This window comes from Mustela putorius, unplaced genomic scaffold, assembly GCF_011764305.1.
Source record: "Mustela putorius furo isolate JIRA1106 unplaced genomic scaffold, ASM1176430v1.1 tig00003853_pilon_pilon_pilon, whole genome shotgun sequence".
Classification (NCBI taxonomy): Eukaryota; Metazoa; Chordata; class Mammalia; order Carnivora; family Mustelidae; genus Mustela; species Mustela putorius.
The window spans coordinates 70538901-70827258 of record NW_025422005.1 but is presented as its reverse complement, the minus strand read 5'-3'; the positions used below and the strand labels follow the sequence as shown (position 1 = coordinate 70827258).

The following is a 288358-nucleotide window of genomic DNA, read 5'->3' as shown; positions in this document are numbered from 1 at the left end:
AATAAGAAGATGAAGCACTGAACTTTATAAATTAAAAGGTTGGTGGGTTTGTTTGTTTATAGTTTAAGATAGTTTTAGCCACATCAAGAAAGGGCATGGCCAAGACAGTGGCTTATCCCTCCTGCCTCTGCCTGACATCCTGACCACAGTCTGTTCATCAGGTTCAGGTTGGGTCTATAAGGTCTGCTTCAGAATTCTCAGCTAGGCCTTTGAGTTAGGGTAGGGTGTGGGTGGGAAGGCAAGCCCTGAGACAGTTAAACTGCTCCCTAAAGCAAGTGATTATTTACTGAGAAAGGGTTGTCTTGGTCTAGTCAGTCATGAGTTCCACAAGCCTAGCATGGAATAAAGAGGGAGAAGGAAAGAATGAAAGTCATTGCCAAGGCACTGTTGGCCAGGAAGAAAGCCAGAGAGGATTCACTTGTGGCTCTGACGCCCACCTTACCCCTCAGGATCCAGCCAAGCCCATCTTGGCAAGGGCAGCTTGGACAGCAACCACCAAACATGTCTTTGGCCTTCCTTCAACTCTTTTAGCATCTACAATTGTGTTAGAGGTGACCACTTAGTCCCCATTGCTCATGTGCCCACAGAGGGAAAAGAATTTCCATTCTACTATCCAGAAGAAAAGAACACAATCAACTTCCTTCTGCCCCTTCGCTACCTCTTCCTCAGGGAATGAGGAGGACTTATCAAACCCATGAACTTGGTAATGGAACTGAGCACACGTGATTTGCGCGCTCTCTCTCTCTTCTTCTGAGCTGTAAGCCTCCGAAGGCTATGTCTGTCAGCTCCACTCTACGTCATAAGTTACAGGGCCTGTTCCTATTGTCCGAGCCAGTCCCTTGGTGGATAAACTTTTAGAAGAGGGAGAATTGGGGCAAATTCTACGAACTAAAGCCACAAATCTAAAGCCATTTTTGTGTCGTCTGTATCTTATTTCTTAATTCATTTGAACTTTGGCAGGACCTAATACAGTGACAGATGTGAGGAAGAGAGGAACAATAATAATTATACCACCCTCAGCAATGGCTCAACTTGGCCGACTCCATATCTCTTAACCCATGCTGTTCAAACTGACTAATAAGAGACCAGGTGGCATATGGTGGCTTGCCAGCATTTGTGAAAAATGGGGGTATCTGATTACTTCCTCACAGATGAGAAAGGAGATGAGTGTTAACCTTTGAGTGGCCAGAATCTCTTACTCCAGTCAGTCACAGAACATGGCTTCCTGCACATCATCAACTCTAAGGCAGTAGGACAAAACACCAGTCAACCATACCGAGAAGATCTAGAAACCATGGAAGGCTATTTAGGGCCATATTTGTCATCAGTTGGAATATAAACCTAGATTTTAGTGATGCATCAGTTCACAGAGTTTGGGAAAGATGTCCACGGTGCACATGTTGGAAAACCAGGATGCCAGGTCTTTTCTGGCCCTATAAAGAGATTCAATAGGAAGAAGAAGGGCATTAAGTCTAATGCTTCTCCAGTTAAGCCTGGGAAGATTAAAAGAGGAATTCCCAGCTATGAATTAAACTTTGAAAGATCACTGTCATTAGAATTTCATATTTGCTAGTCAGAAACATGAAGAGGATGAAGCGGGAGGCAGATTTGCTGCCTTTTCAGGGAAAGAAGAGCCAACTGCCAAAAATGGAAGAAAGCCATAAATCTGGGCACTGGCCTAATTGGAAAAGTAGAAAACAAAATAACCTATTGCAATTTAGTCTCTGGATGGAAGGCTCTGAAGATATAGTGTGCATTACCAACACTCTGTAAGAGAGTCACATGAGAGTGACCCAGCTTGACCTCCAGTGAAACCCTGGACTTGGTAGAGAGGGACCCAATATGGGGTGGGGCGGGAGGTGGGGGGCACGCGCAGAGAAGATGCTGAGTCAGCAATTCTCTTCACACATCACCCCACCCCGCACCCCCAGCCCACCTTCAGGCATTCTGTGGTTCCACCTATGCAGGCTGGGACATGGTTCCCTAATAACTAGCAAACACCATGGAAAGGGACTTTATGGTTCTTAGTCAAAGAAGCAGCTTCTTTCCTCAGTTATATTTTTTCCTAGGCTGAAGGGCATGGACACAGTTTTCATCTCAAATGAGATTTGAATAAAGTGTGTATAAAACGGCAGCAATCCTGATAGTACCGACTAGGTATTTGACAAGAGGTATTTCTTACTTTTGTTTTATATATTGAATACTCAAAATTACTAATCCCCACAAGAAAGCTCACCTGAACACCCACTTTGTTTAAATTTCATGTGGAAAGACCTTTGACCCTTAACTATTTGAACATTTGGCCATAGCAAAACAAACAAACAAAAAACCCCTATAATTTCTATAAGAGGACCTTTCTTTTTAACCAATGACCTGATTCAACTCTGTAAACCCCATAGTTACCACTAATTCATAGAAATTTGACAAAGAAAGTTTCAGCTTTTCATGTTGGTGGAGAACATGGTGATCTGTAAGGGGAAAAAATAACATTATTCTTTACTTTCAGGGAGCTAGAACTTCTGGGAATATGTGAGATTGTAAAGTTAGGGAAATATGTGCCCTTTTGGTTCCTTCACTGTTAGAATACAATGAGTTCTTTTTCTCTTGGTCTTTAACTTGGGTTAAGAACTATAGGTTCAGGGGCGCCTGGGTGGCTCAGTCATTAAGCGTCTGCCTTCGTTGGGCTCAGGTCATGATCCCAGGGTCCCGGGAATCAAGAGTCCCACACTGGGCTCCCTGCTCATCAGGAAGCCTGCTTCTCCCTCTCCCACACCCCCTGCTTGTGTTCCTTCTCTCACTCTCTCTGTCAAATAAATAAATAGAATCTTTTTTTTAAAAAAAAAAAAAAGGAACTATAGGTTCAAAGAGATGTTTGTTTTGAGGAGGGAGCGTATGCTGGTTTAGAAAGCGCTGTGGTAGTGGCAATGTTTTCAGCTGCAGCAGCAAAATTTCTTTATCTTTGTTGTTCACCGGATTTGCGTTAGAATGATACTTTGAAAATTCATTAGACCGGTGATAACACAATGGCATTTAACCTGATACTCAGAGGGCCCAATGCCTTCATGGCCCTGCTCTGTTCACACAGTTACACACCAATAAAGGGCCTTTTCATTCTATTCTTTGCCTGTTCTCTGAAAGCCACTGTTAAGGATTTTTTTTAGTCTCATGTCTCCTAACAACACATTTTTTTAGCCCATAATAACTGATGTTTCTGGCCAAAATCCTGGTTTAATCCTGATTTAATGGTTTTCGAAGTTCATACGCATAGACTGGTCAGGTTGGATTAGGAGACAGCACAACACGGATTGCTCGCTCCTGCTTGTGCCTGAGTTCCTAGTACAGGGCCTGGCACATAGATACTCACAGTTCTCTACTACAGGCATGAAGGCATAAATCGGTAAAGCCACCAGCACGGTGGGATCACCAAACCTACAGCAGGAGGAGATGACTCAGAACTAAAAGCACAAAATTTACTTTTACTAGCTTCTGATGGGTTTTTCAAAAAAAAGGCCTTCCTTGACACTTGTACCTCCCCCTAAAAATTCAAAGTATGCCAATCGGTGAATGCTATATGCTTACATGTCTCCTGGTCTGCAGTTACTTGCTCCCACTGGTTCTGTTGGAAGAGGTTTTATGTCTTTGTGGAATCTAATGAGGCATAAATCTTTGTACCTGTAGGTCCACACTGAAGGGTCTTTCATTCCTTTGGGGGCTGAGTTAAAGGCGGACATTCAATATGACCATCATTCTGGATGTTCTGAAACCTGGCCAAGGCTGTCTTAAAGCTAATTATGAGAATCTGTGACGGTTAAATCACTCAGCTATGTCTGTTTCCCATTCACGCCTCATTAGAATGGAAGCAAAAACAATTGAAACGTTTATGGACGTATTCTCCATCATTTCCTCCCCTACCCCTTTCATCAGCTACTCTTTCTCTATCTTCTCAGAGAAGGACTATGATAGGAGGAAACAAAGAAGAGAGTACTTTTTCCAGTATGTGAGTTGTAAAAGTGCACAGAAAAATATGGGAGCGACTATAGTTGAGGAAGAGCAAGGATTCCCCAGGTTGCAAGAGAAAGCAGTGTTGAAAATGATAGCTCCCTGGGAAGTTGTCTTGGTAGGTCTTGGAGAAAGACCCTGCACCAGCTCCTGGGCTTGGCCTGGACTGGGGAGTCGTGGAGAAGGATGAAGCTGGACAAAACCCCAACTACGATTGTGAGGTGCAGAAGATATTAGTCTTTGCTCTCCCAGAGAGAACCTCAGAAAGTAGGGAAATCCCAGCGAAGAAATGGCCTTGGAGAAGCTTGGATGGCCCACTGGGGTGGGCGCAGCAGTATGCATTCCAAGGACCTAAAACGGACCTAGAGGTAGGTTAGTGACCCACCCAACCTGAAGACAGGAGAAAGAGAGCGAACGCAAAGATGAGTGGGTCAAATGGGATGATGGATGTCTCAGCAGATGGTAAGTGCGAACAGAAGACTTGAGGATCAGATAGACCGTCCGCCACCCAAACCCCCAACTCTAACACTTGGATTTCTAGACATCTCTGCAATTTAGATGCAACTACAGGGAAAAGTTTGAGAGTATCTTAGAACTGACAGGTTTTTCTATTATCTTGCTAGAAAGCCATGTTAAAAGAGACATTAAAGAGGGCACGTGATGTAATGAGTACTGGGTATTATATAAGACTGATGAATCACTGAGCTCTACTTCTGAAACCGGTAATACACTATATGTTAATTAATTGAATTTAAATTTTTAAAAAAGTATTTTAAAAAGAGACATTATGTTTAGCTGTAGAAAAACAAAGCTGGGGGCACCTGAGTGACTCAGCTGTTAAGCGTCTGCCTTCAGCTCACATCATGATCCCAGCATCCTGGGATCCAGCCCCACTTAGGGCTCCTTGCTCAGTGGGAAGCCTGCTTTCCCTCTCCCTTGGCCATGTTCCTGTTCTCACTATCTCTCTCTGACAAATAGATTTAAAAAAAAAAAAAAAAGCCTTATAAAAAAAGGCTGTTTCTTATACATTTGTATTTGTAGGCCAAGATTTAGACCCACAATATTTAAGAAAATTCGAATTGGCTAACAATTATTGAACACTCATCAAGTGATGTACCTGGCATCGTTTTAAGTGCTTTATGTGTGTTCATTCATTTAGAAGGGAGCTCCTTTGTTTATGAAATTTGATTTGATTTTTACAATGTCCTTATATAAGATCACTTTAAAAAATACTGTAGTGTTGGGGCACCTGGATGCCATAGTCGGTTAAACATCCAACTCTTGAGCCCAGCTCAAGTCTTGATCTAAGGGTTGTGATTTCAAGCTCCATGCTGGGCATGAAGCCCACTTTAAAAAAATATACCGTAGCGTACTTCCTTTTTAAAAAATTTTATTATTTATTTGCTTATATATTTAAGTAGCCTCCACACCCAAAGTGGGGCTCAAGCTCGAACTTGCAGGAGCCAATCTGGCACCGCACAATAGTGTACTTCTAACAAGAATCATTTCCATTTTACTATTTAGGACTGGATCATCTAAAAAGAGGTTTTTATTCTGGATAAATTCTAACAAATACAAAAGTAGAGAGGATAATATTACAGAACTCCATGTACCCACCTCCCAAGTTTTAGAATTATTAACCATGAATAACCAATCACATTTCCTATCTTGAACCAAATCTTAGAAATCATATCATTTTCTCTCTATATATTCAGTATATGTCTCTAAAACACGAGGCTTCATTTCATGAAATATCCAGTGTTCGAATATCCCCAATTGTGTCAAGACTTTCTTTCAACATCATTAATGTCAAGATCCAAACAAAGTCCGCCCATGACACTTGGTTGATAGGTCTCCTGTCTCTTTTATTCTTTAAGCTTCCCTCTCCTATTTCTAACCTTGTATCTTGTTTTTTGGAAAATCCGTGTCACCTGTCTTGTAGATTTTTCCACATTGTGGGTTTTGCTGATCTCGGCCTCATCATTTAGGATATTCCCACGGCTGTTGATTCCTGCAGTGCTTGCTAATCTTGCTAATTTTTCTGACTACTCCATCCTTGTATCCTACAATGTAGCAGAGCCCTGACTAAAAACAAAACCAATTTACAACGGAGGTTTGATAGTGGGAGGACGTCATCTTTACTTTTAAGGATGCTGAAGCTTTCACCTGTGAAGTCTAAATCTCTCATGTTTTGCTGAATGAGAAATCCCCACTTCCACCCAACTCCGTAGTCTATCTGGACAGTGATTTGCAGATGACTCACCCCTTGTCTCTGAAATCTGCATTTAAACAAAGATAAACATTAACACACGTAAAGCATTAATTTGTCTTGGCTTTTGTGTCATACTCCTGTGTTTCTAATTTCATTTTGTTTACCAGACAATGTCTGGTGCCCTGGGATCTGTGATATGCTAATCTGCTCCCCATTCACTGTGGGATTGAGGTCATCCCTCCGGGAACAGGCTTTCATCTGATTAGACATATTGAATGGCTGATTTATTTCCATTCTGGCCTCTGTAGAGCAGACAGACAGCGGGCTCTCCTTTGGGAGAAGGTGGGCCTGGTTCTAGACAGCATTTGATATACTTGCAGCTGAAAACTCCGGAAAACAAAGCGGGGGGCAGGGGGTGGGAGGAGGGAGGGTGTGTTGTCTTCAGGCAAGGTAGTTGGCAATTTGCTGATGGGAGAAGCCATCTTCAGGTTGACATACTATAGTTGACATGTGTGAACGCTGAAAAGGTACTTTTATTATTTTAGCTTTGACCTTGTGGGTGATAATAGCGTTGACTTTCAGTCACTCAGCTGGCCTCAGAGCTCTGCTATCGCTAATGCTCTTTAAAGGCTAACGGCCCTGTTAGGTAAGGCATACAGGTTCTAGGCGGCTAACCACATCCTTAACTTGACTTTGTTATAAATAATTCCCGCTTACATATAGCTTCCAGTCTATTTTATCTCTGGGGTGAGTACAGTTATTTTTAATGCATCTGAGTTCTAGTTTATAACAAATGAATTTGCAAGCAGAAATAAAGCTTAGAGAAATGAAAACCCAGAACCATATTACTGGAGAAAGCACCTCTTGTGTTTGAATGTTCTCTTTTGAAGAAAGATATTGGTGCACTCAGGAGTAGAAACTGGTGAACACTGCTGGACCCACTAGGCCGGGAGGGATATCAGAAGCTTGTGAGTCCTCCTAAAACCATGGTAAAAATGCCTTTAAAGATTGGAGGGAATGAAAAGGAGGCTGCTTGCGAGGTAGGGAATAATGCTTAACTTTACAGGCTTGGCAGTTTACAAAAGGCTCTGTCTTGCATTTTCTCATTTGAACTTCATGACAACCTCGAGGAGTGGGATACTATGACCATTTTTCAGAAAATAAGAGAGGTAAAGGGAGAGTAAATGGATCACAGAGTCAATAAGTAGCAGCATATGAAAGGAGGTCTTTGGAGCCCCTCTGCACACCCCCACACTACACGGCCTCTGCACTTCATGGGCTCAGCCCTGCCATATTGCTTATGGCTGCTCTCCCCAAATCCAGACACTCCCATCAGTCCCTCTCCTGAAGCATCACAGTAGCTTCTTCTTCTTTTTTTTTTTTTAATATTTTATTTTTATTTTATTTTTTATTTTTTTTATAAACATATATTTTTATCCCCAGGGGTACAGGTCCGTGAATCGCTAGGTTTACACACTTCACAGCACTCACCATAGTGCAGTAGCTTCTTAACTGGTCTTTCTTCCTTTCCCATCCCTCTGAGCCAACCGAAGCTCAAACTCTCAACCACTTTTTTCCTCCAGACTCTCTGGTAGTCAGAATAATGCCCCTTACCCTGGAAATGCCTATATTCTAATTCCTGGAATCCATGAAATTGTTACCTTACATGGCAAAAGGGACTTTGTGGGGTTGATTAAATTAAGGAACTTGAGGTGGGGAATGGCCTTTTGGCTGATCATCCTGGATTATCTGAGTGGGTGAAACGTAGTCACAATGGTCCTTATAAGGAAAAGAAGGTCACGTGGTGAGGGTGGGGTGGGAGACAGGGAGAAGTCATGGAGGGATATGAAGATGCCAGGCTGCTGGCTTTGGAGGTGGAGGAAGGAGCCACAGCCAAGAAATGCTGGCAGTCTCTAGAAGCTAGAAGAGGCAAGGAAATAGTCTCAATAAGTTTATGGAGGACGTATGGCCCTGTTGGCACCCTGCTTCTAGCTCCCTGCACCCATGTTGGATTTCTGCCTTCCATAATTATAAGATAATAAGTGTTTATTGTTGAAAGTCACTAAGATTCTAGTAATTTGTTACAGCAGCGATAGGAAACTAATACATACTCTACATACTAATACATAAGAACACGCCAAGCTTGTTCTGACTTTAGGGCCTTTGCATTTGTTTCCTCTGCCTGGAGTACTCTGTCCTAAGATTTTACAAGGACCATTCCACCTGAAGTATCCTGCCTGCCTGTCACTTTCTGTCACATACTTTATTTTATTTTTGTCATATTATTAATACCATCTGAAGCTACCTTCTTGACTAATTTGTTTTCTTTTTGTTTCAGCCAACAGCAAGTATAAGGTCCCTGAGAGAAGTGTCTTATCTGGCACACTTTTGTTGCTATGTCCTCGATATTGGGGACAGTGTCACACAGTGTTCCTCTGTCTCACTGTAGGCAGACAGTAAGCAATTTCAGAGGAAGGTTAGGAAAAGAAGTAGCAGAACAGGTACACAGACTCGGGTCAGTTAATTTCTAAATATTTATAAGATGGATCTCTTTCTAAGCCACCTCCTCTCACTCTAGAAGGTTTTTTCTGGAAACTTACTGGATTTGGAAATGAGTGAGAAGTGAAAATATCTCACCATGCCTTTCTCTTCATGGTTATCATTTTGTTAGTTTCCAAGTGAGGAAAAGAATGGATCCATTTTAGAGGTCCTTGTTGACTATGACACTCTAAGACCTTTACAATACCTGGGACATTTTTACTGTATACAGAGTAAATTCAATGTATATATTCTATTTTTGTAATTAGAAAACTCAAATGTCCATTTAGCTCCTTTCCAAGGGGCCAAATCTAAAGAATAATGAAATTTGAGTGATTCCTTACAAACAGAGATTTCTCTCCTCCCCCTACTTGTATGTGTATTAACAAAAACCATAATGCCATGCATTTGCATGGGGTAACATGGATCTTCTAGAACATGTCGTTTGGCATTTGACAGGGAACTATGGGTATCAGTGTTTCATAGATGTCAATGAATTGTCCTAGGGTATCTCAAAGAGCTAGGAAATGTTAATAAGTGGAAGGGTTGCTGAGCTCTGAGGGCCTAGGCAGAAGTCTGCAAAGGCATTCCCCAATCTCAGCATTACAGTGGTTGATGTAAGTGAGAGGTAGGGAGATGCAGAAGAGAAGGGGAAATGACCCCAGGCATACCAGGCATATAGCACTCCCCATGGACAGCTTCCCAGGGGCAGGAGTACTGTCTCTTTCTGAGTCTCTCCATCCAGAATCCCATGAATGGATCTCACTGGGTTCTATGCCTGTCCCTTACCCAACTGCCATGGCCAGAGGGCACAGTACTCTGTACTTGAGAGTACTGTGGAAGGCGGGAGCAAGGCTTTCTGAAGGGAAACAGGATGTTGTTACCAGAAAAAGAAATAGATGCTGGGCAGGCAAAAGCAACATATGTCCTCTACCTTCCCCAAATGCTGAAGGTGGAGTTTCAGGCACCAGGACTTGGATAAGGGAGATATTTCTGAAGTGCTTTTTTTGGGTCCTCAGATAACACCATGTTACCACCAACCTACTTAAAAAGCATTAAAGAGCCATCTGGCCTGGGCTTGACTATTCTATCCATATTGCTTGCAGTTCTAGCTTAAATCCCTTGGCTTGTAAATCAGGTAGCAGCATTGAAATATTCTGAATTCTGAAAATGTTGAGATTATAAATAGTTTATCCTATTTTATAAATGCAAACAGCAATTCCGAGAACTCTAGCATCTCCAAACCTCCAGCAGGGTTTCTGGGTGTCCCTGTCTTACTGTGTTTGTATTATATAGTTTTAAAAAGAGGACATTTTATTATCAAAAATTATTCTTACACTAAACAAACCCTATAGCAAAACTTTCTGGACAAGTAAAAACTCCAAATGCTTATTTTGGTTTCTTTCTGGTTTTTTGCAGTAATCTCTACATCAAAGATGGGGCCCCAACCCACGACCCCAACCAGCCAAGCACCCCTGCTTATTTTTGTTTTTTTCTTTTCTTTTCTTTTAAAGATGTTATTTGTATATTTGACAGAGATCACAAGTAGGCAGAGAGGAAGGCAGAGAGAAAGAGAAGGAAGCAGGCTCCCTGCTGAGCAGAAAGCCAAACTCGGGACTTGATCCCAGGACCCTGAGATCATGACCTGAGCTGAAGGCAGAGGCTTTAACCCACTGAGCCACCCAGGAGCCCTTATTTTTGTTTCTTAAGCCTATGTTCACTTGAATATTTCAGAACCGTACTCATGTTTGTTTGTTTGTTTTTACTTTCTCTACTAGTTTTGTGGAAAGTGTGTTAAATTTAAAGTGAGTTAAATTTAAAGCGTTTTTTCTTAAGCAAATGAAAAGTGAAGGGTATTAATTGTATTGCTCTGGTAGTGTCTCGTGTGTTGCTGATTTGCAACATATAGATTAGATTCCTCTTACCTTTTTCTAAATTTTACCTTACAGAGCCCTTGCTTAATATTATTTTATAATATTTTATGTCTCATTACTTATATTTTATACTTCATAGATGATTAGACGAGGTATTGAAATTTATTTTACGGACTCTGGTGACAGAATAAATTTGTAATTTAAATATATTACAATCATGTCTTCTATGATTTGTCTGCCACCCACTTTTCCCAGTTTCTATTCCACCTAAGAACTATATTACAGGTATCTATTATTTTCATTTATCTTGCATCTCTTTTTCTTTGGTAAGAGCACCAGCCAATTTCACTGCTCCTCCTTTGTTCCACATGGTTCTGGGAGGACTGCTAATTGTGGTAACATTGACTCTGGTGGAGGATTTTAGTAGTGGTCCAGGCTGGTGTGGTTGACCATGGTCCTTAGGACATAGTGATTGGTCCAAGGCGGGCACATCACCTAAGCTGAAACAAACAAAAACTCTTCCCAGAATTTTCTGAAATAGATACCATTCTCACCTCTTTTTGGTGGCAAGCAATAATGAAGTGCCCAAGAGCTACCATTATCCATGTTCCCTACCTCGTGGAGAAATCTCGTCTACAGTAGAATAGAATGTGGTCAACTGTGCCGAGGGAGGAAGACGTGAGAGAAGGAGACAGAGAATGCAGGCAAATATTTTTTCAGGACAATATAATGGAGGCAATAAAAGGCCAGGAGAGGTGAGAATATAGTTATTTTTAAAAAGATTTTATTTATTTATTTGAGAGAGTGAGAGAGCAGGGGAGGAACAGAGGGAGAGGGACAAGCAGACTGTGCATTGAGCATGGAGCCTGAAGCAGGGCTCGATCCCATGACCCTGAGATCGTGACCTGAGCCAAAACCAAGAGTGGATTGACTCAGCCACCCAGGCAGCCAGAGAATATACATAAAGAAGTGCTTATAATGCAAGACCATGGACTCTAAGCTAGGTCAGGAGGGAATGAGAATCTGAGGAATAGAGACAAACAGATTGGGAGGACAGTAGGGTCAAATGAACAAAGTGCCTAGAGGAGTAGAAGGATGGTTTGAGCTGAGGTATAAGAAGGCAAGTGCAGGAAATACAGAAGTAATACACTTGAAACTGAGATAATTGAGGGGTATATTTGTAAGTGACAGGGTCTAAGGATAACTGGGTTGGTGGCTGAAGTGGAGCGACAGAGGAAATGACCACTGCAAATAAAGAGGCTGAGGAATGGAGAGGCCATGAGATTGGATGGACCATTCAGGTAGGAAAATGGAAGAGAGAAAGGGAGCATACCTGGTGTGGAAAGGTCGAAGAACTGTGGGAGTGTCCTGGAAGATGGGAGAGGGCCACCGCAAGAGGGTCTAAAGGGACGTGCAGTCTGATGGCATCAGCTTCAAGGCAGCTCACGGGGGAGATCAAGGAAGAAACCATAGTTTGGAAGTGGCAGGGAGAAGAAAGAAGAGGACCTGTACCACCTTCTGGCCCGGTTCGTACGTGGTGTGCGAGAGGAAATGGCTGCCACTCATGAGGGCTGCAGGGAATTCAGCATCCTTGGGGAAAAGCCAGGTTTCCTTCTGAGCCAGAAGGTGAAAGGCCTGGTCAGAGAAGACAGTGGGTATAGGGAACTTTTCTGATGACAGAGCCACGTAGGGATTATGATTTGAGCGGTGAATTTGACTTGGGAAACTTGGGCTTCTTCAGTTCACCAAGATAAACATCTAGAGAAGACGGGGTACCCTGGTGGCAGCTTAAAGTGAGGGGATAATTAATTCTAATTATCCTCAGAACTTGACTCAGGCAACTCTTCGATGAGGAGAAAACAAGAATTAAATTTATTGGAATCCAGTTGATCCAATAATAATAATAATTCCAATTGGAATTTAGTTGTCCATCCTTCTTCCTTAACAGCTGGAATTGGGCCCCTTCTTATCCCCACTGATTCTGTCCTGACTTAGGTCCTCATTACTTCTTCCCTGCATTATTATGGTTGCCTCCTAATGGGTTTCTCTTGCTGACCTTGCCTCTCTCTAATGCATTCTCTACCATTTCTGCCAGAGTGTTCTTTCTAAATCACTCATTTAATCAGGCACTTTCTCTGTTGTGACCCCACTGAGGGCTGCTCTAAATGCTTCAAGATAAGATCCGAACGTCTTGAGGGGAATGGCCCTCAGTGAGCTGACCCTTGTTCTGTCCTGCAGCCTCATGGAGCCCAACTCTCCCACAGGCTCAAGCTGTTCTCTTTGTCTGCAATGTTCAGCCCCCCTTTTTCAGTTGATTACCTTTATATTCATTCTTTTAAAATAGAATTCAAATCTTTGAAAGAGTATACAAGAAAATGGCCAGCCTGGTTATGCCGAGGAGGGAAACTGGGCATCCTGGTGGGGTGGGGGTAGGAAGTACAAGGGGAACCTTTCATAACATGCCCCTTTGCACATTTTGGATTTTATGCCATATGAATGCATTGCCTCATCTTTAAAAGTAATGAAATGTAAGAAAAAACTTAAAGCATCAAATGGACCAAAAAAAGATATATGTAACTGTTTCCTCCTCTCTCAAATCTTCCCCAACTGGACACTTCCCTCCATTGAGTTATCACTGTGCTTTCCATGTTCCTCTAGCATTATCATTCTATATTGTAATAATTGCAAACAGGTAAGCAGACTTCATACTATCATAGCCTAAAAACTCCTGGAGGAAAGAGACTCAGTCTTAAACATTTTTGACTCTCTGGCACCTTACCTCTAAGCTTTGGTACATAACAGGTGCTTGGTAAAAGTTTGTCAAATTAATGAATGAATAGAATTTCTGTGCAAAAGGGAAACAAAAGATGTGGAAATAATCCTGGTTATTTTTACAAATGATGAAATCAGGCCTAGAGATGTTATTTATTAAGGATTGGTAGCAGAATAAAACTAAGAATCGAAATTCTCTGGAGTCTAATTTTAGCCCTAGAATAAATTATAAGACTTTCACTCTAGATAGCCAATATGGTGTGAATGGTTTCTACATATTTGACCCGAGGCCCTGGATTTTCAGGGAATTTCTGATTTTCAGTAGACTGCTGGTTTAACCTCCAAAGGACACTTTTATGTATCAGGTCATGGGTCCTAATTTGGCTTCAGAATCATATAACCTAGGTATCTCATAAATTTGACTTTAGAAATCATGAAACCTGAGGTGCCTGGGTGACTCCGTTGTTTGGGTGTCTGACCCTTGGACTTGGCTCAGGTCGGGATCTTAAGGTTGTGGGTTGGAGCGCTGGGTTGGGCTCTGGGCTTGGCAAGGGGTCTTGTTTGTTCCTCTACCTCTGCTCCAGCCCCACTCATGCTCTCTTTCACTCAAGTAAATAAATAAAATCTTAAAAAAAAAAAATCATATAATCTAAGTAGCTCATAGAACAAGCTTATATTCACAGAACTCACAGGAAAATCTTGTAGTACAACTCTTTATCTTAAATGTAGTTTTAAAAGCTGTGTTTTATGTTACGTTTTCCTCAAACACACAGTGTGGTAGGCATAGCTATACACAGTGTTGGTAGGGATGAAAGAACAGCATAGGGAAAAGTGCCCACGTCCACTCAAAGTGGTATATTCAGTTCTCATTTGTCAGCATTTACTTGCGGACTCTCCAAGGCATGAAAGCAGTGACTAATTTTATTTTATTTTACACAGAAGTCATGTTTTTATGGTTAAATGGTAGTGTTAGTGATTACCTGGCCTAGATTTTAATTGGCCAAGGAAGATCTTCTGGGACTTCATGATCACTGGTCTTCAAACTTTGTGCTTACACACCTCCCTAAAAGAATTTTGAAAAGAACTTGTATCCCTCCTGTGTTTTTATGTTGCCACTTGTGATTTTCATCATAACTTCGCAATGGGTGTGATTTCTAGTGTATTGCAACTCTTGAGGTTTTAAAATAAAGTTGTTAGGTCTTTTTCTATGTATCCCAAAGAATTTAAATCCCACAGAAGTTGTTACCCAACATTACTCACTTAGATATATATAAACTAGCCTTTCTCTAAAACAGTCAGAAAATTTATATTTTTCCTTCTTCTTGAACTCATTTCTAATTTCCCCACAGAATGGCATTTCGTTATATATTTTCATGCTTGAAACATTTTTATCGATCATTACCTCATTCTGTGTAGAGGGGACATTTTAACTACATATTTGCATAATTTTATTCCATGTGATTCCAGGTTCTAGGTGTTAAAAATGTCTCTGGATGGAGTTATCACTAAGATTATTTGTCGTACACAATTGATCGAATGGTGGCTATATTAAAAATTGATAACTACCTTGAAATATTAAATATAAGAACTTATTGGAATTGTATGTGTGACTGAAATGGAAGGGGCCTTTTCTTTTCCAGGGGATTTGTATATGAATATTATTTATATTCTGAGTGTATTACTGAGATCTGCTCCGATTCTTTTCATGCATTTGACACTTTGTATGGATAGAAATGTTGAGGTGCTTTGTTCACAGAAATAAGTAGATGGGAATGGGAGGAATTTGCTGTAGCGGTGTTACTCAATTCTTTGAATTCTCCATTATGTGCCAGAAGTCATGTGATGATCTATCATTTGAATTATTTTTAAAGCTCTGTCAGGAGACAGTTCACCACTTATCATAGTCATCTCTTTCTCAGGACTAACACAGGCTTCTAATTTTCCGTGTTTTTTACACCTGGGTCAAATCACCAAAGGAAGGAGTGGGATCTGTGAGAACGACTTTCTTTTGCTAAGTAGAAAAATGGCAGTTGTGGAAAGGGGGTGGAAAAGAGACTGCAAACCTCTTCTCAGGCAGATACATTTTAGGAAATTGTAGATATTGAGGCTGTGGAATTCTCTTCAAAATATACCCATGCTCTGTACCACTTGGAGAACCCCATGTAGGTGGGTGGAGGGTAGTGAGTACATTTCAAAAATTACTCTTCACCAATCAGCAGGCATTTGAACAAAAATGATTGGACAGCACCAGAGATAAAGGCGGTCCTAAGAGGTTGGTAATGACAGGTGGTTAAATAAATGAAAAAGAAAGTGGATAAGTTGAAAGGGCCCTGTGAGCTCCAGTTCTGAAAGGTACCTTCTGTGTGATTTTGCACAAATTATTTAACCTCTCCCTGCTTAAATCCTGACTTAGAAATAAAGGCAATAATGATACCTGCCTTGTAAGGTTGTCGTGAGGATTAAATCAATTCATATGCAAGGCACTTAGAATGCTTGACCAGTAGTAACCACTCAGTACATCATCAGCCTTAATACTAGTTAATGATTAAATATGACACGAAAGTGAGGGTGATAACTCCTGAGAAAGTTAAAATTTACTACTACTTCGCTATTACTGACGCAAACAGGTGTAGTTGGTACATTAGTGAAAAGGGAGGTTTCCACTGCAAATACATGGCAGAGTGAATATTCTCGCCTGCGGTTTGCACTCTTAACCATCAGGCTACGCTGCCTTTCCAAACGCAAGGGCAACAAAAATAAATGAAAAAGAAAGTGGATGAGTTGTAAAGTTGTTCTTCTGCGGTCAAAGAGCAGCCTTACGTTAGGCAAAACGTATAGTATGTTTATTTGCATCATGGATTGAAAAGCGTTCGATATCTTCTCTCCTTCTCTTCTGTAAGCACAGAAAAGTCCCATTATTTTCATCTAGGACACCGCCCTCCCCCCCCTGCACATATACTTATTACTAAATATATCATCCAACTTTTGGTGCTTAGAGGTTTGGGGGTTTTGCCTTGCTACTGTCACTGGGGCCTCAGATAGATCCTGTTCATCTGTTTTATCTTTGTTAGATAAAAATTAGAGGTTTTTTTCTGATATTATTTTATTTCCTTGGTATTTCTAATTGTCCCCTCCCCCTCCCCATTCTAAATTTGAGTTTTATGTTTGATAGCATATACCATAAGTTGAAAAACACAACAAAGAGCTTGAAACCCCTCATTTGAATAACATCGACTTCAGGAACAGCTGCTAAGATAAAATAAATCCAAGAGAGCTCAGCAACCAAAATGCAATTGCTTTTCTTTTTAAAGGGACAGGCAGATTCACATGTGATTCTCTGTCTTAAGCTGTTACTTTAAATCAATACCATATTTTAATTGATATCGGAGTTTTTCAAATCTGAAATTTGATGTGGGCCGTTTACCCAGCAGATAGTGGATTCTATTCCACAATATTTCAGCTTGAGCAATTATTTGATGACATCACTGATAGTGGTTTCTAAAGCAGGAAATAAAATCCATCAGAAACCAAGTCTCCAGATTTCTTCTTCACTGACACTTCAGGAGAAGAAACTTTGCCTAGCAAGATATAAATAATGAAATCAAAAAGAAGTTTAAAAGTAATATAAAATAGAATAAAATAAATAAAAATTTATGAATAAATAAATAAAAAGAATAAAAAGATATGAAGTACTTTGTTGATTGCAACACTCAGCCTTTGGTATTATGATTCTTATTAGAAAAAACTCTTCATTAAAAGTTATATAAAAGTCTGGGTTATTATTTTTATTTTTTAAAGGTTTTATTTATTAGGGAGAGAGAGAACATGAGTAGAAGGAAGGGCAGAGGGAGAGGAAGAAGCAGACTCCCTGCTGATCAGGGACCACCCCACCCCCGCCCTGCAACATGGGGGACATCTTGACCTGAGCCGAAGGCAGACACTTAAGTAAGTGACTGAGCCACCCAGGGTCCCCAAGACTGGGTTTTAATAGATAAGTAAAAGCCTTCTAAGACTATCCAGCATATTAAAATATCATCTTATAGAATGTATAATAATAAAGAGATCATTTATTCTATAAAGATGTCATTTGCCTACAAAAAGATTTATCATAATTTTCTTTGAAACACCTGGTTTCACTAGAACCTTTAGAATATGATTTGATTTCTGAATGAATAATTTACACATGACTTTTTCTGAAGAATATCTATAACCTATAGAGCAACTACTAGGAAGAAAACAGTGGTATGGTCTAAAAATTTCAAATAGCAAATCATTTTGTGAAAAGCTGTATTGAAATATGCTTTAATTTTTCTGTGGTTTCTGGCCTAGTTAAATTAGTAAAAAAAGAAAATATAATTTAGAAAAACAATGATATCTTAGCTATATACATATAACTCAAATTATAGAAACCATTCCACATTTCACCCACTTCTTTAATTATTCTACTCAATCACTCCTTTGCTAATAATCCCTATTCTTCATTTTTCATTTTTTGGCTAACTTGACTATTTCCACTTGTGAGACTTGACTATCATACCCTCTGGTCACTTTATTCAAGTACTATCAGATAGGATGTTTTTGGCTGCAAGTAACAACCTAACAAGCATTTATTGTTTACTAAACTGAATGTCCATGGGAAAGGAAGCCTCAGGATGGTTTGGGAGCTCAGTAAGGTCCACATGGACCCAGGCAGCTGGGCTAGTCTTTCAGCCCAAGAAGTCTGACTCAAGAACCTTGGCTACACTCTACTTCTTCCCTAAAATACTTAGACTGTGACTGTTCTGTCTTCCTGGGAGATTCTGAGTTCCTGTTGTGAGCAGGGACCTTATATCCCCCAATGCTTGGCACATGGTAATCATTCAATAAATATTCATTGAGCCATTGAGGAAAATTTCAAGTGGAGAGAGACTAGGACTATGTGACATAAAAGGGTGCGTTGGGGCAGAATTAAATCAGTTACAACTATTCAATTTAATGCTGGATTTTTGTGCTCTGTGGTTTTTAAATAGGTTTCAGTATAACTAAAAAGGATTTGGGGTCATTTATAGCCCCCCCCCACGTCCTTGGAGGGTCTTTTGTTGACTGATCAGTGCTCTGGGTTTAAATTTGCAAGTTTAGAAGAGTAGAATGAGTCAAGTTGCTCAGAGAAAGGTTTAGAAGTCACTGTAGTTAGCAAGGTTAGTTTTCTGCTTGTGTTTGTGTATGTACTGGGGGGGGGTCAAGGGTGGGGGATGGTGGTGGTAAGCAAAAACAAGGGGGCTGAAGGTGACACCCAACAGCAGATATGTATGATTGGTAACATTTAATTTCTGTATTTTATTATTTTTAAAATTCCAATATAGTTAACATACAGTGGTACATTAGTTTCAGGTGTACAATACAGTGATTCAACAATTCTATACATTACTCAGTGCTCATCACAACAGACACACTCATTAATTCCCTTCACCATTTCACCCATCCCTCCAGCCACCTCCTGGTAACCATCAGTTTGTCTCCTATAGTTGAGTGTCTGTTTTTTGGTTTGTCTCTTTTTTACTTTGTTTTGTTTCTTAAATTCCATACGGGTGTGAAATCATAAGACGTTTGTCTTTCTCTGACTTATTTCAGTTAATATCTTACTCTCTAGATTCATCTTTGTTGTTGCAAATGGCAAGATTTTTTATGGCTAAGTAATAATCCAGTATATCTGTGTCTATCTAATTATATATTTATATCTATATCTATCTATCTATATGTCACATCTTCTTTATTGATTGGCGAGTTTTTAAAAAAGTGAAGTGTTATACACTATGTGATGAGACCCCATAAGTTTTCAGTAAAAATATAAAAATCATATACATAGTAACACTGGATACTAAGGGAGATGAGTTTGTGTCAACGACTTGTGTTAACATACTCTATGTGTTTTATATCAGAATTCAGGACAGTCTCTCTTCATGTTCAAAATGCTCAAAATGATGGCCCAGTGTGTGTGTGTGTGTGTGTGCCCGTGTGTGTGTGCTACGTGTGTTTGCTGCATTTACAAAAGGAAGTACGCTTCTCTCCTGGAAAGGCAGGGCTTGAGAACTACTCTGGTTGATACCTTACCACCTTTCTATGATAGTCTCTTATGATCGCTTGAGTGATTTATGCATAGTTGAGTTTTGCACCTCATATTTTAAAATTAACAAGTCAATCTGGGGACAAGTGGAGAGTTGGAAACCAAAGTGTGAGAACTTAATAAAATTCATCTGGCCTTTTTGCTCAGAAAGAAACCTTACGAAAAAGAGAAATAGGAGAGCAAAAACCCTCAGCAGACCAGACAACAATCTAAAGCACTAAGAATGGGATGCCTGGAAGGTGATCAGGCCATTGTCTACTGTTCTGCCTGTTCGAGTTCCTGGGTGGCCTGTTGGAGTGGGACAGGTCATGTGGAGGGATAGTTTTGTTTTGAAATCTTCACCTCAGTGGAGATGGAAAGAAAAGGGAACGGCAGTGGTGGGTTTTTCTGCAAACCCAGTAACACTTTGTATGTGGCTCAGGACTGTCATTTCAAACTGGATGACTGCTGGCCCAAATCCAGAGGGACTGGCCAGAAGTGAATCATCTTTGGAAATGCGGCACGATGCAGAGAGTCAGTCAGCTAGTGAGGGGAGCCCTGTCTAGCCAAGTGGAATGCCAACTTTTAGAAGTCAGAAAGCAGAGCTGGTGGTCTGGTCTCTGCCTTTTGCCAGGCTAGCAGAGGGAAGATGGCCCCAAGGCCTTACTCCAGCTCCTTGTCCCTGTGGAGTACTCCCTCACCACCCCAGCCCACAGGGAGGACTCTGAAGTCTCTTGGGTCTTGAAATCCATCCTAAACCTATTATGCAGTTAATTACAAACAGGCTTAAATTGATCTTGTAAATAAAGTGAGGCCATGAATAAGAGAGTTATTAGTACAATATCCAGTAAGACCTTGTTTATCCATCGTGCCACCCCTGGAAAGGTGGTCCTGGCCAGAACACAGAATAAATAAAAGTGTTGCCATTAAGGAGAAGTGACTCAGCCCATCTTCTCATCTGTTACAGCATACAGGCTCTGACAAGAAACATTCTCATCTCCGTCCAGAAATTGTTGCGGTTATTGAAGTCATCCAGATGGTATGAATTGCCACAGAAAGCCTTTATAAATTTGTTCATTACTCTCCAAATTTAAATATACACATCAGGAGAAGCTGTGGGACCTAAACTTTTCCTGTGCTATGTGAAACACTGGTTTCTAAGGCACACATATGAGTAAATAGGGAGTGGGTTATTAATACATGTACTAAAGTCAGAGGTTATTTCAGCAGAATGAAAATATTTTAAAATTACAGGAAGTCACGCCTGTAAAGATTCGTGTGTAACAGAAGCTAATGAAATGTGAAGCAGATGTTCCTTCCCTCCTAATCTCACAATCACTAGTTTGGTCTGCAACCCTTCCGTGCGGGCACGGAGGGGCTGTGGCTGTGGAGACAAGCACACCCAAAGTTCCTGTCTTCATGGGGCTTCCATTCTTGTGGGAGGAGACAGACCACAAATAAGGAAACAAGTCGACAAATAGAATCAAGCCTGGAAAGCTTACCTTATGTATGGAAGTGGGGTCTGAATGATGAAAAAGGATCAGAGTTTAAACCTTTGTGGGAAGAGCCTCCCAGGTGGACTGAATGGTAGGTTCAAAGGGGCCAGAGGACCGAGAAGGGGACCGCTGCATCTCTGGAACTCTGTGTGCCAGAGTGAGATTTCCAAGAGGGGGATGGGGGCCAGATCATGTGTGTAGGATTGGGTAGGGAGTTTAATTTCATGCTAAGTACAATGAGAGGTCATTGAAGGTTTTTATTGGGGGTGGAGGGGAATAAACAATCTGATTGTCATTTTTGAAAGCCTCTGATGTAGAAGGCGCAAGAAGTTTGAAGACAGTTTGGAAGAGATTCGTTCATACACATACATACACACACAAACATATATATATGTATATGTTTTATAAATACTTTAAAAATATATTTATGTATATATACACATATATACACACATACTTTTTCTGCAACGTTACTGGTATACATTTTTAGAACTCTTCCTCTTTGAAATTATGTTCAGAGTCAGTTTATTGTCTTAGAAAATCAAACACATCTTGTTTTTTGACCTTTATCTATCTTCGTTGGAAAAACATACGTTTGGCACTTTAACATGGCTCCAGAATGTGTTCATTAGATTTGGCTCAGGATAACTTTTGGATTGTCCCAAAACTCAGATTGATTCTTAAAGAAAGAATTTGTTTCAACAAATTCAGTACCAACTGATGTGATACCTTTTGAGCAGCATCTATGGACTAGGTCATATATATAGCCCATCAGGGTGATTACTTTGAAATGAAAAACCATTCATTTGAAGTTATGTTTCTTCATTTACCAGATAAGTACTGAGCACCAACCACCAAGTACCAGGTACTGTTTTAGGCACTGGGGATACATCAGTAACAAGCATGTGAGCAGTCTGGAGGAGATAGGCAGAGACAGGATAGGTTAACTCAGCCGCTCAGTGGTGTTTGGGTTCTGGGCTGCTTTTCCTGTATTTTTCTTTCTTTTCCCTCACTATTTTGGGATGAACCACAACAGCTCCAAACATGTCTTGCTCACTAGAGGACGGCCAAAGCAAGAGATGAAGAAAAGACTTTTCAGTTCTCAGGGATAAAACTCTTCCTCCAAAGTCCAATACCCTCCCACTTCATATTATATACTCCCCAGAATTAAGTCATATGCTCAGCTTCTAAACTGGTGGTCAGGGGGCACCTGGGTGACTCAGTGGGTTAAGCCTCTGCCTTGAGCTCTGCCTTCTGCTGTCATGATCTCAGGGTTCTGGGATTGAGCCCCACATCAGGCTCTCTGCTCAGCACGGAGCCTGTTTCCCCCTCTCACTCTCTGCCTCCCTCTCTGCCTACTTGTGATTTCTGTGTGTGTGTGTGTCTAACAAAATCTTTTTTTAAAAAAAAGAATAAACAAACTGGTGGTCAGAAAACAGGGACAGAGCATCAAGACAGGTTTAGACCAGTGGTTCTCAAAGTATAATCTTAGGAACCCTGAGGCAGGGGACATTGCCAACTCCCTTTCAGGGAGAACGCAGTCAAATCAATTTTAATTATAAGGCTAAAATGTTATTTGTCCTTTTTACTGCCATTCCTTTATGAGTGTAGAGGCCTGAAATAGTACAACAGACTGAATTCAGTGGATATAAAAATCAAACTACCTTCCATTAGACCAGACATTAAAGAAATCTACAAATTTTTAAAATCATGATGCTCTTCGTTGTATTGGAGGAAACTAGTTATTTTCCATAAAAATGTGCCATTTATATCAAGATGTAATTTTTATTTTTTTAAGTAAACATCTTAAATTAAAAAAATTTCTAATAGTATAAATATCAATTGATGTAACCCATATAAACAAAAGCTCCTTGAGGCCCTCAATCATTTTTAGGAAAGGAAAGGGTTTCCTGAAACCAAAAAATTGAAAACTGCTATTCGGAAAGATCAGATACATCCTTGGGGGTGGGGGCGGGTTGGAACTTTCCAGAGCTCACTTCAGCCTTACCCAAACGTTCTTAGAATCCAGCTCTGTTAGTGGTTAGATCACAAAAGTGTGTGCCAGGCTCTACTTACTGAATTGATTGACCTCAACTCTTTTAGCTACGTAAGAGTGAGCACTCCCTTTTTCATTGTGGCGGGGCGGGGGCGGGGGTGGGATTGGGGGGAAGATGGTCAAAATGAAGCCTTGTTATGTCAAGAGAAAACTGTGACGTGACATTAAGCTGTTTCCTAGGGTGGGAAGAGGTGTGGAATTTTGCAGGCGGACAGTGGACATTTCAAAACCCCTTTTGGGAGGAGTAACTCCCTTCCGCCCCCATCAGTATCCTAGGTTAGTGGGTTAGGTAATCACTGGTAGATTGGTTTCCTCTATCCCCATTAGCCCTGGGCTCATAGCGTTCTTAGGAAGATGGACCCTAACAGGCTCTTTGGGCGTCCTTCACCTATGCTTACCAGCATCCAGCCAGTCTCCTGATGGCTTAGGCCAAAAGCAAAGACGATTTCGTTGTGCTCGGGAAGTTGTCACCACAGCGCGCTCATTTTCTTGTCTCAGTCTTTCATCCAGGATTGGGGGTCAGTGCGTGGCCACTGGGGGCGGGGGAGGTGGGAGCACTACTCCGGCCCTTGTTCCTCAGTGTTCGTATTTCTCGTTTTTGTCTCATACTATTTAGGTTTCAAAGTGCTCTCAGAAGCCTCCTTAAAATACCAAACCTGTTTCTCCTCTCTTGAGTAAATTCACTGGCTTCATGAAAAACAAAATGCATCAAAGCACATCTTTGTATTTATAACTCAACTCGTATTCCTGCGATTTCACCATCTGATCCCCTTTTTTTCTCTGGCCCCCTTTCCTCCCTGGAGAATTTTAGGCTGACATGGAATAGGGGAGGAGCGGATCTGACCCTGGCTACCGGTGCCGCACAGGCATTCATTCTCTCTGCACATAGTTTGCCGAGTGGGTGTGGGACATTTCTGCATCAACTTGTAGTTCACGAGGGCCATCTGTTAGTACTCTCGCTCTCTTCTGCCCAGGTCCGTTTCTTTGCCCTAATTTTACATCTAATTTAACCTGGGCTGGGTTGTTTGCAACCACAATCCCCGACGCCTGACGCTCCCTTCCCCTGGGCCTGACCTAATTCTGGGTGCCGGCTGTTGTTTGGTTTATTTCTCCACTTTTGCCAGCGCACGTGGGTCTTCTGGGAGCCTCACTTTTGCTTCTCGGGTGGGTGCTGGGGTTCACTGAGGCTCGGAACACGCGCCTTAAAGCAACCACGACTCGCTTCCCCCACGGAGCCCAGGGGCCCCAGCTCTGCCGGCGTAAGGAGGGGGCGGGGAGCAGGACCCGGCCGGGTGAATCACAGGGCGTAACAGGTGCCGCAGCCGCAGCTGCGCCCGCATCCCGCTCCGGCTCTGGGGATAAGGTTTTCTTTTTCTCTAGGTTTTTTTGGAAGGGGGGTGGGTAGGAGGCTCCGGGGGCCAATGCAGGCCGCGGTTGTTCATCGCCTAGCAACTGGCGGAGCCAATGGGAGGCGGCGGGGCCTGCGGCGCTGGCGGCGCGGGGGCGGGGTGGGAACCTTGCGAACCTGCCGAAACAGGGGGTGGCCGTGAGGGGCGGAGCGAAGCCGGGCCGGGGGCGGGGAAGGCGGGAGCCTGAGGCAGAGGCGGGGCCGCAGGCGCTGGGCGCTGCGTGCCGCCGCGCCTGTGCGGGCCCTCGGGGCTGCGCGAGCCGGTCTAGGTCGGCGAGCGGTGCGTCCCCGCCGCTCTCGGGGGCCGTGACGGTGAGCGATCCCCCCGCGACGGGGATTGTGACGCGCCCGCCCGAAGAGGGGCGGGGGCGCCGGCAGAGTCTGGGTCGGGCGCCGGCGGGGAGCCGGAGGGCGGGCGCGGAGGTGAGCGCCGGCACCTGGCTCGGCGCCCCGCTTCTCGGCGAGAGGCTCGGCGCGGCCGTTGGGGCCGTTGGAGGAGGCGGGCGAGCCTTGACCCCGGCAGTGCCTGGAGGAGGAGGTGGGAGGTAGGTGCCAGCCCGGGTCCGCTCCCGCAGGCGGTTGCCACACTGAGCCCGCGGGAGGGCTCTGGCCCGGGGAGCCCAAAACCTTCTCTGGGATGGAGAGAGGGTGGCGCCTGGTGTGGGATGACGAGCGACGCGGGGACGTGGGGGAGGAGGGGGTGGCCAGTTTGGGGCTGCGGTGTGTCGCTCGCGGAGGCTGCGGAGTTTGCCGGCTTCGGGATTTGTTGGGGCGAGCCGCAAGAGGCAGTCCTTAGAATGAGTTACTGAGTGGCCCGTGGCCGCTGCAGGGGAAGAGATCTAGTTAAAAGTCAAGGGGAAGAGCTTACATCATCTGAACGGCAGGCAAGTGTGAAAATATTTTGGTATAGAATTTTATAGTCAAGAACGGTAAACCGAATGGTGAGCTCCCTGCCCGCTTTTGAGCCAATGCTGGTCGCCGTTTTGCAAGTCACTTGGGCCCAGGAAATGCAATCAGCTAAATAATCTGTGTTTAGCACATGTAATTGGGGGGGGGGGATCTTTAGATTGTTACCTCATTCCAGGGTCCAGAGTTGTGATTGCCAGAATGTCATCTTGCAACGCCAATGCGTTCTTGTTGAATCGTTGAGAATTGAGATCTCGCTCTGGGGGTGGGGAGCGCCATGGGGAGAGGATTAGAAGAGGCAGTCCTCCAAGAGTGGATCAGAAGTGTAAGTGGAAGCGACCTGCAGTTTGAGATTGTTGGGCTTCCCTGACAACACAGATTAGAGTCTGTCTCTGGAGTTGGTTGTGAATGATGGATGCCTTGGAACATTGCATGGCTTGGGAGAAAATTCTGGTAGTCTTGATCCAGAACTGAAAGGTAGGTGTGACTTGACACATTTCCGAGACTGAATAAAATTTGAAGGGGAGGAGCGATCTGGAGAGAAACAAAAATGCCGTTAGAGTTAAACTTTAAGTCAAGCTGTCTTGAAATTTAGAAGAAGTTAGAGGTAGATTTAGGAACTTGGATTCAGTCAGCAAAAGTTAATCCATCAGAACTCCTCTCCCAGAGCTATCATAACACAGAGGCCTGGGGAGCTTAGGTTATTCATTCACACTAAACAAGTAAAAGCTAATGACAAATCTGACCCTCTGTTGTGCTTGCTGTCAGTGAAAGTTCCTCAAACAAAATGGTTCTTTGAAAAGAGGATTAGCAGCGGGTGGTTAAAAATGACGGTTCTTTGGGGGACTTGTGGGGCCTCTTCAGCTAAGTCATTTTATCCCTTCCTTCCCTTCTCTTTCCCCATCTGTGCCTTGAAGATAAAAAAGCCCCAGGATTAAGTAACATGGGTGCAGCAGCTTGAAGATAACTGCAGAGACTGTTATTGTAAGATGAAATGTGAAGATCTCCTCATAACACATCGTGCCTTGTGACAAGACTTGTTAAAGCACATTCCCTTCCAGACATGCTGAGACGCTATATGAGAAACTACAGTGTTCCCTGTTCAGATGATTTGTCAAAAGCCTGAAGGCCACCACAAAGATGATATTCTTGGGTTCTCAAAAAACCTGACCTAGCTGCTCTTTGGCAAAGCTGGATATGACATGGGTTTCATTAAAGTAGACATTTGAGTCTTCTGGGTAGTATGCACCTACAGATTAAAAGGTTGAAAGATACTGACCCAGAGTTCTCTGATTTTAATTGATTTCCCGTCCTTAAATTGGAGACATTCCAAAGTGTTTTAAGTGATTGGGGGGGGGGTGTATCTTTTACAGTAGTTGTGAATATGTCTTACTGGTTTGACTCTTTGCTCAGGACACCAAGGATTTTGATTCTCTGAGGGCCTTTTTGTGTCTTTTTTCATGTGATGGTGATTATGATTAGCTGGTAATGAATTCACAAGTTAATGAGATGAACTGGAATAGAGTAGTGCACTATTCATTATTGCTAATGGAAAACAACCTGAAATCTTTACTTTTGATAGTGGGTCAACAGTATACATGGTACCAGCAGAAATACTGAATCCTGCTTTAATAAACGCTTTCAGAGCTGCTTCTTGCCAGGCCTGAAGAGAGAGAGAAAAGATGAGTGTTGCCTTGAGGAGTTTGTTTTTAGGAAATTAACAGTGCAGTAAGGGAGAGAGAGCAAAAATAGAAAATGAAAATTGCAAATATGATAAGGCTTTAGGAAGGGAAATTTCAGCTGTGTCTTGACAGAAGAGGAGTTCACCTGGTGAGTGCATGGTGTCAGGTCCTGCCGAATACACAGTTGAGGAAGTACTGGTGGATTGGTCCTTGGAGGCAGGTGTGGGGTGTGAGTGATGAGGTTAGAGAACAGGGCTGTGACCTTTGACCAGTAGGTGCTAGGGAACCTTTAAATGATAAATGATCCAGGGAAGGTACATTTGATTTTTAGAAGGGTATTTCCATCAAAATCGGTGATTTGAATGATCTGAAAATGTTCTGAACACAGTCTAAGTAGCATCTAGGAGACATCAGTCCTACTCAGCAATTAAATACTTGAAAGATTGAAGCCCACAGAAACTTGAGGAAGGCAGAAATGATTATTCATACAACCAAGTTTTATTGAGTATGTTTTACTTTTAAGATTGGGGGAATAAGGATACAAAAATAAAAAAGATACACAGCTCTATTTTCAAGCAACTTGCAATGTGATAAGAGCTAATCAAATTATAATGCAGTACAGAATCTTAGTGTCCTAAGGGCCATGGGGAAAAGAAAGATTCCAGCAGTGTAGGATTCTGAGATGAGAGAAGCCACAAACTCTCTTTCAAATTAAAAATAAGTTCTTAAGTAGAAATGAAACTACAACCAGTTAGCCAGTAATATTTACAGTTCTCATCTGTTAACTCTTGCTTCCCACAGTGCCCTCCCTCCCTCTAACTCTGCTGAGTCAGACTTTGGTTTTGACTATCATACTATTAGCTACACAGTCTTAGGTTACTCTTAGAGTTTATTTTCTCTGTGCTTTAGTCTCATTTGTAAATTAGGAATAATAATATCTACTTCTTAGGGTTGTGATTAAATAAGAAAATATGTTAATATCCAGAATGGTGCCTGGAAAAATAAATTTATCGGGTATTTAATATTATTTATATTTGATATAAAAATGCTAAAATTGAATAGGAATTAACTCAAGGAGTTTTTTTTTTTTAGTTGCTAGTGAATACGTGAGCATCTAATAAAACCTTTCTACATTTAAAGAAGTCTGTTTTCACATTCTGTGAAATGAAGCTTCGTGAGCAAATGATTTATTGTCTCCTTATTTGCTGATCACTTTTCTAAAATCCGATTTTCATTTCTACTGCTTAGCTTTGTCATAAAGTCACTAATTGCCAAATCCACCGTATTTTTCTATTCAGATCTTGCTCTTTCATGGCATTTGCTGCTGTTCATCACCCCATCCTCTTTTTTTTTTTTTTTTTTTTAAAGATTTTATTTATTTATCAGAGAGAGAGAGCGAGCACAGGCAGACAGAGGCAGAGGGAGAAGCAAGCTCCCTGCCGAGCAAGGAGCCCGATGCAGGACTCGATCCCAGGATGCCGGGATCATGACCTGAGCTGAAGGCAGCTGCTTAACCAACTGAGCCACCCAGGTGTCCCCACCCCATCCTCTTTAAAAAAAATTTTTTCCCTTGGCTTTCCTAAAACCCACCCCTGTTTTTATCTCCTATATCTAGGTCCCTTTGGCTCACCTGCTACATGTTGATGTTCTTTGGGGTTCTTTCTGCTGCCTCTTTTTTTTTTTTTTTTTTGCCACTTTTTTCTGTATGGATTCAACTACCCACATATATGTTGATGACTCCCTAATTCTGCCCTGACGTCTTTTGATTTCCAAGCCCTAGAGTCTTATCTCCATTTAAATATCTTATGAGGGCTTCTTAAACCCAGTAAGTTCTACACTGAGCTCATTATCATCACATACTTAAACCCAATTTTATTAAACTTACTCCTCTGTTCTCTTTATCTAAGTGACTTTGTTCTCTGTCTACTACCAAAGACTGACTTTTACATGAGAGAATAAATGCCTCCCTTTTGTATACGTGCTGCTGAAGCGAGCACAAACCTCCCTTTTGTATACTTGTCATCATGTTTGTCAGTCCAACTTCTGAAGTATTTACCTGACCTTCACAATTCTCATTATCATGGCTAAGACTATCAGCCAGGCCCTGACCATTAATTGCCTAGTTAGGTATAATACTTTTGTGTCAGGGCTGCTGAAAATGGAACCTTAATGTTTTGGAAACATCAAGTTGGGAGAATATTGCTGGAAGTGTATTACTCTAAAGAAATCATAGCACTATAGATGAATTTAAAATCAGGTATAGAATTTAACAAGTGGCCAGTAGCTACCTACAATCCAAGATGGGCACCAGGCATTGCATCTGCTCTTTATCTGAGAGTTAGTCTATGTTATGAGGATCCCAGTCTTGAGTTTGTTGGTCCTTTGCCAATAGATTATTTGCTTGTCTGTACTTTCCTATCTACAGGTTGTCATCTTCAACATTAATCTTTTATTCTGTATTCAAGTTCTAGAAATATCCTTGCACGTAAGATCTAAAATATAAACTCAAGAAGACATCCTAGAAATCTTCAATAAATGCAACTCATCATCAGCTGTGTTATTTTGTAATGAAGAGTTGGGCCCAGAGAATTTATATCATTTACTTGGGATACTTGGTGAGAGTCAAGAGGAGGACAGGATCTGTGAGGCTTCGGAATCATAAATAGCTAGTTTTTATTATTAGCTTCCATATTATTAAAAGCTAGGTTTTTATTTCCGCCCCCAGGTTTATAAGTAGACAAGTTACTTAATCTCTCTGAGTCTGATTCTTCCATCAGTAAAATGGTGTTCTATGACCTCCTTTCTGGGGCCATTGTAAGGATGGCATAGCTGATGACCCACATCAACTGAAAGTTGAGTGCCCCCCCCAGTTTCTTGTAATTAACTAGTACGGGAGTTTCAAGTCTTCCCTCCTTGTCCATGGATCCCATGTAGATCTGAATGGCTCCATAGGTGCTCTGAAACTATAGCCGAAACTGCTTGTTCTTATACTTTTAAGATGGGAGAGTCACTGGCTTTGGATTCTGTGACCCCAAACAGGTTAGCCCCTGCCTTGGCAGTTGTCAGGCTGAGGACCCAGAGCTCATAGTGTGTCATAGCCAGGACTAGGTAAAATTTAGAAGCGTTTGACATATTTGAGGAACAGTATATATATATATATATATATATATATATATATATATATATATATATATATGTTTTTTAATTTATTTTTTATTTTTTAAAATATTATGAGACAGAGTGCACACACACGTGCATTCGTGCATGCACACGTGAATGGGGGTTTAGTGGTAGAGGAAGAGGGAGAAGCAAGATTCCCTGCCAAGCAGGGAGCCCAATGTGGGGCTCAGTCCTGGGACTCTGAGATCATGACCTGAGCCAAAGGCAGCTTAACTGACTGAGCCACCCAGGTGGTCCTTTATTTTTTATTTTATTTTTTTAATGTAGGCTCCATTTGGAGCCCAGTGCAGGGCTTGAACTCATGACCCTGAGATCAGACCTGAGTTGAGATCAAGAATCAGATGCTTAACCAACTGAGGCACCCAGGCACTCCTATATTTAAAAAAAAAAAAAAAAAAAAAAAAAGAAAGAAAGAAAGAAAAAGGAAGGAAGGACTTTCAGGTACAAAGAATTAGTTATATGGATTGGCTTAGGACATATTTTTGTAACTGATCTGTTTACTTAGTTTTAATACTCAGTACTAGCTACCATAAGTAGGACCTTGACAATAATCTCTATATGACCATTAGGGCCCATCCAACCCTTTGCTCTACTTGTCTCACCTGAGGCAACTGTTTACTGAATCTTTTTTTTTTTTTTTTTTTTTTTTAAAGATTTATTTATTTGAGAGAGAGAGAGAGAGGCAGAGTGTGAGTTGGGGAAGGAGCAGAAGGAGAGGGACAAGCCGACTTTGCTGAGCCCAGAGCTGGATGCAAGGCATGTTTGTATGTTGCTGAGATCAAAACCTGAGCCAAAATCAAGAGTCAGTCACTCAACTTCCTGAGCCACCCAGGCACCCCCTGTATACTGAATCTTGGTATCTTTTAAAACATAGCTTTACTGCATCTCTGAGTTTTCCAGACACATTCACGATTAACACCTATGTCACATGCCCTGTCTTCTGCGGTGTTTTTTCACTTACTATAATGCTGAAATTCATCCACTTAGTATTTGCTGACAGTCTTCTAGATTGTATGTCACTGCAGCTTCTGATTGTGGCATGAGATTCCATTTTGCATATGTGCCACAGTTTACTCATCCTCCTGTGGAGGGGTGTTCACGTTGCTTCCAGGGTCATGCTCTTGTGCTCCTTGGCTCCTGTGAGGATGCCACTGTTGATGTTCCTGCCTCTTGGCACATAGATGCAAGAGTCTCTCTGAGATTGTAGCTGGACGTGGACTTGCTGGGTTGTAGAGTGTGTGAATAGGATATATCAATCTCACCTGTCGAATTTGTTTTTCAGAGGTTCTCCCTCCCACTGAGGTTTAGTAAGCCTTAGCCAGACACTCTCTAGGACTATTATGTTCAACCTCCACCGAGTACTCTGGAACACTTTTGCATTATTCCTGAAATCCATTCCGCAGCACACTTAAGTCAGAATCCTTTCGGCATTCCATATTCTAAACTGCTTAACTAGAATTCTAACTTCTTCTGAAGCACATTCTGCAGAGTAGAACCATGATCTCATGTCTGATGCATCAGAATCCCATGGAGGTTCTGTTAGAACACTGATTTGTAGGTTCCACTCCCAGAGGTTCTGAATCTTTAGACCTAGAGTGGGACTTGAGAATTTGCAATTTTTTCTTGAAGATGTTGTTTGAGAGAGACATTTTATTTGAGATGATGACCCGAGTTGAAGTCAGAAGCTTGACGGACTGAGTCACCCAGGTGCTTGGAGAATTTGTATTTTTAACAATTTCTAGGTGCTATATTGATGCCACTAGTCCTGGGACCACAATTTGAGAACTGTAACCTATGACTGAATTTGAGCTGAGTCATTGAAAAAGCTACTACAGATACATGATTACAGAATTACAAATTCATGAATTATGGTAGGTTTTGTTGTTGTCATTATTGTTATTCCCATTGTTTTTAATACATTTAGGAATAAAATATCAATGAATGGTAACTTTTTTTACTTGATTTTTTAAAAAGATTTTATTTATTTATTGACAGAAACCACAAGTAGGCAGAGAGGCAGGTAAAAAGAGAGGGTGAAGCAGGCTCCCTGCTGAGCAGAGAGCCCAATATGGGGCTCGATCCGAGGACCCTGAGATCATGACCTGAGCGGAAGGCAGAGGCTTAACCCACTGAGCCACCCAGGCACCCTTTTTACTTGATCTTATTGCCTACTTTCAACCTTACAAAGTAAAACAGATGTTAAAACACTGCTTCTTTTTTGTTCTTAATCCTCTTGTAAGAATATGATGCTTTCTTACCTATACATTGGAAGAATTTGAAAGTGGTGGACCATCTGTAAACTATCATGCTCTTGATTGATATACAGGGCCACCTTGCTGCTTCCCTGGCACCAATCAAGACTGAACTGAACACCAGTCCAAGGTGCAGCGTGGCTTAAGTGTGGATTGTTGTCTATCACAGTATTAAAGGAGTATACTTCACACTAATACGTCATTGAACTTAGTTGACATTTGTTCAGCGAATGTTTTACTGGATCCTACCATGGGTCATTTATGATAGTTCATGGCAAAGCAGAGTACAAACAGTATGATACCAGGCCTGTTGACCAGGAGCTCTGTTTAGGTGGTGGAAGAGAAGTTTCAGTACAGGGAGATCTACCTGGAAGCACAAATTGAAGGGAATGGCAGTTCGGGGAAAGCCTGGCAATTTGACGTCTCTACTCACTAGATTTTTTCAAAAATAATTTTTTTGAATTGCTATAACATCTAATGTTTTGTCTGCTCTTACGTAGTTCACATCCCTGTCACTCATTTGGAATAAGGATGATCTGATTGTAATTTTATCTCAAGGTGACTTGGTAGAAAAGTGAGTACCCGTGTGTGTTCAGTTTGAAAAGCAGCTCACGTACTATATATTCCCTCATCATCTACAATAAAGACAGTAGGGTGTAATAGTTAAATGTGTTGGAATCTTGGCTTTGTCACATTCTAGCTGTGTGACCTCAGGCAAGAAAGTTCTCTGGTTCTCAGTTTTGTCCTCTGTAATGGGGTGGATAACTATTTGTGCTATTGTGAGAGTAAATGAGTTAATACACCTAAAATGCTTTAAATTGTTCCTTGTAAATGGTTTATGCTTAATAAATTGTTATTAGGATTTGGTAGCATCTTGTTTGTTGAACAAATGGTTGTGAAGACCAGGTGTGCACATTGTTATAACAATGTAAAGAAGACATTTTGATATGAATAGCTCTACTCAATTCCATATGAAGTCCCATGAAAATGTAAAAAACATAGATAATAGGCAGAAATTCTCTAACAATCATCTAGTTCAACCTCCTTATTTTACAGATGTGGAAACTGAAAACGAGAGAAATGGTGAGCAGCTCAGGGTTGCTCAGGAAATGCTAGAAGTGGCCCTGAGAACCCTAGGCCCTGCCACCTGGACTCATGTTCTTTCTCCATCCTGTGCGTCTTCCCTGATGTGACAGTGCCATGAAAGACAAAAAACGACAACTAACAAATCATTTGGGGAGCCACGACCAAAACAGATGAAAAGATTAGCAGTAGACGTCAGTGTACAAAGAAATATCAGATGGTGTGGCATAACTCTAAGTACACACCTCTGTGACTTCATCAGCTGCTCTCTTGAAGGAGAGAAATACACCTATCAGTTGCTTGAGTCATGGAAGGTTGGCAGAATAAGAACATTATTTTTTGAAAAGAATCTCAATAGTTATAAATCAAAGTCAGTCTCTCCCCTCTTTTCTCCTACCTAGTTTAGATTAAAATAAACCAGAGGAACAGTTCCCCTTTGCCAGGTCTGCCAGTACTCTTTCTGTCTTTCCACTTCACAGCCTTTGGGGTTCGGGGTGGGGAGATGGGGCAAGTCTTCCCTGATGGGCTAGATCCCCACAGATTACGCTCCGACAAAGCAGGGCCTCAGTGTGAAGACTTGTATGCATGAATATGTAGGAATGGTGCTGGAAGTGTTAATTCATTGGTGGAAAGAATTTCTCATTTGTCTACGTTATTTCCACTAAAGGGTAAGGGTGCTACCATCTGGGATTGAGGTGGGAGTATTTCCACACACAGTATCTCATTAATTCTGCATGAATCCACTGCCTCTAAGAATTTTACAAACCAATCCATGCCCCTAAAACACTCCAGCTCTATCAAAAGGTACTATTGAAGAAGTGATTAGTTAGGTCCACTCCTCCCTATACCCAGCCATCTCATGCCACAGGATTGTCATATGAATAACAGTTTGTAACTTTTCTAGACCTTTCTCCTAAATTTAGGTAGTAGTTAGATAGTATAATTTTAAAGGAAAATGGTGATCATACAATTCTTATTATCCATAACTTGTTTTTTTTTCTTTATACATGCAGATCTGCCTTAATAATCCCAAAGTAGCCCATCTTTTAGCTCTACTATCCATATTGGCTTTTGACTATTTGTGGGTGACATTTAGATTGTCTCTAGTTCCTTGCCATTATGATTTGCTTGCTTATTTGTATGATGGGATATGTAGTAATAGACTCCCAAAAGTATAATTGATTAGTGCAAAGGTTTATAGATTGCAAATTTTTGTAGACTACTAGATTGCCATCTAAAGCTACCAATTACTGACCGTTGCTAAACATTACTGACCACTGTTCTGTTGCCCTTTAATAATTGGGTATCTTAGTAGCTGTAGGACATTCGTATATTTTCTAACCAATTTTTGCCCAGCAGAACTGCAGATTGATTGGTTAATCTGGAAATAAATATTTCATACTTTTTGTTACTTATGCCATTCTGTTAATTTTGGTGGTTGAGAGTGATGCTATTCACACCCATTTCATCTGCTTATCACTGTAATTGCTTTTTAAAAACATGGGCTTCCCCCCCCCTCATTTTAAGATAAGCACATTCACTTACAGAAAATGTGGGAGACACAAAAAAGTAAGGATTACCCATGGTTATCTGTGTGTGGGGGTTAGTATATAAAGAGATAGAGTTCTTTTTTTCTATCAAAATGGTTTTCTATCAAAAACCAATCTGTTTGATTGGTTTTGTTTTCTGTTTTTTTCCTGTTCTTATATAAAGTTCTATGTGTATAGAGCAGAATTTATACCTATATGTATATACTCCTATAATTTGGGGTTTTTTTTAATGACCAAATAAGGTCATGTTAGATAATCATTCTGTGACTTTTTTTAATTAACAAATACCAGGAAATGTTCCCAAGTTACTAAACTATCTAATAATAGCTAACATTTATTGAGCACTTGCCATGTACCCAAGACCCTGTGTTAAGCCCTGTGGATGCATAAACCTATTTAATAAGGTTATCAATTAAATTTTAAAACTCAGTGTGTTACTTAGCCATATGATAATCCTTTGAGACTAAAGACTGTTTTTACTCTCCTTTTGCAAATGAGGAAAATGAAGGCCAGAAATTGTTCAGGGCCACTTCATTTGTGGGTGGTGGAACTGAGGTTTGAAACCAGGTGGTCTGACTTTTAACCATGTACTTTTAACCATGATAGCATACTGGTTCTCATACTGCAGCAACGGTGGATTCCAGTGTGTATGTTGGAAGCTTAAAGTAGAGCTCCCAAAGCTACGAAGAGGGTGGCTTTCTAATGGCAGATTCTGGCCTGGAGATTCAGCAGGATTGTATGCCCCAACCCAAAGAGATGCACACGCAGTTTTTCCCATAATTTGTATCTTCATGCCATCTCGTGTAGTCCTGGCCCAGCTGGAGGTACCAGTTAGGGAGTGGTGGCCTTAAGGATCCAGGGGAGGAGTACTGCTTCCCGGGCCTCTCATCCCCAGAAGCAGCAACAGCAGCAGCATGTGCTGGTGAAGAGGATGGGCCCTCGAGTCTGGGGAGGAGGCAGCTAGCCTCTCTGTGCCTTGATTTTCTTAACTGGAAAAAGGAGATAATGTAGGATTGTTGTGAGGATTGGCTTTATAATACACGTAGAACATTGAGAACAGCGTCTGGCACGTTTTTGTTCCATCAGTTCCCTCTCCTCAGGTCTGCGGTGCTTAGTTTTCACCTGTGACCTCGTTATATCCCCACAGCCACCCTCCAGAGAAGATGGTGTCATCCCATTTTCCAGGTGAGGACACCTGGTCATGCTGTGAGCCCAGCTCTGTGCACGCTGTACTCCTGGGTGTCAGTCCCTGGAGCCACAGACCCAGCCAAGAGGGGCAGGTGGTGAAGGGAACACCGAGGTTTGAGTTTCAGCCATTCAGATATTTATTCAATTTTAAGTTAGGAGGAATTTGTTTCTGTGGGAAAGTACACTATTAAATTCTGCCACTCCAATGAATTCGTTTGGATTTTAAATTTGTAAAAGATGTGTTTTCTCAGAAGTTGAATTAGTGTGTTTCTACACTGATGTGCACACCTGAATGGTTTTGTGTAAGGCAACAGCAGTATATTTAATGGAATTAAAATCTGTATTCTCCTTTGAACAGACATATAGATGGTGGTATTAATTTTTAAATCCTATATTTGCTTTTTGAGAGTAATAACATCTATTTAAAATATGGTGATAACAATTTTTAATTTTTATGACATTTGTAAGATAGGAACACTATTTAAAGGTTTTGTTTTAATGATTTTATTTTTAGCCTAACAATTTGGTAACTCTGACTTTGTGAGATTTTGCCCAAACGTTTAATAGGTCACAAGACCTATACAATATTTAGAAACCTAGATGGCATACTGTTACTGCTTTCCTGTATAATGAAAATCTTTTATTTCCTGACACTTGATTGAAGTTTTAGACTTCTGATTAGGTAGGCAGTTGCGCCTTCTCAAGTTTGAATATCAAATGAACTTGAAAAGAATACTTAAAATATTGTACTGTGTGAAGGAAATCTTATAATCAAGACACTGCTTATGTTTCTGTTGAGCTCTCTCTCAGCTGGTAGATGTGTTGGAGACTTAGAAGATGAAGAGAGTAATACTTTCCTTTTAAGGACTCACATCTTCTGCCTCTTTTCCATTGCTGTTTTCCTTTATCTGCCGGTGCTTGCTGGAGTGAACATTTTGATTTACCTGAGTTACTGAGTCTTGCTCGGTTAAGATAAGTGAAGGGAATACAGGAGTGTGAAATGTGCAGTACGTGAGAGTCTAGGAACGATGAAACAAATTAGTAGAGAATCAAGAGAACCTGTGTGGAAGGAATAATGGTGGTTGTTCTGGGCTTGGAAAAAGTGTTAGATTTGGGTTAGGAGAAAGGAAAGCGCAGGCTGGAAGTGGGTGGGCCATATGTGGGACGCAGTTCATTTTATAAACATTTACTGAGCACCTGCTTTGTTTCAAGCACTGTTTGTTTCAACAAAGATCCCTACCCTGTAGGAAAGCCCATAACTTCCTGTAGAATTTCATAAACCATTGAGGGAGGCAACAGCAGTATATTTAATGGAATTAAAATCTGTATTCTCCTTTGAACAGACATATAGATGGTGGTATTAATTTTTAAATCATATATTTGCTTTAATATTTAATATATTTGATTAATTGTACTACTGAGTGATATTGTCATAAAGCTGATTGTTACACTTGTAGTATATGATGTCACTTTAGTTATGTTTCAGCTAAAGACAGATGAATTATGGAAGGGACTCAGAAATGTATATATATTTTAAAAATCTTATCTTGGTTATCTATTGTTGCATAATAAGTTACTCTAAAACTTTGCAGCTTGAAACACCAATATTTATTTTCCAGTTTCTGTCAATCAGTAATCTGGGTGTGGCTTGTCTGGGTGCCTGTAGCTGAGGAGCTCTCACTAGGTGGTGGTTGAGGTGTTGGTCAAGGTTGCAGCCATTAAGGTCTAACTCCAGGAGAAAGAATACTTCTAAACTCACTCTGTGACTCTGGGCAGGCTCCAGGTCCTTACAGGCTGTTGTCTGGAGACATCCGTTAACCTTGCCCCACCAACCTGTCACGGGGCTGCTCTTTCAGGACAGAAAGAGGGATCCGAGAGACAATGGATGAGAAGTGATCCCAAAAGGAAGCCATGCCTTTTAATCACCTAAATTTGGAAAAGAAATCCTGTGACCTCTTGCTGTATTCTATTTGTTAGAAGCTAGCCACTAAATCCAGCCCACAGCCAGGGAGCAGAGGCACCCTAACGTGTGTACACCAGTTAACAGGAATAGTTGGGAGCCATCTCAGAGGCTGCCTACACTTTTACAAGTGATTATTGTATATTGAGACCTTGAGACCCTCCTCCCCTCCATCCCCCGCCCCCCCCCCCTCTTCTGGATAAAAGGAAGAGGAAAAACTAGCCAAGGAACTTTTCTGATGGGGGGGACAAAAAAGGTGTGATTAACCTGAACCACAAATATTTTTACTGAACATCTATAAACTTTTGAGTTTTGATGTTGTTTTAAAACGGGAAGATGAGTTATTTCACCCTCATTAAACTTTCTATAGAACTGATCTCCTTTCTGAGAATTGTTTTTAAACTTTTTCAAAGCATAGTGTTTCTAAGTGAGAAAAAAGCTGTTGTTTGTGGTGTAGCAGAGAAGTTTTATAAGTATGCCTCAATTTAAGTAGTAGGGAAGTCCCTTTAAGGATTGTATGCTCTGAGTGGAATAATTTCAGGTGAACTGTAGGACTCATTCTTTTAAAAGATTTTATTTATTTATTTGACAGACCGAGATCACAAGTAGGCAGAGAGGCAGACCGAGAGAGGAAGGGAAGCAGGCTCCTTGCCAAGCAGAGAGCCTGATGCGGGACTCATTCTTTTAAAGAAGTTTGATAGAAATCTTTTGTATTCTTTTAAATAGAGGTTTGCATGCAGTGTAGATATGTTACGTGGTGACAGAGTGATAAAAGCATTTTTGAAGAACAGATCGATGTCCAGGCTTCACAACCGATTAGAAATGGTGCCCTTAGGCAGTCCTGTTAGTGTCCCTGAGCCCAAGTTTTCTGTCTATAATATAGGAAAATATATATGAAAGAAAGTGTTTTGACATGAAGAATGGTAGATTTATGAAACTTATTAAAATCTTCATTTCAGAAAGGGTATAATTATATTAAGTTCAAATGTCTCACTACTTCCCAATTTTCTGTCAGGATTCTAACCTAGAAAATGCTGTTAGATAATTCTTAAGGTCTGCGTAATCATTTTATCCAGGAAAGACCACAGTGCCCTTGCTTATTTACACCCGAAATATGGCAACACGTTAGGGAAACCGAAGTAGTTCCTCAGAAAATAGTAAGATGGCATTTTAACTGGAGTTATTGCAGGGTTTCTGCAATTAGTAAGATTTTCTGTTATGTAGCCTGACTGACTGGAATGTACATTGAGAAATTCTTGGGATCAAGGAAGTTTATTAGGTGCCTCTGTACATGTTATCCTCTAGGAAGGAATAAATGCATGTCTGTCTGACTTAAAGATTAGGAGGACGAATTCTTATGGATTACTTTATAGATTTTTTTTCTTACTTTAAATTATTTCAGGGTTATTCCTCAACAATCTTAGATGAATAAAATGACTTTTACAGGGTGGCCAAATTGTTTAATCTTCTGGTTTTGCTCATAAAATTCACTCCTGAAGGTGACCTGTCTTAGAATCTGGGTGGCTTCCCTAACCAATGATGTAAAGAGAGAAATGGGGGTTACTTGAACCAAAATGTGATTTACTGTCAGCTTCTTCCCTTTCTTCTTCTATAATGAAACCTGTAATAAAAATGCTAGTTATACCCAGGTTCGTTCTTGTCATCAGTGTGCATCGTCCACTTTCGAATGCTTCGCTCTGACTTGATTAGTCTACAGTGTGGAACTTCACTGTGTGCTCCAGCACTCAGCTTTAACGGAGTCCTTCTTGGCTGCTTTTGTAGCTTTCAGGTTGTAATGCACCTGTGACAGTATTAGGCTTATGCAAAGCAGAGTTGCTTCTGTTACCTTTTGCTTTTGAAATTCGTATTGATTATAATATCTTTATAAAATAGTTGTAACCTTCAACAGTGAAATTTGACTGCTTGAGCTAGAATAGAGTAACTTGCTTAAATTAGTCTCTCGGTTTTGGCTTGGATGTTATAGTCTGGTTAGGTAACTTTTATCACAAGCCCCCTCCTAATGTGTTATTTGGTGCATCATTGAACAGAAGAGAATTTGTAGAAACTGTAAGATTGTGTGAAATCATATACTTTTGGTGACTTCTTTGTTTTGTAGTGCTTCAAAGTGGAGTTTTGGTTTTCATTATGAACATTTGACTAGACCTGAATATTTCAGAGTTGGTTGTTGTTTTTGTTTGTTTGTTTTTTGTTATTCTAATTAACAGGGCAGGGAACAATTCACTGCCTAAACCTGTAGATGCGGGAGAGCTGAATTCAGAGAGAAGAATAACTGACTGAAATTACAACTTTAAAGGATGGATGTATAGTAGACATTTTGGTGGTTGATCTTTCTGTATGAGGAGAAAAGGCACGTAAGGCAGTGTTGTGTCTTATTTTTAAAAAACAACAGGAACAAGGTGGTCTTGGAAAAGTGTCTGTGTGTATTTTCTTCTGATCCCATCCCTGCCCTCAGCCTAACGAATACAAAGAATTAACCCCATGGCCCAACGTGTTTTTATGAGTATATCTGTCTCCACATTTTCTAAGGTGCTCAGCTTTTATTAAGAGCCTTTTTTGTTGCAGGTTTTGGAATTCTGTCATTTATACCAAACAGATATCTGTATCCAGATGATGGTGGTGATGGTAGTGACTAAGATAACCAACTGACACTCATTTCGTGTGTCCCATATGCCAGGCCGTGTGCTGAATACTTCTTTATGTGCATGATCTCACTTAATCCTCTGGGGAAACTGTGAAGTGAAAGTCATTATTATGTCACCAGTGAGGAAACTAGGGCTTGGAAAGGTGGAGTAACTTAGCCAAAGTAGAGCTGGGTTAGAGTGGGGGGGTTTATTGTCCCGTAGATCCCGTTTTGTTTATGCCTGCTATCTCTGGAAGTGAAAAGTAAAATCATTGTCATTTTTTGGTACAGACTCAATCTTTATCCTGTTCCTCCTGTGGCTGATGGCACCCATATAAGGACAGGGGGAAGAGTTCAGGGTACTCTCAGTAAGGCACAAGAGTAAAAAAATATCAAGAGTCCATGCCAGACCGGGTAACCCCCTGTATGTGTGTGACACTAACATGTAATACACCACACAGCAGCATTTGCACTAGTGTATGTGGCAGGCCACTCTGTGGCCTAGGAGGCATCTTTGATTTCTCTTTTGCCCATATTTCATTCCGTCTTCCAAGTTCTGAAGGTTCTATCTCCAGAACCCATTCCTGATTTATCCATATGTGTCTGCTTCTGATCGAGCTGTAGTGAAAACTGGCCTTCTTTTTTTTTTTTTAATTTTATTTATTTGACAGAGAGAGATCACAAGCAGGCAGAGAGGCAGGCAGAGAGAGAGAAGGAAGCAGGCTCCCCACTGAGCAGAGAGCCCGACGCGGGGCTCGATCCCAGGACCCTGAGATCATGACCCGAGCCAAAGGCAGAGGCTTTAACCCACTGAGCCACCCAGGCGCCCCTGAAAACTGGCCTTCTTGCCTGAACTATTGCAGTGGCCCAATATCTTCCAGCCTCCCACTGTCGCCCACCTGTAATAAATATACGCAAGAGGGTAGAGGGTAGAGTAGCTGAAGGGGATCTTTTTCACACCCTAAAGAAGATCCTGTTGGCTTTCCTGCCTAAAGTCCTTCACTAGCTTTTCATCGCAACTTAGAGAAAATTCAGCTTCCTGCCGTCTATCCTTGCGTACTGTGCTCCAAAGGCACTGGCCTTCTTTATGGTTTTCATACTTACCAAGTTCGTTTCCATTTTGGGTCTTTGTACCTGCTGTTTCCTCTACCTGGGCTGCTCTGGTCATCGATCATCTTGTGGCTGACTGTATATTATCAAATATCCGCATCCCGGTGCAGCCGTCCTTGGTGAATCTGAATATCCCACTCCAGTACTCCCTCATGTTACTGTATTTTGTTTTTTTTATAGTTCCCATCACTCTCTGTTATGTTAATTTATTGCTTTGTTATCTATTTCCACCCCCCACTAGAATGTGAACTTGAGGGCATGGCCTCCCCTGTGCCTAAAAGAGTGTGCCTATCATGTAGCAGCACATTTAAAAATCTATCGAATGAATGAAAATTTTCATCTCACTTCAGCATTCCATTATGAATATTTCTACATAATCTCTTTTAAAAAGATTTATTTATTTATTTATTTGAGAGAGGGAGCAAGCGACAGAACGCATGAGTGGGGGCAGGAGAGGGTGAAGAGCAGACGGAGGGCGAGAAGCCGATTCCCCCACCTCAGAGCAGGGAGCCTGATGATGCGATGCGGGTCCTGACCTCTGGGCTCTGAGCTGAAGGCAGATGCTTATCTGACTGAGCCACCCAGGCACTCCTATTTCTCCACAATCTTAAATATTCAGAATAGGGGTTGTGAACTCTGATTCACAGTCCAGATCTGGTCTAAAGACTTATTTTACTTGGCTTATTAAAAAATGTTGTCGTTAGGGGCTCCTGAATGGCTTAGTCAGTTAAGTGGCTCCCTTAGGCTCAGGTCACGATTCTAGGGCCCTGGGATCCAGTCCCACGCCAGGCTCCCTGTTCTGTGGAGAGCCTGCTTCTCCCTCTCCCTGCTGCCCGCCCCCAACTTGCGCGTACTCTCTCTCTCTCTCTGTGTCAAATAAATAGATAAAGTCTTTAAAAAAAAAAAAAAAACAGCCATTAGAAATATAATTTACATCCAGTCAAGTGCCCAGATCTTAAGTGTACAATATGGTGGCTTGTGCAGCCTTCTCTGAGCTCAAGATGCAAAAGGCTTTCTCACATCCTGCTTCCAGCTGCATCCCTTTCCCATAGGGTACCTTGCATAATCTTTTTAAGTAGCTCCTCACATTTATGAATTGTGAGATTTCACATAAAAATCCAGAATTCCAACATCCCTTGAATGATGGAAAGATAGCAACACACGATCTGTTTTCTCTTTTGGCCATTATACGGCCAAATATTATATGGCCATAATAATGTATTATAGCTGAGAAGCAGGTGTCCAAAGTGGTGGCACCAGTGCTCTCCAGTTTGCCTGTAGCCTTCAGTCCTCCTTCTATCCCTAACTTTGAAATCAGTTCCCAGTTGCCATTTTTAATTTCATTTGAATTTTTTTATGATGGAGAAATATTTATTTCTTCCATTTTCTCTCTAAAAAAGTAGAAAAGTGACGGTAGGCTAAAAATTTGTGTGAAATGGTTACATGGAAGGTTCTTAGACTTGGTCCACTTCATTCATATGAATCGGTTGCCCACCCTAATTCCACATGGTTGTGTTTAAAGGTGATCTGTCGTGTAAATGTGTCATTTATTTAACTAGGCTCCTGTGGAGCATGTAAGCTAGTTCCAGTTTTTTGACATTATTAAGAGCAACGTGTAGATGAATCTTTGTACAAATCATTTTTTAAAAAGGTTTTATTTATTTATTTGACAGAGAGATCACAAGTAGGCAGAGAGGCAGCCAGAGAGAGGGGGAAGCAGATTCCCTGCTGAGCAGAGAGCCCGATGCAGCCCAATCCCAGGACCTGAGATCATGACCTGAGCCAAAGGCAGAGGCTTAAGCTACTGAGCCACCCAGGCGCCCCTGTACAAATCTTTTTTTTTTTTCTTTTCTAAGGTTTTATTTAAATTCCGGTTAGTTAACGTAACAGTGTAATATTGGTTTCAGGGTACGCTTCAGGAATTTGCATGTCATCATCCTTGTGCAGGGCCATGCTGATCTCTGTATTGTTCTGATTTTAGTGGATGTGTTGCCAAAGCAAGCACAAATCATTTTTTTCTTAGGATAAGATTTTAAAAGTGGTATTTCTGGGTCAAAATATATTTTGTTTGTAAGATGTGATACACATTGCCAGATTTCTGGTAGTGGTATGAATTGATGTGATCTGTCTGGAGAACAGTGTAGGGAAGTATGCTTTTTTCTATAGTAAATAAAAAATTTTTTTTCTGCTCATGTAGTTAGTAAAAACAAAAAATGAAAATGCTAGCTAAGAAGTTTTTCATCCTCTTATCTGTAAAAATAGCTTGTATTTTATTTTTAAGGATATATTGAAATCTTTTTTAGTACCATGTTTAGTACCATGTTGTACCTTAGATTTACATTGTGAGTCAAATCATGTACTGTGTACTTTGTATATGAAGTAATGTGAATACCTTGGTAGAACTCGATAACCCTTTACTCTTGATTCTTAAACACACACACACACACACACACACACGGTTATAATGAGCTCTACCATGCTCTATATGGGAGTATATGGAAATAAATAATGCAAAATCCTTTTTACCCATTGATTTTATATTTGCTTTTATATTTTTGGTTAAATGCTACTGTTTTACAATTTGTTTTTTAAGGAGATGCCTACATAGAAGGGTGACAGCAGCTGGACTGAATGGTTCACTGTTGAACTGGTTCCTCAGGTAGCCTGGCTCTGGTGACTGCTATGGGAGAGTGGATGACTGTTACAGACCCACATCTGTCTTCAGGTAATAGAGACTAAAAGGAGTGTAAACTAAAGTGGTTTTAATTGTAGTGGTGAATTTTTAAATGAAACTGTAAAATAATTACAAGTATTGAAGATGTGACTAGAGAGAGACATAAATAGTTGTAAAATATCTAACTTTTATCTTCAGAAAATTCATATGGGAAAGCTAAGAATTGTGCCATAATTAGTGGGGTTCAGTGCCTTTGATAGATGATGGTTTGTTATTATTTTGGAGAAGAATGCTTATGTGTTTGAAATAAATTTATTGGCTACTTCAATATGTTGCTGTAATTTGTTCCTTTAATACATGACCTTTGACTCAGGTGATTCTTATCTGTTATTTTTATAAGTCTGAAATACTATAAATTAAAGTCGTATATTGTAGCTTAACATGCCTACTAAGGGCACTCTCGTATCTTCTTGGAAAAAAGTTCAGTTGACTCTTGGATAACATGGGTTTGAAACGTGTGGGTCCATTTATACATGGATTTTTTTTCGATAAATGTAATATAATACTGTAAATGTATTTTCTCTTATGACTTTCTTAGTAACTTTTTTCCCCAGTTCGCTTTATTGTAAGAATATACTAATGTAGTGCATATAACATGCAAAATATGTGTGAATCAGCTGTTACTGGAAAGGCTTCTTGTCATCAGTAGGCTGTTAGCTGTGCAGTTTTGTGGAAGTCATCAGTAGCACACAGCTTTTCTGCTGCATGAGGGTTTGGTGCCCCTTACTCCTGTGTTGTTCAAGGGTCAACTGTATGTAGTTTTCATACAAAGAACAGTTTTGCCTTAATTTGAAAATTGTTAAAAATATTTATATAATTCAAAATCTTTGGTAATGGAGGTAGTTTGCTTTGCACGTTTTTTTAAGTTGTTTAAGTAAATGCCTTTTATTCTTTCAGAAAGCAAAAATATCTGTCAATATACCTCAGAAACAAAGATGTCTCCATCAAGTTTATACTCACAGCAAGTGCTATGTTCTTCAATACCTTTATCAAAAAATGTGCACAGTTTTTTCAGTGCCTTCTGCACAGAAGAGAATATTGAACAAAGTATTTCGTATCTTGATCAGGTAAAAAAAAAAATTTTGTGTGTGAGAAGCAATAGCCTGAATCATGTTATATAACAAAACATATCAAAGTTATGAGAAAACACTTGTCAAGCACACGTATATTGTTATAACTTGGCCTGGGCCTTACAACATATGAGACAGGCAAAGAACTGTGGTGAGCATTCCATGTGAGTACATGGTAAACGTCTTTATCAGGAGCAGGGTGGCCTCCACATTGCCCTAGAGACTTCTCCCCTGGACTCTCTCCATTATTTTACTGATACACTAAGTTCCTTGTCCAGGACACAGGCACTTGTAGAATAGAGGCTAAAAAGAGCCTCTCTCAGTTCTCTCAGTTTTTTGTCCTTTGGGATATTTACAGTTTTCTTGACTTAGGATAGTTTTCATTATTTCTGAGAAAAGATTTCTATCTTTTGTTTCTATACTAAGTCATTTGGTAACCAACTTTGAAGAAAACATTTTCTCTTACCAGGAATTGACTACTTTCGGTTTTCCTTCATTATATGAAGAATCCAAAGGTAAAGACACAAAGAGAGAATTAAATATAGTTGCTGTTTTAAATTGTATGAATGAGCTACTTGTACTTCAGCGGAAGAATCTTCTAGCTCAGGAAAATGTAGAAACACAGAATCTGAAACTGGGAAGTGATATGGACCATCTGCAGAACTGCTATGCAAAACTTAAGGTAGAACTTGCATGTCGACCTGTATTACAATAAGCCAAATGTCTCATAAGCTAAGCTAAGTGATAGCTGTTTTCTCTTTAACATTTTTGGGGTTTTATACATACATCCTAAAATGCCTGAAGGATAGAGGTCATTCCTGAAGGGGGGATCTGTGGTGAGCTGGAGGGGGTAGTTAGTAGCCTCCAAGGTTATAAAAAGGCTGTGAGTTATGGATAATACTTTAATCTTAATCAGAGAGACCTAGGGAAGGTCTTACGAATTAGACTGATTCAGCATTGTAAGCACTTGAAGGCTGTAATTCTGCATTAAAACTTTTTATACATGGGTAACCTTTGCCAAATGTTTTTTAAGTAGCTAGTGAATAATTACACAATGATATTGGTGATCCAGACCTGTTTAACCTTTCCTCTGAGGGGTTGCTTATTAGGACAGCCCAGAGTATAGAATGTTTTCCAGGAAATCTTCTAATTCTTCTCTTTTAATTTGACCTGAGCCAAAATCTGGTATTTTTCTCTGGACAGAAATGTTTGTTCAGTGATAAAAGTTGCTGATCTGTCCTTTAAGAGCTTCTGGATCTAGTATACGATTCATTCAATTCATTGAGCAAAATTTATTGAGTATTTTTGCGCCAGGCACACTGGGTTTCACAGAGGAGTGAACCCGGTCCCTGCTCCCAAGCAGATTGTAGCATAATGGAAGGAGATACGTTGAACCATAATTATTTGCTTCATTAGTTGTTCTTTGTGTGGGAGGTGAGGGGAGACTTCACAGAGAGTTCACATTTGATCTCAAGTTGGAGGAGTAAGTACAAATTTGCTACTGTTTGGAAAAGGTGTTTTAGGCAGAGGGTATACAACCTGTAGAAAGCATAGAGGTAGGAAAGAGCATTTGACTTTCAGGGATTAGTCAGTAGCTCTGTAGGGGCTGAAGTGGATGATGATGATGATGAATGACAGAGGTGACACCGGGCCCCAGGCATCCGAGGATGTGAGAGGCTCTGTGCAGAAATGCGAAGGCACCAAGGAATGTAAGTGAGAAGAAGGTATCATTGGTATCAGGTAGATATCAGCCTGGCAATATGGTGGAGAAACTATGGGGAAGGGGCAGATTTGTATTTGGGACAGAAGTGGGGAGCCCAGAAGTCTTGGTGGAAAGGACAGCGCAGGCCTTAGCAGCTGCCAGAGCCAGAGAGGTTTTGGACTTGAACTAAGCTAGCACCAGTGGAGAGGTTAAAAGTGAAATATGAAGCAAACGTGGGAGGTAAAATGGGTAAAGTTTTATGAAAAATTGAATTTGGGGAATAAGAGAGTCATGAATTTAGGATACCGGCTCAGTATCTGTCTCAGGTTTATAAAGGATGATAGTATGAGATAAGTGATGTAGTAGGGGGGTGTGTAGATTTGCAGGGCTGATGAGAGTTCAAGTAAACCGTTGATAATCACTCAAAGTGAATCTGATTTGACATATATGGGACATAGCAACTGGCCCAGTGCCTCTAAGTTTAGTCATTCCAAATGGTCTGGCATGATAGGAAGTCATAAACATTTTGAAGAAGAAGGTGCCAAAAATTCTGGTAACTTTGGAGTTATTGGAGGTGTGTTCCTAAATTTCACAAATTCCTAACTCTCCTTGAGGCCCATTGTTCTAGGTATTGTGCAAGTTGTTATTTGTGGTCAGTTATGCCATAACTTGAGTGGCTTTTATATTTTATAAAGATAAGAGGATTTTAAAAATATCCCAGTGGCCTCATGCAGAACTTGGCACATTTCCTCAGGAAATGTGTGGAATGAATTCAAAATGAACATCTTATCTTGTACTGATTCCAGCAATGCTGCCATTCCCTTCTGGAAAAAAAAATCTTCAGAGGTTAGCACTTGCAAGGGAGAACAGATGTTGTGCTGGATTCCTACCCTTTCTGACCTGAAGGGTTCCCATTTTGCTCCACGTCTTCCTAAAGAGCTTCCTAAAGAAGCTCCACATCAATTTGATTCTTTCTCAAAGAATGTACCGTAGACTGTAGAAGTGCTAAAGAGTCCGAAAAGGAGATTTAAAAAGCGTCCAGTGGCAGCATCACTGGAATAAGTGAAGATTGCCTTTCAAGGGATGCACTTTGAAACTCATTTGTATATATATAAAAAATGTTGGTATTTTAAGAAATTACCATATGACATTTAAACTTAAGTAAATTTATAACCTTACAGTATTGTCTTATATTGTTTTAAGTGAACATTTTGTGTGCCATTAAACAGCAGTTCTAGCTAACAAATCCTAGTTTGTGTACGCTGTTTTTACTAATCTTTGAAGAATTCATTTATTCCGAGTCCTATGTCAATTTTAATCACAGTTGCATGTGGATGTTTTAGGAACAACTGGAAACCTCCAGGAGAGAAATGATTGGGCTTCAGGAGAGAGACAGACAGTTACAGTGCAAGAACCGGAATTTGCATCAGCTACTGAAAAATGAAAAAGATGAGGTGGGTTGTCAGTTATTGAAGATGAAGTTTAAGTGATTTTTTTTTTCCTTTTGGATTTGACATGACCATACCCCACTTTAAAACAAGAACATTAATTCATCCTTTGTCAGACTGGTACGGTGCACCTCTGTGTATAGCATTGCAGCATATTTAACTGAGCTCAGGACCTCTCCCTGGCACCCCCAACCCCAAGTGGATTCATGGAGTTTAGTATATTGGTCCATAGCTTGTGACAGCCAGTGTCCTCTGCTGTCCGTCCTAGACTCTGGTGCATTACAACTTTTTCTTAGGCACCAGGGTGCTTTAAATGCAGATCTTTTATTCTCGGCCATACCTATACTTAATATCTGACATGCCTCTTCTATCTCTGTATTAAATACTGCCATTGTTCATCCAGTCAAGCTATTAGTTACTTATCTAAATGGGCACAAGAGTTACTATTTTTTTTAAAAAAAGCAATTCACATTACAAAACTTATTTCTGATTGTTATCAACATCATGATTTTAATTTCATTTCTGCTACAGTGACTACTTAGTATTTGGATCTACAGAGTTAATGCATTTGAAATTACCATTTTTTAATGTATATAAGAAGAAATCGTTATGTTCTTACCGCTCTGCACTTTGACCCTGGCCATGTAATAACTATAAAGACACAATATTTATTTTCAATGTTTTTTTTTTTTTAACTAAAATTAAGGACTTTTAGGGGAGCTTATTTCTTTCATGATTTTATAGTGATTTAGGCAGATTGTTTTGTCATATTTTGACTGTTTGGTAATGCAGTTAGTGGATAGTGAAGTATCTTAAACTGCAAGGTTGCTTATGCATTTCCTTGGGTTGTTTCACTGAAAATTTTGACTAGATCTGCAGATTACACATAAGTGATTTGAATATAGTTAATCTTTAGTAGGAATTGAGTTAAACATCATCTCCAGCAGAGATTAAAAATGTTTATATAGAATAGAACACACTTCCTATCTAGGACTTCCTGAGAAGCCGCCATAGATATAAACACGGAGCTGCAGGGCCGGACGCATAATAGGTACTCAGCAAGTGTTAGAGCCGGATCATGTCTGCTGTTTGGACTTACTCTAATTTGAGAACTGTTCACGATCAGATAAAAACAAACCTCCTTATGTGTTGTGATGTGCTAGGGCTAGTTTGTCACAGATTAACAAGGAATCACGTGAGTCAAGTCATTTACACAGTATAAGGAAGTCACTGCAGATAATCAGGTTAATTCTTGTTTCAGACGAAGCTTTAATCACTTTAATACTTCTCTAAGTGTTTCTGGTTTCTAAATGAGCAGAGTCTGTATGTAGCATAAAAAGGATCACTGGGTGTTGTACATAAACAATGACTCTTGGAACACTGCATCAAAAACTAATGATGTATTTTATGGTGACTATCATAACACAATAAAGAAAAGGTAGAAAAATAATTTAGGAAGTTAGCAGCTCTACAAATTTCAGAATTAAGAAGTAAAGACTTCATGTGATTCACCTAATGATACTTTAAAAGTTGATTTCCAGTGGTTATTGGGAAGGAAGAATAATCCTAAAATAAACTGTTTTATGAGGAGGTGAATGCTAGGACTTCTCTTTTTTGAATTTACAAATTGTACCTGTGGTTATCAATCATAAAGGGATTCATTTGATCCAAAATGCTTTTTTCCAGGTACAAAAATTACAAAATATCATTGCAAGTCGAGCTACTCAGTATAATCATGATATGAAGAGAAAAGAACGTGAATATAATAAATTAAAGGAACGTCTGCATCAACTTGTTATGAACAAGAAGGATAAAAAAATAGGTAAGAAACCAACTGGTTAATATAAAGGAAATAAATAAAGCTAATATGCTAAAAAATAAATGAATAGATGGAACATGATAACGCATGAAGTATTATTTTTATGCTTTATGCAGTTGTTTGTAGATGGTGTGTATCCATATAAACTAGAAATCGAGGCAGCACACTAGCAAAAATAATAATTTTGCTTTGCTTCCTTTGTTGCATATAATTACATTTTTTTTTTTTAAATATGACAGTTGTAGTTCCACAGAGGAAAAACTAAGCCAGAGGATCTTCTGATCTTCCATAACAAAGAACTGATCATATGAAAACTCAAGATGAGTGTCTTGAGTGTCAAAACAAGTGTGATTTTAGAATTGAGTTCATAAAATTATTTATCAGACCAAATCATTTACATCAGTTCCTTTAAATAAGTGTTGCTGTGCATTTTTGAAGCAACTAGTCTGAAGGATGGACTGTGAATTTTATGCTTATGGTTGTGCTTAAGGTGAACTTTTTTCTAGTGTTACTCTTTTGAAAATCAATTTGCAACTTCATCCGAGTATGTGCATAATTTCAGGGAAATCACATAGGTGGAAAAGTAGAACTGTGTGCACATGCACGTGTGCACACACGCACACACACACACACGCACGACTACCACTGCGCAGATACAGTTTTGCTGGCCTGGGAAGATAATGACACAGGAAATCCAAGCATTGATTTATCAGACAGTGGTTTCCAGGTGGACTGTAGGTCGTGTTCTAAGCCACAGTGTACGGTAATGCCCTGAACTGTGGTTTCCGAAGCTGAGCTTGGTGAGACTTGCTGACACAACAGCTGATGAGCAGGTGTCTCAGGCTGTCCTGTGGTGGGCCGTGTCTGCTGTCATCAGGCGGCTTGGTGCTGGTGGCATCCCCATGGATCTAGTGGAGCAGAGCTCTTGCACTCAGTCAGCTAGCTTATTTTATAAAAATCACTGAAAAATGAAAGCATAATAAGCAGTTAAGACAGCATTGGAAAATCTTTAGGTAATCAAATTTAAACTTCGTTGGTTAACCTCATGTTCATTCATGAATTAAATAAAGAGCAGGAGGAAATGCCGGAAGTATAAACTGTAACACCCGATTAGAGAGGTTTATTAAAGATGTGACTGGTAACAGAGCCCTTATTTTATGGGAGTCTGACTGTTTCCTAGTCCAAACCTAACTGGAAGTGACAGTTTCGTAATGATTTTATCAAGTCTAAACTTACAGTAACTTACTGTCTTCTTACTTCCTTCTGATGGCAACTGCTTCCATCCCCCGCCAGACAGAAGAGAAAGTAATACACAGGGGCCTTGACTCCTTTGATGATGAGAACACAGGGCGTGGCAGACTTTTTATGTGAAGATTCTCCTAGTAAACATGTTCAGGTTTATGGAGTCTATAGTCTTTGGTCACAGCTGTTCACCCCTGCATTTGTAGCTAAAACTGTATTAACACATGGTCTGGCAGTGTGCTAATGAAATGTATCTAGAAAATCAGGCAGCTGGCCTGCAGGCCATAGTTTGCCAACCCCAATGATAAAATGAATAATGATAATAAAATAATACCAATCACTTTGTTAAGTGTTGTAACAACTTCTTTTACTCTTCACAGCAACTCTTGGGTAGATACATTATTCCCTCTGTATTGATGAAGAAACAGGCTTCATAGTTAAATAACTGGTCAAGATCTTAGTGCTTCTCAGGGATGGAGAACTGGAACTTGAAATCCGGGCTGTTTGAGCCCAAGTCCTAATCTATACCAGGTTGACTTGTGTGTTCAGTCTGTATAGAGTGTGTTAGGGTTTTATACACTTAAACGTATGTATGGTAAGAGTTGGTTTTGTTTTGCATGTTCGTGTTTGTAGCTATGGAAGTTTTAAATTATGTGGGGCGAGCTGATGGAAAAAGAGGCTCCTGGAGGACGGGTAAAACTGAGGCCAGGTAAGGTCCAATTTAAATTGATATATTTCATTAGTGTGTTCTTTCTATAACTGCATTTTCATACTGACAGTTTCTTCCTCAGGAATGAAGATGAAATGTATAAAATTCTCTTGAATGATTATGAATATCGTCAGAAACAAATCCTAATGGAAAATGCTGAACTTAAGAAGGTTCTTCAGCAAATGAAAAAGGAAATGATTTCTCTTCTTTCTCCCCAAAAGCAGAAACCTAGAGAAAGAGCAGATGATAGTACAGGAACTGTAAGTGGCTCTTTCCTCTCTAATAGAGTTTCGGATTGCTAAGTCAAACAATTTAGACAGTAGCTAGGTATTCCCATTGGGGACACCCTTGGTATTTTGGACAGAATGCTCATTGCTCTGCTACCCCTAGTCACTGTGACAATGACAACAGAATGTTCCTGTGTGTTTCTAGACGTGGCCTGAGAAATGATGTAAGTGACCTCCCAGGGACTTACTCTGTGCCACACACTGTGATAACCACTTTATGAACATGTCTCATTTCATTTTTCTAATTCAGTGTTTGCATATCATAATTATCCCCATTTTATAGCTGAGAAAACTGACGCACACTCGTCTCATTAGCCAAGTATCACAGGTGACAGAGCTAGGATTTAAATTCAAGTTTGTCTCAGCCCAGAGTTCATGTTTTTAACCACTCTGCTGAGTATCCTCTAAATAGTTTAGGTATTGTGTACTTTAAGCAGGCTTGACTTTCGGAATGAAATGTTTATTAACTTTGGGAACCAACTCATCATTCAGTCCAGAAATTTGCAGAATGAACTTTATGTTCTGGTCCCCGGAAAGAAAAAGCAAAAAGGAATTTCGACTCCTTCCTTTGTCTCATTTGGGACTGTTACAACAAACTGCCACAGACTGGGTGGTTAAAAACAACAGAAAATTATTTTTTACTGTTCTGGAGCTGGGAAGTTCAAACTCGGGATACTAGTAGGGACAGTGTCTGGGGGAGAGTATGTCCTCCTGGTTGCACATTGCCGGCTCCTTGTACCCTCATCCTCCTATGCTGGGAAGAGGAGGAGCTCACCGGAGTCCCTTTTTAGGGGCACTCATCCCACGCACGAGGACACGACTTTTCATGACCTCCTCACTTCCTAAAGGCCCCACCTCTGAACACCTGCACATTGGGCCTTAGAATTTCACCATGAATTTGAGGAACATGAACATTCCGTCCATTGCATCATTCAAGAAGCTCTTTTGGGGAGATGGGGCATAGGCCACAGTAATGGTTACACATCTTAGGAGCTGTAATAGGGTGATACAAACGTGCTGAGCAGAGGAAGTGTGGCAATCAAGGAAGGCCTCACAGACAAGAGTGACCTTTGAATTGGCTCCTCAAGTTTTGGGGGTAGAAGTGTGTGACACAAGGGGAGTAATATATGCGGAGGTCTAAAAACAAATCATGTAATGGGGAACATTTCTTTTAACTCAATCGCTTTACATGTTTAAATTCTAGAGTCAGGCAAGTGACTAAAATCTGAAAATAAAGTAGATGGGGACTGCTAATTATCAGCAAGTCATCAGAACGTATTTTATAAACCTGTATGAGGGGATTATTTACCTTGTGGTATCACGATTAAGCACATCCCGCCTTCTACCTCTTTTTTCCTTAAAAAAAAAAAAATTACCTGAATGGCTTTGAAACTCCCAATCCAGGACCTGCTTGACCTCCGTCCGCCTTTTCTGTCCAAGTCTGTCACTTTTTGTTGTGTACGTGCACAAAGCCCTCTCCAGAGTGAGCAGTTCCCATTACTCCCGCAGCGTCTGCAGTTTTTGGCCCCATTCTTTACTAACATTACCAGCATGTATTCAGCGCAAGCAAGGAGCCCTTTCTCAGATGTTTCAATTCCCCTCTCCTTGCCACTGCAGCCAGTGGGGAGTCTCCTATATAATTCTTAAAAATTCAGGTGTTGACCTTTGGAGACGCAATAATCTCTTAAGTAGATTTCTTGTTTTTAAAAGATCTGCTTTTCTAGAATTTTTTTCTCTTGCAATTTAATTCTATTCCTTCTTTTAAGGATTTTGGAGCTGTTATAGCAAGAGGAATAAGATTAACCTTAGAATGCCCAGGTAGCCTTGAGGTTTCATGAATTTATTATTGTGCTTAAGTATAGCTGCAACACATAGCCAAAATTCAAGTTAATTTTTTATTTTCAGTGTGTGGTTTCAGTTTCATTCAGTCTGGGCAGTGTGAAGCAATTATTGTTCATTTTTTTAAATAATGGAATTATAGTATTCTGGCGTGCTTTAACACACAGAAGGTGTGGCTCCTTGGAAGAATTCCTGGCAAGTAGCTCCAACCTGCTTCCCCTGGGAGACCTTGACCTCTGGCAGCCTTTGATACAGTTCTCCCCTTCTGAGTCACTCCTTCATTCCTGCCGTACCTGCCTGTGGGAACAGTCTGATCAGCATTTCTTTCATCTTTGATCTGTTTTCTTTTTTCCCCAGCAAGATATTTTATTGTTCATATCAAGGAAGTATATCTCTGTCCACTTTCCTGGCTGTTAACAACAAATTTAGGACTTTGCAGATTATTATGCAGATATGTGTGTGTGTTTATAATAATACATATTATTATTTATGTAGCTGCAGATTATTTTGACATAATATATGTTAGTATTGTTTGCCTATGTTCTTTATCCTGCTTTGATTCTGTATGATTCTTTGTCAGTGGTTTGCTGTATTTTCCTATGATTTAGTGTCTTGGTAGAGTAAAAAGAAAAAGAATCCCTAGTTTTATTTTTTAAAATTATATGAAAAAAATAGGATTCACAGTTGCTTTTATTTTGTAGATAACCTCACTGGTTTATTTTTTTAAACAGACTAGGATGGGAGATAAGTTGATCTAACTTCAGATCTCAATTCTACCTCTTGGCTATATGATAATGGGCAGTATCTCTACTTCTCTAAGCATCATTTTCCCCACATTGTAACATGATTTGGGAATTAAGTAGCATGTGAGAGCTCTAACATAACACTGGACAAGTAGAGAATAACTCTTCCTCACACAGCTCCATGACTCTTATCACTAACTATATTTGGATTCAAAGTCATATTTGATGAGGCCTGAATTGGAGAATTTCTGTCTTTAATATTAGGTCATATATGCATAAGAGGCAGCACAGAAATGATTTTGATAGGTATCTCTGATAATCAGTTTGATTACTACTGTCTTAGTATCTGGAGCCATTTTAAGATACTAGTCTTTCCTTCTCAATCTCTCTTGCTTGTAGGTTATCTCTGATGCTGAAGAAGATGCTGGGGAACTGAGTAGGGAGAGCATGTGGGACCTTTCCTGTGAGACTGTAAGAGAGCAGCTTACCAACAGCATCAGAAAACAGTGGAGAATTTTGAAAAGTCATGTAGAAAAACTTGATAACCAAGGTAACTTACTGTCTTGGTGCCTGCAAAGTGAGTTGTGACACTCAGTTCTTAATTTCAGTCACTTGGAAAGTCACGTCAGGGGCTCAGACCCTGAAGTACTGGAGCTCAGTTTGGTGGTTTGATAATCCACCAAAGCTTCTATCTACTTCTGGAGGTGAGGTTTGAACCTCACTGAGAAATACTTTCCCCTCAGTGAATCTTTCTCTGAACCATGGATTCTGAGTGCAACGTACAATTGAATAAGGTGAACTGAGTCTCTTCCCGATCTTGGAAATTAAGAATTTATTCGTGATATGGTATAAATATGAGCCTTTTGCTTATTATTCCTAGATATTTGCATACTCCTGGTTCCTACTAATTTATTTTTAAGTTACTTTCAGAATAATAGATGTTTAATATAAAATATCAATTAAGAAATATATGAAGTAGAATTCAGGTTTCTTTTTCTTGTTCATGACACTTTACAGTTTGGTGCTTATCTTTCTGGATTTTTCTGTAGGCATTTACAAAATATATATTTTTTGAAGATTTTATTTCTTAATTTGATAGAGAACACAAGCAGGGGGAGCAGCAGGCAGAGGGAGAAACAGACTCCCCACTGAGTAGGGAGCCCAATGTTGGACTTGATCCCAGGACCCTGGGATCATGACCTGAGCCAAAGGCAGACACTTAACTGGCTGAGCTACCCAGGCACCCACAAAATATTTATTTAAAAATATATAAAAACCTGGGGTGTCTGGTTGGCTCAGCATCTGACTCTTGGTTTCAGCTTAGGTCATGATCTCAAGATTGTGGGATTGAGCCCCATGTGGGGCTCTGCACTCAGTGGGGAATGCTTGAGATTCTATCGCTCCCTTCTCCCTTTGCCCCTTCTGCTGCTCATGCACATGTACTTGCACTCTTTCTCTGTAAAATAAATGAATAAGATCTTTAAAAAAATATATATATATATGTATATATATATATACACACACATACACATATATAAACAGAAATTGAACATTACATATTTTTTTCTACACTGCTTTTTTCATTTAACACTGTATTTTAAATGGTTTTTTGTTTGTTTGTTTGTTTGACAGAGAGAAATCACAAGTAGATGGAGAGGCAGGCAGAGAGAGAGAGAGAGGGAAGCAGGCTCCCTGCTGAGCAGAGACCCCGATGCGGGACTCGATCCCAGGACCCCGAGATCATGACCTGAGCCGAAGGCAGCGGCTTAACCCACTGAGCCACCCAGGCGCCCTAACACTGTATTTTAGACACCATTCCCTGTCACTGCAGATAGTATAGATTTACACTAATGAATGTATTCTTAATATTTATATTTGTTAAAGTTTGCATGCTTTTAAATCAAGAAAAAGTTTCTGCTCAGTAAATGAAGTCTGTTGAAAGAAAAGTTATTCTAAATGTCAGAAGTCATAAAATCACTGTCAGTTGTCTTCAGTAGTAAAGGGTAATCAGCAACATTTTGTGCCAAAATTAATTTACATGAGATTTTATTGATGTCAGTCTCCATCTCTTAGTAAATGGCAAGTGTGTTTAGACTTTGTTGAATAGGAATTTACAAGCTTTGTAGCACTGCATTGATCTTTGAAGAAGAGTCCAAAGTAGTTTATGGATTTGTTAATTATTTTTCTCTTTTGTGAATATCGATTGTCCATTATTTTAAGATTTTACTTATTTATTTGAGAGAGTGAGCAAGCGAGAGAGAGAGAGAGAGAGAGTGTGCGCGAGCAGGGTGAGGGACAGAAGGACAAGCAAACTGCCTGCTGACCAGGGAGCCCAACGCAGGGCTTGATCCCTGGACTCTGGATCATGACCTGAGCTGAAGCCAGATGCTTTTAGGTTATTAGGACATAGTCTTGGGTAAGTAGGGATTACAGATTAAATGTTCATAGTAGAACTATTAGTAAAGATATCATTTTAGTCCCAAAATGGTACGAATTTATAGTTGTCATGAATACCTTATAATAAGTTGCTTTGCTTTTCAAATTTTTTTATACTGCTAAAATACTATAAATTTAGTTGTATTATTATAGCTTATGAAATTTTTAAAGGGCAAAGGGAATAAGTACCTTTTAGGAAAACCTATGAGAGTCTAGAAAGACAAGTTCTGAGAGCCTTGATTTTTAACTATAATTCTAAAAGCACCATAAACTGAGTGGTGTAAAAACCTACATCAAATGACTGGTTTTATGTTAGTTTCAAAGGTACACCTAGAAGGTTTTAACGATGAAGACGTCATCTCACGACAAGACCACGAACAAGAAACTGAAAAACTCGAGTTAGAAATTCAGCAGTGTAAAGAAATGATTAAAACTCAGCAGCAGCTTTTACAGGTTGGTGTGAGTTGCCTTATCAAGCTGTTTTCCTGTGAAGAGTGGTCAGGATTTTAACTGAGCCTTGCTAGATTGTTCCTCCTGTATCTCAGAAGATCTGGAGCGTTGGTCGTTTTTCTGCTCTCAGCTCAGTTCTTGGCTTGCTGACAGGTACAATGTACGCTGTTCCTCAGGCGGGACTTCGCCAGCTGGAAAATGAGAATCCTTGCTTGTCTTTCTGGTTTTTCATCATTTCTGTCCTTCCCTGAAAGTTTGACCCTGCTTCCCTTGCTCTAATTTTAACGGGGAGCATTGCAGGGACCCCCTGGAACTTACTATGTTTCCAAATTTAATAGCAGCAGCTCGCTACTGCATGTGACGATGACACCACTTCCCTGCTACGAGACTGTTACTTGCTGGAAGAGAAGGAGCGTCTCAAGGAAGAGTGGTCCCTGTTTAAAGAGCAAAAAAAGAATTTCGAGAAGGAAAGACGAAGCTTTACAGAAGCGGCTATTCGCCTCGGCCTAGAGGTATTTTCAACAAGTAGCTTTCCTTGCAGAGCTTTGGGGAGTTCTAGGGAGGTGCAGCAGACTGCATCCAAGTTCTGCCTTTGGTTGTTTCTTTGCTATCCGGTGTTTGTTTTTTCCAAGTATTTTACCAGTGATCTTATAACTGGAAGGGATTGTAAGCACGTGAACTACTTTAGAAGGATATTGTTCTGCCTTTACCGATTTGGGAATTGAAACTTTTCTTTTTAGAAAACCATAAGCATCCATTATCCCCTTTGGGTGGGCTTTCTACTAATGAGTATTTAGCTTCCTACAGGAGATCTCTCTTGGACACTTGTGATCTGGCCACTGTCAGTAGCTACAGCATCAAAAGACAGTGCGACTGAGAGCCTGTTTGTTGTTTAGGAAGCGGGAGAGGGGAGTATGAATGGAAGCTCTCCCCCCCCCCACCCCAGTGATATGTACATACCCCTTCTACAGCTCGCTTTTTAATTGAAAATTTGTTAACCCTCATATTTCCCTTTCAAAAATTGTAGAAGTAATGTGTTGAACATGGTTTCAAAAATAAAAACCTGTATAAAAAGCCACAAAGTGAAAAAATATCACCCATTCTTACCGCCAGTTTCATTCCTCAGAGGTAACAACTAACTTGTAATTCTTCTGGGAATTACTGTTTTAACTTTAATATACTTCAGCCTTTTCCCCTTGATAAAAGTCTGTTGATTCCCCTGCTATGAAAAATAAAGAATTTCTATCCTTATCATACCTCTCATCTACACTGTTCCTCACTGTGTATGTGTGTATATATATATATATATATATATGACTTCTTCATCATATTATTAACATTTTTAACCTCACTTTTTAAAAATGGTTTCTTATGGTTGACTTTTTCTTTAACTATTATATTTAATGCTTCCATTTCATGTTTGCTCCTCTTGAGACAGTGTCCGTTTATCCCAATGAAAGCTGAAATTCTTTTTTTTTTTTTTTTAAAGATTTTATTTATTTATTTGATAGACAGAGATCCCAAGTAGGCAGAGAGGCAGGCAGAGAGAGAGGGAAAGCAGTCTCCCTGCTGAGCAGAGAGCCCACTGTGGGGTTCGATCCCAGGACCCAGGGATCATGCATGACCTGAGCTGAAGGCAGAGGCTTTAACCCACTGAACGACCCAGGTGCCCCGAAAGCTGAAATTCTTGGAGTCACCCTTGTTCCACTTCTCTTGTCCCTCTTCTTCCCAGTTTTTGTCTGTGCTTTTCTTTTCATTGTCAAAGTGTTAGCCTGTGAAGTAATCCAGGTGTAAGTACTTTGGGTAAGACTGAGACTTAACACTTGAAAGAACACTGACAGCATCATGATTCTGTAAATGTTCATTCTCTGACCTAGTAATACATTTGGCCACATAGAAAATATTCTGTGTTATTAAGACTGCCGCCTGGAAGAGAATCTTTTATATATACCTGTATAGTGAATCCCTTGACTTCTTTGTACCTTTATGATTTCCTGACTCACATTCAGCTTATGTTATTTCTCATGTTATCTTCTTTCTTGGGTTCCTTTTTCAATTTGCTATATTACCTTCTTGAGTAATTTTTTTGGTAAGTATTGTGTGAGTGAAAAGTATACTGAATTCTAGAATATCCAAAAATAAATTCATATGATTGGTTTGTCTGGATACAGAATTTAGTTTCCAACTTTTTCTCTCAAAACTTTTGAGTTACTCCCTTTCTTCGGCTGTTTGGTTTTACTAGTGAGAAGCCTGGTTATTATATATATTTATATATATAGCCTACTTAGTCAATATCCTGCTTTGTTTTTGCCTTCTCTCCTTCTTTTCTCCATCTTTTTATCTTAAAGTTCCAAAATTTTACTAGGATATATCTAGGCGTAGCTCCTTTTCAGCCTCAAGACACTGTATTTCTTCCACTTAGGGATATTTTCTTTAGTTCTGTATTTTTTCCTTCTCTAACTTTTCTTGCATTCTGGAATGATTTTACTAGGCAAATGGTTGGCCTCTGACTATATCTATAGATTAACTTTATGTTCTGAATTCAGAGATATTTTCTCACTTTTAACTCTTTCCTTCATCCACTGAGTTTTTATTTTAGATTTTTTTTTTCTTGTGTCCTCATTTTTTGCTTTTCCTTATATAGCACTATATTATTTTACAGATGTGTTCATAAATCTGATCATTTGTGTCAGAATTTTTTTAAAAGGGCCTCTTGAACTATCTTATCTCTGGTCCAATCTCTTTATTTTGGCTATTTTTCTGTCATGCTCTTAGTTTTCTTCAAATGTCTGGCGATGCATGATTTTGTATTGAATTTAGGAATGAAAGACTATGTTATGTTTAAAGTAACTAGCATGGAAGTCCTCCACAGCTGTGAAAATCTGTCTCCTCAATAGCTAACTTTCTCAGAAAATTTGCACCAGCATTTTCTCCTAACTTCAGGGAACCTATTTCTGGGTCTCTGTCTCCCAGCCTGTTTCAAGAGATACTCTGGTTACTTGGTGTCCTGTTCCCAGCTCTCTGTAGGAGAAACTATCTGCCTCTGGGCATTGGGGCCACTGGGGCCAGGGAAGGATGAGAAGGAAGCGTGAGCGACCTGAGGGCTGAGGGTGAGTTTAGGATTATCAACTGTTGGAAAGGGGAAGGTCTGACATGTGCCCTCTTGTGGTTTAGTGGTGATGGCTGCCGGCGCTGGTAGATGGTAGAGGCTGAGAACAATGCCTGGTAAAGTTACAACTCCTTTTTCTCAAGGGATTCATTTGCAGTGGATATTTTTCTGTTGTTTGTAATTCTATATTTATAATGTTCTGTATGTTCAGGAGTTTAGCTAATATGCTATGATTTTTGTTTTTGGATTGTCCATTTGAGTTTACTCAAAACAGATGTGAAAATAGTGATGAGTTGTTTATTGATTTTTTCTTTCTTAAATATAATTTACTTAAATAAAATTTTTCTTAGTTTTCTAGGTTAATTCATTTGACTTACAAAATCTGTATGATAGCCAGAAAGCAAACACCAACAACTACAGAAGTCATGGGAAATGCCAACAATGTGAATGTTGAAATATTGATCAATATTTCTTTGGTTTGCTTGTTATGATAGAGAAAGGCATTTGAAGAAGAAAGAGCCAGTTGGTTAAAGCAACAGTTTTTAAATATGACTACATTTGACCACCAGAACTCAGAAAATATGAAACTTTTCAGTGCCTTCTCAGGAAGTGAGTACTTCGTTAACTCTTTAATCAGAAAATGCATGTAAATAGATACTGTCCATTATTAATAGGCAACTTTGCAGATCACCAAATATTTTTAAAACTAGATCCTTATATGTTTATGGAATATGCAGAAGAGATGGCGAGTTTAGATCAACCAGAGTCAAGGGCTAGAGGGGCCACCCACCTTAACTTGTTCTACCCCAGACCTCACCCCCTGCAGAAGATCATCATAATTAATACCCTTCACCTTGTTGATACCTCACCATACACACTTACTATGTTCTTTTCTCTCTTCACAGGTTCTGATCGGGACAGTCTAACAGTGCACTCAAGGCCACGGCAGAAGAAGCCTCACGGCGTGTCTAACGGATCTCTGGTTTGCGCATCCAAACTTACTAAGTCTCTTCCTGCTTCTCCTTCTACTTCAGACTTTTGCCAGACACGTTCCTGTGCGTCTGAGCATAGGTACTGGTCTGTAGGTGATCTTTGCATGTTTCTGTCCCACTGCTGGAGTTGCATTGTTGAGGGCAAGTTGGCATGTCTGTGGTGTTAGCAATGGTAGTGGCTTTGGAGAGCATTTAGTAGGTTGATCATTTGTTGTGCAAGTATTTATTGGGCAGCCATCGTGTAAGGACACCTGTTAGGTGCTGGGAAGACAGTAGTGAGCAAGGTAGACCTGGTTCCATTCTGCTGGGAGTGAAATCATATGATGTTATTCATTTCACTTCACATCCAAAGAACAATTTAAAAACAGTCTTATTTACAGGAATCACTTAGTATTTTGAATTCTTTAATTTTATTAAATAGAAGGATATTTTCATCATCTTTGTAGAATATTATATTTTAAAATTTCTTTTGCTATTCCCATTTTATTGGTGTTGAAGGGCAAAGAACTGAGAAAAATGTCCTCATAGTGACTGGTAAAAATCTGTGCTCAAAAATGACAGGGTCACAAAAAGTTGTTCCCCAACCCCAGGAAACCCATATATTTCTTTTCTTTTTTCTTTTTTTTTTTAACCCATGTATCTCTATTAACTGGTACGTTTTGGTATTTTTCTCTGTGTCAAGTTGTTAAATCACCTTATAAGGTGGAAAATCAGCATTTTGCCTCAGAGCCTATTCCAAGGTTAATTAGCTAAGCACATAGAACATTCCTAGTGAGAGAGGAATTGAAAAGAGCAAAAGGATACTTTGGAAAGAGTGGTGGTGATCTCTCCTCTTAACCAAGTGGGAGATGGTAGCATGAGGGGTGGTGTGTTTGGCAGGTTCGCTAGAGAGCAGGTTTCGGAGCTCTGGTATGCTTGACCTGTGGTTGTGAGAGGCTAGTCTGGACGTAAGTGTTGAAGAAGCCCATTAGCCCGTGGACCAAGAATTGTTGAATAAATGAATTTAAAAATGAAAATATGAAGCTTAAAAAGAATAAGACCCTGTATGTATTGTTAATTTGTAAAAAGAGTAGGACCCTAAATATTGAGGGGCCAAAAAGAGCGTGGGAAGAGTCCTCCAGGCAAGTGTTCCACCTGAGGCGGAACACTGGTGTGTCTGTGGAGGACGAGTGGTGTTAGTGAGCAAGACCAAGAGGGGAGAGGGGTGGTAAAGGGTGGGCAGATGTCACACCCTGTAAGGCCCTGGGTGAGTAGATGAGGAAACCAGCTTTATTATGTAGAAGTTCAGCTATCTACAGGTGAAGAGAGAATAAAGTCATGATGCCCTATGTACCCATCACCCAGCTTCAACAATTATCAACTCATGACCATGTTGTTCATCCTTAACCCCATTCTGCTATCCCCACACACATGCACATATTTGACTTCTCATTTGTGAAGTATTTTAGTCTGTATTTGTAGGATTGGATTATTGTTCTGAGGGCAACAGAAAAAGCATTGGAGATGGTTAAACAGGAAAGTGAAAAAAAAAATCTGTTTGAAAAGGTGACTGTTTTCTTACATGGGAAAAAGACTATAGGATCCCATGCTAGATGCCAGGAAACACAGTTAGGAGGCTCCTGGGGAGTTGCAGTGAGATGGTCACAGTTTAGGCAAGGGTTGTAACATGAAGGCAGACCTGATGGGATCAGTTAAGAGCCAACAGATTGACTAATGGGTGAGTTTGAAAGTTTGGGATTTACAATAAAAAAATACTGTAAGTTCAGTATTGTCTTATACAGAATGTTATTAAACTCCCAAATTTGACCAATCAGAACCACCTGTATAAATAACACAAATTCTAGTTACCGTTTTCAGCTGTGTTCTCTATCCGAGAGAGAACATAGCAGTTGCCTCGATTATTTTTATGTCTCTATAATTCTTACTTTTTAATCTAATTATTTTTAGTTAATAAATATTTGCATTAATAATCCTTTAGGACATTATTTTGTGCTAATAAAGGTAAGTCCAGCATTTAGTACCTACATGAGATTTCAGTGATGATACATTTAGAGCACTTAAAACAGTACTTGGTCCATTATCAGCCATATTGGTCCATATTCAGTAGCAGGCTATGAAAATGAAAATACATGTAAACATATATGGATTATAAAAGTGCTTTTCTCCTTCATGAATTCCGAGGGTTAAACAACATCAGTGACATAGAAACAATTTTTTTTTAAGATTTTTATTTATTTATTTGACACAGAGAGAGACAGCGAGAGAGGGGACCACAAGCAGGGGGTGGGGAGTAGGAGAGAGAGAATAGGCTTCCTGTTGAGTAGGAAGCCCAGTGGGTGTGGGGTTTTGATCCCAGGACCCTGGGATCATGACCTGGGCTCAAGGCAGATGCTTAACCACTGAGCCACCCAGGTGCCACCAAGAACCACAATTTTAAGCATAAAGAAATTCCATTGAGCTATTCATGTTCATGGTCATTGGCTTCTGAAGATAAAACACAGAATTGAGTTACTAGTTATCAGGAGAGAAGCTGTGGAGCTTGACATAGTTCTCAAAATTTTAAGTTATTTGGTAAATTTGGACTCCTTGCTCCTGAAGCACCTTGGATCTGGGTTGTAATAAGATTATAACAAAATGATAAGAGTATTTATAGCTAATTTCTACATCAACAACCTCATTGCTTCTACACTGTAGAATGGAAAATTTTACACAAAGTAATTTAGGTACAGAATTACAGAGAAAATTTAGTTGATCATTGAGCTTATTTTGTCTGAGATGGCAAGGTTTCCCAGGGCTGAATTATAAGCAGGTTCTTTTTTTAAGTATTGGCAAATAAGCGTAAATAAAATTTTTAATTGTTTTGGGTTTCGATTTTTAGAATTAAAACAACTTTTTTTTTTTTTTAGGATTGGCACATTGAGTTTGAGTTAGTAAGCCAAAGTGACAAAAAATGCATATTTAGGGGAAAAAATGTATATTTGTGGAAAAAATTATATAGGATGTTTAGTTGGTAAAAATGTTTCATTTGTTGACTTAACTCCTTAGATCTGAAAGTAGTCATTTAGGCAGATTTTTTCAAAAAGATTTTATTTTTTATTAGAGAGAGAGAATGGGTGAAGGGGGTGATGTGCAGGGACAGAGGGAAAAGTAGATTCCCCACTGAGCAGGGAGCCTCACCTGGGGCTCCATCCCAAGACCTGGGATCATGACCTGAGCCGAAGGCAGATGCTTTAACCCACTGAGCCATCCAGGCACGCCAGATTTTTTGTTTTGAGGTTGGTCGCAGAATACCTCTCAGATTGTGTCATTGAAGGGTAGCAGCTGTGTCTGTGTTCAGACACTGAGATTGTTACCCCCAGACACAACTGAGCATTGGTGTAAGCGCTTAATGTGTGTTAACTCAGTTCCATCCGCCTCTATGAGGTAGATGCTATTATTATTTCCATCTTACAACTGAGGAAGCTGAAGAAACCGTGACTAGTGAGCTGAACAGGCCAGTGGGGATGAGCCTAAACCCTCTGACTTTAGAGTCTCAACTCCTTACTGCTGTGTCAACACTCGTTAAATAGCTGTGCGGGGCAATGGCTGGGTGGAGGAAAGCTTGCATGAGCAAATGGATGTGTGAGGAATAAAACAAAGAGATTATTAAATAGTGGCAGGAAGACAGGGACATAAGGATATATGAGCTTTCAAATTTCACACGTTGTGTCTATCTTAGGCCTCAGCTGTGTAGAGAATGTCAGAGTAGACCAAAGAAATAAGTAGATGGGTAAACAGATAAAAAGGTAGATAGATAGGCTAAAAGTGACAAATTAGGACGTTTTGAAACACTTCTTTGTTCCTAATCTGTGTGTCCTCAGATTTTACTTAGCATAGGACAAGGGGCGGTTGGACCTTCAGGCAGAGCTTAAGTATAAAAGAAGGAGGAGATGATTATTAAGATCTTTCTGATGGAGGCTTAATATTCCATAGAATACCCAACTTTTGTAGCAACATGGATGCACTGGAAGAGATTATGCTGAATGAAATAAGTCAAGCAGAGAGAGTCAATTATCATATGGTTTCACTTATTTGTGGAGCATAACAAATGGAATGGAGGACATGGGGAGATAGAGAGGAGAAGGAAGTTGGAGGAAATTGGAAGGAGAGCTGAACCATGAGAGACTATGGACTCTGAAAAACAATCTGAGGGTTTTGAAGGGGCGGGGGGTGGGAGGTCGGGGTACCAGGTGGTGGTATTATAGAGGGCATAGATTGCATGGAGCATTGGGTGTGGTGCAAAAATAATGAACACTGTTATGCTGAAAGTAAATAAAAAATAAATTAATTAAAAAACAAAAAAGATCTATCTTTCTTTTCCCAACAGCTCCATCAGTGTACTGAACATAACTCCTGAGGAAACTAAACCAAATCAGGTTGGAGGAGAAGGTGCAAGTCCAAAATGGAGCATGGCCTCGGGCCCCGGATCACAGGAAGGCTGCTACAGTGGCTGCTCCTTGACCCACACGAACTCCCATGTAGAAAAAGATGACTTACCTTAGACATGCAGCCTGGACTTGTTCTCACAAACACGTTCACCAGATTGCACATCTCAGCTGAAACAGGGTGTGTCATAAAGTCATAAAGTCCGTCGTCTCTGATAATTTAAGATGGTCTGAGGTGTTTGTTTGGACTTTCCTGTTCCTCCCCCAAAGAGCTAAAATGTTGAATCTATTTAAAAGGATATAAAAGCTTTGGATATGTATTTTTAGTAACAGAAGCATCTGGTTCTGTGAATAGAGGAATGTATATGTTTGGATGGGAACAGAAGCACTAGAATGAGTTTCCTCTTATAGGTATTAAAAAATAGCACTTTTAAGAAACTGATTATTGTAAATGTTTTAATTTTGTCTCATATGTAGTTGGCATTGGAAGTTTAGCCTTTACTTGAATGTACACTGTAGATTTTTAACAAAGCAAGTTCTATATTTATTATGTTTAGTGTGATTTGAAATTTCCTCTTTCATATGTTTTAAATAAAGTGAAATTTATGTATGTTTTGTACATAGATATACATGATTATGTTAAGAGGCTTTAAGATTTAAAAATTTTACACATCCATAATTATAGTATTTCATGCCAATAAAATTTTTTTAGTGGTATTCTGTTTACAGATGTGTTAGAGCCATTGCCACATTATGTTCAAGAATTTTTTGAATGCATCTGAGCAATAAATACTCAAAAGCTGTTCCATGAAGCTGACTTCTTTAGATAATTATCACTACCATTACATTTTTGAGATTTCTAGAGCAGCAGACTTTTATATATTTTGGATATTATAATTTTTCGAAGAACTTCTGATGATAGGTAGGAGAAGCAAGACAACAAAAGTACCTTGGATAAACAATTAAAGAATATTGTTTTAAGATATTTGGGGTGAGAGAAGATATTTAAGGTACCTGAATAGAGATATTTTCTTTACTACATGAGGACCAGTCCCGCAACCACAACTTCGGGCTTGGTATATTTGGGGTATGTGCTGCTCATGATAAATCTGACAATGTGAAAAGCACCCGATTTTGTCTAAATATCACCACTCTGGACAAACTTGAGTCCTCTCGCTTTCGGAACTGCTTGCGTGTTTCTGCATGTTGTTAGTGACGATGATAACTGTAGGCCCGGGCTCGTTCCCAGAACTTGGACCACAGAGCTTCGGCACCGAGCCCTGTGTGCGCATAGAAGCCTGCACAGATCAGCCCGGCTTGAGCCTGCAGGGCTCACCTGCCTTCCCGTTCTCTAGTGCATAGTCAGCCACAGACATAATTCACCCTGTAGGGCTGTTCTGTTTAAATTCAGCATGTGAAAAGTGGTCTTATTTTTGTCCTCCACCTACTGTATAGGAGTTTGTGTAGCAGCAACCATTTTTTCAGGGCTGAGAGACTATCACTGAGTATCAGACAAGACATTAGTAAAACTGCCTGTAACACGATAACCACATTTATAGTCTCAAAAAGCTGGCCCTTAAAGGCAAAGCAGTCACTCACGACCTTCAGTGTGATGCATGGTCACTTCTTCACAGTTTTAAGTATTAGAAATGACAAAATTACCAAGATCATACCATATCCCAAAAGAAGAAACAGCTGAGCTTTTTTTTTTTTTTTTTAAATGATTGAAGAAAAGCAATCAAATTTTAAAAACAGTCCATGATACATTTGTCAGGAACTTTTTTGTCGGGGGTTTCCCTCATAAACTTCTCCAGAAAAGAACACTTTCGTGTTTGAAGTAAGTCTCACTCTAGGGAATAGTGCATTCCATGACAATGGATTTCTACAGAGGAGCATCTATTTTTTGTTCTGTTTCCATTTTTTAAGTTGGTTGCATTCTCGTAGTGGAAGGAGAAACTCCCACTTACTTTGAAATCTAAGGTGTGGGGGAAAAATACAGTGAAATAAAAGCCCAGTTCATTGTACTTTTGATCAAAAGTCTGCACAGATAGCTAGAAATTGTATGTTTGACCTGGGAGCATCCATTTTGCTTTACTGTAAATTCCAACTCCAAAGGGATTCCCAGTCACACTGAACTTCCCAGATTATGGGAATGGTTTCTATGTTGGAAAACTCCCGACTTCACACCTACAACTCCTGGGATTTTGCTTTCCTTCCCTTTCTCTGGGTAGTTGCAGTGTACTTAACAATCCAGCAATGCTGCGGTCTTAGGTTGAGCGATGATTCAGTCATGGTACCACAGGGAACCTTAGCTTTCAAGTCCTCCTAATACTCTTAAATGTTTTCTTGTTCATCAACATGTAAATCCGCAACCTTGCACCTCATTTGTTTTTACATGCCATCCATTTTGAATTCCTTTTTTCATTTTGAATTTCCAAAGGACAAAAGCGGCCACCAAAATTAAGAGAAAAATTGTATTTCCTACTCCTTAAAATTTTTTATCTTGAATTTATGATGATGAGAAACTTAGAAGAATCATCATACCAGAAAATTAAGATTAAAATTTAACTGAATGAGTAGGTGTTGTGGTTTTTTTTTTTTTTTTTTTTTTTTTTGGTAGAAGCAATGTAATACATATTTAGATTTGCAGAATAGTCCACAGCAAATTGTTTTCCCTATGGTATAATTAAAACACTTGTTATTTCAAAAGAGTTCCATGTTTCCTACCTTAGCTTACCAGTCTTGGGTTTAGGTTTGTAGTAACATGGCTATTGTGGGAAAACACGTTCCGTGCTGTGTGATGGTGCTAGGAGGTCTTAGGTGTGTATGACCAGAAAGTGTAAGCCAGCAAGCCCATTGTGTGATCGCCCTGTTTTAAGATCTTCAGAGTCCGTTCGTAGGTTGGGTTTAAGGTAAGTATGGGTCACCAAGGCTGGTAAATACACTTTTCTCTGTATTTGTCCTTAATTTATATCACTGTTTTCCTAAGCATTTATGAAGTACCTGTTGTATGTCAGGACTTACTGCTATGTTTCTAGATAGTTAAGTGCACACACTACCACTGTGAGCCTCTGAGTTGGATGGGAGACTGACTATTTAAACCTAAACTAGAACAAAGAATGGGACATGCCATTCAGGCATTTGGTCTTGTAATAGAGCCTGGACTGATTTTTCTGCGCATGACAGTGACATGACTGGGCAGTAAAAGTCTTTACATTATTTCCTATGGGATTTACTGTGTAATTTATCATTTTGTTTTGCTGGGTTTTCATTTTGTTTTCTACAATCAGAATACTGTCCTGCAGGGACGCCTGGATGGCTTAGTTGGTTAGGCATCTGCCTTCGGCTCAGGTCATGATCCCAGGGCCCTGGGATCGAGTCCCAAATTGGGCTGCCTGCTTCTCCGTCTCCCTTTGTTGCTCTCCCTGCTTGTGCTCGCTCAGTGTCAAAAAAGTAAATCTTAATAAAAAAAAAAAAAAAAACTGTCTTGCAAAGCAATGTAAGATTTTTCTCTCCACAAGAACATATATTACTATCTAATCGAAAGTACATTTGCAAAGATTTGGGACATGTTAATAAGTTATAAGTTAGTTATAAATAGCTTATTCTAGTTCTTTTCTAAATATATTTTTCAGGAGGGATACAAAAATGAAGTGGACTATTGATAAATTATTTGATAAATTTAAAAACTATTTCACTTGACTGGTCAAGATTTTATATTCTTGACATTTACACATACGTGAATTCAGAGGATTCAGAAAGTACTGTAAATGCCAGTAATAAGTCCCTGGTAAAGGTCCACCTCAGTCTTCTTATATTTAAGATTCAGAAATATTTGTACCTAGTATGATGCTTGACACATGGTAAAAAGGTAATTTGATAACAAGAAATAAATAATTTAGCACTTGGCTTCACTGGCATGAATACACTATCAGATTCTCAAGAGTGTAAGAACCTGGAGGGTGGGAGTCCTATTTCCAACCCCATCTAGCTTAGTTGTTTGTGCAAACTATTTAAGACAGAATGGGCCATGTTACAAAAAAAACAACAACAAAACCCCACAAAATCAGTGTGGCTCAATACAAAAAATCAACTCTTGCTTATGAAATTCTTCATGTGGGTGGGGCAGTCTTCCTCCATCTTCACGTGTGCCATGCGGAGCACGTGGCCTCCAACGTTGTCAAACCAGGAAAACCGCAGCCTACAGGTGGTGCTGGGTGTTTCTACAGACCAGACCTGAAGGAGACCTGCCTTCCACCTACATTGCTTTGTCCAGAACCTAGACATATGGAACCAGCCTGACCTCCCCTGAGATTAAGAAGTATGGACCACGAACCCACGTGCTGGGCGCTGATGGTTTGCCGCTACCTGATGCAGGTGCGTTTGATAGCTCATCCCTTCAGTCATTTAAATAACCGCCGAAACCTATTAACCTGGTGCGAGAGATTTATCACTGAATTCAAAGGAGTCAAATATTCTTAATTTTGGAAAGGAATATATTTTAAGGAATGTATTTAAGGCTTCCTTTACCTTCTTTAAACTTTTCATTATCATGAAAAGTCCTGAAGTGTTCAGATGGTAGTTTTACAGGTACTAAAATGTTCAACATTCATGTCCTCTTTTGATTCCTTGAATAACAGAATATTAACCTTCCTATTTTTAAAAAATTAGTAACAGACTCAGAACCTAAGACACATAGCTAATAACTGGTAAAATGGGAACTTGAAACTCCAATCTTTTGATCCCTAAATTTCCAGCTTATTCCAGGCCACTAAAGTGCCTTTTGGGATCCCTTTTTAAGTGAAATTGTTTGGTTCTTAATCCATAATTCGCCACTATAATTTTCTGCACTAAAGGTATTGATCATTCAGTCTGGGTGCTAGGCTCAGTCTTGTTTTAGGGAATAGTTATCATGATAATCCCATTCAGAATTAGACATGTATCTTTTCAAGACTGGAGCATTAAGGATCTAATTGAAATAGTTCATAGGACATAATAACCTAAGGGCCACTGGAAAATTCCCAAGATATACCTAGACAACCTGCCCTTTCTGCCCTGTCTTTGTTCACTCTGCACTGTGTTCGTGTGCCATTTCCCTCTGTGACCACAGTCACAATGACCAGAAACACTGTGCACAAGTAGTAAAGAGAATTTTTAAATGTCACTGTGTGGTGAAATGGGCATTGGGGTGCAGTTTTGTTTTGTTTTGTTTTTTAGGATTTTATTAATCTGACAGAGCACAAGTCAGGGAAGCAGCAGGCAGAGGGAGAAGAAGAAGCAGACTCCCCACTGAGTAGGGAGCCCAACATGGGGCTCAATCCCAGGATCCTGGGATCTTGACCTGAGCCGAAGGCATATGCTTAAGGACTGAGGCCCCCAGATGCCCCTCGTGGTGCAGTTCTAAGTAGCAGTGGAGTAACGCAAAAGGAGCATCACACAGGGCCCTGTCCCAGCTCCGCTCCACCATCTTGACAGGAACGCCATCACAGTGGGCAAATACATGAAGATGGCTATGTTAGCACAAACCTTTAGTTGTGGTCCCTGATGTTGAATCTTCACTTTTTACATGCCTCAAGATCTTCTTTTGGGGGTAACAGGAGTGGACTTGACCGGGCCTGGGGTCACCATCCCAGCTGCTAGACTGCTCTACATAGGGCATAACTGGCAGTTCCAATGCCATCGTCACAGCAGACTTCTGCCTGAGCCTGACTGTAAGTGGTAGAAACCCAGTTGGAAGTAACTTAGGTAAAAGAATTTGGCAGCTTGACTCATAAACCACCAAAGAAACATTGGTGACGTGCTCCAACAGAACACAATGCCAAATCTGTGGTTGGAAATATAGGGCAAAGGATCCCTTCCATCAGGAGAAGATGCTGGCAAGGCCGGTGGAGGCTGCCGGGACCCCAGGCCCATGTGAGCAGAAACCCAGTCCTAGAGACCAGGCCAGTGGTTCTCATCCACAGCTATGTGGCAAGAAATAAGTGACAGTAGGGTATTAATGCTTGCAAATGAATTCCTTTTTTCAGTGTTCCTTAGAGCACATTCAAGTGTTCAAGTATATCCCTGTTATCCTTCCCACACACTGCACTTCATTAGGTCTCTTGAGAACAACAGAGGCCTATTGGGGGAAAAAAACAAAACACTAGCCTGGGCAGCCAGACTGCGATCAAGAGAGGGCCTGCGGCACTGGGCAGCGCTGCCCACCCGAGAGTCAGTGGCACGTGTAAACATGATCCCATGCTGCCTGCGGGCTGCCCCTGTTGGCTGGTTTGCTCCAGAACGAGATGGTTCTCAACCTTAAGGTTGAAGTTCATCACTTCCGCTTCAAGTTCACAGAATTATTCTTCCCGCTGAAGTTCGAAAAGAGTCTTCCAAAACTTTTCTCCTGGCCTACGTTTTCTCCCGGAATTCCTCGGAAGAATGGTCTGACTCATTGCTGGCTGACCCCTGGCAGTGGGGGGAGATCTGAAATGAGGTCCCCAGAGCCAGGCAACTGGGATTCTATTGTTGACCTTCTGGAAGTTGCCTGTGTAGGCTACCCTTTTACGAGACGCAAGGGCACAGTAAAGCGAGAAGAATGGGCGCAGTGGTGTGACGGCAGGTGACAGGAGGAGCTCTGAGGATTCCGCCTTTAAAGCCTACTTTCTGTTCTGTTGGTACAAAGAGGGGAGAGCAGGGCTCTGTCCGCAAACAATCACCTGTGCGTAAGTCCTCTCTTCAGCTCCCAAAGTGGAGTGTGCTTTCAGAGGCTGAGCTCACGTCACGGAATTGGCTCAATTTAAGATCTGGGAAAATGCAGTTAGCCCTGGCTGTTTGGCGAGGCTTCTGCAGGAGGCTGGTTTTCTTCTCTCCCCCAGGGTAGGATAGTATTTTAGGACATCTCTGTGTTGGCAGAGTCCTCTGTGCCAGCTGTCACCTGCAGTAGCTAGAGAGGACACTCGGGTGGGGAAGGTGTCTGAGGGGCCTGCAGCAGAAGGGCTGGGCCCCAGGGGTCCTACAAGGCAGCTGGAGCTCTAGGTGCAGGTACTGGGCATCTGAACTCCTCCTGGAACCTGCAGGCCCAGGGAACGGGAGCTGCAGCCTATAAGAGTCAGCCCTGGACGCAATGGATCGCTTGCTGGGGGGGGGTAAAAGAAAAAAAAACCACCAAACCTCTTTCTCCACTGCACCTGGGGACTTAAATTTTTCTCTTTCAAAGAGAAGAAACCCAATGTGAAAACTCTTTAGGTGAGTTACTAAAAGAGGCAAAAATAAAATCCCCAACAGGATTCCAAAAGAATTCTCATTTCTTGTTTTGTTTATTTGTTGGTCCTTCCAGGGCACTGCATTTTCACTTGTCCCGTCCCCCAGCTGGTATTTGAAATGTCTGCAGTTCCTGCGTTCAAGCTGGAGAACCTATCGCCCCCTGTCCACAGGCATCCTGGCAGAGACTTGGGTGTGGTGCGGGGAGGGGCAGAGCAGGGTGCCCCGGCAGTCCAGTTTGACCCCTAAAAGGGGTCCGTGTGCTGTTTGGGGATAATACAATCAAATGACGCTACCAGGAGGCATGTGATTCTCTTCCGTTTGAGTGTGTACTCTACGAACAGCCAGTGTCTGCGGTAATAACGAAAGGATAAGGCAAAGTATGTGGTGAAACATTCTTACCATTGGCTCAGCCAAGTCAAAATCAGATGCTCATCTTCTGTGGGATCAAGATTAAATATCCGAGTCCTACAGATTCTTTCTGTGTCCTAACCCAGCTCAGGGCTCAGTCTCTGAAACTGATCAAGAAAGCAGCTGTGTGCTTACCAGAAAGTTCAGTCTTCATAAATAAAGCTCAGGTCAGAGTCTTTCTCCCAACAGTGTCTTACAGAGATAATCATCCCACCAGTTCTGAGAAATGTAGACTCTTCAAGTGACTCATTTAATATAGAAGCAGCCTATTAAGTTGTCTATTTTGAAATCTCAGTGTATAGAATCTTCAAATGGCTTATATGAGTGTCAGCTCTGTTACGGCATGTGAAGAGCATTATTAAAAAGATTCTAAACCTATAAAGAATAATGGGCTCCTCCTCCCACTCCTGAACATTTAGAGCAGAGTCTGAGATCCTTTCCCGATGTCTCCTGCACGGGGATGGTGTCACACTGCGCAACAATTCCAAGACAACACTCCTTCCCCATCTCCTGCTAGAGATGCTACGAGGGCGGGCTGGTTAGGAACCATACTCCAGTCCTGGCCCTGTCATGCCAAGCTGTGTGCCTTTGGGCAAGCTGTTCAACCTCTCTGAGCCTTGATGTTGTTTATTATTTTTTTTTCAACTGCACAATAGACAATTCCAGCCCAGTCCTTGATTGACAAGATTGAGACAGTGCCACTAGAAGGATCATCTAGTTCAAAGTCTCCTCCATCAAGCTGCCCATACTCCTAGCTCAGAGGTTTCAACATTGATGCAGGACCATCAAACAAGTTGAGAAAATTTGCAAATGTAACTTCAAGACTCTTTGGGGCCCAACAGCAAACATGAAACATAACCTCTAGTTAACATTACCATTCCCTGCTAGAGATGAACAAACAGATTAGGAGAGGTCAGATCATCTAAGAACATTACTAGTACATAGCATAAGAACAACCCAGGCCTTGTGGCTCAGTTGGTTAAGCGTCCGTCTCTTGATTTTGGCTCAGGGCATGATCTCTGGATCATGGAATCAAGCCCCACGTTGGGCCTCGGACTGGGGAAGGATCCTGCTTAAGATTCTATCTCTCCCTCTGCCCTTCCCACCTCTCTCTCTAAAAATAAAAATTTAAAAAAGAACCCAGGCCTTTATCTCTGGGTATTACAGGTTTTCTACCTGATTCCCCAGAAGAGATCAGACCAGCACGGCACAGCCAGCTTAGCTAGTGTCCCCTAGGAGGTGGTAGCTTTTACTCCCTGAAGCCTTTATTTTCACCGGGCAGAACGTCAAGGGGAACTCAGCCCTTCGCGTTCCCACGGAGGAAATGCTACCAGGCACTGCTGAGCAATATGGATCTCACGAGATTTTCAGTTGGAGGCGAGATAAAGGCCAGAGGATTTGACCTTGTACCCCCATGCCCCACAACATCCTCGCGGCCACAGACTGGGCTCCTACAATCCCCTCTCTCTGCCTCAGCCCAGCCAAGTAACCCAGAGAGGGAAGGAGGAACACCTACAATGCCGCCTGTAACTTTGATATGGATTCTCTACTGCAGTCCGACAGCCGGCCACACCCAGGAGAGAGACAACTTCCAAATTCCCATAGAGGAGAGTCTTGCTTGGAGGCCCCAGTGTGGCTGGAAGGCGGTGGGAGTTGCCTTGAAGCTGCATCTGGAAAGCAAGCACACTGTTTGGTGAGGTGTGTGTGGAGGAAAAAGAAGAGACTTCAGCGTTCTGCCAGGGGCCAGAGATGGGCCCTGAGACCTACTCCTGCCCTAGGGAGCTCACAGACTAGAGGCAGGAGACCACCCAGGAGGAGTCAAACAGCAGTGGGAGGAGCCTGGGAGGAGGTGCCAGGCAGGAGCTGGAGCCACACAACGGGGCATTGAAACTTCTAGTTAGGTAAAGCCAACAGTGAGACGGATTTTCTTTCCCCCCTCACCCCACTGGCCACTGCCGCCTATTTGCTCCCTGTAAAACAGCAACTTTAGCTTATGTGTCCCCCAGCAGAGATGAAAAAGACAAGCTTCCTTGGGGCCAGATTAACCCGTTTATCAAGCTAAGAAGCAGCCACGCCTGGCTTTTAAGGACAGGAGGCCCTTACTCTCTGCCCTTCCGCCTTTCTGTCTTCTCTTCCCAGGGCCAGTTCAACACCAGGCCTGACTTCTCAAACAGCATTGCTCAGTTTGAGTTCACACTCACCATAATAGACACTGCTGAATACAGGAAAAAAAAAAAACAATCAAAACACTAGATGAAAAAATACTTTAGCGTGTGCTTATCTTTGAATGGCGAGATTAAAGTTAATAATTTTCTGTGCTTTCATTTTTTTTTTTTTTTTTTTTTACAATGAATAAGCATTCCTTTGGAGAACAGAACATAATTGGTGTTGCAAACAAAAAGCCAACATGAGTGGAGGGAAATATGGATGAACCGGCAAGGCTGTGAGAAAATGGAAACCCCAAACCAAACCAAACCTCAGAAGACCAGGCCAGGTCCCCGGAAGGAAGCCCCGTTCCTCCGCATCCTGGCTTCTCAAGCTGCAGCCCCTCCTGCTGCCGCGCTCTGCCCCGCGGGCCCGCATCTGTCCCACACCCGCCCGCCAGAGGGCGCCGTGGGGCCGCCGCCCCGCGTCCTGGCCCTGGCGACTCACAGCCCGGGCTGCGGGCGAACCCGCGCGGAGGTGAGGCACCCGGCACAGCGAAGCGGACTCCGGGTGGGGTGGCCGCCGGCAGACGCGCATCGCACTTCACCCTGCCGAGCACAGGTAACCGCCGTCAGGGCCCAAGCTCCCCTCTCCCCCGACGGTGCAGCTCCAGCGGCCCGCGGAGCCGGGCTGCCGCGGGCTCTTGCGCCTCTCCCCGCGCGCCGCAGCCTCGCGCAGAAGCCGGCCGGCTCACCTCCGCGCCTTCACCGCACACCAGGGGAGCTCGCGACTGGACCCCACTGCTCTCGGGAGGGATTGCTCTGGGCTTTCGCAATTTAAAAAATTAGGCAGGTAAAACATACACAGTAATATGTAGTCGTGAGAAACCCCAGTCACGTCTGTGTGCATTAAAACACCAGCCTCCAAGGGGCGCCTGGGGGGCTCAGTGGGTTAATCCTCTGCCTTTGGCTCAGGTCATGATCTCAGGGTCCTGGAATGGAGCCCGACATCGGGCTCTCTGCTCAGCAGGGAGTCTGCTTTCTCCTCTCTCTCTGCCTGCCTCTCTGCCTACTTGTGATCTCTCTCTGTTACAGGAAGAAATAAAAAATCTTATAAGAAAACCAAAACAAACAAAAAAAACCAGCCTCCCTTCACCACCACCTTCCCACCCCCTCCATAAATAACTAGCAACAGGTTCTTAAATGCACTTCTATCCAAGTAGTAAGTCTATCATTGTGGCTTTCTGTATGTCTGGCCATCCAGCCGTCCATGTATTCATCTATGCCTGGAAGAAGATTCATCAAAATGTTAACGGAGGTAATCTGTAGGTGGTAGAATTAGAACGATTCTTCTTTTCTGAGTGTTCCACAGGAAACTGTGCGTGGGAGGGGAGTTGTTACCATATTTAAATCGCACGCGTCCTGAGGCTGCCCTGACCTCTGCCAAGGGCGGACTCTTTGTCGTGGGCTGCTCCAGGTCTCTTGCGTGGAGAGATGGGGCAATATCACGTCCCGGCTGCACGGAGCAGCCCTGGGGGAGTGGGGCGGGTAACAGAGCCCAGGGTTGTGTCTTTGTGATGAGCGACTCTAAGGGACTTGGCTCCTGCCTACCAGTTTTTACCAGTTTTAAGGGCCGATTCATTGGAAAATGCTGCCGGCCTCTGGGAAATAACAATAGAATCACGGTGATGGTTTTATCAAAACTCTCTGGACTGAGAACCTATTGGAAGGGGCTTTTTTTTTTTCCCCCTTTGTGATCCTTGAAAAGTGATTTTGAAATTTTTTTTTTTTTTTTTTATTTTGGAGGCCAGAGAACCCAAGTTCCGATTTGAAAGCTGGTTTTAACCAACCCTGAATCTTTATGGTCCTTGAGAGTTATGTAGCAACTACAAGTCTCTTCCTCTCTCCTTCCTGGTTTCTGAAAAGCAGAAAAGGGGTTGGTGATCCGTTCTAAAAACACGGAGCCCAACCAGGTCTTCCCAGGATGTTTGTGGGGGGCAGGTGTGCAAAGCCTGCAAGGCTCCTTTTTAAAGCTGCTTTTCAAAGGTGGTCTAGTTGGACTTTTGTATATTTAACCGATTTATTAAAAACACGTATATTTTAAAAACTACAACTTTAAAAGAAATTAAAATGTTTGACATTTTGGTAATTAGTGGAGGAAACAAAGAGCTTTCCTTTGCCTGGTGATCAACCATTTCCAATAAATCGTTTATTGAGAGTACCTGTTTCAGCACCAGCCAACATGATCAGCACAGGGTGAGACAGGATAGAGAACCAGGCTCCCCCCACCCCCACACGCCCCTCTCACCGCCCCACCCCACACCCCAGCACAAATTGCAGGGAATCCATAGAAAACCTCATTTGCTTCCAAGATTGTGGGAAAGGCCTAATCCAACTTTAGGGATTCCCAGACTTTGACATTTCACCAACAAATAAAATTCTGAAATAAATTTAGAGACAGAGATGGTGTGCCAGCTTTTAATTTTGCCAAGTAAGGTCATTCAAAAAGAGCCTGCTGTCACAACTGTTTGTATAAGACATGACATGCTGACATCAACAGGACATGATCTCAAAATAAAAGTCTTAAAAAAATAAATTTCACCTTTTAAAATATTTTACCATACTTTCTTTAATTTTCCGTGTTTCAAAGGGAAAATGTTAGCAGCTTGCATTTTGCTATTTTTGTGTCTTAGCTACTAGAGCATAAGAACCATAAATGAGTCTTTATTTGATAGGAACTTTTCTTACACTATTTTTGGGCTATCATGTTGAATATCAGTGAACACTGCCAAGTACACTGAGATGAGAAATAGTAGATGTTTGGCTGAATTTATATTAATTCCTAATTTATACTAATCCTAAGATCCAACACTAATTCTGTACCCAAACTTTCCAAGTTAGACAAGGATACCACCATTTATTTGATTATGTTTGAAATTTTATTTTATTTCAATTCAGTTAATTAACATATAGCGTATTCTTAGTTTCAGAGATAGAGTTGGATATAACCCACAATGCTCCTTACATCACGTGCCCTCCTTAATGCCTGTCACCCAGTTTTCCTGTCCCTTAACTCCCTCCCATCCAGCAGCCCTCAGTTTGTTTCCTATAGGTAGGAGTCTCTTTTTAAAAAAAATTTTTAATAAACATATTAAAATTCACAGGTCTGTGAATCGCCAGGTTTACACACTTCACAGCACTCACCATAGCACATGTCCTCCCCAATGTCCATAACCCCACCCCCCTCTCCATAGCCCCCTCCCCCCGGGCAACCCTCAGTTTGTTTTGAGTGATTAAGAGTCTCTTATGGTGTGTCTCCCTCCCAATCCCATCGTGTTTCATTTATTCTTCTCCTGACCCCCAAACCCCTCCCATTGCATCTCCATTTCCTCATATCAGGGAGATCTTACCATAGTTGTCTTTCTTTGATGGACTTATTTCGCTAAGCATAATACCCTCTAGTTCCATGCATGTCGTCACAAATGGCAAGATTTCATTTCTTTTGATGGCTGCATAGTATTCCATTGTGTATATATACCACATCTTCTTTATCCATCCATCTGTTGATGGACATCTAGGTTCTTTCCATAGTTTGGCTATTGTGGACATTGCTGCTATAAATTTTCGGGTGCATGTGCCCCTTCGGATCACATACCCTTTGTTTGTATCTTTAGGAGTAAATACCCAGGAGTGCAATTGCTGGGTCATAAGGTAGCTCTATTTTCAACTTTTTGAGGAACCTCCATGCTGTTTTCCAGAGTGGTTGCACCACTTTGCATTCCCACCAACAGTGTAGGAGGGTTCCCCTTTCTCCGCATCCTCCGCATCCTCTGCCAGCATCTGTCATTTTCTGACTTGTTAATTTTAGCCATTCTGACTGGTGTGAAGTAGTATCTCATTGTGGTTTTGATTTGTATTTCCCTGATGCCGAGTGATGTGGAACACTTTTTCATGTGTCTGTTGGCCATCTGGATGTCTTCTTTGCAGAAATGTCTGTTCATGTCCTCTGCCTATTTCTTGATTGGATTATTTGTTCTTTGGGTGTTGAGTTTGCTAAGTTCTTTATAGATTTTGGACACTAGCCCTTTATCTGATATGTGATTTGCAAATATCATCTCCCATTCTGTCAGTTGTCTTTTGGTTTTGTTAACTGTTTCCTTTGATGTGCATAAAGTCTTTTGATCTTGATGAAGTCCCAGTAATTCATTTTTGCCCTTGCTTCCCTTGCCTTTGGTGACGTTCCTAGGAAGAGGTTGCTGCGGTTGAGGTCGAAGAGGTTGCTGCCTGTGTTCTCCTCAAGGATTTTGATGGATTCCTTTCTCACATTAAGGTCCTTCATCTAGTTTGAGTCTATTTTTGTGTGTGGTGTAAGGAAATGGTCCAGTTTCATTTTCTGCATGTGGCTGTCCAATTTTCCCAACACCATTTGTTGAAGAGGCTGTCTTTTTTCCATTGGACATTCTTTCCTGCTTTGTCAAAGATTAGTTGACCATAGAGTTGAGGGTCTATTTCTGGGCTCTCTATTCTGTTCCATTGATCTATGTGTTTGTTTTTATGCCAGTACCATCCTGTCTTGATGATGACAGCTTTGTAATAGAGCTTGAAGTCTGGAATTGTGATGCCACCAACTTTGGCTTTCTTTTTCAATATTTCTTTGGCTATTCGAGGTCTTTTCTGGTTCCATATAAATTTTAGCATTATTTTTTCATTTCTTTGAAAAAAATGGATGGGATTTTGATAGGGATTGCATTGAGTGTGTAGATTGTTTTAGGTATCATAGACATTTTCACAGTATTTGTTCTTCCAACCCAGGAGCATGGAACATTTTTCCATTTCTTTGTGTATTCCTCAGTTTCTTTCATGAGTACTGTATAGTTTTCTGAGTATAGATTCTTTGCCTCTTTGGTTAGGTTTATTCCTAGGTATCTTATGGTTTTGGGTGCAATTGTAAATGGGATGGACTCCTTAATTTCTCTTTCTTCTGTCTTGTTGTTGGTGTAAAGAAATGCAACTGATTTCGGTGCATTGATTTTATATCCTGACACTTTACTGAATTCCTGTACAAGTTCTAGCAGATTTCGAGTGGAGTCTTTGGGTTTTCCATATATCATCTGCAAAGAGTGATAGTTTGACTTCTTTGCTGATTTGGATGCCTTTAATTTCTTTTTGTTGTCTGATTGCTGAGGCTAGGACTTCTAGTACTATGTTGAATAGCAGTGGTGCTAATGGACATCCCTGCCGTGTTCCTGACCTTAGAGGAAACGCTTTCAGTTTTTCTCCATTGAGAATGATATTTGTGGTAGGTTTTTCATAGATGGCTTTGATAATATTGAGGTATGAATACTTTGAAGAGTTTTGATCAGGAAGGGATGCTGTACTTTGTCAAATGCTTTTTCAGCATCTATTGAGAGTATCATATGGTTCTTGTTCTTTCTTTTATTAATGTATTGTATCACACTGATTGATTTGCAGATGTTGAGCCAAACTTGCAGCCCTGGAATAAATCCCTCTTGGGTGTGGTGAATAATCCATTTAATGTACTATTGGATCCTATTGGCTAGTATTTTGGTGAGAATTTTCGCATCTGTGTTCATCGAGGATATTGATCTGTAATTCTCTTTTTTTTTTTTTTTTTTTTTTTTTTTTTTTTTTTTTTTTTTTTTTATATTTTATTTATTTATTTGACAGAGAGCACAAGCAGGAAGAGAGGCAGGCAGAGAGAGAGAGAGGAGGAAGCAGGCTCCCTGCTGAGCAGAGAGCCCGATGCGGGGCTCAATCCCAGGACCCTGAGATCATGACCTGAGCCGAAGGCAGAGGCTTTTAACCCACTGAGCCACCCAGGTGCCCCTGTAATTCTCTTTTTTGATGGGATCCTTGTCTGGTTTGGGGATCAAGGTGATGCTGGCCTTATAAAATGAGTTTGGAGGTTTTCCTTCCATTTCTATTTTTTGGAACAGTTTCAGGAGAATAGGAATTAGTTCTTCTTTAAATGTTTGGTAGAATTCCCCTGGGAAGCTCTCTGGCCTTGGGCTTTTGTTTGTTTGAAGATTTTTTTTTTTTAATTTTTTATTTTTTATAAACATATATTTTTATCCCCAGGGGTACAGGTCTGTGAATCACCAGGTTTACACACTTCACAGCACTCACCAAATCACATACCCTCCCCAATGTCCATAATCCCACCCCCTTCTCCCAAACCCCCTCCCCCCGGCAACCCTCAGTTTGTTTTGTGAGATTAAGAGTTTTGATGACTGTTTCAATCTCCTTACTGGTTATGAGTCTGTTCAGGTTTTCTATTTCTTCCTGGTTCAGTTTTGGTAGTTTATATGTCTCTAGGAATGCATCCATTTCTTCCAGATTGTCAAATTTGTTGGTGTAGAGTTGCTCGTGTATGTTCTTGTAATTGTTTGTATTTCTTTGCTGCTGGTTGTGATCTCTCCTCTTTCATTCATGGTTTTATTTATTTGGGTCCTTTCTCTTTTCTTTTTGATAAGTCTGGCCAGGAGTTTTTCAATCTTATTAATTCTTTCAAAGAACCAGCTCCTAGTTTCGTTGATTTGTTCTATTGTTTTTTGGGTTTTATTTCATTGATTTCTGCTCTGATCTTTATGATTTCTCTTCTCCTGCTGGGTTTAGGCTTCCTTTGTTGTTCTTTCTCCAGCTCCTTTAGGTGTAGGGTTAGGTTGTGTATTTGAGACCTTTCTTGTTTCTTGAGAAAGACTTGTGTCGCTATATATTTTCCTCTCAGGACTGCCTTTGCTGTATCCCACAGATTTTGAATCTGTTGTGTTTTCATTATCATTTGTTTCCATCAATTTTTTCAATTCTTCTTTAATTTCCTGGTCGAATCATTCATTCTTTAGAAGGATGCTGTTTAGTCTCCATGTATTTGGGTTCTTTCCAAATTTCCTCTTGTGATTGAATTCTAGCTTCAGAGCATTGTGATCTGGAAATATGCAGGGAATGATCCCAATCTTTTGATACCAGTTGAGACCTGATTTATGATCCAGGATGTGATCTATTCTGGAGAATGTTCCATGTGCATAGGTAGGAGTCTCTTATGGTTTGTCTCCCACTCTGATTTCATCTTATTTTATTTTCCTCCTCCCTTCCCCTATGAGCTTCTGTTTTGTCTCTTAAATTCCACAAATGAGTGAAATCATACGATAATGTCTCTTTCTGATTGACTTACTTCACTTAGCATAATACCCTCTAGTTCTGTCCACATCATTGCAGTTGGTAAGATTTCATTTTCTGATGGCTGAGTAATATTCCATTGTGTATATATACCACATCTCCTTTATCCATTCATCTGTCGATGGACATCTAGGCTCTTCCATAGTTTGGTTATTGTGGACATTGCTGCTATAAGCTTTGGGGTGCACATGCCCCTTCAGATCACTACATTTGTATCTTTGGGGTAAATTCTCAGTAATGCATTGCTGGGTCATAGGGTAGCTCTATTTTCAACTTTCTGAGGACCCGCCATGCTGTTTTCCAGAGTGGCTGCAGGCTTGCATTCCCACCAACACAGTGTAAGGGGTTCCGCTTTCTCTACATCCTCCCCAATACCTGTTGTTTCCTGTGTTGTTAATTTTAGCCATTGTCACCAGTGTGAGGTGGCATCTCATTGTGGTTTTGAACCACCATTTATTTTAATTTTAGATTGCTTTTGTTGTTTCTGTTGGGTTTGGACTTTTAGTGCTTTCTAGTAATTGAAGACCCTTTTAGTTGGATTCTTATCAGTTGAAGGCACTTTGCTAGTGACCACCCAAAGAATTGAGCATTTTGGTATCATATTCTTTCATCTAAAGGGTTTTCCAAATTATGGTCATTGCGTTTCAAGAAATAAGTGCTTTGAAAGTGGATTATACTAGCCACCTGCTTAAGTTGAGAAGGGGTGGGGGCAGCAGATGTTGGTGGGGAAGGGGAGGGGTCAAGGAGTGGAAGCAGAGGTGAATGGTGAGGACAATAAGGATCAATTAAAGAGCACCTGCGTGGCTCAGTCAGTTAAGCATCTGACCTCAGCTCAGGTCATGATCCCAGGGTCCCAGAATCAAGCCCCCAGGTTGGCTCTGAGCTCAGTGAGGAGTCTACTTGTTCCTTTCCTTCTCCTTCTGCCCCTCTCTCACTCATGCTCTCTCTCTCTCTCTCTCAAATAAAATCTTTTTTTAAGACGTCAATTAAAATGAAAGGGATGCTATATATAATTTTTTAGCCTTTTCTAGAATTGAAGCAGATACTGGGACCAAAAATCAACATTGCATTTCTTGAAAGCAATCAGAAAGGGCATTAAATCACCCAGAAGTTGAAAGCTGTTTGTGGGAGAAGGCGCGCCTGATCTGCCATCCCTTACCACATGGATCTTAACCTGTTGGCATTGCCCAAGCCCCGAGGCCTGGCAGCCTAATGACAAGGCAGTTTCCTGGATGGTGAGGGAGACAGAAGGTTTTCTGGGCAGAGGCTCTGCTGTATTACAGAGTAGTAATAGAAACCTCAACCTTAAATATGACTTTTCCCCCAAACCTAACATTAGCTGGTGTTAAAGTATTTTCACCAGGGAAAGCAAAGGCTTTTAGTGGTTTTACCTTGTCCTGAAATGGAGACTTTGACCCAGGTCGTGGTTGTCCGGGAAAAGGATGCAACCTGAGATTTTCTGAGCTTTTATTTCCCAAGAATCTTCCATCAGAATGGACTTTGCAGAGAATTCACAGAACTTTGGCACTCCCCATCTTCATTCTTGACCCTGTTGCCTCATTCTTTTTTGGTCCAGCCATCCCAAAACCGTGTCTGCAGCTGTCACTTGGACCCACCCACTCCTAAGTTGGGATTTTTATCCCTAACCTCTTTCCAGAGCTCCAGATGTGTATTTTTGTCAGTTGGCTGAACATCTTCCAACGGGTGCCCTAAATTCAGCCTATCCCAAATCAAACCGATCAATTCTCCCCACCACGGACAACAGCCTCCTCCACCTTCTTTGTCCCTTCCTTTGCTTTGGTTAGCCACGTTGTCATTCATTCCATTGTTCAAGCTGAGGACCTCAGTGTCATCCTCACCTCCATCCCTGTCCTTCACCGCCATTTTCTAACTGCCGCCAAATCCCATCCTCTCCTGCCCTCCCATGTCTGTTCTCCAATCTCTCATCTCCACCCCACAGTTACTGCCCTGCTCTGGGCCCTCACTGCCTCTCACCTGCACTGGGGAACTGGCTTCTATCTGGTCACAGGATCACAGGAACATCCCACCAGAAGCTGTCTGCACAGCTGTCAGGGAGATCCCTGGAAAACATCGCTCAGTTTCCATCTGTCTCTTGCTTGAACCAACAAAGTTCTGGATACTAGAATGTAAGCAAAAGAATCATGAGAGGTTTCTAAGAATTTCCACAGGAGGGATATAAAACGTGTCTTTACTCCTTTTCTTTTGCCCCTTTTCCTATCCTACAGCCTGGAACAAAGGTGTGTGGCTTCCACTTTGGAGCAGGAACGTGAGGGGCACACCCCAGGGCAGGAAGAGCAGCCTCCATGGAAGGTACCATGGAGCAGAACTGCCACAGCCCTGGCTACCTACCTCTGGAATGTTCTGTGGGAAATTGTGGCAGAGCAAATGCATGCTGCCTGTGGCAGGCTCTGAGTAGCTCTTTGGACATTCCTCAATCATGGTCCTTCGCTGAGTCATGCTCACTGGTTTGCAGATCTCTCTAGAATGGGACCTGCGCGTAGGGGGGTGGCGGGGCTGCAGTGTAAGCAACTGTGTGCATGTGTCCTCCGCATTCCTCTTTGTCTACTCAGTCTGGCACAGTCAGAGCAGGCCCCCGGGGAGCATTGTGGAGCTAGTGAGTACTGAGGAGGGCTCCAAAGAAAGCTCCGTCCTCTCTGAGCCCGTGGGGTGGGCTCTACAGACTCCTGCCACTTGCCAGCTGAGGGCATCGGGCACAGTGTGTAGCCGCTCTGTGCCGTAGTTGCCATCTCCGCTGAGCCGCCCAGCAGCGCCTCGGGTGTGTTGCAGGGATTAAAGGGCAGTTTCTGCCAAGCACTTAGCACAGGACCCGGCCCACCGTTGGAACTGGAAGAGCATCTGTTACCGTTTCGTGGTTGTCTCTCTCCGGATTGCGCATGCTCGGTCCCTCTTCTTCTCTCCCCGCCCTGTACTTTGCTTTTCATTAACTTCTCAACTCAGATACATCTTCTGAGCCCCAGGACTGTGCCACACAACACAGTCTCCACGCCTGCGGGGAGCTCGCTGGCTTTGGTGGAGGCAGGCAGGGAAACCGGAGCTGCAGCACAGCTGAAAGGTGGAAGTGCTCACGGTTTCCGCGGAAGCACAGGGAGGGCAGGCAGTCACCGTGGGCAGGGGCACCGGTGGAGGACCACCCTGAATGGGAGTGGGGAGGCCAGCACAGAGTGGTCTGGCCACTGCCAGTGCGGTTCAGTAAGACTCGGCCACTGGTTTTCACACTGGAGCAATCCTCAGAATTCCCTGGAAGCCTTTGGTGAAATGCAGATTGCGCGGCCTCCTTCCCTGTGTCTCAGATTTACTAAATCCAGGGCAGGGCATGAGCTTTTGCGTTGCTGTTGTTGTTTTAAGATAGATTTATTTCAGAGAAAGAATGCGCTCAAGCACCCTTGGGAGTGTGGTGGGGGGAGGGGCAGAGGGAAAGGGGAGGGAGAAGTTCAAGCCCACGGACACTGAGCATACAGCCCAAGGTGGGACTAGACCTTATGACCCTGAGCTCACAACCTGGACCCACCCAAGAGGTTGCTTAAGGACTGAGTCACCCAGGTGCCCTTCTGGACTTCTGCATTTTTAAAATTTTATTTTACTTATTTATTGGACCGAGAGAGAGACACAGTGAGAGAGGGAACACAAGCAGGGGGAGTCACAGAGGGAGAAGCAGGCTCCCAATGCGGGGCTCTATTCCAGGACTCTAGGATCATGACCTGAGCCAAATGCAGCCACTTAAGGACTGAGCCACCTAGGCAGCCCCCTTGAGCTTTTGGGTTTTTGACAAGTTCCCAGGTGGTCCTCCTGTTGCTGGCGGGGACCACACGCTGAGCACTGGGAGTGGGAGTAGGGAGCCGGAGTGGTGGGAAGGCCAGTGGACTTCACACACCAGCCCTGGAGCTCAGATTCTGTAACAGCAGCGAAAGTCAGAACTAGGGAGCGGTTTAAGAAGAAGAGCGGGCAGTGAGACCTGTGTTGCTTTGAAGAGTACAGGACTTCAGAAGGGAAGACGTGTCGGGAGTTGAAACCAGGTGAGCCGTGGGCGGTGTGGATCACGCTGGGTGTGGTGTCCCCACCGGCCCCTCTCCCTTTGCTGCTCCTTCCTCTTGCTCTTAAAGGAAGAGGAACAGCCCTATTTGTCCAGGCTGAAAACTTCCCCTTTCCCCCAGGCCATCATGCTATCTCCTCTGGAAAGACTGTCTTCCAGACTCTCCCCATTCCCTTCCTGTTGGACATTGTTTAAACCAAACCTTCAAACACATAGGAGCTCCCAGAATCCCACTACCTTTCAGCTTCTTTCGGCTGCTATTCTTGGTCATTTTAAAAAATACATTTATTTTGGATTTGAGTATAGTTGACCTACAATATTCCATTAGTTGCAGGTGTACAACGTGGTGATTCTGCAAACCTATATGACCCATTCCTCTCCTGGGCAGCTCTGTCCCCATAGGATGCTATTACCATACCATTGTCTCTCTTCCCTGTGCTGTGCCTTTCATCCCCCTGACTTCTTCATTCCCATCCTGGCAGCCTGTGCCTCCCGCTCCCCTTCACCCATCGTGCCTGTCCCCCACCTTTTTCCTTTCTGGCACCCATCAGTTTGTTCTGAGTACTTAGAGGGTCTGTTTCTGCCTTTTGTTTATTTGTTTGTCTTTTTTTTTGAGATTTCACATACTGAAATACGGATAACTTTTTTTAACCAAAACTTCTCAGCGAATGGTCATTGTGTGCCCCATTTCTTCACCCCGGGTCCCGCACCCCCTAGTCTCATCTGCACCTCCCTGAACGGTGGAATGGTACCTTGTGTTAGGGTCTGTTATCAAAGGAACAAGACTGAGACAAGGTGAAAGTTATGTAAAGCTTTATTCTATGCCAAGTATTAGAGATCAGACTGATCAGCCAGGGGAACGAGACTAAGCATTAGAAGTCTGACTGACTGGCCAGGGCCGTGTCCGAAGAGAGCGACCACCCCCAGCTTACAAACTCAAGAATTGACTGACTGACCAGTCAGAGCTGCCTCCGAAGAGAGCAACCCCTCCCAATCTTACAGACTACCTTTTATTGGGTGAAACTACAACCCGTATCTTGGTATTTCAACCCACCAGGTTTGTGTGTCTTTTGTTGATTGGCTAGTTTCATCCGGTCTGGTGACATGTTATTCAAGATTACGCCATACTAGGAACTCTTACAAACAGTATTTCCTGGGAAGGCTTAGTCAGTTAACATATTCAGTGTGAATAATAAGATCGTCATCCTTCCCAAGATGGAGTCATTTTGGTTTGGGCAAGACCTTCTCACTGTTACAATCAGTACTTCATACTGAAGTACTCTATCTGGCCTGACTCGTCCTTGTATTCTGGGCTCTGTTATTAGGAACTAGACGACTACATTTTACTGGTTTCCTGGACTTGCTTCTAAGTAAGTTTCTCTGGGGCAGGGGGGAGGGGAGGTCAATTTAAGTTTACTGCACAAACAACAAAATGGCTCTTTAACCAAGATGGAGTCACTCTGGCTAAATAGGTCCTTACGCCTTGTTTTTCTCGATTGCTTTAATAGCTTCACCACTCCTCCCACCAACATGTTTTAAAAGAACCCACATACAGAGCTCTAGTAAAAATAGTTAATAAATGTGGCAAATGTCTCAACAGAATTAATTTTTAAGCCTCCAAGCCTTTGTTAACCTTCCATCTGCAAAACCGCTTATAGGAAATCTGTATGTGATGGGAATATTTTATTGTCCCCGAGTTAGCCAGCACAATCCAATTTGTCTGAACTGATGAAATTAAAACAAAATGGAGACTTAGGTAAAATATTCCACAGAGACGTTATGTCTGCTACTCTGCTGGTCCCTGTAGAGCTCAGTTTCTTAGAAACAGGATTGACTTACCTTTACTTTATTACTACAGTGAAATGTGCATGAATTGTCCATCGTTTGTTTCTACATTTTGGATTTTCTTAAAGGCTTGAAATAAAAATGGGTCCTTGGGAGTCTGGGAGCAGAAGCAAAGACTGCTCTTAAAGGTTCTTCGTTCAGATATATAAACAAAATTTAAGGAAACTTCATCGAATCCAGTTCAAGCTCTTGAATGTATAATAGCGATTGGCTTCTTTCCTAAAGAGGCCGTTTTCTAAATGTTGCTTATAGCCAGAGACCTCACATTTCTGTTTTGAACTTTTCCCCTTCTTCTGGGCCATTCAGATATTCTGAAATGTCTGCTAAGTGAGTTTCTGATTCAGGCAGGGTGCTGTTTGCTTCATAGTGTCAATGAATTAGAAGAGCTAGGAAGTTTATGGCAACCAGGGATGCCTATTTATTTTTCCCTTTTTTTTTTTTTTTTTAAGATTTTATTTATTTATTTGACAGAGACACACCAAGAGAAGGAACACAACAGTAGAGGAAAAGCAGGCTTCCCGCCAAGCAGGGAGCCGATATGGGGCCACATCCCAAGACCCTGGGATCAGGACCTGAGCCAAAGGCAGGCGCTTTATGACTGAGCCACCCAGTCACCCAGAGAGGCCTATTTCTTATTAGTAAATTCTCCCCTTTTAAATAATTCTCCTCCACTTTCTTCCTGCTGTGGCTTTGCAGAAATCCACAGCTTTCTCAACTGTCCATGTTCTTCCCTAGAAGCAAAAATAATATTTCTATTTTTTTAGTTTAGGAGAACACCAGCAATTCTTCCACCATTATCAGAATTTTCTAAGTAAAGGGCTCCTCTCTCTTTTTAGAGAGAGAGAGAGAATGCTAAGCAGGCTCCATGTTCAGCATGGAGCCCAAAGTGGGGCTCCATCTCATGACCCTTAGATCATGACCTGAACCCAAGTCAAGAGTCTAATGCTTAACCAACCCTGGTGCCCCCAGGAACCTCCTCTTTTAAACATAATTCTGGTTTCATTGACTTTAGAGTGAGGGACAGAGCAGAACACCTGTGATCTTAACTTCCAAGCCCCACTTCCCCTGGATCCCTCAGAGAGCTCCCAGGAGGAGAGACTCACCCCCAACCCTGCAGGTAGAGCAGAGCCCCTGCTGCATTCTGAGGGGGGAGCCCCAAAAGCCCCGTGGGAAGGTGCTTGAGGAGGGATGTGGAGAAGACAGGTGGAGGTGTTTTCTTCCCCTCCAACTCTGGTGACCCTCCCCAAATTAGAAGAGAAAGTTGCTCACATTATTTTATACTTGAGGCAATCCAGTGAAATCCAAGTGTTAATCTTTCTGATTTAGCTGTTCTCTCAAGTGCAAAGGATTTAGAGGTCAATGAAAAGCTGCCAGAATATTGTCTCTGTCACTCTGGCTTCTGCCAACTTAATTTGAAATTGGCTTTCTCAGCTCTTCTTTTCTCATCTGGGTAGAACCCAGACAGATTTCTGCCTGCAGACGACAAAATCCTGCCCACCCCACCCCAGATCTGCTTCTTCTAGTCCAGGTTGGGAGGTTGGCTCAAAATGACATTGGTGACCATTTGGGCCACTGGGGGTTGTCCCAAGGACAAATCAGCTGCTGCCCAGGGCCTGATGGTTTTCCTGAAGACTTGCAGTTTTTCAGAAAGGGAATGGTAGGGAATTGGAGAGAAACAATAATAGCTGAAAGCCTAAAATACCCTGGAATTTCGTCAGGTATGACATCATGGAACTATTACCAACTCTTTGAAAGTTATCCCAAGGCTGTATCCTTATATATATCTTTATATGTATCCTTATGTATATCCTTATGCAGCCTTTCACTGGAAGATACTTGCTAAATATTTATAGGATGAATTAATAAACTCACTGTTAGAATGAACTAAATAAACCCTTGATAAATACTAGGGATGTTCTTTATATTTTCTTTCATTGGTTTTGCTTTGAAGAATGTCTTAGCCATTTCCCACAATCTTGTTTTCAGATTTAATTTTGTTTCCAAACTGATGAATACAATGGCCACTGGCCCAAAGACCCCTTCATAGCATCAGCAAAGGTGTCTGCTTTAATGACATTCTATCGCTCTGATACTGTTAAATTTGAGCATACCAGTGGGAAGCTTGGAAACATTCATGCCTCTGAAAATATGTCAAACACTCACGAGCCCAGGATGTTACATGTTGCAAACGACTATCAGGAAAACAATCAATGTATGAACTGAAGAGGTGGGTGTGAACGCCACTGCCCGGGGCTTGCTAACATTCCTCTCAGCTTCCTGGTGAAGATGATCTCAAGAAAGGTGGAGATGGCCAGGTGTCATTCCTCTCTGCTGCCAGGTAGAGACGGTCAGACAACAGGTGTTCAGATGACCTGTGGAGATAATCAGGTGACACTCTTCCCAGCTGCAGGAGAAGATGGCCAGATTGTTTTTCTCAGATTGCTTGTACTAAGCAGTTCTAGAATTTGCCCACCCAATATCCCAACTAGGAAGACCCCAAGCACAACTGGGTGATCATAAGCAAGACCAAGGATGTCAGCCCTTGCCAAGGGAAGGGTATGGGGAGCAATGGGATAGTGTACATGAATGGCCCCCAGTCCTCACTCAGGCAGGTCCCAGGACAAGAGCTCCCCAGCACCTTCCTAGACCAGCAGCCCAGGGGCCATGGAATGCAATGCCCACTCTCCTGAATCAATGCTGTATTGAGCTGCTCAGTGATTTTCAAACTGTGTCCTACATAGTCTGAGATGTTCTGCCCAGGAGCCCTGGTGGGGGATGGCATATGAGTAAAGCTTCAAGCGCCCCCACTTCTAAATTGAACAGCCTGCTTTTTGGTTTTTTATTGATTTTGTATGGTAGGTTTCCAGTCTTCTGTTAGAAGGTAATTCGGCATTCTTCAAGCAATAATGATAGTCCAGGAGACCAAGATAAGGGTTCTGACAGTTCTAACACAGGACCTTTCCTCCTGTAGGCACTCAACACGTGTTCTCTAGAGGCTCCGCTCTGGTTCATTAGAGGCCCCTCCACACTGGTTTCTCTGAAGGCCATTTCCAAATCGCAACACTCGGGACTGAGTTTCCTTCCATTCCTGTGACTTTCACTGCAGGAAAACTGAAACCGACCTGAAGCTGGACCATGTTTTGTTTGTTTGTTTGTTTGTTTGTTTGCGGTTTATCCGAACCAACACCTGTTGTTTACTGATCACCTAGCTCTTAGTTAGCCCTGGATGAATGTTTGCTAAATGGTTGAATAGTTAAGTGAAAGATGTGTAATCCTATGCAAGTTACTTGCCCTCATTTGTAACATGAGCTTAAATCCACCTCCTTTGCAGTTTGTGGTGAGGAGTAAATGAAAGAAGACAGGTGAATTGTTTAGCACATAATAGGATCAAGAAATGTCATTTTATTCTCTTCTCTTTCACATAATCAGTAGATATCCTGAGTGTACTTGGTGGAGGTAACTTCATACATGAAGAACCAGGCAGTGAAGAACACGCCACAGCAGCAGAGTTGGATGAGGGAAGTTGTCCGCATGCGCCAGGCTGGTATAGCTCCTCGTGGCCTCCAGTTTCATTTTGCTGGAAAAGGTTATTCCACCATTCTGCCCTGAGTTTTCATCTGTTGCTTTGGACCTTCCTTCTAGGTTTCAGGCAGAGGCTGTGATGGCATCAGGAAGGTTGGCCAGAATGATCATGTAGAAAAGTAGATCATGTAGAAAAGTAATCTCTGGATGAGAAAGATGGCAGCCGAGACAAAAGGAGTCTCTTGGTGAGTTGTTTTTAAAATCTGAAAATACATTTCTGGGAACTTGAACAAAGTGGAAGATTTACACATAAAAAAAATATGAATCAATATACGAACAGATAAATAACCTGGTTTATGATCTGCCTACAGACAGTAATGGAGCGCATAGAAAGTGAAAGGGATCCTTCTCTGTAAAGGCTTCATTTTGCTCTGGACACAGCCATTCTGAAAGCTCTAAATGGACCATGGGATTTCCATGAGTTCAGAGCTCCACTTGCTTCAAACGGGCACTTTTTTTGTCCTCTTCTGGGTTTCAGCATTGGGTGAATGGCTATAAGTTAGGAACATAGTATTTCTTTGCTATGGAGTGTTACCATCTTCAGACAGTAAACACTGCTGTCCTCCAGTGAAGCTTCCTGCCTGTCAGGGCTGATTGCCTCTACTGTGTGTGTGTGTGGTGTGTATATACACACAAACATATATAAAGTATATATAAAGTATATGTGCGTGTACTTATATATCTAATATACATCCATATTAGATATAATGTTACTTCAAGATGAAGAGAATTGGGGGACAGCTTCCTTCTAGTCCTAAAAGATTTCCTAAGAGTTTTAAGGATATTGTGCTTTATTCATAGGCTTTGCATCTAGTCTGGATATAAAAATTGCACTACGACAAGAGTGGTTTTATAATTGAGAAGGCGAGGTTAGCCTAACTGCTGAACTAGAGGATGATATGTATATTTCAGATACAATTTGGGATCTAATGGTTCAGTTTAAATTGGGTCAAATGCCAGTAAAATGTTAAAATTTTTTTTTAATTTTTAGAAAGATTTTATTTGCTTGAGAGAGAGAGAGAGAGAAATAATATGCACAAGTTGGGAAGTGGCAGGCAGAGGGAGAAGCAGGCTCCACACTGAGCAAGGAGCCTGATGTGGGGCTCAATCCCAGGACCCTGGGATCATGACATGAGCTGAAGGCAGATGCTTAACCAATGGGGCCAACCAGGCATCCCAAAATAATATTTTTTTTTTTATTAAATTGTTTTTACATGATATTCTAACATGCCACCTTTTTTCTCCCTAAGTTTATGCTGGCACACCACTCTAACATTATCTGTCAACAAAATGGCCTTGGACTGCATAAAAAACACAAGTAACCTTGTCTATGGAAGTAATGCCAAGATAAACATATAAACAAAGGATTTAAGGTTGAGTGTGTCCCTAGCTCAACAAAAAATGGAGACATTTTCTAGTTGTACTCATGTCTTTAACAAACCTCATTTGGTTGTTCCCAAGAGCTAAGAATCGAATCTTAGAGAAGGCCGTTCCACCTGTCTCATCAGAGTGGTTGATGACCCTCATGGTCAGGTCACCTTTTCCCATACCCTGGGGAAGTGACGTGCTGATAAACTGCCTCAACAAAACAAAACAAAACCCAACAGCAACAACAAAAAATAAATTCTGATTGATTTGTGATATTTGCCAACATCTCCAATATAAGGACCCCTGCTGTGGCCATTGTTGTGCTACCAACAGTTACTGGTTTGAAGAATTCCTGAGCACTGGACAGTGAGATCTGGTGAGCTGATAGGGGCTGTGTCAGATGCACCTTCATGTCTTTTTTCTTCTACTCTCCTACCTCTGGGGCTTTATACCTGCTCTTCTGCCTGGAATGTTCCGGAGACCTTTCTCCTTACATTGCAGACTGGCTTTTCAGCTAGCATTATTGGAATCCTCCGGTGAATGAAACAGTGATATAAAATAAAGCACTTGGAAGAGTGTCTGGTATGCAATGAATGCTATTTAAGGAATGTTTATTAATATTCTTTTCCTTCACTGACCATCAAGACCGAATTAGGAGTTCATCATGTGTATGCTGGGCTTTCCTGTGCTTCTGTCAAGTGGTACCCCCCATGCTATATTGTTCAGGGTTCCTTCCTGGCCCTTGTCGGCTCAGGCTACATAATGTTTACTGTTGCATCCCTGGAGAGCTTGGTGCCTGGAAACCGGAAGACGCTCAATGTATACTCATAGCATAATAACCGGCTAGGTCATTGAATCTGTTGTTTACTACCAGCGTGAATTAGAAATCAGGAGGGTCAGTGTGCATGTCAAGAAATGATTATGAGAAACAGGTAAAGGGGATGGTGCAGTGATAGCGAAAGAGACTCTCTTTTCTGAGGCTGTATCGGCTTTATTCGTGTTGACAGAAAGGGCATTCTTTGATCCGAGCAGCCAAATTGGGGATGCTCAGTTTGAGGGCTGCTGGTGCTGCCATTGACAATTACGTTATCGCGCAAGGTGCTGGCTTTCTTGGCATTACAAGAACACTTGTGATTTCAGGAACTCACTTTCTGTTTTGTCAAGATCCTTATCTTACATATGTATCTGGCGGGGGAGGGGGAGGAGGTAGAGGTTACTCTAAAATAGCTCTAATGAAACCTTTTTTTTTTTGATTGACTATAAATGCTTCTTAACCACTTTGGGGTTACAGATTCCTTTAAAAGAATTTGCTAAAAGCTTCTAACGAAAAATACTCTGTGCCCATACATACACCAGTCTTACACACAATTCACTTGTGCACTTCCAAAGAACCCCAGTTTAAAGCTGCTGTCTTCCTGCATTTGTCTGATTTATCTTCGTGACAATTCTTTGAAGTTGGTATGGGTGGAAGCAAAGAATGATGAGTTCATTTGCCCAGAAAACATAATGGTAGTAATTACATAATTGACCAGGATAACATAAATAGCCTCACCTAGCCATCTGGAGTGACTATTGCAAACTGAAGTGCTATTTTAAGGGAACTTGCTTTAATTATGAGGTAATATCTTTATTCATTCATTCATTCATTCATTCATTCTTCCAAGATTTTATTTGAAGTTAAGTTTAGTTAACATATAGTATTAGTTTCAGGGGCAGAATTTAGTGATTCATCAGTTGCATAGAACACCAAGGGCTCATTACGCCAAGTGCCCATCACCTAATTACCCCGTCCCCCCTTCCCCCAGCAACCCTCAGTTTGTTCTCTATAGTTAAGAGTCTTTTATGGTTTTCTCCAATCTCTGTTTTTATCTTATTTTCCTTTTATTCCTATTTTATTTTATCTTACTTATCTTATTTTATTTTTCCTTATTTTATCTTCTTTTATCCTTATCCTTATTTTATTTTCCTGTGTTTCTTAAATTCCACATATGAGTAAAATCATATGGTATTTGTCTTTCTCTGACTTATTTTACCTAGCGTAATATATTCCATCTCCATCCATGTCATTGCAAATGGCCACATTTGCAAATGACACACACACATACATATATATAGATACGTATATATGTGTATATCTCACATCTTCTTTATCCATTCATCAGTTAATGGACATCTAGACTCTTTTCATAATTTGACTATTGATAATGCTGCTATAAACATTGGGGTGCATGTGCCCCTTCAAATCAGTATTTTTTTAAAAAGATTTTATTTATTTATTTGTCAAAGAGAGAGAGAGAGAGTGCACAAAAAGGCAGAGGCAGAGAGAGAAGCAGGCTCCCTGCTGAGCAAGGAGTCCGATGCAGGACTCAAATTCCAGGACCCTGGGGGATCATGATCTGAGCTGAAGGCATCTGCTTAATAGACTGAACCACCCAGGCATCCCTCAAATCAGTATTTTCGTATTCTTTGGATAAATACCTAGTAGTGCAATTGCTGGGTCAATAGATAGTTCTATTTTTAACTTTTTGAGGAACCTTCATACAATTTTCCAGAGTGGCTGCACCGGCATGCGTTCCCACCAACAGTGTAGGAGGGTTCCCCTTTCTCCGCATCCCCACCAGCATCTGTCATTGCCTGACTTGTTGATTTTAGCCATTCTGACTGGTGTGAGGTGATATCTCATTGTGGTTTTGATTTGTATTTCCCTGATGGTGGGTGATGTTGAGCACTTTTTCATGTGTCTGTTTGTCAGCCGTATGTCTTCTTTAGAGAAATGTCTGTTGATGTCTTCTGCCCATTTCTTGGATTATTTGTTCTTTGGGTGTTGAGTTTGATAAGTTCTTTACAGATTTTGGCTCCGAGTCCTTTATCAGATATGTCATTTGCAAATATCTTCTCCCATTCCAAGGGTTGCTTTTTAGTTTTGTTGATTGTTTTTCTTTGCTCTGCAGAAGGTTTTATCTTGATGAAGTCCCAATGGTTCATTTCTGTTCTTGTTTGCCTTGCCTCCGGAGACCTTGCTGTGCCGCCGTCAAAGAGGTTGCTGCCTGTGTTCTCCTTTAGGGTTTTCAGGGATTCCTGTCTCACATTTAGATCTTTCATTTGTTTGGAATTTGTGTATAGTGTAATAAAGTGTCCACTTTCATTCTTCTGCACGTGGCTGTCCAATTTTTCCAACACCATTTGTTGAAGGGACTGTCTTTTTTACATTGGATATTCTTTCCAAAGAATATCAAAGATTAGTTGACCATATAGTCGTGGTTCTATTTTTGGGTTCTGTATTCTGTTCCATTGATCTATGTGTCTGTTTTTGTGCCAGTACCATACTGCCTTGATGATTAAAGCTTTGTAATAGAGCTTGAAGTTTGGAATTGTGATACCTCCAGCTTTGGTTTTCTTTTTCCAATATTCCTTTGGGTATTTGGGCTCCATACAAATTTTAGGATTGTTTGTTCTAGCTCTGTGAAAAATTCTGGTGTTATTTTGATAGGGATTGCATTAAATGTATAGATTGCTTTGGGTAATATAGACATTTTAACAATATTTGTTCTAATCCATGAGCATGGAATGCTTTTCCATTTCTTTGTGTCTTCCTCAATTTCTTTCATTAGTGTTCTGTAGATTTCAGAGTACAGCCTTTGGTTAGTTCTATTCCTAGATATGGTTTTTGGTGTGATTGTTAATGGAAGCCATTCCTTGATTTCCCTTGTTGCTGCTTCATTATTGGAGGATAGAAATGCAGATTTCTGTACATTAATTTTATATCCTGTGACTTTGCTGAATTCATGTATCAGTTCTAGCAACTTTTTGGTGGAGTCTTTTGGGTTTTCTACATAGAGAATCATATCATCTGCAAAGAGGGGGAGTTTGATTTCCTTGTTGATTCAGATGCCTTTTATTTCTTTTTGTTGTCTGACTGCTGAGGCTAGGTCTTCTAGTACTATGTTGAATAACAGTGGTGAGACTGGACATCCTTGTCTTGTTCCTGACCTTAGGGGGAAAGCTCAGTTTTTCCCCATCGAGAATAATATTTGCCATGGGGTTTTTGTTATGGCCTTTATGATGTTGACATATGTTCCTTCTATCCCTAGTTTCTTGAGGGTTTTTATCAAGAAAGGATGCTGTATCTTGCCAGATGCTTCTTTTGAATCTGGTGAGAGGATCATATGGTTCGTATCCTTCCTCTTATTAATGTGGTAGATCATGTTGACTGACGTGCAGTTATTGAACCAGGCCTGCAGCCCAAAAATAAATCCCACTTGGTTGTGGTGAATAATCCTTTTGATGTAATCTTGAATTCTATTAGCTAGTATCTTGTTGAGAATTTTTGCAACTATGTTCATCAGGGATATTGGTCTGTAATTCTCATTTTTAGTGGGGTCTTTGGTTTGGGGATCAAGATAATGCTGGTCTCATAGAATAAGTTTGGAAGTTTTCCTTCCATTTCTATTGTTTTTTGGAACAGTTTCAGAAGATTAGGTAATAATTCTTTAGTGTTTGCTTGAATTCCCCTGGGAAGCCATCTGGCCCCGGATTCCTGTTTGTTGGAAGATTTTTTTTTTTATTACTGCTTCAGTTTCTTTGCTTGTTATGGATCTGTTCAGGTTTTCTATTTCTTACTGTTACAGTTTTGATAATTTATATATTTCTAGGAATTTATCCATTTCTTCCAGATTGTCTAAGTTGTTGGCTCATAATTGCTCATAATATTCTCTTATAATTGTTATATTTTTGTGATTTTGGTTGTAATCTCTCCTCTTTCATTCATGATTTTACTTATTTGGGTCCTTTCTCTTTTCTCTTTGATAAATCAGGTTGGGGGTTGTCAATTTTGTTAATTCTTGACAAGAATCACCTCCTAGCTTCATTGATCTGTTCTACTGGTTTTTATTTTTATTTTTATATCATAGATTTCTGCTCTTATCTTTATTATTTCCCCTTTTCTACTGGTTTTAGGCTTTATTTTCTGTTCTTTTTCCAGCTACTTTAAGTGTAAAGTTAGGTTGTATATTTGAAACTTTTCTTGCTTCTGGAGGTAGGCCTGTATTGCAATATACATCCCTCTTAGGACTGCCTTTGCTGCATCCCAAAGATTTTGGACTGTCATGTTTTTGTTTCATTTGCTTCCATGTTTTTTAAAATTTCTTCTTTAATTTCCTGGTTAACCCACTTATTCTTTAGTAGGGTGTTCTTTTTTTTTTTTTTTTTTTTTTTTTTTAGAGTTTGTTTATTTGAGAAAGAGCAAAAGCAGGGGCAGAGGGAGAGAGAGAAGCAGGCTCCCCACTGAACAGGAATCCATTGCAGGACTCGATCCCAGGATGCTGGGATCACAATCTGAGCCTAAGGCAGACCCTTAATCTACTGAGCTACCCAGGTGCCCCTAGTAGGATGTTCTTTAACCTCCATGAAGTCTTTCCAAATTTTTTCTTGTGGTTGACTTTAAGTTTCATAGCCTTGTGGTCTGAAAATAGGCATGGTAGGATCTCAATCTCTTTGTCCTTGTTGAGGCCTCGTTTGTGACCCAGAATGTGATCTGTTCTGGAGAATGTTCCATGTGCACTCAAAAAGAATGTATGGATGAAATGCTGTGAATATATCTGTGAAGTCCATCTGGTCCAGTGTGTCATTCAAAGCCATTGTTTCCTCGTTGGTCTGCTTAGGTGATCTGTCCATTGCTGTGAGTGGGGTGTTACAGTCCCCTACTATTATTGTATTATTATCAATGAGTTTCTTTAAGTTTGTTATTAATTGATTTATATATTTGGACGCTCATAAGTTGGGGGCATAAATATTTATAGTTGTTAGATCTTCTAGTTGGATAGACCCCTTTATTATGATATAGTGTTCCTCTTCATCTCTTATTAGAGTCTTTGGCTTAAAATCTAGTTTGTCTGATATAAGCATGGTACTCCAGATAAGGTAATATCTTAAACATTTTATCAAATCCCTAGAACCTCTGCAGTTTCATTTGGACACGCCATGTTCAGAATTGTCATTGCCATTCTTGCGTTCATGGCTCACTGTTGCAAACAGACGATTGGAGGAGTTGTAAATTGGCCTGAGACCCAATAATTATATCAAATTCAATCTTTTCAATTTTATAATAATAACTGCACACCAAATACACGTGTTATCAATCTGAACTTTCTCATGTTTCTGCTAATGGAGATGGGGTGTTGGCAAAGAGGGCAACAAAAACAATTTTGTTTATATTTGCAGTCCATTTTGGAAACTGCTTTCTTCTCCTAATTTTTTTCCTTGCCTATGCAAATAGTTTGATGGATTTCTATTCCCTGGAAACAAATCATGGCAGTGGAAGCCAGCAACTCTTGTCTTCTCTAAAAGGAGGGATTAAGTTTGGGGTTTCCATTGCCTCTTCTGTTTCTGACATTCCATGGTTGTCTGATTCTGTCTTGGAGACTTTGGAGAGGCAGGAAAAGGCCAACCAGGATTAAACTGTTCTGTAGATAATCAACTATTTACACTTTAGCAATTAAATATGAAAACCTTCTGTTCTCAATCTCTTACCACGTTTCACAAGAAGAGTGAGAGACTGATCTCTAACAATGCCGTGGACAAGTAGACGTGTAAGAAATGAAATGCCAAGTCTTACATAATCCTGTGCATTTCAGGAAGAAGTGTGGACTATTCTGAAACAAAATATCTATGTGAACAACTTTTCAAGAACAAAAATATAAAGAACCTCTTCACCAGAATGAGAATGTTTCTTAGATATCATTGCTGCAATGAATCTATTTGGAGATGACAATGTTATAAGCACCTTGAGAGGTAAGTGTGACTTTAAGAAAATAGCAGTATCATTGGGGCACCTGGGTGGCTCAGTGCGTTAAGCATCTGTCTTTGGCTCGGGTCATGATCTCAGGGTCCTGGGATCGAGCCCCGCATCGGGCTCTCTGCTTGGCGGGGAATCCCCCCCTCCCCGCCTGCCTCTCTGCCTACTTGTGATCTGTCTCTCTGTCAAATAAATAAATAAACTCTTTAAAAAAATATATCAGTATCATTAATGAGTACAGTACCACCCACCTCCTTTTCTCTAGAAGTTAATTCTATTTATTTAAAAGGATCCTCCGGGACATAATTTTGAATGTTGTCAGGAATTTTCTTTCTTATGTCCAATTCTTCCAAATTCCTGGAGACAGCATAAACAATATCCAATATACTGTACCCCTGTGTGTTCATGGGGAAAGAACTTGTTCACTCACATGGCACTGGATATCTGAGTTAATTCTCCATATGTCCTATGACTCACTTTGTAACAGTAAACAAATCATACTTAAGAATGGAAAAATATTAGCAATGAGAGATTGGAATTATCTGGAGCCTTGGCTGAACAGCTTGGAAGAATTTTTTAGAGCTGTTTCAGAGATAGCTTACCTCTATCCTCCCTCCCGTACACACACACACCTAACACAAGGATCTTGAAAACACAGGGGGAGAGTCTCTGAGTACACACCAAACCCAGAATAAGGAAAGATAGTTCCAAAGAAGGAGCTATGTCCAACAACACAGGTTGTGATGGCTCTTTATCTCCATACAAGGGAATGTTCCAGGCCCAAGGCACTTTTCAGCCATTGCTCAGGGGTCATCAAACTGCTCCCAACTGCCTTTCCTAACACATACCTATCTCTTACCAGCTGTGTTGGCCAAGTTATTAAACCTTGCTGAGTTGTTCCCTCATCTTTAAAATAGAAGGTAATAATAGCAATGACAGGGGCACCTGGGTGGCTCAGTGGGTTAAGCCGCTGCCTTAGGCTCGGGTCATGGCCTCAGGGTCCTGGGATCGGGTCCCGCATCGGGCTCTCTGCTCAGCAGGGAGCCTGCTTCCCTCTCTCTCTCTCTGCCTTCCTCTCCATCTACTTGTGATTTCTCTCTGTCAAATAAATAAATAAAATCTTTAAAAAAATAATAGCAATGACAATAAGAATACCTACTTTGTAGGGTTTGAGAATTACATAGGATAAGGAATATTTTTTAAAAACCTATTAGTATCACACCCAGCACAGAAGTGTTCAGTAAATGTTCCCAAAAAGTCAAGGACCTGAACTTCGGTCTGTCCCCAATGCAATGCTTTCGGGGTGGAAGGAAGTAGAGACATTCACTTACCCATTTCACAAACACTTATGGAATGCCTTTTATGCATCAGACACCATTGTAAGTAACAGGAATTCAGAGATCAAGAAGAAAAACGAAATCCCTTCTAATGGTTAAGATGCCACTAAACAAATAAATATACGTTGGGGTTGATGAGTGCTTTGAAGAAAAATAAGGCCAAGTAGGGTGATTTCAAGTGAGGAAGAGCCTTTCAGAGAGGCTGGTCAGGAGATCTATGGGGAGGTCACAGATGAGCAGAGGTCTGAAAGGAGTGATGCGAAGAGCCTTGAGAAGCTTGCGGGAGAGTGTTCAAAGCAGAGGGAGTGGCTCCTGCAAAGGCCCTGAGGAAAGAACAAGGTGGGGGACGTCAAAGAATGCGGAGAAGCTGCAGGCACGAGAGACAGCAGGAAAATGACAGGCAGAAGCCTGCATTGTAGAGCATCAGAAGTCATGGTAAGGACATGGATTTAGTCTGGAATGTGTTGGATAAGAATACCATAAAAATGTATTACCGTTTCAAAAGAGAATTCTGGCTTCTTTTGAGGGGATAAGAGCAGAAGGATTCAAATAGGGGTTATTACAGCCGGCACGGAAAGAGCCGATGGGTATTTGGACTAAAGTGCTGATGGAGGAGACAAGAGATGTTTTGGGGAGAGTTTGAAGATGATGGTTGGACGTACATGAGAGAGAAAGGGGGCTTTGCCTGAGCAGCTGGGGATTGGCTAGGGAATGACCGAGGTGGGGAACACTGCGGCAGAAGCAAGTAAGGGATGGAAACCAGGAGCTTAACTTCGACCGGGCGAGTTTGAGATGCCTGTGGAATGTCAAATGGCAGGATGAAGTAGGTCATTAAACATGCAGATCTGGAGCTCAGGCGAGGGATTATGGGGAAGATATAAAGCTGGGGTTCATAAGCATGTAGTTTGTACTTACAGTCATGGGACTGGGTGAAATCATTCAAAAAGTGAGTATGGATTAAGAAGAAAAGAGATCAAAGATGGAGCACTGGGACACTGGCTCAGAGGTCAGAAAGATGAGGGTGTCCTGCGAAGAAGTCTGGGGAGGAAGAGCCCCATTCCCACTGACGGTAGCAGACGTGGAGTCCTAGAATGCGCTCCTTTCTGGCCCGCAAGTCCCGTGGTGTCATCCAGGCCTCAGCCCAATGCAGCCTTCGCTGCCGCCAGCTATGAATTTAGAGGGATTAATACAGAATAAACCTAGGGCATTGCCCTACTCAACACATATTCATTAAATAGTATGTATGAATGAATGAGTAAGTGAATATCGACAGATTTTATTTTATTCCTCTTTAAATGTTTTCAAACACTTACTTGCATTTGATTTTTCTCCCTGGCATGAAGGTTGCATTTGCTGCATTTTAAGGTCTGTCAGAGGCAATTTTTGATGAAGTCAAAAATCTTTTCTATTAGCTTTGATGGCTTAAACCATCCAGAAATTTATAAAATAATAATGAAAATATTTGATTCTTAAAAAAAGGGATGTGCAAATTTTATATCTTGCAATTTCATTGAATAAGATATTAGCGGTACCACCTACTAATAATATGCATTTATTCATTTTATTATGAAACCAAAACTTACGTAATACTTACAGGTCCAAAACACACTCTTAGCTGTGTGTGGGATCTAGTCATTGATATCCCTCTAAGAACAGTAATGAAAATTAATACTAATATGTGTCAGGTACAAAGTTTTCACATGCATTCCCTTTCTTTCATGATTCTCCTAGCATCTGTGAGAGTGAGACTGTTGTGACCTATTTCATACAACATAACAATTCAAAGAGTTAAATAACATTCTAGTGGTCAAATGATTAGAATTAGGCAGAACTGAGATTTGAACCCAGCTCAGTGTGATTGTGGAGCCTGGACTCTGTCTTGCTCTGCTCTGTGACCCCTTTTCATGAATCATCATCATCATCAATATCAATTTTACTTATAGCATAAAACTGAAAACATCATGCAAGCTTGGCCCACATAAGCATGTGTCTCCAAAAAAAAAAAAGAAAAGAAAAGAAATCACAGTGGAATTCTGGAATTTAGATGGAAACCGGAGGTAATCCCATTCAAGATTCTGTCAAAAATGGTAATGTTTTCTGTAATACCTTCTGGAAAGCTCGAGCCCAGAACTGGCTGTGGGTCTTCAGGGAGGCAGAGCAGCACCCCAGGGAGGACCAGAGCGGCAAAGTCACAACCTCAGCGTCCCCGTTGCCTCCCCAGTGAGAGCAAAAGCAAACACTCCTGGAAGAAAACAAAACCCAGCTACAGAAGGTCTTGAGCAAAATGAGCCATAATACTGAGAGCAGGGACAGTCGCCGGACAGCCTCTGTGCCCTGAGCCCGGCAAACGCGGTCAGGGGCGGTGAGGGGGTGGAAGGGAGCTCCATGGCATCCTCACAAAGGCAAGGGACTAAAGTTGGTGGTAATCGTGCTCCAGTTCAAGACTGAGCTTCACACATCTATTTGCAATATCTAGAGAGGTATTGTATCTGAATCTATTACTCTTCACTGAACGTGTTTTGATGAGATAATATATATATATATTAAAGGGCATTGTGGACAGCAGCATGGCAGCTAAAAATAATTACTTATGTCTTGCTGTTAATGATATGACCGTGATCACAAATATTATGAGTAATTCAAAGTGTAACTTAAAAACTCCTTGCCACAGACACTATTGGTTATTTTGCCGTTATTAATTCAATATGTAAATTAAATGGGCCCTATTTCCTATCCTTTTGGATTCTGTCAATAGTTGCCATTCGGTAAGGTTCTTACCTTGTGAGGATGACCAGCTGGACTTTTGCTTTGCTTTCCATAATGATTCTACCTGTTGTCAGAATTCTTAACTGATCTTAGCTGATCTTAAATGATTATTGTAATTGCTTCCCAGTACTTGCTATTTTAGTTTTTTGTTATATGGCATTTAATGAGGCTTCAGTTTTGATTATAGAGTTGATTCATTCAAAAGATTTTACTTGGCTCTATTTCTCCACCTAAAATTACAGCAGGACAGTGTCCCGTTTCATCTCGCGGTATCATCTGCAACTCATTTCCCTTTGTTCAAAGATTCCACTGGAGAGCTAAAACCAAAATTCAAATTGTCCCATGGATAGAAGATAGGTCTTATTCCTCAGTGAATTCCAATTCTAAAGGAACACATCTTCCATTGATGAAGAAAACAAGCAGGCCTGAACTAGGATCACCGAGGCAATAGAGATGGGATTTAAGGAATGTACAGTTATGGCCACAGCTGTTTCTCAGTCATGCCAGAACAACTCACTGTACTTTTCTTCTTGCATTCGAAAGAGATACTGGGGAAAAAAAAAAATAAATAAAAACCCAACAACAACAAAAAACCACTTAGGAGCCAAAATTAGAAAACTTAACATTTTAATCAGAATTTTCAATTGTAAGAACTTTAAAATTGGTTTTGAAAGTAAAACAGTAAGCCATAACATTGCAAAATACTGTTATTGCTTCATAAAGGCACACTCTAAATTATAAACTTTCCTATATGGCTGATCTTATATTCGGTGAAAGCCCAATTATTTCTGAGGACTTGGTCTTCGTTCAAAATAAAAGATTACACCCCGAAGCCTTAGAGACAACTCCCTGATGTACTCCTAAGCTGACAAGGAAGCATTTGCAGAGGGTCAGAGGCATTTCTGTCAATTCTGTGAAAAGATTTTGCATCCTAGCGTCATCTTGAAGTTTATTCTGATTGCTTTTGGATTCAAAAACGAGAGCTGTGAAAAGCAAAGAGAGGCAAAGCGGCCCTAGCAGCAGCCCCCAGACCCGCCGCTCCAGGGACACCTCTGTCCCTGTTGGTCCCCACTGTCTGGCAGCAGGTGAGTGGACACTGTTTTGGTGCTGTCCATGCAGGCAGACAGAAGCCATGTTAAAGTGTTAGGCTGACAAGATGTCAGATTTTCCCTTGAACTTCTCTCCTTTGAGTACACGGGGACACATCACATGGTCTGAGTCTGGGCAGGCAGGACGGACAGGCTCCAGTGAGGTAGAATTTCAAGGGATGGATGTAAAGTCTTTTTTTCATTAAGCAAACTAATTTCACGGGTAAAAGATGAAAGAGATCTGGTCGAACAATACTTTGTGTCAAACAAGACACAGCAGGGATTTTGAGTGGGTCATGAGTTAGTGACGAGCCAACAGGTACATCGCTGCCCCAAAGCACAAAGGCGTGTCAGCTCCTCAGAGGTAACGGTTTTGCGTGATCTTTGTTGGCTGGATCATGCCTGACCTGGAGGGTACAGATCACTGTGTACCACGTCCTTAAAACTTGTCAGAAAAGGTTCCTGGTGGGATGGTGAAAAGTCTGAAAACTATATTATATGAAGAACAGTTGAGGGAATTTGATTTATTTAGTCCAGAAAAGGAAAGATTTGTAAAGTGGAAGAGGAGGAAATATTGGCTGTTCATGTTCAACACCTGAAGAGCACCTTGTGGAAAATTCTGTCGTAATAGCTCTGGAGGTTCCCCCCCTCCAAAGGAAAACCCAGGGCCAAATAGGGTAATAGTAGATGATTTCCAGCTCAAGGTCAAGAAGCTTTTTGTAATTGTTCCTTTCCCTAAAGTAGGCTGGGGTGCTTACTCAGTGGGGTGGTGACCTTGTCATACTGGGAAGACCGGGAAAAGGGCTGAATGCTATCAAGGGTAGGAGGGGAAGATGGCGGTAAGGTGGGACTCTGAGAGCTTCTGTTCAATGTGTGGGAAGGATGACCCCTGGAGATTCTGGAAGGCATCCTGGCCCACGCTGCACACTCTGAGGGTAGAGTCTTGGACCCTGTCACCCTAACAGTGACTGTTTTCTCCATCGCTGCAAAGCAGACTGTAGTCTTGTTATCTAATTTAAATCACCACCTACCAAAATAACATTGCCGTGGTTGCTGAAAATGGCCCCGGGATGCTGTGTTCCTCTATCTGAACTGGTGACTCATGCTCATGGGCATGAAGAAATGGGGCTCCCAGGCATCTAACCAGCCTGAGCCTTGCTCTTCTCAGCTGTGGGACCGAGACTGAATAGCATACTTAAGATCATGGCCTTCTGAGCTGCACTAAGTTCAAAGCCTAGCTCCACACCTTACTCTCTGTGCAAAAGTGTTGTTTAACTTCTGGGACCCCTCTGTCTGTAAACTAGAAATGACAGTGGTAGAGTCTGTCTCGTGGGTTCTTGTGAGAATTAAGTGAGCAAAGGGTATTACCTACTTTGAGCAGAGCTCACTGCTGTTTTTATTAAGGTCCACATGAAACGTACCTGCCCCAGGCTGACACCTGCTCCCTTGTTTTCAGACAGCCTCCTTCTGTTCCCTTCTCAACCCTGAATTCCTGAGGCTCTTTTTGCAGTTCTGGAACATTTTGAGGATTTCTGTAGTTTAAATTGGTCGTTTCTCAGCTTTCCCTGCTGTTGGGGTTTGGGGTACTTGCCTCTCGTGCTTTCCAGCTTCCAAATATGTTGCTGTCATCTCCTTGTCCTTGTGGGCTTAAGTTTTTATTGGAATTTAAGCACGAGAGGAAGCAAAATTAGATGTTTGTATTCGACAGGATGGGAGAGCAGGATAAAAAGTCAGAGATCTTAAAGTGCTGTTTTTCAAAGCTAGGAGGGCACAAGATACCCCAGATAGAGATCCAGGCACTTGTGACAAAGCTTGATTAGGATGCTAAGTGGTGGAATTTCTAAAAAATAATGAAAAAAATTTTAAAAGATTATAGTAAGTGGTGGTAAGCTGCCTGTCTTCTGACCCTTCACACAAAGGAAACTTTTAAATAGCAATTTCCCTTGAAACTCTTAGGAGAAAGCTTATATTCTTCCTCTGTCCCTTGAATTTGTAACTCTCCTCCTGTCTTTAAAAAAGAAAATGTAAACACCCCAGGAGGTAATCAAAACATTGCCCACAGGGGCCAAAGAGAAAGAAAGTGTGGGGGAAGGCTTTTTGAAATCCAGACTGCTTGAAATGATAAGGAAAACAACTCTGTAGGTAGGGAAAGGCGGAGGTGTATGAGAATGGTATAAGGAACGAAAATACATTCCTTTACTGAGGGGAAAAGAAACTAATTTTGTCCTAAATCGAGGTTGGTTTGTTTAGAGAGGGAAAACTTCGAACAAAATTCTGAGTGAAAAAGTTGTGGAAGGTTTTTGTGAAGGGGAATCTTTGGAAAGGAGATTTACGGGTGGTCAGGACCGATGAAGATTGCAATAAGTAAGTTTTAAAAGTACGCTGGTAAAAGACTAAAATGTGGTTTTCTCTCTATTTAAGAAGGCAACATTTTCTTGGATTGTTGGTCTGTTCTTGATAAAAAAAAGTTATAAACAAAGGTTTATAATTAAATTTAAAAATTATAAACAAAGGTTTATAAATACATTAAAAACAAGGTTTCTATGTTTTGTCTTTACCAGGTTTATAAGGAGCTCTCATCAGATTTTAACCACGGCAGTTTTTAAGTCTTTTGTTACCTGCAGAGTTGCTGTTTTACTCTGCTGTCTTGGCCAAATGCGTTCCTGCAAAAGTGCTTCATCTTCCAGGAGATTCATGGAAAAGGCTTTGACAAGTACAGGTTTCTGGTAACTACGATCAATTTGCCTTCACGTAGGAGGGATGATAATAAACCTTCCAAGTGTTCCCCCAAGGCCATATGCATAGCCCTACACTATGTCATGGGATGGTGGCTGGGGACCTATCCCTGGTCTCCTTCCTCACATCAGCACAGTGTACATCAGTGACCATAATATTAACATGAGGGGTTTGCCTCTGCCGTAGGACTTTGCTGGAGCTTCTGCGAGGAAAAAGATGGACAGGAAATCCACAGAAAATTCAAGGCCCAGGCGCTGCCATGAGGTTTTGGGTTTCACCTGGTTCGGTAAGAATTACAGTGTTCTAAACGTTATGATTAATAAGGTACAATCCTATCCAACCCCTAAAAATGTGAAGGAGGTGCGAGCCTCTGTAGGGATTCGGGGGTTGGGGAGGATTTTGATTCCCGACCTGGCATAGTACCTCCATCTCTTACTCTGCCGGGTAAAGAAAGGGCACATGTGGGACTGGGGATCAGAGCAGCAAGCTGGTTTTGAGAAAGCAAAAATAGGAGCAGAGCATTCTAAAGCTCTGGGCATCTCCTAAGTAGGGCTAACATTTAGGTTAAATGTTTGTGACTCCGATGATATGGATAGACAGAGGGGAGTGCCCCTAGCGTTTTGGTCCCAGTTCTGGCAGGGGGCAGAAACCCAGTAGCAGCTCCTAGCAATGTACACAGCGCTCCTCCAGGCAGGGCCTCTCCCTCAGCAGCGTGGTCTGGCTGGTGATTATGCGTGAGCCTGGACTGGACCGTTAACCCTGTATGCTGACAGCTGCGCTGTACCAAAGGGATTAGTGCTGCGGCTTGGACAATGGGAGGCCAAGGGGTGGAGGATTACGAATAAGCCCTTGGGGGGTCAAGATGTGTGGGAAGCCTCTTCAGTCCATCGGCAAGATCTTGTCTGAGGCAGCCCTCACTGGTTTCCATGCTGCGGCTCACAAGGCACGGATAAGTCCTGGCAACGGGGAAGCTGATGTCCTACCTCAGACGCAAGCTTTAGCCAGTCACCCTTCAGTAGGTGCAGCAGACTGGGTGCACAGAAGGAATGGCCATCCCAGTGCCCAGGTGGGATGGCGTATTGCCAACGATGCCAAATTGCCCTTCGAATACACGACTTCAGTAATGAGGGAATAGACTCTCCTGTGGGTTCTAAACAACACCCAAGGCAACTGCTGAAAGAATCTGGGGCATTCGAAGTTCCCAACTGGTGAAGAACTGGCCAAATGATTATAGGCGCCCCCCCTCAAGTGAAGATGCTGTATATGGCCTGGTTTGTGTGGACCCTGTGTCTGGCCTAACCTAACCCAAGCCTTCCCCCGCTGTTGTGCACAACAGGCTGCCGCCATTAGGGAATTAGAGAAACTGAGTAGTGGGCATGGGTACCCGCATCATACAGACAGCACTGGGGAGTTACATTTTGAAGCTCATGATATATAAGACTGGGTTAAAAAAAAAAAAAAAAAGGAGGTTTTGTCCCCCTTATGATCCATAAGCAACAGGGTTGGTAGAAAGAAAAAAATATTAAAACAGCAGATCAAATTATTAACATCTAAAACTACCTTTGCCAGGTTGGTTTTATTCAAATTGATTATTTGAATGATTAATGATGAGGACCAGTTGCCCCATATGTCAGAATGGGGACCCCCTGCCAAGGCCCCCAACACCAAAGGGGTGTGGAAGTGGCAGGAAATAGCCATTGCTCCAACTCCTGACCAGGGGACAACATGCTATGCTGCCGAGAACAGCAAGCCCCGTCATGCCTGGGAAAGGAACTCTCTCCTGGACTTTGCAGTGGGGCTGACAGGGCTGGCAAGTTACTTCACATTCCTGTGTGAGGAGGAACTGTTCACTCTCCACTGGGATCCATTGTCCTGCTGCAAGCTGGACTTGCTGGAATGCATTATGCCTGAAATGGAACATCCACCCTGAGAGAGAAGGGAAGGTGGGGATCCTGTTCTGGCATATTCTGTCCTCAGTCTATTTCCTCATGCCTGACCATGCTGTGTCTCTTGGCCAACAGGCATAGTATGCACAGCTGAGTCAAATTCCTAGATTGCCAACCTCCCTCTCTCCTCAAGCTGAGGTGGGCACTGTCTCCCTGGTGTGATTATCTGGCTGATGTCTGTGTTCCCTCCACGGGCTCGGAGATGTTAGAGCACGCATAGAAACCCTTAGTAAATTCTGTCAGCAAGCCCTGAATGATAACCCCCCAAATCTGTCCTTCCTGAACACTGAAATGACTCTAATGAGAAAAACTGTCCTCTAAAATATGATGGTCTTGGACATTATTCCTATCTCACAAGGAGGCACCTGTGCCATTATCAAAACAATGTCCTCAGCTCATGCCCCATGAGTCTGCTAAGGTATCATCCTAATTAAATCACATGAGGACTCAGGTGAATGTCCTGAGTGGTCCAACTCCCAGCCTAGGGGAATTAATAAGTTGGTGGTTTGGTCCTGGGGCTCTTGACAGAAAGAGTTGTCACTGATTTGGGGAATTATTGTCTTCATCTGTGATTTCTGTTACGCGCGCCTGTATTGTTGCTTGTGGCATCTGCCCCTGTTGCAGCAGATAGACAGCAAAAGGGCTGCCTCCATGTTAAGGAAACCCCTTGCTGCCCACTCAAGGCTCACTGTGGAAGAGGGAGGCACCAGGGGTGGAGTGTTGGGGGTGTCATCAAAAAGGCATGCCCGCCAGTTGACCTGGGAGCACTCTGAGGCTCCTCACCCCCTCCTCTGTCTTTGAACTGTGGGTTCCCCATGACGTTCCTGCTCCCAGAGGCTGCTCCAAGGTCATAACCTTGAGATAGTGATGCAGTATTGAAAACTGCATCACATAATATATGTGACTAGGCTCAATCAGGACCCCTTTATAAGCTTTTTAAGATTTGGAGAGCTGCTGCAGGAATCCATTCATCTTGCCATCACCCAAGACAAGCCCCATGTGTAAGCTCCTTTGCTCTTATTAAACCTGCCACGTGCCAACCTGGAGTGACCTGCCTCTTTCTTCCATCTCTCCCTGGCCTGTGTGTGCAGCGGCCAGTTTCGGAGCACACCAGGAAAACTCCAGAAACCCCCTCCCCACCGCACCCATGCCAACCGTGGTGCTTAGTCATCCCTATCAAGATTCCCTACTTCTCCCCTTGGGGGCCCCGCTTCCACTTTCAAACTGTATAAGGAGTACAAAGGACCATGACACAAAGGTACAGAGTGTTGAGGGGGTATAAATGGTACCGATGATATTGACTTGGCTGAGTCAACAGGTCTGCTGGGGGCCAGAGGCACTGGCTTGCCGGGCAGGTGTCCAAGGCAGCGTTTCTCCTTCACCCCACCTTCATGTCGCCCTTGGCCTAGACTGCCTAGCCCTTCCCATGTCAGCCCCTCCCAAGTCCGCTCTGCTGGGAGGCAGGGCCCGCCTTGCTGAGAGTCTTGACCTGAGCCAGGAGGTGGAGGAACCCAGTCCTGCTGCGAGTGACTGCTGTCATGTCCCCTCTGCAGCTTGGTCACTGGTGCCTCCTCGCCTGCCCACCACATGGCATCCCCGGGATCGCTGTGCTGCTGCTGTCCCTGCTGCCATTCTGGGCAGGGGCCCACTGCCCTTGTCAGGACCCAGCATTGTGCCAACCCATCACCCAGCACCCTGATTTCGAGGTCAGTGCCTCTCCCTTGCTTTTTCGGGACTGGTCCTTATGGCCTGGTAAGAAGTTAGAGTAAACCCGAGCCCTAAGAAGAGGTGGTGTGGGTGCAGTCACCAATTTTGATCACTCCCAAAGGGTCTCTTGATGGATTGCCTTCATTATATGATGAGGAAACTCGAAGAGGTTGAATAACTTTTCCCAGGTCTCACAATTAGGGCCTGCCTAAAAGAGGCAGGCAGGTATTCACAGGCAGGTCAGCCCAGGTCTAACCCTAAATGAAAATTCCTTCGTTGCCCTCAGGGCCTCTCGGATGGCACTCTGGGCATACTAGCAAGGACCTATTACGATGAGGTATTTCCGAGGTAGCAAGTTCCACTGTTTTCCAAGAGAATGAATATCTAGTATGAGAGATCTCAGCTCTCCAGGAAATCAGAATGCAGAATATTCTCCTTACCTTTGCTTTTCCCTATCTACCAGCCCTTTCTTAAAGGCCCCTCAAGACCATCCAAGAAGGATGATAAAAATTATTTTCTTTCTATCCACCTAACCATTTATAAGGCTTTGGGGAACTTTAATTGGACACCTTTTCACAGGCAATATGAAAATCAGCTGACACCTAGAGTTTGATGCCTGCAACAGGAGTTGGAGGGAGAAAGGTTTAATCCTGTGAAAAAAGATAGAAACCTTCTTTATGAGGAGCCTCCGTACCGTACTGTTCTCCAGAGTAGTGCCATCCATTCACATTCCCACCAACTGTGCAAGAGCGTTTCCCCTTTCTCCGCATCCCCTCCAACACCCGTTGTGTCGGGGGTATTAAGGAGGGCCCTTGTTATGATGAGCACCAGGTGTGGTGTGGAAGTGATGAATCACTGACTTCTACTCCAGAAACCCATGTTGCAGTGCATGTAGGCTCACTAAGATTTAAATTTAAAACAAAACAAAACAATGAATACTGTTACGCTGAAAAGAAATAAAAAATTTAAAAAAAGAAGAAGGAGAAGGAGAAGGAGAAGGAGAAGAAAGAAGAAAGAAGAAAGAAGAAAGAAGAAAGAAGGAAGGAGGAGGAGGAGGAGGAGGAGGAGGAGGAGAAGGAAGAAAGAAGAAAGAAGAAAGAAGAAAAGAAAGAAGAAAGAAGAAAGAAGAAAGAAGAAAAAAGAAGAAGAAGGAAATTTCCTAAAGGAACGGTCAGGAGGCCAGGCAGGGGGAACGCTCACCTCCTTGTCCAGTGCAGACCTGATAGGGAAAGCAGGGTCTTTGCAGGTGGTACTACTTTACTGCCCTAACGGGGTAAAGGCCGCCTTTCTTCTGGGCCATCGGTACAACTTAGCCAATGAAAAGCCACTGTACTTCAAACTCTCGGTTTACTCCAATCGACTTTTTGTTTATAACAGCCTTTCTAACTCCCTCCTTTCCTCTATAAAAAAAGTGTTTTTCTCCTTTGTTTTTTGGTTTTGCTGTAGCTTGTTTGTCCTGGTTTGCAAGTCTCCGCAGTTCCCACATAAACACTTCTTTGCTGGTAAGATAGCTGACAGTTATATTTTTAAGATTGGCAGTACTTAGCTGAGGTGGGATCCAGAGAAGAACCCCCCAACCCCCCATCCGCCAGCAACAGCCCAGAGGCTGATAAGGAAAGAGGTGCGGGTACCCACAAGCCTGAGCTCATTGTGTCCTTGCCCACACTGGGTGTGGTTTTTTTTTTTTTTTTTAAGACTTTATTTATTCATTTGAGAGAGAGAGAGATCACAAGTAGGCAGAGAGGCAGGCAGAGAGAAAGGAGGAAGCAGGCTCCCTGCTGAGCAGAGAGCCCGATGCAGGGCTCGATCCAGGGACCCTGAGATCATGACCTGAGCCGAAGGCAGAGGCTCAACCGACTGAGCCACCCAGGTGCCCCCACACTGGGATTTGAAGGTAAGTCTTGTCCTGGATTTCAAGCTCCACGCTTTGTGTTTGAATTTTCTGGACATTATTTGGGATTTGTTTTAGGGCTTTGTTTTTGTTTTTGTTTTCTGGGAATACTCCCTTGGCCCTTGGTAGGACTCCTGTTTGCAACTGGATTGTTCCTACTGGAACTGTGCTGGCCTTTGGTCTGATTCTTTCCGGAACCAGGCTGTTCCTGTTGAAACTGCTGTTGAGGAATTTTTCTTTTTAGAGGAAAACCTCCAGGAAATGGAATCCCAGTCATCAATCTGATTAGAGCATGCCCCAGCCAGGCTCTGGCTAGTTTTGTTTTAAAACTATGGTCTCAGGGCCTTTGGCTCAGCTGGTGATCTCGGGTTCTGGAGCCCAGCCCCATGTGGGGCTCCCTGCTCAGTTGGGAGTCTGTGTCTCCTTCTGCACTTCTCCCTGCTCATTCTCTTTTGTGTTCTCAAATAAAAATCTAAAAAAACAAAAAACAAAAAAAACAAAATCGGTCTCTCCTGTGTGCATTTGACTGACTTAACCCAAATGTAGAGTATCAGTGGCCATTATAGGGAACTTCCATCTCCCTAAACTTGCTTAACTCAAAGTTAAAAAAAAAAAAAATACATAGAAATACATAGAAAGCTATGGCTCCAAAACAAAAAACTGAATGGGATGATTATTTTAAATGGTACCTCAAGCCTTCCAAATATTCTCAAGATTCTAAGTTTGCGTCTTTGCAAGATATTATTTCTAATATGAGGCAAACAATTGAAAGGCATCAAAATGGCTTCTGAGGCCCTTTTCCCTCCCTCATCTTCTTTGCAGACGTGAATCTGTCTCCTCCTTCCTTTCCTGAGTCTCCTAAAAACCACACTTTATTTAAAAAAAATTTTTTTTTTAAGATTTTATTTATTTATCAGAGAGAGAGAGGGAGGGAGGGAGCACATGAACCGGAAGGGGAGAGGGAAAAGCAGACTCCCCGCTGACTGCTGAGCAGAGAGCCCCAGGTTGGACTAGATCCCAGGACCCTGAAATCATGACCTGAGCTGAAGGGCAGACACTAACAGGTTGTCCATTTTTAATTAGGACATAGTCTTGAATAAATATGGATTACAAATTTCCACTATTAAATTAATAGTAGAACCATTAGTAAAGATACCATTTTAGTCCAAAAATAGTATGAATTATCATAAAGGAGAACATTCCTTTGAGCTATGGCAGAAGTTTGACAGAAATATCAGTGAGGGGGGTTACTTTGTCCTCTTGGAGTGAGTCTGAAATGCCCAGGAACCTTAAGAGCCAGGGCAGCTGACAAAAATATGGCATCTAATGCATTTTGGACATAGGCATTTTAAGATTTATTTCCACTGGAGATAAGGACAGCCCATTGTCCCCAGAATATTCCAAAGTCATGAGATACCCCCAAAACATACCAACGAACAGTATAAATGTTGCAAATTTTATCCTTGGCTAAGGTATGAACTCAAGTAAGGACATATGGTTCAGCCTGTTGGGCAGAAGTATCCAAAATGTAAAGGTGGTTTTTCAGTGATTTTGAAAGGAGTTGTAATAGAATACTCAGTATGATATTTACGATTTTCATCCTTTAGATAAGACCCATCAGTTAACCATGAAAAACTTGTGCTGGTTAGAGGAGTTTTATATAAATTGTCACAGGGATTCAGAGGTAATCTGTCAGCACTAAGCAGTCATGAGGGGTTTCATCTGGATTCAAATGTACTCCTTATTCTGAGATCAGGTACCTCAAGTATCAAACCCGAGTTTGAGAAAACTGCAGTTTTTCTTTGGAGACTTTATGTCTCTTTAAGGCCAAAATGTCAACAGGTGGATGCATTCTTCCTATGCAGGGGTTTGAGAAGGGGAGAAGAGAAACAAATCATCTGTGTATCATATAACAAGGTAGAGCCTGCAGAAAACTCTGTCATCCACATCAGCTTTTAAGGTTCATGAAAAGTTAAAAGGACTCTGTGAAACCCTGGGCATTATGGTTCAGGTATATTTCCTTTCTTCCCAAGTGAAAGCAAAGAGATATCATCAGCTGTCCTCATCAACTGGTATACTAAAAAGGTGTTGCATAGATCAATTACAGTGAAACATTTGCTTTCAGTGAGAATCCATGTTAGTGATTATGAGGGGGAAGTAGGAGCCACAGGGTGCCAAGAAATAACAATGTTATTTATTGCTTGGAGGTCTTGCGCCCAATGTCTGTTCATGTCTTCTGCCGATTTTTAATTGGATTATTTGGGGGTTTGGTGTTGAATTGTATAAGTTCTTTCTATAATTTGGATACTAACATTTTATTAGATATGCCATCTGCAAATATCTTCTCCCATTCAGTAAGTTGTCTTTTAGTTTGGTTGATTATTTCCTTCAATGTGCAAAAGCTTTTTATTTTGATGTAGTCCCACTAGTGTATTTTTGCTTTTCTTCCTCTTGCTTCAAGAGATCTATCTAGAAAAATGTTGCTACAGCATGGCCGATATGAGAGAAATTACTGCCTGTATTCTCCTCTAGGATTTTATGGTTTCATGTCTCACATTTAAGTCTTTAATCCATTTTGAATTTATTTTTCTGTATTACATGAGAAAGTGGTCCAGCTTCATTCTTTTATGGATAGCTGTCCAATTTTCCCAATACCATTTGTTGAAGAGAGTTTTTCTCATTGCATATTCTTGCCTCCTTTGTCAAAGATTAATGTCCATATAATTGTGGGGTGATTTCTGGGCACTATATTCTGTTCTTTGATCTATGTATCTGTTTTTGTGCCAGTACTGTACTGTTTTGATTACTACAGCTTTGCCGTGTATCTTGAAATATGGGATTGTGAAACCTCCAGTTTTGTTCTTTTTTTTTTTTTTTTCAAGATTATTTTGTCTATTCGAGGTCTTTTGTGGTTCCATAGAAATTTTGGTAGTATTCTAGTTCTGTGAAAAATGCTGTTGGTATTTTGATGGGGATTGCTTTAAATCTGTGGATTGCTTTGGGTCATATGAACATTTTAACAATATTGGTTCTTCCAATCCATGAGCATGGAATAGCTTTCAAGTTATGCTGTTTTCAATTTCTTTCATCATTGTTTTATAGTTTTCAGAGTATAGGTCTTTCACTTCCTTGGATAAGTTTATTCCTAGGTATTTTATTATTCTTGGTGCAATTGTAACTGGGATTGTTTTCTTAATTTCTCTTTCTGCTACTTTGTTATTAGTGTATAGAAATATAATGGATTTCTCTATATTTTATATATGAAAATCTTACTGAATTCATTAATCAGTTATAGTAGATTTTTGGTGGAGTTTTTAGGGTTTTCTATATATAGTATCATGTCATCTGCAAGTGGTGACTGTTTTAGATTCTCCTTGCCAACTTGGATGCCTTTTTCTTTTTCTTGTCTGCTGTGGCTAGAACTTCCAGTACTATGCTGACTAAAAGCAGTGAGTGTGAACATCCTTTTCTCTTTCCTGATCTTAGGAGAAAAGCTCTGTTTATCACCACTGAATATGATGTTAGCTGTGGGTTTTTCTTATATATTGAGGTATTTTCCCTCCAAATTTGTTTGTGGTCGAATGGATGTTGTACTTTGCTGAATGCATTTTCTGAATCTGTTGAAATGATCATATGGTTTTCATCCCTTCTCTTGTTGATGTGATGTATCTTGTTGATTGATTTGTGAATATTGAACCACTTTTCTAGCCCAGGAATTAATCCCACTTGATTCTGAGGAATGATTTTCTTTAATGTAATGTTGGATTTGATTTGCTAATAGTTTGTTGAGGATTTTTTTGCATCTTTGTTCATCAGAGATACTGGCCTGTAGTTGTGTGTGTGTGTGTGTGTGTGTGTGTGTCTTTGTCTGGTTTGGTTATCCAGGTAATGCTGACCTTATTAAATGAATTTGGAAGCTGTCCTTCCTCTTCTATTTTTTTGGACTGGTTTGAGAATAGATATGAACTCTTTTTTAAATGTTTGGTAGAATTCACCTGTGAAGCCTTCTGATACTGGATTTTTGTTCGTTGACCATTTTCTGATTACTGACTTAACTTCATTGTTGGTAATCAGTCTGTTCACACTTTCCATTTCTTCCTGATTCAGTTTCAGGAGGTTATATGTTTCTAGGTTGTCCTCTTCTAGGTTGTCCCAGTTTTTGGCATATTGGCATATTCTTTCTGTGGTACTAGTTGTTACTTCTCTTTTATTTCTGATTTTGAGTCTTTTTTTTTTTTTTGGATAGTTTTGGCTAAAGTTTATTAATTTTGTCTATATTTTCAAAGAAGTGGCTCCTGATTTCATTGATCTGTTTTAATTTTTATTATGTCCATCCTCTTACTGGTTTGGGGTTTTATTTATTCTTTTTCCAGCTCTGTTAGGTGTAAATATAAGTTGTTTGAGATTTTTCTTTGTTCTTGAGATAAGCTGCTATTATTCTAAAATTTCCTCTGAGAACAGCTTTTGCTGCATCCCAAAGATTTTGGATAGTTATGCTTTCATTTGTCTGCATGTGTTTTATTTCCTCTTTGATTTCTTGGTTGACCCTCTTATTGTTTAGTAGCATATTATATTACCTCCATGTATTTGTGGTCTTTCTAGATTTTTTTTCTTGTGGTTGATTTCTAGTTTCATAATATTGTGATCAGAAAATATGCATAGTGTGATTTCTATCTTTTTGAACTTGTTGACTTATTTTGTGTCCTCACGTGATTTATCCTGGAGAATATCCCATATGCCTTTGAAAAGAATGTATTCTGTTGTTTTAGGATGGAATATTCTGAATATATTTATTAGATCCCTCTGGTTCAATGTGTCATTCAAAGCCACTATTTCATTTTTTTTTTAATTTTTTATTTTTTATAAACATATATTTTTATCCCCAGGGGTACAGGCCTGTGAATCACCAGGTCTACACACTTCACAGCACTAACCAAAGCACATACCCTCCCCAATGTCCATAATCCCACCCCCTTCTCCCAAACCCCCTCCCCCCAGCAACCCTCAGTTTGTTTTGTGAGATTAACCACAATGAGATATCACCTCACACCAGTCAGAATGGCTAAAATCAACAAGTTAGGAAATGACAGATGCTGGCGAGGATGCGGACAAAGGGGAACCCTCCTACACTGTTGGTGGGAATGCAAGCTGGTGCAGCCACTCTGGAAAACAGCATGGAGGTTCCTCAAAATGTTGAAAATAGAACTGCCCTATGACCCAGCAATTGCACTATTGGGTATTTACCCTAAAGATACAAACGTAGTGATCCAAAGGGGCACGTGCATCCGAATGTTTATAGCAGCAATGTCCACAATAGCCAAACTATGGAAAGAACCTAGATGTCCATGAACACTATTTCATTTTTGATTTGTTTAGAGAATCTATCCATTGATGTAAGTAGGGTGTGAAAGTCCCCTCCTATTGTATTGCTGCTGATTACTTCCTTTGTTATTAGCTGCTTTATGTATGGGGTGCTCTCTTGTTGGGTACATAAATGTTTACATTTGTTATATATTCTTGTGGATTATCCCTTTTATGGTTATGTAGTCTTTGTCTCGTTAGTCTTTGATTTAAAGTCTTTTGTCTGATTGATACCTGCCTATTGCTGTCTCAGCTCTCTTTTCATTTCCATTTGAATGAGAAATGCTTTTTCCATCCCTTCACTTTCAATCTGCTTGTGTCTTTAAATTTTTTTTTTTTTTTTTTTTTTTAATTTATTTAGTCAGAGAGAGAGAGCGAGAGCGAGCACAGGCAGACAGAGTGGCAGGCAGAGTCAGAGGGAGAAGCAGGCTCCCCGTGGAGCAAGGAGCCCGATGTGGGACTCGATCCCAGGACGCCGGGATCATGACCTGAGCCGAAGGCAGCTGCTTAACCAACTGAGCCACCCAGGCGTCCCTGCTTGTGTCTTTAGATCTAAAAGGAGTCCCTTGTAGGAAGGATATAGATGGGTCTTCCTTTTTTTTTTTTTTTTGGTAGGCTCCATGCCCAGTATGGAGCTCAATGTGGGCTGAAATCACGAGTCAGATGCTCAACTGACTGAGCCACCCAGGCACACCCAGGTCTTGCTTTTTTATCCATTCTGTCACCTTATGTCTTTTGATTGTTGGAGCCTTTAGTCCATTTACATTCAAAGTAATTATTGATAAGCATGTACTTATTGCCATTTTGTTATTTGTTTTTAGTTGTTTTTGTAGTTTTTCTCTGTTCCTTTCTTCTCTTGCTCTCTTCCCCTACAGTTTGCTGGCTTTCTTTAAGGATATACTTGGATTCCTTTTTCTTTATCTTTTTGTACATCTATTTCTGTTTTTTTGTTTGATTTGGTTACCATTATGTTTATATATAACATCTTAGGCATATATCAATCTGTGTTAAATGGATAGTCACTTAAGTGTGAATCCATTTTGGAAGCACTAAATTTTTACTCTTCTCCCCTTCATATTTTCAATGTATGGTATCCTAATTTATATCCTTTTATTTTGTGAATTCCTTGACTGATATTTATAGATACACTTAATTTCACTGGTTTTGTGTTTCCAACTTTTCTTACTGTCTTTCCTTTCCATTCAAAGAGTCCCTTTTAACATTTCCTATTTCCTATAGCACTGGATTAGTGGTGATGAATTCCTTTAACTTTTGTTTGTCTAGGAAACTATTTAGCTTTCCTTCTATTCTGAATGAAAATCTTGCCGGATAGAGTATTCTTGGTTGCAGATTTTGTTCGTTTGTTTGTTTTTTAGCACTTTAAATATATCATGCCACTCTCCTCTGGCCTGCAAAGTTTTTGCTGAAAAATCAGCTGATAACCTTATGGGATTTCCCCTATGTAACTGTTTGCTCTTGCTGTTTTTGAAATTCTCTGTTGATCATTATCTTTTGCCATTTTAAACACTATGTGTCTTGATGTGGACTTCCTTGGCTTGATTTTGTTCGGGTCTCTCTGTGCCTCCTAAATTTGGATATCTGTTTTCTTCCCAAGATTCAGGAATTTTTCAGCTATTACCTCTTCCAATACATTTTCTGTCCCCTTTCTCTCTCTTCTTCTGGAATCCCTATAATGCAAACGTAATTATGCTTGATGGTGTTATTGAGTTCCCTTTAACTTATTTTCATTTTGGGTTTATGGATGTATGCCTCTTGTTCAGCTTGATTACTTTCTATTAGTCTGTCCTTCAGGTCACTGAACTGATCCATTCTTCTGTTTCTTCTAGTTTACTTACTATTTATTCCCTCTAGTATTTTTTAATTTCAGTTATTGAGTTCTTATAAAAGAACCTGTTTTATTCTTTTTGATGTTTTCTGTCTCTTTGTTGAGGGTCTGGCAGAGGGTCTTCCCTCTCTTCTCAAGTCTAGAGAGTATCTTAATGACTGTCACTTTAAATTCTCTTTCAGGTATTTTACTTACCTCTATTTCATTCAGCTCTCTTCTGTGGTTTTGTCCTGATCATTCATTTGGGACATATTCCTCTCCTCATTTTGACTAACTCTTTGTATCTTGACTAGGGAGGGAAATGGTGCCTACCAGCTCGTTTGTTGTTAAAGCCTCCTAAAGATCCCTGCCCCTCCAACACACACTATTATTAAATCTGCTTCTTATATATCTCTGGTGTTTTTCAAACTGCTGCTCTATGCTGTGTCTCAGTGGAGCTGTTTGGTGTGCTGTCTCTTTAAGGGTGAGAACTCAGTTGCCTTTTGTGCTCTGGGTCTCTCAGAGCCAAGCCAGCTGATTTTTTTTTTTTTTTAAAGTTCCAGGTATTAAGCCCCTTTGATTGTAAGAACTCATGAAATTTGGCCCCTCCCATTTTCAAAGCCAAAGATTAGGGGGACTTGTCTTCCGAGAGTGGGTTCCTTGTGCCTGGGGTGGGGTCTGCTCCCCACTGCTACCTGTACCTGTGGTATCCCTCCTTACCATGGACAGTCCTGTAGGTCAGTTTGGCTCCTGACCACATCTCTGTCCTTCCTGCCCTCTTTGATGTGTTCTCTTCTTTTATATTTTGCTGTGGAGACTCTGTTCTTTCAGTCTATGGGTTGTCATCAGGGCTCAGAAATAAGCATACTTGGGTAGAGCAATCTTATCACAATGTACTCTCAGGAGATTTTGTTGGATAAAAATTCCTCCATAAAGTCTTCTTTCTCACTGGAAAGACCCTTACTAGGAATTGCAAACTAATCCTTGTGCCAAAGAACTCCAGGAAATAGACTCTTGGATTCATGTAATTCACCTAAAGAAAGCACCAAACTATAACTGGACCTGATGGCATAAAAAAATAAAGATTTCCTGGAATTGAAGCATGTGACATCTGATGAGACAGCTTTCTCAGGATTCCTGGACCAGGCCTGTATACATTTTACTCACCATTGATGCTTCTTTATCTTTTATGGGAAGACAATGCCTCTTCTTTATTTCCCAAGACCTTGTAAAAGGCAGAAACCTCTTTTGATTATAGCTTTTTGGAAATCGCTTCATCATGATCCTGGGACAAATTCGTTTTCTGCCTGCTCTATTTTTGAAGGGTTAGAAAGTTCAGAATTCACAAGTCTTTCATCTGAACTATCGACTAACTTTGGATTCTTATCCAGATTCATGGTTTCTGAGTTTGCAACCATAGACTGTATTTTTAATAACACATTTGATTCCAAATGGTTCTTTGAGATAACAATACTGTTGTAAAACATCTTTGAGTTTGTGCTGTTTTGTAAAAAGTTCATCAGCTACTGCTTCACATTTATTCCTGCACTGTAACTTCTCATGATGCCTCATTAATTCTTTTTTAGTGTTGTCTTCTAGTTTCTATGATTCTGTTTTCATGGTCTCTATAATTGGAGCTTCCCAGGAGGGATACATGACTCCAGGTTTGCCTTCATAGGATTTCTCTCCCATAAGTTGGAATAAGTGTCAATAAATATTTCAGTGGCTACTTCAGACCTAGAGTCCTGGTTTAGAACCATTATAGAAAATGGAATTGGTATGTTACTTCTGTTTTTTATATATAACTTTTTATTTTGTTGCCTGTTAGACTTTAAAAAAAATGTTGTATCCACTAACGTGATGCCAGCTCAACCCTTTGAGATGATTTCTAATACTTAGGACCTTGAGTAGATACTACTTTGGTTGAGAGATCCTGAGAGTTTCTCCCTCCTAATCTTCCTTGTTACTCAAATGTGACCTTCAGGGCTTTCCAACTATAGAAGTACTTTCTCTTCAATGTAGGCTGTGGCAGCAGGGGAAGACCCTTCCCCGTACTAAGGGACAAAACCACTAAATGTGGGATACTTCCCTCTTGATGAGTTATGCTTTCAAAAAAAGATCTTGATCAAAAGTGGGAAATGTGAAAATTAACAAAAGGAAACCTCACTTAGAATAGAGTTGGGAAGCCAACAGGGGGAGCCGCCATGTCCTGGTGGTTCTGGCTCATCAACAGCAGACCCAACAGAAGATGTCTGGGTACCTTGCACGTGGATACTACTTTACTCAGTAAGAAGGATTTCCTCCTCCCCCAGTTAAGCCCAGGTAATTAGAGACTGTCACAACTTAGCCAATGAAAAACCACTATATTTCAAGTTTCTAGTTTACTCCAGTTGACTTTTTATTTATAACAGCCTCCTCAATTTCCCCTTTTCCTCTATAAAAAAGCATTCCTCTCCTTTGTTCTGCAGATTTACCAATGCTGTTCCCATAGCTTGTTTGTCCTGGATTGTAATTCTCTGCTATTCCCAAATAAACTCCTTTTTTTGCTGGTAAAATAACCGGCAGTTTTATTTTTAAAGCTAACAGTCCAAAGGGCAATTCTTTTTTAAAGACTGGAAAATTTCCAGTTCTCAATCTAACAGATTTTGAAGCAGAGACAGTAAAATGCCAGTAAAAAGGTATATGTATATTGCTTAGAAGAAGTAAAGGTGGTAAAGTGTTTGTAAAGAAGCTTAGTGTGACAACCCTAACATCTGAAAGACTTATTTATCATGGCCTCCAATACCTCTGTGGTCTTATTCAAGGGAGCAAAATTTTGTTCACTTACATGTTCATGATAAACAGTCTTTTTTTGTTTCTGACCTATATTCTTCAAACAAGATGAGACTACATTGCTCATTTTTCCCTTATGTTTTACAGTTGATTCATCCAGTTACATTTTTAGGATTTCTATTATATCACAATCTCTCGGTATTCAAACTTAAACTAAACAAATTCAATCTTAATGATCAGAATTAAAATAGGGGATAAGGTTTATGATGGGAATATGAGTCTAAAATCTCCAGAAACAGTGAGCCATTCCAATTTCACATTCTATTTTTATTTTGGTGGGCAACTGCCTAAGAGAAAAATGGGTTATGCATAGTTAATTCTGAAAAGTAAAAAATAAAAACTTAAGGCTACTGGGAAAATTTAAGAAATGTCTGGTTTAATTCTTATACCCAGTTCTCTGCCACCCCTCACCCATCCATTCTCCTCACGGTGACCCAAGGATTCATGATCTCTCCCCGTTTCTCATTTGTTAATGCAAATCTTATGTCCTTCCCCTGCTTAAAACACTATAATGACTGCCCATTCATCACAAGATAAAATAGAAAATCCTCAGTAATCTACAAAGTTGTACTTGATCTACCTACCTTACTAGTCTTACCTGATTTCATGTTACTTTCAGGATTTCTGTTCTCTAGCCCCATTGATACTAGTTTGGTTCCAGAAATTCAGAATTCTTCTGAGGTATTGAGACATTCACCTGTTTTGCTTCCCTCCGCTGAGAATGCCTTTTTATGGGTAATCCTCCATCATGTCTAGGTCATTGCCCAGATTTCAGTTTTTCCCCAAAGTGTGTAGTTCTCAGAAGTTTCCTGCCCTACCAGGGAAGCAGGCCCCTTTATATGCTGTCATGGCTGCCTGCATTCCCCTGTAGCCCTTAGCACTATTGTAATTGAACAGCTTATGAACCTGGTCTCTTTAACTTCTGTCACTAATGTCTAGCAATATGCATTCCCTAAACCTTACTAGAATTCAATAAATATTTCCTACATCAATGAATTAGTGAGACTTATGTGCTTCTTGAATTATCTGTGGGGGGAAAATACTGGTAAAATATAACGTCCACCAGCTTAGAATTATTCTAAGAAGTCTGTTTTGCCAAAACCATTCATAGTAAATGCACTCTCTGGTATATTTGTATAGGTGGAGTGGCTCTATCTGCAGCAGCCAGAAACGAGTATTAATCAACCTTTCTCTTACTTTACTCATTCAATTAGTTATAAAGTCCTATTAATTATGCCGTTAGGATCCTCCATATCTATTCATTTATCTTATTTATCTCTACCTTTCTACAAGTTTAGAGGTCACCATCATCTTTGGATAGATTCTTCTAACAGCTGTCCTGTTATTATTTCAGTTTTAGTGTCTCTTCCCACTTTAGCTTAAGGTGTTTTTCTAAAATGTATATATAAATGCATACCTAGAATGTATACATTCTCCTTTTAAAACTCTTTCCCTCAGGTTAATGTGCTAATTTCTCTGCAGGTTTACAAAGCCTGTTAGGACTTAACCCTGCCTACAACTCTTGGGCTCTTTACTGCGGTCTCCTGCCAAATTCAAGGTGTCCGCTACACTTAATACGTACTCATGCAATCACTGTGCTTTCTCTGCCTTCAGGTCTTGGCTCTTTCCATGATTTCTTCCTGGCCCTACTTTTGAGGCCTGGCTAATTTCTCCCACCACCAGTTATATTAGGGACACCTATGTCTTACTTGCTGTTGTACTCTTAATGCCTGGCTTATGATCAGTGTTTAATGTTATTTGGGGTGATCAGCATTGTATTCTAGGTTCAAGTGATGATGCTTATCTTTGTTGTTTTGGCAGGTGTTTGTTTTTGATGTTGGAAGTAAAGCTTGGAAATTTTATGATTGGTCCCAGATTACAACTGTGGTGAATTTTGGAAAATATGACCCAGAACTTATGTGTTATGCTCATTCACATGGAGCCAGAGTAGTGCTAAAAGGTGAGTTACAGTTTTTACCAGATGTGTCTGGCCAATTGGTAAGTTGACTTGTATTGTTTGCCATCCTGACTTTCCAGAAAATTCCCTTTTCATGTTTATCTGGTTTATTTATTTATTTATTTTTATGTTTTTTTTTTATTATTTTTTTAATTTTTTATTTTTTATAAACATATATTTTTATCCCCAGGGGTACAGGTCTGGGAATCACCAGGTTTACACACTTCACAGCACTCACCAAAGCACATACCCTCCATTGTCTTACAATTAATCTTAGATACTAATTCATTTCACAGATAGTTATTCTTAAAGAATTAAGCTACTATGATTTTGAGCAAAATGTGAATCATGATTAGCATGATGACTTTTAGCTAGTCAGTCTTCAATTTCTACTTCTAATTTGAGAATTATGTTACTTATTATTCATAATGGTTATTTGGGGGATTGAGACTTTATTATTATTTTGGTATATGATTTCTCTACTTGGAAAACTTAAATTGGGGACTTAGTATTCCAAACTAATGAGATGTTTTAAAGGGTTTTTGAAATAAATGTCATTAATCTGCAAAAAGCATATATGCACAAAGGATGTATATTTCTTCCATAGGAGATGTACCCTTAAAGGATATCATCAATCCTAGTTTCAGAGCATCCTGGATAGCTCAAAAAGTTAAGTTGGCCAAAACACAATACATGGATGGAATTAATATAGACATAGAACAAGAAGCTAATTGTTTATCACCTGAATATTATGCATTAACCAATTTAGTCAAAGAAACCACAGACTCTTTCCATCGTGAAATTAAGGGATCACAGGTAAAAGTTCTTTTTTTTTTTTTTTTTTTTTTTTTTGGAAACTCCTTATTTTCCATATCAAAATGTATTCATGAAGGTGTGACTAATAGAATCTCAGTTTTACTGAGTAGGAAAGAATTTCAGCACATATATTCTAAAAATATTTTCTGGAACTTTTGAGGTTCTTATTAGAGAAGTTTTACAGAATTTTAAGGTGCTCTGTTCTCTATCCTTATGAAGACACAGCATTGTTTTGCAGCAGGTTAGAGATATTAGAGATAGAGATCAGCAAGAATAAGGACGTGCTTAGCTGTCCAGGCTCTGCTTTCACCAGGGCAGGTCTCCTGCCTAAGAGTAGACATAGTCCTGGGGGAAGTGTCTCACTCACTTCATAGGCTTGCTTTACTTGTAAAGCACCTGATGTCCAAGAAAGCTCAAAGGACTAACTTCATAGAGTTAGAGCTATGACAGAGGCCTCCGCGTTGCCATAGTGAGCAAGATTAGAGCGGAAGATTACAGCAAAAGGCATCTTGCCGGGCAATATATGGGTAATAAAAGATAATGTGGCCCTGGATCAGTGATCTCAAACCTGGTCGCATATTAAGATAACCAAGGCTTGTCTCCTCCCCTCCCCTTCTTATCCTCTCCCCGCTCCTTTCCTCCCTCTCCTCCTCGCCCTCACCCCCTTCTCTTCTCTTCTGCATCCTTCTCTCTCTCTCTCTCTCTCTCTCTCTCTCTCTCTCTCTCTTTTAAAGAGAGAGCATGCATGCATGCAAACAGGCAGGAGAGGGGCAAAGGGAGGAGGAGAGAGAAATTTAAATAGGCTCCATGCTCAGCACAGAGCCTGGTACCAGGGCTTGATCTCATGACCCTGAAATCATGACCTGAGCCAAAATCATGACCTGAGCCAAAATCAAGAGTTGGATACTAACCAACTGAGACACCCAGGCACCCCAAGCAAGTCAAATGAATTTTTTGTTTTTTCAGTGGGTATAAAGTTATGTTTACACTACACTATAGTCTATTGAGTGTGCAATAGTATTACATCTGAAAAGTAATGTAAATACCTTAATTAAAAAGTACCTCATTGCTAATACTAACCATCATCTGAGCTTTTCAGCAAGTTGTAATCTCTTTGATCAGGGTGATAGTTGCTGAAGGTTGGGGAGGCAGTGGCGATTTCTTAAAACAATGTTTGCTGCACTGATGTACTCTTCCTTTCACAATTTCTCTATAGCATGCAGTGTTGTTTAAATAGCATTTTACCCACAGTGGAACTTCTTCCAAAATTGGAGTCCATTCTCTCAAATCCTGCTGCTGCTAAATTGCCTAAATTTATGTGATATTCTAAATCTTTTGTTGTCATTGCAACCATTTTCACAGCATCTTCACCAGGAGTAGATTCCATCTCAAGAAATCACTCTCTTTGCTCATTCATAAGAAGCAATTCACATGGAAGTTTTATCATGACACAGTAGCCTTTCAGTCACATCCTCAGGCTCCACTTCTAATTCTAGTTCTCCTGCTAGGTCTACCTCATCTGCAGTTACTGCCTCCATGAAAGTCTTAAATCCCTCAACATCCTTCATGAGAGTGGGTATGAACCCTCCTGTTCCAAACTCCTCTTACTGTTAATATTTTGATTTTTCCCATGAATCACAAACGTTCTTAATGACAACTAGAATGGTGAATCCTTTCCAGAGGTTTTCAGTTTACTTTGCCCAGATCTATCAGCAGAATCACTGTCTATGGCAATTATAGTCCTATCAAATATGTTTAAGTAATAAAAGTTGAAATTTGGAATGACTCTTTGATCCCTGGGCTGCAGAATGGACCTTGTGTTAGCAGACATGGAAACAACATTCATGTCATTGTCCATCTCCAGTGACCAGGTACATTGTCAATGAACAGTCACATTTTTTTAAAAGATTTTATTTATTTATTTGACAGATAGAGATCACAAGTAGGCAGAGAGGCAGGCAGAGAGAGAGGAGGAAGCAGGCTCCCCGCTGAGCAGAGAGCCTGATGCGGGGCTCGATCCCAGAACCCTGAGATCATGACCTGAGCCGAAGGCAGAGGCTTAACCTACTGAGCCACCCAGGTGCCCCGAACAGTCGTATTTTGAAAGGAATCTTTCCTCAGTAGTTCTCAACAGTGGGCTTAGAACATTCAGTAAACCGTGTTGCAAACAGATGTGTCCTCATCCAGGCTTTGTTGTTCCATTTCAGGCTGAGTAGATTTAACGTAATTCTTAAGGGCCCTAGGATTTTCAGAATGGTCAATGAGAAGTGGCTTCAACTTGAAGTAATTAGCTACTTTAGTCCCTACTGAGAGACTGCATGTCTTATGAAGACTTGAAGCCAGCCATCGACCTCTTTCTAGGTGTGGAAGTTCTAGATGGCATCTTTTTCCAATAGAAGGCTGTTTTGTCTATCTTGAAAATCTGTTGTTTACTATAGCCACCTTCATTAATGATCTTAGCTAGATCTTCTAGATAACTCACTACAACTTCTATATCAGCACTTGCTGCTTCACCTTGCACTTTTTTTTTTTTTTAAGATTTTATTTATTTATTTGACAGAGAGATCACAAGTAGGCAGAGGTGGGGAGGGGGAGGCAGGGTCCCTGCCGAGCAGAGAGCCCGACGTGGGGCCCAATCCCAGGACCCTGAGATCATGACCTGACCAAAGGCAGAGAGAGGCCTAACCCACTGAGCCACCCAGGCACCCAACTTTTTCTTTTTTTTAATGGAGAAAACTTGTTCCCTTAAACTTCATGAGCCAACCTCTGCTGCTTCAAACTTACTTTTGCAGCTTCCTCACTTCTCCCAACCTTCACAGAATTTAAGGCCTTATGCTCTGGATTAGGTTATGGCTTAAGGGAATGTTGTGGTTGGTTTGATCTTCCATCCAGACCTCTACAACTTTTTCCGTATCAGCAATATAGCTGTTTTGCTTTTTTACAATCCATATGTTCACTGGAGCAGCACTTTCTATTTTCTTCAAGAACTTTTTGCTTTCACAACTTGGCTGTTTGGCATAAGAAGCCTAGCTTTTGGCCTATCTCAGCTATTGACATACTTTCCTTAATCGTTTCTAACTTTTGATTCGAAGTGAGAGATGTGTGACTCTTCCTCTCACTTGAACACTTAGAGGCCATTGTAGAGTTATTAATTTGTGTTTTTTATTATTATTGATTTGTTTTAATTTCAATGTTGTGTCTCGGGGAATAGGTAGGCCAAGAGGAGGGATGGAGACAGGGAAACAGCCAGTGGGTAGAGCAGTCAGAACACACACATTTATGGGTTGTTTGCCATCTATATGCGCATGATTTGTTGCACCCTAAAGCTCTTACAAGAGTAACATGAAAAATCTCTGATAACAAATCAGAGCAAATAATGAAAAAGTTTCGTATATTGTGAGAATTACCAAAATGGGACACAGAGAAATAAAGTGAGCAAATGCTTTTGGGATAATGGTGCTGATAGACTTGCTTGATGTGGGGGTTGCCAAAAACTTTAAATCTGTAAAAAAAAAAAAAAAAAAAAGTGCATTATCTGTGAAGCACAATAAAATGAGATATACCTATACCAAGACTAAATAATGAGATTTTTTGAAGGTGGAGACCAGCTCTTTTCTATCTCACACAGTGTTAAAAATTGTTTAGCGAATAAATGATACCTGCCTTTCAAAAACTTTAAATAGGAAATATATGCATATGAAATATATATTATATTCCATATAAATAGGTTTAGAGTTACTGGTTTAAGAATCACCAGATAAAATATCTCAAGAGACTGATTCAGTAGGTCTGGCATAGAGCCTAAGAACTGTATTATTTACCAACTGTGTTGAGAGATTTTGGTACAGTTGGTCAACATGAATTTGAGATTCATTGGAAAATAGTAAAGGATGTAAGGATTGATATGCCTGTGGCTTTATATAAATTAAGGAAGTTTTGTCAGTGTAGAATTTGGCTTTTCAGCTGAGTACGACTTACTACTTTCCCCTCACCACCTCTCCTCTGCCAACTACTAGTTCTCTGTATTTAGAAGTCTGTTGTTTGTTCCTTTGCTCACTTTTTTTTGTTTCTTAAATCCCACATATGACTGAAATCATATAATATTTGTCTTTGACTTATTTCACTTAGCACAATACCTTCTAGGTCCATCCATTTTGTTGCAGAGGGCAAGATCTCATTTCTTTATGGCTGAGAAATATTCCATCATACATATATAGACAGAGAGGGAGGGAAAGTGGGAGAGAGAGGGGGAGACAGACACAGAAATACTCCCACATCTCCTTTATTCCTTCAACTATGGATAGACACGTGGATAGCTTCCACATCTTGACTATCATAAATAATGCTGCAGTAAACATAGGGATGCATATCTTTTTAAATTAGTGTTTTCAATTTCTTAGGGTAAATACCCAGTAGTGGAATTGTTGGATCATAGGACATTTCTAATTTTAATTTTTTTGAGGACACTCCATACTGTTTTCCATAGTGAATACACAAATTCACATTCTCACCAACAGGGCACAAATGTTCTCCACATCCTTGTCAATACTTAAATTTGTCTTTTTGATATTAGCTGTTTTGATAGGTGATATCTCCTTGAGGTTTTGATTTTCATTTCCTTGGTGATTAATAATGTTGAGCATCTTTTTATGTGTCTGTTCTGTTGGCTATTCGTATATCTTCTTTGGAAAAATATCTATTCAGGTCCTTTGCCTTTTTTTTTTTTTTAAAAGATTTTATTCATTTATTTGACAGGCAGAGATCACAAGTAGGCAGAGAGGCAGGCAGAGAGAGAGAAGGAAGCAGGCTTCCTGCTGATCAGAGAGCCCAATGCGGGGCTCGATCCCAGGACCCTGGAATCATGACCTGAGCAGAAGGCAGAGGCTTTAACCCACTGAGCCACCCAGGTGCCCCCTTTGTCCTTTTTTAATTGGACTATTTGTGTTTTGGGTTTTGTGTACATTTTTTATATATTTTGGATATTAACACCTTCTTGGATGTATCATTCACAAAGATCTCCCATTCAATAGGTTTTTCATTTTGTTGGTTTCCTTCACTGTGCAAAAGCTTTTTATTTTGTTGTAGTCCCAATAGTTTATTTTTGCTTTTATTTCCCTTGCCTGTGAAGGCGTATCTAGAAAAATGTTGCTAAGGCTTATCTTAGATTACTAGCCATGTTTTCTTCTAGAATACTTTTGGTTTCAGGACTCACATTTAGATCTTTAAACCATCTTCATATATGGGTTGAGAAAGTGGTCCAATTTCATTCTTCTGCATGTTGCTGTCTTATTTTCCCATTAACATTTGTTGAAGAGATATTCCCCATTGTATACTCTTGCCATCTCTGTTGTAGATTGACGTAAAAATGTGGGTTTATTTCTGGCCTTTCTATTCTGTACCATTGAAATTTGTGTTTCTTTTTGTGCCAGTACCATACTGTTTTGATTATTATAGCTTTGTGAAGTATATTTTGAAATCTGGAATTTTGATACTTCCAACTTTGTTCATTATACCATAAGGAGTTTAGTATTATTTATTCTAGGTCTGTTTAAAAAAAAATTGGCGCTTTTATCTTAAAGGATTGCATTAAATCTGTAGATGGCTTTGGGTAGTATGGACATTTTAACAATATTAATTCTTCCAATAGCTTTCCATTTGTGTCATGTTTAGTTTCTTTCATAAATGTTTTATAGTTTATAGAATACAAGTCTTTCACCTCCTTGGTTAAGTTATTCCTAGGTTTTTTTTTTTATTATTCTTGGTGCAATCATAAATGGAATTATTCTTAATTTCTCTTTCTGCTACTTCATTATTAGGTATTGAAATGCAACAGGTTTCTGTATATTAACTTTGTGTCCTGCAACTTTACTGAACTAATTTATCAGTTCAAGTTTTTTGTTGCAGTCTTTAGGGTTTTTTATTTATAGTATCATGTCCTATGAAAATAATAACAATTTTACTTCTTCCTTACCAATTTGGATGCCCTTTATTTCTTGTTTGATTGCTACAGCTAGGACTTCTAATACTGTATTGAAAGTGGTAAATGTGGACATCCTCTGTCAAAATAATTTAAAAAAAAAAGAATTTTCTGCATCTATTGTTATGATCATATGACTTTTATCTTTGGTGTACTGTGGTGTACCATGTTGGTATGTGGATATTGAACCATCCTTGCATCTCTGGAATAAATCCTGCTAGCTCTTAGTGGATAATTCATTTTTTTTTTTTTAAGACTTTATTTTATTTATTTGAGAGGGAGAGAGATCACAAGTAGGTAGAGAGGCAGGCAATGAGAGAGGGTGGGGGTGGGGGGGACGCAGGCTCCCCACTGAGCAGAGAGCCCGATCCTGGCTTGATTCCAGGACCCTGAGATCATGATCTGAGATGAAGGCAGAGGCTTAACCCACTGAGCCACCCAGGTGCCCCAGTGGATGATTCTTTTAATATGTTGTTGAATCTGCAACAATATATTGTTGAATATTGGTTTGCTAATATTTTCTTGGCTTGTTGTTTTCCCTTTTTTGTATTATCTTTGTCTTGTTTTGGTGTTAGGATCTCACATAATCAATGTGGAGTTTTTCTTCCTTTTTTTTTTTTTTTTTTTTTGTAAGCGGTGGTGAAGACTTTGAGAATAGGTATTACCTCTTTTTTTAGTGTTTAGTAGAACTGACCTGTGACAACATCTGGTTTTGGACTTTTGTTTGTTGGGAGATTTTAGATTATAAATTCAATTTTGTTGCTATTAATTGGTCTGATCAGATTTTTTATTTTTGCCTAATTTCTTTTTGGGAGGTTCTATATTTCTAGGAATTTATTCACTTTTTTAGGATGTCCAAGTTGCATTTAGTTTTTTGGTAGTAGTTTATTATAATCTTCTGTATTTCTGTGGAGTTGGCTCTTCTATTTCTGATTTGAGTCCTGTATTCTTGACGGATTTGGCTAAAGTTTTCTTACCTTTATCTTTTCAAAGAAATAGTTGTTTCACTGATTTTTTTTAATTCTTTCATTTATTTATTAATCAGATCTTTTTTCTTTACTTTTTTTTTTTTTAAAGATTTTATTTATTCATTTGACAGAGAGAAATCACAAGTACACTGAGAGGCAGGCAGAGAGAGAGAGAAGGAAGCAGGCTCCCCGCTGAGCAGAGAGCCTGATGCGGGACTCGATCCCAGGACCCTGAGATCACGACCTGAGCCGAAGGCAGCGGCTTAACCCACTGAGCCACCCAGGCGCCCCAGATCTTTTTTATTTTCTTTGAGCTTTTTTCCCCTAGTTCCTTTAGGTGTAAGGTTGGAGTGTCTATTTGAGATCTGTCTTGTTTCCTGAGGTAGTCCTATAAACTTCCCTCCTACTACTGCTTTTTCTGTGTCCCATAGATTTTGGACCATACTATTTTCATATTTGTCTCCGTATATTATCTGTTTTCTCTTTGTCAACCTATTATTATTGTTCAGTGGCATGCTGGTTAGCCTCCATGTGTTTGTGTTTGTTTTTTTCTATTTTTTTTTCCTGGTAATTTCTAGTTTCATTCCATTGTGGTTGGAAAATATGCTTAATATGATTTCAGTTTTCTTGAATTTATTAAGACTTGTTTTGTGGCCTAACGTGATTTATCTTGGAGAATGTTCCATGTGTGTTTGAAAAGAATGTGTATTCTGTGGTTTGGGATGAAATGTTATTTATACACACACACACACACACACACACTATTTATATGTGTATATATATATAATATATATATGAAAACATTTTTAAAATATATATTTGTTAAGTCCATCTAGTCTGATGTGTCATTGAAAGCCACTGTTTCCTTTTTTTATCTCTGGATGAATTATCCATTGATGTATGTGGGGTTTAAAATCCTCTACCATTATGTATTGCTGTCCCTTTTTTCCTTTAGGTATGTTAATATTTGCTTTATGTAGTTAAATACTCGATGTTGGCTGCATAATAGATATTTACAACTGTTGAATCCTCTCATTGGATTCAATGATCCTTTTATCATTATGTATGCTCACCTTAGTCTCTTTTTTAAAACTAAATTTTATTTTTTTTCAGTGTTCCAAAATTCATTGTTTATGACCATACCCAGAGCTCTATGCAATACATGCCCTCCTTAATACCCGCCACCAGGTTCACCCAACCCCCACCCTTCTCCCCTCCAAAGCCCTCTGTTTGTATGTCAGAGTCCACAGTCTTGTTTTAAAGTCTGTTAGGTCTGATATAAGTATTGATAACGCATCTTTTTTTTTTTTTTTAAGGTTTCATTTATTTAACCGAAAGAGAGAGAGTAGCAGAGGGAGAGGGTGAAGCAGTTTCCCTGCTGAGCAGGGAGCCTGACATGGAACTTGATCCCAGGACCCTGAGATCATGACCCAAGCTGAAGGCAGACACTTAAAACTGAGCCACCCAGGTGCCTGCACCCTTTTTTTCCCGCCTTCCATTTTTTCATCCTGTTATTTTTCCCTTAGCTATTTTTTCCCCTGATATTTTTTTCATCCTGTTACTTTCAGTGTGTATGTGTCTTTAGGTCTGAAATGAATCTCTTGCAGGAATGTACTGATGGGTCCTTTTTTTTTGTTTTATTGGTTGTTGTTGTTTTTTGATGGGTCTTTTTTTTTTTTTAACCCTTTTGTCTAGGTCTTTTGGAATATTTAGACCACTTACATTTAAAGGAATTTTTTAAAAAAGATTTATTAGGGAAAGCATGCGCACAGGTGGGAGGGGCAGAGGAAGAAGGGGAGAGAGAGAGTCTTAAGTAGACCCTGTGTTGAACATGAAGGCTGACACAGGGCTCAGTCTCACAACTCTGAGATCACACCATGAGGTAAAACCAAGAGTTGCACATTTAACCAACTGTACCACCCAGGTGCCCCTTTAGTAATTATTGGTAGGTATGTACCTATAGACATTTTGTGTTCTGATTTTTTAGGTAGATTTTTTCTCTCCCTTTCTTCTTCTCTTGCTCTCTGTAATGGATGACTTTTTTAGTGTTTTGCTTTATCATTTTTTGGGGGTATTGTAAGTTTTTGGTTTGTGGTTACCAAGAGGTTCATATATAATATTTTAAGTATATAGCTGTCTATAATAAGTTAATGGTCAGTTATGTTCAAACACATTTTATATGAACTTCATCTTTAGTCCCTCCCATGTATATGTGGTCATATTTTGTATCTTCCTATTTTGTGAGTCCCATTAACTACTTTTTTAGATATAATTGATGTTACTACTTTTGTCTTTTAACCTTCATACTAGCTTTATAAGTGATTTCTCTACTACCTTTATTGTGTTCCTTTCACTCATGAAATTTTTTCATTATTTTCTTCTAATATGGCCTTTTTCTTCACTTAAGGGAGTACCTTTACATTTCTTGTAACTGTGGTGATAAATTTCTTTAACTTTTGTTTGGGAAACTCTCCCTCTCCTTCAATTCTGAATGATAACTTTGCCAGGTAGAATATTCTTGGAGGTTTTTCCCTTGCCATGCTTTCAGTATATCATGCCAGTCCCTTCTGGCCTCCAAAGTTTCTGCTGAATAATACGCTGATTGCTGGGGCATCTGGGTGGCTCAGTGGGTTTAGCCTCTGCCTTCGACCCAGGTCATGGTCTCAGGGTCCTGGGATTGAGCCCACATCAGGCTCTCTGCTCAGCAGGGAACCTGCTTCTCCCTCTCTCACCTTCTCTGCCGACTTGTGATCTCTCTCTCTCTGTCAAATAAAGAAATCAAATCTTTAAAAAAAAAAGAAAAGAATACGCTGATTGCTTTAACCTTTGTATGTAACTAATTCTTTTTGCTGCTTTTAAAATTCTTTCTTTAATCTTTGACATTTTAATTATTATTGTTTTGTGGCCATCCTTGAGTTCATCTTACTTGGAACTCTCTGTGATTCTTGAACCTGAATATTTCCTTCCTTCCTAGGTTAGGCACATTTTCAGCTATTGTTTCTACAAGTTTTCTGTCCTCCTCTCTGGACCCCTAGAAAGTGAATGCTTCTTCTTTGGATATTCAAGATAACAACCCGTAAGCTATCCTCTCATTTGGAGCATATTCCTCTTTGTCATTTGCTTGACTTTGTGTTTGTTTCTATGAATTAGATGGAAGAGCTACTTCTAAACTTGAAGTGATCTTTTTGTATGATCATCCCCTGTGTACAATGTAGCACTTAGTGATTTTGTGTGGCTGGAGCTGTGGCTGTCCTTTAGGTTAGGACAACCCTGTTGGATGGTCAGAGGTGAAGTGGGCATGGTCTCGGACAGTCCAGGGCTCTTTGCAGAGGATGCCTTAGTAGGACAGCTGATGCTTAAGGAAGGTGGGGGGTCTTGGGGCATCAGGTTCAGGGGTACCTGGCAGGGTGGCTGGAGCAGAGGCAGGAGGCGGCCAGGGTGTCCCAAGGTGTTTTGCTTGGGGTGTACCCTGTCAAATCACCTGGAACCAAAGCAGTGCAGGCATGGAGTATTTTAGGGTGTTTTGCACCTGTGTCATTTTAGTGAGCTAGATCTGTAGTAAGTATTGGCCAGGGGTGTCCTGTGTTGATTGTACTCAATCTGCATTGGTGGGATAGTTGGGGCTGGTATGGGCTGGGAGCCCAGGGCTTACTGAGGTAGTAGGCTGGCTTGGGTACTCATCCAGACCCTCTTCCTATTCATGCTATCAAGGCAGAAAGGGAAGGTAAACCATGGGGCTCTCCAGGCCTTCTGATCCAAAGAGTTCCAGCAGCTCTCCCACTGTCTGACAAAGTTCTAGGACTGATCTTATATATTCTAGTTGGTCTTTTAAACAGTTGTTTTTTCCCTCCTGTGCCCCAAGGCAGAAAAATCTGCTCATGGTCTCCTAGTGTGTGTGTGTGTGTTTTCATTCTTCCCCACTGCAGTTAGTAGCATCAAGGGGTGGGGATTTCCTTTGTTACTGTGTCTCTCTTGCTGGTGTGTTTATTTTCTGTTGTGTAAAAGCTGTTCAGTCAGTCTTCAGTTCTTCAGGAGGAATATTTTTTAAGTTATTTTTTTTTAAAGATTTCATTCATTTATTCATGAGAGACTGAGAGTCAGACAGAGGCAGATGGAGAAGCAGGCTCCCTGCTTGATTGAGCAGGGAGCCCGATGTGGGACTCGATCCCAGGACCCTGGGATCATGACCTGCGCCAAAGACAGTTGTTTAACCACCTAAGCCACCCAGGCGGAATTGTTCTATAAAGAGGTATAGATTTGGTGTGTCTATGGAGCAGGTGATTTCTGGGTTTTCCTATATCACCATCTTGTACCCTCCCTCCTAAGATGTAAACAATATAGATTAAGAATAGCAAATACCTGGTATGCAAGCCACCATACTCCTCTCCTGTCAAATTTTGTTCTTGGAAAACTTTTCCTTCAGTCTCTAGATTGCTGTTACTAATAGGTTGAATTAGTGTGTGGTAAACAATTTCTTTGCTAGCTCTGATTATCCTACAGTGAAAGGGCAAGGAGGAAGAGACTGAACAAAGACTTTGCAGTAGGAATATTTCTATGTCTGGGGGGCAAGTAGAACAATTTGGGCTACTCTGTTAAATTCAATTTTAAAATTAAGGGGAGCTACAATTATGAAAACAGGTCAGATTATGGAATATCCAGAATGTCAGACTGAAGTACTTGCATTTTATTCTGTATGTATGTATAGGGTTTACATAGTAGAAAGTGTATGGGGAAGGTTATTCCATAGTAGTATGTATAATAGTCTAGAGGGGAAATGGAGACCAGTATGGACTAATCCAGGTCTAACAACTTGAGATCTATAGTTTGGATAAGGATGATGGCATAACCTTAACACTAGGAAGTGTTTAATAAATATTAATTAATGGAAAGAAAGAGGTTTCTGGCAGAACAGAGAAACCACTCTGTTCTCTGTGAGATTAGTTATGTGGGGGGTGAGAGAAGTCCCCCAAAAGTTCTTAAACTGGCCACCAGAAAAAAAATGACTATAGTCTAGAAGGAGAAATGAGTTTTGGGGGAAAAATGATTAAGATTATAGAATTATGGTCATTGAATTGAAGAGTTCATCATTTTTTACAGGTAGGAAAACAGCTTGAGATGTTTTTAGTGACACAGACCTAGTTATAATAGAGCCAAGAGGAGAACCAAAATCATTTTGATTTGTCTAATATACTAATGTTGCTTTCTCCAAAATAGGAGATGAACTATGACAGAAAGTGCAGGTAAAAATACTCTTAATGCTCAGGAGGGGATAAGGACTTATACAATGGATTTGAAATTTAACTGTTTAGAGGTGATCATTTAGTTTTTCTATTACTAGAATATAGCTCCTATTTTATAATAGGTGAGGCAGTGATAAAATGGGATCGGATGTGTAAAACAAATACACTTTATAACCTATTTTGCTGTAGTGCTATTGAAAGCTTGTACTTGTAAAGCTGAACTTCCTTTAGTGCTGATACTTAGACAATTATAAAATTTTGATAAAGTCCTAAAAGGAGTAATAAATTGGCCAAAGTATAAAAGTTTTAACTGAACTATCTCAATTTTTGTAATAATTAATGTGTCTAATGAGAGAAAGAACCTTTACTGAAGCTTTGAATATTTGCACATATATAAAATAAGGCTAATTAATATTTGGCTAAGGCAGTAAATACTTTAAACAGACTCATCCTTGTTGAAAATTGGCTCACCAAAATTCATCACTCAAGTTTTCTTTGACTATTCCCATAAAATAAAACCATTTCAGTGATTTGTTCAACATTTTGAGTTAATTTATCCTTATATCCATAAACCACTATCCTTTAACTGTAATGTTGGATTAAACCTATCATGTAACATAATTGTATATCAGGGGGTTAAACTCCCAACACAGGTCAGTCAACTTGTGCTAAGAGATGACCTATCTAGCCTGCATGATATTTAAAAAAAAAAAAAAAAAAGTAAAACAACCTTTTGTATTTGACTTATTTTAGTGTGGTTTCTTTACTGCCTACTTACTTGGATGCCTCACCATACCCTACTGTCATTACCTATTTCTTTCCTCAGTTGAGTTACTAGTCTAGCCTTTGAAAACTTTTAAGTTGAAAACTTCTCTTTTACACAGAGCCCTGCTCCTGGACATCATATCTGGCCAGATATTATCTAGGTCAATCCATATGGGCAGAAATATCTTAGAACTGTTCTATACGTGTCAAACCCTATGTTCATATATGTAAACAGTCTTCCCTCTTGGATAGTATGAGGCAAGAAAATATATAATGAAAGAAAAACAGACAAAATAAGCATATTTGATCATGTTCCATAAAATGGCATGTGTTTTCCCGCAGGTAACCTTTGATGTATCTTGGTCTCCAAAGTACAAAGGCAGGTGCTATAATTATGCTGGAATTGCAGATGCTTGTGACTTTCTCTTTGTGATGTCTTATGATGAACAAAGTCAAGCCTTGTCAGAATGTACTGCAGCAGCCAATGCTCCCTACAAGGAAACATTAACTGGTAAGAATCCACAAATGATAACTTAAACAGTAAGATTATTATTTGTAAGTCATTTGTATACCTTTTCCATTTATAAAGCTGCCTTGAAACATGAGTATCATTTAATTTGGAGAGCTTTCAAGTTTTACATTCCAAAGTTTTCACTTAGTTCTTTTAAAAAATCTTGTGGGGAGGATGAGGGGGAGGAGTCAAGATGGCGGAGAAGTAGCAGACAGAGACTACTTCAGCTAGCCGGAGATCAGCTAGATAGCTTATCTAAAGATTGCAAACACCTGAAAATCCATCGGCAGATCGAAGAGAAGAAGAACAGCAATTCTGGAAACAGAAAAACAACCACTTTCTGAAAGGTAGGACCGGCGGAGAAGTGAATCCAAAGCGACGGGAAGATAGACCCCGTGGGGAGGGGCCGGCTCCCGGCAAGCGGCGGAGCAACCGCGCACAAAATCAAGACTTTTAAAAGTCTGTTCCGCTGAGGGACATCGCGCCAGAGGCTACCCGGGGCAAAGCCCATACGGGGTCAGCGTGGCCTCAGGTCCCGCAGGGTCAGAGAAGGATCGGGGGTGTCTGAGTGTCGCAGAGCTTGCGGGTATTGGAACGGGAAAGCCGGCTACAGAGACAGAGCTGACAGTAAGCTCGCAGCTCGGGGTGACCTTGAACCGGTCGCAGGCTCGGTGAGCTCGGAGCGCGGCCGGAGGTCAGGCAGACGGGAGTAACTGGGCGCGGTTCTCTGAGCGCGCACTGAGGAGTGCGGCCCTGGGCTCTCGGCTCCTCCGGGCTGGAGACCAGGAGGCCGCCATTTGTATTCCCGTCCTCCCGAACTCTACGGAAAGTGCTCAGGGAACAAAAGCTCCTGAAAGCAAACCCAAGCGGATTACTCACCCCGGCCCCAGGTAAGGGCGGTGCAATTCCGCCTGGGGCAAAGACACTTGAGAATCACTACAACAGGCCCCTCCCCCAGAAGATCAACAAGAAATCCAGCCGAGACCAAGTTCACCTACCAAAGAGTGCGGTTTCAATACCAAGGAGAGCAGCAGAATTCTAGAGGAGGAGAAAGCAAAGCATGGAACTCATGGCTTTTTCCCTGTGATTTTTTTTAGTCTTGCGGTTAATTTAATTTTTTTCTTTTTCATTTTTTGTTTTTTTTTCTCGCCTTCGGGTAAAAATTTTTTTTTAATTGTTACCTTTTTCTTTTTTAACGATTTTTTACTAGTTTATCTAATACATATATTTTTTCTTTTTTATATTTTTCTTAGGTGTTTTCTTTTTTTTTTTTAATTCTTTTCTTTTTTCTTTTTTATTTCTTCCTTTTTGAACCTCTTTTTATCCACTTTCTCCCCCCTCACGATTTGGGATCTCTACTAATTTGGATAAAGCATATTTTCCTGGGGTTGTTGCCACCCTTTTAGTATTTTACTTGCCCCTTCATATACTCTTCTCTGGACAAAATGACAAGACGGAAAAATTCAACACAAAAAAAAGAACAAGAGGCAGTACTGAAGGCTAGGGACCTAATCAATACAGACATTGGTAATATGTCAGATCTAGAGTTCAGAATGACAATTCTCAAGGTTCTAGCCGGGCTCGAAAAAGGCATGGAAGATATTAGAGAAACCCTCTCGAGAGATATAAAAGCCCTTTCTGGAGAAATAAAAGAACTAAAATCTAACCAAGTTGAAATCAAAAAAGCTATTAATGAGGTGCAATCAAAAATGGAGGCTCTCACTGCTAGGATAAATGAGGCAGAAGAAAGAATTAGTGATATAGAAGACCAAATGACAGAGAATAAAGAAGCTGAGCAAAAGAGGGACAAACAGATACTGGACCACGAGGGGAGAATTCGAGAGATAAGTGACACCATAAGATGAAACAACATTAGAATAATTGGGATCCCAGAAGAAGAAGAAAGAGAGAGGGGAGCAGAAGGTATACTAGAGAGAATTATTGGGGAGAATTTCCCCAATATGGCAAAGGGAACGTGCATCAAAATTCAGGAGGTTCAGAGAACGCCCCTCAAAATCAATAAGAATAGGCCCACACCCCATCACCTAATAGTAAAATTTATAAGTCTCAGTGACAAAGAGAAAATCCTGAAAGCAGCCCGGTGAAAGAAGTCTGTAACATACAATGGTAAAAATATTAGATTGGCAGCTGACTTATCCACAGAGACCTGGCAGGCCAGAAAGAGCTGGCATGATATTTTCAGAGCACTAAATGAGAAAAACATGCAGCCCAGAATACTATATCCAGCTAGGCTATCATTGAAAATAGAAGGAGAGATTAAAAGCTTTCAGGACAAACAACAACTGAAAGAATTTGCAAACACCAAACCAGCTCTACAGGAAATCTTGAAAGGGGTCCTCTAAGCAAAGAGAGAGCCTACAAGTGGTATATCAGAAAGGAACAGAGACTATATACAGTAACAGTCACCTTACAGGCAATACAATGGCACTAAATTCATATCTCTCAATAGTTACCCTGAATGTTAATGGGCTAAATGCCCCTGTCAAAAGACACAGGGTATCAGAATGGATAAAAAGACAAAACCCATCTATATGTTGCCTCCAAGAAACTCATTTTAAGCACGAAGACACCTCCAGATTTAAAGTGAGGGTGTGGAAAAGAATTTACCATGCTAATGGACATCAGAAGAAAGCAGGAGTGGCAATCCTTATATCAGATCAATTAGATTTTAAGCCAAAGACTATAATAAGAGATGAGGAAGGACACTATATCATACTCAAAGGGTCTGTCCAACAAGAAGATTTAACAATTTTAAATATCTATGCCCCCAACGTGGGAGCAGCCATCTATATAAACCAATTAATAACAAAATCAAAGAAACACATCAACAATAATACAATAATAGTAGGGGACTTTAACACTCCCCTCACTGAAATGGACAGATCATCCAAGCAAAAGATCAGCAAGGAAATAAAGGCCTTAAACGACACACTGGACCAGATGGACATCACAGATATATTCAGAACATTTCATCCCAAAGCAACAGAATACACATTCTTCTCTAGTGCACATGGAACATTCTCCAGAATAGATCACATCCTCGGTCCTAAATCAGGACTCAACCGGTATCAAAAGATTGGGATCATTCCCTGCATATTTTCAGACCACAATGCTCTAAAGCTAGAACTCAACCACAAAAGGAAGTTTGAAAAGAACCAAAATACATGGAGACTAAATAGCATCCTTCTAAAGAATGAATGGGTCAACCGGGAAATTAAAGAAGAATTGAAAAAAATCATGGAAACAAATGATAATGAAAATACAACGGTTCAAAATCTGTGGGACACAACAAAGGCAGTCCTGAGAGGAAAATATATAGCGGTACAAGCCTTTCTCAAGAAACAAGAAAGGTCTCAGGTACACAATCTAACCCTACACCTAAAGGAACTGGAGAAAGAACAAGAAAGAAACCCTAAACGCAGCAGAAGAGAAATCATAAAGATCAGAGCAGAAATCAATGAAATAGAAACCAAAAAAACAATAGAACAAATCAACGAAAGTAGGAGCTGGTTCTTTGAAAGAATTAATAAAATTGATAAACCCCTGGCCAGACTTATCAAAAAGAAAAGAGAAAGGGCCCAAATAAATAAAATCATGAATGAAAGAGGAGAGATCACAACTAACACCAAAGAAATACAAACTATTATAAGAACATACTATGAGCAACTCTACGCCAATAAATTTGACAATCTGGAAGAAATGGATGCATTCCTAGAAACATATAAACTACCACAACTGAACCAGGAAGAAATAGAAAGCCTGAACAGACCCATAACCAGTAAGGAGATTGAAACAGTCATTAAAAATCTCCAAACAAACAAAAGCCCGGGGCCAGTCGGCTTCCCGGGGGAATTCTACCAAACATTTAAAGAAGAACTAATTCCTATTCTCCTAAAACTGTTCCAAAAAATAGAAATGGAAGGAAAACTTCCAAACTCATTTTATGAGGCCAGCATCACCTTGATCCCAAAACCAGACAAGGATCCCACCAAAAAAGAGAGCTATAGACCGATATCCTTGATGAACACAGATGCGAAAATACTCAACAAAATACTAGCCAATAGGATTCAACAGTACATTAAAAAGATTATTCACCACGACCAAGTGGGATTTATTCCAGGGCTGCAAGGTTGGTTCAACATCCGCAAATCAGTCAATGTGATACAACACATCAATAAAAGTAAGAACAAGAACCATATGATACTCTCAATAGATGCTGAAAAAGCATTTGACAAAGTACAGCATCCCTTCCTGATCAAAACTCTTCAAAGTGTAGGGATAGAGGGCACATACCTCGATATCATCAAAGCCATCTATGAAAAACCCACCGCAAATATCATTCTCAATGGAGAAAAACTGAAAGCTTTTCCGCTAAGGTCAGGAACACGGCAGGGATGTCCATTATCACCACTGCTATTCAACATAGTACTAGAGGTCCTAGCCTCAGCAATCAGACAACAAAAGGAAATTAAAGGCATCCAAATCGGCAAAGAAGAAGTCAAATTATCACTCTTCGCAGATGACATGATACTATATGTGGAAAGCCCAAAAGACTCCACTCCAAAACTGCTAGAACTTATACAGGAATTCAGTAAAGTGTCAGGATATAAAATCAATGCACAGAAATCAGTTGCATTTCTCTACACCAACAGCAAGACAGAAGAAAGAGAAATGAAGGAGTCAATCCCATTTACAATTGCACCCAAAACCATAAGATACCTAGGAATAAACCTAACCAAAGAGACACAGAATCTATACTCAGAAAACTATAAAGTACTCATGAAAGAAATTGAGGAAGACACAAAGAAATGGAAAAATGTTCCATGCTCCTGGATTGGAAGAATAAATATTGTGAAAATGTCTATGCTACCTAAAGCAATCTACACATTTAATGCAATTCCTATCAAAGTACCATCCATCTTTTTCAAAGAAATGGAACAAATAATTCTAAAATTTATATGGAACCAGAAAAGACCTCGAATAGCCAAAGGGATATTGAAAAAGAAAGCCAACGTTGGTGGCATCACAATCCCGGACTTCAAGCTCTATTACAAAGCTGTCATCATCAAGACAGCATGGTACTGGCACAAAAACAGACACATAGATCAATGGAACAGAATAGAGAGCCCAGAAATAGACCCTCAACTCTATGGTCAACTAATCTTTGACAAAGCAGGAAAGAATGTCCAATGGAAAAAAGACAGCCTCTTCAATAAATGGTGCTGGGAAAATTGGACAGCCACATGCAGAAAAATGAAATTGGACCATTTCCTTACACCACACACGAAAATAGACTCAAAATGGATGAAGGACCTCAATGTGCGAAAGGAATCCATTAAAATCCTTGAGGAAAACACAGGCAGCAACCTCTTCGACCTCAGCCGCAGCAACATCTTCCTAGGAACAACGCAAAAGGCAAGGGAAGCAAGGGCAAAAATGAATTATTGGGATTTCATCAAGATCAAAAGCTTTTGCACAGCAAAGGAAACAGTTAACAAAATCAAAGACAACTGACAGAATGGGAGAAGATATTTGCAAACGACATATCAGATAAAGGACTAGTGTCCACAATCTATAAAGAACTTAGCAAACTCAACACCCAAAGAACAAATAATCCAATCAAGAAATGGGCAGAGGACATGAACAGACATTTCTGCAAAGAAGACATCCAGATGGCCAACAGACACATGAAAAAGTGCTCCACATCACTCGGCATCAGGGAAATACAAATCAAAACCACAATGCGATATCACCTCACACCAGTCAGAATGGCTAAAATCAACAAGTCAGGAAATGACAGATGCTGGCGAGGATGTGGAGAAAGGGGAACCCTCCTACACTGTTGGTGGGAATGCAAGCTGGTGCAACCTCTCTGGAAAGCAGCATGGAGGTTCCTCAAAATGTTGAAAATAGAACTGCCCTATGACCCAGCAATTGCACTATTGGGTATTTACCCTAAAGATACAAACGTAGTGATCCAAAGGGGCACGTGTACTCGAATGTTTATAGCAGCAATGTCCACAATAGCCAAACTATGGAAAGAACCTAGATGTCCATCAACAGATGAATGGATCAAGAAGATGTGGTATATATACACAATGGAATACTATGCAGCCATCAAAAGAAATGAAATCTTGCCATTTGCGACAACATGGATGGAACTAGAGCGTATCATGCTTAGCGAAATAAGTCAAGCAGAGAAAGACAACTATCATATGATCTCCCTGATATGAGGAAGTGGTGATGCAACATGGGGGCTTAAGTGGGTACGAGAAGAATAAATGAAAGAAAATGGGATTGGGAGGGAGACAACCCATAAGTGACTCTTAATCTCACAAAACAAACTGAGGGTTGCTGGGGGGAGGGGGTTTGGGAGAAAGGGGTGGTATTATGGACATTGGGGAGGGTATGTGTTTTGGTGAGTGCTGTGAACTGTGTAAACCTGGTGATTCACAGACCTGTACCCCTGGGGATAAAAATATATGTTTATAAAAAAATAAAAAATTATATTTAAAAAAAAAAATCTTGTGGGACAGGGCGCCTGGGTGGCTCAGTGGGTTAAGCCTCTGCCTTCAGCTCAGGTCATCAACTTAGGGTTCTGGGATCGAGCCCCACATTGGGCTCTCTGCTCAGCGGGGAGCCCCTCTGTCAAATAAATGACAAAAAAATCTAAAAAAAAAAAAATCTTGTGGGACAGGTATATTACTAATCCTCTATAATAGATCAGATGATGAGTGTTAAGTTCTCATTGCACTGCAATTCAAGCAGTTGACTACTAACTTCAAGTCAACACTCTTCTCCCAGAATGACATGAAGGAGATCTTTGCTTATCTAGAATTTGACAGGATATTTTTGTTGAAATAACCAAATAGCAAAGATAATTATAATGTGAGTACCTACTATGCATGATTGATAGAGGATTGTCTTACTTGGCATTTATTAATGCTCATGCTATATTAAAAATGCTATATTAAAATTCTTAATTAAAAATTAAGAATTCTAATTCTATTAGAATTAAGAGCACTTCTGTCATTCATACAATGTGGGTTTTGCATTAGTATCCCATCAGCCAACTGAATAAAAGATTACTTGCTATCTTTTGAAGTCAAGTGAAATTTTCTGGGATAATTGGCCCTGATTAAAGTGTTGACTAATAAATAAAAACCTTTTAATTTAGAGATAAAAATCTTAAAGCCTAGCCTCATCACATCCAAATTAACAGTCTAATCATATGCATATGTTATTTAAAAATAAAAAAATTCTAATTACAAAGGAATTATTTAACCCAGTGTTCCCAAACTGTGTTTCATAAAGGAGATAACTGTGTTCTATCAATACAAGGCTCATGATCAAGTATGTTTGAGATTTGGATATTTAGCATATATTTATTTAAAGGCTCTGAAAAATAGCAAATTTAGTTAATCTTGGAACATTCTTGGTGGAAAAACAAATTTACACTGGGCACAAAAGGGAATGACCAGGAATTTGTTCATCTTTCTCTTTGTTGACTAGAGCAAAAGGGGGGCATTTCTTGTCCCTGTCTGTAATTATACTTCTAGAAAGCACAAGTGTTCCATGCTTTAGATATATACTATGAAAAGGTCTGAGAGGTGCTTAGGTAGCTCAGTCAGTTAAGTGTCTGCCTTTGGCTCAGGTCATGATCCCCGGGTCTTGGGATCGAGCTCAGCAGGAAGCCTGCTTCTCCCTCTCCTGCTCCCCCTGCCAAATAAAAAAAAATCTTAAAAAAAAATTATTTGACAGAGATAACAAGTAGGCAGAAAGGCAGAGAGAGAGAGAGGGGTGGGGGGGGAAGCATGTTCTCTGCTGAGCAGAGAGTCTGACTCAGGGCTTGATCCCAGGACCCTGAGATCATGACCTGAGCCGAAGGCAGAAGCTTAATCCACGGAGTCACCCAGGCACCCCCCTGCCAAAGAAATTAATAAAATCTTAAAAAAAAAACTCTTAGACCATCCCTGCCAGAAAATTTAAGAACTTTTCCGAATCTAGAATACCAAATATATCTTAGCACCTAATACACACACATTAGCTTGCTTTCCTGAAATGTCATTCTTCCTAGAATTAAATTTTGTGAAATTTTTGCCTCAGTTTGACCTTTTGAATGTTTCAATTATTCAAAAAGAAATAATTTATCAAATGATACAGAATTTATAGTTCTTAAGGGATAATGTTTAGAATGTCATGTTAGGGAAACACTATTAGTATTTTGCATAAATGTACCTGGCTTTTCAGACTTCAATTCTGAATGGTTGCATAGCTTGTATAAACCCATTAGTAGAATATAAAAAGAAAAACATATGTTTTTTTCTGTCCCAATTTGATTAGGCTACGATGACTACATCAAGATAGGTATTAACCCTAAGAAGCTTGTAATGGGTGTTCCCTGGTATGGTTATGATTATACCTGTCTAAATCTACTGGAGGTAAGTAAGGATTATTTCTTATATAATTTTTTTCTTCCTATTCTTTAAAGCCTGTTTTAAGTTTGAGACTAAAAAGTAGTTTATTTTTTAATTATTTAATCCCATGGAAGTTTCTGAGTATTATATATTTCATTTCAGTAGTGAAATTTAACTTTTATACTGTATAGTCCATCTGTTTAGAGTATACATCTTATTTCTAATGTAGTTTTTCTGATTTGGTTCCTAAGATTTGCTTATACGTATAACATGAACATTTTTGTATTTCTAGGATCGTGTTTGTACCATTCCAAAAGTCCCTTCCTGGAGGGATTCTTGTGGTATTACTTCAGGACATCAGGTGCCCTATAAAGTAATTATGAAGCAAGTCAATAGTTCTGTTTCTGGAAGCCACTGGGATAAAGATCAGCAGGCTCCTTATTATAATTACAAAGTAAGATTTTTCACAAATTATGAACCTTTATTTTATCCATTTTCTTTTCTTTTCTTTTTCTTTCTTTTCTTTACAATATACAGATTACTGTTTATATGAGTAAACTTGTCTAATCAGGACTTTACTTTGCTGGTGAGCAGTTCAAGTTATGGTAATAATGGAACTGCTCTACATGGGCCACTTGTCATATCATAAACAGGATTGCCTTAATAGTTGATAATTATTAACTGTGGCTTTGGACCAAAATAGGTTACTAGGTCTGTCAAAGTAGCCTAAGGATTCTGATGAGACTGTTTTATAGGGAGCTCATAGCATGATGCTGAGACTAAGAAATGCATTAGTGGAAAATGGTATAAATAGAAACTTAAAGAAATAGAGTACATGACCAGAGCAATTCTGTCAGGTAGTGTTTGATAAAAAGGAACTGCTATACCAAAGAGGCAAAGAAAAGTTACATTTTTCATAAATGAGACTTTTCCACACTTCAAAAATCTAATTACAAACCATCTTCAAATTTACTTTAGATTTTGTCACTGTGAAAGGAGCCCTAAAATGTTATGATGTAAGTTGATTTCAATATGAACTTACATTCTTTATTATTCTGGTACCCATTTATGAAAAAACTATAAAAATTTATATTTAATATTTTATATTTAATATTTTAACTGGTATATATGCACATACATATCAATTATACAGAAAGCTTTGATGTAGAGCTTTCTAAATCTTGAAAATTACATACTTACTCATTAACTAGGTTTATAATTTGTATAACTAATTAAGATATTTATTAAATTAGGGTATATTATACTCCTGTCTTTGCCCAACAGTGTAATAGTTTATACTCTTTTTGTAGTCCTTGACTTATTTTTACCTTGATGAAAAAAACACTTTCTTTAAAGTTTTAGAATTCAGGAAACATTTTGATAAGCCTTTGAAGGCCATTCATTTATTGGTGTTTTAGACAACAATCTGGTTATAAAACTTTCTTTTATTGTGAAATTCCATAGCAAGCAAAATCAAATTTCTTGCTGTGACTGAAAAGAATCATTCTGCTTTTTTATGCTCTTTCATCATACACTCAATATTCTTGAAAGCATATATATTCCATTATCATGCATATGTTAATCTTACATTTGACTCAGTTTTTCATCCTTCACTATTTTGAGGCATATGAAATTTCTTAAAAGTATCAAAAAGGCTCAAAGTAGCCTTTTTGCCATAATAATGGCAAAATTCAGAGATCTACGATTTTGGGTTTGCCCCTAAATCTGCAAAAATAAGTTCTACAGTTGCCTTTTAATAGTGAATCATAATTTAAAATTTTAAAGAATGTGAGATATGCTTGTAGTGAGTGAGTCTACTTAAATACCCCACAGTTTATTCATTTACCAAGTGCCTAATGTCCTGTAATCATCTTAGGGGACTATTCTAATTCCAGTGGTGCTACAGTTGCCTTTTAATAGTGAATCATAATTTAAAATTTTAAATAGTGAGTGAGTCTACTTAAATACCCCACAGTTTATTCATTTACCAAGTGCCTAATGTCCTGTAATCATCTTAGGGGACTATTCTAATTCCAGTGGTGCTATTACTGGTATCTACTGAGAACTGCCTTTGAAAGTGTCCCAGATGTTATATAAAAATCAGTAAATTATTTTAAATCACAGGCCATTATATTTTTTAGTTCTTATCTTTTCTTCTTTTCCTTAACCTTTTTGCCTAGTTCTGTTCCTTTCCTCTTTTATCCCTTATCCAATAGAATACCTACCTTCTAAGAGAGACGGTGTTAGTACTAGATAGAGGCAGTTGATGCTGGGGAGGACTTTACAGGCTAGTTTATGGTTCTTAATTCTGTAAGACCTATTAAAGGAGATATTTTCCCCACCCATTACCTTTTTATTTGGCAAATTCATCATAAACGAAATCATCCCCTGAGCTCCTAACTAGGCAAATTTTCGGGAACTGTAGATTAAAAAAAAAGCATAAGCTGGTTTTAGAGGACCATAGCAGTGATCCTCCTTAACTATGTCTGTACATCAGAATTACCTAATGGGATAGTAAAACACAAAACAAAGACATGTCCTAGGTTCCAGCCCTAGAATATTTTGATTAAGTAAGTTTCATGTGGGTCCCAGGAATTTGTATTTTGAAAAGCTCCATGAGTGACTCTCTGATGGTCGCTAACCATCAGATCAGACCAAGGAAGAAATCTCAGGACATGAAGGAACGAGAGCATGAGAAGGACTTTAAGTATAGTACAGACTATATTACGAAGCTCATTTGTGTAATCTCTGCTGTTGTGAAAGTACTACAGTCATATCTAGAAAGTATCACATACAGAACCATGAAAGCATAATGTACTGTGCCCTAAAATTTCTATTTACTTCATTGTATCCTTTTTGAATCATTGGATTTAATATTGTACTAAACAGTTTAATTTATTCTCATAGGATTCTTCTGGCCATTTTCATCAAGTGTGGTATGACGACCCTCAGAGCATTTCTTTAAAGGCGGCATACATACAAAAGCGTGGCTTACGAGGCATTGGCATGTGGCACGCAAATTGTCTTGACTATTCTGGAGATGCTGTAGCCAAACAGCAAACTGAAGACATGTGGAAAGTCTTAAAACCAAAGCTGTGACAGATAAACATCTGTCAAACTATTAAGATTTAGAAAAAATGATCAGTTTAAATCAGTTTCTTGAAGAGAATACAAATGTCATGTCACATATTTTAGTTATTCTACTTAAAAGCAGATAAAGAAATGCTTTGTTTAAAAACAAAGGTAAGAAGTCAACTTACTATATTACTCTTTTATGTTTAACACTATAATTAGGAAAAACTTTTTAGGATTTTATTATGCTAATTTTAAAAATACGTGTAATTGGAAGTGGAAATTATTTGCTCAGAATAAAAATTTTAAAAACCTAGACTTGGAGAAGCACTTTGCTCTATACTTTTTGTTCAATAAATTTAAAACTTGCAATTTAGTATCTTTTAGGTTCATCAAGCTGATGCACTTAAACTAATTTAATCAAGTCTCCAAAAGGGGGAAAAAGGATTAAAATAAGTAATATTTTGAATTAGTATTTTTCACTGAAACTATTTTTATGAAGTTATAGCAGAAACTTTATTTACCCTTCTAGTTATTATTTCTTCATTTATGAACATCTATAATTTATTTCCTCGCTAGTTTCAATTGGCATTTTATTTTTAATTTTCTAAGGACATTGGTTTCTCAATTATTTTCTCTGCACAATTAAAATTTTTCTAAATGTACAGAGGTCTCTGTTTTCTTCAGGGTAATTAAGAATATTGTGTTACACTTATATTAGTTCCTATAAACACATTAAAAATTTGCTTCCTTGAATTCTGGTTTTACATAAATCTGCCTTCCCTGTATAGTCTCCCTGCCTTCAAATTGGAATAAATGATGATCCAGTTGTCTGTTATTGAGACTACTTCATTTTCTATTTACTCAGTTATTTATCACAGAGAAAACCCAACCATTTTCCATAGTATTAGCTAAATTAATACTGTCTGTATTTCTAAACTTTTAAATTCTTAGATACTAATCTGTATCATAGCCTGGATGTAAGTTCAATATCCCTATTTTATATTCCCAGATTGCTTTTAATTAAAATACAATGAACAAACTGTCTCTATTTAAAAGAGAAAATTATATAGTACTATAAAATATGTAATATTTAAAAGCTTCAAAAATAACCAAATAGGCACCATTTTGCTTTTTTACATCTAATATTTCCTGAAACACTTTGTAAAACCTGCATGAAAAGTGAAAATATATAAAACTTATGATTTATATAAATTACTGCGCCAAGGAGAACAATGGTTAAATTTTTTGACAAGTTATAAATTAACATACCTAATGGAGACTGTAAAGATGTGTTAATTTTCTTCTGTGCCAGTTCAGCTTTCAATGTGCGTAAATCTGAGACTGCTTGCTTTCTCATCTATAAAAAGAATCACCTTTCAAAAATGAACTTTCATCTTACCCTTCTAAAATTGAGAGATGCCTAACTAACACTGCTAGTGAAAAGAATCTAGACCTGCACTATTCAGTACAGTAGCTACCTGCCATGTGTAGCTACTTATATTACATAAAATTTACATAAAATTTATATTATATATTGCATAAATATATATTATATATTACATAAATATTACATAATATATTATATATACATTATATATTATATATTACACAAAATTTATATTATATTACATAAAATTTAATAATCAATTCCTTAGTTACACAACAAGCTACCCTTCGAAGTGCTCAATATCCTCACGTGGCTACTGGTTGCTGTATTAGTGCAGATACAGAACATTTCCATCATTGCAGAAAGTTCTAATTGGACAGTTCTGATTCTAGATCTATTTTTGATAAAGTGAACTTAGAGCTTTCATATAATTATATGTATATGAAAATAATCAGAGCATAATTACTCCCAGAACAGGTAAAAAACTAAAAATTAAATGGCGTTCAATGGTTTGTCAGACTTATTTATTTATTTCAATATATGAAAATTACTTTTAAACTATTAAGACTCTGCACTGATTCAGAAGGTCCTTTTCCTTTAATTCTTAGTGAAATTCTACTAATTTTACTTTGGCCTTGTTATAACCTTTACACCTTTACACAGGGTTCAATTCCTGCATTTTTCTAACTCATACTCTTGGTTGTTAAGATAATAATTTTAAGACAATCCTTTGCTATCCTTACACTAAATTAAATTTTGATGCCCAAAAGTAAAACACTAAAAATTTATTTCAAGATAAATGTTACCTGATTAGGAGAAATGCAAATTACCTTAACTTCTATTATAAGTTTCATTTTGTCAGTATCCAGTTTTCTCTTAAGTTGGTCAATTGCGTGCTGTACTTCGGTGATCTGGATGATGAGGTAATTCTGTGTGAAATACATAAAGACACCCTTATTTAGTAAAACATCTATTTTTATTGCCTTGTAAACTATGAAGTGATAATTCCAAAAAGGCAAATCATAACCTATTGCATAAAATAAACTCATTGCTTGGAGTAAATTTCTTATGTCTTAAGGACCACATTCCCTTCTGTTCTACCACCTTTATTCATGTTTTATAAAAATAAGTAGATATCTGTACAAATTGCACCACAAAGGCAAGAACTATTACTACAAAAACTATTACTACAAAAGGAATATACTAGGTTTAAGATACTAGGCTTTTGAAATTGTCAGTATACTTTATTAGTTGAATCAGATTACTATTTCTTTAAAATATTTAATAATGAAATACTATATTTTATATAAGAAGACTTTCTGGTTATTTTTGTTTAGAAAGGTTTTGAAGTATAGTAGTCCACAAAAACTATTATAAATTTTAAGCTGTCAGTGTGAAAAAAAATTGATAAAACAAAAAATCAGCTATGCAAAATAAAAAGTATCTGCTAAAATGGATTACTTGAGCTCATTTGAGTTTTACATTAGGTTTATCTAAAATGGTAAACTTTTACTCATAGAAACAGAACAGATTCCGGGGATGGGTTGGTAGAGAATCAGGGGAAATGGGTGAAATTCTGAGGATATAATGCCCAGCATGATAACTATAGTTAACAATACTGTATTGCAGGGGCACCTGGGTGGCTCAGTGGGTTAAAGCCTCTGCGTCGTCTCAGGTCATGATCTCAGGGTCCTAGGATCAAGCCCTGCATCAGGCTCTCTGCTCAGCAGGGAGTCTGCTCCCTCTCTCTCTCTCTGCCTGCCTCTCTGCCTACTTGTGATCTCTGTCAAATAAATAAATAAAATCTTGAAAAAAAAAAACACCCAATACTGTATTGTATATTTGAAAGTTTCTTAGAGAATAGACCTTAAAAGCTCTCATCACAGGAAAAATAGTTTATAATTAAACTTACTGTGTGAATCATTTTATAATATATACATATATCACTTTATCCTAATGTTATATGCCAATTATATCTCAATAAGACTGGGAAAAAATAAAATAGCAAACTTTCAGTATTTCATCATGTCTAAAGTCAAATCCATACTCTTAATCATAATTAACATGCAATCTTTTTTGGTCAACCAACAAAAATTGATAAATGGCCTTGAATTTATTTGTTTATATACATAATAACTCAATTAAAAAGTGAACTTCATGTCTCTGATCTATCAAGGTTCAATACTATCTCAAGAAAAAAATCAAAATATAATTCAATAATTTTCTTAATATACCAATACCTTTATATTCTGTGGGTGTTATTAACTAGTCCCCAGCTAAAGAAAAGGAATGTAGTGCAGACTTTTGACCCCTGCCATATTGCATCAGGTATTCATCTCTTTCCCACGGATTCAAAGAAAGTGACCCTATCCCCAGGTACCGAAGTAGATCCTAAGTAGTCTGAATAAACACAGAGTACTCCCTGATAACTACTATTAATCCAGGTTCAACCTGGTTTAACCCCCACTGGGCTAAAGGAAAAGTTTTATATATTCTTTTTGGGGAGGCATATAGTCCTACTAGCTATTGGAAACTCTACTGGTACCATGAGGAAAAGCAGTCTTATAATGAAAATAATAGGGGAGAACTACTGGAAGCACCTAGCCCTTTAAAGACATCATTAAGCTGCTGATGGTATTTTCTCAGCACCCATTACAGGAGATCATAAATTTTCTTATTGTTGAAGCCAGGTTAAGTCAAGGTTTTGTTACCTGTAGCCCAAAGCATCCTACATATGATAATACTAACAGTGATAAACCACGTATTTTGAGTAGAACGTCTCTAACATAATATGAACACATTTAGTAATAAGTACCTTAGAGTCTGTGATGTTTGCCAAATTCTTTGGTCTCATCTTGATCTCCCTGGATTCAAGTTGCATGAGCAGTTTTTTATAGTAAAGTTCCAAATCTTCTCTAAGTTTTGTTAAAACTTCCTCTAGTGATGCTGTGATTTTCTTTGTTTCCAAATATTTTTTCTTCCAACCATCACAGGCTATAAAAAAGCAGATTATAGTGTAAGTCTGACTAAAGGATTAAACTTTTCCATCTGGAAAGGACCCTAGAGTTAATTTAAACCCTTCTACTCCCCTAACCTTCTTCCCTCATATGTTGAGGAAATTAAAGCAAAGATTGAAATGTTTATTAGATAATAAAAGGATTTGCCTTACAAATATAGTAGTGATAAACACAGGAACCAAACGAAGTTCTTTAAATTTGTAATTACTTCTGAAAAATCTTCATTGAAAATACCACCTATAGCAAAACGTGTGTATTTATTTTGATCACTTTTTTCCAGAGAAAGGCATACTGTTTTTTCAGCCCTCCAAAATGACTTATGTTTTATAAAGTAAGCTGATTCTGATTCATCACTTATTAAAATTATTCCAAATATATTACCAAAACTTATATAGGGCAGGAATTTCTTAAATCTGAGCCCCTTAGTTGAGAAAATTAGAAACTTAATACTGCCAGTTTAGGCTCTCACTTTGACACCAAGGAGATTCTAAATACAAACTTAACAGGAACACAAATGGCATGCTATTATATCAAAATATGGGTTTATTTTTAAAAGATTATCAAAGAAATGAAACACCAATTTAAAAAGTCTATAAGGAGATTTGATTAAAATTCAAGAGTTTTATTTCCCTCATGCCTTATACCCAGTCCTTCAGCAAGTTCTATTGATACTATTGCCAAAATACTTCCAGCATCTGGCACATTCTACCTTCTTCAAAGCTATGTCCCTAGTTAATCCACTATCATCTTTTTTTAGGATTTATCTTGAGAGAGAGCATGCATATATATATGTGTGCTCAGAGGGAGAGGGAGAATCTGAAGCAGACTCCCTGCGAGTGCAGAGCCAAAAACATGGGGCTCAATCTCTGAGATCATGACCTGAGCTGAAATCAAGAGTCAGATGCTTAATGGACTGAGCCATCCAGGCACCCCCACTATCATCTTTTGAAAGTCCATTAGTTTCTAACTGGTCTCTCTGCTTCCATTCTTGCCCCTTTAACAGAACAGGCTATTCCAATTAGCAGTCATTCTGATCTTTTAAAAATATTTTTTAAATCCTTTAAACCTCTGGCTTAAAAATCCTCCAATGGCTTCCCACCTTACTTAGAATAAAATCTAGATTTCTTGAATGAGACTATCTGTTCCTTGCTGACATCTTGATTTTATTTTCCTCTACATTACTCTGTATTTCGTTCCAGCCACACTTGCCTCATTTCAGGTCCTTACTACTGCAAAGCTCGTTTCCATCGCTGTACCTTGACATTTTAGTGTTCCTTCTGTTCAGACTTTCCCCCTCACCTATTTTCTTATCTTCCTGCCTCCTTATAATCATATCTTTATGACACCACCTCAGTGATGCCTTCCTTGAAAACCCTAGCTCAAGCAGCTCTACTGTGCCATCACCCTTTACTATGCTCTTTTAACTGACTTCTGAGCTCTGCTCAATAGCTCATACTGTCTTATTTGTTCACTCTCTGTCTCTTCCCATTTAGAAGCAAGCTCCTTAGGAGCAGGGCCTTGTTTATCTTGTTTGCTGGTGTACCCTCAACATTTAAAACAATGCAGGGAATTGAGGCACATAACCTCAATAAATATTTGATGGCTGATACATGGCCTTCTATCTTGAAACATTCCTGTTGAAATAGAAAGTGAATGATCATTCTCATTTTATAAACAGAAAAAGGGAGGCACGAAGAGAAGAAATAAGTAAAAGATAGATCTGGCATTAGAATCTTGGTCCTAAGATTTTTAGTCCATTACTCAAATTTGTCTGATAAAGTCACTTTGAACAATACAACAAAGCTGAGTCATTGCCACCATTTCCAGAGTAACACTTATTATGAGATGGAGCCTGCAGAAGTATCTCTGACATTGTAACTTTTAGTCAGTTATAGTACTAAAGAAATAGTTTTGCTGTAAATTGAGGATCCTAAAACCAGTTAATTCCATATATACCTTTTATTCATACAATCCTCAAATACAACTCAAAATGTAGTCCTTTCAAATCCTTCAACATCTCTCAACCCATTATTCTATACTTTCTCCATTCTGTCTCATTTTTCCATTTCTACCAGTCCCAATAATACTTGTTTCTAATTCTGTTGCAAGAAAACAAGCTATTTTTCTACCTAATTTTTCTCATTCGTTCATTTACTCAAAGCAGATAGACATATACCACAAAATTAACCATGTAGGGAAGACTAAGATCCTGAGATTGCTAGAGTAACTGATTCTAGAGTATTCTAGAATATGAATCCTGAGATTCTAGAGTAACTGATACTTAAAGCTGAGATTGAATGATTAGTAGGAAAAAGCCAGGTGACCTGGGATGAGGGTAGATAGAAGGAAAAGAAGATGTAGCTGGCAGAGGGAAAAACATTTCTGAAGGCCTATAGGCAAGAGGAGGCACATTTCAGATTCTAGCATCCTTAACACTTTTCCTGGAAGCCTTTCTTGATCTCTCCCATCTTATTTGGGTGATTTTCCTCTGTACTTCTAGGTGTACAATTATGTAATTCCTTTATCATAGCATCATCAGGATGCATCATTGTTTTCCTGATTATCATTTCCTCACTGGACTATAAGCTCTTTGAGGGCAGAGTCAAAATTGTGTCTGCTTATTATTTCCTCAGCCCCTAGAACAGTGGCTAAATTCAGTAGACAATAATGAATAAATGAATGCCAATTATAAAAAATATTTGAACTTAAATTTAAAAAATTTCTGTAAAGCATGTTAATGATAAAATATAGAGTGATAAAAGGTGTAATAAACTTTACCATGATATCGCTTCAATTTGCTCTGTTCACATAGCTTTTCGACTTTTTTTAGAAGTTCTTCTCTAATTCTCTCCAGATATCTTCTTTCTTCTTTTACTTGTTTCATCTGTTCAATAATCTTCTCTCCTAAAAGGTAATAACCTTTTAGGTGTAAAACTCAAGAGTACTTAAAATAGCAAGAGTAAATTTTACCCAAAAGTCTGTTTTTTTGTTTTTGTTTTTGTTGCAATTGCCACCATGGAAAATACTGAGGAGTCATTTCAGTTTCTAACAGGAACACAATGAGGGGATTTTCAGATATGTAAAGAATATAGTATGTCTCTTCTACATTTACATATATGTGTAGAAATTAGGTAAAGTTGAAGTAATTATGCATCTTGGTTTAATTCTTTTGGTAAATTTATCTTTTTTTAAAGATTTTATTTATTTATTTGACAGAGAGTAATTACAAGTACACTGAGAGGCAGGCAGAAAGAGAGAGAAGGAAGCAGGTTCCCTGCTGAGCAGAGAGCCCGATGCGGGACTCGATCCCAGGACCCTGAGATCATGACCTGAGCCGAAGGCAGCGGCTTAACCCACTGAGCCACCCAGGCGCCCCGGTAAATTTATCTTTGACCTAGACTTGCTGTTCTTGATGTATTTTTATATATAAAAATCTCATTAATTTTTGAGAGAGAGAGTGTGTGTGTGTGTGAGCAGAGGGAGGAAGAGAGAAAAATCTTAAGCCGACTCTGCACTGAACACAGATCCCAATGTGGGCTCACTCTCACAACCCTGAGATCATGTCCTCAGTGGAAATCACGAGTCAGATGCTTAACAGACTGAGCCACCCAGGTGCCCCCCAAAATGTATATTTTTAAAAGCCCAAGTAACATTAGTGATTGTTAAACATATGCAGTAAAAACATATCATTCACATACTTTAAAATAACATTTTTGTGGTAAAATACACATCAACAGTTTTAACTACTTTTAAATGTACGGTTCAGTGGCATTATGTACATTCATGATGCTTTGCAACCATCACCACCACCTATCTCTAGAACTTTATCTTCCCAAATTGAATCTCTCAAGCCAGTAGGCAATAATTTTCCATTAATATTTAACTTCACCTCACAGAATCATCTGTACTTACAGTGTCAACATACTTACTTTCAATCTGTAATAAAGATATATCAATTATTCCTGGAGAAAGAGCAGGTTGACAAGGAAGTGAAGGAAAATCAATAAGATCTGGTAGGGTGATACACTCTTTTTTATCTATCTGTAAGCAAACATGAAAATCAGTAGGATCTGATAGGATAACACATTACTTTTAACCTATTTGTAAGTATTTGATAATTCACCACAGCAATGCTTTTTTTTTTTTTTAACTGATATGGTGACAAACTCCCAAATCTGTATTTGTAACTATAGATTATCTCTTGTGCTCCAGTTTCTCCACTATTCCTTGGACATTATACACAGGCACTTCATTTAAAAGTAAGAGTGAAAAAAAAGGAATCCATTAATCCTTCCTAAACATGATTTCCTTCCAAGATTTCTTAGTTACTTATAACTTTAAAATTTTTCTAAGACGACTACTTATTTTTTTTAAAAATTGGGTCAACTTTGATCATTTATATTCTACTTTGAAAATTAGGAAATGTATTACATTTTCAAATTTTAGGAAATATTTTATTCTCATATCCTTTATGTGCTCTGTATTTGTGTTTGTATCACCTTCACCTTTCCTAACTTTTGTGTTACCACCCTTTTATGATAAAGTACCTTAAGCCATACCAATGTTGATGTTTCTCCCACTAGCATGTCATAGATCTTGAGTTGTTTTCAGTTCTTTCTGCTAGGTTTTTCATTTCTTTAACTTCTTAGTTTCTCCTATCTTCATTAAGCCCTTACTCCTCCTTTGTTTTATTGTTCTTTTTCTAGTTTTTAAGGTTAAGCTCAGATTCTAATAAAATAATGGCAACCACCTAAATTACAATCTTTCCATATATCTTCCCAATTACTATAAAAGGAAAGCAAATAAAATTACCCATAATTTATGTCTATAGCATAAGTAGGACACAGACTCCTTTAATATACACATACTTTACTTTACATATACATGGGGAAATAAACACCCTAGATGAGGAGAGTGCGCTCAGGAGCCCACACCTACAAGCAGATGGGACTCTGCATTAGTGACTATTATACAAAGATAACACAATAAACATGATTTAGTCTTGAAGGAGAGGACCCCATGTGCAGAAGAAATACTGAGAGTAAGGATAAGATCTTTTAAATCAGAGCACTTGATGAGGAGGCCAGAAGAAAGGGTTTATAAAATATAGGGGGCCAGAGGTGCTAATTATGGGAAGACAGATTCTAGGAGAGAGGAAAATAATTGGAAGAGGGTGTTTATTCAGGGCCAAGTGGTAAAAGAAAGTGGCCAAGATAGCTCTGCTGAATTAAATAGTAGAAGAGAATTCAACGAAAATAGACAAAAAAAGACCCCGTTTAAAAATAAATTGCTGCACTTCACTACAGCAACAGAAGAGGGAGCTCCTGATCTAAGAAGCAAAAGAAACCACCAAACAGCATTCCCTGTCCTCTGTAAGAACACCTGTTATTACTTACAGGAAAAATCCAACACAAATAAACATAAACAATATCTCAAAATAATCTAGCTTTCACACAGATTTATTTTTTAAAACCCTCAAAACAGAGAACTAAAACATAACAAAATAGGCAGCCATGAAATAGAGAAAGACTTAACAATAGTTCCAATATAGATTAAACATAATTAAGCAAGCATTTGCAGATACCAACAAACAAAATAAATCAGAAATTTTAAAACTCAGAATAAAATAGGAAAAACAAGAGGAAGATGTGAAAGTTGGCTGAACTGAAAAAAGAAATGAAAGGAAAAACAAAATTGTCTCAGGAATGAATAAATTAGTATCTAATAAAGGAAAAAAATATGGCCAAAAAGAAAAGGATAGTGGAGAATACAAATAAAAAGAGAAAAGAATATGAAACACAAAAATTAGTAAAATATGTCTGTTTTCCTATTTTAGTAAAATATATCTATTTTACTATTTTTATTTATATCTAATATGTTATTTAGAGAAAGTAACATATATAAAAGGTAAAAAAGAAAACAAAACAACAGAATGGATCTGCTATTTGAATTGTTTTCTGAAATTACAATTTTGTTTACTTTTACTTTTTAAAAGTTTTTTACTTATTTATTTGACAGAGAGATCACAAGTAGGCAGAGAGGCGGGCAGAGATGGGGAAGCAGGCTCCCTGCTGAGCAGAGAGCCCGATGTGGGGCTCGATCCCAGGACCCTGAGATCATGACCTGAGCCGAAAGCAGAGGCTTAACCCACTGAGCCACCCAGGCACCCCTGAAATTATAATTTTAAAACATTCCTGGTATAAAGAAGTCCTGATTTTCACACTGCAAGAATCCACTGTGTACACAGAAAAACCTGATCTAGAATTCTCAATTGAGATACAGTCTGGTAAAACTAGTACACATTAAAGGAAACCTCTGGCCTTCCAGACAAATCTACACAAGCTAGTTTACAAAGAAAAGAAAACCAGTCACCACACTTATTAGTAACATATAAAAAAAGATATCAGTAGAGCAATATTTCAAAGAAATTGAGAGGAAAAAAGATGTAAGCTAAGGATGTAATACCCAATCAAGCTATCCTTCAGGTATCAAAATTCTACAGCAAGGATTAATACATTTTGTAAAGGGCCAGAGACTAAGTAATTTAGGGTTTGTAGGCTACATATGGTCTCTGTCCTGGTTTTTCTTTTTCTTCTCAATTCCTTAGAAGTGTAGGAAACAGGGCACCTGGGTGGCTCAGTGGGCTAAGCCTCTGACTTCGGCTCATGTCATGATTTCAGGGTCCTAGGATCAAGTCCCTCGTCAGGCTTTCTGTTCACTGGGGAATCTGCTTCCCTCCCCCTCTGCCTGCCTCTCTGTCTACTTGTGATCTCTGTCAAATAAATAAATAAGACCTTTTTAAAAAAAATGTAGAAAGCACACTTAGGTTCAAGGCCTTTACAAAACAGTCTTCAGGCCCTAGTTTACTTAACTCTGCTCAAAATTTTAAATGTGGAAGAAGAGAATATTACAGTGAGGTGCTTTTTAAAATTGAGCTTAATCCAACCAAGAGATGATTGAAAAATCTTCTGCAGTAAGTATTTAATATATTTAACTACAATCTGCGACTAAAAGAAAAGGTGAGGGCATAAGACTAGAAGTATGGTATATAAATGTGATATTCTCTGATACAGTAGAAATAACAGAACTAAAAATACATGAGAGAAGAAAGGAGATTTTTTTGATTGCCCTGAATATAACAGGAGTCAGTGAATAATTTGAGGTAACAAATCAAAAGCAGAAGCATACATTTTTAAAAAAGGAAAAAGGAGGGCACTAAAGAATACTAGCCATCAATGTATTAGTGTAAAGATAAACACTAGAACAAAAATACAACCTTTCTAAAAAAAAAAAAGAGGAGGGGGAGAAAAGTACAAATAAACTACATAGTAACTCATAGTAACATAAAATAAAATGACAAATCTCCAGACAAACACATCAGTCCTGTCAATAATATAAGTAGACATAACTCACCTACTAAATGAAAAATATTTTCAGACTGTCTCAGAAAGTAAAACCCAACTCTTCTAGGCTGTACATATAAGACATACCTGGGGCGCCTGGGTGTTTTAGTCAGTTAAGCATTTTCCTCTGCATCCGGTCATGATCTCAGGGTCCTGGAATCAAGTCCTGCACTGGGTTCCCTGCTCAGTGGGGCATCTGCTTGTCTCTCTCCCTTTGTCCCTCACCCCAACTCATGCTCTCTCTTTTCTCTCTGTTGCTCTGCTTCTCTCATTCTGTGCTCTCTCTCTCAAATAAATAAATAAATAAATAAATAAATATCTTAAAAAAAAAAAAAGACATACCTAAAATAAAGCAATTCAGAAAGGCTGGGAAAAAAGTGGGGAGGGAAGATGAGGGTATGCCAAATAAATGTATATAAAAGAAAGCATATCTTGATATGCAATAAAGGAGAATTCAGGCAAAAAAAGAAAAAGCACTAAATGAGTCAAAAAAGTGCAAGTGATCCTAGTATTCAAATTAGAACATTTTCCCAAATAACAGAGAAATCTAAGTAAATCAGAAACCACAGGAGATGCAAGGATAAATAGTAACACACTAATAATAGGAGATTCTGATATACTATTCTCAGTCTAAGACCTAACAAGAGAATGTGGAAAAAAATAAGGATATGGAATACTTAAGGCATTCAGCAAAACAGACTATAGACAAGACAGAGAGTAGGGGAGGATACTTGCAGCATAGCATAAGCATCAAAGAAATACCTCCAGGGAATTAAAAAAAAAAACATACTAAACAGAAACAAAGTACAAGCAACTCTAAAAATACATTTGAAAAGGTACTTTCAAAAAGTTACCAAAATGGAGTCCATGAAATTATTAAAACATGATCAACTTTAAGGATAATTTGGGCAATTAAAATTCAAACCATGGATAGCATTAAGAATCCACTAGACTGTCAAAAATTTTAAAGCATGAAGATAGCATGTTTTATTAATATCCAGAAACAACAGAACATTTATTTGCTCTAAAACCAAAGGGCTCTGAGCTGTGATTCTCCTACCAGAGCTTGCCTCAGACTCCATTCAGCATTCCAGTCTACTACACATCAGGCAGTACTGTAAAACCTGGCCTTTAAAACCTAAGTGGCAACTTGCAGTGTCTCTCAGATCACCTCCTGAACCTTCTCTTGCGTTGGGCCCAAAGTTGGCAGTTTTTTAGATTACTTGATTTAAAAAAAAACCCAAACAAACAAAAACCCCAAACTGAAGCAGCACATCCAAATGTGGCAAATCTTTCTCCAACTTCCAAAGAGGTCCATCAAATGACTGATTCTCAGTGAAAACTAGGGCAAGATATATAAACCTCACTTTCACTCTAAAAGGCATACCTCAATATGTCTCACCCATACCATGGAACACCCAAAAATTTCACTGAAATGGTTGACTCCTGAGCTTTCTTGAGGCTTATCTCCCATCCTCTAACCTTAAACATTTTATGCTGCAGTTTTGTAGTTATAAATATTGTTGTAATATTGCATTTAAACAAAAACTTTAAAGTCATACCTGATTGTCCTCTGTTCTAATGATATTAACTCCATCATCTTCATTTTTCCAAAGAAAAGGACTTAAAGGGAATGACAGATTTGAAAGTCATGTTAAAAAACGATTCCATGAACATTAGCTTTTTGCATTTTACATATCTTACTTGATATTCTGTAAACACAAATATAACATTAAAACCTTAAAAAGCCTGAGACCAATAGCATATTATCTTTAATGATCATTAAACTCATTAATGATCAACACAAACTATGTTTAATATGAGTAAGAAAATCATATTTACTACAGCTAAATTCAAATCACATTGTACTGTCTATAGCAAAGTAAAATAATTAAAAATTTTGGAAAATTTTATTTATAGTTCTTTTGTGAATGTTTATAAAATCCCTTATCTTAATTTCAAAATACTACATATGCAAAACTGTTGTCTAAATACTATAATTCTGAATGAAATGATTCCATATGAAACTCAAGCATGCTGGTTAGTTTACCCATAACCTAGAATCTAAGTGAGGCAGAAAAATTAATTCTAAGAAAGTCAAGTAAAGGCAAATTTTTCTGTCATTACACTGCCCTGATAAGATAATCACAATGGAAATAAACTTAAGTGATAAATTATTGATTATATTGGATTATTATTAATTCTATTGTTCATATATAACAGTAGAGATTAAATTCAAGGTCATTTTTATTAAAATATTACTAATTTCACTCATATGTTTGTTCTGATTAGAAGTCCTTGTAACAGTACTGTGGATATCTCTTTTTTTTTTTTTTTTTTTTTTTTTTTTTGTCAGAGAGAGAGAGCGTGAACACAGGCAGACAGAATGGCAGGTAGAGGCAGAGGGAGAAGCAGACTCCCTGCCGAGCAAGGAGCCCTATGTGGGACTCGATCCCAGGATGCTGGGATCATGACCTGAGCCGAAGGCAGCTGCTTAACCAACTGAGCCACCCAGGCGTCCCTGGATATCTCTTTCTTATAGTTTAGACTATGACACATAGAATCAACATCTGTAATAATTACCTTTTTTTGTTGCTAAAATAATCACTATTCGATTCCAATGATCCTGGAACTTCAGAATTTCCAATTTGAATTTTTCCAGTCTGGTTTTCTTTTGGAGTGGCTTTCCCCCCAGCTGATACTGCTGTTCATCCATGGCAAATAAAGTTCATAATATTAAGAAAATAGTAAAATGAAAGTTCATACAAATATGTATATATATATATATATGTACATACTATAATCTTGTCCCATGTTTCAGAATTTCCATGAACTCTACTATTCATGATATAAGGCAACAATTTCCAAAGTGAATTTCATGAAACAGTTTATGGGAAGAATTCTTTGGTCAATTCAGTTTGGGGAAAAAACGGATTAAGGAACCCTACCAAGAATACCCTGCCCCGCTACACACACACACTTGCAGGATTTCTGTGTTTATGTACAGTGTGAATCTGCAAGATGCGGATAAATTGGGTTTTACTCAAACTTAATTGTCTTCAGAAAGCTTTTGCCAAATGCATCTTTTGAAATTATATTGAGGAAACTTCTCTGGAAAATGCTGCTATAAATACAAAGCATATAATGTCATTTGTTATTTCACATACATTTCTAGCTATAAAATCTCCCTTCATTTTAACAAAATTTCCCCACGTAGGAAAACTATGCAATGCCTTTAAAATGTTAACATTAGTGTTCTCTATATGATCTATATGAACAAAAGATCCATCAACCTGAAAGTGTTAATACAGATATTTTTCCCTTGGAAAAATCAAATTTTTTAATTTAGAAAAAAATTAATGGTCATGTTAATAATTGAAAAATCATTTATAATGGTTGCCACAAAATTTTGCAACCCATACCGATTTAAGTTTAGTCTAGCTGCTACATTTCCCTTTGAAATATACATTTCAAATGCACATTTGAAAATCTTTTTAGAACAAACAGGGATTTTCTAAAGGATATATTCAATGCAAAATGAACAAAACCCAGATATATCAGCTATTTTAAAGCTAAGAGTAAAATACCAGCTCCCCACCCTGCCAAAGAAAGAAATAACAATGCAAAATTCAGATTTTGAGTAATTGTGATAGGGATATGGCTAGTGGATCTCATTCCTAGTAACAGTATAGAGCATGATGACTGCACCATTCAATACCTATGCAATTTAAAAACATAAAGAAAGGTCTATTCACTTTGAAAAAATCATAATAGTGCTTTGAGAGATATAGTAATATATGCATAAAATGTTGCAAATTCAGAGAAAAGGAAGTGATAACCGTGAAACTATGTTTTGAACTGTGAGATGTTTGCCTGAAAAAGAAGAGAGTAAGAATAATTTATGCAAAGAAAATGGCATTTGGAAGATACAGTGTACCAATATATGCAGTATTTTTGACAACAGTGAAAAGTTCAGTATGACTCTAGCACAGTGTTATAAATAAAGCAGGGCCTCTAGTCAGACACACAGGAGTTTAAGTCCTGACACTGTCACAGCAGGTGTTATTTCTCTAACCCAAGTCTCCTTATTTATTCCTAAAATGGCAAAGTACATGTAAAGCACGTAGCACAGTACCCAATCCTCAGGAGTTTCTTGATTTCAAGTTCTGATTTCTATTCCCTACTGCATTTCATAGTTTAGGTCTTATTACCTCGGTCTATTGTCCATAATGTAACCTAAGTTGTTTTTCCAGAACTGAAATTCAGCCATGTTACTCCCATTAAAACAAAAGAGGAAAGAATAGCCAATGGAAAAAAGACCGTCTCTTCAACAAATGGTGTTGGGGAAATTGGACAGTCATATGAATTTCCCCAACACAATTTCCCCAACACCGAGAAGAATGAAACTGGACACTTTCTTACACCACACACAAAAATAAATTAAAAATGGATAAAAGGCCTCAACATAAGATAGGAAACCATCAAAATCCTAGAGAAGAACATAGGCAACAACCTCTTTGACATTGGCCTGAGTAACTTCTTACTAGAGATGTCTCTGAAGGAAAGGGAAGCAAAACCAAAATGAACTCAAAAACAAATGAACTCAAGATAAAAAGCTTCCACACAGCAAAGGCAACAATCAATAAAATTGAAAGGCAACCTTTGGAATAGAAGAAGATATCTGCAAATGCTACATCTGATAAAGGATTAGTATCCAAAATCTATAAAGAACTTACTGAACTCAATACCTGTGAAATAAATAATCCAGTTGAGAAATCAGCAGAAGACATGAATAGACACTTTTCCAAAGACATACAGATGGCCAACACACACACATGAAAATATGCTCAACATCACTGATCATCTGGGATATACAAATCAAAACTGCAATGAGAAACCACCTCATACCTGTCAGAATGGCTAAAATCAATGACACAGGAAAGAGATGTTAGCAAGGATGTGAAGAAAGGGGAGCCCTCTTACACTTTTGGTGGGAATGCAAGCTAGTGCAGCCACTCTGGAAGACAGTAGAGGTTCCTCAAAACATTAAAAACAGAACTACCCTACAATCCAGCAATTGTATACTACTAGGAATTTACCTAATACTGATTTGAAGGGACAAATGCATCCTGATGTTTATTATTAACATTATTAATATTATTAACATAGCATTATTAATTATTAACATATAGCATTATTAACAGTAGCCAAACTATGGGAAGAGCCCAAATGTCCATCAACTTATGAATGGATAAAGAAGTTGTGATGTGGGGACACACACACACACACACACACACACACACAAACAAATATATAATGGAATATTACTCAACCATGAAAAAGAATGAAATCTTGCCATTTGCAACAATATGGATGGAGGTGGAGTGTATTAGGCTAGGTGAAATAAGTCAGAGAATGAAAAATACCATATGTGCAATTCAAGAAATGAAACTGATGATAATCGTGGGGGGTAGGAGGGAAGGCAAACCAACCATAAAACAGACTCAAATATAGAGAACAATCTGAGGGTTGCTAGAGGGAAGGTGGTTGGGCAGATGGACTAAATGGTGATGGGTATTAAAGGCCTTGTGATGACCACTGGGTGTTATACAAAAATGATGAATCACTAAATTCTACTCCTGAGACTAATATTACACTAACATTATTAGTGTAATATTCTTAATATTACACTAATATTAGTAATAACTAATATTACTAACCAGAATTTAAATAAAAACTTGAAACAAACAAACAGAAGCTCAGATAGCTTTTCATTGCCTAAAAATCCCTTAGTTTTGGAACCAAGGCTCTTGCAGTCCCTACCTTCTCTCCAGTTGTACTTCATGGTATTTCTTCCTCCCCTTCTACCCCCAAACTATAGTAGTCGTCGTAGTAGTAGTAGTAGTAGCAGTAGTAATAATAGGAGTAGGAGTAGTAGTAATAATAATAATAATAATAATAATAATAGCTAAAAGTTACAGAACCAATTACCCCATTAGGCAAATCCTGAAAGTTCCATTCATATCATCATCTATGTGAAAGAAGCCTTCAGGCATTAGGCAGTGAAAAATCTGCATGGCCAAACATTTGCAGCCCTGGGTTTGCAACCTGGGTTTGAAGTCAGAGTGAAAAGCACTCCCTATGTCATCTTAAAGAACATGGGCTTTAAATAGCAATCAATGAGTCTTTCAAAGGTTTTCAAGCAGGGAGATAAATAATCCAGCCTGTAACAAGAATAATGATGCTGACTACATTCTGGAGGATAGACTGGAAAACAGATTATAAGCAGCAAGGCGGCTACAAAATGGCTTTCAAGTTTCCTTTACTCTAAGAATCTATTATTCTATAGTGAGGAATATTTCAAAGTTTGAACAACTAGAACAATAATGACTAAAGTCTGAACAACTAGAAGAATAATGAAACCAAACAAGAAAGCATACTTGTTTGGAGGCAACAATAAAGTATTAAACACATTAAAGTTGAGACACAAAAATGTGAGGTGTGTAGCACAGACCCATGGGAAGGAACAGAAGATATCTAATGGAAGGGAATACCCATTTTGATATGAAAATGGGTAAAGCATTACTCTTTTCTCCGTTATTAAACAACTTGTAAAACATACTATGTACTGCCTTCCTAGCTATATTTGATAATATAATGCTAGACCTCAGATATTTTGCATTCTCATGCACCACAAAAGAGTAATTTGGTATTTTAAGAAACTGCACAACAATCAAATGGGAAGGGTACATATGAAAAAAAATTAAGGAACTTTACCTCACATCACATGTAAAAATTAATTCCTGATAGATTAATAAATTAAATTGGAAAAGCAAACACAAAATGTTTGCTACTACCCATAAATGAAAATACCAATAAAGTTGATTATATTAAAATTTAAGAACTGCAGTTCCATTTTGGTTAGAATTATAAAAAGATGAAACAGTGCTCCAACTTGAACAAGGAGAAAAAGGTACATAACCTATAAAATAATAACCTTTCTTGAATTCATTGGAGAATTATATTTGCAAGGAGTTGAATTCCAGTTTCCTTCTAGGGGAAAATTATTTCCTCTGTGGCAGAGCACAGGAGGAAGGGGTAACTACCATTAAAAGAAATAAGAAAATAGTTACAATTTTAAGGCATTCTAAAGGCCAATGTAGGCTACCAGGATAGTTTAGAATCTCTGGGATCCTCAGACACAAAGGACATCAATACTTAATAACAAGCTTCTTCCCATATGCCTGTATCATACTCACAAGAAAGACTGGGGGTAGAGCAGGTAAACTGAAAGAGCCATCGGTGGCACATAGGTATGAAACCCCATCCTTCTCAACACTATCTTTTCATACAAAGTAAGCCACTGGGGGGAGGAAGAGGAAACTCACCCATCTCAGAACCCATGCAAAAATCTATTGAGACTCATGGAGGAATAGAGGCAAAAGCCATCAGCAAGCAGGTGACTCTCCTTCCAACAATATTAGCTTTGAAAAGTCTTTGGGGAGGGGATAGAAAACCCTCTCATCCCCAGTTAGAGGCAAGGCCTAAAGGATGGGTAGAAGCCAAAGCTGTAAGGATCATATTGAGCCCAGGATCATGCACTGATACAAAGATTAGGTTTATTATCACTGGGTGGGGAGAAAAAACTCTCTCTTAAATATAAAAAGTCATTTTTCTCCTTACTTTTTATTTCTTTAAAAGTTGACTAACAGTGTAAATTAAAAATGGTAAAAATGTATTGTGGAGTTATACACAGAAGTAAAATATATGACAACAACAGCACAAAGGAACCAAGGGAAGAAATAGTAATACTGCTGTATGGTTCTTATCTATGATGTTGTATATAATTTGAAAGTAGACTTCAAATTAAAAGTGTATAGAATGTATACATCAGAGCAAATCTTTTCTTAAAGGGCCAGATACTAAATATTTCAGGCTCATGGACCATTTGGTCTTTATCATAACTACTCAAGCCTGTCATTATAGTGTAAAAACAGTCATTGAAAATATGTAAACAAATGGGTATGGCTGTGTTCCAAAAATATTTATTAAAAACAAGCCAGAGGTATGGATTAAAATAAAATAAAGTAGGGGTGTCTGGCTGGCTCAGTCAGTGGAACATGCAACTTTTGATCTTGCGGTTGTGAGACTGAGTTCCACACTGGGTGTAGAGATTACTTAAAATTTTAAAATTAAAAAAAAATTTTAAGTATAAATATAGGTATTTGCTTACCTCTACCTTATAGCAACCACTAACAATTTTCTAAAATAAGAAATAGTAAGACAATAGTGGATATATAGTGAGCAAAGAGTGGAGATAAACGTTAATCATAAAAAACTTCTCAATCCAAAAAAGGCAAGAAAATGGAAAAACTAGGAAGATAGAAGACACGAGACAAATAGAAAACAAAGAGTAAGACCTGAGCCGAAGGCAGAGGCTTTAACCCATGGAAGCCACCCAGGCAACCCCCAAATGTTCATATTCAGAGTAAATAAATTATGGTATAGTCATAAATGAAATATTATACAATGAAAAAATGAAATGGTGTTTTATGTGAAAGATGACTGAATCTTACAATGTTGGACAAAAGAAGCAAGTCAAAAATAAAATACTTTCAATATGATTCCATCTTAATGCAACCCAAAACATACAAAAACTGAACTATTGTTAAGGAACACATATTCAGGTTGTAAAACTGTAAAGAAAAGCAAGAAAACAATGATCACAAAAAAACATAGTAGTAGTTATCTCTAGGAAGAAAGAAGATGTGACTAAGGAAGACACACAATGTTGAAAAGTTCTTAAAAGAAAAAGAATAACAACAAGAAACACAGCCTTAGAAACAGCCATTAAACTTCTTTTTAAAAAAAATAGGACAAATGCACAAAGCACTTAGAATAATGTTGCTTGCAGCAGTATTCATAATAGCAAAAACATTGATACAGGGTTGGGTACATAAATTATGCCACAAGGAATTCTATAATGATGTAGATCTGTATTTATTGGTAGGAAAGATATACAATATATTCTAAAATATAAAGAGGGTCTAAGAGGGCCTGTATCCTCATTTTTAAAAGCTAAAAATATTTATTACATACAAGAACTGAAAAAAACAACGGGAAGAACATATACCAGAATACTAACAAAAGCCATTTCTGGATTGTAGAATCATTTTTAAACTAAATTTTCTTCTTTATATAGTTATTAGTGTTTCCAGAACTTTTTAAAAAATGAGCATATGCTGGCCAGCATACTTCTTTTTGGAGGAAAGCATCAAGAAATTAATATAATTTAAAAACTACATTTTCACAAAATTCAAGGATTAAATATTCCCACCAAGGATTTTTGTGTGTGTTTTGTGCAAATATCTGGCCAGTAAAGCTCAGTATATGAAATATGACACTACTCACAGCTTTATGTAGGGCAAATGCCCACTTCATTAGCTTCTTGACCTTGTACTTTTCAAGAATGCTGGGATTCCACTCTGAATTTTTTTCCCCAGGTATTTTCCCCGTTTAAGTAATATCCTGACTAGAAACCAATATTTAACACTGTAGCAGACACAAGCCTAGATCAATGAGGTAAAGATTCTGAGTATCTCACTGGCATCAAATAAAATAGGTGGATCTCATCCACATGTCTCATCAGAAATAATAAACCACATCAGAAGGGAGCTATAAACTTACAATGTAAGAATGACTATAACTGAAGATGGAGAAAAATGCAACTGATGAAGAACATGCAGCTGTAACGGATGTTGTCATTAGTTGGAAGGATTCATTTATAAATGTCTAGTGTATTTGTTTTTCCATCATAAACAGTTTATTTCTTTATGCAACATTTTTTTCAATAAGTTCTTATAGTTCCAGCTTTATTTATATGTTTAATTTTGTTTAATTATCTACCACTTTTTTAAAAAAATATTTTATTTATTTATGAGAGAAGGAGAGATAGCAAGAGAGGGAACAGAAGCACAGGGGAGCTGGAGAGGGAGAAGGGGCTGGATTCCATAGAACGCTGGGAATCATGACCTGAGCCAAAGGCAGATGCTTAAAGACTGAGCCACCCAGGTGTCGCAAATATATACTTTTTAAGAAGTGAACTATCAGTAAATTGATTAATATAATCATATAAAGATTTGTGATTCTTTGAAATACAAATGTTTTGGTTTGTATTTGATACAGTTGTGGCTAAGATCTTCTCACTCATAGTAATACTACCAAGGTTCTATGCAGTGATCACTTCCTTTCTCCTCTGGCCTTAACTTTATCTGAAGCTATTACAAAAGAAGGTAGTAAAGTTTACTTAAGTGCAGTAAGTATTTTTATTTGGCTTTTTCACATACTAATAGTTTTTTTTTCTCCCACTTGGTGAAACTATTTTTTAAAAACCCCAACTGGAACTATAGCTTTCGTTTGCTATTGCTACATTTATAAGGCTAGATTTGCCCAGAATTTGCTTACAGGCCTGACTACTAAACCGTACTATAATAACCTCTTTGTTTTTCCCATTCCGGTTGAAATCACCTTCTTCCTGATTCTTGTTGAGAAGCTCTTTCAAAGTGTTTACTAAAAAACTGGGATCTGTTCCAGGTTCTTCCTTCAACAAAGTTACTCTAAGTGGTCTGTGGATTATTCCATCAGCCTCAGCAACACCATTATTTGTTTGCCGCCCATCTAAAGCAACAGTTGATGCTGAATAAATATTTCCTAAATGATCCATTATAGGAAGCAAATATAATTCTGGTTGAAGAGCCTAAAACATACAGAAAATTTTATAAAAAATTAGTTTGTAATTTAAAAAACAGTAAGTTAAAAAACTAACATAAGTTTAAAATGTTACATTACATACATATGGAGGAGCAAATGATTTGAGTTTCAGTTCTGATTCCTGTTTTACCTTCACCTAGAAATAAATGACAAAAAAATCAAGCTTCTGTATGTTTTCAGTTATTTTTATTCCCTTTTTTTTGTAAAAGGCACATATCTGTGACATAAAAATCAAATCTAAAAGCTGGTAACTAAGGCTAGAGTCTAGAAAATGTAGAACATAATCTTATTTCTATTCACTGTACAAAACACAAAAGAAATTCTATGTCATTTAATAGGTTCTATAATCATGGCTATGATTATATGGTTATACGATTATATGGCTATGATTATATATGACTATAAGTCCACTTACATGGACTCACTTTATGTCAAGCACTATTTTAGGTGCTTTACATATATTAGCTCAGTTAATCTCCACAATTCCATGTGATAGGCACACATATTACATATTAGACAATAAGACTGAGGAAAGAGAAGTTAAATAACTTGCCCATGATTTTATAACTAGGAACTTTCCAAATTGGGATGCAAAACCAGATAATCTGGTTCCAGAGTCCAATGTTGTAAATTTTATTTCCTAAATATATAGCCCATAGAGTTCATTTGTCATCCATCCATCCATCCATCCATCCATCCATTCATTCAACAAATACTGAGGGCATACTATGGGTCAGGAAAACCCAAACTGTGGGTCAGAACTATGGGTTCTATATGGTGGGAGATATGATGGTAAACAAGGCAAAGTCCTTGCTCCCATGTAGCTTATATTCTACTTAGGAGAACAGATGTTAAATAAACATGATTTAGGATAGTGAAATGTGATTTATGAAAACGAAAACCTGATGTAATAGAGAGTAACTTAAGAGAAAGAACATCTAAAAACTAGGTGGTCAGAGAAGGCCCTCTTGAAAATATAATACTTGAGGCTGAGATCTGAATTATGAAAAGAAAAAGAAAATCTTAAGGAAGTAATTTCCAGGCAAAGTGCAAAGAACATAAATCAGAAAGGAGTTTGTTGTATTTGGCGACCAAAGATTTTTGTGTTTGAAATGGAAAACTAAGAAGAAAAATAGCAACAGATAAAATCTGAGAAAGAGTCTGCCTATTCCTTATGCCCTCTATATCTCTGGCTTAACCACTACAAAGTCTCCTAATTAAAGCCTGCTAGTTACAATCCCTGCCTCTAGTCTTTGAGGGCTCTCATTGTGTCATCTTTTGCTCAAAAACTCCCAACACTTCAGAAACAAACAAAATTCATTAATCTGGCTTTCAAGACTTTCAGCAAATCACTTCATAATTTATTCTCTACTATTCCGTTTTATACCATGTTCCAATAAAAAGGGTAACATTTACTCTTTCTTAATTGCTTGTTTTTCTACTTCTGTGCTCATTCTATTTTCTCTGCTTAGAAAGCTTTTCCCACCCAATAGTTTTGCTAGGTCAAATATTTATCTTTCAAGATCCAAACTGAATATAGTTCTTTTCTCAAAGTTCTCTATGTCCCCTCTTCTCCTGCTGGAAGTAATCCCTTTTTCTTCTGAATATACAAAATACACTATTTTAATTATGTGTTTTCTCTGCACACTACAGTGAATACTCTTTAAGGGCTGGATCCATAGCCAGTTTTTTTTTTTTTTCATTTTGTTTCTAGAAAAACACCAATAAATATTTGTTACAAAATAATAAAATATTAGAAGGATTTCAGAAGTTGATTTAAATTATCTTTATTTAGGTCTCTTTCAACCCAGGATTCTGCAATTGATAATTTGTATTTTAGATATTATGTAAAAGAACAGAAAGGAGAATTGTTTCTTCTTCCTTGAGAAAAACTTAAAGGTAGATATTTAACCATACTGAACAGACTTCAAATGACAAAAACTTCATATCTAGCTGCTGATCCTGAGAATTCCATACAGCAAATTCCTTTACAGTACTACTTTGATGGAAAATGCTTTTTTCCTCCACTATCATTATTTAATTTGTCCAAAAAACACTGAAATACCTCTAATTTAATTTTAGGCACTGGTTATAAATACAATAGTGAATTAAATAAAGTCCCTGCTCACAGGGAGTTATAGTCTAATGGCAGAATCAGATGTTAAATATAAACAATCACATAAATACATACTAATTACATAATATGTTAACTAGAGGGGAATAGGAATATACTGCATTTTTAATATAGAAAGTCTTTTTGATTAAAGAAATAAACCTTATGTAGTTAAGAGAAACCAGCAACTTGGAGATCTGATGGCTTGCTAGATTAAGAATTTCAAGTAGGAAAACTCTACTTAGAAAATCCCACCATTAGGGGCACCTGGGTGGCTCAGTGGGTTAAGCCTCTGCCTTCAGCTCAGGTCATGATCTCAGGGTCCTGAGATAGAGACCCACATCTGGGCTCTCTGCTCAGTAGGGAGCCTGCTCCCCCCACTCTTTCTGCCTACTTTTGATCTCTCTGTCAAATAAATAAATAAAATCTTAAGAAAAGAAAAGAAAAGGAAAGAAAAGGAAATCCTGCCATTAAACCACAGAAACTATAAACAGGAGTGTTCAACAGATAATAGTAGCTGAAACAAACAAACAAAAATTGTTGGGGTCCTATAATTTCACATCAAATAGGGCTAGCTGTGGCCCAAACAATGAAGCCCATTTTTGTCCAGAACACAAGTACTTACTTAAATGTTTTAGGGGACACCTGGGTGGCTAAGTTGGTTGAGCAGCTGACTCTTGAGCCTATGACAGGCTTGCATTGAATGTGAAGCCTGCTTAAGAGTCTCTCTCTCTCCCTCTGCCTCCCACCAGCTCATGCACACACATGCACATACTCTCTCTCCATTAAAAAAAAAAAACTTTAAACACTCATTTAAATCTAAAAATACATATTATTTATATAATAACATTTTCAGTTTGTCTTCCTTTTCTTCCCAAGGAAAGCATAGCCCAAAATATCCCCCATCATTTTAGTGCCCAGTAATATGCCAATAAGTCCCATTTTTTCTTGATGATCTATGTTTTTAGTAATTTTTCATTTTGTTATGATTGACATTACTTATCCCATTTGTTAAGTTATGCTTCCTTTAATCAAAAGGAAAAACAACTTTTTAAAAAGATTTTATTTATTTATTTGACAGAGAAAGAGAGATAGGCAGAGAGGCAGAGAGGTGGTGGGGGCGGAGCGGGGGAAGCAGGCACCCCGCTGAGCAGAGAGCCTGATGCGGGGCTCCTTCCCAAGACCCTTAGACAATAACCTGAGCCGAAGGTAGAGGCTTAACCTACTGAGCCACCCAGGCACCCCCAAATGGAATAAAATTAAGAAAACTTACCACAGCTAGATTATTTCCAATGCATTTCAGAAATAAAAATTTTTCTGCAACAGCATCTTCGCCAAGGAACTCACCAAGTCGTTCTCTCAGGGCTTGTAAAGTTAGGTGAGGAGATACTCTGAAATATCATGACATTGCCTTATAATGGAAAATGAAACAGGTTTCAGCTATACTACAAATTCTATAACGTTAGCTATCTCAAACATAAATACTAATTTAATGTATCATATATAGCTCAATTTATTTTTACATTGTCTGGCACTTTATAGAACTTCAGGAAATTTAAAAAAATAAAATGATTATAGAAATAAATACTGTTTATAAAAGTCTTTCTGTACTGAAAAGGAAAATGGTTATCTACTTTTCTCATCTGCCTCCAGACTGTATTATTAAAAAAAGAAAACTCTGCTATGGAATTTATATACTTTTATACATAAAGAATGATTAAGCCACAAATATTTATTTTGGAAGCTTGACAGAATGATCCAGTGCTTAAAAATTTCTTTTATAATCAAATACTGTCGGACTCCATGTCTTTGTTCATTAAGAATACTTCACTCCTCAACATCTAAAATTTAAAGCCATCATTTATGCTACTGTTTTGGGTTTTTGTTTTTCTAGGATTTTAGGGGAAACATTATATAATTAATTCATTCAACCACAAAATATTTATTGAGCCCCCACTATATATCAGGCATTGCTCTAAAGGATGGGAATACAGCAATCAACAAAAGAAACAAAAATCTCTGCCCTTACAGACTTTATAAATCTAATGGTGGGAAAGAAAATTAGACAAACAAAATATAATTCATAAGACACTGCTAAGTACTATGAAGAAAAATAAAGCAGGGAAGGGAGGGTAGCTATAAGTTTAAATATAGTGATTAGAGATCTAAACAAAAAAGTAATATTAAAGAGTTAAAGAAGAGATAGGATATATTAGGGCAGAAGCAGCATTCTAGACTAAGAGAACAGTAAGTAGACACGGATCCTGAGGTAGATTCATGTCTGATGTGTTCCAGAACAAAAACGACACTAGTATGCTTGAAGTGATGGGAAAGATAAGGAATAATGCCATGTGTGCTTCCTATGTGTACATATACTTACATGTACATATATGTAAGTTTACATACACATATAGTCTCTTTCTATTTTGAAACAGTTCAGTAAAAAAGTCATTGTGGATATACTGATCTAACCACTATTCAGAGATCTTCAACAGGTTTCCAATTTCAGATAATTTCTCTCTTAATTCTCTCATTCTCTTCGTGTGTAATGATAGTAATATACCTGTTATACCCTTTTATCTGGGTGGCAGTGGCACCTATGGCACATATGTTAACTAAGTAACATATGTTTCTAAAATACTTATTAACTGTTATATAACATTATTTATTGATAGTATTAAGTTAGAAACTGGATCCATCATACGGACCAGAGTGTCTCACTTATAATGTAAATTTCCAAAGAAACATTTTTCTCTGCAGAAAAAAAGACTGCTTTTTCAGGCATTATAACATGACCACAAAATACTTGCCTTATAAATCCAGCTGAAATGAATTTGTTAACAACTTCTATTGAAATGGTATTTAGCTTATAGTTCCACGATCCTTCAGGGACATAAAAAACATGAAGTTCCACCAACTAAATAAATAAATTGAGAAGAACATCAGTTAAAATATTTTTAAAGTGAAAAAAATCAACCAATCTCCTCTAGAATTTTAAGCTTAATAAACGTAATTGAAATAAACATGGAATACATGTATTTTTCTGAGCAGACACAGAAAACAAAGTGAAGAGCCAAAATTTTGGTTAGTTGGCTACTTGGCACTTGGAGCATATCTCCTTAGAAACAATGTCACAGATGTGGTCCTAGGGTACCCTAACATCTCTGACACAGGTTTCTTTCTGCAGCTTGGAATAAGAGTACCAGCCCACCAAGATCAGTTTTCTGGTTACCAACCTTTTCCTCTCCCCTGATCCCTACCTACTCAGTTCTGTTGGGGTGATTTTGTGGAATCCTTATACTTTACATATTGTCTCCCTAACAGAGTTGTGATGATTGCTAGTGCTCAGCAACTGCAAACGTGTGAATACTGTGGTTAAGGAAATATTTTTGTTTCCCAGAATTCTAGGAAGAACCTATTCCTGATGGTGATAGGGAAGGAAATGGTTGTTCTTACATAGGTCATGTCTGTCAGCTTAGCTTGCCTGTGCTTATAAATACAACTTTCTTTTCTATTAATGTTTTGTTAAACCTCAATTAGAATACTTTGTTTAGAAGAATATTTAGATTACTACAACAGAAACAGGACAATTATAGCAAATATTCCAATCTTTTAGTCTAAGGAAGTTATTCATTGCATATTAAAATTTAAATGATTATACTCTACAATATTAAATATCTGAGAAAAACTTTAAATAGTTGAATATAACCAATCATTAAAATTAGAAATTTTTATATTGAACTGAATGTTTTGCTCATTTTTATAGACCAAGTAAATTATTTCTATACATTTGATATATGTATATATCTGATGTCAGGCTTGCCACATGCTGTATTTTGAACACCGGAGCATTTAAAAAATAATTCCCCAGGTACACTATACTATTCATAGCTAACACTATACTATACTATTAATACTATAATATTTAATAGCTACATAATATTTGCAAAACCTTCAGAAGACTTAAATATGACTTTATCTTTTACATAAATGCATTAATATTTTCTAGGAAAAAATATTTATTAAACATTTTACTCTATTTTTGTATAAACCAAGTAAATTCTGTCAATATTTTTATAATAATTCATGAACTATAATTCAAAGTGTTTGTACAGATTTAATTCCATAACTGAATGAGTAGGCAATACAGAGAAAATATACATAATAAAACATTTCTTTAACAAAATTTATAGTGAATTTGTGTTTATTCATTCCCTCAGTAAATATTTACTGAATGTCTATCATGTGCCAGCACTGGTCTAGGCATTAGGAATACATAGTCAATAAGACAAAGATCCTTGCCTATGTATAGTTTTACATTCTAATGGGGTATCAGGGCAAGAAGAAGGGTGAAACAAGTGAAGCACTCACCTCAGGTACAAAATTTAAGGCTATGCCAAAACCTCAGTAATCAAGACAAATAACATTAAAAAAAAAAAACTACTCAGTGCAAAAAGGTTCACGATAAACAAAATCTCAAAAATTTAAATAATGACAGAATTTACTACTAGTAGTAAAGCCTGAGGAAAAAGGAAAAAAATATGAACTTCAGTACATGTTTCTTTGAAAATATATATTTCTTGATGGTCAACTGTTTTCAGAATAACCTAGTAGTTGAAAAAAATACTGAAAACTTCAAAAGGATGTATTAAAATTTAAAACATTATTTTAAGGTCAAATATTCTCTTTATGTCAAATCATGAATTTGTTATAACTTTACTTTCCTGGCTTTCATGGAAGTTCATCAGTAATATTTTTATCAAAACTATTAGCCATTTAAAAATATACTAAAATATATGTTTATGGGCACATATTTTGCCTTTTGCTTCAGGCTCCAATATGGGTAGGCATGGCACTATCAGATTCTATTTCCATTTAAAATGTTGCTATTATGGATTTCTTGCATCAGTTTTTTCATTTAAAAAATCTTTTATTGAATTGTTTATCTTAATTATGAAGGGTTTTTTTGGTGTGTGCCCTTAAATTTTATACCCAAGGCAAGTGACTTATTTGCCTCAGACTAGTCCCAGACTTGTGAAGGGCACAAACAATAAACGATAAATATAAAACACTGATAAGTTATACAGTATATGAGAAAGGGGTAAGTACTAGGGAAAAGGATAAGAGCAGAGTAAGGAAAATTGGATGCTAAAAGGGGAAGTAGGTTTCAGTTTTAAATAGCCTGGGTAGGTCTTATGGAAAAGGTAAGATTTAAGACTGCAGGGGAAGAAACAATTAGCCAAGTGCTGATGTAGAGGGAGAGTTCCAAGAAGACCTAAAGCAAAGGTCTTTTTTTTTTTTTTATGTTTTATTTATTTGATAGTGAGGGGGTGACGAGAAGTCGGGGTGGGGAGGGAGCACGAGCAGGGGTAGGGGCAGAGGAAGAAGCACATTCCCTGCTGAGTTGGTTCCCAGGGTCCTGGGCTGATGGTAGACGCTTAACCAACTGAGCCACCCAGGCACCCCTAAAATGAGAGAGTGCTAGTATGATTGAAGCAGAGAACAGTAAGAGATAAAATAATAAAAATGAGGAGCACAAGGAACAAAATAAATAGGGTTTTTCAGGCCACCAAAAGATCTTATTTTCAGAAAATGGGACGCCAATACAGGGTTTTAATAGAAGGACATCTGACATTCATTTTATAATTTTAATATGAAAAATTCTAAACATACATACAAATAAAGGAATAAAACTCTGAATACCCAAATACCTACTAAGTAGATTCAAAAGTTAACATCATACCACATTTCCTTTCCCTCTCTCTCTCTTAAAGGCAGACTGCCACATGCAGGCCTTATTTGGATGTGTTTGAAGTGTGGGAAGCTTGACTACCCTAACTTCTCCTACATATGGACCTTGAGAGCTTGTTTGGAGGTTCTAGCAGGCAAGCGCAGCTGCTCCTATGCCCTTGACTGAAGAATGATCCTTCTTTATTGGGGAAGGTCCTCCTCTTAACACAGCATGCAGCTTTGGAAGGGATGAACATGGAGCTGTGAGGGAGGAAGAGGACACCCCCCTCAGCCAGCCAAATCAGCCAAATTAACCCTGATGATCAATGGGCTGACAGATGTCACAGATTCTCTCAGATCCTCTATCCCATTCTTGATAAACCATTCAAAGTAAATCAGATGTCATGAAAATATAATCCTAAGTACTTTGGCAGCCATTGCCTAAAAATAAAGATTTGTCCAAAATAATCACAGTACGATTTTCACATTTAAGAAAATTAACAATCCTTTAATGTAAAATAATATCCATTCCATATTCAAATTTCCTCAAATGTCCATTTTTCCTCAATGTTTTTTCAATCTAGAATCCAATCAAAGATATCTTTGCATTGGGTTTGTCACATACTTCAATAACTTAATCCGCAAGTTCTTCCAGACCTATATTCTTTTTCCCCCTTTTCATGGCATTAACTTTTTGAAGAGACTGGGCCAGTCTCTTTAAGACTTTTAATAAAGTCTTTAAGATTTTTAATAAAATCTTTAAGATTTTATTTATTTATTTGACAGATAGAAATCACAAGTAGGCAGCGAGGCAGCAGAGAGAGAGAGAGGAGAAAGCAGGCTCCCCACTAGGCAGAGAGCCCGATGCGAGGCTCTATCCCAGGACCTGAGATCATGACCTGAGCTGAAGGCAGAGGCTTAACCCACTGAGCCACCAAGGCGCCCCTGGGCCAGTTATTTTAAAGAATGTTTTGCATTCTGAATTTACCTTATAATCTCAAGATGGCATTTAACTTAATTCTCCAGTTTTTTTAAACATAGTATAATTTTTAAAATCATTTTTTAAGTCATGAAAAGTGTATTCTTTAATCCCCAGCCCTATTTTCCTCATTCCCCCAAGACCCCTCCCCTCTGATAACCATGTTTGTTTTCTACAGTTAAGAGTCGTTTCTTGGTTTGTCTCTCTCCCCTTTTCTTTTCTCATTTACTTTGTTTCTTAAATTCCACATGAATAGGATCATATACTATTTGCCTTTCTCTGACTGACTTTGCTGAGCATTATACTCTCTAGCTCTAACCATGTTGTTGCAAATGGCAAGATTTAATTCCTTTTTATGGTTGAATAATATTCTGTTGTATATAAAGATATATAAAAACTTCTTTATCCAGTCACCTACCAATGGACACCTGAGCTGCTTACATAGATTGGCTACTATAAATAATGCTGTAATAAACATAGGGGGTGCATGTACTCCTTTGATTCTTTGGTAAATACTCAGTATTTTGTATTCTTTGGGTAAATACTCAGTAGTGTGATTACTGAAGGGTAATTCTATTTTTAATTTTTTTAGGAATCCCCATACTGTTTTCCATAGTACCAGTTTGCAGTCACACCAACAGTGCAAGAAGATTCCTTTTTCTCCATTATTCTCTTCAATGCTTGTTATTTTTTACTTTAGCCATACTGACAGATATGAGGTGATATTGTGGTTTTGATTTGCATTTCCTTGATGATGAGTGACGTTGAGCATCTTTTCATGTGTCTGTTGGCCATTTGGATATCTTTGAAGAAATGTCTGTTCATGTCTTCTGCCCATTTTTCATTAGATTGTTTTTTGGGTATTGAGTTGTATTAGTTTGTTATATACTTTGGACACTAATCCTTTACCAGACATCATCTGCAAATATCTTTTCCCATTCCTTAGGTTGCCTTTTAGTTTTGTCAATTATTTCCTTTACAGTACAGAAGCCTTTTATTTTGATGTACTCCCAGTTGCTCAGTTTATTTTTGCTTTTATTTCCCTTGCCTCAGGAGACATATCTAGGAAAATGTTGCTATGACTGATGTCAGAGAAATTACTCTCTTCTAGGATTTTTATGGTTTCAGGTCTTGAATTTAGGTCTTTAATCCATTTTGAGTTTATTTCTGTGTATACTGAAAGAAAGTGGCCCAGTTTCATTCTTTTGCATGTGGCTGTCCAGTTTTCCTAACACCATTTGTTGAAGAAACTGTGTTTTTCCCATTGTATATTCATTCCTTCTTTGTTGAAGATTAATTGACCATATAATTATGGGTTTATTTCTGGGGTTTTCTGTTCTATTCCATTGATCTATGTGTCTATTTTTGTCAGTACCATACTGTTCTAATTGCTACTGCCTTGACAAATGACTTGAAATCTGGAATTGTGATTCCTCTAGTTTTGTTTTTATTTTTCAAGATTGCCTTTGCTAGTTGGTCTTTTGTGGTTCCATACAAATTTTAGGATTGTTTGCTCTAGTTCTGTGAAAAATGCTATTGGTATTTTGATAGGGATTGCACTAAATCTGTAGTTTGCTTTGGGTAGTATAAACATTTTAATATTTGCTCTTCTAACCCATGAGCATGGAATGGTTTTGCGTTGTCTTGAATTTCTTTCATCAGAGTTTAACGGTTTTCAGAGTATAGGTCTTTCACCTCCTTAAGTTTATTCCTAGGTATTTCATTGTTTTTTGGTGCAACTGTAAGTGGGATTATTTTCTTAATTTCACTTTCTGCTGCTTCATTATTATTTTATAGGAATGCAACAGATTTCTACACATTGATTTTGTATTCCATGAATACTGAATTCATTTATGAGTTCTAGTAGCTTTCTGGCAAAGTCTTTAGGGATTTCTATATATAATATGTCATCTGCAATTAGTGAAAATTTTACTTCTTCCTTCCTTCTGCCAATTTGGATGTCTTTTATGTCTTTATGTTGTCTAATTGCTATGGCTAGGACTTCCAGTACCATGTTGAATAAAAGTGGTAAGAGTGGACATCCTTATTGTATTCCTGCCCCTGGAGGAAAAGTTATCATCACTGAGTATGATGTTGGCTGTGAGTTTCATACAAGGCCTTTGTAATGGTGAGGTATGTTTCCTCTAGGTTTACTTTGCAGAGTTTTTATCATGAATGCTTTGTTGAAAGCTTTTTCTGCATCTATTGAAATGATCATGGGTTTTTTAGCCTTTATCTTATTGATATTACATATCACATTTATGGTTTTGTGAATATTAAATTATCCTTACATCCCAGGAATAAATCCCACTTGATTGTGGTGTATGATTTTTTTAATGTATTGTTGGATTTGGTTTGCTAATACTTTGTTAAGGATTTTGCATCTATATTCATGAGAGATTAGCCTGTAGTTCCTCTTCTTCTTCTTTTTTTTTTAAACAGTGTCTTTATCTGCTTTGGTATCAGGTTGATACTGGCTTCATAAACTGGATTAGAAGTTTTCCTTCCTCTTGTATTTTTTGGAGTAGTTTGAAAAGAATAGGTATTAACTCTTCAAATGTTTGGTGGAATTTGCTTGTGAAGCCATCTAGTCCTGGACTTTTGTTTTTTGAGAGTTTTTGGATTACTGATTCAATTTCATTGCTTGTAAATGGTCTGGTCAAATTTCCTATTTCTTCTTGCTTTAGTTTTGGTAGGTCATATGTTTCTAGAAATTTATCCATATCTTTTCACTCGTCCAATTTGTAGGCATATATGTTTTCATAATATTATATTACAATTGTATTTCTGTGGTGTTATCTTTCCTTTTGCATTAGTGATTTCGTTTATTTGGGTCCTTTTTTAAAATGAATCTTTCTAGAGGTTTATCAATTTGGTTGATCTGGTTTCATTGGTCTATTTTTTTTTAACGTTATTCTTTATTTCTATTCTAAACTTTATTACTCCCTTCCTTTTGCTGGGTTTGTTTTTCTTTTTCTAGCTCCTTTAGGTGTAAGGTTAGGTTGTTTGAGATTTTTCTTGCTTCTTCGGGTGGGCCTGTATTGCTATAAACTATAAATATCCCTCTTAGGATATTTATAGGACTACTTTTGCTGCAGCCAAAGATTTCCAGCCATTGTGTTTTCATTTTCATTTGTTTCCATGTAATTTTTTATTTCTTCTTTCATTCTGAGATCCCTATAATGCAAATGTTATTATGCTTGAGGGAGTCACTGAATTCCCTAAGAATATTCTCAATCTGCATATTTTTCCTTCCTCTACTTTTTTCAGCTTGGTTACTTTCCATTACTTGTCTTCCAGGTCATGAATTTGTTTCTCTGCTTCATCTAGCCTGCTATTTATTCTATTAAATGTATTTTTAATTTCATTTACTGTGTACTTCATCTCTGATTAGTTTTTTTTTTTTTTTTAATCTCTTTGTTAAGGGACTCACTGAGGTTCTCCACTCTTTTCTCAGTCCGGGAGTAGGTTTATGATCCTTACTTTAAATTCTCTATCAGGCATATTACTTATAGGTTACATTGTAGTCTCTTCTAATGGTTTGGTCCTGTTCTCTCATTTGGGAGAAATTTCTGTGTCTCATTTAGTGTGTCTGTTTCTCTGTGTTATTTTCTGTGTCTGTTTCTCTATGTTAGGAAAGTCAGCTACTTTGCTTGCTTTTAACAATAACAGCCTTATGAGGCTGTCCTGCAGTGCAGTGTCCCATTCCCCAGCACCTGGAGCTTCAGGGAGTGTGTCCTATGTGTGTGTTGCATGTGCTCAGCTGTTGTGTCAGTCATCTGCAAAGGCTCTCCTTGCCTACTGTATCATTTTGTCCCCAGCAGGAATGGGGTGCATTTTAACAAGGCATATGGTCATCTGCTTATGAAACAAGACCTGTTCCTGCTACTGTCAGAAGTGAACTCCTGAAAAATGCATGGATCAGCAGATTTGGTATTGGCAGGGTTTGCACCAGTCTTCTGGGGGAGGAACCTGCAGCACTAGGACTGAAGCAAGTGGGACTGGGAAGGGCTGATATGCCAAAGCATGAGGGTAAGGGCTTGATGCAAGCAAGTCAGGTAACAAGTTTTGGTACCACACTGTTCTTACAAGTAGCCACTATTTATTCTGGGGGATGGGAGAGGTAAATGGCTCCTGCCAGATCCTTTGTTCCTAGAGGGGTCTCTGGTGATCCCTATGTCTCTGGGCTATGCTCTGAGATAAGCAGATCACTCTCCTTCTCTCAGCATTTTTCAAATTGCTGGTTCTACCTTGTGTCTGCATGCGCTGTTTTGTGAGCTCTTTGTAGGCAGGGAGTCCACTTCCTACTGCCCTCCCTCCTCTCTCAGAGTAGAGCCTACTGATTTTTAAAATTCCAGGCTTTAAGCTGCACTGGTTGTTAGAACTCAAGAAATTCAGCTCCTCTTATTTACAAAGGCAAATATTACAGGGCTTCATCTTCCCTATTTGTGGCCTCCATGGTGTAAAAATCTATTTTCTGGCCCTCTGCATACCATTGGTTCTCTGCCTATTTAAGATGGCCATGGTCCATTTTGCTCTCAGATTATGTCTTTGGCCTTCATAACTCCTTTGGTGTGGCTTCTTCCCTACCTTTAGCTGCAGAGTTTGTTCTGCCAGTCTTTTTCATGTCACTTTCTGGGTTATTTACATGGACATGAATATTATCTAGTTGTATCCATGGAATGAGGCAAGCTTAAGGTCCTCCTATTCTTCCATCTTCCCACCCAACCTAATTTCACAAGCATTTTTTAAATGAAGTCCTCTATGTCTTGTAAACAGTTAACTGTATAGCCTTCAACTGATGCAAATTAATCACCTGGGAGCAAGAACATTTTATAAATGGTACCCTGCCTTTCATACTGCTTCACACTAGGACATATATAATGTCCTAATTGCAAATTTTGCTTTATGTAATAACGATTAAAGGGATAACAGATTAGGTTGTAAGGGACAAGAAAATGGAACCTGTTATGAAGCTATCTGAATAATTAAAGTGGTCAGTTTTTTAAATATAATTTGAAGCTAAAGTAGTACTTTGGAAGTGAAGTTTGAAAAAGAATTACAACTCCAAGGCATTTAGCCTTAGATACTCAAAGGATGGATTTGCCATCACCTGAGGGGGAGAAAGTCAAATAGAACATGTTTAGGGAAGGGGGAAAAGATGCATAATTCAGTTTGAGACATGCTAATTTTAAGATGTCTAGTGGCCATCTGAGTGGAGATGTCAAGTAGGCAGCTGAAAATACACATCTGCAGTTTGGGAAAGACTAGATTGGTGATATTAATTTGAGGATCCTTAGCATCAAGCTGGTATTTAAAGCTATCATATTGAATGAGATCATGAAAGAATGAGTACAGGTACAGAAGAGAACAAAGAGCTGGTCCCTGAAATTCTCCAATATTAGAGATCAAGAAGAAGAATAAAACCCAGGAAAGAAGACTGAAAATGAACAACAAGGGAAGTAGAAGGAAAACCAAGATATGTGTATGCCAGAAGTCAAGTGAAGGAATTATGTCAAAGAAAAGTGATGAATAGTGTCAACTGTTTGGCACAGATAGATGGGAATATACGGGATAAGAATTAAACAACATATTTAGTAATGCAGAAGTGAATTTAACAGGAGCAATTTTGGTGTAGTAGTGGAATGAAAGTGATTACAGATGGTTTAAAGATAAAATGGAGAAGGTATTGAGGGTATGAAAAGGCATGAAATAGTTGTCTAGAACAGTAGAAAATTGAGTTGAGTGGAAGACAGTCTGATTGCCTACCAGTAAAATGTTCTAGTTTAGATTCAGGTCTTGAATTTAAAGTGAGAATAGTATTCATGTTGGTATACTTTTTTTCCAGCCATGTCCTATTGTAGGCATAAGTACAGTATAGGTAAAGAGTTCAATAAACCAGGGTTTTTGTTTTGGCAAGTAGTATGATAAAATGAGAGAGATGCAAAGGTCAAAAGTATGAGCAAGAGAGTAATTAAGACTGCTCTATGGTCTATGGTATTTAAGCTATGGAGGGCATCACAAGGTGAAGAATTTAAAAAAAAAAAAAAAGCGATAGGATCAATGCACTGGGGGTTCCAGTACAATAAGCTAGAGATAAATGAACTGTAATAAAATAACTATACTCAGACAATGAGATACATAGTGGAGTTAATATCTAAGACTTCATGTAATCCATATTTTTTCTTTCTTGGAACTCTTCAAAAGCAATGTTAAACAAGTCTTATATTTTCATTTAAAAGATTTTCTTACCTCTGAGGAGGAAGGTCGGCTTGGACTGAGGGGCATATTCACCAGTGTCTGAATGGGGTAATTATCAGTTGGAATTCTGTGGGTTTTTTTATCTTTCTTCATTTAAGTAGTATTTATAAAGATTTTAACAGATTTTTGACTTCTTTAAGATAGAATTCCACTCATTTCTGGTCTTTGATTCATGTGAAAAGTGAAAAGAAAAACACAAAAGGCTTTAAAATTGACCAAAAGTGAAAACTTTAGGAATGTATACACTCTTATTATAGTAATTTAAAAAGATATATTATTAGTAAATAGGACTGGTAATGCAATAAAATAGTAATGCAATGAAATATATCCTATACAACTAAATAGAGAGCTGAATTATGATAGACTTATGATCAGAGCATATATTACCATTCTAAACAATTCATTTTAGAATAGAAACAAATTAAAATACTATTTAGAATATATGAATTTAGAATACTATTCTAAACAATTAATTTTTAAGTTTAAAAATTAAAGTTAAATATATGTAGTATTTTATATGAAGTAGAACTATGTTTCTGGAAGTGATAAGACTAAATTTGTACAAATGACTATAGAATGATGTGAAACCATTTTACCCCATCTATTTCTCCCTAGGCTTAGATGCCTCAATAGTAAATGTGATTATTCCAGATGAAAATGCCAGTCTTGAATTATTTTAAGCTATTTTTCTGTGTTGTTTCCTGTATTTTTCTCAGAGGATTTAGAGCTGTTTACAAGAATACCCAGTAAAATTTAAATTATAGGGGTGCCTGGGTGGTTCAGTGGGTTAAAGCCTCTGCCTTCCGTTCAGGCCCTGATCCCAGGGTCCTGGGATCAAGCCCCGCATTGCGCTCTCTGTTCAGTGAGGAACCAGCTTCCTCCTCTCTCTCTCTGCCTGCCTCTCTGCCTACTTGTGATCTCTGTCTGTCAAATAAACTATTTTTTTAATTTTTTATTTCTTTTCAGCATAACAGTATTCATTGTTTTTACACCACACCCAGTGCTCCATGCAATACGTGCTCTCCCTAATACCCACCACCTGGTTCCCCCAACCTCCTACCCCCCGACCCTTCAAAACCCTCAGGTTGTTTTTCAGAGTCCATAGTCTCTCGTGGTTCACCTCCCCTTCCAATTTCCCTCAACTCCCTTCTCCTCTCCATTTCCCCTTGTCCTCCATGTTATTTGTTATGCTCCACAAATAAGTGAAACCATATGATAATTGACTCTCTCTGCTTGACTTATTTGACTCAGCATAATCTCTTCCAGTCCCATCCATGTTGATACAAAAGTTGGGTATTCATCCTTTCTGATGGAGACATAATACTCCATAGTGTATACAGACCACATCTTCCTTATCCATTCATCCGTTGAAGGGCATCTTGGTTCTTCCCACAGTTTAGTGACCGTGGCCATTGCTGCTGTAAGCACTGGAGTACAGATGGCCCTTCTTTTCACTACATCTGTATCTTTGGGGTAAATACCCAGTAGTGCAATTGCAGGGTCATAGGGAAGCTCTATTTTTAATTTCTTGAGGAATCTCCACACTGTTCAAAGTGGCTGCACCAACTTGCATTCCCAACAACAGTGTAAGAGGGTTCCCCTTTCTCCACATCCCTCTCCAACACATGTTGTTTCCTGTCTTGCTAATTTTGGCCATTTTAACTGGTGTAAGGTGGTATCTCAATGTGGTTTTAATTTGAATCTCCCTGATGGTTGATGATGATGAACATTTTCTCATGTGTCTGATGGCCATTTGTATGTCTTCATTGGAGAAGTGTCTGTTCATATCTTCTGCCCATTTTTTTATATGATTATCTGTTTTGTGTGTGTTGAGTTTGAGGAGTTCTTTATAAATCCTAGATATCAACCTTTTGCCTGTACTGTCATTTGCAAATATCTTCCCCCATTCCCTGGGTTGTCTCTTTGTTTTGTTGACTGTTTCCTTTGCTGTGCAGAAGCTTTTGATCTTGATGAAGTCCCAAAAGTTCATTTTCGCTTTTGTTTACTTTGCCTTTGGAGACATATCTTAAAAGAAGTTGCTGTGGCTGATATTGAAGAGGCTACTGCCTATGTTCTCCTCTAGGATTCTGATGGATTCCTGTCTCACGTTGAGGTCTTTTATCCATTTTGAGTTTATCTTTGTGTACGGTGTAAGAGAATGGTGGAGTTTCATTCTTCTACATATAGCTGTCCAGTTTTCCCAGCACCATTTATTGAAGAGACTGCCTTTTTCCCACTGTATATTTTTTCCTGTTTTGTCGAAGATTAATTGACCATAGAGTTGAGGGTCCATATCTGGGCTCTCTACTCTGTTCCACTGGTCTATGTGTCTGTTTTTATGCCAGTACCATGCTGTCTTGGTGATCACAGCTTTGTAGTAAAGCTTGAAATCAGGTAACATGATGCCACCAGTTTTATTTTTGTTTTTCTAACATTTCCTTAGCGATTTGGTGTCTCTTCTGATTCCATACAAATTTTAGGATTATTTGCTCCAGCTCTTTGAAAAATACCGGTGGAATTTTGATCAGAATGGCATTAAAATTATAGATTGCTCTAGGCAGTACAGACATTTTAACAATTTAGTATAGATTGTTCTAGGCAGTATAGACATTTTAACAATTTAAATATTTTTTTCAAATTTAAATTATATAAATATATAATAAGAATTTAAAAATAAGGTAGCTGAATTACTATAAAAAAGAATAATCAAAGTTGGGTAAGCCTTAAGGATATAAAAAGATACCAATACCAAAACAGAAGTCTTTCCAAGATTTCAAAGCATTGATCCACCTTGATTTATATTAAATTAGTGAGTAAATCAAACAAAATTTAAAATTTCTGTGATTTGGTACTGATTAAAGCTTTATGAAATCATACCAAAGATCACTAATTGTTCTAATGGTATCAAAATTTAAAAATTATACCCTGGGACAAAACATCTTTTATTTTTATTATTTTAATTCTTTTTTGAGAGCAAGAGTGTGCACAAATGGGGAAGCGCAGGGAGAAAAGGAAACAGAAAATCTTTTTTTTTTTAATATTTTATTTATTTATTTGTCAGAGAGAGAGGGAGAGAGAGTGAGCACAGGCGGACAGAATGGCAGACAGAGGCAGAGGGAGAAGCAGGCTCCCTGCCAAGCAAGGAGCCCTATGTGGGACTCAATCCCAGGACGCTGGGATCATGACCTGAGCCGAAGGCAGCGGCTTAACCCACTGAGCCACCCAGGCGTCCTGGAAACAGAGAATCTTAAGCAGGCTCCACCACTCAGCACACAGCCTGATGCGCAATCAGGCTCAATCTCACAACACTGGAATCACGACCTGAGCCGAAAGCACCTAGATACTTAATTGACTGAGCCACCCATGCACACCATAACATCTAGTTAGTTTCATACTTCAGACCTAAAGACATAAACAGACTAAAAGTATAGGAATAGAAAAAGATATTCATGTAAATGGAAGTTAAAGAAAAAAAAAGCAGGGGTAGCAATACTTATATGAGACAAAATAGACTTTAAACAAAGACTGTAACAAGAGACAAAGAACATTATGTAATGGTAAAGTAATCAATCCAAGGAAAGGATGTAAGAATTGTAAATACTTGTGTACCTAATATAGGAATACCTAAATACGTAAGAGAAATAGGAACAGACATGAAGGGAGAAATTAACAGTAATACAATTAATAGTAGGGGACTTTAACATCACACTTCAATGGATAGACCATTCCTTCCATCAAGAAGGAAACTGGCTTTGAGTGACATTATACCAGATGAACTTAACAGGTATAGAGAACACTCCATTCAAAAACAGAAGAATATACATTCTTTTCAAGTACACATGGAACATTCTCTAGGATTGATCACTTTAGGCCACAAAACAAGCTTCAATAAATTTAAGAAGACTGACATAAAAATCAAGCATCTTTTCTGATCACAACAGTACGAAACTATAAATTACAAAATACATAAAAAATAAAAATACTGGGAAAAATACAATCATGTGGAGATTTGAAAACATGTTACTAAACAACCAGTATCCAATAAAGAAATCAAATAAGAAATCAAAAAACCAGGAGACAAATGAAAATGGAAATACAATGGGTCAAAATTTTTGGGATGCAACAAATGCAGTTCTAAGAAGAAAGTTTACAGAGGTATAGGTCTTACACAAGAAATAAGAAAAATTTCAAACAATCTAATCTTATACCTAAAGGAAGTAAGGAAGAAAGGAAATCAAATCAGAGTGGAAATAAGTGAAATAGAGGCTAAAAAAAAATCAATGTAACTAAGAGTGGGTCCTTGAAAAGATAAACAAAATTAATGAACTGTTATCCAGATTCATCAAGAAAAAAGGCGAGAGGACTTAATAATATCAGAAATGAGATATACTTCTTCATCAGAGAAATACAAAGGATTATAAAAGAATACTATGAGAAATTATATGGCATCAAATTGGACAACCTAGAAGAAATAAATTCATAGAAACATAGAGTATGCCAAGATTGGATAAAAAAGAAAAACTCTGGACTGATTACTATTTATTTATTTATTCAATCAGTAATCAAAAAGGTCCTAACAAACAAGTTAGGACATCAGGTGGATTCACAGGTGAATTTACCAAACATTTAAAGAATAGTTAATACCTACTCTTCTCAAACTTTTCCAAATAGATAAGATGAAGGAAAACTTCCTAAAGCATTCGACCAGGCCAGCATTAACCTGATACCAAAATCAGACAAAGACAACACAAAAAAAAGAAAAAACCACAGTCCTTTCTCTGATACAAATAGATGCAAAAATCTTTTACAAGATGTTAGCAAACAAATTTCAACAATAAAAATTTAAAATTTAAAATAAAAAATTATTTACCACCATCAAGCAGGATTTATTCTAGGGATACAAGTGTGCTCTAATACACACAAAGCAATCACCATAAGAAGTCACACTGAGAAAGCATAAAAACCATATGATCATTTTGATAGATGCAGAAAAGGCATTTGAGAAAATATAACATCCATCCATGATAAAAACTCCCAATATTATACGTTTAGGGAGATAACCTCAACATAATAAGGCCACATATGAAAAAGCCACAGCTAACATCATACGCAATGGTGAGAAACTTAGAGCTTTTCCTCTACTCTCAATTACAAGACAAGAATGCCCACTTTCATTGCTTTTATTCCACACAGCACTGGAAGTCCAGGCTGCAGTAATCAGAAAGAAAAAGAAATAGAATTCATCCAAACTGGTATGGAAGAACTTAAACTGTCACTATATAGAGCTGACATGGTAATATACATAAAAAAAACCTTAAAGACTCCATTAAAAAAGTGCTAGAACTGATAAATGAATTCAGTAAAGGTGCAGGATACAATATTAATAAAATCCATTGTATTTATATACATTAATAATGAAGTAGCAGAAGAAGAGATTAAGAGAACAGTTCCATTCACAATTGCACCAAAAAGAATAAAATACCTAGAAATAAACTTAACCAGGAGATGAAAGACCCATACTCTGTAAACTATAAAACACTGATGAAAGACATGACATTGATAACACAAAGGGAAAGACACTGCATGCTCATGGAAGAATATATTATTATTAAAATGTCCATACTACCTACCCAAAACAATCTACAAATTCAATGCATTCCCTATCAAAACACCAACAAAAAGCTAGAACAAATAATACTGAAATTTGTAGGGAACCATAAGAGATCTGAAATAGCCAAAGCAATCTTGAGAGAAGAGAACAAAGCTGGAGGGATCACAACCACAGATTTCCAGATATTCTGCAAAGCTGTAGTAATCAAAATAGTATGGTATTGGCACAAAAAGAGACATAAAGATCAATGAAACAAAACAGAGAGTCCAGAAATAAAACCATGCTTATATGGTCAATTAATCTACAACAAAGGAGGCAAGCATATACAATGGGAGAAAAGATAGTCACTTCAACAAATTGTGCTGGGAAAATGGGACAGTTACCAAAAAAGAAAGAAAGAAAGAAAAAGAAACCAGACCACTGTCTCAACCCATACACAAAAATAAACTTAAAATATCAAAATATGAGACCTTAAGAAAACATAGGCAGTAATCTCTCTGACATCATCCTTAGCAACGTTCTTCTAAATATGGCTCCTCAAGTAAGGGAAATAAAAGGAAAAATAAGGGCACCTGGGTGGCTCAGTGGGTTAAAGCTTCTGCCTTCAGCTCAGGTCATGATGTCAGGGTCCTGGGATCGAGCCCCGCATTGGTCTCTTTGCTCAGCGGGGAACCTGCTTCTTCCTCCCTCTCTGCCTACTTGTGATCTCTGTCTGTCAAATAAATAAATAAAATCTTAAAAAAAAAGAAAAGAAAAAAAAAATAAACTATTAGGCTTACATCAAAATAAAAAGCTTTTGCACAGTGAAGGAAACCATTGACAAAAAGGCAATCTACTGAATGTGAGATTTTTGCAAATGATATATCTGATAAGAGGTTAATATGCAAAATACATAAAGAACTTACACAATCTACACCAAAACCACAAGTAATCCAACTGAACAATGGGTAGAGGAGCTGAGTAGATGGGTTTTTCCAAAGAAGGCATATAAAGGCAGCAGACACATGAAAAAACACTCAACATCACTAATCACGAAGGAAATGCAAATTGAAACCACAATGAGATACCACTTTACACGTGTCAGAATGATTGGAATCAAAGAGACAAGAAACAAGTGTCGGTGAGGATGTGAAGAAAAAGAATCCCCCATGCACTGGTGGTGGTAAGTCAAGTGGGTACAGCGACTGTGGAAACCACTAAGCAGGTTCCTCAAAAATTAGAAACAGAAACACCACATGATCCAGTAATTCCACTACTAGATATTTACACAAAGAAAACGAAAACACTGATTCAAAAAGAGGTATGCACCGCTATGTTTATTGCAGCATTATTTATAGTAATCAAAATATGGAAGCAACCTGAGTCCACTGATAGATGAATGAAGATGTGGTATATATACATACAATGGAATATTACTCAGTGATAACGAATGAGATCTTGCCCTTTGCAACAATACGGATAGAGCTAGAGGGTATTAAGCTAAGTGAAATAAGTCAGACACAGAAAGACAAACACCAAATAATTTCACTTATAGGCGGAATCTTAAAAAACAAATGAATGAACAAAAAAAACAGATGCTGAGGGACGCCTGGGTGGCTCAGTTGGTTAGACGACTGCCTTCGGCTCAGGTCATGATCCTGGAGTCCCGGGATCGAGTCCCACATTGGGCTCCTAGCTCCACCGGGAGTCTGCTTCTCTCTCTGACCTTCTCCTCGCTCATGATCTCTCTCACTGTCTCTCTCTCAAATAAATAAATAAATAATCTTTAAAAAAAAAAAAAAAAAACAGATGCTGAAATACAAAGAACTGATGATTGCCAGAGGACGACAGGGAGGTGTATTTACCCCTCTGTCTCTCCTTGCCTCTCTGCCTACTTGTGATCTCTCTTTCCATTAAATAAATAAATTAAAAAAAAATATTGTGAGAACATTGCTGATAGATGGTGAGTACACTTACTGTGGTTAGCACTAATATATGCAACTGCTGAATCATGTTATACACCTGAAATGAATATAATATTTTATGCTAATTACACTTCAGTAATAATAAACAATCTGATATAAAAAATGAGCAGAGGGGGACGCCTGGGTGGCTCAGTTGGTTAAGCAGCTGCCTTCGGCTCAGGTCGTGATCCCAGCGTCCTGGGATCGAGTCCCACATCGGGCTCCTTGCTCCGCAGGGAGCCTGCTTCTCCCTCTGACTCTGCCTGCCACTCTGCCTGTGCTCGCTCTTGCTCTCTCTCTGACAAATAAATAAATAAAATCTTAAAAAAAAAAAAAATGAGCAGAGGAGTGGTGCCTGGGTGACTCAGTCAGTTAAGTGTCCGACACTTGATTTCAGCTCAGGTCATGATTTCCGGGTCCTCTGATTGAGCCCCACTGGATGTTAGGTCTGCTTAAGATTCTCTCACCCTGGGGTGCCTGGATGGCTCAGATGGTTGGACATCTCCTTCAGCTCAGGTCATGATCTCTAGGTCCTGGGATGGAGCCCCACATAGGGCTCCTGGCTGGCTCAAAGGGGAGCCTGCTTCTCCCTGTCTCTCACATGAATAAAACCTTAAAAAAAATTCTCTCTCCCTCTGCTCACATTCTTTCTCAAATAAATAAAATCTTTAAAAAAAATTGGGCAGAGAACCTGAACAGGAATTTTTCCAAAGATGCACAAATGGCCAACAGACATATGAAAAGATGCTCAACATCACTAATCATTAGGGAAATCAGAACAGCAAGGAGATAGTACTTCATAACTCTCAGAATGGCTAGTTTCAGAAAGACATGAAATAACAAGTGTTGGCAAGGATACAGAGAAAAGAAATTCTCATGCACTACTGGTGGGAATAAAAACTGGTGCAGCCATTGTTGAAAACAGCATGAAGTTTCTTCAAAAATTAAAAATAGAATATAAAAAAATAGAAATACCTACCATCTAGTAATTCTGCTACTTCATATTACCCAAAGAAAACAAACACAAAAAACTAACTTGAAAATATATGGACCCTTGCGTTTTTTTTTTTTAAAGATTTTATTTACTTATTTGAGAGAGCTAGCGAGCAAGCACATCCATGTGAAGGGGGAGGGGCAGAGGGAAAAGAAGCAGGCTCTCCCTGAGCAGGGAGTCTGATGTGGGGCTCCATCTCAGGGCCCTGAGATCATGACCTGTGCCAAAGATAGACTTTTAACCAACTGAGCCACCCAGGCACCCCCATGCACCCCTATGTTTACTGCAGCATTATTTACAATAGCCAAGGTATGGAACGAGCCAAGTATCCACCAATAGACGACTATAAAAGAATATGTAGAATATTACTATGTAGTAATATGTAGAATATATAGAATGTTACATATAAAGAATATGTAGAATAATGGTATATTACTCAGCCATGAAAAAGAATGAGATCTTGCCCTTTTCAACATGGATGGACTTAGAGGAGATTATGCTAGGTGAAATAAATCCAAGAATGGCAAATACAGTATGATTTTCCTTATATGTGAAATCTAAAAAACAAAGGAATAAACAAAACCAGAAACAGACCCACAATTTTAGAGAACAAACTTATGGTGGCCAGAGGGAGGCAGGTTGGGAGGACAGGCACAATGGGTGAAGAGAAGTGGGAGGTAAGTTTCCAGTTACGGAATGAATAATTCTCTGAGCTGAAAGGTACAGCATGGAATACAGTCAATGGTACTGTAATAGTGAGAGGTGGTAGCTATACTTGTGAGCACAACATAATGAATAGAATTGTCAATTTAAGAAAATTCTGGAAAGCTTTATTATTTCATTATGAAATGAGGCATGGGTACCTGGATGGCTTAGTCATTTAAGCATCTGCCTTTAGCTCAGATGGCAGATCCCTAGGGATCCGGGGATAGAGCCCCACATCCAGCTCCTTGCTCACTGGGGACCCTGATTTTCCCTCTCCCTACCGCTCCCCCTGCTTGTGCTTTTTCTGTCAAATAAATACATAAAATCTTAAGGGGGAAAAAAAAAAGAGGAAACAGAGGCTCAGCGAAATTAAAGTGGCTCGCCTGGGATTACCAAGGTAAGTGGTAGTGCCAGAATTTACACCTTGGTTTATAAACCTAGTGATTACATCTATCGTATGAATTCATATACTAAAGCACATTGTACATTTTTGTAAAACGATTTAAACTGTTTAGTAAAGAAGCTGGGTTTTATTTTTCAATTGGGGTAAATTATATGTGGATTTTCTCACCATACAAAAAATGTGTAATGTCTTAGTGATGAAATTATTCACATTTGTTGAAAACATCAGGGTATTTGTTGATGTACTTGAGTTGCTGAATAGGAAACATTTGTCCTCGGTGCTGTGCCATAATAAATCTGTTTCCATGGGTGAAACACACTTTGGTTGAGCCTATTTTGCTTGATTAGATCCCACTGTTTCTCTCTCCAGGAACTCCTCTGAAGGTCAGTTTCAGGCAGCAGGTGATGAGATACAACTGAAACGTAGAACACACTTTCCCGAAACGCAAAAATGTTTTGTCAAGGTATAATAAGCGTTAATCCCCAAATGAAACGGATAACAAGAGGAGATGGTTGTCATCTTCATCAAGTACCTTGGCTTGTTCACCTCTTCGAGAAAACCAAGAGGTAAGAGGCGAAAGAAGCCAAATCTCGAAAAGCGCTTTTCCCTAGCAAACCAGCACCGCTGCTCCCGGCTCCCACAGGTCAGTTACAGGAGCCTCCGTGCCCGCTCTCCGCCTCAGTGGTCTGACCGCCGAGAGGAGGCTGTAAGACCGGCCGCCCGTTGAACAAACTCGAGTCCCTTAGAGACACGTCTCCAAGGAGACAGGGTGTCAGTGAGTCGCACCCGGTACTTTTGGCTCCCACATACTCTGACTGGGACCTCTCTTCCCTCAACCTCTGCCACCAACGCCGTCAGCAAAGCTAGAACCTCCTTGTCACCCCGCCACCACACTTTTATAAACTCCCTCAAGCACCTGACTTCCCTCACCAGTCCTCGTCAGGGTTCCCCCTCGGGTATCGGCGGCTAATAACAAACTTTTCTTTTTACCTCTCCTAAGTTGGCCTCTCGGAGAGGAAGGAGAAAACGGGCGTCCACTCGCGCTCGGGTCCCTTAGCTACTTGCCCACAGTCCGCTCCGCCCCTTCTCGCTCCCTTCCACCCTCGCTCAGACTCCGCTCCCCCAGAGGGTGAGGCGCTGGAACCTAACGCGCAGGAAGAGCGCGCATGCGCGCCGCGGGTGGAGCCGCTGGGCAAAGAACCGGAAACTTAAGAGACAAAGTTCCGAGCCCCGCCCCCCGCCGCGCTGCCCCACCGTCTGGCCCCGCGGACCCACGAACGGACAGACCCACGCACGCACGAAAATCTGCCCCGCTCCTGAGAGCGCCATGTCTGGTTCCTCCAGCGTTGCCGCTATGAAGAAAGTGGTTCAACAGCTTCGGCTGGAAGCCGGGCTCAACCGCGTGAAGGTGAGCGGGGGCGGGCGGCCGAGGGGGAGGGGAGGGCGGAGGCGGAGGGTAGGATCGGGCGGCCGAGGTGGCTGGGATCCGCGGCGCTGGAGTCCTGCTCCCGCTTGGCTTGGGGAGGGCGCGCGCTCGGCGGCGAGGATCCGGGAGCGGCCAACTTTAGAGAAGTGGCGGCGCGGGTTGGCGCCGTGGCTTCGGGGGTTGCTTAGTGCGCCCTTCCGCGGCCAGGGCTTTCCAAGGCGGCTGGTCCCAGGGCTGAAAGGCGGCTGGTCCCGGGGCTGAAAGGCGGCTTTCCGCATTCCGGTCGCCCTTCTCTCTCCCTCCCTCTGCAGTGACTCGGTGGCTGGCTTGGGCAACAGCTGCTCCTCCGAGCGCCGTCCGCGCCCTTCCAGTCGTTAGCTTACCAGACTCCACCCTTTCTTTTCACTGGACAGTTTTATCTGATTTTTAATTTAGAACAGAATCTGTTTTCAAGTTAGAACGCTCCCAAACCCTCTACTTTTAATACTAGATTCTTACCTCCCGCTCTTCTTACCCATCGAACACAGACTTGAAAACGAATTTTTGCAAACACAAACTTCAGGTTAAAGAAGCACGTTTGTTTTCAAAACGTCCCCAGTGCCCCAGTTACCACTGGTGCCCTGTACAGCCTCGTACAAAGCGTGCATTTCATACCTATTTGGCACAGTTTGACCTTGGGAGTATCTGCTAGTTTGCATATCTTACTGATTAGGGTGGACAAGTTTTACTTGTTTTGCCGTCTGGGTAACACTGACCTTAGGGATTTACTTTGGGGAAAAAGAAACCTTTTGTGTGTGTTGGTAGGATAACCTGACGTTGAAATGCTATTCCAAACTTTCTCCTGATTTTTAAAATCAGTAGATTGGCCTCTTTCTGGAGGAGGTTAGCTTACAAGTGAAACACTCCTTGTAATTAAGAAACAGAAGAATATAAATCATGCACTCCGTTGAAAGAAATAGCCAATTTCCAAGATGACTTGATTATGTACTAGAGGCTAGTGTTTACTTCTCTCTGAAGTGTTCTGTGGAGTAAGCTGCCTCCCATTTACCTATTTCCTTAAATAGAAATGTCAGGGACCTAGCATACTCAGTTGTGGTCACCTCAGGACGGAAGGGAAATTCCCATCAGTTTTGGTGTGGGATTCCCCTCCCATCCTGGGCTTAATTGCTGTAGACTCCGTTGCTGTTTGGAATCCATTTCTCTCATATCCAGATTACTTAACTCATCCCTGTGGTTTATGGTCAGTCTTGGCTGGATTTAACTCTGAAATCGAAATCAAAAGTTTAACCTTTACATTATCATTCAGGTGTGCCTTTATCATAGTTGGAGTGGCTCAGGAAAGAAAAATTGTGGGGTGGGGCATAAAAAGGGGGACTGGTTGAAAGAAGTTAAGTGTTCAGTAGGGGTACTTAGTCCTTGTCTCGAAGTGAAATGGAAGCCCTCAGAGTACTATGAGGGTTTCACTATGAAAAACCCAGCTTCTCCAGTAACTCTCTGCAGAGTGATGCCTGCTTCCTATACTTCAGTTCTTCAGGAGGCTTCTGCTCAGGAGCCTTAATGCCACCATAGGTGATTTGGTTTTAGAGTTCTAGTTCATCTGCAAGGGGCTGTAGCAAAGAACGGAGTGAATCCTGCTGTGGAACTTTCAGTGAGCTTTTCTTTAAATCCGTTGTAACGTGTAGTTAGTTTGATTTTATTTTCTGTACCTATTTTATCTATGACTCTGTGCTAGATGCTTTTTTGGGTGATCTTTAACTAGCACAGTTTATTGTTAAACCTTTGTTTGAGTACTCTTGATAGAGATTTTCACAAACGCTTGACAAATCCTACCATATGTAGTGTGACCATACATTGTATAGCCAACGCAGGACACTTCTGAGAGTGAAAGAGGGCACTAATAATTCTGCCAGGATTATAGGGTTTCAACATCCTGGATGGTGAATATTATAATGCTTTCGGGGCTGGCAGCTTGTTTGACTTTTAGAGCCTTTGTCTTAGTTCTCCTCACTGCTTAGAATTCTGATTGGTTTCTCACATATTTATTTACCTGGCTGTTTGTCTTGCCATTAAGATCTCAGTTTAAATGTCACCTCCCCAGAGACTCCTTCCCTTAAGGCACGATCTAACCACTCTTTACCAAAGAGTTCCTTGTCTGTGTTTTCCTCTGAACTGTCTGTCACCTCCATAACAAGGACCTGGCTGTTCTTGGTATTCTCAGTGCCTAGAGTATATTTGGTTCATACTAGCACTTGAGAAGTTTGTGAAAGGGAATTAGTTAAGTTGGAGCCTGCCTCCCCTTTAGGCAGAAAGTTAATAGATACTTTATCCTTACTGCTAGTTAACTTGAATGAAACCAAGTTTTAAGATTGTGCAGAAGATACCATGCATACCCCCCACTTTAGCTATACCTTCTTTTGGTGGGTAAACAGGGTGGCCATTTTTTGTAGCACTTGGTACCAGGTATTTACATACCACTTTACACAGTTGCTAAATAAACCTATGGAACTCATTAGAACTCTGGACTATTGGATAGGCCAAACATACAGCTAGGTTTCAGATTTGAGATTCATCTCAGGATCATGTATCTTTTTACTAGGTAGATGTCTGGGCTACAGCAGTAATCTGCAGGATTTCTTCTTATAGAGAAGTGTGATGCTCTCACCTCCCTTTCAAAGGCAAATGCCCAGCTGTACTGGACACCTGCTCTCACCCTCCTTGGGGACAGTTGAAACTAAAATGATTATTTTTCCCATCTTCCTGAAACCTCAAGACTGAGGATATTATATTCATTTGGGGCATCTTTTAGTTATTCTTGTTCTACATCTGAACCATTCAGTTCTTTGTTTTGGTATCCTATATCACCTTATGAGGATATATACAAATAGTAGACGTTTAAGTGATACTTAAGTCCCATTTGAGTGGCATTGCATATGTGTATGAAAATAGTTAAAATAGTTAAAAGCAAATACCTTGCTTTTTAAAGACAGGCGCTGCTAGTGAAGTTATTAAAATAATTCGAAGTTTGCTATCAGCCTTTCAGTCGCATGACACTAAGCAGAAAGCTGTCACAGTTTTGTAACCTCAAACAGCAGATGGTACATAATACCAAAACAATGAACGGAATGGTTCAGATTTAGAACATAATGTTCACGGTAGCATTTTTCCAATAATATTGCTTTCAAGACAAAGTAACGGTTGGCTAGAACTTTAACACATTTTTTATCGAACGTTCTGTTTTTAATAAAAAGCAACGTGTTGAGTAGCCTGAAGGTGGAATACCTCTGAAGTTTATTAATAAACTAGAAAGACAGGTTTTATTTTGCACATATACTTAGATCATTTGATGCTTTTAATAAGCAAGCAAAAGAAAACCTACTATAAACTAATTCTCTGTACATGTAGTGTTTTGAGTATGAGCTCAATATATATACAACTGTTGACCTTCATTTAGTATATATCTTCTTTTGACCTAGTAAAATGTTTACATGGGTGCCTGGCTGGATCAAAATCTTTTTAAAATAAAAAAGAAAAGTGTTTATTGCAAGTATTTCAGGGATTTGAAAAAACCTTCATTAAAACCTTATCAGCTCTTCCCACTACCCTCTCTCCTTTGGTCTTTTGCAGGTTTCCCAGGCAGCTGCAGATCTGAAACAATTCTGTCTGCAGAATGCCCAACACGACCCCCTGCTAACTGGTGTGTCTTCAAGTACGAACCCATTCAGACCCCAGAAAGTCTGTTCCTTTTTGTAGTAAAATAAATCTTTGGGATGGTAAGTTTCCCTAAATATTTAGAGTTTTTTAAAAAAAATCTGCAGTGTTTATGGGGATTTTTAAATACTACCAACTGATTTGGATTAATTCTGATGTCATTCCTCTAATAGAACCCAGCTATAGTGCAGCATAGCAAAGAATTAGGAGTTGGGAATGCAAGAGAAAATCAAGAGATGGTTGAATAAACTGACATGGTGTCAACATTTGTAGTGGGGAATAACAGATTTTACTCTTTATTCTTGTTAAGTAAAGTAAAGATAAAAGGAGGTAAATGAAGTGTATGAGTTCATGGTGGTAGGCAGTGGATATGATTTCATAAGATTAAGAAACTAAAGAATTTGCCGGTTTAAGGCACGTGTCTATGTATCAATCTTTACTTTCCAGATCAAATGTCAGTGTGTGCAAAAATGTATAATGTTAACCAAGAGAGATGTGACCAAAAAACATGCTGTGGAGAATTTAAAATGTAATGCAAGGGTGCTGCCTTTTATAAATACATGGCACTTTAGTCAGAGATTTACTCACTAGTACTGACCTATGAGAAGCAATTTTAAAGAAGTGCTATAAAAAAAAGAAAAAAAGGCTGTGTGGCACACACCCTTTACAAACATTCTAACTCCTCAAAGTTCAGGAAGCTGCTTCTTAAAATACCATGTTACAGAATTGTGCCCTCCCTCATTAAGCTGTGTAGATTTGGTACTATAAAGGAAGGCAGCATGTTTCCAATAAATAAAATGGTTAAATTGGTTAAGATTTTGAAACACCAGAAACCACCTTTGAGTATCAGGTTTTCCATGAGGAAGTAATTCTTATTAACAGCTTAACACATTCATTTTGAATAACTAATAGTTCGTTGCCTCTAGCAATATTAATTCTTCATGGCAGTTTTTGGAAATTTCATATTTTTATGGCTTATAAAATATTCTTTTTTTAACCTCTTTTCCCTTTGTATTTACTTTACAAAGTGGTTTGTTTTCATTTGATATAAAATACTGTTAAGCCTGGCTTCTTATCTGGGTCTTAACAGTTTCGTTTTACAAAAGTTTACAGATGGGTGTTTAAATGACTTGCTCAAAGTTATAAATATAGCTAGGATAGGAACCCAAGTTTCAAAGTAAAATAATTGCTACTAATCCTGGCAGTATAATAAAATAAGTTTGTAGATAAGATTTGAAACACCTTAGTCCAGGAAAAGGACATTTGGATGTAATAGTATTTCTGCTTAAACCTCACTATCTGCAAATCCCCTTGTTCACATGCAGATTCTCAATAGGTCTGAATTCTAGGGGTGAAGTATTTCTTACAGACTTCCAGGTTATATGGATGCTGCTGGTCCTGGGTGGCCCTTAGTGAAATGGCCTGGATGCAAAGAATCTACATTCAGTCTTTATTTTCACATCTTTTAAAAATATATAGCTTTTATAATTTAAATTAAGATAGTGTAGCTAATTTAGCAATAGGTAGAGTACAAGAATTATAGAAATTACCATGATCACACAATCACTGTTAATATTATAATAGATCATAATAGAATATATTATAATAGATTAGATTTTAAGAGGAAGAAATATTTATGGGCTGGTTTACAAACACTGAGGATCATAGTATGTACGATTTTTATTCTGTTTTTAAAAACCACTTGAATTTTCTTATTTCATTATTTGCATTAAAAATTCTTTGTAGGGGCGCCTGGGTGGCTCAGTGGGTTAAGCTTCTGCCTTCGGCTTAGGTCATGATCTCAGGGTTCTGGGATCGAGTCCCACATCGGGCTCTCTGCTTGGCAGGGAGCCTGCTTTGTCCCCTCTCTCTCTCTCTCTGTCTGCCACTCTGCCTACTTGTGATTTCTCTCTGTCAAATAAATAAATATCTTAAAAAAAAAATTCTTTGTAAATGAGATTTTCAGTTGTTGTATTATAACTTAAACATCATTAAATGTTGAGGTTTCCAAGCTTGAAGCTACATTGAGGCAAATATCTTGGTCTTCCTATGTGTAGTTTACCTCTTTCAGATAAATTTCTAAAAATAAAATTATTTAGGGATGACTGGGTGGCTCATTTGCAAACTTCTGACTCTTGATCTTGGCCCAGGTCATGAACTCAGCTTTGTGGGAGGCCCAAGAGTAGTTGGCCTGTCCTTCTCCCTCTGCTCTCCTCCCCTGGCTTATGCGCTCTCTCTCTCAAATAAAATCTTTAAAAAAAGCAAAAAAAAAGGAAAATTATTCAATAAAGGATGACAATTAAAATTTAGTAACACTTCATAACTAGGAGCAGGCTTTCCACCTGAACCTTGAGAATGCTCTTTTGTTGAGCTCTTGCTAAACAGTTCTCAGGCTGTTCCTTATTTTCTGCCTATCTAGTTTTTAAAATTTGCCCTAATTCAGATGTTAATTGAAGCTAAACATTTTGTTTTTTCACCACTGATTCTGTTTAAGCTTCTTGAACATTTTTGTTTTGAAATTTTCAAGTAAGTAGAACCATGTATCAAAAAGAAATTTTAAAAAAGATAAACCTTTTCTCCCCTTCCATATAGATGTTACTCTCTTTTAAGAAATAACTACTATTTTGTTTTTGAGATTTGTGTTGATCCATGTAAATTGTTTTACCTGCTATAGAGTATTCAACAATATGTATCAACCCTGGTTTATTTATCTATTCCCTTATTGAGTTACATTTAAGCTAGTTCTAGTTCTTTGCTATTAAAACACCACTACAGTCAATATCTGTGTACGTGTTTTTCTTTTATGTATAGGTTTATCTAGGTAAATGGAAGTGAGACTGCATCTTTCCTTAGTAGATATAGCCAGACTCCTCTCATCATTGCCAACTGCTCATTTTCTAGGGATGTTCGGATTTTTCTGAATTTGAGAGTTTTATATTAACTTTTTAAAAATTAGGACATAGAGTATCTTTGGGAGTGATCTTGGCAAGTTAGTCTTTAAAAGTCTGTTATTTATAAACCAGAAGTGATTTGTACTTCAGGGTGGTTATGAAAATTAAGAGGAAGTTACATTTTATATACCACAGAAATCTCCTGTTTTATCATTTCCCCCCTAGAAACCTTGAGATGGGTCTGCCTTTAACAAAACAAACAAGGGGCATCTGGGTGGCTCAGTGGGTTAAGCCTCTGCCTTCAGCTCAGGTCATGATCCCAGGGTCCTGGAATCGAGCCCCCTATTGGGCTCTCTGCTTGGCAGGGAGCCTGCCTCCACCTCTCTCTTTTCCTGCCTCTCTGCCTACTTGTAATCTCTGTCTGTCAAGTAAATAAATAAAATCTGTAAAAAACAGACAAAACAAAACAAAACAAACCAGGCTTAGTTTGGGGCACCTGGGTAGCTCAGTCATTCTGATCTCATGGGTCTTGAGATCAAGCCCAAAGTCAGAGTCACTTGGATAGTATCCCCAATGGCCACACACACACCAGTGCTCACTCTCTAATAAATCTTTTAAAAAATAAGACAGGCTTAGTTTAATTGAAAGCACTTTATAAGCTGACATGTAAACAAATGTCCTTAAAGTAATAGAAAATGTATTACTTTTCAGAAGAAACTATTGTGCTTTGGTACTTTACCCTAATTCACTCTTTTCTTTTCCATTTCAGGTTTTCTAGACCACTTTTCATGAACCAGTGACTATTCAAAGGAGAACTAAATTTGAAGCCTGTACAAAAAGCTTATCCCTGTAACACGTGCCATACTATATAAACTTTTACTTTTGTCAGTCCTTAACATCTACCTCTCTGAATTCTCATAAATTTCTATTTCATAAGGGTAATTGTTTTATATACACTGGCAGCAGCATACAATAAAATACTTAGTATAAAAGTTTTTTGGTTAATTGCTGGTATTAAATAGGCTATGTATTAATTTATTTTGAATACCTAAGATAAATGACAATTTCCCATTGTTATTAAGAAGGGGTTAAATTTTAGTGCATTTTCTTACCAACTCATCTCACAAAAATTTATGCCATACATTTATTTGAAAGACTGTAGGGAAGTTGCAAGGTCAGGAGGAAGCTGATGATACTAGTTCCTACTCATGAGTTATTTGCAGGATAAACTTTGTTTTAATAAATTCCTAAACTCTAGGGTGTATTACCATTACACCTAAAAGTGAATTACTTCTTAATAGATTGCTCTCCTAATTAGGACAGTAAAGACTGGACATAGGAATGCCATTAAAAGATGTTAAGAAAAACATCACAGTTTCAAACATTTCTTGAATGGAATACTATAGTACAATGTAGTAAGGTACAAAGGACCAAGAAAAGAACCACAATTTAGCTTCAGTAATTTGCAACTGTTAAGTCCTTGGTAAACCATATTGCTTTAAAATTTTTACCATTCTGAAAGGCTTAAGGAAATATTAAAACATTCCACTTGGCCTCCTAGTATATAGTCATGCAAGAAACAAAGTTATGTGCCAGGTCCAAGATTAGTCTGCTAGAAAATCATTGGGTTAGTGTCTACCAAGAACTATTCTATTTTCTCTCCAGACCACATGTCCCATGAAAGTACACATGGGGAAGTTAGTTTGAATCTTGATTCTAACTTAAAATTACCTACAAATAAGAATTTTTAGGAATCTTAAGCTGCAACTTCTAAATTCACCAAAATGACTTTTATTTGTATTTGCTACAGTGAATGGCACTTGGTATTTTGTCCACATGTGAAAAGGTTTATGAAACCAGTAAATGACTTTCTGAAAAGGGTCTTCTGTCATAAATTCAAGATAGGTCTGTTTAGCACAATTCAATACTATTCCTTCAGTATTTCATAAATGGAATTTTCTTCTACTTGTATCCATTTCCCGGGGCTGAAATTAGAAGGGGGAAAAAAATGGTAAATAATTTATAGGTTAACAATCCTAAAAACAAAACAAAACAAAAACAAAAAAACCTTCTGGGTCCATTTCAGAGACTGGTCCACTTTCGAGGACCACTGATCTTTAGATAATTCAAATGAACCAGAGTTCATCACCAGACCAAACTACCCTATCAGAAATTTGCTCTTTTGAACTTACGGATGTCAGAAGCATAACTTGAGATGTAAGTACTTAAAGCATAATGTACATGGTTTCCTTCTCATTCCATTCAAAATGATCTAAGTGGCTTTTGAAATAAGGCACATTACCTTATGGACCCATTCATATTCTCCATATTTAGAATCAAAGGTTCCTTTCTGAAGAGATCTTAATTTTAAGGTAAAACGTGGTCCAAGTTCTTGAATTCCCACTTTCTTTTCACTCTTGAATATGTACCTTCAAAGATAAATGAAAGAATTAAGGGAAAACAGTCTCAATGAATCAAATGTAATTTCTTCAATGTGATAAGAGTTCAAAAGAAAATTTATCTCTCATCTATGATATTTGTCACAATACACTGGAAAACGTTTACACTGAAATGTATTTCATGATTTAAGTCAAAGTCCAAGGAGTTAAAGTACCTTCCTCACCTATGAAATCTGAAGAAGATATAGTCCCGCTGATTGTGGAATGTGGCAACCTGCCTTCCAATAAACTGCGGATTATGGGGAAAGAGAGATGCAAACATACGTCCAACTGAATGACCCAGCCTCGTTGTAAAGTTATTCAAAATTATTTCAGGTATGTGTTCTGTAGGGTCCTTCCCTCTTCTCTGGAAAAATGAGGGGGAAAAAAAAAACACAACACAACAAGGAATTAATCTATATCCTGATACTGCAAGTTCAAGTTTTAGAATTTACGTGACAAAAATTTTAAAGGCGTCTTTCTTGATGACAAACTATCATATATGAGTTAACAATCTCATGAAATAATAAAACATCTAAAATTATTTGCAGTGACTGTACCAAAAAGTCCTACTAGTAAGTAACCTGTTTCATAGTAATGAAGGCTACTGCCTGTATGCCAGAACTCAATTACAATCTCCTAAGAAAACCGCCAGTAGATAAAACTTGATTTAAGCAGAAGGACAAATGCCATTATAAAATGCCAATTCGATCTGTACGTTAGAGTTGACTAACCATATACAGCAAGCAGATCAAAGCCAATTAAGGAATGAATAAAACTTACCTTAATTTCTTTACGCAAACGAACACTGCTCATTTTAAAATGAGCAGTTGGGCCATTTGGCAAGTGACTCAGAATTAATCCATCTGTTCAGAAAGCTAAGAACACATTGAACTCTGTAATTTAAATCTTAAATTGTATAAATACCTGGTCCTCGGTATGTCCAAAGGCTCCTAAAATTTGTAGCTACGTGAAGAGGTAGATACATGTATGCCTCTGGGTTAACAAATTTCCTTACCATACTCAAAACTAAAGCCCCATAAGTCAACCCAAATATTAAAAAAAAAAAAAAAAAACCAAAAACCAAACCAAACAAAAAAACAGATTAAGCTATAGTAGTCCCACTTTTTCTCTTCACAATATAACAAATGAGTCATCACTCTCAACAGGGTATGTTGGGTATTCAACTAAACTAGGTGAAAAGAGCTTATGCCCACTACCCTAACAGGAATGGTAAGACAAGATGGAATTCTAGCATAATTTTAGCACAGCAAACAAAAAAGTTTGCCTCCATGTTCAGAGGTCTTATAGCCCTAAAAACGCACTTTTATACATAAACAAGTACACTTATATGTGTTTTTTTTTATAGATTTGCAAGGTTAATATATGCTGTCAGCTTTGAATACTGTCCCATAAGACTAGAGACTCCCCCCTCTTCTTGAAATCAAAGTTATTAGTGTCTCTCAAAAGACAAGTTCTTATTCTTGGGATTACTGTGCCACAAATTAAAATCAATTCATTAATAACCATTTACTGATGATCTACTACAGAGATTTCTGCCAGACACACTAAACTATAAATTATACTTCAATTGGTAGGGTTAGCAGCCCAAGGGCTTTAAATGTCTGAAATGCAGCTACCTATATACAACATTCCTCAAGTCTTGGTAACACAATTTGATTATTTCAAATACTGAACCTGTAAAGAGGTCAGAATCAAACTATTCCAAATTATCTGCATATAGTTTTACAAAACAGATGTTGCCATCTTTTTATAAAGGCATCAACATTCAACCATTAAAAAAAAAAAAAAAAAAAAAAAAAAAAAAAGCAAAAACACATTCTCCCATTAGCCCATGGGTTATCTTCAACTTCCTCCTTCCCTTACCAAATCCTATTTACTGCTTTTACCCTCATAAATTCCTCACTTCCATAGCCACCCCTTCACCCTTACTGCTATTCTTAGTTGAGGTCCTTGAGAATTTCCACCTACATTAAAACGTTGGTCTGACCTCTCTCACCATTCCAAGTACATTTTCCAAGACTGTAAATCAAGTTTGTTTAAGTAATAAGATACGGAACGCAACTCTCATTTTATCTGTACCATGGTTTCTCATGCTAAGTGAAAAACAAACTAGATATACCTTGAGTCTTGACAGCTGTAGCTAATTTCATACTACTCTCACCACTGCTCATCTAGAGAACAAAGACATCAGTACAGCTCTCATGTGGCCCCAAACCACCTTTCTAATCTCTAATCTCCCTTTATGCCTCCCTATTTTTCCTAACTGGCAGGTACTGACACAATCTCTTGTACACTACACATATTAATCCTACTATATATTTTTTGTTCATGCTATTTCAGATACCTGCAATATTTAACTCACCTACTAAGGCCCACTTCACCAATGAGTTCCTTTATGTTTGTTACTGTCTTATATATGCAGGTGCACCCATGTTGGATGCGTATTTACAATTGTTAGATCTTGTTCAACTGTCCCCTTTCATTAAGATACAGTGCTCTTCTACATCTCATGTAGATTTTAAAGTCTAGTTTTAAGTCTGATACAAGCATTGCTACTCCAGCTTTTTTTTTTTTTTTTTTGACATCCATTCTCTTGATAAATGTTTCTCCATCCTCTCACAATCAGTAGGTATCTTTAGGTCTAAAATGGGTCTCTTGTAGCCAGCATAAAGATGGGTCTTATTTATCTATCCATTCTGAAACTGTGTCTCTTTTGATTAGAGCATTTAGTTCATTTACATTCAGAGTAATTACCAGTAGATATGTATGTAGTGCCATTTTACTACTTGTTTTGTCACTGTTTCTGGAGATTTTTCTACTCAGAGTCCCCTTTAATATTTCTTGCAGGACTGGTCTAGTGGTAACAAACTACTTTAAGTTTTTGTTTGGGAAGCTCTTTCTTCTTCTATTCTGAATGATAGCCTTGCTGTACAGAATGAACATTATTGGTTGAATATTTTTCCCATTCAGCACATTGAATATACCATGCCTCTGCCTTCTGCCTTGCCAAGTTTGTTGAGAAATCTGCACCAAGACTTCCCTTTTAAATTAGGGGCTTTTTTTGTCTTACTGGTTTTTAAGACTTTTTTATCACTATTATTTTGAAAATTTAATTACAATATATCTTCGTGTCGGTCTGCTTTTGTTGATTTTGATGGGAGTTATCTATGTCCCCTGGATGTGGATACCTATTTCCTCCCCCAGATTAGGGAAGTTTTCAACTATTATTTCTTCAAATTAATTTTCTGCCCTTTTCCCTCTCTCTTCTTCTGGCACTCTATAGGAATTATGATGTTTGATGGAGTCACTCAATTCCCTAAATCTGTTCTCGTGTTCCATAACTCTTATTTCCCATTCCATAACAGCTTATTAATTTCCCATTCCGTAACAGCTTATTTCCCATTATTTTGTGTCTTCTGTATCATTTATCCATCCATCTGCCTCTTCCTTCCTGTTTCCAATCTCAGTTACTACATTTTTCATTTCTGAATCTTTAATCTCTATGTAAGGACCTTCCTGAAATCTTCCTTTTTTTTTTCCTCAAGCCCAACGAATATCCTTGACTGTTGTTTTAAATTCTCTAGCAGATGTGTTACTTTTATCTGTTTCACTTAGATCTCTGGCTCTAACATTATCATCTTCTTTCATTTGGGATAAATTTCTCCATCTGGCATTTTGTCAAAGTCTCTGCCTTCTTTTGTGTTAGAAAACCCGTTATGTTTCCTGCTCCAAACAGTAATGGCTTTAGAAGTAGAGGTCCTATAAGGTCCAGGGCCTGGCACTTTAGGGGAGTGTCTCTGGTGTGTGCTCTACTGTTGTGTTTTGGCTGCTGTGTCCTTTAGGCCAATTATCTGCAGAGGCTCTCCTTGCCTGCTGTGGCAGTATTTGGTCCTTGACCAGAATGTGGTGAGTTTTAACTAGGTGTGCTCTGATCTGTTCGTGAAGTGAGACCTGACAGTACTTCCACTAGAACTGAAGCCCTGCAGAACTCTGGTCAGGAGACATGGTGCTGGTCTTCTAGGGAAGGAGCTTGCCATGCTGGGACTGAAGCAACTTAATCAAGAAATGCAGTACACCGCTGAGGCCCACTTCAAATGCCACCTCTTTTTATACAGTTAAAATTAAGCTTTAAATCTCACCTGCCACTGTTACTTTAGCACCTGTCACTTATTTGAGTTATAATCATGTAAATGACCTTCTTCCCAACTAATCTGTTAACTCTTAGAAGACAGACTTCTTACTGATAAATACTAGTGCATATACACAGCAGATTATCAGTAATATTTGAGTTCTTCCTGACTTCTCAAATTTCATAAGGTATAGCCAAAAAGAATTTCTGGATCATTTGCACACTGAAAAAAGTCATGAAATCTCAGGGGGCTAAGAAAAGTAACGGTAATTTCTTCTAACCTAAATCAAGACTTGAATCCTTCCTAAAACATTCCCACTGAATTGTTTCTGTCAAAAGAAAACTACAAAATCCAGAATAATTCCTAAGTACCTGCACTGTACAAAAAGCTTTCCTTATGTTACTGCTAATTCCTAACATAAACCATGAAGAACAGGAGTCACTATCCCTATTTCAGTAACAAGGAAAAGGGGTTGAGATGGGTTAGGCAGATTAGCCCAAATTTCAGAGCTAGGTGGCAGACCTTAAGGGTGGGATCACACTTGTGCAAAAACCCTAATGCACAGGCGGCATTCTGTTATAAAGACTGAGGTGAAACTTTTAATACCTTCCCAAAGGTCAAGAATGCAAAACAGTTTACAAGTTGCCAGAAGTACAGCATGAAGACTTATCTAGCTCAAATTTCCATTTAGAAATACCAAATAGAGGATGTAGGTCTCTCCAGAAAAAACTTCCATGCTTTCCCCTATACCATAACATTTACTAAAATGCCTACAACAAATGAGGCATTAAGCCTTGGAAACATACATTTAATGTGATCTTTGCGGGAACCCTAAAGATTTGGTACTATCTCTTATTATAGAATATGAGAAAACCAAGTACCCAAGAAACTTGAAAAAATTACAAAAGCAGCAAGTAATGAAGTCTGTATCTGACATCATACCTGTCTGACCCAAAGCCACTAGAATACAGTTTAGACAGTTGACAAAGCTCTTTTGTAGAGGTAATCAAGTTTGTATCTCCATAAATTGCCACCATGTGGCACTATTCTTTTATAGCAGCCCTTCCAGTATCTTATCATGCCCCCATATTCTAATTTCCTACAGGCCAAATATCTTCAATTCTTTCAACTTTTCTCCAAGCATCATCATTAGGAATCATGACTTAGTATTTGTAAGCCCATGTTAAGCCTCTAGGAATCACATTAATATTTCTATTATGTGCCTACAAATTATTCTCCTTTAAATTATTCTACATGTTTTTTTTCCTGGATCATGAAAAATAGTAACTAGCAGTCCTCTTTCCCTCTCCTTCCATTTGCCTGTCTTATTATCTTGCTCAGAGTAGCAAAGTCTCACTTACAAGTTGTGCAGATATTCTTTGAAAGCAGGATATGTGACCTTATTCAAAGTTTCTAGGCCTTAAATCTTTTTAACCAAGATGGACTTCCAATGCCCCTTACCGATGTCCTTATTAGTCTTAAAGACCATTCTCTTTTCAGAGAACACAAAAGCAATTTAGGAGGTCTGCTTTCCTAGCTTCTTCCAACACTTTGCCATCAACTGCATTACTACATATCAAATAGGAAAGAAAATGAAGTATCTTTGAAATTGTTAAAATCAACACCCAGGGGTGCCTGGGTGGCTCAGTCGGTTAAGTGTCTGCCTTCGGACAGGTCACGGTCCCAGGGTCCTGGGATCAAACCCCATGTCAGGCTTCCTGCTCAGCAGAGGCCTGTTTCTCCATCTCGTCCCAGCTTGTGCTCTCACTATATCTGATACTATCGGTCTCTTCAAATAATAAATAAAACCTCAAAAAAAAAAAAAAAATCCAGGCAAGATTATACCTATAAAAATTCTATTCATTAAGACTTTTAAAAACTGCATAATTCCATACTTAAAACTTACAATCATGGGATACCCATCACATGCTTATGTGTGTGTGCATATATATATTTATGTGTATAGGAAATATAATCTTACACTTGAATTAATTAGTCTAGTCATTCCTTAATATAAATTTGGTCTTTTTACTGATGGTACCTTAATGATATGAATTTATCCTACACGGTATTAATACATTTTGGGAAAAAGACAATATATAAGGAAAAGAGAACATAAGCTTTCTAAAGGCAACAGATGGTGTTAAGTGAAACTTAGTGCCTATATAAAATACCTAAACTAAAAGAAGGATACAATGTTTATTGAACTGATGAATGCCTGCTAGCAGCCTTAAAATGGTAATACTTTTTTTTTAATTGCCAAAAACAGAGGAACACAGACCTTGCCACTTTATTTTGGGAGACAGTTTTAAGGTAGCAGCAACTACATTAAAAACATCTCTTCTGGAATAGTTAAATATTCAAGAGATTTTTGTTATTTGGGGTACATTAACCCATAATCTAATTTCTATAATATGGCCAACAAAAACATTACATTAGAAAGCTAGTTTTAGTCTATTTTGGTCTCTGGGAAGCAACTCAGGTAAAGTGGATAATGTCTTTAACTTATACTGAAAATAGTAAGGCCCTAAAAGGTATTTATTAGGTTTTTAAAACATAGCTTTTAAACTATTTTTTTAAACTATTTTAAAAAAAAGGAATGTTCATTGATTGAAAAAAAAATGTTATTCTGGCAACAGGAAAATCCTGTCCCTATCTTTTATGAACCCTTAATAATTTTAATAACTTGACCCATGCAAATGATCATCCTCAAAATTAATAAGTTCACAGGGGAGCCTGGGTGGCTCAGTTAGTTAAGCTGCCAACTCTTAATTTTGGCTCAGGTCCTGATTTCAGGATCCTGGGATTAAGCCCTGTGCCAGGCTCCACACTCAGGGTGGGGGGTGGGTGCAGGCAGTTCCTTCAGGACTCACTCTCTCCCTTTGTTCCTCTCCCTGCTTGCTTCATGCACATTCTCTAAAAATAAATAAATAAATCTTAAAAAATTAAATTACATTAATGAGCTCAGAGGCACTAGTTGATAAATAAGGAAAACAAAAGCAATAGCAAAAACAAATCTAGGCATCTTTATATGCTCTCTCATCTCCAAACAGGAAAAAATACCTTGGGTTCATGTCACATAGTTGCCTCAGATCTGAGACTCACAGAATAAGGATAGAGTATTCTTGGCATCTGAAACAGCAGCAAATACATAATATGGGCTCAAATATCTACCTCAAAAATGTAACCCTGTGACACCACCTCTGGTAACATAGAATCTAGCCATATCAGACTACCTGCAGATCCCCAACAGGGTCAGCTCCATCATGCCTCTGCCTTTACAAGTAAGTGTATCTGCACTGGGCACTCTTCTTCAACTTTATTCACCCATATTCACCTCAAGTCCCTCATCCCTGATATCCCCAGGGCAGATTTTATCAGACTGTGCACTATATCTTGTATTTCTCTCTTTAACTGAACTATCCACGCTATAGTTTTGTTAGTTTACTTATCTATTTTCTCTTACTAGATTATAAACTCCCTGAAGCTCCTATTTACTTCTCCATCTTTTACTAAGGATTAAAATAACGTCAGCCTGTAGCATTTACTTGATGAATACTTGCTAAATGAAAAGAAAAAAATTAGTTCATAGAATCTTGGATACATAATTTTCTAGCTTAAAAAATTATATGTTCTTAAAGTTATAGAAAACATTTCCTTATTCTTTCAAATGTATTTTAAAAAGGGATGAAGGTGAAACAAGAAAACTTCTTTAATAAAACAAAAAAGGATACTTGGTGTTTTACGATCTTCATTAATAACGATCAGATCTGTAAAATCTCTTGAAATGCACTGTGGAATAATTTTTTTCAGAGCCAGTCCTCTTCTGTAATAAACATGTGAGTTTGGTATAACTGTGGAGAGCTGTTCACAGAGTCGTACTGTTCTCTGCAAAACAAAATAACAGAAATCTTTGACAGTGAGAAGGAATAAAAGTCTTAAGTGATATACATTTATAAGGTAAGAAGTAATGATTAATGTGTTATTAATAGAAGGCAAGGGCAGGGAAAGAATGGAATCTGAACAGTATTTAATCCTTTATTAAGGCTGATCATCCTAAAGCACTGGTTCTCAACTGGGGGTGATTATGCCCCACTGGAGAACATTTGGCAAAAGAGGTTATAACTGGTGGTAGTGATGGGGATGGCTGGTAGTGGTATCTAGTGCACAGAGGCCAGGCATGCTGCTAAACATTCTATAATGAAGGGGACCACCCCCATAATAACAAATTATGCAGTCCAGAATGCTAATAGTGCTAAGGCCAGTAAACTCTACCCTGAAGAATCATGCTTAGAAATGTATAATTTTATTTAGCTTATTCATAGGCATTATCTATTGAAATTACTAATAATTTAACTGAGATCTTCTGAAAGTAGTTCTTTTAAATAGTCTATGTGGGAAAGTTAAGAATTCAATAACTATACTGATTGATATGCTTACCCCATGAGGTCTATCTGATGTTGTGATGAGAATCTTGGGAGAAGTTTGTCTGTTGAAGTAAGAAGCAAATTCATCTGTAGCTTCATCATAAGCAACCTGTGAACAGAAAAAAATATAATTTTTTAAAATATTTTATTTATTTGACAGAAAGAAACATAGTGAGATAGAGAACACAAGCAGAGGGAATGGCAGAGGGAGAAGCAGGCTTCTTGCTGAGCAAAGAGTCCAATGCGGGGTTTGATCCTAGGACCCTGGGATCAAGATCTGAACCAAAGGCAGACGCTTAACAATTGAACCACCCAGGCGCCCCTGGAGAAAATATAATTTTATATCAAACATCCTCTACTATTAGGCCAAAATTTTAAAAGTAGCTCTAGCAGGAGTCTATGGCACAGACTATCTTCCTGACTGATAGGGGATTTAAAGAAAGCCAAGAGGGACTTATATTAAGGGCAACATGAACAGGCTGAATGATTTTCTATCTGTAGAATACAAGTATAAAACTGGAAAAAATTGTCAAAAGACAATTTCAAGACACAAATTGAGCTGTGCTTATTCTTTTAAAATTTATTTATTTGAGAGAGTGTGTAAGCAGTGGGAGGGGCAGAGGAAGAGGGAGACAATCTCAAACAAACTCTCTGCTGAGAGCAGACCCCAATGCAGCACTTGATCTCATGACCCTGAGATCATGACCTGCGCTGAAATCAAGAGTGAGGTGTTTAACCAAATGAAACTCTGGTGCCCTGAGCCATATTCATTCTTGAAAAACGGCTAGGGCTATGGGCAAGAACATCAGGAATCTTGCTAAGAACTATTCCATTTCTTCCATCAACATGGCTGAGAAAATACTAACTTTATGTTTGATGGTAGGCAAGAACCAGCAATCTTGAATCTAAGGGTAATGGACTAGATTGGGGATAGGTGGGTCTGAAAACCCTTGCTTTGCTAGTCCAAGGTTACTGGGCCAGTTCAGGGGAGATGTGGACCAGTCAGAAATGCAGAGCTAAGGAAGTGAAAGAGCCACAGAGGGACTGAAACAATCTCCACAAAATCCATATGGGAGAGTTCTAAGAAACCAATTCACATGAAAGGCCAGGGAGGCTTGAGAACTGGCTCCAACTTTGAATGTAATCCTCAACCCACACTCAGCTCAGCTGACAGAAGTTTGGAAGCTCAAGGTATCTCAATACAGTATCCACCCAAAGCATTTATAAGGTAAGAAGTAATGATTAATATGTGTTATTAATAGAGGGCAAGGGTAAGGAAAGAATGAAATCTGAACATTAAGCCACACAAACACAGGGACAATCTCTAGGGAGGCAGGTTAAAAACAAAACAAAACCAAAAAAGACAAGTAGAGACGTACACTACTGATAAAGGAAATTCAACTTTTAATGTTTATGGGCCCTGCTCCTAGGCTCCCAAGGAAGCCAAGCTTTTACCAAGGTCAGAATGACTTCACTGAACTTCAAAGCATGGGCTCTCTGCTCCCAACACACACTATATATTTGCTTTTTTTTTTTTTTTTTAAGATTTTATTTATTTATTTGACAGAGAAAGAGATTACAAGTAGGTAGAGAGGCAGGCAAAGAAAGATGGGGAAGCAGGCTCCCTGCTGAGCAGAGAGCCCAATGTGGTACTTGATCCCAGGATCATGACCTGAGCCGAAGGCAGAGGCTTTAACCCACTGAGCCACCCAGGCACCCTATATTTGCTTTGTTAACAAATACCTTTCTAAAAGAACATTTTAAACTAAAGGTGAGTAAAAGTCTCCCTAAGTTCTGTTTCCATACCTCCAAAGCCTTCAACCTTGCACACACTGAAACCATAAGATCAAATTTGTAATTTTCTGAATGTCTTCTGTCATGATGATTTATAACTCTTGATGTAACAAAAAATATATATAACCCTGTATTAGGGTTTCCTTCTCCAGAGTACTCTTCTTTGTCAAAAGTGTATATCCTGTAAAGCCTTCCTCAACTGGACTCTCTTTCTTTTTCCTTTTCTTTTTTTTTTAATAGAAATTCTAAAAGATTTGTTCATTTTGCATTGAATCATTACACAGATAGATAGATGGGAAGGATAGTCATTACACAGTTTAAATCCAGGCAAGTTACTAGAACAAAAAAAATCAGTAACTCAAAAAATAAAAAAGTCCAGAGTGTCCAGCTTTCAGCCAAAAAATTAGGTACTTAGTATGACTAATAATCAGGAAAAAAGCAACCAATAAAAACTGTCTCTGAGCAGGTCTAGATGTTGAATTTAGTGAAAATTTTAAAGCAGCCATAATAAATATTCAAGAAATTAAAAGAGGGGCTTAATGTAGATCTATGATGGCAGAAGAATCAATGAATTTGAAATCAGGTTAATAAATACCCAATCTGAAAAACAGAGAAAACAATCATTAAAAAAGGAACAAAACTACAGAAAACTACAGGACTAAGTTAACCATTTTAATAGTGTGAAAAGGAAGTCTTTGGGGAGCATGGGTGGCTCAGTCCATTAAGTGTCTACCTTTGGCTCAGGTCATGACCAAGCCCATGCCAGGCTCCCTGCTCAGTGGGGAGTCAGCTTCTCTCTCCCTGCTCCTTCTCTCCCTTTCAAATAAATAAATACAAGATCTTTAAAAAAAAATAAATAGAAGAGAAGAAAAGAAAAGGAAGTCTTTGAAGGAAAGAGAAGGTAGAAAAAAGTATTTGAAGAAATAATGGGTGAAAAATTCCAACATACGGCTATAAGCTCAACAAACCCCAATAGGACAAAAAGAAGAGTAACATAAACACATCAAGGTCAAATAACGAGGAGCCAAAACCAGAAAATTTTGAAAGAAAAAAGAAAAATCATATGCAAGGGAGCAACTATTAAAATGACTGATTTCTCATCAGAAATTATGAAGGTCAAAATGTAATAGTGTATGTTCCAAATACTAAAAGAGAAAAAAGTCAACCAAGAATTCCTTAATTTGCAAAATTCTTTCAAAACTGAAGGCAAAATAAGCATATTTTCAAATAAACAAAAATGAGATAGTTAGCTATCAGATCTATTATAAAAACAAAAACATAAGGAGATTCTACAAGCTCAAAGAAAATGACACCAAATGGTAACTCAGATCCAAGGAAAAGAAGAGCACTATAAATGGTAAATACAAAGGTAACCATAAAAGACCTTTTGTGTGTGTATGTGTAAAAGTTCAAGCTATACTGGTGTAACCTATTATACTTTTATCAGCATCATGTCTGTATTTACTTGGAAGTAGATTGTGATAAATTGAAGACATTATGCTGTAATTCCTAGAGAAACTGCTAAAAGAATCCTAAACATATAACTCAAAAGATTATAAGGAATTAAAATAGCATACTAAAAAATATTTTTAAATATAAAAGAAAGCAGTCAAGGAGAAACAATAAAAATACATAAAATATATTTAAAAAAGCAAAATGGCAGATGTAAACAATCAATAATTAACACCAATTAACACCTACATCAATAATTAACATTAAATACTAATTGTTAGACTGAATAAAAGAGCAATATCCAACCATACACTGTCTGTGACACTTTAAAAAATTCAAAGATATAAACTCATTAAAAGCAAAAGCACGAAAAAAGAACAGTAACCATAAGAGAGTTTAGGTGGCTATGTGAAATGAGATAAAATAGAAACTAAGTAAAGAAATGTTGCAATAAACAATTTAAGGGAAGGGACAACAAGGGATATACTGGATTATAAATCAATACACTATGAAGATATAATAATTACAAATGGATTCACACCTGAAGGAAAGTAGAAACAAAAAAAATTTAAAAATAGGTATGTACCTAACAAAAGAACCCCCAAAGACATTAAGTAAACTGAAAGGAATGGGAGAAATGAATAACTCAAAAATTATAATTAGAGATTTCAATATCCTCTCAGTAACTTGATAGAATTAGAAATTCAGCAAGTACACAGAAAATAGGAACAACACAATCAACCAACTTAAAACAACTCTCTTTTAACAATCCACTTCGAAACAGCAAAATATACATGTTTTCCAAAGGAACACACAACATTCTTCAAAATAGATCTTGCGCTAGAACACAGAATAGTTTCTTTACTTGAAAATGACTAAAATCAACAGAGATTGTTCCAGAACCACAGTAAAATTAAGTTAGAAATCAACAGCAGAAATATACCTGTGAAATCCTCAACTGAACAATACACTTCTTGATAATTGATGAACCAAATTAGAAATCACAAGAGAAAACAGAAACTATCTTGAACAGAATGAAAATGAAAACACAACAAACATATCAAAATGTATGGGCTATGGCTAACCCAGTGCTTAGGAGGAAAACCATAGCTTATGTGATTATATTAAAAAGAAAGAAAAAGTATAAAATTAGTAAGGTAAGCTTCCATTTTAAGAAACTAGAAAAAGGGGGTGCCTGGGTGGCTCAGTGGATTAAAGCCTCTGCCTTTGGCTCAGGTCATGATCCCAGGGTCCTAGGAGGGAGCCCCACATTGGGCTCTCTGCTCAGCAGGGAGCCTGCCTTACCCCCTCTCTCTGCTTGCCTCTCTGCCTACTTGTGATCTGTCTGTCAAATAAATAAATAAAATCTTAAAAAAAAAAAGAAACTAGAAAAAGAATAAATGAAACCTTATATAAGTAGAAGAAAAGAAAGAATAAGGATCAGGGGATAAAACTAATGAAATAAAACACATCAAGCAAAAACCAAACCAAACCAAACCCTGATGAAATTACAAGAAGGAATCAATAAATCTTTCATTGTAAGAGATACTTAGATTTCAACAATAAGAAAGGAAACACATCTTAAAACTTGAGGGATTTAACAAAAGTGGTACTTAGAGGAAATTTTGTGGACTTAACTGCTCATTATAGAAAGGAAGATGAAAAACAAGTTAATCAAATAAAAAGAATAAATTCAAGAGAGTAACAAGAAATAAATGATAAGGTGAGATGTAAATAAATTAGAAAACGAAGTTTCAAAATAAAGATGATCAGAAAAGTACTTTGAAAGAGTTAACAAAACAGATATTATCTCTGGTAAAAAGCCCAAATAAATAATATTAGGAATGGAAAGGAGCATTACTGCAGTCTCCCTTATATATACAGATATACATATTCTAAAAAGAGTACTGAAAAACCAAAACAATGTGAAAAAGATAAAACATCTTAATTAAATTAAATTTATTCCAAGAATGCAAAAGAGATTTAACATTAGAAAATCTATTTCATTCCTACATTCACACAATAAAGGAGAAAAACTGCATTCATCTCAATATTTGCAGAGAAAAAGTACATAATTATCTCAACATTTGCAGAAAAAGCACCTGTAACATTTTACATTCATTCATGATTAAAACAAACAACCCTGCCAGCAAGAAAATGAATGGATTTTCCTTAACTTATAAGAAGAATCTACCATTAAAAACACAAACATTAATGTATGTATGTAACACATACATTTTAGAAGCATTCTCTTTAAAATTAGGAACATGGCACAGATAACACTATTGCTATTTCTATGTATTTGACATGTTGGAGGTTCTAGTCATCACAAAAGAAATTATCAATGGACTGAAAGTTATTTGCAGAAATGATTAGTTAAGCATGAAATGAAAACAATATTTAGACAAATTATTAGAAACAAATTTAGGCATACTGTTTAGAAGATCACAATCCAAAAATCAATGGATTTTTATAAATCAGCAAATAAAACAATTTTCAGAAATGTGATTTACACTAATAAAAAACACAAAATATCCAGCAATAGCTCTAACAAGATTTATGTATAAAACTTGCATGAAGAAAATTACATGTATAAAACCAGCAATAGCTCTAACAAGATTTATGTATAAAACTTGCATGAAGAAAATCACTGAAATGCATTTTTTGTATAGAAGACCCACCTAAAAAAAAAAAAACATATAAATAGAACCCCTAAGTTATCTACTTTAACACGATTTATAATTTTATATGGCAGTGAATATTCCTGAAGAGAGAGATTAGAGGATGGGGGTGGAGAGGGGCATTCTGCTCTAACAGATATCAAAATTTAGCATGAAAATAAATAAGTGATAAAGCAACAAGCTGACCAATTGCTCAGAAAAAGGCCAAGTATATATGGGTACTTGATTTATGACACAGCATTATAATCCAGTGTGGGAAAGGTTGTAGTACTGGAAAAATGGTGCTGGGGAAACTGGTTACATATGGTAGGGGCAGGGGAAGAAAGAAAAATTGATTTAATTTCTCATGCCAAACAAAGAAATCCATTCCTGATGATTAAGCACATAAATGCGAAAAAAGCACAGAAAAAGTAAAAAGAACATCCACAAATTGGAAGATACTTATATAGGAAAGATTAGTATCCAAAATATAAAAAGAAGTCCTACAAATCAGTAAAATATACTATAGGATTAAAAAAACTGGGCAAAAAACACGAGATGGCATAACTGTAGCAAAACACAGTGCTTACCTGTAAAGATGCTCAACCGCATTAGGAATCAAGGAAATGCAAACTCAAACCACAGTGCGATAGTCCTTTATCACTACCAAGGTATTGGTCAGAATGTAGATGGCCAGAAACACTGCCCTTATTCTATGCAAGTGAAAAGTGATACAAGCACTAGTTTGGAAAACATTTTGGCACCACCATATAAAGGTGAATATTTACACACCTCATAACCTAACAAATTCTCCCCTAGGTAAATATTGGGGGAAATTTCATATATATGTAGCCTCTAAACACCTGTGAATTCCAATTTATCTCCAGGCAAGACCCCTTCTGTATCGCATCAATGACAATTCCATCCTTCTATCCGTCTAATTAATTACTAAGGCTAAAACCCTCGATACGGCCTTTGAATCCTCTTTTTCTCACATCCTACTTCCTATCTTTCAAGAAATTCTACTGGCTCTAATTTCAAAATATACCTGGGGGAAAAAACCCAAACCTTAGAATCAAATTGATTCTCAACACCCATTGTAACCACTATAGCCCAAATCATCATCATAATCTTGGATTGCTTCAGTAGCTTCCTAAGTACCTATTTCCCCCTCTCTAAATTACATTTTCAGTATAGCAACCAATTACCTTTAAAAATCTATCTATCATATCATCCCTCTGTTCAAAACATCCAATGGTTCATTGCACTAAGTATAAAGCAAGCCAACCAAGCCACTGCTCTGGCCTCTGCTCTTCCCAATACTGGCCCTTCTTCTATAACCCTCTCTCTTGCTCACTTAATTTCAGCATACTGGCTTCCTTGCTGTTCTTCCAAAACATACTAAGCATGCTCTTCCTGCCTCAGAACTTTTGCACTGTTTATGCACTAACTTTTACACTGGTCATTCCTTGGAAACCAAATGGGGCAGAACTGCAAGGAGGTCAATTTCTTTACATTCAAAAATAGCTGATTTCTTTATATCCTTCAAGTCTTTGCTAAAAGGTCATCTTCTCAATGAAGCCTACCCTGACAATCATTATATAGAACTGCAACCCTAATCAACAAAAAAATGGCCACTAGATATGAACAATTGATTAAAAAGAAAAAAAGCATAAAAAGATATTCAACCTCATTCACAACAAGTGAACAGAAAATTAAAACTACACTGAGATACAATCACCCATAAGACTGGAAAAAATTATTCGTAATTGCAAAATCTTGAGTGAAAGTTTGAATAGTACACATTTACATAATCTCAAAGCATAACCCCTCCCAAATACTTATTACAAAAGGGAAAAACAGAAGCTAAAATGGGAAAATCAACAATATATGACTCTTAATAATAGCATCAAAAAGAATATAAGATAATATCTAACATATACCTGTCAAAAATACATAAACCGAACATAATCATGAGCAAATATGAAACTCCTATTAAGTGACATTCCATAAAAAATACCTGGATTGTACTCTTCAAAAATGTTAATGTCATTAAAAACAAATAAAGTGCAAGGACCTGTTCCAAATTAACGGAGGTTAAAGTCGTAACAGAATTGAATCCATGAGCTGGAATTTATCTTTTGCTAAAAATGATGCCATTTGGACAACTGTAGACATCTGAATAAGCTGTCTAGACTAGATAATAATCGATGTTAATTCTGTGATTTTGATAACTATACCCTGTGCTTATTAAGAAAAACATACTTGTTTACAAGTAAAATCCACTAGATTATGTAGGAGTAAACAGGCTTCATGTCTACCATTTATTCTCAAGCATTTCAGAGAATACAGAAGAAAAGCATGTGTGGTACAAATTAAAATTTAGGAAATCTAGGTGATGGGCATACATGAATTCCACTTTTCTATTAAGTCTGAAATTATGTCAAACTAAATAAATAGTACACACACACACACACATACTCCTATACATACAAAATTGCAAACTCTCTCTACTTCAGAGAGTCCTCAATCTAATTTATCCAGATTCTTCTTAGGATTTATTTATTTTAGGGGAGGAGAGAGAGCACGCACATGTGGAAAAAGAGGGAGAGAGAAAATCTCAAGCAAACTCCCTGCTAACCAGAGTCTGACCTGGGGTGCGATCTCACAACACTGACATGGTAACTTGAGCTGAAATCAAGTTGGATGCTTAACTAACTGAGCCACCTAGGCACCCCTCTTTCACCCTAGTTTTTAACGGTAGTAATCTATCACCCGCTAACACATAATTTATTTTACTTTGTTCACTGTTTATCTCTCTCCCTAGAATACAAGTTCTGGGTGGGCTGATATTTTGTGTGTATATATGGCAAAGTGTTTGGTCCACTGGTGGAATCCAAGTCCCTAAAACAGATCCCAATACACAGCAGATGATCAATAAACATTTGCTAGAAGAGTGACAGACTGACTGAATGAATGATCATATCTAGAAATGTTAAGGAATGTCAAAAACAGTACTATCTGAGAGCAAATATAACCAAAACCAAATCTGCTATATCAGAAAAAAAAAAAAAAGTTTAAAAACCTTGATTCTCTCACTATACTGTCACCAAACAAAGGGCAAATGTGAAAAGTGACAAGTGGATGATAATCTTGAAACCAAGAGTTTTATGAGGACACAGAAAATATCACCAAATGTTATCCTTATATCAAAATGTCTAATACTACAAAAATCTATAGTATGAGTAATGCTTTTCGAATGATATTAAAAACAGAAGTACTATGTAAGATACTAAATGACAAAAGTTTACCTAGGCATAAAATATCATACATTTCTAGAGAATAGAAATATATTTCTATTTTCTGCCTTTTTCTAGAACATTTGAGAAATTCAACTATGACATAATCTATAGCAAATAATATGTCAACATTATAGCTGAATCAGTCCATATACAATTTCACTAGCCAGTACTTTTAAGTGTCAATATGTGAACAAATGATTTATCAACTGTGGCCATCCAAATTTATTTAAGACTTATAACATTACCTCTTCATCATTAGGGTCTACTACAGTTTCATCATATACTCTCTGGTTGTCAATGGTCTTTGGTACGGGCTTTGGTGGAGCCTAAATAAAAGAAAAAAATTAAGTTTTTAGAAGCAATTTACATAGCTAATTTTGCAGTCTGATTGGGGAAGAATAACAGAAATTTCCAAATAATCCAAAACCCAAATCTGTTCCTCATTCATCCCAATAATACTGAGTAAAAGGTTTTTAACTCTGAGCAGAGATATAAACATCCTAGAAGAAATACTAACTGAATGAAATGACTTAATACCATGCAAAAGTACCTGAAAGAAGAAACTGGAATTAAAAGAATTATCCACTAAGAAGAATATTAAACAGAATGAGAAAAATTACAGTTCACCCTTAACCAACATGGATTTGAACTGTGCAGGCCCACTTACAAGTGAATTTTTTACAGTACAAGACTATAAATGTATTTTCTCTTAACATTTTCTGAATATTTTCTCTAGCTTATTTTACAGTAAGCATACAGCATGTAATGCACATAACATATAAAATATGTGTTAACTGATTATTTCTCAGTAAGACTTCAGATCAATAGCAGGGTATTAGCAGTTAATAGGACTTTCAACTGTGCAGGAGTGGAGATGGTCTGTCTGGAACCCAACTGCCATGTTGTTTAGGGGTCGGCTATACAAAGGTATATCTATATGCAGTTTTATTCCAGTACTTCCAGAAAGCTATGCAGAAATAAGTAACAAAGCTACAAGTCTATCTACTGAACTAGAAAGTTTGAGGCATTTACAGTAAGGAATGAAAGGGAGCAGCAATTTATATAAAAAATATGCAACAGCACTAATATTAGTGGAAATGAACAGCAAATAGGGCAAATATCATACAAAAAGTTAATGACTACGACACTTCAACATAATGGAATATTGTTAGAAATGGCAACATGCACACTCAGCTTAGACCAAAAAATTTGTAAATGAAATGCTAAGGAGCAGGAACAGAAAACTATAAGCACACAGTGACTAAAATAAATTCAAAACATATGTATGCTAGCAGAGTTATGAAGAAGAATGAACTGATAAACTATTTGGGATTTTATTTATTATTCTATGAAATAAATACTGACTTTTGAAATTTTTTTTTTTAAGATTTTATTTATTTATTTGACAGAGAGAGATCACAAGTAGGCAGAGAGGCAGGCAGAGAGAGAGGAGGAAGCAGGCTCCCTGCTGAGCAGAGAGCCCGATGCGGGACTCGATCCCAGGACCCCGAGATCATGACCCGAGCCGAAGGAGGCAGTTCTAGGAAGTCATCTTTCAGTCAAAGAAACAAGAATGATGAAATTTCCCAATGGTGATCAGCATATTTGCTGTTATTGACTGAGTACTGAGAGTTGAGACTAATGTTGCCTGATAAGATTCTGCACATCAAAACAGTCTAATACTGGCAAGTCTGGTAAGTACTAGACTGGGATGCTTCCCCATTCCCAAAATCAGAAGGATGAGTCTCTGTCTCTCAAACACATAAAATTAAGTAAAATAAGCACACTGAAGCAGACATACCATTTACGTGAAATTTTGAAAAAAATGCAAAACACCACTATTGTTTTCATCATTTAGGAACACAAAAAAAGAAGTGCACGGGAACAAAACACGGCAATTTCTTAAGTGGTTATCTTTAGAGGGGAAAGCAATCAGGAAAAAGCATACAAAAGACTGAATATTATTTGCCAATGCACTGTTTCTAAGCTGGGTAGAGAACAGAAAGGGGGTTGTTATTTTATTTTCACATCTTTTATACACTGGTAATATTTTATAATAAATTTAAAAGAAAGTGATACAACATAAATATCAGAGAGCATTCCTCAACATAAGACAGTAAGCAGATGGCTAAAGATTTTACTTACCTTATCACCAAGAGCTTCTCTCTCTTTCTTAAGTTTTTTCTTAATTGCCAACTTTTCCTAAAAAGTTTAAAGACAAGAACAATATTGAGAAACCACCAGTTACATCACAAACACATACTGAACTATACATTACTAATGCTATGAATACTTAAACTGAGAAATCTTTGTAACATATTAAACATCCTAACACAGATTTTCATACCTAAATTATTGTAAACCAAATAAGCTGGCCAATCAATAAAACATAAGTATCTTGCTCCTTCAAAAAGATCTAAATTGGCAAGCTCAAATATTTAAAGTTTTACTAGCTTTACCTTTAACTATAAAGTCTCAACTTAAGTAAAAATGTAAAATGTATGCTTAAAAAAGTTAACAAGTTTTTCTTATTTCATTTTGCATTCCTAGTAAGTTGGGTTCTAAAGAAAACCATGGGTATGCTGCTTACATCTTTTGGAAAGTACTAAAAATAAATGAGAATGGGAGATACATTTTCAGATTGCTTCCAATAAACCACCATTTGTTATCCATAAATCTTACAATCAAAATATGCTTTCAAAATTATTAAGAACTTGCAAGGTGAATTACACCTGTAATTACTGTAAATCTGTACCTTCCAGAGATTCTGAATAGAATGCTTAATACACAACAGAAAGTACACACTCCTCCCACCCCCCAGTGCCTATCTACCCTCCACCCCTCATCAAGTTTCAGATTAGATTACAGAAGATTACAGAAGACTTCTAGGAGACCATTCCGGCAAACCCGCTCTCCTAGAGGGACTTAGAGTGTATATTCCAGTAGCACTCTGGCGCTTATAATGAGTAAGGCACAATCCACGGCCTCAAAAAAAATCCAGTATCTAGTAAGAGGAGCCAGGCAAGTGAAAAGAATATTATGTGTGTGAACTTTTACGACGTACAAAGATAAACAGATGCTTGCTTCCAATTGCAATTTAACCACAGATAAGTACCGTGATCTTGAGTTTTATTTATCGCTTCATATTTACCCCTATAACAGTATGAAGACAACCCTATAAATACCACTACTAGAAACTTTGCATAAATAATTTCGGTAAGAGTCCAGGAATCAGAGAAGCATCACTTTGGGTTTACGTAGTGCCCGTCTTACGGATTCTAGGAATCAGCCAAATTTAGGCGGACTGGGCAAAACACAGAGATGGGAGAATTTCGCGTTCCAGGTCTGGAGGGATATTTTCGCTTCTACGAGAGCGGGACATCCTGGTTTCATTCTCAGAGGGAGAACCCAGAGGGGCTGAAAAGGAAGAGAATCCGTGACGCTCAAACAGCTGAAATCTAGAGAATGTCTCCAAAGCAGTGTGAGGGGACCAGGACACAAGAACTTCAGCCTCACTCCTCCAGATTACCTCCTCCCGCACGCCAGGAAGGCGCGACCACGCAAGTGCTATTCCCCGCCCCACCATCACGCGCGCGCGTGAATGATGCGGCGCATGCGCTCGGCCGCCGCCGCCCCGTCCTACCTTACGTTGCTGCTGTTTCCACCGCGTGAACATTAAATGTCGCCGTTGTTTGTTCTTAATTTCCGAAATGCTGAAGCCTGGGGGGAAGGCGGCCGCTTTCGGGGGTTGGACCCCGCTTTCCGTCGCTCCATCCTCAGCAACTGCAGCCTCCTGGGGTTCTTCGGCGGCCGCTTTCCGTTTCAGGCCTTTCTTTCCTCGGCTGCCGCTGTTAACCCCGGTCTTCGCCATGGTGTTTGCTTCCAGGCGTCTGTACGGAAACGGAAACAGCTGACCCCCGTGACTCCCTCACTTAAACTTTTACTTCCGGGGTCAAAAAGTTCTTAAAGAGAAAGGTGGAGGACTTTGTGATTTTTTAGCCATTTAAGAAGGTGGCAAAATTCAGGGGTTCCTGAGTAGCTCCTTTGGTTAAGTGGTTAATCGTCCTCCTTCAGCTCAGGTCATGATCCCTGAATTCTGGAATTGAGCCCCTCATTAAGTCCCCGCTTAGCGGGGAGTCGCATTCCACCTCTGCTCCTCCCCCTGCTCATGCTCTCTCGTTCCGGTCTTAAAATATAAAAATCTTAAAACAACAACAAAAAAAAAGTGGCGAAATTTAGCTTTGAGAAAAGTTTTGGGGGGGTTGCCCTGCTGTCTGAATACTGAAATGATGAGTTTGTGGAATCCTTTATTGAGCGTCTACTACGTGTCAAGCCCTCAAAATATTGGAACAAAGCAGCCTTTGCTGTATAAAGTTTATGTCTTACTGGAAGAAGATCTGAAATGAGCACACAAATAGTGTGGCGAGCTAAAAAGTAACACACGGTAGGGAGAAAATAGAATAGAATTAAAGGAAGATCAGAGGTTGCACCTTTTAAATAGGATTGTTAGAGTTGCCGTCATTGAAAAAGTTAACATTAAGCAAAGATTTGAAAGAGGTAGTGGGTAAACTTAGCGGTTATTTGAGGGAAGAGCTGTTCATGTGAGTAAAGCTGGTTATCTAAGAGAAAAGCTGTCCAAGCAATGGAAACATACAATTCCAAGACTCCCCGTCAATAGTAAGCATATGTTTGGGTAACGCGATGGAAGCTAGGATTAATATGAGAAAGGAGGAAAGTAGGTGCGGGAAGTGTTTAGAAGTAACAGATTGTGTAGAATTTTGTAAGAACTTGGGATTTTCTGTGAGATGCACATCTCCTGGAGGATTTTGAGAAAAGAAACAACATGATTTGACTTAACATTTTGAAAGCATCATTCAGACTTTTCTTCAGAGAATAGATTTTATTTAGGGGAAGGAAAGTGAAAGAAGGGGAGAAATGACAATGCTTGAACCAGAGTGGTTCTAATGGAGGTGGTGAGAAGTGATCCGATTTCTTTTGCAAGGTGGGGCTCCTGATGATTGAATGAAGTGCATGAGAGAGAAGTTAAGGATGAACCCCAAAACTTTAGAACTTAGTGACTGGAAAGATGGGTTCCCATTATTTGAGATGAGAGAGACTTTAGGTAGAGCAAATTTGAAGGGTAAGATCAAGATTTCAGTTCTGGAAGTAACTGAGTTTGAGACACTTAGTCGTCAACTGATTGTTGTTGTCAGTTGGGCTGTATGATTATGTAGCAGGAGAGAAAGGTATGGACTAGAGATAAAAATGTAGGAGTTATTGTCTATAGATAGTATTTCAAATAATTATAGCGAGTGTAGATAAAGAACTGAAAAAGAGAAGAGGACCAAGTACTGATCACTGGAACAGTCATACATAAAGAGCTGGAGAGAAAGGGGGACCCTGTAAAGGAGAAGAGAAGAGAAAATGAAGAGTGTCATAGAAACCAACAAAGTGTTTACACAATTATTAAGTTTTTCTGTATTCCTCATTTTAATTTTATGAAAATGTCCTCCAGAGACAAAAGAATTCCTTTGGTTTATTGTTAGAAACTGCCTTAATTTGAAATAATACATTTCAGTATTGACATTGAGTGTTTTGATAATTCAGTAGTTTGGTGTCCATACTGCATTTTTTTAACCATTTAAGTTCTTTTAGATAAAATATTGAAAACATCAAAACTGCATTTTCCAGGATACAAACTCCACCAAAACCTGCTATGAAGCCAAAAGTCCAAAATTGTGATTAGAAAACTAAAATCATAATCCTTAGATACAAAACTGAATCTGACTTATACAATACAATAGGAAGGAAAAAATATTGAGCTTTAAAATTACTGACATATGGGTTGGGCTGCAATAAGTCACAAAATATTATACCACTTATTTAAAGAGGAATAACCAGCTCAAAAACAAGGAGGAGCAAGAGGAGCGGGAAGCAAGAGGAGACAAACCAGCTTATATCTAAAAAATATAGACTGAAAAAATATTGTGGAAGTATCTTCTAGTCTTAATATTTCGTCTCCCTATATTTAATATACCCTTTCCTCATAAGAACACTAATAAACCTGAAATGGAATTAGATAACTGTCTTAAATTTATTCAGACTTACCATACAAACGAGGCCATAGCTGCTTAACATAGAAACTTCCTATTTTTCCTTCATGGCTCATTTGTAATAACATTGTGTGAGTTGAATTAAAAGATTTCTGTGATCAGAATAAAATCTGAAAAAGTCACAAAAGTATTGGTCAATTCAGCAAATATGTATTTAAGCTACTCAATAAATGGACAGTGTGAATGACTATGATGGAAACTATGGGCTCTATGTTCTGTGTTCAGACCTTTACTCAGGCATCTGAATGCTATAAAATCTGAACTAAGTCACTTAATCTCTGTGAGCCTCAATTTCTTGATCTGTAAATGGGGCTAATTATACTGCCATGTAGAAACACATCCAGTAAATGCTAACTAGCTGTTTTTATAATTCTAGGTGTAAGAGACTATGCCAAACATTGTGGAGAAAAAAATACATCATAATTTCCCTCAAGTAGCTTATAGTTTAGAAGAAGAAGTTGAAGCACAATTCCAGCGTATGTATTGAATAATGTCAGTGTAGAGTGCTTCTTAACTTGATGTCCATTTCAGCCAATTGTTTTTTTCTCACTAATTGTTTCATTGTCTGCTAGTTTCAGAATACATTCCCAATAGAGTATTTGTTATTTTAAAGTAAAATGCTTATTTTAAATATTTAATAATATTTTTTTTGCTTATTATTTAGTTCTGGTATATGAGATACCCTGAAATACAACTCCTAGACACCCAATGAATTCAATGATCCAAACTAATAAATGACCACGGTTCTGTTCAGAATATTGGATCTATTATTTCACAGTGTGACTTAAGCTCTTCATATCACAGAAATTATTAAAAAGGTACAAAATATAAATCCATTGTTTAAGAACAAGGGGCACCAGTTTGAGGTTTTATTTACAATGTGGCAAACAAACACAAAGTAAATTAATGCTTCCTGGACTTGAATTATGCCATATAATTTGTTGCTAAGAACTGTTAAAGAAAAAACCAACATGAAGGCCACAGTTCGAAAACACACCTAGACCACCACTCATAGTCATGGAACCAAAACTTAAACTATTCCTGATTTCCCCCAAATACTGACTGACCTAAAACAAAATCTAAGCTTTTCTCGGGTCAATGTGCACCTTGTAGCTTCCTAGCCAATCAGCTACACACAAGTAAGCTTACACAGTGCTACTATGCTAAAAAGACAAAGTTTTTAGTAACCAATCACATTTTAAAAAATCTCCCAATGTACTTTCTCATTCAGGCTTTACAAACTGAGCTGTAGCTGCTAAAAGCTGAGCTCCTAGCCCCTTTTAGCTGAAGTCTCCCTTCAGTCTGTGAACAGTTTTGTTTCTTGCTCAATAGAATATTCATATCAAACAAAGCTCTTGGAATTTTCTTTTGACAAGGACAGTAGACCTATTACAGAACTAGCCTCTCATCTGTGGATGTTTCAGAGGTACCCAAGAGCTGTTTCCGGCACTTAAACTACTTAGCTCCAGGAATTTTGAGAGTTCTCCTTTTTATTTGTTCTATACTTAAAGCTATCTAAGTGATTAATGAGGTTTGTTCCTCAGGTCCTAGGGCTTTACTAACCCAGGCAGTAGGTTGAAAAGTTATTACAGGGATTTATAGTGTCAATATGACTCTCACAATAGCCGCTCTCCTTTGAAAGAAGTTAAAGTCAAGAAGAGCAGAATCAGTACAATTTTGGGAGGAGATGTTAGAGTCATACCCCTTCCTACTGGAAAATGAATTGGTGACTCAAACATGAGGACTTTCCAAATATTAAAAACCTGAAGAGTAATCATATGGTAAATACTGTCATCTCTGTGTACTCCACACTATGAAAGAGACATAAAGCATGTGCTGGCCTTTCCAGAAACCAGAAATATATTGGGAAACCGGAAGTTTTATTCCAGAAGTAAGTCTTCAGATTGTGACTTTGGAATAATTTCTAACCATTCCCTTGAAGCATTTTTAACTTTTTTGAGCATATTCTAAGCTTGGCCATGATGCTATAGGATACAAGGGCAGTTTTTGTTGTATTTTCCAAGTAGCTTGGTCCTTAACGGCAAGGTGAGCTGTTTGGATAAACAGAATTTTTTCTGCCTGCTAATATTTTTGTAGTGTATACAGTTCCACATATTTCTTGTCTGCTGATACACTTATATTTTATTTTTTAAATTAATAGGCTCCCCACCCAATGTGGAGCTTGAACTCAGGACCCTGAGATCAAGAGTCCCACGTCCTATCAACTGAGCCTGTCAAGGCACCCCTGGTGATACATATTCTTGACTCTCACCTGACCAGGGAAAGTAGTACCACAAACTTCAGTTTCACTAAAATATAATCTCCTAAAATGATTTCTGATTGGTTGAGTTCATCAAAGGAGCTTTTATTTATATCTTTGATTCAAATGTATATGGTGTCTCTGGCTTATGCTTCTGATAATGGAGTAACTATAAACACAACTTAAATAACAACCTGGAATGGCATTTATGTGTTTAAGAATTTTTTCTGTTGATTCATTCATTCAACACATATTTATTAAGTAGTAATTTGTATCAGTCCTCTAGCTATAGCAGTAAAAAATAAACTACTCCCTGTCATCAAAGAACACCAGTGGGGAAAAACAAACACACAAGCAAATCCAAAAAGTGTAAAAGGTTCTATGACTGCTACCTTGTTGTATAATCAAGACAAAATTTAGAATTACACCTTCTCATATCTTTTAAGAGCCAGATTAAGTATACTTCTAAGTCCCTTGTTGGTAGCTGAGGACATATTTTCCATAAAATTTAACCCATGTATAGTGAGTGATTTGATCCACCCAGACTAGAGACACAAATATTTGTTTCTTTTGTTTTCAGCCAATACTGTTTAATTTTTCTCCATATTTGCATTTTAATTTTCCAGAACCTCAGAAAGAATTTCTACATGAAATAAAATATTTTCTACTATACACTTCACGAACATAAAATACGACACACATTTTGGGCAACTATCAGAGACACAATATTTAAAATAAAAGGGTGTACGTGGGTGGTACAGTTGATTAAGTGTCCAATTTTTGGTTTCAGCTCAGGTCGTTATCTGATTCCTAAAGTTCCACTATGTTCCAATTATACTCCAGGGAGATCTTATTAATTCAGTTTCCCTATCCATGCTCAGGGCGGAGTCTGCTTAAGATTCTCTCTCTTTCCTTCTTCCTCCCACTGCTCTGTCTCTCTCTCTTTTTCAAATGAATAAAAGAAAATAAAATAAAGATACACTGTATGTTAACTAACTAGAATTTAAATAAAAATTTTAAAAAATGAAAAGTAATGCAGCATAATCCTTAGTTTAGATAGCATTTCTCAAACTTTTTGCCTCAGAACCCCTATACACTCTTTTTTTTTTTTTTGTAAAATTTTATCCATCTATTTGACAGACAGAGATCACAAGTAGGCAGAGAGGCAGGCAGAGGGAGAGGGGGAAGCAGGCTCCCCGCTGAGCAGAGAGCCCTATGCAGGGCTCCATCCCAGGATCCCGCTGAAGGCAGAGGCTTTAACCCACCCAGGCGCCCCACCCCTGTACACTCTTAAAAATTATTGAGGACCCCAAAGAATTTTTGTTTATTTAGATTATATCAATATACACCATATAGAAATTAAAACTGAGAAAGAATTAAATATGTATTTATTTATCTAAGAACAATAAAGAAAGTCATTTCATGATAATATGCACACTCTATGGAAATGACTGTACTTAAAAAAATTAGTGAGAAGAGTAGCATTTTTTACATGCTTTGAAAATTTCTTTTATGTCTGGATTAATAGGAAATAGCTGGATTTATACCTCCTTCTGCATTTAACCAGTTGTGACATATTGTTTTGGATGAGGTATATAAAGAAAATGTGACCTCAAACATGTTTGGAAAAGGGAGTATTTAAGAACTTTTTCAGATAACTATAGGTATTCATCTTTGATATTGCATGAAAAATTGAGAAGTTTTAAGTTTCCTAAAGGTCAGTTGCACTGTGTAATCTGAAATCATATCAATAGTCTATATGTACTCTATCACAGTAAAATCTATGTCTGTCTTGCATTTCGAATGAATCTTTTACCCATGCAAGACTTTGTAACATCATGCATTTGGTAGTCATTTGGAAACAATTGGTTCACTGAGTTATGTATATCTTCCAAAAGTTGACACATTTCATTATACGACATCAAAAAATCATGTTTGTTAAAATCAGTGCTAATCTCATCAATAGTCTTCAAATACTGGTAAGCTGTCAGGCTTACTGTGGTGGAGAAAAGTTTCCCACAATTCTGATTTTCACTAGGTAGGGACTTTGTCCCATTACCCCTACCCCAACCCCCATCACCGATGACAATGCAGGGGCTGGACACAGGGATGTAGAGGAGTTGTGGATGATAAGACCCTTTTCTTTATCTGTAGGACCCTGAAAGTTGGCTTACTTTTCCATTGCCGCAGTTAGTTAGCAAAGAGCAACATTATCAGAAGACTTGAATATATTTGGAGTCTACTTACAGAAGCAGTGCAAGAACTGCTTTGTTGGGTTCTTCCACCCTATTATTTTGTGTAGGATACAAGCTAGCAATCCACCATATGTTGGATCCTAAGGCGCATCTAGAAGGATCCAATGTTTATACTATTTGTTGCTTTTGACTGAGGTTTTTTTCCTTCTGGATCAACTGTGAAAGAGAATGTGTTCTCATAGCTTCTCTTTTCAATTTTTCTGAAGTTTCCTTTTTTTTTTTTTTTTTCCCCTGTAGATCGAATAGAAATAAAAGACACCTTGGGGTGCCTGGGTGGCTCAGTTGGTTAAGCGTCTGTCTGATTCATGGTTTCAGCTCAGGCCATGATCTCAGGGTTGTGAGATCAAGCCCCAAGTTGGGCTCTGCACTCAGCTGGGAGTGTGCTCCCTCTCCCTCTCTTTCTTCCTCTGTCCCTCCCCTGCTCACATGCGCACTCTCCCTCTAAGATAAACAAACAAATCTCAAAAGAAAGAAAGAATAGACACCTTATTTATCCCTTTACACTCTAATAGGGATGGTAAGAGATTATATAATGTTAGTCTGCCTTCACAAAAATTGAAAATTATAAGCTTCATATAGGGGAAATAACAAATAATAGCTTTCTTGAAACAAATAGTAGCTTTCTTGAAATTTCCATCACAAGAGCCAGGAGGACCCGCTGTGACAGAAGAGGTTAGAAGATGGGAGACCAGTCTGAGGAACAAAAGATGTGTTTATGAGATCAGCATTAACAATAGTGATATGGGCAGAAATGGCAAAATTGGATTATACTCTTATCCCATCTATTTTTTTTTTCCGATGTCATTCTTACTAGATTGATACTAGGGTGAAAAAACGAACTTCAGGAATGAAAGGAGATCAGGAATGAAAACACATAAATGCCATTCCTTGGTAAGTGATCCGATTCCTAAAGTTCCACTATGTTCCAATTATACTCCAGGGAGATATTATTAATTCAGTTTCCCTATAATTATCCCTTCTTTATTCTAAAGGAATAAAAGAGTTCAGGATACAGATTGATATATTCCAAAGTTTGCCTTAGTTAAAGGCAGTCTTTCTATGACAGAGACATGCTAAGAAGTTCCAGTGTTCTCCAGGGATCACTAGATGCTGGAATACCTTGTACTTGCTAAAACTTTGCAAAAGTGGGCCAGCAGCAAGAGAATGTGTGCAGCATCTTAGAAGCTGGGTAAAAATGCAGAATCACAGGGTCCATCTTTAGACCAACTAAAAGACCCCTAGATGATTCATAAAGATGTTAAAGAAACACTGCTGAAGAAGATGTGTATTACATCCCTCACCCCTATTGATATCTACTGATCAGCCAGAGACCTTGTCTCAGGCCACAAATTAAAGGCTCATTTACAATGGTATTTTACTATTGTTAAAAACAATATTTTATTATTTTACAAATGATTGCATGACTTGAAGATAGAATAGTGAAAATCATTATGGAAAATTAATATATTTCTTTTATTTGCCAACTTAGTCCTTGCACACATTTGGAATGAGATTTAACAGGTTCCCTATCTGACTGATAGGCAGCATACCAATCTAAGGACCATAATTGTACCTTGTCAGAACAAAATGATTTTGCTTTCTCTTAAGCAAGTATCAAAAAAAGGAATTTTCAAAAGTGCAGTACCAGGACCAGGAGCATCCGCATCTTGGAAGTCTTGGAAATGCAGATGCCTGGGCAAGCTCAGGCTCTTTGAATCAGAGGCTCTGGGGAAAGGTCTCAGAAACCTGTGTTTTAGTAAGCTCTCCAGGAGATCTTTTTTGCACACCCAAGTTGCAGACCCACTGATCTTGATCCGTTATCTTCTGATTCAAATAAGCAGACTATTTAAGGTTTTGTTTCTTTAGTAATTGTGATACTTAAGCTTCCCTAACTGGAAACCAAATCAGTCTGTATCTGTGTCTTCGTGTAGGAAAATGTAGGTGCCCACCCTATGTGATACCAAAATAGTTATTCTCCCGGATATAAAAAAAATACCCTAGCAAAGACGATAAAGCCCATATTGATGCAATCATAGTCTTTAGGTAAATAGAGATAATGATTGACTATAAGATCATGCTTACTTTTTGCTTAAGTTAGTAAAGAACCTGACAATGTGATATGCTCAGGTGGCTCTTAGACTCTCAATTTATTTTTACTCACATTAATATTTTGACAATGATTGGCTTCATTGCCGCAAAATGGCTGATTTTCAAATCTCAGCTGAAAGACATTAAAATTTCTTTGCAACGTGGTATATGAATTGAATCATGGAACTGGAAAAAGGCAATAGCAGAAAATTAATGAACGCTGAATGAAGTCCAAAGTTTAGTAACAGTAACGTGCCACTATTGGTTCTTAGCTTTGAGGAATGTGGTATGGCAAAATAAAATGTTAAGATTAGGGAAAACTGGATGAGGGTGTATAGGAGCTCTCCATATTATTTTTGCAATATTTTCACAAATTTAAAATTACTCCAAAATTTAAAAATGATTTAAAAAAAAATCAACTCTGCCTGATTTTTCACTTAACACAGCTGTTGAAGTATTACCAGATAAAAGAAATGAGAGAACTGCTCTCCACCAACCCAGGCTGCCCATTTGTCAGGTAGAGCACATTGTTTAATTCGTTTCCTTGGGGTGCCAGCGAGGGATGGCAGCTAATGGTCACCAAACACATTTGCTAAGTATATAGGACAAGCAATAAAAGCAGAAAAGGTGCTTGCTCTACTCTTCTTGCCTTGAACTTTTATGTATTGTTCCTACTTGAGTACTTTGTACTTGGTGATATGTTGTTTTAATAATAATCCTCAAATCATTTCATGGATGACTGTTCCCATCCACCCCCGCCCTCCTCCAGAGCACTTAATGCAGCCACTGCAGGAAGTAGGCATTCAGAGCTCAGATTTCTCTGACTAACTGACTGACTCAATGTGCTACCTGTAATTATATTTTAAAATTTAATCAGGGCAGTTCTAGGAACTCAAGGGGATAAAGTCAAAATCAACTACTCAAGTTAGGTTTGCATAAATTGTCTAGAATGAATAGGCCTCATCAAAACTTGTCAAAATGCAGAATTTGTCAGTGGAAACCAGAATATCAAAAATTTAAATCATCCATATGAAATACACTCAAGACTGAAGGTGAATAGTTCGTGGTGAAGTTAACATTTATAAAATAAATTTTGGACTGAACAGAAAGTTACCAGTCTTGTTTCTTTCATGCTTTTTCTTTTATTATACTTTGCTTTTTAAGGTAATTAAGGATCAAAAATACTATCTTGCCTTGGCTCTTGATGTGTGTTGAGAAAATCTGAAAAATGTGTGTAAGAGAAGGAATCCTTTCTCTATGTGTTCCTTGGTAGTATTTCTGTAAATAAAAACCAAAGCTACTTAAAAATATCAAGAATTGGGGCTTCTGGGTGGCTCTGTCATTCAGAGTCTGCCTTTGGCTCAGGTCATGATCCCAGGGTCCTGGGATGGAGCCTTGCCTCAGGCTCCCTGTTTGGCAGGAAGCCTGCTTCTCCCTTTCCCACTCCTCCTGCTTGTGTTCCCTCTCTTGCTGTATCTCCCTCTGTTAAATAAATAAATAATCAAGAATTATGATACATCTAACATTAGAGGTACTCAAAATATTTCCAATATATCATCTCAGACCTTCTAAAATTCTTATAAGTAGATGCAAGGTAGGAATTATCACCATTTTTCCAATGGGAAAATGACAATTCAAAGAGACAAAAAAACAGCACTGATTAAACCACAAATTATAATTCTTAGGCCATCGCTCTTTCAACTAATCATGAGTCATGCCTTTAGATCCATATTACTTAAATTATTAAATGAACACAACCCCATACATGTGCATATAACTCATTTTCTTTTCTTGACTCTGCAGTGAATGATCAGGAACAAAGAACTTGAAGCACAGTGTGGATCCTTTAAAAGAGTCAGACACATAAAGTTTGAAGTAGTGAATGTAAGAGCAATATTTGTTTTACACTGAACTCCTTCAACCTGTTTCTCTTGCCTGTATTGTAGAGCTTGATACAGTTTTGGCAAAATGAATTACTTTTTAAAGATTTTATTATTTATTTGGGAGGAAGAGATAGCAAGAGAGAGCACACGCATGGGGGAAAGGGAGAAGCAGGCTCCCCGCTGGCTTGATCCCAGGACCCTGGGATCATGACCTGAGCCAAAGGCACACTGAGCTACTCAGGGCCCTGGCAAAATGAATTTAAGCTAAAACAAACAAACAAATACACACACACACACACACACACACACACACACACACACACACACATATATATATATACACATTTGTTGTATTATTTCCCAAATATGTAATTAAACTAGGGAGACTTTCCTCAGAGGTTCCCAATTACAGAAAGTGGGAAAAATTATTTTTATGATTCCTGGAGGTGAGGTAATAAACTGAAATTTATTTGATTGACACAATTACAAAATTGTTGGTCTAGAGACCAGGAGAATGATTGATTTATCTTCCAGGTTTATTTCTCTGGAATAAAATTTTTTTTTCAGGAATAAGATTTTACATGGGCCTTCTAGCTTTCTATAAAATGAGGACATGCCTAACGAACTTGACATAGCTGACAAAAGACAGAACCTGTAAGGTCTCTGTATGGTTCTCTGATGTGGAAGGAGTCACCTCTTTTGACACCTTAACAATGTACCCCACAGCCTCTTGGTATTGGGGTCTGCGTACTTGTGTGTGGCCCTCTTGGGAAGGTACCAGCAACTTCTTCAAGTGTGGCTTTCTTCTCTGGTGTCTTCTGGGAAATCTGAACATCTTGCCACCCCAACTGGTGCTACTTCCCTCTGTTCTCCAATTCTTGTTTTTCTGCTGAGGCAAATTAGCCAGTCTATTGCCTTAGTAGATGTCCAATCAGCAATGAGATGCTTTTATCTTTTTCTTGGAGGCTTTTCTCTCTTTAAAATTAATTTGGATTTTCCAACTTGCCATGTGGGAGGGGAAGAGGCACATCATTTGCCCCGGGTCCCCCTTCACGTTCCTCTAGTATATGTGTGTGCATGTGCTCGTGGGCACATGCACACACACACACACACACACACACACACACTGCAGGGAAGAAGAGAGAAGGAAGGGAGACTGATGTTTGGAATAGCAACACCAGTTCTGCTGCATCTCAGTAACCCACTGATTATCTTTAGATGATGAAGGTTTGTTGATGCCTGTTGTCTTCAGCTTTGGAACTTTGGTAGCAATTCTGAGAACACAGAGAAAGAGAACAGTTTACCATCCTGAAACACTGACTATGAAAGATGAGGGCAAAGAAAGTCAATGGTGACTTCCCATTTATTTCCTTCATTCTGAAAAGGAAGGGATGATGAGACAAGGAAAAGTCAAGAAAGGACCAGGTAGTCAGGGTAGCGGAGAGGCCCTGACTTTGATTTTGCATATTTTAAATATGAGGTATTTCTTAAACATCTAGCTAGAGTTATCAACTGTTATCAAATGGCCTGGTGCTCCAAGAAGTCTGAGCAAGAAGTAGAAATTTAGGAGTCATTGATAGATAGATAATAATTGAAGTCATCAACACTTGTGTAACCAACTATAGAGGGTATAGCATGAGAAGAACTGTAGGTCTAGGACTTCTCTTTGAAGAACTCCAACAGTTATTCTGTTGAATAGAGGAGTATAACTTGGTAAGAGATTGAGAAAGACTAGTAGAAGATAAACAAGAAGGGTGTGACAGAATAGAACCCAAGAGATGAGAAGAATCATCAACATATTGAATGCTTCTGAGAGATGAAGTAAGGTGAGGACTAAAACATCCATTGGATTTAACAACCTAGAGACCATTGGTTCAACCTAGAGACAGTCATTTCAAGGGAGTGGAAATGGAAGTTAGATTGAAGTGGGTCTAAAAAGCAGTGTGTAGTGAGAAAAGGAAGACAGAGCAGACAAATCCTTTCTCAGTTTGTTTGGGGGGGGGCAGTGACAGGGTGGTAGTAGGGGGAGTGAGGAGGGTTGAAGGAGAATGTTTCAGAGGTGAAGAGACTGAGTATGTTTGAAAGCTGATGCGAAGGATCCAGTACAGAAGACATGGAATTAAACACATAGAGAAGGCACTTGGGGTGAGATCCAGAGCACAGGAAGGGGACCAACCTTAGATAGGAAAAGGGAAAGTGAGAAAGTATTGGTGTAATTTTACATAGATGTGTAGGTTTCAGTTTGGGAAACTGAGAGAGTTTCTGACCTATTGAGGTAGTACAGAGGAAGTTATAGGGTGAGATTTTAGCTAACTGAAAACAAAGACTGTTCATTATTATTGCTTTACCATCATCAGTGGAAGCCTTTAGATTCCAAATTCCATTTGACTTAAGGCATTTGCCAAGGTAAAATGTCTCTCTCACCCTCCAAGATAACCTCACATATTGTTTCAAACATACTGAAATAGTGCAGCTACTTTTCCATAGCCAGTAATCTCATTTCATTCATTATTATACATCCCAACAAAGCTAAACCCTAAGAGACTGGGGAGGAGGAAAATACATTTCAGTGATTTCGGGAGTCTTAAGGCTTGATTATCATTAAGATCACTTAGCTTTGACCCTGAACCTTAAAGCTAGTGATTATTTTCATGACCACAAAAATATCAGTTTGTAATAAAAACTATAGAAATAAGTTCAGATTTTCAAGCACTTTCCCATATAAACAAAGTGGCCATTTGGAGACTTCTAAAGAAACTTATAACATATCTTATTATATCGTTTTTACGGAGTGACCAGCATGCTTAGAAAACCAGAAAACCAGTTTTATCTAGCACTAGCTTTAGCTGGACTTACATACTTAGGTGTGAGGCAAATTACTTAAATTCCCTTTAATGAAAGTCATTTTTGGAGTAAATGAGTAGAGACTTTCTGATATATGACTGATTAGTAAACCTTGTAGCTCTGATCCTAGGAAACGAGACTGACTAAAAATGTAAATACTGACTCATGAACCAACTGGATTCATTAGTTAGTTTTAGTTCCCCATGTTAAGTGGGGCAAAAAATTGTTTTTCAGAAAGGTTGAGATTTTTTTCCCTGCCTTCCTTGCAAACTAAAAGGCAGCCTTTTGGGGGCCACTCAAATTAAGTAACCCCTTTGGACTCATATTTGATTATTTTCCAGTTACTAAACTCTTATGCAAGAAAGCATATTCAACTATCCCTGAGTGGATTTGGTTTTATGTTTATTCTCTTTGTCCCCACTTATTTATCAGTTCCTCAGGGTTATTCTCAATTACAATGGTTTTGAATTGTTTCTTATGTCCCTATAATTACTTCACCAAGAACCTGAATCCTACTATGATGAAAACAAACTCACGGTTACGTGCATTGTTATTATATTTCTCATTTACTATGTTATTTTACTGACCAAAAAATTGTGATAATGTGGTAGGAAGTACATTTTATTGCAAGAATAATGGCAGCTAACATTTATTTATAGCACTGTTCACATGCCAAGCAATGTTCTGAGTGCTTTACATCTGACTCATTTAATTCTCTCAACAGTTCCATGTGTTGGGTACTACTGTGAGTCTCATTTTTATAGATTATGTATCTGAATCACAGAGAAATTAAATTAAATTAAATTAAATATTTTGCCCAGAGTCATTGGAACCCAATCTGGACCAGATCCACACACAGGCAACCTGCCTCCTGCATATTCTTAGGGGCTACAGTATAAAATAATCCACTATATGAAACTGCGTGTTTCACTAATAATTAAAAAGATGGTAATATTTTGGAGTATACACTTTACCACTTCATACCTGAAATGAAGATAAATAAAAATTTGCAAAAGTAAATAAGGCAAATAAAGTAGGCAGTAAGTGATGCACTATGCTTGCAAGTGGACATGGGGATTAAGGAAGAATGAATACTTGGAGATTCTAATGAAAACCTTTCATCCCACCTAGACCACTTTTCTCTTCCTACCGATGGTCTGCATATCGCTAGTAGAGACTTAACTTCTTTAGCTGATAATGCTGCATGACTCTCATACTAATGCCTTCTGTGGCAGAGTGGGCCTTTGGTGAATACTGGTGTCTGATTGGAAAGTACATTAATTCATTCAACAACCATCCACTTAGAACCTACTCCCCCAAAAGCTCATGGATCTGTAGGGGAGATAAACACACACACAAATAACTACAACCCAGGAGAATAAATTTAAAAATAGAGTCATATGGAAGATGTATAGTAGGAGTACCAAAATGAAAAAGAGAAGTAGTGGGAGGAAAGGGTGATAGGAATAAGAAGACATCAGAGAGGCATGCCTAAAACGGAAGTGTTTGAATAGTGTGGGGGAGCTCTCCAGGCAGACCAGGAATAGGGAAAGCCATTCTGAGCAGAGGGTGTGGCACATGTAAAGACTCATAGATATGAAATAGGATGATGTGTTCAAAGAACTGTAACTCCCATTGTATTATGGGGACATAAGTTTCAGGGAAGGAAGGGAATTAAAGACGAAACTGGAGGAAGTGGGAAGGACTGAAGAGCAGGAAGGAATTTGGAATTTTATAGGAAAGAACAAAGAGTCAATAAATGGTTGTAAGCAGGGAAGTGACAGCATGTATCGAATGCTCAGTCAAATTGAGCTCCACCTTCTTCCAGTTGATTATCACACATGAATAATGTTTTAAGCAGTAATCAAACATATGAGATTTTTGTATATCTTAAGTGGTCATCTGTAGTGGGCATATTCTGCTTACGTCTGCCTAGCCTCCATGCTTTCACTTTTTGTAATTATACCTTGTTTTTTCTTTGGGGTATTAACATTTCCCTGATGCCTACAATCTCCTATAATGATCAAACAAGACCGTCCTTAGCTGAAAGCTGAACAAAGGCTCTGAGCAAGCCTCCTTCATTTTCTCCAGGAGCTTCAGTTTTGTGAGAAGTGACTCGAGTACGAGAAAAAAGATTATAGTTGATCCACTTGATGTCAGTACCCTGGAGGAAGCCCATACTTCCTGTTGTCCTGGCCTCTAAATTTACCTTAGTTTTCCCCTTCTGAAACTAGGTGCTCCCGGATTGCCTTTGATTCTTTGAACTTCTCCATAACCTTCCAGTACATTCCATTTTTGCTTGATGGTAATACATTCTTTTTTTGCTCAAACCAGGTGTAGTTTGTTTCTAAGCCAAGAACCTTGATGTAATACCTCCCCAGTGGTGAAATTCTGCTCAACTTTACTTACTGAAAATAGCTTGAAACTTTGTACTAAGGTGGTTTTATTCCCACAAGCTTAGACCCAACAGGTAGCCCTTTCCTCTGTGGGTCTTGCTGCTGGCCTAATATGCTGGCAAGAAGTAGGATTAGGTTTGCTCTGCTCTCGGAACCTGCAGACCTCCTCCGTTCACCTTCTCTTCTCCCCTCAACCACCCATGTAGAACAAGGGGGATCTCTACTTGTAAGAACTCTCTTCCCTGTTTATTTCTGGCCAAGACACTTTTTCAATATTTAGCATAGAGACTTTCATCTCTTTCAGAGAACTACTGTGTTCTCCCAAGGTCCTGGAAGAGTACTCAAAGATTTGTAGGCCTCTTCTATTTTCCACTTTGCCCCAGAGCTACTCAGAGTCAATAAGCACATCATTTTCTATATCCTTGAACTGGGAAAAGGTTGGACATAGAAGAAAACTGAAAAGACACAAAAGAAGAAAAGAAAAGAAGTTCACACTTCCAAATACCTCAGTGGTTTAATAATAAAAATAGTGGTACCTTTCAAGACATCTTTGTTATCACTTTATAGTATTTTTTGGTGTATTTTGTTTTATTTAATATTTTACTCATGAGTGTACATTTATTATTAGATGTATTAGATTGTTTTCTTGGGTCTATAGTGGCTCTTTTTTGTCAGTATAATGCCAGCAAGAATTATGCCTGTGTCCAAAGATGAACAATCTTTATGTATTTTCCAAATCATCTGAAAGAGCTCTTGGAAGCCACTCTTCCTTCCTTTCAGAGTTTTTGGGGCACAGTCTGTCCCTCTTAAACTTTGGCTTTTGGGTCACTGGCAAGATGTTGTCTTAGTCATCCTTCTCATGAACACCCTATGTCTGCCATTCCAAGCTTCCTGTATGCATTTATGCAAATAAAATCCAGATGGGGAAATGTATGGAGGTGCAATAAATGACTGTATTTGGTAATGTGTCAGGACTGAAATTTAGAATGGTGGACTTCCTTTTCTAAGGATCCATCTCTGCCGCATCCCGCAATATTTCTCATCAGCTTATACAGATCTTTTCATAGACCCAGTCCTCAAGGGAGAAAAACAGTTCTTTCTCTAATCCTGATCATACTCTCATTTAGAGACAATTAATGTTGTTCCTTTCTCTGACACAGAAATTTGGAGCCTTGCCATACATAGAGGATGGAGGTGAAGAGGAGGGGTTAACAAAAACACATAAAGTATCACTTATGCCTTCTCTCCTCCTTCTACATCTGCATCTCTACCATCCTCCTCCTCCTGCCCATGCCTTTCTTACTCAGGATGTTTTAGCTGATGAGGGACATTTCACAAAAGTCACAATGTTTTGTTTTTTTTTTTCTCACCATAGCACATACTCTCCTCAATGTCCATCACCCGGCCTCCCTATCCCTCCCCATCCCCCACCCTTCAGCAATCCTTAGTTTGTTTCCTGAGATTAAAAGTCTCTTATGGTTTGTCTCCCTCCCTGGTCCCTCTTGTTTCACTTTTCCCCTCCCTTCCCTCATGACCCACTGCCCTGCCTTTCAAATTCCTCATATCAGCAAGATCATATTATAATTGTCTTTCTCTGATTGACTTATTTTGATTAGCATAATACCCTCTAGTTCCATCCACATTGCTGTAAATGGCAGGATTTCATTTCTTTTGAGGGCTGCATAGTATTCCATTGTGTGTGTGTGCACATGCACGTGTGTGTGTATGTGTGTGTATACCACATCTTCATTATCCATTCATCTGTTGGTGGACATTTAGGTTCTTTCCATAGTTTGGCTATTGTGGACATTGCTGCTATAAACATTTGGGTGCATTTGCAATAATACCCTCTAGATCCATCCATATTTGGGTGCATTTGCCATAATATCCTTTAATTCCATCCATGTCATTGCAAATGGCAAGATTTTGGGTTTTTGGTGGCTGCATAGTATTACATTGTACATATATACCATATCTTCTTTATCCATTCATCTGTTGATAAAAGTCCAGTGGTTTTGAACATGTTCTTTCAATATACATAATAGAGCTATTGCTCATCATTACTTAGGTTCTTCTAAACAGAGAACTACTTCTGACTGCTTTCTCATTACCAGTAGTAAAGTTACCTTTCTTAAAGGATGACCCAAGAGGGGAATCAAAATTTGAATCTACCTCTTGCTACCATCATCAGATGGAGCTAGCTTGTACTTGTGACTTTGTAATGTCATTTTCTATTCTTGTTCATGTTGATATATATGATACATTATATATATGATTATATATCACATATATGCAAATTATATATTATATATAGGTAAATATACATATTTATGATTTCTTTTAAACTCTATGTCCTTAGAATTATTTGAAAATTTTTGTTTGATTTCTGCTGTTTTCTTTGGATACGGATGTATAATACGGATAGTATTATAAGTGGCATTTTGGTCAAGAGGGATGGCAAAGAAAGCCTAGTTCATTCCTTTTATTATAGGCTCCTTCTAAGGAGAAGCTACACTGAGATGAAGGTAGCATTGTTTATGCTACCAAATGTTATGTGATTGTGGTGTTCTAGTATTTTGTTATTTCTGAACTTTCTGATAGAAAAATAAATATCTTTCTTCTTTCATCTAGTCACCTTAGAAGGGGAGGGTGAGAGGCAGTTTCATCCAATGATGGCATTTCTTTCTTTGGAGATTCGTTTTAATAATCACCTCAGCTTTGATGTCTATGTTTCCATATTCATTGCCATTCCTTGATGCTGGAGGTGATTTCCCTCATAACCTTTATCCTCATAACTTTACTCCCCAGAGGCAAAGGACACGCTTTGTGCCTGCCTATATTATGAAATACCTGGGTTTGTCTGACCCATCCCTCCATAGGCTGGGTCCACCCAGGACTCTATGAAAATGAAGTTGCCACTAACTGGAGGCCAGTAGTAGTCTTCTGGGTTCAGATGAGCCAAAACCAACATGGAACCCCAAAGGCCAGCCTGTAGAGGGTCATCTATGAACCTCCTCGAAGTAAGTTTTCAGTCAGATTATTACTTATTTCAGTGTTGGTTTTGAGATGCTGCTTCATTGAATTTCTAAAAATTTGATGCTTGGGGATAGAGAGATAGATAAATAGGTGAGGGGAATTAAAAGGTACAGTGTTCTAGTAAGATAATTCAGACATGAAGATTTCATGTACAGCAGAGAATAAAGTCTCTAATAGGCAGCAGCTTTGTTTGGGACAGATGGTAACTATACTTGTTATGGTGGTGATTTCATAATGTATGTGAGTATCAGATCACTATGTTGTACATTGTGCACCTGAAACTAATATAATATGGTATGCCAACTATTCTTCAAGTAAAAAATTGATGCTTAGCATAGATGCATGAGGTGTTTAAATGTAAGACTTCATGGAATAAGGGTGATCATTAGGAGGCTCTCCCTTCTTTTCTCTAAGAGCTTCTTTTCCCTTTGTTGATATTTTAACTCAAGGCCTTGGGAGAAACACTTCCTAGGAATTACCTCCATTTATTTTGTTACAGTCCAGCCAGTAAGAAAAAAGAGAGTTGAAGGGGAATGGAGATGGAATTTAAGGATTGATGTAAAAAAGTATACATTTTGGGTTTTATGTGGCTCACTGCTCATCTTTATACTATAATCCATTTGATTCTCACAGGTTACCCCAAATATTCTTTATCATTTATTCATTCAACAAACATCTATGAAAGTAGGCTCTTTGCAAACAAAGAGGGAGAGATTTCAACGAGAACATAAGCTCCAGGAGCACAGGATTTTGTTCCTTTCTTCACTGTGCCTGACACATAGGAGGCATTTCATAAATACTTCTTGTTGAATGTATATCAGTGTGCTATTAAAAAAAAAAAAAAAAAGAAAGAGATTCATTTAGGAGTAAGAGTTGTCCTAATTACACTTAGCCCGGAATTGTGAATAGTGAAGGCCTATCATCCAGAAAAGGACTCCAAAGGAAGCTTGAGTCATCCAAGTGTCAGAGGAGGTATGCTCCTTTATGCTCAGACGGGGTGGCTATTTTGTGTTCCAGATTGGTTTTGCCTCAAAGGAGGCATGTGGTGAATTTCATGTTTTCATTTTCACTCTTGTTTGGAAGATACAAAGACTCTGATCTATAAAAACAATGAACTTGTTTTATTTGTTGTTTTTTTTCCCCCTGTGTTCATTGCGTGCTTATCTCTAAAGAATTCCAAGATAAAAGATAAAGATGGTTGTATTATACCTGGCAACTCAGCACAGAAGTGTGAGCCGAGGCAGCCCTGGGGTGGACAGTGTACATCTGCCTATAGCTCCTCAGGCAGGGACAAGCTGACTTTCACTTCAGTTTCTGTGTTTGGATTTTGTATTTGCTGTTCCTCTCTTTCTGTATCCTTTTAGGGCCAGTTGTAAAGAAAGGGGGATTTGAAGATGGGGATCTAGGATGTGGGTGGAGGACTTGGCTGGCACTCTCTCTGTCACCCACTTTCTTTCCAGTCTGTCTTATTCAGGACATCTTTTTTCTCTTTGCTCCTCCAGCAGCAGAGTCAATGTGGAGAGCAAATGCACACTTGGCCAAGGGCATTCCCTACGTAGGAGGATACTATCATCTCCGTTTTGTGGTCTCAGGAGTCAATACTTCAGAGTGACTTTTCCAGGTTACACTGTGTTTGCAGTGGGAAGACCAGAAATTCTGTCTGAAACTTGAGCCATTATACTGCTCTATAAAAAGCACACAACAGAGTCTAATACTTTTATGTTGCAGTTGAAGTGTTATGGGATTTCATTTTATAAGAACCTTAAATCCAATACATAAATCTCTCTCTGGTAAGAAAGGCTTTTTATTTTGGCTTTTTTTTTTTTTTTTCTCCCCCAACTCATCAGAGTTCATCCAAGGCAAATATTTCTAAATCAGCCAGTTGGTTAGAAGAGACACTGCGGTCTAGTGGGAAAAGCCCAAAAACAGGAATTAGGATCTTGGTTCTGGATTGGACTTCATTGCTCCCCAGCTGGATCCAGATTCTGTGCCTCATTTCCTTGGTTTATAAACTAAGGGAAGTGCATGAAATGGGCTGTAGCAGCACATTCAGCTCTAATGGTCTGTTTAGGCTCCAGACCTTTAGTGCCTCCTTTCTACATTCTTGAATAATGGAACATAAAGCATGGGAAAGAATCCTACCATCGGTTCCCTTAATGTTAGTACAGTCTGAGCTACACTGAATCTAAACAACCTCCTTAGTTTATAGAGGAAGGAGGTGAAAACAGAAAAGTCACGTTGCTTGTCTAAGACACAGCTAACCAGTAGCCGAAGCCTGACATTTTTATCAACCAAGAATTTTTTTCTCAGAAAAATTCTTATCTTTTTGTGGTGGTGATGGTAATAATGTGTGTAGAAGAAACATAATTTTTCACAAAAAGGTGGAACTCCTATTTTGGCTAAGATGGCATTGCCTTGCCTGGGTCTCTTAGTTGCTTAAGGATCCGACTTTTGGGTCAGCTCAGGGTCCTGAGATCCAGCCCGGTGTCAGGCTCCACAATCAGCATGGAGTCTATTTTGGATTCTCTCTCCTTTTTCCTCAGTTCCTCCCCCTGTTCATGTGCATGCTCTCTCTCTCTCTCTCTCAAATAAATAAATAAATAAATCTTTAAAAAAATATAGTAGTGACTGTTGTGCAGAGGTTTTGTTGGTTGCTTAAAAGTTAAACACAGACCAGTAACTCCTGAAGAAATAGATTACCCTGCTCTTTAAAAAACCAACATCTTAACATTTTTTCCCTTCTTACTTGACTTTTAAAATCATGTTCATTGTTCACATGGTAAAGGAGATCAGAAAAATCTATTTGGAAAAGCAAAAACCAGGAGTTCCGGTCAATGCATGGGTTTTAGAAAATCTGATGGATGAGTAGCATGAGCTGGTGTGAAAATGACAACTCTGTCCCACACACGGTTTTCCTGCTCTGGAATGAGTGTTGTCTGAGTAAGAACTCACCCAGCTCACAGAGGCTGGCTCTTCCTGACTTCTCTATTTCTTTGTTTAGTGTCACTCTTACCCAAGTTACTTACATGTCAAACTTTAGTCATTTCTAACCCTTCCTCTTTCTTCGATAATATTACAACAGTCTAAACTCTATAGATTCCTTCTTTGCAGTATGTCTTAAATCAGTTTTCCGTCTTTGTCCTATTATTTTTCACATATGTTAGATGAAGTTGTATTTTTATAAAGATTTATTTATCTATTTATTTATTTGACAGAGAGATAGAGAGAGAGCACAAGTGGGCAGAGCAGCAGGCAGAGGAAGAGGGAGAAGCAGGTTCTCCATTGAGCAGGGAGCCCAATGCAGGGCTTGATCCCAGGACCCTGGGATCATGACCCAAGTAGAAGGCAGCCACTTAACCAACTGAGCCACCCAGATGCCCCTAAAGTCATATTTATTAAAAGATTTATTTATTTGCTTTAGAGAGTGTGTTTGAGGAGGAGGGGCAGAAGGAAAGAGAGAGTGGAGCCTGATGAGGGGCTCCATCTTACTACCTCGAGATCGTGACTTACTACCCCGAGATCGTGACCTGAGCCGAAACCAAGAATTGGATGTTCAGCCGACTGTACCACCCAGGTGCCCCATAAAGTCAGATATTGTGAGCAGTTAAGAACATAGGTTTGGAGTCCAGCAGAACTGGATTTGAGTCTTAGCTCTGCTACTTTCTGCCTTTGTGTCATTCCTGAACCTCACTGACCCTGAGTTAACTTCTCTGTAAAATGGGGAACACAACTGTAATGGTCTCAAAGGCTTGTTGTGAGAATTAGCTGACGGAATGTATGTAAAGTACTCAGTCAAATGCCCGGCACATGATCAGTGTATAGCACATAATAATAAATGTCACTGCTCAGCTCTTCAAATTCATTCTACTTTCTGCCCTCCGGTAAATCCTCTTAAAGTCCAGCTCTGACATTCTCTCTTCCTTACTCCAAAGAGAGTCCTCATCACAAGGTGATTAAATGGTGTCCTTTGTAGTTGGACTGCCTGCATTATCATTTACAAGCTGTGTGATCGTGGGAAGTTTCTCAACTTCTCCCCGCCTCCCTTCTCTTATATATATAATAGGAATAATGGTATTTACCTCAAAAGGGCTATCATGAGGTTTAGTATTAACAGTTCATATTTCAAAGTACCTGGTACATAATATGTTAATATTAATTTTTGATAAATAAAAACTTAGGCTGGCTTCTTTTATTTATTGTATTTATTTCAGAAGCATGTTCTATATTAATTTCTCTGGTTTTGCTCTTTCTTCAACCTGGAATGGAAAGTGGTTTAATGGAAAGAGTACTTGCAACGTGGGGGGAGTAGCATGTTTCACTTACATGCCAGCTTTGAGTTAGTAGTAGCAGTAGTAGTAGGAGTAGGAGTAGTTACTGGATTATTCACAAATATTTCAAGGCTTTGTATGATTTCAGTGTGAGAATGACTAGTTGTGCCTCCCATGAGTCCTGAAGGGACAAATGGAGACCCATCCTTATACTTGGCCACAACAAAGAATTCATAGTCATTGATAAGAATCATGATGCTTTCATAAAAAAACACACAGCTTAGGGTAGAAGATATACATTCTTTTTTTTTTTTTGGAATGAATAAACCATATTTATTTAAAACACCAGGCAATTGTCAAAAGCTAGTGTTCTATTTATGATGCTAGTGAAAAATTGAAATTTTGTACATTCATTTAAAAACATTTTTTTAATAAAAATATAATATATTTTTATCCCCAGGGGTACAGGTCTGTGAATCGCCCGGTTTACACGCTTCACAGCACTCACCATAGCACATACCCTCCCCAATGTCTGTAACCCCACCCCCCTTCTCCCAACCCCCCTCCCCCCAACAACCCTCAGTTTGTTTTGTGAGATTAAGAGTCACTTATGGTTTGTCTCCCTCCCAATCCCATCTTGTTTCATTTATTCTTCTCCTACCCCCTTAAGCCCCCATGTTGCATCACCACTTCGACAATGGAATACTATGGAGCCATCAAAAGAAATGAAATCTTGTCATTTGCAACAACGTGGATGGAACTAGAGCGTATCATGCTTAGCGAAATAAGTCAAGCGGAGAAAGACAACTATCATATGATCTCCCTGATATGAGGAAGTGAAGATATACTTTCTTAATGTTGATGGCTAAAGAAAAGAATTCTCCATGACACTTCATAAATCGTGTTTTTCTAGTTGTTTTATGTAGTCCTCACAGCGTTCTCTGAGGTAGGCACTATTATTGTCCTCAACTCTTTCACAGATGAGGAAGCAAGGGCACAAGGATGTCAAGTAATTAGCTTTTTATCAAATTAAAACACACGTCAATCTTGATTTGGAATGGAGGAGAGAACTGAAGAGGAAATAAGCAAGGACTGGAAGAGTGTTCCTTGGATTTACTTCGAAGGATCCAGGGAGTGCTCTAAACACAGCTGTTCTTCTCTAGACCAACTTGTCAAAATACAAGTCATTAGGTGTATGCTTAACAAGAGAAACAAAAGCAAACATGAACTCTCAGGACTACATCAAAACAAAAAGCTTCTGCTCAGCAAAGGAAATAACCACAAAAATAAAAGGCAACCTTCAAAATGGGAGAAGATATTTGTAAATGACTGATCTGATAAGTGGTTAGCATCCAAAATCTCTGAAGAACTTAAAAAACTCAACACCTGATGGTTTGTCTCCCTCCCATTCCCATCTTGTTTCATTTATTCTTCTCCTACCCACTTAAGCCCCCATGTTGCATCACCACTTCCTCATATCAGGGAGATCATATGATAGTTGTCTTTCTCTGCTTGACTTATTTCGCTAAGCATGATATGCTCTAGTTCCATCCATATTGTCGCAAATGGCAAGATTTCATTTCTTTTGATGGCTGCATAGTATTCCATTGTGTATATATACCACATCTTCTTGATCCATTCATCTGTTGATGGACATCTAGGTTCTTTCCATAGTCTGGCTATTGTGGACATTGCTGCTATAAACATTCGGGTGCACATGCCCCTTTGGATCACTACGTTTGTATCTTTAGGGTAAATACCCAATAGTGCAATTGCTGGGTCATAGGGCAGTTCTATTTTCAACATTTTGAGGAACCTCCATGCTGTTTTCCAGAGTGGCTGTACCAGCTTGCATTCCCACCAACAGTGTAGGAGGGTTCCCCTTTCTCCGCATCCTCGCCAGCATCTGTCATTTCGTCACTTGTTGATTTTAGCCATTCTGACTAGAGTGAGGTGATATCTCATTGACAAATAATTCAGTTAAAAATGGGCAGAAGACATGAATATTTTTTCTAAAGAAGACATCCAGATGGCTAACAGACACAAAAATATGCTCATATCGCCGATCATCAGGGAAATACAAATCAAAACTACAATGTGATATCCCCTCACACCTGTCAGAATGGCTAAAATTAACAATACAAGAAACAACAGATGTTGGCCAGGATGCGGAGAAAGGGGAACAGTCTTACACTGTTGGTGGAAATGCAAACTGGTGCAGCCACTCTGGAAAACAGTATGGAGGTTCCTCAGAAAGTTAAAAATAGAGCTACCCTATGATCCAGCAATGATACCACCAGGAATTTACCTAAAGGATACATAAATACTAATTCAAAGGGATGTACACACCCAGATGTTTATAGTAGCATTATCAACAATAGACTATGGAAAGAGACCAAATGTCCATCGACTGATAAATGGAAAAAGACAGTGTGAACACACACACACACACACACACACACCACATAATGAAATATTACTTAGTCATCAAAAATAATGAAATCTTGTCATTTGCAAAAACGTGCATGGAGCTAGAGTGTATTAAGCGAGGTGAAATAAGTCAGTCAAAGAAAGACAAATACTGTATGATTTTACTCATATGTGGATTTTATGAAACAAAACAGAAAAACATAGAAAAAAAAGTCAAACTGTAAAACAGACTCTTGGCTATAGAGAACAAATGAAACATTGGGCTAAATGGGGGGGGGGTAAATGGTCTAAATGGGTGATGGGGATAAAGGAGGGCCCTTGTGATGAGCGTCAAGTATTATATGTAAATGATGAATCACTGAATTCTGTTCCTAAAACTAATATTACACTTTATGTTAACTAACTGGAATTTAAATAAAATGAAATAAAATAATGAAACAAAAGCATGAAACTACAAAAAGTAAAAGGAGAATGCCTAAAAAATATTGTATCTTCAAAAAAGGGTACAATGCCATTAACAACCAGTATCATAGGAAGCAGGGGCAATTGTGGTGCTAATTATTTAAAACTCTGTAGTTTGCTTGGTCTTGGAATGTGTTGCATTATTACCCGGTAGTGGATTTTCCTTCCTAATTATGATTGGCTTTACACAGGTGGTATTTATAATGACTTCAGTTTGAGAAGGACCCATCAGCTGGGAGCAGCCAGAATGGGTTTGGGAGATTCCTGATAGCAGCAGAAAGCCAGGCTGGTATTTATATTCTACATAGAAAACGTACGAAATAGTAATCCACACGGGGAATAATTGAGAGTTGATTTCACAAGCAAAACCCGTTTCTCTGGTTGATCCATGACTTTGTTCAGCTGTAACTCTAATCTCCATGGCATGCCTTGTCAATATCTTTATCTCTAAGAGGGAGTTAATAAGAGACTGATAAAGCAAGAGAAGGGAAATCCTCAGTGCCCACACTAGCTCTGCCAACAAAGCCCCGGAACGCTGTGGACTTAACTTAAATGAAGGAAGACTACTTCCTGCTGAAACAAGTTTAACACTTGAAAATGTGTACACTATAAAGGCCTGCTTTTTTTTTTTTTTTTTCCATTTAAAGTTACCTTTTAAAAGCGTTCTTAAAAGAAAATCTTATTGGAGATCCTGTGGAAGGCAAAACCTGGCTCTGAAACAAGGTTGTATTGAGTGAACATTCAAACAGAGCACCTTCCAGTGGGGTTTTATAAAGACATTTGTGTTGAGTTTCTTGCAACAACTTTTGTTCAGAAGGTTAAGAGTTTTGGAGAAGCTGAAAAAATAGTCATATGGAAATTATGCTGGTTCTTTCTGTAGTGGTTTTGGGTGTATGATGATGATTCATAACCATGACTTAGCTAAGGAAGTGGAATCTTTAGTTGTTTTTTTTTTCTTCTTCTTCTTCTTTTTTTTTTTTTTTTTTTTTCCTGAGCAACACTGCCTCCTTGTGTAAGAAAATTACCTTCCAGCCCAATTAGTCAATAAAATTTGGGGGGAAATATTTTCATTTAAATTAAGTGGCTTAAACAACTCAGTCCAGGTAGGGTGCCTCATTGAAGTAAACATCTTTGTGGCCATGCTTGATAATTTCCATTGATAAGACCAACTGTCGTTGTCTTCTTCTTCTTCTTTTTAGGGACTGTTTGTCCAATTTGACATTATCTATATTCTTTTGCTTTTACTTTTACTCTCTCTCATTATGCCTTTAAAGTGATAGACAGGAACAGAGAAAGTGGATGAAATACAAAGCAATATTTTTCTGCTCATTACATCGTCTTGGGAAGTTTTTGTGGGAAAATAGAAACATGGTGGGTGGGAGGGATGGGGTGGCTGGGTTATGGACATTGGGGAGGGTAGATGCTATGGTGAGTGCTGTAAATTATGTAAGACTGATGATTCACAGACCTGTACCCCTGAAATAAATAATACATTATATGTTAATTTTAAAAAAAGGAAACCTCTGGGTAAATGAAAAATATTTGCTAATCAGAAGCTTCAAATGATTCAGGTGTTCTAACTGTATCAAAAGCAGTTGATCTGAAATAATTAATCCTATTTACATATTTTCTCACTTTTTTTCTGTTTATTCTTGGTTCAGGAGATTGGTACTATTTGATTTCAGGGACGTCATTCAACAAATATCTATGTGTATTTGTTAGATACTAGGCATTATTTTAGATGCTGGGGATAGTGCAGAGAACAAAACAGAGGACTATCTTTCCCCTCACAGAGCTTATCCTCTAGTGAGGGAACAGATAAGAAAGATACTAAGGTAAAATATGTATTATTTTAGATGGTGATTAGTGCTAAGGACAAAAAATAAAACAGAGGAAAGGGGCCTGGAATTCCAGAGTGAGAATAATATTATGGTGTTAAATAGGGGAGATGGTAGATACTGAGCAGATGACATTTGAGAGAAATTGTGGAAAAGCAGAGCAAACCCCAAGGATATTTGGGAGAAGAATGTTCCATGCACAGGTAACAGCAAGTGCAAATGTCCTGAGCAGAGTATGCTGCGTGTGTGTGCGTGCATGTGTGTGTGTGTGTGTGTGTTCCTGGCTTATTTAAGGGCAGTGTGGCTGGAGCAGAGTGAACGGGGTGCAGGGTCATAGAAGATAAAGCTAGGCAGGATCTTACAGACTATGTAAGGATTTGGAGTTTAGACTGCTGTAGGGTTTTGAGCAGAGGAGTGAGATATTCTGACACCTTTTTAAATAGAATAGAATAAAAGCAGATAAAGGTAAAAATAGAAAGGGTGGCTAGAAGGCTGGATTTGGGGTTTATAATCAGCCATCTTCTCTGAAATATGCACGCCCTCAGGAAGCAAGAATTTGTTGTACAGGGTGCCTCTCGTGATCCAGGTTTGTCATTAAGAACAAGCTACTGCATAATAAAAAAGTTGAACACGAAAGCAGGGAATAATCTTTCAAAATAGTCAACAGTAGGATCAGCAGTAATCATCAAGGAGATTGTTATTTAAACAAATGAAAGATGAGATTTGGGAATAGACATGTAAATATGATTCTAATTGACATCCTGTATTTGTAGAAACGGATCCTGTTTCTCAGAATTGTGACTTACGCAGACAGAAATGTAGAACATTTAGGAGTACTTCATCCTCTGAAAGAGCAGGCCCTTCTTGACTGCGTTAATGTAGCCCCAAAATCCCAACCAGGAAGAACTTTTGACAAGAAATGGAATTAAAAACTTTCGTTCCTTTCTTTTATGTATAGAAACTCAGCCTTCACACCAGTTCTCCTTTGCAGAAAAGTCTTTATTTACATTGCAATTATTTATGTTTTCCTAAAATTACTCTAAAGGCACTGCATTGCCACTGTACTAAGTTCAGTTTATTTATTATTTATTATTTATTAATTAAATCAAATTATTAATTAATTAATTAATTAAACGTCATGGCCACTGTACTAAATTCCGTTTATTATTTATTATTTATTTAAGTGCACTGCATTGCCACTGAATTCAGTTTGTTTTTGTAATTAACTATTGGAAAGCTTTAACATTGCTGCCCCATAAGCTTGTCCCTGGAAGCAACCTGGTTTCTGTATGCGCTGCTAGCAAGGAGGATAGCCTATTTTTAGATTTACAGAGATCCCTGCTCAACCTTCCACACAGGAGTCCTTGATTCTGGATATTAAAGCACACAATAAAAGTGATGATATTCAGCTAACACCAACATGAGAATGCTCAAGGATTCACCTCCTGCCCCCTAGAAAACTTCATTAAGTTTTGGTGGTCTCGGGTAAGGAAAGCATTTAACGATCCCATGGCATATTACCCATAAGAACTTTTCACTATTGGGCCACCTGGGTGGCTCCATCAGTTAAGCATCTGCCTTCGGCTCAGGTCATGATCCCAGGCTCCTGGGATCCAGTACCGCGTGAGCCTCCCTCATAGGGCTCCCTGCTCATTGGGAGACTGCTACTCCCTCTCCCACTCCCCCTGCTTGTGATCAATCTCTCGCTCTCTCTGTGTCAAATAAATAAAATCTTTAAAAAAGTATTTTTCATTATTTGTTTATTCAACACCTATTTATTCAACACCCATTAAGGGCAAACGGCTGTTGAGAAAATACAGATATTCAAGAATCAAAAAAAATATATAGCCTAATAAATGTGTGAGTTATCTTCAAGCTATCCTTTTCTACTAATAATAGCTTTACCTCTGTCCTGAGGCCTTATTATTCACAAGCTGAAAATGAATCCTGGTCACATAAAATATTACAAAGATAGAATGTTCCCTTCTCTGTCTTGACCGTCGATTTGAGAATCGTGGTCTTCTCCCTTCCTCAGGCTTAGAATAGACAAGGATCAAATAATGCTCCTTTTCCTTCCCCTTCCCATCCATGACCAAAGTTCTCGAACATTTATCTCATCTTATCTAATCGGAGTTGCTGATTTCCTCTGATTAGCCAAGCCTGTTTGTTTGACAAAACCTAGTATTCAAAGCGTTGAGGAATTTTTGTCAATTCTAGGAGGGATTAGCACCTGTGTCCCTTTAATTATGTTTCCTTGGATACCAGAAAAAAATTCAAGCTTTTTGCCTAAACTCTGTTTAGGGCCAGTCTTACCTAAAGCAAGGAATTTTCCCAGGTGCTCATAGCCTTGTTTAAGGTCCTTATCCTCTGCAGACTCTCTGAGCCCCTGTGATGTCCCTAGGCAGCTATGTTCTCCCTCAGGATCACTTGAGAGGTCCCCTTCCTCCTAGAGCAATCAAAACCTCTCCCAGCTGCCGTTCCTCTTTCAATCCTCCATCTAGAATCTTACAGGAGAGATTTTTGAACAAACCAACCCTTGTGGATCTCCTTAAACCACAGCAAAATCTCAATATTCCACTTTGGGGGATGGCTACTCTATAGATTTATAATCATAGCATATTTTTTAAAACTAGAAGGAACCTTACAGCTTTTCTATTTTTGTTTGCTTTTTTTAATTAGCATGATCTTTGCTTAAAAGAAACCTTATTTAGAAATCTAGCATATGAAACAAGTAAAAGTAGAGCTGTGCTAGACAGAAGGGCAATGGGTCCCCAGCCTCCTCCAACTTCTCCTTCTCACCCTCCTGTACACCCCCAGAGCCGCCGAGAGACACCACACAAACACTCTCCCACAAACACCTCTGAAGACGGCCTGATTTGCTATACGTGACTTGTCCAAGAGCTTTATTTTGTACTTCTTCCTGCCTTTGGAGGTCTGATCTGTGTCCTGATGAAACTGAGGCTGTTGCTTACCTGCCCCCACCTTACCTGGAGGGCAAGACACCAGTCCCCTGACAGCCAGAGGTTTGACAACCCTTCACCAGAGTGTCATGAGGGTAGGTTTGACGGATAAGGGTCCTTGAAACTATTCCAAGAGCCTGTACTCAAGTGCTAAGTTTTCTCTCATTACAACATTGCACTCTTAAAAATATTTAGCAAAAAATAGAAACTTGTGAAAATGTCCTCCTTTCCAGTGACTTTAGTGGGGAAGCACTTTCCTGTGAGTTTACAAAGACACAAAACCTTTCTCATTCTCACTTCAGTTTAGACCAGCAAAATCCCGCTGCATTTCCTTTCGTATTAATTACCTCTGTCCTCAGAGGAATCTGAGCTCATTTTCATCACTTTAATGGAAGTGGAGGGAGGATTGGCACGAAGCTACAGCGGTGATCGTGTTTGGAGACGTCTGTGTTAGAGAAGAACAAATTGTTTTATTTACGTGGCCCACATGACAATTTAGGACATAGAAGATAATCAGGAAAGCTTGATGTTGGCAACTTCATTTAGCTTAGGTTCTGATTTTTTTTTCAAGGTTTTTATTTATTATTTCACAGAGACAGCGAGAGAGGGAACATAAGCAGGGGGAGTGGGAGAGGGAGAAACAGGCTCCCCACCATCAGGGAGACCGATGTGGGGCTCGATCCCAGGACCCCGGAATCATGACCTGAGCTAAAGGCAGGTGCTTAATGACTGAGCCACCCAGGCGCCCCTAGGTTCTGATTTTAAAATAAAACCCAATGTTTAATGGTGAGGGAAGAGGAAGGGAGCAACGAAGGTTTCTTTTTTTTCCTTGCTGGTAATTTCCTTGCTGTCCTGTTAGACCACACCTTTCTGGGGAGGCTGCAGGGTAGAGAGAAACACATGAGCTTTCAAGTCCTTTATTCATTGCTTTTTTGGTCATTAATACATGTCCACTCTTCCTGCCTTTTCTCCTTCTTTTCTTAACAACACGTGTTGATGCTCATTTCCTTCAGTTTATATTTGCAGTCTCACTGTCTGTCCCCTCAGTACTGCGCAGGGAGTCTTTTAGACATCTTTACTAGAAGATTTAGCAGGTTTTATTTTCCCTTTTCTCTTAAAGCAACTGTTCTAGCAGTAAAAACCTTTACCTGTCTCCTTAAACCCTCATCTCAATGTGGTCCTCCAGAAATCACCACGCCGGACCACCATTCACAAGTCATCTACACATCCTCTCCTGCTGTCCCAGAAATAGATATGTTCTACTCTGTTAAGACTCAGCCTGTGGGACACCAGGGCGGCGTAGTTGGTTAAGTGTCTGCCTTCGGCTCAGGTCATGATCCCAGGATCTTGGGATCGAGTCCTGCTTCAGGTTCCTTGCTCAGGGAGGAGTCTGCTTCTCCCTCTGCCTCTCCCCCTGCTTGTGCTCTCTCTCTGACAAACCAATAAATATAATCTTAAAAAAAAAAAAAATAAAAGAAGACTCAGCCTGTGCTCTTGATCTTTTCCCTTCCCAACTTCTCTTGAATCTGTCTGAACCACTCGTTCTTCTGTATTTTCCTCTTCCCCAGCTCTTCCTCATTTTCCTCCAAATGTATTCAAGTCAGCTGGTCTTAGGGAAGTTTCTCCTGCCCCACTCTCTTCTGTGGGAACCACCCTTTCTCTCTTCTGCTTCCCTATCAACTACTCATTGGGGGTCACCAGGGATCTGCCAAATAACAAAGCCAGTGGTTTCTTTATGTTCTTAGACTTGGTGGTTTCCCTTTGGCTTTGGACACTGTTAACTTCTCCCTTGACATTTTCCGCTCCTTTTGGTCAATCTGATAATAATTTCTCTTAGTTTTCCCCCCAAAACTTTACGGATTCTGTCTCAGTTTCCACTAATGCTTCTCCTTCTGCCCATTCTCTAACAATTGGTGATGTTCCCCAAGTTACCATGCTCAGCCCTGTTATTTTCATTCTCTATATTTTCTCTTCGGATGACCTCACCCACATCCATGACTTCCGACAGATAGGCTGATGATTTTTAAGTCTATAACTTCATTCCCAGTTCCTCTCTGGATGATTCCCCCACTGGTCATAGCTGACTGGATAGGCCGCTGGTCTTTCAAATTCAACAGGGTGTACCCTCCTCTCCATAATCTGCCCACCCTATCCCTGACACTTTTCAGCTTCAATGTCAGAGCTTTCAACAATTTCCATGGTGAAAGAAACTAAAGCTTTGTGGATTTCACTTTCTTTCTCCCTCTCCTCTATTACAAGTAACTAGTGACAAGCAAAATCACTAGTTAATATCATAAGCAATTTCTTGTCTTGGGCCTTTTCAGTAATTCAGATGGCCCCCAAACTGCTTAAATTATCAAGGTGAGAAAAGTATTACTTCCCAGGCGCTCTATTACTACCCTGAATTAAAGAGATAAAACAAAGAAATAGCCCCAAGCAGAGAGAAATCTGACACCTGGTCAGAATTTGCCTTTCTTTTCCTCAGATATAGTAGGAAAGAAACTATCCCGTGTTGTTCCAGCAAGTTTGTAATATTCTTGAAATAACAATTTTGCAGATAAATTCCTAAGCTATTTACTAAAGATGTCTACTTGCCTTTGTTTTGTTCTGCTTTTGTGGTTTTGTTTTAAACTGAGAACACCACCACAAAAACAAAACAAAACAAAAAACAAAACCCCCCAAAACAACCTGGCTTCTTGGCCAGCAGGGGGGGCACTACTACTTTGCTCTGGGAAGATTTTCACTAAGGCAACAACTATCTTTAATATAGACCACATCCTAGCAACAAGGAGAGAAAAAAAAACAACAACAATGATACGATCAATACATTTGCTCCCTCGTGGTTGCAATTGTTAAAAATAGTTTTTTTTTTTTCACCTTTGTAATTCAATAGTGTTTGCTTAAGGAAAAGTCATCTGCTGTCTTTTCATTCTCTCTGTCTTGCCTTTTGGTCTCATTCCACTTAGAGAGAGAGAGGGGTTTGTTTAATCCAGGAGCCAGGGTTTAAAATGGGTCACGGAGGCTAGTAGCACAGCACCTGGTCAGTATTTAGGCAGTGTCTATGTGACACAGAAACAAAGACACTGATTTGCTCATTTTATTTAAACTGGTCAATGCAGTGAAAGAAATCTGTCAAACCAGGTTTCTATTTAAAACGACCTTTTGTTTGAGTGAATTGATTCAAGGAGATGGCAGTGAGGACAGGGTGTCCTTCTTACACTCGGCTGGAGGGAAGCCTATCAAGCCAGTGCGGCAGAACCATGAGGAGGAAGAGTCAGGAGACCAAGCTCTCATCTGGATTCTGCACGTGACCACGGAGAAAATAGTTCACCTACCTCTCTGTACCGTGATTTCTGCTTTTAATAACATCACACACTTTTGTGATGAGGGAATGTTATAAAAGATTTGAAAACACCTCGAAAGATCAGGACATAGCTATATAATAATTGACATAGAAGATCTAGTTTGACACGTCTGTGTGTATATAGGCTTAAATGCATATATATATAGTACCTGTGTACTCCCTGTGTGTGTAAGTACATATGCATATATGTACCCACGTGTGTGTATGTATAGCTAAATAGATCTCATTATATCTCTGTGAGATATACATAAAATCTGTATCTATCTCTTTATACATAGGCAATCTATACACAGAGGAGGTAAACAGGTAAGGACAATTCTTTCTGAAAGTATTATGCTCTTTATAATAATTATTCCACCCACCCACTGAGAATAATAATAGCTTACAGGAAGAAATAATAAAGAATGCAGGATTCTTGATAATCAGTTACTTCTTAAAATTCTTATCTGGTGAGGAAAAGTTTGTATCTCCTATTTCCCATGTACATTTTATAAGGAAAGAATTAGAGATGATGCTTTTAACTAAAGCTTATAATATATGCCCATTCTTATCTAATAATATACCTGATTAAACACATTGCCAGTTCGCTTTTTCCTTCATCTTATTTGTACCCTGAATAGAAGCATGGCATCAAAATTTTTTGTAAGCATTTTGAGAGAACTAGATGACAAAAATACACTTGATGCCGAATAAGGAGAAATCTAGTTAATTATGATAAAAAGTTTGCATTTTACTCACTTAGCTTCAAAAATGGCTGGGTTTATTTCAGTAGTAAATTTTTCTCTTTTTCCAAATGATAACAAATAATTTAACGTATGACATTAAGACTGTTTTTTAAAAGATTTTATTTTTATTTATTTGACAGAGAGAGAGATCACAAGTAGTCAGAGAAGCAGGCAGAGAGAGAGGAAGGGAAGCAGGCTCCCCACTGAGCAGAAAGCCCGATGCAGGGCTTGATCCCAGGACCCTGAGATCATGACCTGAGCCGAAGGCAGAGGCTTTAACCCACTGAGCAACCCAGATGCCCCAAGACTATTATTTTTCTAAGTACTGAATTTTAAAGAAACAAATGGGATAGCTTTTACTTTTTTTTAAAATTTATTTTTATTTATTTTCAGCATAACAGTATTCATTATTTTTGCACCACACCCAGTGCTCCATGCAATCCGTGCCCTCTATAATACCTACCACCTGGTACCCGACCTCCCAACCCCCGCCCCTTCAAAACCCTCAGATTGTTTTTCAGAGTCTATAGTCTCTCATGGTTCACCTCCCCTTCCAATTTCCCCCAACTCCCTTCTCCTCTCTAAATCCCCATGTCCCCATGTCCTCCATGCTATTTGTTATGCTCCACAAATAAGTGAAACTATATGATAATTGACTCTCTCTGTTTGACTTATTTCACTCAGCATAATCTCTTCCAGTCCCGTCCATGTTGCTACAAAAGTTGGGTATTCGTCCTTTCTGATGGAGGCATAATACTCCATAGTGTATACGGACCACATCTTCCTTATCCATTCATTCGTTGAAGGGCATCTTGGTTCTTTCCACAGTTTGGCGACAGTGGCCATTGCTGCTATAAACATTGGGGTACAGATGGCCCTTCTTTTCACTACATCTGTATCTTCGGGGTAATTGTATTCTGTGATGGAAAACTATATTGGTAAAAATGATGTACTCATATAGTACATCATTATGATAGTTTTCATTTTTACCAATATAGTTTTCCATCACAAAATGCAATTTTATCTCTTTGATCTATGGCTGGTTAACTCAGAGGTTAACCTAGCCTGTGAGGTTTAGGTTTACTTCAACTACTGTGGCCACAGACCCATCTCTAGGACTAAGTATTCATTCATCTTACCAATTATTATCACTGTCAGATCTGAGACCAATGAAATGTCATCTGAAGAGGCAAAACCATCTGCATCAGTAAAAGGAAATCAACTCCCGTTCCTTACACTACCTCTAAGTGTTTTCAGTATCATCTTGGGACTGCTCATTCATAATTATATTTTTTATTTATGTAGTAGTTAGGAAATATGGTAAGTTGAAGAATTTTAGGTATGTAGTTGAACCCTGTAGGAAACCAGACATCATAGCAAACAGAAAGCTGAAGTGCAGTGAAAAATACCCAGGGAGGAGAACTCAATATTCAGTTCCGTTTTTGAATCCAATTCTTTCCATTTATCACCTTTCAGTACTTAGACATGTCACTTAACATTTTCCAGCCTCCATTTCTTTATGGAACTGGGGAGAGAAGTACCTATCTCACAGTTTATTATAGGGATTAAATAAGATAATATATGTAGACTACTTAGCATAGGGCCTGGCCCAAAGTAGTACTCAGTAGCTATCAGCTACCTTTATCCTTGTTGTCATTATTATGAATCCTACTGAAGAGGTGTTGTAAGAATTAAATGAATATGGGATATGGAATAAAATATATATGGAATATATTTTGTATAGCATTAAACATTACATTAAGGGAAGATACTACTATCTTACTGGGAGGAAGTGATGTTAAGAAAAGTTAAATGATTTCTTTTTTCATTAATTTAAAATTTTCTTTGGCACGTTATTGTGTGTTATGCACAAAATATTGAGATAGGCATTAAAAAGTCTTACATGGGAATTTATCTTCAGGGTCAGATGTAGTAGACCACGGCCCACCAACACTCCCCCTTGTACAATAATTAGGTTAACTTGTTATAAATGACAAAAATTATACTGTAAAGGCATCAGGTTGCTATGGAATCACTGAAGATTATATACACTAAAATTCCAGAGAGAGTAAGAATCATTTCTGTAGTGAGATGACACCACCTGATATTTTTTTCCAGAGGGCACTTGCTGTGTAGCGTGTTGGGTGAGGGGCCTGCTTACGCAGAGAACCTCTGCAGGGGCAAAGAAAAACCAGTCAGGTTTTTAACAGCTATAAAAGGATGATGTGACAAATAGGGATATGTGACAAATAAGAAGAAGGAGACTCCAATGCATGACTGATTTCCCCCCTAACATATTTGCTGAATTTCGGTACTACACGGGAGGCTACAGATCTAGGATGAAATTCTAAAAGGCAGACTTCGCTCACAGTGCTGAGGAAATAAAGACCCTCTGGAGAAAACCTTGCTTCAAAATGCTTCTCATCTCTCCTTAAGACATTTGCCAGATATTGAAGTTGTGACAGGTAGGTGGGCTGAAGAGTGGACTGGAATTTCTGAAGGGCAGGGCTGGACCTCCTGCAATCTGTCAGGGCCAAGAAGCTGAAGACCCTTAGGCTCAGAAATTCAAGCCCAAGAGAGCCAGGCCCTAGGAACAAGGGGCAGGTCAGAGGTAGAGCAAGTCTCAGGAAAATTGCAGTTCAGGCCCAGCACACCCCAGTTTCTCGTGTAATGGAAGGAACCAAGCCCTTACTCTCTCTAACAAAGAAAAAGGGGGAGACTTCCCTGGTAGAGGGTAACATTCAGACTCCCTGTGATATTTTTATGTCTAATGTTTGGCATATGATATAGAATTAATAGACATATGATGAGCCAATGAAACATGGCTAATGACCAAAAATCAAGGCAGATAATAGAATTAGGCCCACTGATGATCTGAATATTAAAAGAACAGTAAAATAACTCAGAGCACAAAGTGGAAGACAACGAAGGAACCAACCATTCCAGTATAGAATAATAAATTACTTATGATTGGGCTATGATTTGTGAGGGAGTGTCCTCAGTCAAGAGAAATTGTCCAGTTTCTCTCTCATCCTTATGGAAGGTCGTGGTAAGAGTAGGAGAATTGTCTTTGGCTTACACAACAGAACCAGGACCTCATGTCCTGGACAGGGAGTGAGAATAAATCCAGATTACCAAATGCAAAATTCCAAAGAGAAGCCAAGCACGACAACACAGAAGTTCAGGAATCAAGACCTGAGGTGTGAAGATGAGGACTGAGGCCCTATCCCAACCCAATGTGTAAGTAAAAGAACACACAAGAGGCAGACTGGAGGGGATAGATAGGAGAGCTATTGAGGAAGCAGAATCAAGAGGAAGTGATGATTATTTGGGTCAATGGAGGAAGGAAGCGGAAAAATCTATGATGTCTCCTAAGCTGGGCGACTGGATGAGTGGTTCCCAATCAGGAAAAAATGGAGGAGGAGCAGGTCTGATGAGCAGAAGGGACATTTTAAATGCCATTCCAATAGAGATATTTATTGCACTATTTTACACACGCAGATGCATGTAAACACACACATATGTGAGAACTTTGTCAAAGACATAGATGTGGGTGTCATCAAAGCAATAGTGGATAGGACTGCCCAGGGAGAATGTTTCAAGTGAAAAGAGATCCAGAGATAGGACCCTGAGCAATATGGACATTGAGGGGAAAAGGAAACTTGAAAGGAGACCCTGGCTGGACAGAGGTAGGAAGAAAATAAAGCAGAGCCATATCACAGGGACTTGGAGGAAAGCATGACTTAAGAAGGGGGCACAGCGAAATGTACAAATGAAAAGACATATAAGATAAGATTAAAAATTTATTTTTATTTAATTTAATTTTATTTATATGAGATAGAGTGAAAGAGAGAGAAAGAGAAAAAGCACAAACGGGGAGGAGGGTCAGAGGGAGAGGAAGAACCAGACTCCTCACTAAGCAGGGAGCCCGATGCAGGACTCGTTCCCATCCTGATCACGACCTCCGCTGAAGGCAGATGCTTAACCGACTGAGCCAGCCACGTGCCCCAAGATTAAAACTCTAAATAGAGAGCACTGGATATTAGCAAGAGAAGATTCCTTGGGCAAGTGGCCATGAGATTTAGACCATTTTAAAAAGTTGATTATGAAAGAAAGGAAAGGCATGGGTCAATTCTGGGAGGGGGTGGGGTGCTGTAGGCAGGTTCTTTTGTTTGTTTTGTTTTCAAGGCAGGAGAGACTTGAACATGCTTGTATGCTAAAGAGAAAGATGGAGTAGAGAGCATGTGGCTGGAAACGTGGGGGTAGGTAAGTAATGGCATCAGGTCCTAGAAAAGGAAGGAATATATAGAATTTGATTTAAAAATAGGTATATAGGTGTACATCTATTTATATATCAGTAAGACCATGTAAGAGAAAAATCAGTTCTCTCTGGATGGGATTTATTTAATATCATAACACAGAATATACCTAATATTTTAAGTGGAGATACTATTAATAGTCACATAGTGTAACACAGACCTAAATGGTGACTTTAACATTTTATTTTGAAAAGTGATTTTTCCAAAATGCTTTACTTCGCTTTCTTAAAAGCAAATGTTCTGAACATAATTTGGCCTTTGCTTGATGACTCACTTTGAACATCAGTCATTGTCCCATGCTATAATACTGCCATGCCCTCAGGAACGTTTGAGGTCCTCAGGGCTATTAACCCAATACTAAATGGCTCCAGAAAGCTGTGAGTTTAGAGTGGTTCTGTCTTCCCACCCTGTCATTTGTCACTCCTCTGCCGTTGTCAGTGTGCCCTAACTCCCCGCTTTTCGTGTGTTGCCTTCGCTTTGTGCCACGCGCTGGGTGGGGACCCGAGAGCAGCTCTGGCCAGCCCCAAAGTGCAGACATGGACCCGGGACACCTTGTCCAGCCTCTCAGGTGCCTTCGCGCAGAGCCCTGGCCTGAAGGAGCTGGGCTTCCTGCCTTGGGGTCCCTGCCCGTTCTTCAGGTGGGAGCTGAGGAAGCTGCCAGTCTGACTTAGAGAGACACAACGGGCAAGCACTACAGCTTGGTTGAGCCTCCCCTTGGTCTTCAGACACTCCTTTTTCTCCTGGAGATGTATAGACTTGAGTCATCAGAAGGCTCTCATTAAATCCTCATCTGCATATGGTCCTGAGCTACTGGGTACTGCTGTACAGGAGTCGTGAAACTTGACTAGTGTCTTATTTCTGTTTTTGTTTTCCTGTCAATAAGGCCAAATTATTTTGTCCCTGGTAAAAGTGGTTAGAGTTTTACAGCTTCCTTTTCCACTCCCTAGGAACTGGTTAATCCCAGATAGATTACCCCACAGGTAGAAGCTTTGTCTAACACCCCCCGTGGGAGGTATACCTCTTTGGCGTTCCTGCCCACACGTGCACACAGAGGCAGCGGCAGGGGAAAACTGGGTCTGTACGCTGACTTCCATATTAACTGTGGTTAATGGTTTCACTCTACTTTCTCTGGTTCTTTCCTCGTTCCCGAGGTCTCCCACGGACAAGAAGGACCCGGCACTGAGGGGCTGGTTCAGAATTATGAAGGAAACCACAATGTCACTCCAAAATATGCCATTTTGGTGAGAGAATTATTTCGAGCTAAGGGCACGTGGAAAACAGCCACCTCACGAAGGGGGCTCCGATCTTCCCTATTCTACCTAAGGGCAGGAGATGAAACTCCCCTGTGAAAGATGTCTTCTCTGTACGCAGGAAAGGAACATTCTTGTCACCAGAATCGGGTAATTGCAGCTGAGAGAATTCTGTACAAACAGACCTTGTTAAAATGGCTCTTGTCTTCCTTTAGCTTCCCCATATTTTTGGTACCTTTTCCACAGTTGTCTCTAATGACCAACCTAGTATAAAAGCATTTAGGCTTTGCCACTTTTTTGGGTCTTCATTTCCTTACAAAGGTCTCTATGTTGCATAAAACTTATGTTCAATAAAATTTTTATGATTTTCTCCTGTTTATTAGTTTTATGTCAGTTTCAGTCTTGGGCCCGGCTGGAGACTCGAGGAGGGAATAGGCAGAGTTTTCCCTGTCTTCAAATTACCTCGAGAAAATGATAGCTTTGCCTCTAGAGGAAGGGGCCAGATTTTTCTTATTGTCCTCTCCTTTAAAAAGTCTAGGAGAATTCTAGATGCAGAGGCTTGTATAGTTGCCCATCAGGCACACACAAACAGGTAGGACCACATTTTCGGAGGCCCACGTGATATAGTCAAGGCCATTGGCTTCAGCCGCTAGCAGGCTTCTCAGCGGTTGGTTGCCATTAAATTATCAATGGTGAATGTCGCTATCCAACATTTATATGGTGAGACCGTGCCTATTACGTGTGCAATGATTGCTGAGTCTCCAGTAAGAATATCCTAGGGGCTGAACAGGTGAAAATAGTTTTCTGTTTCTCTCTCACCAAAGCAATTTTTTCCCTTGGGTGTTATGTAATAAGCTCTGTGGGAGCGGTTGGTTATGATGGTAAAACTTACTTCCAAGTAGGAGGGTAAAAAATTAAAATCAGTAAGAACCTGTTAGACTTGATAAAAAAAAAAAAAAAAGAGAGATACCATTTTTTTGTGTAAACAAAAATATATGGGTATACATAGATACATAGCAAATCATTTGAAAAAAAATGTACTTGAGAGTATTAGTAGTAGTTTTGTGTGGATGATGGCAGAAGTACTTTGAAAAGTATTCACTGGCTCTATAAGGTATAATTTAAATATATGCATATATGATACATTCAAAATACACTTATTTTAAGCATACAGCTTGAATTTTGACAATGTATACACATTTGTAATCAACATCACAATCAAGACAAACATGTGCATCTCCCTCTGGAAGATTTTTCATGCCCTTTCTAATCAATTCCACCTCCCCCAACCTCCAGACCCAGGGAATCTCTGATCTGCTCTTTTGCAGATCTTTCTTCCTTTTATTTATCTGTGTATTGTAATATTCTTCAATGAACTTGTATCTTTTTTTAACAAGAAAAAATTATTTAAAAACTAAAACAAACGAGGGACACCTGGGTGGCTCAGTTGGTTAAGCTGCTGCCTTTGGCTCAGGTCATGATCCCAGGGTCCTGGGATTGAGTCCCACATTGGGCTCCTTGCTCAGCAGGGATCCTGCTTCTCTCTCTGCCTCTACCTGCTTGTGCTCTCTCTCTCTCTGACAAATACATACATAAATAAAATCTTTTAAAAAAAACTAAAACAATTGAAAACTACGAGAAAAAATAGAAAAGCAATGCAAAAATAGATCTATAAGGTGGAATCATTTCAAAATTAATTGATGTATTTCTCCCTGAGTGAATTTCCATTTCCTCCATTGCTCCCTGACTCTAAGGGACCTCCTCCATCCACCCACCTATCAACACTAACCCAAATCAGCAGCTCACCACCCCCTCATGAATCCATATCCTCTAGGGGTTATAACAATCTTCTCACTCAAAATGGAAAACAATGAGACAGCCCCCCCCCTTTTTTTTTTTCAGAAAGTTTTTACCTATGTGACATTCAGAGCAATTTATTGTTTATCCATCATTTAAATTACTCCTTTCCCTTCAATTCTGTTTAAATACCTCCCAGTCATAGAATGATAATTAAACATAGTGGAAGCTTCACACAGCCCAAACATCCAAAAAAAAGACTGCCTTCCTTGGATGTTTCTCCTGCCAAACAATAGAAAACATTCTGAGGCTACTGGAAATGAAGAAAAACAGTGGTGAATGAACTAGACAGGATCTTGGGATTAGGTGAGTTTGGGTACTGACCGAGGAAGTCGGTGGCTTCCCTGCCTACAAATGTGATGAAGGAGATCCAAGACTAGTTATCAGGTACACAGAGTGATTCCATGGAAGCCAAAACAAATGATCAAATATTGAATGAACACCTGCTTGCCAAATATCCAGATACAAAGTTTTCCTTTGTACCAAAGTACCATGTAACCTTCAGATGATGTAGCCTAGAAACCCTGATGAGAACACACAGTTTTATTTAGCTAACATGGCCCTAAGGGAGTAGGGATGCAATGCACATTGCCTGCTTCCTTTGCCTAAGAATGTCACATAGTTTACTTTTCTAATTTCCTCCAGCTCACAGATGAGGGAAATGGAGGCTTGGACGGTTTAAGTAAATCACCTGAGGCTGCATGGAAAGTGGCAGAACTGGAATTTAAATCTCCGAAGCCCTCTCTCCTGAAGGGCCTCCTACCTGTTTGCTCTGCAAATAATGGCCACAGAACCCTGTAGTCATCCTGTTAATATTGCACTAAAAACATTTGCAAAGAATTTTCCTGGATGTTGGGAAGGTTGATGGCTGTACTTCCTCTTCTCTGAGAGCATTTCTTTCTTCCATTCATTTCCTCCCCATTCCTCAAGTGTGAGATAAAGTAAAAAAAAAAAAAAAAAAAAAAAAAAGACTGATTTTTATTTGTTTGTCTGTTTATTATTGAGAAAACACTATCACCGTGGAAAAAGGGAACAATTCAAATAAAGGGCATTCTGTGATCCTTTATTCTATTTATGCTAACCAGTGAGACTGATTTCCTCATGGAATCGAGTAGTTGGTAGAATGCACTACAGATGGAGGCTTTGCTTTTCCCTCAACCTCTCAATTAATACGATTGATTAATATAGTTAGTATTTGTTGTTCTGACAGTTTAAAATGGAAAACAGGGAAATTCTGTATGTGCTGGGTACTAAGTGTTTTACATAGATTTTCTTATTCCTCTTCTTAATGTTCTTGTTCTTCAGTTTAGAAAGTCGCTTGGAGAGGTTAAATAATTTGTTCAAGGTCATACTGCTGGTAATTGCTCAAGATCGGCCCAGCCAGGTTTCAAACCCAGGCTGTGTGATTCCAGAGCTGTTACACTGTGCTTTCAGAAGGTTTTTACACTTTTGTAAAAAGAAGTGTCACAAGGGGTGGGAAGAATGATACTAAGGGATGGGCTTTTAAAGTGATTAATTGGAAAGAAATACATTTGTTTGAATGTCTAAGTGCTGGCAAGATAGAGAAGAAATCATTTTAATCCCTTTGTGATTAGGTCTGGTCACATAAGGTTATAGCTGGTCTGGAAGGAGTATCATTCTAATAAGGTCATAGCCATATAGTCATAGAGGCTGCCTGTTTGTGATAGAGGACATCTTTTCTACTTGGCCGTAATCAGCCAGCCACCTGCAGGATACTGGTGACAAAAGAATTGAGTGAAAGAGTGTGTGCAAATCCATGACCATCCTTACACAAAGGTTTGTATTTATCTTGCCAGTGTTCAAAGATGGGATCTTTTATGGTATGTAAGCAAATATTTATTGAGTACCTAGTATATGTTGGGTTCCCATTAAGGAAATAACTATAGTTATTATTAATTTAGAAGTGAAATTCTGGCAGCCTTTTTTTTTTTATTTCTTTTTGAAATGCCCCTCACATTAATCTTTTCCTGGTTTTATTTGTTACTGTGTTAGGTCAGGACCTCTTATCTCCCATCAGCATTATTGTCAGAGCCCCCTAAAATGGAATAGAATAGAAAAAAATTATTTTAGGATGGAAGGGACATCATTTAGTCTGAATCAGTTTCAAGGATCAGACCTTACCAGAAACTAACTCCCCTTAAATCATTGCCTTTATCATGATGTTTATCCATCTTCTCAAAAATTCCCAGGTTTTGTCCCTCGAGTTCAACTCATAACTTGGCCTTAAGGTCCCAGCTTGCATTGTGGTCCTACTGTACGTGTCCAGTCTCATTTTTTCTCAAGTTCCTAAAGTACATCCTCTCCTTTAGGTAAGCCGAACTCCTTGTGGTTCTCTCCTCAGGTCTGTCTCTGAGACTTTGCTCATGCTATTCCTTTCTCCTAGAATATCTTTCTTTCCATTCCAACTATCTAAATTTCACCTGTCCTTGAAGAGCCCTTGATGTCTACTTCTTCAATGAAATCTTTTTGACTGATTTTCATTAGTTACCCCTCTCTGAACCAATAGTGAAATTTTCATGCATCCCAACAATTTAGTGCTTAATTATAGAATTTTAGGATTGAAGAGGACTTTAAGATCATCCAGTTCTACCTCCCAATCTATGTGTGACTCCCCTCTACCACAGCCTTCCCAACAAGCTTTTGCCCTTCACTCAAACACATATCTAGCAGATCTTGCCATCTATACATTCATTCATTCAACTCATAGTTCCTGAACACCCAGTTTTCCAGGCAGGGCACAAGGTACTGGAAATCTGACGGTGAACAGGATGCAAAAATCTACTTTCTATCATGAAGATAATGTCCTACAGTGAGAAATACTAAAATAAAATAAATCAAAGTGTATGGCATTAGAGAGTGCCTGAAGATGCTAACTTAGGGTGACCAGAAGAAACCTTTTAGAAGAAATTACTTTAATGCCAATGGTCTTACTGATGAGAAGAGACTAGCCATGTATACAACTGTAAGAAAAGGTTTTTAGAGAGCGGGAACACCAAGTGCATGCCTTGGGAAGTGGGGGTGTGTTTGGAGAGTTTGAGGAGGAGAAAGAATGGCAGTCGGTGAAGTGTAGTGAGTGGGTGGGAGGAAGGTTGGAGAGTGGCTAGAGAGTGAGCCCGGGTTATAGCCTGTAGAGCTCATAGGTGATAGCAAGAGGTTTGGACAACACAGCTTGTATTTAAATTGAGCTGAATGTGGCTCACTTTATTCTATTCCTTTATTCTGGCTTTGCCTCTAGATGTAATGTAGAACAAATGTAGAGCAATCTCCACAGAATAGTCTTTTACATATTTGAAAATATCTGTCCTGTCCTCAGTGAGCCCTTTTAGGAATAGACATTTCCATTTCTTTCCAATGTTCTCACCATTGTCTCAGGAGCCATACTATACTGGCGAATTTCTTTTACTCGTCCTCCAATTTGTATTCCTCATAACAGTGATGATCTAGGTCACCAATACAGGATAGAGTGTGTCTATTTCCTTAGTCTTTCTAATACGTATTCCTCATACATCTCAAGATTGTATTCGCTTTTTCTTTTTCTTTTTTCAGCCATTTGCACTGTCCAGTCATGTTGACTTTTTGCCTAAACTGCTGGATAATTTTCTGTAGCATTTGCTGCTAAACTGTACTTCTCCTCATCCTACACTTCTGTAATGGCCATTGTGCAGGTTTTTTTTTTTTTTTAATTCAAGGGCAAAGTCTTACCTTTATAATTAATATATTTAGCATCACTTGATTTAATCCATTACACCAGCTTTCCAAGTTCCGTTGCGGTGCAATTTCACTGTCTGCTGGATCTGCTCTTCTCTTACCTGCTTGTCATATACCAATTTGATAAAGTTGTTTTCTGCATATTCACTGAAATCATCTAACATGTTTATGGAACAGGGCTAAGGCCAGACTTAAGTATAAGATTTATAAGGACAGAGACTGCCTGTTTTGTTCCTTGTTGTTCCTTTTGCTCATTATAGAGTCCAGTACAGAGTATGTTTGATGGATTAAATTGGAAAGAGTGCTTAGGTGTGGCCCCAAGAGCCTCCTTTCAAACTGACACAAATCCACTCTTTGACTAATGCATAAGTTCACTGGACTGTACTCACATCTCCCAGTGTTACTGTCTTGGCCATAAAGATATCAAGAGCAACATTTGTTTGTTGCTGCCCAAGGATACCATAACCTCTTACAACCTCATGATCCACTGGTCGTATAATTCTTGTCAAAAAGGGAAATGAGGTAGTCAGAGATGCCTGACTTGCAGAGAACCTAGCTCATGCTCAGATCTGCAGATTGTCTCATTGATTGCCTGGTTAAGTGCTTAAAAATCTGGCCCTTTTAAGATCCAGGCAGAATCGCCCTGGGGATTACATTTAAGAACACACCTACCACTCGATTTTGTAAATGAAAGTGACATTTGCCTGTCTTCTGTGTTTACTTAGTGATCTCTGGTCTTTCAGTAGTTTTCACTGTCATTTATTGAGCCTGGAAACATGAATTCACTGTGGGGGGCAGTGTGTTCTTTGAAGATTGCTTTGGGAGGACTTGATTTAGTTCTCTTTGACCAATTTTATTCCTACCTTTTTACTCTAAATAACATCTTTACTGAAAAGATGGAAGTAAAAGAAACAAAAGTTGCTTTGTTTTTCGTATTTTTTTGACACACACCAACTCTTATTAATTCCAATGTAATCTTGACTGCATGTAAGTATAACATATTTTTTATATTTTTATTTTATTTTATTTATTTTTTATATTTTTTTTATATTATATTATTTTAGCATTTTTAGAAGATTTTATTTATTTATTTGACAGAGAGATCACAAGTAGGCAGAAAGGCAGGCAGAGAGAGGGGGAAGCAGACTTCCCGCCGAGCAGAGAGCCGGATATGGGGCTCAATCCCAGAACCCTGAGACCATGACCTGAGCCTAAGGCAGAGGCTTAACCCACTGAGCCACCCAGGTGCCCCAACCTTAGCATTTTTTTCAACAAGTTTCATATTATAGTTTCACATAATTCTGTACACAGGTTGGTGCCATTCTTCTGTTCTTCTTTGTTCAATGGGCTTTTACTCCCATGCTTTGCATGTACTGAAGTTATAGAAGAGTCTGTGAGAAAGCAGGCTGTGTATTTATATTGCTTTCTCCATTTCTTCCTCATGGAGAAATCACAGAGTCAGAATTTCTTTTTGGTCTTAAACTCCTGAGCTACATTCCCTTTAAGAATTTTCTGCCATGGAATCATATTTTTCCTGCACCTCAATCTCAGACTTTCTAAACTTGAACTACATTCAACTTTTCTTTTTCTGATGACCATCCAGGAACAGCTTTCTCCTGGGGTACCATGTCTTTGCTTGCAAGCCTCAGGTTCAGAGTTGAAATATCTCTGGTCATTTCAACTCTTTGGAAAATGAAATAATGTATTTAGCCACAAATTAATTAAAATTTTTTTTAGCTAAATGAGACACTTAGGAAATGTCCAAATATTTGAAACTATCTCATTACTTTTTCTTATTCTTTCCCACCAAATCCTTCCTATTTATTCCCTTAGGAATACATTAACCATGCTGTGCTGCAATCTCTAGCATACTTCCTTTATAACCCATATTCCGTGTTAGTACGTAAAACATCTGAGATTGTGGGACTGTGAGAATTGTGCATGACCCATCTCTCAGTTATTATTTTAAAATTTTATTTATTTATTTTAAGATTTCATTTATTTATTTGACAGACAGAGATCACAAGTAGGCAGAGAGGCAGGCGGAGAGAGAGAGGGCGACACAGGCTCCCTGCCGAGCAGAGAGCCCGATTCGGGGCTTGATCCCAGAACCCTGGGATCACAACCTGAGCTGAAGGCAGAGGCTTTAAACCATTGAGCCACCCAGGTGCCCCTTATTTATTTTTTCAAAGTTTTTTTTGTAAGTAATTTCTACACCCCATGTAGGGCTCAAACTTACAACTCTGAGATCAAGACTTGCATGTTGACCTATTGAGGCAACCAGGCTCCCCCTCAGTTATTACTTTAATTGAAATGATTTGGCACTGCCCTTGCACTGTCATTCTCATTTCTACATGACTTAAGTGAGAATTGTTTGCCTGTAAGAAATAGGTAACTACCCAAACCAACTGAAACCAAAACTGGGATACTTAAGGAAAGATATAGTGGTAGGTCGAAAGGCATGTGACTAGGGAGAACGGCTGGGCTCCAAAGAGAACTCATCTGACAACTGGACATTTGGAATTGATATTACTCTGTGCTCTTTTGAACTCGGGGTGCATTTGCACCATCCTCTAGCTTTTGCAGCCCACTGTTCTCTGCATCAGCAAGCATAAGGCAGTCTATGGTGATCTTATCTCCAGGGGACATAACCCTCCAGATCAAGTGCTCAAGCACCAAGACTCCGTTGTAATACCCCTACCTCATACTCTTTTCTGAATTGTATTGCCTTCAATGCCATATGGCTTATTTTCTTTTGTGTCGCAAGCATTTGGAGCTGGCGAGGAAGAGGTCACATGATATAGACTGGGAAAAATAGCTTTCTAAGACGCTCACATCTAGGAAGCGTGTGAGGGCAGAGTAGAAATGATTTGTAACTGCCACGTTAGAATTGCCATCTCCAACCCTGATTATTGCCATAGGTTTATTTCTGTCTTTAATTTCCTCTGCAGTTACATTAAGTACTTTACAGCTAAATACAATCTTAATACTTCTTTCCAAAGTACACTTCCATGTTAGACTTGAGTCTTTAATTCCAGTATTTCAAACCATGGTTTAGAACTTAAATTTTGTTCATTGATATCTCCCATATCCTTCTCTTCCTCCCAAAGGGCATCAATGAAAACATCCCTATAATCTCAAAAGTTTCAGTTTCCTTCAGTTATTATCTTAAAGATACTCCCCAGTGTCCCTACAGGAATCACCATGCTTGGGTAATGAGCTTGGGCATATGCTTGAGGAAGATAGCAATACTAGTTTCTTTGTTCTGCTGTGGCTACTCCTAACTAAGCTCCATCCCAGGGAACTACAACACCAAGGTATATTCCTTCCTCCCAAGGTCAGTATTTGATATCCTTGAACTACTGGGGTTGTTCAATTCCTTTTCAGCATTTTTTCCTTCCTCAAGGAGGGTCTAGGCACTGCTCTTCCTCCCTTCACTGGGAAGCACATCCTTAATGTGCATTGCCAGTAGGCCAGCATCGTCTTTTTCTTCTCTCTGTCACATTCTTATCCTCTTTGTTCTGTGGATTCTGGTTTTGATTCTACTCTCTTTCAGATTCTTTTGTGGTGCTTGAGATAAAACCATTTTTCTAGAATGTCTTCATTTACCTTTGGGGAAGCTCATACCTATTGTATGTATTTTTTTAGTCCAATAAATTTCTTCTTCAATTGACCTTTGTTTTCTCTTTTTCCTTTTCATTTATTCCTATCTGTGTTATTGGATCAAGTTCTGACCCGCTTCACCTTTAAAGTCAAGATCTTGTGCTTTTTGGTTTTTCTGTTAATCCTACTTTATTGGAATTATTTATAGTCAGATGCTTTCTGTGAGGATAAAACACATTTTTCAAGCCTCTTCATACATTCAAACATATAAGCTGGCTAGCTAATATTCAACATCCCCTTAGCTTATCTTTGCTTCTGACAGTAAGATAAACTCAATTTTTTCTCTGCTTTTCATTGGACAGGTGTCATTATGTTCCATGAGTTTTGGTTGGTGTTAAGACATCATATATTGGGGCACCTGCATGGCTCAGTAGATTAAACCTCCTCCTTAGGCTCAGGTCATGATCCTAGGGTCCTGGTATCAAGCCCCGCATCGGGCTCTCTGCTCAGAAGGAGGCCTGCTTCTACCTGCTCTCTGCCTACTTGTGATCTCTTTGTCTCTCTGTCAAATAAATAAAATCTTTAAAAAAAAAAAGACATCATATATATTATCCTATTTTGCATCATTTTATTTTATTGTGTCTTGGAATAGGAGTAAAGAGCATAGCCTTAGAGAGCAGATAGACCTCTATAATATTGGGCAATTTACTGAAGCTTTGTAGGCTTCAGTTTCCTTGTCAGTAAAATGGGGATATAATAATTTCTATCGCATAGTATCATGATGAAGATCAAGTAAGAAAATATGGGTTGACTGTTCACGACATGGTAAATGCTCAATAAATGCTGGCCTTAGTTACTGTTATGATTACTTTTGTTAGATTATAATTTTCTTGAAATTGGAAACTGTATTTCAAGTTCTATTAAGCAAGTAGTTCTTAATGCAAATTTATTACTGTTTATTCATAGCACAGTTGTATTTAGTGACCAGAACTCCCAAAATGAAGCACACTGGAATGAAGATTGTTAGGTTTGATTAGGATTTATTTATGTTACTCTTCTTTATTTACTCCCAAGTTGGTAGGTTGTTTCACTTTTTCCTCCTAATCTGACTTTAAAACATTTTGAAAATGTTTATTATTTGCATGTCTCAGATGAGAAAAGCAAAGCTCTGAGAGTTCAAGTAAATGGCCTCAGATCACAAGATGAGTAAGGAGCAGCAGCGAGAATAACAAATAAAACTCAACCATAAACCAGCGAAAAGAACTTTAAGAAGAATGTGACTAAATAGTATGACATACACAGAGAAATTTTTTTCCTTCAACAAAGAATGAGAAGAGTCAGGAAATCTTTGTGAAGGAGGTGCAATTAATCTGAGAGATAGCCTGTCGATCTATGAACACAGAGAATATTTTTTCTTCCACTCCATCCATTCTCACTTTAGTAATGTATAATCATTTATGTTTATGACATATAAATACAAAGTAGATAAATTGCCACTAAGTGGAAGATAAAATGGTAAACATGGTAGAAAAGCATTTTATTTGATGATATGTGGAGTACAGCTACATTCACAGGCTTTTGATATATAATGGATCTTATGGAAGAAGACTCATTGTCAGCAGTGAAAATGATAGTACTTATGTCCTTTCACCAAGTTGAGTTACAGGGCTCATAATACAAAACCAGTCCTTGAAATGCATGGTAAATAAGCTGATTCTGGGTACAAATGAACCCTCCACTTCTGAAGGCTTGGTATGGGCTCCGATTTAGGTCTCCAATACAGGTCCAGCGATTTTTGGTCCTCTTTTGGGAAACACACCACTTGGCATGATCCTGGTAAGAACTGAAATAAGACTGTCCAGATATCTTAATTGCTTTGACATTGTAGACATGGTAAGGAAGGGAGCAATTTGAAGGAAGCTCTTGTCTCTTTCGCTGCCAGGTTTCTGTTAGCAAGTGTGTCTTCAAATGTTGAGCCATCCAGGCTGCAAAGATGTCTAGAGTTTATAGGGAAAAAGATAGCAAGGCTAGTATTTGTACTTAGATAAGTCCCTGAAAATATCCTCAGCAATGGAACTCATCATTCACCCCTGATATGTGAATGTCATAAGCACAATAATAACAACATAATTGAGATAGTGGATGGGAGAACATTTTGTAAGTGCTAAAGGGACATGTAAATAAAAGTTATTATCCTTATTACTAAGATGACATTGGTGTTTAAAATGTCCTCTGTTCAACACAAATAAGAGAGTCATATATGTTTTGTTCTGAAAAGATCTTCAGAAAGAATAAAGCTAGAAAAGTAACCTGGGGCCAGCTTCAAGGGATCTTTGCAAATCATGCCAAAATGTTTGGGTTTTCCTGAAATCACTGGGGCTATTTATTTATTTAGAGTGAGTAGAGGGTAGGGGATGGGGGGGGAGAGAGAATCTTAAGCAGACTCTATTCTGAGGCCAGTGCAGGGCTCAATCCCATGACCCTGAGATCATGACCTGAGCTGAAATCAAGAGTCAGACACTTAACCAACTGAGCCACCCAGGCACCCCTCAATGGGGGAGTTTTTAAAGAAGTGTTAATGGAGAATTAACAGAAACTGGTTTATGATCATAAATATCAATCAAGAGGCAATGCAGAGGATGAACTGTGGAAGGTGCATTAGATTGGAGATAGGGAAAACATCAGGTTGTCACAATAACTGTGACAATAAACACAGGTGGGACTGTAGCAGTGGCCGAAAGTTTGGAGAAGAAAAGATAAATGTGAGTGTTACTAAGGACCTGGAGCTGATTGAATTTGATGACTTGATACAGGGGTGAGGAAAAAGGAGGGATCTAGAGTCCCCAGTTGACCATGCAGAATACAAGAAAAAGAGTGGATTTGTGGGGGATAATGATGAGTTTGGCATGTTGAATTTGATGTGGCTGTGCCACCTCCAAGTAGAAATGTCCCACCCACTTTTGAATACATCTGTCAGTCCAGAGATCTGGGGTGCAGATCTAGTCTTGGGAATCACCTGAAGGCTTGCTGGAAATCACCTAGAGTGAGTAAGTAGAATGAGATAAGGATGAGTAGAGAACCATGTGGCAACTCAGCCACCTAAGTAGTAGGCAGGAGGAGGACCTGGCAGAAGAGACTTAGGAGAAGTGGGAAGAAGACCAAGAGACTAGATACTCCCAAAAATCAGGGAGGGGGAGTGTTTCAGGAAGGAAAGGGTTTTCACAGTGCCAGATTCTGCAGAGACTATTTCTGTCCTGTTAGTTTTTGGATCTCTATCTGGTGCCTAACACAGAGCTTGGCAAGTGGCAGGCATTCAGTGAATTTTATCTAATATAAAAGGAAGGAAGGAAGCAACCAAAAAGGGAAGACAATGAGGTCAACTAAGAGAGTCATTGGTGACTGCGGAGAGACTGGTGTCTACAGACAGAGGCTCAAGGCTGCAGTGAAGGAGCATTGATCAAGTGAAGGCTCTGAAGAGCCCTTTAAAAAGAAATCTGGAAGAAAAGAAGAAACAGATATAGGGATCTAGAACTGAGGGAAGGTTTTGGGGGATGTTTGTGGGCCAAGGGGACAGAGCTTATAGAGTGGGCCTGTTGAAGTAGAAGAGGGAGAACAGATCAAGTGGATGAATCAAGGTATTCTGAGGCTGGGAAGGGTTCCAAGGCACAAGGGATGCACTTCTTCTGTTGGGGTAGAAGAAAACTCGTGAAAAGGGACGGAAACAGATAAGATTATTGAGAGTAGGTGTGTTCTTTTTGTTGTTGTTGTTATTAGCTGTTTTTAAAAACGGAAGTATAGCTGACACAAAGTGTTACATTAGTTTCAGGTATAACACACAGTGATCTGACAACTCTGTTCTTCATTTTATGTGGACCACAGTGGAGCTACCATCTGTTATTGTACTATGCTATTGTACCATGGACTACATTCCCCAGGAAGGTAGTGACTTATTCATTCATCCCTGTGACTTATTATTCCATACCTGGAAGCCTGTCCCTCCCACTCACTCACACCCATTTGCCCATCCTTCCACCCACTCCCCTCTGGGAGTCATCAGTTTGTCCTATGTATTTATGGGCCCATTTCTGCTTTTATTCAGGAGGGGAGGGGTTTGTTCCTTTGTTTTGTTTTTAAATTCCACATATAAGTGAAATCATATGCTTTTAAAATTCCACATATAAGCGAAATCATTATGTCCCTCTGTCTGACTTATTTCACTTAGCATAATACCCTCTAGGTCCATCCATTTCGTCACAGATGGTAAGATCTCATTCCTTTTAATGCCTGAGTAATATTCCATTGTATATCTATACCACATCTTCTTTATTCATTCATCTGTTGATGAACACTTGGGTTTCTTCTATATCTTAGCTACTGTAAATAATGCTGCAATAAACAAAGGGCTGCATATATCTTTCTGAATTAGTGTTTTTGTTTTCTTTGAGTAAATAGTAGTGGAATTATAGAATCACGTGATATTTCTGTTTTTAATTTTTTGAGGAACCTCCATACTGTTTTTTGGTGGGGTTTGTCCTTGAAAGGGTTTCTCCTTGGTGATCTCTGTTCTCTCTATGAAGGAGAAATCAAGGCCAGAAAGGAGATGGCAGAGTCATGTAAAGGACTTGAGGGTGAAGAAGGTTTTAAATAGCTGCTTAGAGAATAGAAAAAGAAGGAGACAGCTGTGTCTTGTGCCCAACAGAGGCTGCAGACTGTGAGTTTTCCCTGGCCCCTGGTTGGATGGTTGTGAGATAGTGTGAGTTATTTTGGTGGTTGGATCAGGAATTTTGCTATTCAAGCAGAGTAGGCAAATGTTTGAACTGATCCAATCTCCCTTTTCCCTCCCTTCTCTTCTACTTCCCTACCCCTGCATAATCAGAGTATTTCCTCTATCTAATCCAGAGTGAGTCCAACAGCAAAGTTACGTATGATTGGATCATGACCTTTCATACCATCAAGGAAAGAATCCGACTTTGCAAAATGGAGGAATTTTTGGCCCCGGGCTGACTGAAGTGCGGTGAGGTGCTTGCCGGGGATCTCTGACGAGCTAGAACCGGAGCACAGCTGGGGCATGTGAACGAGCTCCTGGTGAAAGATGGCGGGGATGGAACAGCTATAAATGTTTGGGTTATAGATCAAGAGCTGAGAATCTGAATCAAGAAACAGAAAGAAAAGTTGAGAATTAGGACACAGATGGAAATGCTTGTTGATATTATAGATCTTGCTTTGAGTTAAAAGAACAAAGCAGAACAAAAAACAAAAACAAGAGTATTCCCTTCTTGAAACCAATAGCTTTCAAGTTACTCTCGGTTAAAGTAGTTGACACCTATTGAGTATTTACTTCCTACTTTCCAGGCATTGTCCTATGGGCTTTACATGTTTTTAATTCAATCCTAACAACAACCATATTATTAATTAAGTTCTTTTATCATTATCTTCATTTTATAGATGAATTAATGGAGAATTTATGTTGCATGTACAGGTTCATAAAGCTCGTAACTGATGGAGTTGATATTCAAATCCAGGCAGTCTGACATTGGAGGCCATATGGTTCTTTCTCATATATGTACATATGCAAAAGTAGAGAACTCCCGTGAACTGATCATCCAACTTAAAGAATGGTTAGCTCATCAGCATGTACACCTCATCTCTGTGCTATTCTTCTCTCTAATCATTACTGGAACTCAAGTAGTTAAACTAGGGCTTTGAGTGAGAGCCTCAGTAATCCTTGCCATAAGGTGGAAATTTGATGAAAAACATGTTCTAAACCTCCTATACGTAGAGGTAAATCACTCATTACTACAATTTAGCAGCCTCCTCAGTAAAAAAGAGATTGGTAAAACAGCGTTCCTCCTCTTCCTCCTCCCTCAGCTTAGTTTTCCAAATCCACATCCATAGTTTTCACTTCCAAATCCAAGTATTTTTGGCACTTGAGCTTGGGATCTCAAAGGAAGATTCCATGGCTTGGAGCTGTCAGGTTGGTGGCCTGCAGGTAACATGTAATCTGCACAATTTTTTTAAAAAATAAGTTTGAGACCATGCTGTCTTTCCAACTGTCTCCCATCCTCCCATCCCTAGATTTCGAGTTCCTCTTGAAAAATATGGAGCTCTGGTATCATTAGGTCTGCTTTCCTGCAGAGTCACATGGCAGAGATGAGGCTTTGGAGTGGAGACTCAACACTCCAGTTTATCACTGATCCCACTGCCCATGAAGTGTTGCTTGTCTGTTT

At 38.8% G+C, this 288358-nt stretch overlaps 6 protein-coding genes and 1 non-coding gene across 22 annotated transcripts in view; 3 read left to right on the top strand and 4 right to left on the bottom strand.

Annotated features, from left to right (window-relative positions):
- Positions 1 to 24614: 24614 nt before the first annotated feature.
- On the top strand, positions 24615 to 67796 carry LOC101686357 (SSX family member 2 interacting protein). 6 transcript variants are annotated; one of them, XM_045064791.1, is made up of 14 exons: positions 24615 to 24749; positions 44583 to 44714; positions 45621 to 45790; positions 46263 to 46475; positions 48839 to 48949; positions 50630 to 50765; positions 52638 to 52713; positions 52784 to 52973; positions 55982 to 56132; positions 58335 to 58471; positions 58807 to 58980; positions 62072 to 62186; positions 62483 to 62648; positions 66936 to 67796. In XM_045064791.1, exons 2-14 carry the CDS (start codon positions 44672 to 44674, stop codon positions 67108 to 67110), a joined length of 1857 nt encoding a protein of 618 aa, XP_044920726.1. In that variant the 5' UTR covers positions 24615 to 24749; positions 44583 to 44671; the 3' UTR covers positions 67111 to 67796. The 6 variants fall into 6 exon arrangements, with proteins under 6 accessions (XP_044920726.1, XP_004752747.1, XP_004752745.1 ...); XM_004752690.3 differs by having other exon boundaries at positions 24619 to 24982; positions 52796 to 52973; positions 58810 to 58980; XM_004752688.3 differs by having other exon boundaries at positions 24619 to 24982; positions 58810 to 58980.
- On the bottom strand, positions 43889 to 43994 carry LOC123387424. Its single transcript, XR_006601877.1, has one exon. It is a non-coding gene; the product is annotated as a U6 spliceosomal RNA (small nuclear RNA).
- A 24045-nt stretch (positions 67797 to 91841) lies between the features above and the next one.
- On the top strand, positions 91842 to 153686 carry CTBS (chitobiase). Of its 5 annotated transcripts, XM_045064787.1 has the most exons (13): positions 91842 to 93448; positions 93547 to 93671; positions 101487 to 101643; positions 104928 to 105041; positions 109400 to 109564; positions 109761 to 109860; positions 113074 to 113226; positions 126958 to 127096; positions 127701 to 127909; positions 141202 to 141370; positions 149735 to 149832; positions 150101 to 150262; positions 152716 to 153686. In XM_045064787.1, exons 5-13 carry the CDS (start codon positions 109494 to 109496, stop codon positions 152905 to 152907), a joined length of 1293 nt encoding a protein of 430 aa, XP_044920722.1. In that variant the 5' UTR covers positions 91842 to 93448; positions 93547 to 93671; positions 101487 to 101643; positions 104928 to 105041; positions 109400 to 109493; the 3' UTR covers positions 152908 to 153686. The 5 variants fall into 5 exon arrangements, with proteins under 5 accessions (XP_044920722.1, XP_044920723.1, XP_044920725.1 ...); XM_045064788.1 differs by lacking the exon at positions 104928 to 105041; XM_045064790.1 differs by lacking the exon at positions 113074 to 113226 and having other exon boundaries at positions 91844 to 93448.
- On the bottom strand, positions 141154 to 201376 carry SPATA1 (spermatogenesis associated 1). 5 transcript variants are annotated; one of them, XM_045064785.1, is made up of 15 exons: positions 201190 to 201376; positions 200368 to 200614; positions 180384 to 180490; positions 178847 to 178964; positions 175543 to 175596; positions 175218 to 175446; positions 167274 to 167394; positions 166253 to 166313; positions 161217 to 161328; positions 160066 to 160191; positions 157086 to 157264; positions 155101 to 155199; positions 154153 to 154240; positions 152158 to 152227; positions 141154 to 141350 (listed from the first exon to the last, which is right to left on the bottom strand). In XM_045064785.1, the coding sequence occupies exons 2-14, from the start codon at positions 200503 to 200505 to the stop codon at positions 152205 to 152207; spliced, it is 1455 nt and encodes a 484-aa protein (XP_044920720.1). In that variant the 5' UTR covers positions 200506 to 200614; positions 201190 to 201376; the 3' UTR covers positions 141154 to 141350; positions 152158 to 152204. The 5 variants fall into 5 exon arrangements, with proteins under 5 accessions (XP_044920720.1, XP_012911668.1, XP_012911666.1 ...); XM_013056214.2 differs by lacking the exon at positions 152158 to 152227 and having other exon boundaries at positions 167274 to 167391; positions 201190 to 201374; XM_013056212.2 differs by lacking the exon at positions 152158 to 152227 and having other exon boundaries at positions 201190 to 201371.
- Positions 201377 to 201397: 21 nt separating this feature from the next.
- Positions 201398 to 209216, top strand: GNG5 (G protein subunit gamma 5). Its single transcript, XM_004752692.3, has 3 exons — positions 201398 to 201607; positions 205250 to 205395; positions 208994 to 209216. Exons 1-2 carry the CDS (start codon positions 201527 to 201529, stop codon positions 205373 to 205375), a joined length of 207 nt encoding a protein of 68 aa, XP_004752749.1. The 5' UTR covers positions 201398 to 201526; the 3' UTR covers positions 205376 to 205395; positions 208994 to 209216.
- Positions 209217 to 209995: 779 nt separating this feature from the next.
- RPF1 (ribosome production factor 1 homolog) lies at positions 209996 to 232360 on the bottom strand. The gene is made up of 9 exons (XM_004752699.3): positions 232095 to 232360; positions 230597 to 230653; positions 228697 to 228777; positions 219257 to 219352; positions 218551 to 218704; positions 211446 to 211528; positions 210848 to 211029; positions 210527 to 210653; positions 209996 to 210209 (listed from the first exon to the last, which is right to left on the bottom strand). Exons 1-9 carry the CDS (start codon positions 232320 to 232322, stop codon positions 210168 to 210170), a joined length of 1050 nt encoding a protein of 349 aa, XP_004752756.1. The 5' UTR covers positions 232323 to 232360; the 3' UTR covers positions 209996 to 210167.
- Positions 232361 to 283648: 51288 nt separating this feature from the next.
- The window catches only part of DNASE2B (deoxyribonuclease 2 beta), a 7378-nt gene continuing 2668 nt past the window's right edge, over positions 283649 to 288358 (bottom strand). For 2 of the 3 annotated variants that reach the window (XM_013056221.2, XM_004752709.3), the window contains exons 3-4: positions 287081 to 287278; positions 283649 to 284128 (exon numbers count right to left, since the gene is read on the bottom strand). In XM_013056221.2, coding sequence (XP_012911675.1) covers positions 283779 to 284128; positions 287081 to 287201 — 471 coding nt within the window. In that variant the 5' untranslated portion in view covers positions 287202 to 287278 and the 3' untranslated portion in view covers positions 283649 to 283778. The remainder of the gene's footprint in view (positions 284129 to 287080; positions 287279 to 288358) is intronic. The other variant, XM_004752710.2, reaches the window with a different exon arrangement.

Coding starts and splice junctions, on each gene's coding strand:
- LOC101686357 (XM_045064791.1), top strand. CDS start 44,672: ATGGGAGAGTGGATGACTGTTACAGACCCACATCTGTCTTCAG. Junction 56,133..58,334: donor AGAAAAACTTGATAACCAAG/GTAACTTACTGT, acceptor GTTTTATGTTAG/TTTCAAAGGTACACCTAGAA. Junction 62,649..66,935: donor TCCTGTGCGTCTGAGCATAG/GTACTGGTCTGT, acceptor TTTTCCCAACAG/CTCCATCAGTGTACTGAACA.
- CTBS (XM_045064788.1), top strand. CDS start 109,494: ATGCGTTCCTGCAAAAGTGCTTCATCTTCCAGGAGATTCATGGAAAAG. Junction 127,097..127,700: donor AGCCAGAGTAGTGCTAAAAG/GTGAGTTACAGT, acceptor TTTCTTCCATAG/GAGATGTACCCTTAAAGGAT. Junction 141,371..149,734: donor CTACAAGGAAACATTAACTG/GTAAGAATCCAC, acceptor CAATTTGATTAG/GCTACGATGACTACATCAAG.
- SPATA1 (XM_013056212.2), bottom strand. CDS start 200,505: ATGGAAACAGATTTATTATGGCACAGCACCGAGGACAAATGTTTCCTA. Junction 180,491..200,367: donor CATTACACATTTTTTGTATG/GTGAGAAAATCC, acceptor TTATTTATTTAG/TTGGTGGAACTTCATGTTTT. Junction 175,447..175,542: donor AATCATTTGCTCCTCCATAT/GTATGTAATGTA, acceptor TGTATGTTTTAG/GCTCTTCAACCAGAATTATA.
- GNG5 (XM_004752692.3), top strand. CDS start 201,527: ATGTCTGGTTCCTCCAGCGTTGCCGCTATGAAGAAAGTGGTTCAACAG. Junction 201,608..205,249: donor CCGGGCTCAACCGCGTGAAG/GTGAGCGGGGGC, acceptor GGTCTTTTGCAG/GTTTCCCAGGCAGCTGCAGA.
- RPF1 (XM_004752699.3), bottom strand. CDS start 232,322: ATGGCGAAGACCGGGGTTAACAGCGGCAGCCGAGGAAAGAAAGGCCTG. Junction 228,778..230,596: donor GAGAAGCTCTTGGTGATAAG/GTAAGTAAAATC, acceptor TCTTTTATTTAG/GCTCCACCAAAGCCCGTACC. Junction 219,353..228,696: donor TAGACCCTAATGATGAAGAG/GTAATGTTATAA, acceptor TTCTGTTCACAG/GTTGCTTATGATGAAGCTAC.